Source organism: Emydura macquarii, unplaced genomic scaffold (assembly GCF_026122565.2).
Source record: "Emydura macquarii macquarii isolate MOO-44397 ecotype Brisbane River unplaced genomic scaffold, CSIRO-AGI_Emac_v2 contig_1209, whole genome shotgun sequence".
Classification (NCBI taxonomy): Eukaryota; Metazoa; Chordata; order Testudines; family Chelidae; genus Emydura; species Emydura macquarii.
In genome coordinates this window covers 20001-238231 of record NW_027131346.1, presented here as the reverse complement: position 1 = coordinate 238231, position 218231 = coordinate 20001, and the positions used below count along the sequence as shown (strand labels likewise).

At 62.3% G+C, this 218231-nt stretch overlaps 21 protein-coding genes across 32 annotated transcripts; 10 read left to right on the top strand and 11 right to left on the bottom strand.

Moving 5' to 3' along the window:
• Positions 1–191: 191 nt before the first annotated feature.
• Positions 192–26206, bottom strand: COL11A2 (collagen type XI alpha 2 chain; the record flags this gene model as incomplete). Its single annotated transcript, XM_067546981.1, has 27 exons — positions 26116–26206; positions 17296–17463; positions 16603–16813; positions 16070–16232; positions 15579–15719; positions 14841–14945; positions 13941–14273; positions 12325–12510; positions 10032–10091; positions 8998–9039; positions 8804–8866; positions 8296–8370; positions 7054–7140; positions 6555–6611; positions 6227–6280; positions 5658–5711; positions 5524–5577; positions 4847–4900; positions 3996–4049; positions 3746–3790; positions 2122–2175; positions 1985–2029; positions 1574–1627; positions 1358–1402; positions 1181–1234; positions 437–481; positions 192–245 (listed from the first exon to the last, which is right to left on the bottom strand). Coding segments are annotated over exons 1-27 (2448 nt in total), but the record flags the coding sequence as incomplete, so codon positions are not given.
• A 4750-nt stretch (positions 26207–30956) lies between these two features.
• RXRB (retinoid X receptor beta) lies at positions 30957–37664 on the bottom strand. Its single transcript, XM_067546978.1, has 10 exons — positions 37469–37664; positions 36596–36813; positions 35936–36089; positions 35496–35675; positions 35063–35226; positions 34538–34667; positions 33943–34075; positions 33503–33594; positions 33083–33188; positions 30957–32610 (listed from the first exon to the last, which is right to left on the bottom strand). The coding sequence occupies exons 1-10, from the start codon at positions 37485–37487 to the stop codon at positions 32463–32465; spliced, it is 1344 nt and encodes a 447-aa protein (XP_067403079.1). The 5' UTR covers positions 37488–37664; the 3' UTR covers positions 30957–32462.
• A 499-nt stretch (positions 37665–38163) lies between these two features.
• SLC39A7 (solute carrier family 39 member 7) lies at positions 38164–44764 on the top strand. Of its 2 annotated transcripts, XM_067546975.1 has the most exons (9): positions 38164–38222; positions 39109–39856; positions 39960–40128; positions 40438–40521; positions 40809–40946; positions 41827–41958; positions 42176–42372; positions 42645–42839; positions 44538–44764. In XM_067546975.1, the coding sequence occupies exons 2-9, from the start codon at positions 39122–39124 to the stop codon at positions 44664–44666; spliced, it is 1779 nt and encodes a 592-aa protein (XP_067403076.1). In that variant the 5' UTR covers positions 38164–38222; positions 39109–39121; the 3' UTR covers positions 44667–44764. The 2 variants fall into 2 exon arrangements, with proteins under 2 accessions (XP_067403076.1, XP_067403075.1); XM_067546974.1 differs by lacking the exon at positions 38164–38222 and having other exon boundaries at positions 38747–39856.
• On the top strand, positions 44680–48940 carry HSD17B8 (hydroxysteroid 17-beta dehydrogenase 8). 2 transcript variants are annotated; one of them, XM_067546976.1, is made up of 9 exons: positions 44680–44783; positions 45692–45894; positions 46342–46458; positions 46537–46632; positions 46983–47068; positions 47391–47475; positions 48091–48133; positions 48373–48447; positions 48661–48940. In XM_067546976.1, the coding sequence occupies exons 1-9, from the start codon at positions 44714–44716 to the stop codon at positions 48675–48677; spliced, it is 792 nt and encodes a 263-aa protein (XP_067403077.1). In that variant the 5' UTR covers positions 44680–44713; the 3' UTR covers positions 48678–48940. The 2 variants fall into 2 exon arrangements, with proteins under 2 accessions (XP_067403077.1, XP_067403078.1); XM_067546977.1 differs by lacking the exon at positions 46342–46458.
• Positions 48941–54144: 5204 nt separating this feature from the next.
• Positions 54145–58008, top strand: RING1 (ring finger protein 1). The gene is made up of 7 exons (XM_067546973.1): positions 54145–54203; positions 55187–55289; positions 55390–55550; positions 56035–56250; positions 56605–56910; positions 57196–57364; positions 57555–58008. The coding sequence occupies exons 2-7, from the start codon at positions 55212–55214 to the stop codon at positions 57654–57656; spliced, it is 1032 nt and encodes a 343-aa protein (XP_067403074.1). The 5' UTR covers positions 54145–54203; positions 55187–55211; the 3' UTR covers positions 57657–58008.
• A 370-nt stretch (positions 58009–58378) lies between these two features.
• On the bottom strand, positions 58379–67251 carry VPS52 (VPS52 subunit of GARP complex). The gene is made up of 20 exons (XM_067546972.1): positions 67110–67251; positions 66017–66101; positions 65690–65742; positions 65523–65598; positions 64991–65058; positions 64633–64808; positions 64200–64350; positions 63889–63989; positions 63476–63608; positions 63256–63313; positions 62992–63125; positions 62178–62333; positions 61898–62016; positions 61615–61738; positions 61225–61320; positions 60855–60962; positions 60412–60477; positions 60007–60118; positions 59639–59757; positions 58379–58841 (listed from the first exon to the last, which is right to left on the bottom strand). Exons 1-20 carry the CDS (start codon positions 67179–67181, stop codon positions 58695–58697), a joined length of 2154 nt encoding a protein of 717 aa, XP_067403073.1. The 5' UTR covers positions 67182–67251; the 3' UTR covers positions 58379–58694.
• A 363-nt stretch (positions 67252–67614) lies between these two features.
• Positions 67615–70334, top strand: RPS18 (ribosomal protein S18). Its single transcript, XM_067546983.1, has 6 exons — positions 67615–67689; positions 68214–68312; positions 68866–68952; positions 69204–69305; positions 69806–69897; positions 70221–70334. Exons 1-6 carry the CDS (start codon positions 67630–67632, stop codon positions 70294–70296), a joined length of 516 nt encoding a protein of 171 aa, XP_067403084.1. The 5' UTR covers positions 67615–67629; the 3' UTR covers positions 70297–70334.
• Positions 70335–71724: 1390 nt separating this feature from the next.
• On the top strand, positions 71725–78996 carry WDR46 (WD repeat domain 46). Its single transcript, XM_067546970.1, has 16 exons — positions 71725–71780; positions 72469–72651; positions 72794–72874; positions 72994–73106; positions 73341–73428; positions 73549–73610; positions 73897–74001; positions 74316–74466; positions 74552–74687; positions 75267–75366; positions 75638–75791; positions 75990–76137; positions 76637–76731; positions 76979–77074; positions 77252–77365; positions 77670–78996. The coding sequence occupies exons 1-16, from the start codon at positions 71736–71738 to the stop codon at positions 77775–77777; spliced, it is 1779 nt and encodes a 592-aa protein (XP_067403071.1). The 5' UTR covers positions 71725–71735; the 3' UTR covers positions 77778–78996.
• On the bottom strand, positions 78906–83226 carry B3GALT4 (beta-1,3-galactosyltransferase 4). Of its 2 annotated transcripts, none has more exons than XM_067546968.1 (2): positions 83102–83226; positions 78906–81047 (listed from the first exon to the last, which is right to left on the bottom strand). In XM_067546968.1, the coding sequence occupies exon 2, from the start codon at positions 81012–81014 to the stop codon at positions 79962–79964; it is 1053 nt and encodes a 350-aa protein (XP_067403069.1). In that variant the 5' UTR covers positions 81015–81047; positions 83102–83226; the 3' UTR covers positions 78906–79961. The 2 variants fall into 2 exon arrangements, with proteins under 2 accessions (XP_067403069.1, XP_067403070.1); XM_067546969.1 differs by having other exon boundaries at positions 83005–83188.
• Positions 83227–84300: 1074 nt separating this feature from the next.
• PFDN6 (prefoldin subunit 6) lies at positions 84301–86137 on the top strand. Its single transcript, XM_067546967.1, has 5 exons — positions 84301–84450; positions 84548–84659; positions 85486–85556; positions 85633–85757; positions 85983–86137. Exons 2-5 carry the CDS (start codon positions 84596–84598, stop codon positions 86101–86103), a joined length of 381 nt encoding a protein of 126 aa, XP_067403068.1. The 5' UTR covers positions 84301–84450; positions 84548–84595; the 3' UTR covers positions 86104–86137.
• A 267-nt stretch (positions 86138–86404) lies between these two features.
• Positions 86405–96693, bottom strand: RGL2 (ral guanine nucleotide dissociation stimulator like 2). 2 transcript variants are annotated; one of them, XM_067546965.1, is made up of 19 exons: positions 96445–96693; positions 95954–96166; positions 94246–94314; positions 93966–94141; positions 93649–93711; positions 93334–93515; positions 92926–93047; positions 92373–92588; positions 92133–92236; positions 91920–92004; positions 91587–91664; positions 90606–90680; positions 90318–90350; positions 89901–90022; positions 89578–89670; positions 89180–89312; positions 88706–88951; positions 88237–88351; positions 86405–87038 (listed from the first exon to the last, which is right to left on the bottom strand). In XM_067546965.1, the coding sequence occupies exons 2-19, from the start codon at positions 96068–96070 to the stop codon at positions 86848–86850; spliced, it is 2220 nt and encodes a 739-aa protein (XP_067403066.1). In that variant the 5' UTR covers positions 96071–96166; positions 96445–96693; the 3' UTR covers positions 86405–86847. The 2 variants fall into 2 exon arrangements, with proteins under 2 accessions (XP_067403066.1, XP_067403067.1); XM_067546966.1 differs by lacking the exon at positions 91587–91664.
• Positions 96694–97469: 776 nt separating this feature from the next.
• On the bottom strand, positions 97470–102424 carry TAPBP (TAP binding protein). The gene is made up of 8 exons (XM_067546963.1): positions 102273–102424; positions 101707–101907; positions 100897–101169; positions 100392–100736; positions 99582–99926; positions 99278–99367; positions 98610–98641; positions 97470–98495 (listed from the first exon to the last, which is right to left on the bottom strand). The coding sequence occupies exons 1-8, from the start codon at positions 102316–102318 to the stop codon at positions 98484–98486; spliced, it is 1344 nt and encodes a 447-aa protein (XP_067403064.1). The 5' UTR covers positions 102319–102424; the 3' UTR covers positions 97470–98483.
• A 7-nt stretch (positions 102425–102431) lies between these two features.
• On the bottom strand, positions 102432–107354 carry LOC137152381 (heme-binding protein 2-like). Its single transcript, XM_067546964.1, has 7 exons — positions 106552–107354; positions 106268–106351; positions 106014–106089; positions 105698–105815; positions 105115–105248; positions 103903–104066; positions 102432–102739 (listed from the first exon to the last, which is right to left on the bottom strand). The coding sequence occupies exons 2-7, from the start codon at positions 106327–106329 to the stop codon at positions 102598–102600; spliced, it is 696 nt and encodes a 231-aa protein (XP_067403065.1). The 5' UTR covers positions 106330–106351; positions 106552–107354; the 3' UTR covers positions 102432–102597.
• A 296-nt stretch (positions 107355–107650) lies between these two features.
• On the bottom strand, positions 107651–112857 carry ZBTB22 (zinc finger and BTB domain containing 22). Of its 2 annotated transcripts, XM_067546962.1 has the most exons (3): positions 112797–112844; positions 111801–112027; positions 107651–110359 (listed from the first exon to the last, which is right to left on the bottom strand). In XM_067546962.1, the coding sequence occupies exon 3, from the start codon at positions 110338–110340 to the stop codon at positions 108802–108804; it is 1539 nt and encodes a 512-aa protein (XP_067403063.1). In that variant the 5' UTR covers positions 110341–110359; positions 111801–112027; positions 112797–112844; the 3' UTR covers positions 107651–108801. The 2 variants fall into 2 exon arrangements, with proteins under 2 accessions (XP_067403063.1, XP_067403062.1); XM_067546961.1 differs by lacking the exon at positions 111801–112027 and having other exon boundaries at positions 112797–112857.
• A 539-nt stretch (positions 112858–113396) lies between these two features.
• Positions 113397–118120, bottom strand: DAXX (death domain associated protein). The gene is given in 9 exon segments (XM_067546960.1): positions 113397–113630; positions 113726–113924; positions 114311–114914; positions 115126–115155; positions 115158–115302; positions 115526–115773; positions 116456–117260; positions 117459–117766; positions 117917–118120. Coding segments are annotated over 8 exon segments (2286 nt in total). The 5' UTR covers positions 117654–117766; positions 117917–118120; the 3' UTR covers positions 113397–113570.
• Positions 118121–120974: 2854 nt separating this feature from the next.
• KIFC1 (kinesin family member C1) lies at positions 120975–134535 on the bottom strand. Its single transcript, XM_067546958.1, has 18 exons — positions 134511–134535; positions 133974–134030; positions 133573–133713; positions 133354–133462; positions 132680–132733; positions 126696–126740; positions 126390–126585; positions 126093–126270; positions 125075–125242; positions 124793–124921; positions 123459–123575; positions 123195–123368; positions 122924–123091; positions 122705–122843; positions 122422–122561; positions 122061–122134; positions 121747–121822; positions 120975–121655 (listed from the first exon to the last, which is right to left on the bottom strand). Exons 1-18 carry the CDS (start codon positions 134523–134525, stop codon positions 121611–121613), a joined length of 2025 nt encoding a protein of 674 aa, XP_067403059.1. The 5' UTR covers positions 134526–134535; the 3' UTR covers positions 120975–121610.
• Positions 134536–135601: 1066 nt separating this feature from the next.
• Positions 135602–143467, top strand: PHF1 (PHD finger protein 1). Its single transcript, XM_067546952.1, has 15 exons — positions 135602–135821; positions 136792–136995; positions 137076–137157; positions 137567–137662; positions 137746–137855; positions 138171–138319; positions 139481–139576; positions 139841–139909; positions 139988–140111; positions 140397–140464; positions 141121–141267; positions 141722–141857; positions 141946–142049; positions 142125–142184; positions 142589–143467. The coding sequence occupies exons 2-15, from the start codon at positions 136807–136809 to the stop codon at positions 142893–142895; spliced, it is 1737 nt and encodes a 578-aa protein (XP_067403053.1). The 5' UTR covers positions 135602–135821; positions 136792–136806; the 3' UTR covers positions 142896–143467.
• Positions 143199–145715, bottom strand: CUTA (cutA divalent cation tolerance homolog). 5 transcript variants are annotated; one of them, XM_067546953.1, is made up of 7 exons: positions 145559–145678; positions 145292–145379; positions 144920–145068; positions 144499–144558; positions 144322–144367; positions 144063–144172; positions 143199–143819 (listed from the first exon to the last, which is right to left on the bottom strand). In XM_067546953.1, the coding sequence occupies exons 2-7, from the start codon at positions 145307–145309 to the stop codon at positions 143720–143722; spliced, it is 483 nt and encodes a 160-aa protein (XP_067403054.1). In that variant the 5' UTR covers positions 145310–145379; positions 145559–145678; the 3' UTR covers positions 143199–143719. The 5 variants fall into 5 exon arrangements, with proteins under 5 accessions (XP_067403054.1, XP_067403055.1, XP_067403057.1 ...); XM_067546954.1 differs by having other exon boundaries at positions 145529–145603; XM_067546956.1 differs by having other exon boundaries at positions 145288–145379; positions 145559–145602.
• A 2900-nt stretch (positions 145716–148615) lies between these two features.
• SYNGAP1 (synaptic Ras GTPase activating protein 1) lies at positions 148616–195288 on the top strand. 3 transcript variants are annotated; one of them, XM_067546948.1, is made up of 20 exons: positions 148616–149091; positions 155871–155992; positions 156545–156650; positions 175109–175206; positions 175814–175935; positions 179459–179612; positions 179897–179995; positions 180753–181307; positions 181451–181595; positions 182071–182215; positions 182707–182943; positions 183305–183506; positions 183769–183947; positions 184120–184161; positions 184699–185566; positions 185897–186070; positions 186195–186406; positions 186893–186993; positions 189567–189649; positions 193190–195288. In XM_067546948.1, the coding sequence occupies exons 1-20, from the start codon at positions 149070–149072 to the stop codon at positions 193346–193348; spliced, it is 3825 nt and encodes a 1274-aa protein (XP_067403049.1). In that variant the 5' UTR covers positions 148616–149069; the 3' UTR covers positions 193349–195288. The 3 variants fall into 3 exon arrangements, with proteins under 3 accessions (XP_067403049.1, XP_067403050.1, XP_067403051.1); XM_067546949.1 differs by lacking the exon at positions 189567–189649 and having other exon boundaries at positions 186906–186993; XM_067546950.1 differs by lacking the exons at positions 148616–149091; positions 155871–155992; positions 156545–156650 and adding an exon at positions 163660–163930.
• A 123-nt stretch (positions 195289–195411) lies between these two features.
• Positions 195412–200253, top strand: ZBTB9 (zinc finger and BTB domain containing 9). The gene is made up of 2 exons (XM_067546951.1): positions 195412–196138; positions 196747–200253. Exon 2 carries the CDS (start codon positions 196772–196774, stop codon positions 198203–198205), a length of 1434 nt encoding a protein of 477 aa, XP_067403052.1. The 5' UTR covers positions 195412–196138; positions 196747–196771; the 3' UTR covers positions 198206–200253.
• Positions 200254–202259: 2006 nt separating this feature from the next.
• Positions 202260–211654, top strand: LOC137152392 (uncharacterized). Its single transcript, XM_067546982.1, has 11 exons — positions 202260–202709; positions 202973–203153; positions 203400–203506; positions 203759–203902; positions 204055–204135; positions 204420–204531; positions 207799–207918; positions 208465–208501; positions 209014–209072; positions 209603–209670; positions 211332–211654. The coding sequence occupies exons 1-11, from the start codon at positions 202473–202475 to the stop codon at positions 211599–211601; spliced, it is 1416 nt and encodes a 471-aa protein (XP_067403083.1). The 5' UTR covers positions 202260–202472; the 3' UTR covers positions 211602–211654.
• The last annotated feature ends 6577 nt before the right edge of the window (positions 211655–218231 follow it).

Sequence of the window (218231 nt, the reverse complement as noted above, 5' to 3'; positions counted from 1 at the left end):
AGACCCCACTGCCCTCCCAGAGCCGGGATAGAACCCAGGTGTCCTGGCTCCCAGTGGCTACAATCCTCTTCTTCTCTTCAGGGACCGGGGCCTCATGGCCTGTGGTCCTTAGCACATCCTTGCTAGGAACTGTGGGTAACATCCCAGCCCCAGAGAGTCACGCCAAGTCCTCAGCCCAAGCAGGCGCTTACCTTCACACCACGGGGGCCTGGGTAGCCGATCGTCCCTTGGGGACCGGACGGACCCTGCAATGGAGAGAGATCAGAGCAATCACAGGGGAGAGTCGCCCTGCTCCGGGCCCTGCGGGTCGGGGGGTTAGGGACAGGGTCTTAACGCCTCACCCCAGCACCTGGGGGGCTGTCTGAGGGAGGAGGGGCTCCGGGGGGACGGGACGGGACGGGGCGGGACGGGGCAGGTGTGCATGCTGTCCCCTTACCTGGTTACCTTTGGTTCCCGGCGGACCCTCCTTCCCTGGGTGGCCCTGCGCGGGAGGCAATGGGGGGCAGACGACATAGGGAGATGATCGTTATGAGCAGCACTGAAGCAATGAACCCCTGGGCGCTGCCCCCAGCCCCCCCGGGGAGCCGCCCGAACATCCCACCCCCAGCGCCCAGGGAAAGGGTTGTGCCCTGGCCTGCGGGGCGGGAACAGCCCCCGGCGGCCCCCAACCTGAACTCGTTTCACCGAGCACCGGGGAGCCCGGCCCGGCTGGGGGGGAGGGTCCGTGGGGCTTGGCTGCACCCACGCGTGTGGGCCAGGCTTGGCGTGAGGGGGGGCAGCTCCTTCGGGGACAAGGCTGGAGCCGAGGCCTGGGGCCAATCCCACCCGCTGGGTTCGATGGGGTCACCCAGCCAGGCCAGGCTGTAGGGAACCCTGGGCTCTGGTCACTTCCTGTGAAACATGGCCGCCGTCTGCCCCATAGCAGGGGGTGCGATGGGGGGCCAACAGGAAGTAGTGTTAGCTCACTTCCTGTTAAACATGGCCGCCAGGTCCTTGCACCCATGTCAAGGGGGTGTCCAGCGAGGACTCGAGAGGAAGTGGCACCGGCCCACTTCCTGTTAAACATGGCCGCCGTAGGGTCACCCCAGGGCAGTCTGGGAGCCAGGGGGCTGGGAGCGGAGCGGAGGGAGGGGAGGGTGGGGGGCAGGCCAGGAGGGTCTGGGGTAAGCGGGTTACTCACGGGGGGCCCATCGGACCCCGGCATGCCGGGGAGGCCAGGTTTGCCTCGGGGACCCTGCGGGGAGAGAAGCAGAGATCAGAGGTGGCCGCGCACAGATGCCCCCCTCCGTGACCCCGGCCGGTGCAGGAGGTGGGGGCTGCACAGCACCGGGGGGCAGGGTAGATTCGGGACACTCACCTTCTCTCCGGGCGGCCCCATAGCACCTTGTGGGCCAGGCAATCCCTGAAACAGAGACACGTGGTTACAGCCGGGCCAGGCCAGGCTCCCCACCCAGAGCCGGGGAGAGAACCCTGGAGTCCTGACTCCCCACCTCCCCCGCCCCACCCCGCTCTAACCATGAGACCCCACTGCCCTCCCGGAGCTGGGCTGGGCCAGGGAGGGGGTGTTCCTTACCTGGGTGCCTGGGGTTCCCTGCTGACCCGGGGGGCCAGGCTCGCCTTGCGGCCCCTGTGACAGTCAGACACAACGAGTTAGAACCAGAACCACCCAGGGAGACAGGGCACTGCTGTCGGGGAAGCTCACAGCATCGCAGTCCCCGACTGGGGGCACTGCTGTCAGGGAAGCTCACAACATCAGTCCCCGGCTGGGGCACTGCTGTCAGGGAAGCTCACAGCGTCTCAGTCCCTGACTGGGGTCACTGCTGTCAGGGAAGCTCACAACATCAGTCCCCGGCTGGGGCACCGCTGTCGGGGAAGCTCGCAGCACCGGAGTCCCCAGCGGGGCCCCCCCCCAAGGCATTTCCAGACCAGTCCATAGCAGGACTGGGCTGCGCAGACAGACAGGCAGACAGCCACGCCGACTCACCAGGTTCCCCTTGGGCCCGATGGGACCATCTACACCACGCACGCCCTGCGGAGGAGACAGACAGACAGACGGACGGAGGTTAGTGTGGTGGGGGCTACGGGGGCTGGAGGAATTGGGGTCCCATGCACGGCACTTACCAGAGGCCCGGGGATCCCCGGTGGGCCTTTGGGTCCAAGCAAACCTCTGGGTCCCTGCAGGGAGGGGGAGAGACCGGAGTTAGTGAGGCAGGGATGGATCCCCCCGACAGGGCTGCAGGGGGAGCCAGCAATTGCCCCTCACACTGCGGTGCTGAGGACCCCGGGGGGTGCTGCTCCACAGTGCAGACCCTGCTCCCGCTCCTGCCCCAGGCCGCGTGGCTGGGCCGCATGATGGGGTGAACCCCAGAGCATCCCGGGACCCGGCGCGAAGACCTGACAGTGTTAGTGCAAGGAGACCCTGCTCGCCCCGCAGAAGGAAATGCCAGGCCCCTACGGGCCCAGCTGGTCTCGCTCTGTCCGAATGGCCCATCTGTCGGCACCGGGCTAAGCCCAGACATCTTCTGGGGGTTCCTCCGAAAGGGACCTGCCCTCGGAACATCGTCCCGGACGACGGGGAACACTTGTTCTGCCTGGGCTGTCGACAAACCCAGCCTCTCAGAGAACCCAGCCGCCATTTGGGATTGTCCTGGGTTTTGCTACCGAATGCGACAGGGGAAAGGATTCTGGGGGGGTCCCAACCGCCCCCCTTCCCTCATCTCAAGTTTGTAAAAGTAACAGAGCAGCAAGAGGGGGGAAAGGACAGGAGAAAACGGAAAAGAAACCTGACCAAATCCCAACACCAACCCTAACCCTAACCCTGACACCAACCCTAACCCTAATCCCAGTGCCAGCCGTAACCCCAACCCCAGCCATAACCCCAGCGCCAGCCCCAGTTTCCACCTGTTACCCATCTTCCAAACCAAAACGTCAGCCTTCCCCTGCAGTGGGTGGTGAGCCCGTTGAGATCTGGCTGCACTCCGACCCCGCATCCCCCCACAGCAGCACACCAGTTCCCCCAGTTTCCGGCCAGCCCCGGACTGCGCATTCAGGGACCCAGGCTGGGATTTTCACACTGAGTCCAGGGCCCCAGTCCGGTTCCCTTCTGGCCACGCCAGCCCTTGGCTCAATGCTACCGGTTTCACACCACTCTCCCCGCACTGCCAGCTCCCGAGAGACCCAGAGTCCAGTCCTGGCTATACTAGGGGGCAGTTTGGCCGCGGGAGGGAGCAGATGGAGATCTTGGGGTAGCTCATTAAGCGCCTGTTTCTGCTGAAGTGACGGGGGGTGAAGCAGTTAACGTTGGGCTTTGATTGTTGCCATCAGTAGGTTCGAGGGTTAACAGTGAGTTTAGGAAGAGGGCTAGTTAACAACACAGACCTGCGAGCATTGCTTCATTTGTGCCAGGGCTTGTCAGGTCTCAGCCCCGGCACCCCTGGGCTTGCCACATCAGTTATGGAAGTAAAACAATGCCTGAGCCCGGCCCCTCTTCCCTCACAAACCAAGCACTGGCTGAGTCACGGAGCTGAGAATCACGGCTCCACTGGGGCGAATGGGGCAGTCGCCTGCCCTCGGAGCAGTGGTTTCAGGCTCTCTGCAGACTCAGGCAGGGCTGGGACAGTCAGCAGTGTGGGAGGGTGAATCCCGAGGCGGGGGGCGTCCATGGGGCCCTGCTTATCCCTCTGCACCGCCATGGGGAGCTGCCCCCTCTCACAGTGTCACAGTGCCTGGCAGGTGGGGGACGTACCGGTTCTCCGGGGAGCCCTCTGGGTCCGACCTCTCCGTCATCTCCCTGGGAGAAGAGAAAAAGGGGGTGAGGCAGAGAATGGGGAGGGGAAGCAAGCTCGGCTCCCCCCGGCCAGTCCTGATCCCCCCCAGCTCCCCGTTCCCCCCCCAGTCCCCTTCGCTCTCCCCCATCTACCTCCCCTGGGAGCTACCCCCAGCTCCCCACAGTCCCCCTCCCACCCTCCGCATCCCCCTAGGGAGCCGTTACTCACCCGCTCGCCGTCCTCACCGGGGGGGCCTGGGATGCCCTGGGAACCCGTCTCACCCTGTGGGAATAGAGCCTTGGTCAGCTGGGGTGTGTGTGTGTGTGTGCGTGCGTGCATGCTGGCGGGGGCTGTGTGCGTGTGACTGACTATGTAACTGCAGGGGGTGTGTCTGTGTGTACACTTTTGCATGTATTGTGTGCATTGGAAGTGTGCCGCAGGCGTATCTGTAGTGGTGTGGACTGTGTGTGTGGCTGTGTAGTTGTGTGTGTGTGCGCAACTGCAGCTGTGCTGTGTAGTGTGTTTGTGTGACTGCATGTGGCTGCACGTGTGGCGGTGTGTAAATGGCATTGTGTGTATTGTTGTGTCTCTGAGTGGGCACATATAGTGTTGTGAGAGCACTATTGTGTGCATGGGTGTGTCGGTGAATGTGTGTGATTGCGCACGTTGGGTTGCACACGTGTTTTGGACTGGTTGTGTGTCCGTTGTGCAGCGTGGTGTGTTTGTGGTGGCACGGCGGTGGGGATGAGCATGGTTGTGCGTGTGTGAGAGATGTCTGTGTGTCTGACTGGGCGTAGATTTGAAGGGCTCCGGCCGTAGAAAGCCCTTGGGACTAGACCGGACTGTGTGTAGGTGTGTGTCCATAGCTGTGCTTTGGTGTGCGCTTGTAGGGCTGCGTCTGACTGTGGGAGGCTGTGTGGTGTGCCGTTGTGTGTATCGGTGCTCGGCGGGGGGCATGGTTGTGTAGCGCAGACATGGCTGGCGCATGGCCGCTCCATCTCGCAGGGAGATCCCGACGGCGCGGCAGGGCTGACCCCCTACCACACCCCTCTGCAGGGCGCCCGGCCAGCGCGACTCACCCGGTGCCCCTTGTCCCCCGGCAGCCCCGGCAGCCCGTCGAAGCCTCGGTCGCCCTGCGGAGCAAAGCACAAACAGCTGCCTGAGTGGTGCGCCCCAGCTGGGGAGACGGGATGATCCCCACCGGGAAGGAGGCTGGGCCTATCACACGCGCATCCCCTGGGGTCCCCATTCCGAGGCAGGGGCTCTCCCGCACGGCTGGGGGGGGCGCAGGTTGAGTTGGGGAGGTCACCCAGGTGCTGGAGTGGATCCCTGGAGCACAAGGATCACCAGCAGATTCGTGCACGCGCTGAGCTGTGCAGCCAGTGACCAGATCACGAATGGATCACCGTGCTGCGTGAGTGGCTCGCTACGAAGGGGGATCCCAGTAGATCCGTGCGTACACGGAGTGGATCGCCGGTTCAGTACTGAGTAGGTTCCCGCTTGGCCATCCCGGGGTGTGTCTAGAGGAGTGGATTGTCCCTGGATTCACCCGCGCCGCGAGCGGAGATCCGGCTCCGGTGATCCAGCGAGCTGCGATGCCTTCACCGTGCTGACTGCCAGTGGATTCCCAGGGGCAGTGACCTAGTGGATCGACACAGCTGCCCACCAGTGGGTTACCAGAGCAGTGAGCTGCTGGATCCCCAGCCAGGCCGGCTCACGCCCGGCGCCTGGTCCATGGAAGCCATGACCCTGTTACCTTAACGCCCGACTCCCCGGGCATCCCACGAGCGCCGTCGGCTCCAGCACGACCCTGCGAGAGAGACACAGAGACGGGGTGAGGGGAGGCTCCCCGGGCACAGACCTGCCCCCCTCCAGGACCCACACACTCACCCTCCTTCCGGACTTCCCCGGGGGTCCAGACAGGCCCTGCGGCCCTCGGGGTCCCTACAGAGAGAGGAAGGGAAACGGTTAATAGAGGAGAGGGAGAAAAGGGGGTGGGGGCCCTCCAGGGCCTGGGGGACTAAGGGGGTCACCCCCCAGTGTCCGGGGAGTCAGTGGGGTCAGATCAGGGTTAGGCTCCAGAGTCGGAAGGGCTGGTTCTTCCCCAGCCTCCGAGGCGTAAGGAGGGGTGGGGTGGCCTAGGGCAGGTGGCAGCGACCCCGCTGTGGGGCAGGGTTATAGGTCACAAGAGCCTGTGATCCCAACGGCCCAGGATAAATCCAGCACTGAACCAGGGGCCAGCGGTGGTTTGCCAGGGCCCAGGGTCAGACATTAACGCCGGGGCCCAGTCATGAGCTCGGGCCAGAGAGCAGAGGTGGGGGGTCAGGTCGGGCCCAGTGATTGGGAGTCAGGGTCAGAGACCAGGGCCATGGGGTGGAGCGAGAGGTCAGGGCAGGGTCAGAGTCAGGGTCACGCTGGGCTCCAGCCCCCCGATCTCCTGCCAAGGCCAAGGCCGTTACCTGAGGTCCGAAGTCTCCGGCTTCCCCCTTCAGGCCGGGGCCTCCTGGCTGCCCCTGGAATGAAACGGCAGAAGAGAGGGGGTTACAGAGGGGCAGCGCGTGGGCTCAGGGCCACAACCCTCCCCACAATCGCCCCAGGGCACCGGGACCCACACAACCAGGGTCAGAAAATCTCAGCGACACCAGCCCACTCCCTGCCCCACACCCATCAGGGCTCTGAGACCCACAGAACCAAGCCGACACGTCCCCTAAGCCATGATACCCTTCCCCAAAACACCAGCCATCAAGCAACACCACCTCCCTACCCCAGCACAGAGCAGGCACTTACCAGGGGCCCAGGCCGGCCAGTGTATCCCATGGGTCCTGGGGGGCCACGCAGGGCCAGCTGACAGGGAGAGGAGAGGGAGACTGAGACTGCAGCACGACCAGCAGGGACCCCAACCAAACACGGAACAAAGAAGGGAGCAAGGGGAGGGACTAGAACAGGCTAAACAGGAAACGGGGATCCAGGGAATTGTTGGGGGTCGCTGAGGTGGGGGGTAAGAGCAGTAAGTTGTGACCTTGTGGAAGCGCAGGCAGGATACTTACCCTGTCTCGTATGGAATCAAAGAGCAAAAAAACTGGGATCTTAACATGGGTCTAGAGAGGTAATAAATCGTGAACCACAGAGGTTCTAGGAAGGCAACACCCGTTTGTGTCTGGGTTCTCAATGATCACATTTATCAGGGCTCCAGGGAAGGAAAATAAGGCAGAAAATTTTCCAGGCTCTTCGGACCCCCTGCCCAACCCTGACCAGCTCTCCCAGCCCTGTCTCCATCTGGACTTACCCGGGCTTGCTGTAAAATGGCCTGGGCTTGTGCCTCTTGTGCCGACACCACAGGCCCCTTGTCTCCACCACTGCTCCCAAACCGGAACTGGGGGAGGACAGACAAACCTTCAGGTGGAGAAATCACACTGCCCTCTCTGGAGTCCAAGTCCTGCACTATCCTTCCCACATCACAAGGGGCCAGTTCACATTGCCAGAGCTCCCCCGGCCTGTTCTAGACTCCCAGAGATTTGCTGTAACTTATCCAGTTCCAGGCTGCATTCTCGGTATTCTCCCTTCTGGTCCAGACTCACAAATATCCACTGCATGCTCTATGGTTCTAGGTAACACTACCAGAGTGCCTATTACTTTTCCATACTCACAGAACCCCACTGTATACTTGATGGTTCCAGGTAATGCTATCAGGGTTCACCCTTCCATTCTAGACTTCCTTAGACTCACTACATCAGCTCTGGTTCTACATAATGCTATCCGTATTAGCCTTTCTGTTCTCAGCTCACTGTGCTCTCCAGTTCTAGATCAGGCTAACATCAGGTCCACATCTTACTAACCATTTCTAGATAAGAGAGTCAGCCTCCTCCCTCCCACATTTTAGATCCTCACAGATCCACTCTACAATCTCCAGTTCTAGATCACAACATTAGAGTTCCCCTGTTTTAGACTCCAACTGACCCACAGTATCCTAGGTAACAGTATCTCTGTTCTCCCTTCCCTTTTAGATCCCTACAGGTCCATCTGTCCTCCCTGGTTCTAGGCCACACTGTCAGAGTTCCTCTTGTTTTACTCTAGATCCCACGGGCCCACTGTATAGTCTACAGTTTTAGGTATTTGAGTTCTGGAGCTCCATAAACCCATTGTATCACCTACCAGTTCTGGATAGTGCTCTCTGAGTCCCCGTGCCTGCCCTAGACATCCATAGACACATCATATTGTACCTGGTTCTAGGTAACACAATGGATGTCTTCCTTGATTTATTCAAGACCCACAAACCCACGATATCCTTTCTCGTTCTATAGCGCACAATTAGTTCTCCTGGTTTTATTCTAGACCTCAGAGCCCACACCCCCATACACTTCCTTGCTCACACAATTCTTTCTTCTAGATCCCACAGACTCACCCCAGTTCTAGGTCACACTATCAGCACCTGCTGTTCTAGACCCCAGCCAGCCTGTGTTAGCCCCTTCCATTCCAGACTGCAGCAGCCCATCATTAACTCTCTGCTTTCCAAGGCCTCCTCACTCACCGGGAGCATCAGAGACGTGCCAGGGGGTCCAGGCATCCCATCCGAGCCAGGGAGACCTGAACGACCAGGAGGACCCTGTCGGAGAGAGATGCAGAGCGAGGGGTGGGGGCTGCGATCTTCCCCTCAGACGCTGCTGCTGCTGCTGCCCTTCTCAGCACCCATGGCCCCTCCAGGGGTGCTCCGATCTTCCCCACAGACAGTGCCCCCTCGCTAATTCTCCCAACAAACTCACACACACAGACCTTTGCAGGGATCTCCGGCCCATCCCAAACACCCCAGGCCATTGGCGCGGCATCTGCACACTCATGCACGCTAACGCACGCAGGCACACACAAACACGCACACGCTCAGGTTCTCACACGCACGGCATCTTTGCAGCCAGTGCACACTCTCTCCTCCCGTGCAAACACGCGCGCTCACTCCTCCCTCTGCAGGGGCCGGGGTCTCTCCGAGAACTGAGCTGCACCAACAGCCCCTGCCATGGGGCCAGAGTCCAGCTCGCACTCACCCTCTCGCCAGGATCTCCCGGGGGGCCCGGTGTCCCCTGTGTGCCGGGCGGCCCCGTTATGCCCTGAGGAAACGCACAGGAGACACGCAGTGAGGTTAATGCACCAGGAGGGGGCAGGAGCAGGGGATCTGCCCCCAGCCCCAGAGCGTCCCCCAGCACCTCCCGGACAGAAAGACAGACAGACAGGCTCTTACCGCAGGTCCTTCAGGGCCAGGGGGGCCCTCCACCAGCATTCCCTGTGCAACAAGAGGCAGAGAGCAGGGTTACGCCCGTGACACGGGACCAGGTGGGGTGAGGGGCAGAGCCGGTCAGGGGGGCAGGACAGCCCCCAGCTGAGGAGCCATTGCACAGACACAGCCCCTGGCCATGGGGGTGCCCTAGAGACTGGGCACTGTCCAGGTGGGTTTGCAAAGGGGGAGGATCTGTTGTTCACCCGCAAACCCCTCCCCCAATTCCCTCCGTCAGGAGAGAGGACCATGGGCTGGGCACACACGACTCCCACATGTACACTAATGCAAACGTGCAAACACGGGGGCACGCATGCACCAGGGTGTGCAAATATACAGACACACACACCGGGGTGCATGGTAGCAGCTGCACGCACACAGGGACTAACACTCACATGCAAACTAAATGTGCACACACAGGCACGCGCACATACGAATATGCACCCACTCACGACTGTGCACAGGAACAGGAGCATGGACTGACACACACGTGCAAACGTGTATATACGTGCAGAGGCCTGTGCAAACTCATGCACACCTACTCAGCAGCACGGGCAACATGTGCACACACACAGTTGTGCCTATACATACATATATGCTTGTTCACACAGGTGTGTGCAGACACACACATACGTGGCCATCCTGCCATGCACACCATGCACCCATACACAAGTCTGTGCCTAGCCTCACACTACACATCACTACGTCCATCGCACACTCAGCCCCGGGGGGATGTGGGGCATGCTGAGCTCTGACTAGGGCAGGGTTGAGACAGGCCAGGATGCTGGGGGGGTGGGGGGGCTCTGTCCCGTGCACAGCAGGACAGCCTGCCCCTGCAGGGCTCTGCTTGCCACAGGGTGCATGGGGGGGGGCTGCAGGTAGGAGGGGGGGGCGCTCCAGGACCCGGATTCTGCAGAGATGGGCCGAAGCCCACGCACGGACAATGGAGGGGCTGATGGGAGCAACTGATCTCCCCAACCCCTGCCAACGCAGGGACCTACCGGTTCGATGACGGCCGGCTCCCCCTTCTCTCCTTTGTAGCCTCTGACGGCGCGCACAGCCTGGGGGTAACACACATATAACCGCAAAGAGGGGCCCAGTCAATATAACGCACCCGAGGCCCCGCTCCGGCACCCGCCCAGCCCAGCTCCCCCACTGTGGGGTGCAGGCAGTAGGGCTGTATCACCCCAAGGCTCTGTTATCCAAGGCCCCCTCCCTGCCCGAGAGAGGGGCCTGCTTTCCTGCCACCTCCCAGAGCGGTTTCATGACCCAGCACCGGTGCCTGAAGGGTTTGGGCAAAACTCCCACCAACTCCAGGCAGCGATCAGCTGGGTGAAAGCGGAGAGGGGTGGAACTGAGACAGCAGGAGCTGAGGAAAAACGGGTGCAACAGGAGGTGAGGTGTGGGCAAGGTGCCGATAAACCGTGGAGTTCATAGCACCATGGTCCGAGTAAAGCCTGTGTCCGAACCGGTGCAAGGCCTGCGTGAAAATGGAGCTGGGACCAAGTGATGTGGAAGTGGAGCTTGTCTCACTAAGGTCTGAGTGAAATAGGAGTAAAGTTTGAGTAAAACCAGAGAAAGCTCTGCATGGATATAAGTAAATGTGGAGTAAAGTCTGCATAAAAACGGAGCAAAGATCTGCATTTAAGTGAAGCGGGGTCTGAATAAATGTTGAGTAAAGGTGAAGTAAATGTGGAGCAGCGTCTGTGTAAATGTGGAGTAAAGGCTGAGTGAAACTGGAGTAAAGTCTGCATTTCAGTGGAGTAGGGTCTGAGTGAATGTGGAGTAAAGTCTGAGTAAAGATGGAGCAGGCTCTGTGTAAGGTTCTCAGGATTTTGTCCCAACCCTTCAGTTATCGCCATCACACTGTTTTCCTCCTGCTACCCAGCCAGATAGGACTGGCCTTTCTCCGTGAACGCCCCCCACCCCCTCAACCAGCCCCCTCTGCGCAGCTGGGCCGGCGGAGTTAGGACGCTCTGTTAGCTCTGAGCTAATCGATGCATCGTGACCCAGAGCGGCTCTGAAGGGAAACTGAGGCAGGTTAGGTCACCAGGTTAAACACACCCCAGGGGAGGGGGCCATGGGGAGGAGAGATTTAAAGGCCCGCATCTTCCAGGAAGGAGATGCCCCTGGCCCTAAATCCCCAACCCCGCTGAGATGGCAGCGTGGAGGGAGGGGAATTACCGCAGCCCTTTTGGGAGTTATCCCCCCAATCGGTAATTGACACCAGTGCTGACAATACTCGGGGGGAGGGGGGGTGTAGCAGAGATGGCCATACATGGGGATGACATCACAGGCGTAAGATGACATCACAGAGGGGGGACACCCTTGAGAGCTGGTGGCATTGCCAAGGCAGAGGATGTCATGGTTACAGCATCAGGTGTGATGCCATCAGGGCACCACAGGCCCATCTCGGAACAGTCGAGGTGGGAGAGAGCAAGTGGGGAGAGGGTGATGATGTCACTCAGAGCAGGAAGTGACTTCACAAGAGAGGAAGCGCATCACAGGAAATAGGAATGGTGAAGGGAAAGTGACACAATGGTCAGTGAGGTGCAGGTAAGGACTGCCAAAGACAGGAAGTGACCACCACACTGGACAGGAAGTGATGCAGCAAACAGGAAGTGATGCCACATTGGACAGCCATGACCCCATAACAAACAAGAAGTGCTAAGCCAACATGGAGGAAGTGATGTCATGACAAACAGGAAATGACTCTGACACAACAGTAAATGCTGAAGGAGGCAGGGATGCCACAAACAAAATGAGACCACACAGGATGTGACAACATGGCAAACAGCAGTGACGCCATGAAAAACAGGCATCAGCAAACAGGAATGAACACATTACAAAGTGATACCATAGCGAACAGGAAGTGACACCACAGCACACCAACAAATGGCCACAAACAGGAAGTGACACCATGTCAAACAAAAATATGACACCATGATGACAACAACTCAGAGCCATGAATAAGTGACCTCACAACAAACAGGAAGTGACACCATGAGACACCAACACAAGACTACAAACAAGAAGTGACGCCACAAAAACAGGAAATGACACCAACAAAAGACTACAAACAGGATGTGACATCACAAAACAGGAAATGACACCATGAGACACCAACAAAGGACCACAAACAGGAAGTGACATCACAAAACAGGAAATGACACCATGAGACACCAACAAAGGACCACAAACAGGAAGTGAGCACCGAAAGCCCATCCAGGAGAGGACAAGCGCTGCAGCCAGCAGGAGGATGGGCCCGAGGAGACGTCCCCGTGCCCCACTTACGCCTCCATTCTGGGGCATCTCTGCGGAGAGCACAGGCCCCAGCTCCGATGGCTCGGCTCCCTCGGGATAGTCCTTATAGACGTACTCGTACTCCTGCCCCGTCGCAGCTGCGTCCTGCCCCGTCACGTACTCCTCCACGAGCACCTCATCCGCCCCCGGAGTGGCAGGGGGCGAGCTGGGAGCTGCCTGCCCCACGGGATGGGGGAGAAACGGCGCAGAGGAGGGGAGGGCAAGAAGAAACCCAGCAATGCATTAATGCACAGCACGGTGCCGACCGGGAGACAGGCTCAAGGAGACGCGCCAGAACAGACCCCCTAGAACGCCTCGACTCCCCGCCCCCAAACCACTGGACCCCCTCCCAGAGCCAGGGATAGACCCCCAGGAGTCCTTGCCCCACAGACTCCTATCTCTGCCCCCTGGAACCTCTCCCCCAGCGTCTCCATCGCTTTCCTCATGGGAGCAGCACAGAGGCCACTCTAAATTGTGTGGGGGAGGCTTTAAGCCCCCACCCCACTGAGACAGACAGTGGGGGAGCTGTGGGGAAGTAGGGAGGAGCCAGGCCTCGCCCTGGAGCCAGCTCAGCCCCCTGCCCCTCCCCATCCAGCCCCTTAGCCACCCCCCAGGCCAACCCCAGGGCAGTTACCTCAGCCCAGGGCTCTGAGGGGGAGGAGGGAGTCATCTCCAGCCCCATCATCTCCTCCCGGTAGGCACCATTGGGGTCCTGGTCAGGGGGTAGAGTGTAATCCAGGGACTCGCCAGCCCCCCAGGGCTCCTCTGTAGGGGGCAGCCCCACATCCTGGGGGAGGGGGGTGTGGGTGGGCACCAGGGCCCGCGGGGAACAGGGTTGGAACAGCAGTCATGGGGGCAGGGGGAGATGGATGGATGGATGGATGGATATGCATGAGGACAGATGGATAGATGGATGGATAAACATGCAGATAGACAGACAGACATGCAGAGGGACGGGTGGGTAGATGGATGCAATGGATGAACAGATGTGCATGGAGACGGATGGATGGATGGATGGATGAACAGACGGTTACACACAGAGACAGACGGATCAGAGGGGAGAGAGAGAACAGAAGCATTAGTAGGTTATTCGCATTCACTCCAGTCCGGGGAGGGGGCAGCGGAACTGGATTCATGCAGGATCGTTTTCCCGGCCGCACGGAGACAGGCCGATTGCTGATGGAATCGCACCCGCCTGCAGTGCCCCTGCCGCAGAGCGACGGCCCCGTGTCCCTACAGGGGACCTGGGATCTGGGGGTCCATGCACGGGAAAGAAGGGGCAAGATAAATAAACACAGAGAGGACAGGTGAGGAAATGGGACACGGGGCCTTTCCCCTCTGGGGGGCACCAGCTCCGATCCCCCCCCCCCCGGGTGCAGGGCAGGTGGGGGCGGGGAACAGGATTCGGGGCCTTTCCCACATTCCCCATCTGCCGGTTTATTTATGTTGCCGAGATGTTTCCCAAAGGGCCCCGTCACAGACAGACAGACAGACAGAAGTGACACGCACAGATGGGGGGGCCTGCTCCCCCCACGGATCTCAGATCGTGCCCTTCCTGCCCCCGGGGGGTGCCCAGCACCGATCTAGATCCCTGCCTCTTGCTCTACCTGCTGGTAGCTGTTGCCGGGTTTCCGGGGCGCTCCGGCGCCAGCGTTGGCCCTGTCCCCCGTCTGGGCCTTGCCCAGGGCATGTTTCACGGCCGGGTTTTTCCCCCCCGCTGCCCTCTTGGTGCTGCCGGGGGATTTGCTGTTGCCGGGGGATTTGCCGTTGCCGGCGGACTTGGCGCTGCCGGCGGATTTCCCGTTGGCGGGAGATTTGCCGGCGGGTTTCCCGCTGCCGGCGGATTTGCTGTGGGCCGGGGCCGTGCTGATCGGCGGCTGCCGTTTCGGTGGTTTGGGCACCGGCTTGGCGGGCGCCTTGCGGCCCGGCCCGGTGGATTTCTGGTGCCGTGGCAGCGAGGAGGATGAGGATGGAGGTGATGGGGTGAGGATGAAGATGGTAGTGGCACACACAGACCAGGAGCCGGGCACAGAAAGAAAACAACACACATGGCGTGAGTTCAGGGGCACGCGAGCAGGAGGGAGGGGCAGCTGCAGGGACCCCGTTGTGTACGGAGCACCCCACGTCCCACAGGGCTCGCCCTGGGGACCCAGATACACACAGAGCAACCCCAATCGCCAGGGGTCTGCCCCTTGGACCCAGATACACACGTGTATGGAGCACCCCACCTTCCCAGTGGTCACCCCAGGATTCCCTCCCCCGAGAACCCCCATCACCGGGTTACAATGTGTCAGAGGGCACAGCTGGCCCCCCACTGGTATCCCCATTCCCTGACCCCCCCATTCCGTGCCTCGCGCTCCTGCTCGGGGGATGCCATGATGGATGGATGGATGGATGGACGACACTGCCATGATAGGATGAGACTCAGACACAAGGGGAGCTGGGACAGACAGATGGACGGGGTGGGGGGGGTGAGCAGAGCCTGCCCCCTTCTGCCCTCTGGTTACCTGCTCCACTGCGCCCCCCGGAGGCGTGGGGAGGGGTACATTCCCGTCCTCTTTGTTCCCATAATAGTCGGGGTACTCATAGTACTCCACATCCTCATCAAAGAGCTGGGGGTGGGGAGGGGCGGGGGGGGTGGGAAGGAGAGGAGCAAAATAATCGTAACAGAAACCCAGAGCCGTGCTGTCCGGGGAGAGGGGAGGAAGGCGTGACCCCCCAAGTCAAAGGGGGGAAACTGAGGCAGCCAATATGACTCCCCCTGTGCCAGTCTCAGGTGGGCAGGATTCCCCCGTGTCTGTGAGAATTACCCCCCCATCCCTTTCCTACCCCCCCAGGACAGACCCTCCCCCGGCCAAGCCCCCTCTGTGGACTGGAAAATGAACGAACGAATAGGAACAGAGGAACGAGCCAGATGGGGGGCGGGTCTCAGCTCTACCGCGCAGGGGCAGCAGGGGAGCTCCTGGGGGGGCCTGGGTAGCAAGGTGGGGGGGTCTGGGGTGTGAAATGGGAGGGGTCCCTGGCATCCGGGTGGGCAAACTACTGCAGGCTGCACTTTGATTCATCTGACATCCCCCCAGCTCGGCCCCATGGGCCCGGCCAGCCCTGTCTCCCCCCAGCTCAGCCCCACAGGCCCAGCCAGCCCCATCTCCCCCCAGCTCAGCCCCACGGGCCCGGCCAGCCCCGTCTCCCCCCAGCTCGGCCCCACGGGCCCGGCCAGCCCCGTATCCCCCGCGGTCCCTCACCTCAGGCCTGGCGGGCCTCTGCCGTGCCTCCTGCGCCTGGGGCTGGGTGTGGGGCTGGGCGTGGCAGTCCGGGCTGTACCGCTCGCAGTAGTCATAGGCCGCCTGCGGGTTCGGGGCGATGAGCAGCTGCTGGATGTCGCCCTGTGGGGGGAAATGGGGGGATGGGCACCACGGAGCCTGGACGCCCCCGAGTCTCCAGCAGTCACTAGGGGGAAAGGGGCTGGAGAGGGAGGAGTGCGGGGTGGTGGGACGGATGGATGGACGCGGGGATGGATGGACGGACAGACGGAGGCAGGGAGGGGGAGCTGCGGGATGGAAGGAGAGGAGTTACCCTGGTTCCATCCTGCTGCCCCATGGTGACCCCCACCCAAAAATAATCCCCAGTTTCCCCCCAAACCACTCCCCCGCCCTGCCCCCTCCCCTCCCCACACCCAGTGAGTCTGAGGGGAGACACGGGGGTGGGGCCGGGTCCCAGTGGGGGGCAGGGGTACCTGGAAGACCTCCTCGTCCAGGAGGCGGGTGCCAAAGACCGTGATGCCGCGGGTGTCGATGGCCGGGCGGGGGCCCCGGGGCAGCGGCCGCGTCAGCTTCTTGTGGCAGTCCAGGATCAGCGTCACGGATTGCTTGTGCACACTCAGCGCCAGCCGGTGCCACCTGGGCCGGGGAGACGCCAGTGGGAGGGGGCAGGACACACAGACACGGGGGCAGGACGGGCAGACGTGCGGGATGGAAGGGGGCGTGCACAGGGGCTGGGAAGGGGTCGGGGGGTGGAGGGTACCCCCCCCCCAGAACAGGCCCGTCCAGCCCCGTATCCCCCCCACGTGCCTCAGTGTTGATGCCCCAGAGGAGAGGGTAGTTCTCGGGGGCGCCGGGCGGGGGCCGGGCGGGGGTATCCACTTGCTGTCAGTGACGTTGACGCCCTGGAGGAGAGGGCAGTTCTCGGGAGTGGGGGCACAGGGTTGGGGGGCAGGGTGGGGGCACAGGGTTGGGGGGCAGGGTTGGGGGGCAGGGCGGGGGTACCCACTTGCCGTCAGCGACGTTGACGCCCCGGAAGAGCGGGTAGTCCTCAGGTGCGGGCTGGCCGCTCTGGTCCTCATAGAGGAAGAGGGGGGCGCGCCCCAGCTCCAGGCCCAGCTGCTGGGTGCCCTGCGCGCTGTAGATGGACAGCAGGAACGCCCGGCTCCCCGCCCGCGCCTTCACCAGCGCCATGATGGAGAAATCCTCCGGGAACTTGCCTGGGGGAGACACAGCTTAGGGGGCTGAGGGGGAAGCATGGGAGGGGGCATTCCACTAAGGATACGGGGGGGGGGGTGCAAGGATATCCCAAGGGCGGTGTGGGAATGTTCCACCAAGGACATGGGGGGTGGGAACATCCTGAGTGGGTGTGGGGCTGTTCCTCTGGGGACACGGGGGCATGGGAACATCCCAAGGGGGGAGTGGGTCTGTTCCACTGGGGACACGGGGGGGTCGTGGGAACATCCCAATGGGGGAGTGGGTCTGTTCCACTGGGGACACGGGGGGGGTCGTGGGAACATCCCAAGGGGGGAGTGGGAATGTTCCACCGGGGACATGGGGGGCATGGGGCCATGCTGTGTGACCCATGGGATGGGACCATCCAGGAAGGTGGGGGGGACCTGTGGCAGGTGGGGAAGGGCAGGGATGACGAATGACACAGGGAGGGGGTGGACCCCCCCACGCGGCTGCCTGGCCCCGGTACCTGAGAAGAGCTGCTGGGTGGGGGCGCTGATCTGCGCCTGCCGTGAGATCCTGTAGGCCACGTCCGGCCCCGAGCCCGCCCGCCTGGCAGGGCAGAACCCCGTCGTCTTCCGCACGCCGGCCGGCTGCGCCTGGAGCTGCAGCGCCTTCAGCACGTCCACCGGCTCCGCTGCGGGGCACGGGGGTCAGAGCTCTGCAAACAGCCCCTCCCCCAGCTACCAGGGCCCCCCACATCCAGGCAGCCCCCCGCCAATTAATCCCCCTCCCCATGAGAGTCCTTCTCCCCAGGAGGGGTGAGCCTGAGAGAGCGGCAGAGGAAGGACCCAGGAGTGGGCAGGCCTGGTGGGGGGGGGAGGAGATGGGGTTCCCCCCCGCAGGTGCACGGCAGGCCGGCTATTGGACTGCAGGCTGGGGGCAGAATGTGGGGGGCGCCTGGCTGGGGGCTGGGCCAGGCTGGGAGGGCGGCGGGATCCCCTCAGGTGCGCCAGCAGCTCTGCTCTATCCAAATTCCGATCTGCCGCCCGGGACGCTCACAGAAAAGGGCTTTTTCAGGCACCATCAACGGGGTCTTTGTTCCAGCCGGCAGGGAAGGGGGGCGAGGAAGGGTCCAGGGGAAACGCGCACACACACACACACGCACACACACACACACACACACACACATGTGCACGCACAGCAAGGCGGGAGGGATTCATCCGCACGCCCCATCCGCACGCCCCATCACAGGCACAGCACAAACGCAGCCTCCCTCTCCTGAGCCACCCGCCCGGCTCCCCTCGCACGCCGCGCACACCCTCTGCCAGCTGCCGCACCCAGCCTGCTTCACCGGCGCACACGCCCCTCTTCACACGCTGGCTCACACGCACACCCCCATTTCACCATGACCCGTTCACCATCGCATCCCCCCCCCGCTCCACAGGTGACACCTTGCCACGACCCCGCTTCACAGCGGCACACCCTGCGTCAGTCACAGTCACACCCGCCTGACCAGTTACACACACCCCATTGCAGCACGGCTCCCCCCGTCACCATCACAATCACACCCCCCACGGCAGGCACACAGAGCCCATCTCACAACTGCACACGTGTCTGTGTCACAATCACGCGTGCACCTCATTTCACAATTCACCCCCGTGCCCAGCCCCCCCGGCCCCCAGGTTGACACGCCCCCCCCAGTTCAGCCCAATATTCCTCTGAACAAAAACAAGTCTGCAGAAGCCATCAGCTCCGGCAGGGTCTGGAGCCCGGCCCGTCCTCCGCACACGCCCCACGCCCCACGCCCAGCCAGGGCCGACGGGTGATGTGGGGAGCAGCGAGGCCAACAGGCATGGGGGGGGCAGAGGCTTTCAGACAGATGGACGGACGGACAGGACACAGGCCTTGGGGGCCTCACTCCTGCCTGGGCAGGTTTATGGGGAACAGCAGGAAAAACTGCAGCTGATGAGATGTTGGCTGAGCGATGGGTGTGTGTGTGTGTCTGTCAGTGAGTGTGAGCCATGGGTGTGTGTCTGTGTGTCTGTCAGTGAGTGTGAGCAACTGCTGTGTGTGTGTGAGCAACAGGGTGTGTGTGCCTGTATATCTGCATCAGTGTGTGTGTGTGTGTGTGTGTGTGAATAAAGCCACGTGCGCACACGCCCGCCCCCTCCCCTTGGGCCATGGCCCTACCTGGCATAATGGGATGGGGGAGGGGGCAGCAATGATAGGAAGGGGCGGGGCTTGGAGGTCAAGTGGCCCTGGGGGGCAGGTGGGAGGGGCACTGTCAGATCAGCTGGTAACAGGAAGGGGGCGGGGCTGGGGACCAGCTGGGCTGGGGGACAGGTGGGGGTCTGGGGCGTGGGGCAGGCAGGTGGGGGTCAGGGGATACACGAATGGAAATGCAGCGGCCCCGGCCCATTAATGGTTCCCTGGGGCCAACAAGGACCCCCCCACCCCACGTCTGTCTGACACACTCCATCCCCCCCATGCCCAGCCCCCCTGTTTCTCTCCCCCCGACACCCCTGCCCAGCCCCCCCAGCCCCTCGCCATCATGCCCCTGAGCTATTGGGGTCAGGGCCCACGGAGGAAATGACCTTCTCCCCGCCCCCGACACTGGGCCAGGCCGGCTCGCTGGGGTCACGGGGCGTGTGAGCCTGCCGGGGTGAGCCCAGCTGGAGGGGTGTCCTGGTCAGTGGGTGATGGAGCAGGGTGGGGGCAGGGAGCTCGGGGGGTGCCCCCCCAATCCGTCTGTCTGTCTGTCTGCGTCTCTCCCCGCCTGGCCCCCTCTCCCAGCCGCAGTCTGGATTTCTCATCAGCCCCACGTTTACAGCCCTGGTGCGCAGGCAGGAGACCCATTCGCCCCCCCTTTCCTCCCCCCCCCCGGCTGTTCCATTCAGCATCTGGCATCCATTAATATCCCAGCAGGACATGGACTGAGACAGAGGCCAGAGTCCTCGGCTCCGGGCACTGCCCCGGGGAAGCTCACAGCGCCGGGGGACCTCCGCCTGGGGGCACTGCCCTGGGGAAGCTCGCAGCACCAGGGGACCTCCCCAGCTGGGGACACCCTTGTGGGGAAGCTCACAGCACTGGAGCACAGGCGGGGGGGGGCATATCAGCCCCTGGCAGTGAAGATCTAACCCCCCCTCCCACGCACTCAGGGCCCACGTCGGAGCCACGTCCCCACTGGGGGTCCCGCGGCCCCAGGGCAGCACGCTGAGCGCCGGGCACTGTCCCAGCCCGGCCGGGAGCCGCCTGCCAGGCCTCGCCGGCCGCACAGAGACACCTTTCTTCGGGCTGCCAGGCGGGCGCCAGGAAAAGCCATTATGGCTGCATAGCGCAACACCCCGGGGAGGGGCGGGGCGGGCCGGGCTGGGGGAGGGGAGGGGAGCCCCCCAGAGCCAGGGCTGGAACCGGGGGTGGGGGCAGCGCTGGGGGAGCGGGGGCTGAGGGAGGAGACCCTAGAGGAAGAGGAGGGGGCAGGGGTGGGGGGCTAGGGAGGGAGAGGGCTCAGAGGGGAGGTCGCAGTGGGGGGGTCAGGGGTCAGTGGGAGGGGTTGTTCAGGTATAGGGTGAGCAGAAGGGACGGGGAGTTGGGGGGCAGATGGAGGGGGGCAGGAGAAGGGGGCCCGCACAACACACAGCCCATCCCCCCCCCCCCTTTCCCCCCGGCTCCCCTCGCTCGGCTGCAGCCTTGGCTGGCCCGGGGCACGTTTTCAGCCGCGCGGCAGGGCCCCGGCCAGTTCCCGCGGTGCCTGGGAAAGCGCTCAGCTGTCCGCGCCCCACACCTGCCATCCCAGGCGCCAGCCCCACAGCTGGACCGCCTCGGGGGGGGAGGAGTCCCTGCAGAGCCCCGGGGGGCGCCCCCCCAGTGCATGGGGTCTCTGGGATGCAGGGTGGACGCCCGGGGAGACTTTTCCCCACAGCAGCCGGCGCTGAGCGGCCTCGGCCTCCCGCCCCCGAGACTCCAGCCAAGCTGGTCCCAGCGTCCGTCTGTCCGTCTGTCTGTCTGTCTGTCTGTCTGTCCTGGGTCATGGCCGCCCCAGTGCCGCCTGTGCTGCCGGGACTGCGCCACCAGCCGCCCCACGGCCCCATGGTCCCAGGCCGCCCCTGAGCCCCACCGTCCCACGGGGGACTCCCAAAGCGAGGACCCTGCGGTGCCCTAGAAACGCCAGCCAAAACCAGCTCCTCCCAGGGCCAGAGCCCCCAGTGCCCCCCACACAGAGGCCCTGCTGCCAGGGCCGGGACAGACAGACAGACCGGGATCTGGGGCCCGTGCACCCCCAGACGGGACCCCCAGCTCCACTGCCTGCTAAGGCAGCCCCCCATGTCGAGGAATCCCCACTCCACCCCTCCTGTGTAGGACCCCAGCTCTTCCCACAGAGCCCCCCACAAAGGATCTTGGCTCTGACCCCCACAGACACCCCCAGCTCTGACCCCCATAAACCCCCCTGTGCAGGATCCTGTCTCTGACCCCCCCCCCAGCTCCACCCCCCCAGTCCCTGTCCAGAAAAGTCAGGGTTTGTGGCCTCTCCCACCGCCACTGTCAGACCTGGGTGCTGTGCCCCCCACCCCAGAGGTGGCTGCATTTTGGGACTGCTGGGTCCAGCCAGGCAACCGAGGGGAGATACACACGCACAATCAGGGGATGGGGGGAGATTGACTAGACAGGGACCTGGCTGTCCCCCCCATGGCGAGCGTCCACCCTCCCATGGCTCAGTGTGGTGCGAATGGATCTCAGCCCCCCATGCCAGGTGGGGCAGGGCAGGAAGGGGGTGAAGGGCCCAGGGGTCCGGGCAGGGTGTCCAACCACAGGAGCGCGCGGCTCCCGCCGCAGGCAGCTGGCTGGGCCCCCAGACATCAATGCACTGAGGAAGCCATTCATAGCGCCCAGGGCCCCCCATGCCCCAGCCCCCTTGGAATCCCACCCCCCCTGGGAGCCCTGGCTTCTATTCCTGGCTCTGGGAGGGCAGCGGGGTCCAGTGGTTAGAGCTGGGGGCTGGGAGCCCTGGCTTCTATTCCCGGCTCTGGGAGGGCAGCGGGGTCCAGTGGTTAGAGCGGGGTGGGTTGGGAGCCAGAACTCCTGGGTTCTATTCCTTAAAAGTCAAGTCCTTTCCCTTTCTTGTGCCACCCTCTCCCTGTGCGGGCTAATAAAGCCCCATTGTAAAGTGCTCTGGGACCCGCAGATATACCCTGCCCCCCCCCCCCCCCAGAGACCAGCTCTTTACCCCACAACCAGTGACCTTCGAACCATGGACCCTTAACTCTGCCTCTCGGCTAATCCCCCAGACCCTCGCCAGCAGCCGCGTGGGGCTGCCACTCCCGCAGACAGACAGAGAGAGGCGGGGCGGCTCAGAGAGGGTCCCCGATCCCTGACAGCTCCCCCAGCGCCTGGCTTGACCCCCAGAGTCCAGGTGGGAGCTCTCTGTGAGCCTGGGGTCGGGTTACACCGGGGGTCAGGGTGAGAGACGACGCTGGACCTGCTGCATGCAGCACAATACGACCAGCTCTAGGCAGAGCAGGGAAGTCGAGTATAACAGTGCACAGCGAGTGGCCGGTTTTAACCAAGGACGAAGAAGGGGGAACACGGTCCCTCCCCACAGAGCTGGGTTTGGGGGTCTGCAAGACTCCACGCCCCACGCCCAGAGACACCGAGAGAACCCAGGTGTCCTGGCTCCCATCCCCCGCAGCCCCAGTCTGTGTGGCCCTGACCTCCCAGTGCCACTGCCCCGCCCAGCTGTGGTTTCCAGCCCGTGGCTGCCCACTCAGCTCCTCCCAGGCCCAGCTCCAGCTGGGCTCCCAGGGGTGTGTGCGGGGCGGGGGGGGGCACCGGCTGGCATTGGGGGCACCCAACTCCCAGAGGAAAGCCCCAGGACAGGGGTGGCGGGTGCATTGTCCTAGGACGAGGCAGTGGCGACACCCTGGGGCTGGGGGCTGCAATGGAGCAGCCGGGCGGAGGGACAGACAGACAGACAGAGGCTGACTGAAGGAGGGATGGCGATGCGAGGAGGAGGGGATGGGTGTGGATGGGTGAGACCCTGGGAGCGAGGGATGGACGGATGGACGGATGGACGGACGGCGGGCGACAGGCACTAGGGACAAGGGATGGAGTTGGCCAGAGATCCTGGCTGGGCTGAGGTCCCAGAGAGAGCCTCTCCCCCCCCACACACTGCCAGGTCTCCCCCCAACCGCCCCACACCTCCTCCAGCCCCTCACACCCAGCCCCACTTTTTGGGGGGCTGCGTTGCAGAACTAACTCCCCCCCCATTCTGCCTCCTGGTACCCAAAGCTCCAGCAGCCATTGGGGGGGCTGCCCCAGTGGTGCGGGGAGAGGGCAGCTGCTCCCAGTCTGGGGGGGGGGCGCAGGGGGAGACGTAGCCGCTGCTCTGGCTGGATCGTAGCTGGAAGAATTTGTAGTGGAAAGAAACATCCCTTCCCGGAAGGGCAGCGGGTGCAAATGAGAAACAAGCTGGGCCTGGCGGCTGCTGCCCAGCCAAGGGTGAATGGGGGGGGATCTGGGCCCTGCCTCCTCACCCCTGGGCGCCCGGCCTGTCAAAGCCGTTGGGAAGTGTCTGGGTGTCGGAGCGCACAGAGCTGCCAGTTCCCAACCCGAGGAGAGGCTGGGCTGGGACCGGGGAAGACGAGACGAGACGAGACGCCCCCCAAACCCCCGACCAAGGGGGGAAACGGGGTGGGGGAGTTTGGAGAGAGGGGAGAGATCTGGGGTGAGGCGATTGGACAGACAGGGACAGACAGACGGACAGACAGCAAAGCACCGCAGATGGGCTGGGTCGGAGGGACGGGTGCTGGACAGGGATGAAGGACGGATGGACAGTGACAGCGGGATCAGCATGCGTGGAAGGACAGACGGACACAAACACTGGGAGCTAGAACAGAGGGATGGACGGACAGACAGAGAGATGGATGGACGGACGGACAGCTGGGACAGAGGGGTGGACAGATGGACGGACGGACAGCTGGGACAGAGGGGTGGACGGACGGACGGACAGACAGCTGGGACACACGGGTGGACACCCATTCCCAGGAGCCGTAGAGCCCAGCCTGCCCTATGGCGTTAACCCCCCGGAGCAGGGGGCAGCGAGGCAGCGAGGCTGCCGGGCTGGAGACGGGGGAGGCTGCAGGTGGGGCAGGGGCCGGGGCAGCAGCAGAGACGGGGGGGGAACTCTTGCCTCCAGCTCCCATCGCTGACCCTGTGGGACCGCCCCAGCCAGACTCCCTCCCCCCCCCCCAGAGCTGCCCCGGCCAGTGCCAGCCTGGCTCTGCCCCAGCGGGTCTGGAGGCCCAGCCTGGGCAGTGCTGTTTGGGCTGACCCAGGCAGCTCTGGGCCGGGAAGCCGGGCAGTGATGAGGGGGGTGCCCAGAGCCGGGGGGGAGGGGGCAGGAAAGGCGGAGGGGCAGGAGAACAGGCAAGGGGTGGAAGGAGGCAGAACCGGGCGGCGCGGAGGGGCCCACACACGGGGGGGGGGCATCAGGACGCGCTACCTCCTTTCCCAACTGCTGCCCCCCTCTCCACACCCCGCCAGCCTGGGGTCCCCCCAGCCCCCCACTGTCCCCCCCCCGCCTATGAAAAGCCCCTTTGTTGGGCAGGAGCCGGGCGCAGGAACCACAGAAGGAAAAACTGTTCCTGAAAGAGGGAAAGTTCCAGCCTCCCTCCCTGCAGCCCCCCCATGTCTGCCCCCCCCCACCATCCCCCGCATGTCCCCCCCACCATCCCCCGTCTGCCCCCCACCATCCCCCGCGCCCCCTCACTCTGTCTGCCCCTCCCACCAGGTCCCGTCTTGCCCCCGCAGCCAGCGCTGTCTGGGAGGAATCCCTCGGGAACCCCTCCCGCCCCCGGGGGCTCCATCCCAGCAGCCGCCAGCCCCAGCTAAAGGGGGGAGCTCCGGGAACCAACCCCCCAGCAGCCCAGTCACCGCAGAGTCACCCCCGCAAAAGGGAGGGGGGTTGTGGGGGGGGTAGGAGACAGGGGATGAAGAATCGGGGAACAAGGGAAGTGGGGGGGTAGCAGGGGGAGGGGGCAGCAGGGACACCGGGGAGGAGGGGGCGCAGGGGGGTGGGGGGGCGCAGGGGAGGCCAGGCGGGGTGGCTCTGGCTAAGCACAGCCCGCGCCAGGCCGCAGCCCAAAGATAAATAAACCCCCCGGCGCCCCCCGCCCGGCGCACACTCACGCCCTGTTTGCAGCACAAAGAGCCTCTGTGTGCAGAGGCCCCGGGGGGCACAGGCCACACGGGCAATGGGGGGTTCGGGGGGGGCGCAGGCCAAACGGGCAATGGGGGGAAACCGGGCAACAGGACCAGACAGGTCAAGGGGGCAGGCCCCCCCCTTTCAGTCCAGCCCAGTCCGGGGGGGGGGAGCTGAATAAACAGGGTCAGGTTTATCTTGGGGGCTCAGACCAGAAACCCTCCCACAACCAAGAACCCCTCCCAGAGCCCCCCCACTACCCGAGACACCCCCACTGTACCCCCAGTGCCAGAGGAACCCCCCAACCCCCTGCTGCCACAGATCCAACCCCTCAAGTTTGGGGGTGTCTCCCCCATAAGAACTTGGGGGGCTGAAGTTGGGGAGCAAATAAACAGGAAGGGATCCCAGGGCCGCATGGAGGGGCGAGTGGAAATTGGGGGGGCTGAATTCCCGCCCCTTCCTTGTCACCCCCACTCCGTGACCCCCCCAGCCAGTTCTTGATACCTCAAAATCCCAGCCAGCCCCAAACCCCCAAATTCTGACCCCTGATTTCAGATCCCCCAAATTTCTGACCCTCCTGCACCCTTAATGCTCTTGGCCCCCAGTTCCCCCAGTGCATGTCCCCAGGATCCAGCGGGGCCCGCGATGCCCGGTGCCCCCCCCCGCCCGCCCCCGCTGGCCACCTGCTGGAGGCGCTGCACAGCGCAATGGGGGGGGACAGGCAGGGACACCCCCCACCCCCGGGACTCAGCTTCCCTTCCCCAGACATCCGCCCCCACACACAGGGCAACCCCATCACCTCTCCACGCGCCCACCCAGCCCGCGGACCCGGTGCCCGCCCGAGCCCTGCCTCCCGCAGCGAGCCCGGGCTCCAGGGGACCCTGCCAAAGCCACCGCGCCTCTGCCCCACGCCCGGCCCCTGCGGCCCCAGCCCCCCGCCCGCCAGAGCGGGGCACCCGCGGCCCCGTAGCGACTGGTCCCGAGCACAGAGCCAGACCCGCTGCGCCCCACACACAGACCCGCTGCGCCCCACACACAGACCCCGACCCGCTGCGCCCCACACACAGACCGCGACCCGCTGCGCCCCCGACCCCGACCCTCCCTGCGCCCCAGACCCGCTGCCCCTCCGCAGTCCGGTCCCCGCGGTACCTGCCCGGGCGCACACAGCCGGCAGCAGCAGCAGCAGCAGGGGCAGGGGCAGGGGCAGGCCGGTGTCCCAGGGGCGCCTGGCGCGGTCCATGGCCGAGGGGGGCTCTCCAGAGCCCGGCAGGAGCGGAGGGGGCGGCCCGGGGTCGATGCGCGGACGGGCTCGGGGGTCCCGGCTGCTCGGTAGCTCCCGGCTGCCCCGTGTCCAGCCCCGGCTCGGTCTGCGAGCGCCCGGCTCCCCGCGCTGCCCCAGCCCGGCAAGCTCCCCCCCCGGCCCGGCCCCCCTCCAGCCCTCCCGGCCCTGCCCCCCCGGCCCGGCCCCCCTCCAGCCCTGCCCTGCCCTGCCCTGCCCCCTCCCCTCGGCAGACCCAGCCCTTCCCTCTCTGCCCTGCCCGCGCGGAGATCTCAGCCCCCCACTCACGCCCTGCAGCCCCCCAGCTCCGCCCCAACGCCCCTCCCCCGCCCAGCTGGGAGGCCCCTCCCCTTCACCGCCCCCCTCCCCCCGTATTCCCCTCTCTCCCTGCACACCTTGACCTGCCCCGAACTACCCCTCTGCCCCACCCCGGCCCCACCTCCCTCTCCTAGCTCAGAGCCCCCCATCTCCCATCCCCCGGGGGTGCTGTAGGAAACGTGGAGGTCCTTGGGGGGAAGAGGGGCTAACCCCCCCTCCCCCCACACACCCCGGGCTGCACCTTCCAGGCTGGGTGGGGGGAGGGGAACGGGACAGGGGGCCTGTCCCCTCTAGGGGGCTCTGGCTCCGATCTGGCCCCAGGGGGTGGAGCAGGGGGGCCAGACTCCATCTCCACAGCGCAGCCCTTCGGTCAGGGTGGGGGGCTGCCTCCTGGCCGGCAGAGGGGCCTGCGAGCGACCCCCTTGGCCGGGCCACCCCATCCACAGCTTCCCGGGAACAGGCCCCCGGTGTCCCCTTGTGTGTGTGGGGGGGAGGGGGAGAGTGTGCAGAAGCACCGATAATTGTGCGTGAGTGACCCGGAGTGTGCAAGTGCCCACAAGAGCCACGCGCTGCACCTGGGGCTGCACTGGTGAGTCCTCGTGCATGCACACGTGTGGCCGTGCGTGCAGACATCAGTGTGCCTGCCAGTGTGTTTGAGTGTGTCAGAGTTCTTAAGTCTGGGTTACAGTGCACATGTGCGAGCGTAGGCAAGTGTGCATGAGCGTGCCTGAGGGGCGGCCTGGCACGTGCACGTCACCGTGCACACGTGTCACTGGGCAGGTGGGAGCTGGCGGCGAGGGAGGGGGGTGGGGCAGAGGAGGAGACACAGCGGCTGAGTCCCTGGCCTGGCGGGTTTGAACCCCCGGCTCCCCTGGGCCAGTCCGGGGATCTCTGGACTTCAGTCTCCCCCCTCCATGCTCGGGCCCCGCACTTGGCCTGCTGGGGGGGTGGGCAGGAGGGTCCCCTCCCCCTTTCCCCTCAGCAGGGCCATGTGCACACCTGGACGCGGCCTAGTGATCATGGCCGTGAGTGCACGTGAGTGGGTAACCCTGCGTGAGTGTGCAAGTGTGTGTGTCCGGGCACACGTGTAGGAGTCTAGGCGCGTGTGTGTGAGACACATCTGAGAGTCTGGCCGTGCGCGTGTGTGACCACACGTGTGTGTGTGCGCACTTGTGCAAACGAGCCCGTGGTGCCCTCGTCGTCACGGTCAAGGCCTTTCCTGGCCCATCCCCACGCCCCAGCCGGGCGTCGCTCACCTTCGTGCATCCGCTCAGCCCGTGCCCCGCGCCCGCTTGGTGCCGTCCCGCCCCAGCTCTGTCGCGCTGGCTCCAGGCTGCCCCCCACACGGGAGCAGCAGGGCCCTGCAAACAGACACAAAACTAACCCCCCCCATCCCTCCGCCCCGAACGCCCCTCACCACTCGCCTTTGTTGGGACATTTTGTCCGTGGGCCTGGGCCTGGGCCCGGACCCGCCATAGCCGCCCACGTCTGCTCGCCCCTCTGCAGCACCTGGCACAGCTGGGATGTGGGACTGGCTGGCCCATGGGGCTGACCCAGCACGGCTGCTGCTGGGCTGAGCTCCTCCCGCTGCCCTGTCTGTCTGTCTGTCTGTCTGCAGCTGGTGTGTCTGGGCCGAGCCATAGATTGTCAGCCACTAGGGCAGGGCCCATCGATTCAGTGCCGTGGGGCTGGTCCATGGCTGGAGGCCCAGGCGCTTCCGTAACACGCCCCGTACATGACAGCCAGAGACACCCCGGAGCCCCTGGGAATTCGGCCCGCTCTCGGAGGGCCCCATCGGTGCTGCCCCGTGAGGGGGGGTCGAGACATGAGCCCCTGCAGGGACCAAGGAGCCTTTGCTGGCACTAGCCCCACAGGCAGGGCCCAGCCCAGCGCTCCTGCCAGCCGCACCGTGCCCCACAGTGCCAGGAGCTGGCTCCACTCCCTGGCGTGGTGGCAGGAGACGGTGGGCGGGAGGCCCAGTGGGCGTGGGGGGGGCAGGAAAACCTCCATGCCCAGGAGACTCCAGCAGCCCAGCCCGGGGTATATTGGGATCAGGCGCTCCCCACCCAACTGTAATCAAGGCTCTGTAATTAGCCAGCACTTCCTCCAGCAGCAGGGCCCTGGCCTGGGCGTGGGGCAGAGGATGAAAATAGAAGGGGCAGGTTGGGGGGGACACCGGAGGCAGGGGGAGTTTGGGGGAGCAGGGAAAGTTGGAGAACAAGCAGGTTGGGAGGAGGAGGAAACAGGGGGGGGCAGGGGCAGAGGGCCAGTTGGGGGGGGCAGGGACTGGCGGGGAGGGCAGCGGCGAGAGGCAGGGGAGCCCCCTCCGTGGCCCAGGGCCAGGTCTCTCGCTGGGGCCGGCCCCGCCCGGCGCCCACAATGACAGGTTCCCGGCTAATTGCAGCCCGGCCCGGCCTGCCCAGGGAGGTTCCCAGAGCCGCCCACATCCGCCCGGGCCTATATACACGGGGAGGATGGGGGGGGGGGGCCAGCCCTGGACTGGCAGCGGGACCCGCTGGTGGAGGGCGTGCCGAGAGCGTGTGAATCCCGGGGCCTGTGGCAGGGCGATCCCGGGGGAGGCTGGCTCCCAGCCCCGAGCGCGAATCCTGCCCGCCGGCTCCCGGCCCCCAGGGGCTCGCCGTGGGGGGCTGTTTGCGCTGCTCCCCGGGGCTGGGCTCCGGCCCAGCAGCCAGACAGGCCGGCCCTTCATGCCCGCACAGAGCCGCCTCTGTCCGCCCCGTGAGCAAACACGGCCCCGCGGCTGGCCTCGCCCCACCCTGCCAGGCCCAGCCACGGGGCGCCTGGGGGCTCTGCAGCTGGGCCAGGGGGGCCACGTCAGCCTGGCGGGGAGCAGGACCCCGCCGTCCGTGCGGCCGGGAACGTCCCTGCGGGGGCGCGGCCTGCGTGGGAATCGCACGGCTGGCCGAGTGATTGCGTGTGCATCGCACTAGTGTGGGCGAGGGAGTCGTGTCCGGGGAGGCGCGTGCTTGGCGTGTCAGTGCATGTGCCATGAGTGAGTGCACTAACGTGGGTGTGTGCACGCTTGTGTGCAGGGGGCTGTGCCTGCCAGTGTGTTTGAGGCAAGCGTGTGTTTGCACAAGTGTACTCTTTGCACATGCGTGTTTCTCCGAGGAGGCAGGTGGGGGCTGCAGGACTGGCCCCATAACTAGGGGCCAGACGGGGTCCCTGAAGTGGGGGGGCTGCCTGTGCCAGAGCCCTGTCTGGGGTCACGCCCCCTGCAGCTGCCTCCTGCCCCCAGCACGACACGGGGGACTGGGGGGGACGGCAGCTGCCAACAACCCAGAGACACCCCCACCTCACCCCCCCAGACACTGGCTGCCCTCCCTGCGCCAGGCCACCCCCTCCCTGGCTATTCGGGGAGATGGCTGGGACCAGAAACAGATCCCACAGCCGGGGCACCGCTCCCTGCCCCCCACCATCCTCCCCCCACACTATCCCAGACCCTATATCAGCACCACAGCCCCCCCCCCACCCCGCATCCAGCCCTCCACCTCCCCCACACCTTGCACTGTACCCCACACATGGGGGGCACTTAGGGCCCCCCCAGAGGCTGCTCTCAGGGCTGGGGCAAGGACAGACCGGAGGGCCCGATCCTGCCCCCTGCTACTCCCAGGGGTGGGGGGCACAGACTGGAGGGCCCGATCCTGCCCCCCCAGCAGCTGGAGCGAGGTCTGCGCGGTGCTCCTGGCCCGGCAGGTGATCTCTGCTCCCGGCACACGGTGGCTGCAAGGGGGGGCCTGGCCAGGCTGAACAAAGCCCCCCTTGTCCGCCCCCCCCACCTCCCGCTGCAGACAAGCGCCATTGATGGAGACGGCCAGGGTCACCTCAGGCCATGGGGGGGGGTCTGGCAGCGGGGCAGGAAAGGGACCCCCAGCAGCACCGGCCAGCCGGATTCAGCTCTTGCTAGGACGGGGAACTGGGGATCGAGCCCATGGCAGGGAAGGACACAGCTGCGGGGTCATGGGGAGCCCCAGCTGTGCAGGGGGGATGGTGGCCCTGCGGGGAGGGGAGGGGGGGTGCTGGCCTCTAGCACAGAGGGGAGGTGGCTGCAGTATAGGAGTGGCCAGGTAGCAAGTAGGGGGCAGGGGACACAGAACCATCCCTGCCCCCCACATCCCTCCTGGCTGGAGGATGGGGCCAACCCCCCAGCAGGGTGACTCACCCCAGGTCTGCCCAGTCCCCCAGGCCAAGGGACCACCCCACCCCGCATCACTGCCCCAGTGACCATTTGAACCACCCCCCCCGGGTCTCCTCTTCCACCCCCCAACTCTGGCTCTACCCCCCAGGATGCAAGTTGAGGCCAGCCCCCCCCCCCCAGCTTCCTCCCCCCGTCTCTTCCCCCCAGGGCCCCTTGCCTCTGCACACTCCCGGGTTGGACCCACAGCACCCTGATCTCTTCCCCTCCGGTCCCACTCTCAGAGGCTCACCCCCACCCCTTCGGGCGGCCGGCGCGTGGCTGCCAGGGGGAGGCGCTGTCCGTAGGTAAGAAGCAGCAGCTTTAATCACTGTAACTCCAAAGCAATGGGGGGGGGGGGTAATAATAATAATAAAAGCCAAAGTAAAAGGGGGTGGGGGCATGCGGGGAGAAGGGCAGAGCGCACCGGGGGGCGCTGCTAAGGCAGGCCCCACCCTACACACCCGTCCCCCCACAGCAACAAACGAACTGCCCAGGCAGGGGCGCGCCCCCGGCTCCTGCAAGGGGAGAGTGGGTGACATTCCTGCTGCCCCCCAGGGGACTCCTGATTCTGACACCCCCTGAGGCTGTAGGACCTACAACAAACAACCTCCCCCCCCAGCACCGGGGGGAGAGCTCACGGTTAGTGTGGATGGGGGGTCATCAGTCTGGACCCCGGGGGTGGGGGGGACCCCTTCACACCCCCAACGTCTGGTACCTGCTGCATAGTTTGGGGCGGGGCAGGGTGCAGGATGTCCATTCAAAGTGCGAACCGGTTGCCTGAGAAATGGGGGCCGGGGGGACCCAGCCAGGGGCACAATCTCTACTTGGATTTCAATGTGAACAGCCCCCAAAGCCTCCCCCGGCCTGGGGCCAAAGAGACTGCCCCCTCCCCCAGGCAGCACGGCAGGTAGGCTGGGGGTGTTGAGAACTGATAAACTAAGGACAGATGTGAACTGGCCCCCGTCCGTCCAGGGCAGGTAACAGCACCCAGAGGCCCTGGGGGTCAGCTCTGAGCCAGGGACACAGACACCCCACAGCAGCAAGGGAGTCTCTCCACGCCACCCCCTCCCCCCCGATTCCTCCCAGGGGCAGCTGTGCTGGGAGTGGGTGAGGGGCCATTGCGCCAGAACCCCCCAGGCAGGGGGTGAGGCCAGGGTGCCCTTTCCCATAAGGGGCGGGGCTGGGCCAGGCTTCCCGGGCTATGGAGGGGTCCCAGAGCCCTGCAGAGAGAAGGGAGACACGGGGGATTATTTTACAGGGGGGAGTTGTGGGGGGGACTCCTCATTCTCACCCCCTTACCTGGAACCTCAAACGTTGCTGCCGTCCCGGCACACCAGCACCAGGGGTCGTGTGGAGGGGCCGGGGAGGTCGGCTTGGGGCACCCCACATGGATGGGGGACGCAGAGTACCTCCAGGGGACGCCAGCAGCTGGGGGAAAATGAGCGACACCCCATGGCCCACCCCGGGAGGCAGGCTGGGGCCACCCCAGCACCCTCGGGGCTCTCAAACCAGGGAAGGGAAAAGGGGTACCCCCCAGGCGACCCCAACACACAGCACCCCAGCGCCTTATCCTAGCAGCCCCCCAAAGTCCGCAGCCCCCCAAGTCCAGTGGTGCATGCCGGGGAGCCGCCGGGGGCTGTGTCTCTGCGGGGAGCGGGGGTGTCCCCGCCACAGCAGCTGACGCGCGTGGCCGGCCGGGGCTCAGGACAGCTGGTGGGGCGCCTCCAGCATCTCCATGAGGAAGGTGTCGATGGGGGTGTCCCCGATGAGCTTGAAGAAGAAGAGGTGCTCCAGGCACTTCAGGCCGATGGAGCGCAGGGCCGGCAGACGCAGCAGCAGCTTGGCGAACCTGGGGGGTGGGCGGGGCAGGGTGGGGTTGTTAGGTGGGGGGCGTGCCAGGGAGACCCCCCCAGCCACTGGCCCTCCTCACCCCCCACATCCCCGCCCCCCCCACTGCCCCCAGAAACCCCCATCCACATCACATGGCACCTCCCATGGAACCCCCCACTAACCCCAGAACCCCACATCTCCCATGCTCCTCACCCCACTGCACCCTCTCAATCCCCGCAGCGGCCCATGCTTCGTTCCCCCCGCCATGGACACATCCCCCGCCCCCAGACCCTGCCCTGACAGGACCCCACCCCCGCCTTCCCCAGAGAGAGCCCCCCACCCCCCAAGGGTCAGCAGGAAGGTGGTGCCACCTAGTGGCCACCTGCTGCATCTGCAGCCCTCCAGCAGCCCCTGCCCCCCCCCAGGCTACCCCGCCCTTCTCCTCCTGCCCCACCACGCGGCTCAGTGACCCCTGCCCGCCCGCCCCATACCTGCCCTGCTGCTCGGGGTATTTCTGCTTGCAGTAGGACTCCAGAGAGGCGTAGACCTTCTCCCGCAGCAGCTCCACCTCCCCGGGGTTTGACAGCCCCTTGGCATCTGTGGGGGGGTCAGCAGGCACACAGCCCTCGCGGGGTCAGCGCACACACAGCCCCCCCGGGCTCCCACACCCCAGCGCACCCACCGTGGGACGGGGCCTGCCAGGTCAGCATGGGCAACAGCACCCCAGTGAATAGGGGAGGGTGATGGGTGCAGACAGAACCAGGGGGGCGGGGGGGTCCCTTACCCGGGCTGAAGCGGATGAGGGGGTGCAGACAGCCCCGGGGAGGGGGTTGTGGGGGGGTCCCTTACCCGGGTTGAAGAGGATGCGGAGGTGCAGACAGCACCGGGGGGAGCAGTGGGGGGTCTCTTACCCGGGTTGAAGAGGATGATGGCTCGGAGGCAACCAAGTTCCGTCTTGTCCATCCGCATGTCCCGCATCTTGGAGACCAGCTCGGTCAACACCCTGCAGGGGGGGCACCCGTCAGAGGGCTCCCAGGACAGGGATGCGCCCCACCCACTGAGAGCTCGGCAGGCCCCACCCCACGCCCTGGAGACTCCGCCTCCACCTGTCCACGATGGCCCCCCATGCCAGCTCTGTGCCTACTGGTACCCCAGCCCCCTTTACCGGTGCTATGCCCCCGGGACCCCACCCCACCTGTCGAAAGCAGCCCCCACACCGGCACCGGGACCCCGCCCCACCTGTCGAAGATGGCTCCCACACCGGGACCCCGCCCCACCTGTCGAAGATGGCTCCCACACCGGGACCCCGCCCACCTGTCGAAGATGGCTCCCACACCGGGACCCCGCCCACCTGTCGAAGATGGCTCCCACGCCGGCGCTGTGGGCGCTGTTGCGATGCACGTGCAGGCCCGTGGCCAGCAGGATCCCGTCTTTCACCGAGATGGAGCGGTGAGAGAAGGAGGCGATGAGCAGCTCGTTCCAGCCTGCGCGCAGGAAGAGGCGCTCAGAGCCAGGCAGCGGGGCCCCCGGGGTCCGGTCCCCTCCCCTCCATGCCACTGGGGCCCCGGGGTCCGGTCCCCTCCCCTCCATGCCACTGGGGCCCCGGGGTCCGGTCCCCTCCCCTCCATGCCGCTGGGCCCCCCGGGGTCCGGTCCCCTCCCCTCCATGCCACTGGGGCCCCGGGGTCCGGTCCCCTCCCCTCCATGCCGCTGGGCCCCCCGGGGTCCGGTCCCCTCCCCTCCATGCCACTGGGGCCCGGCCCATGCCTTGCTAAGAGGAGGCCACCCCGCCCACCGCGTTACTTAAGGGCAAAGCTGCCCCCCCAAACCCCTGGAAGCCACGGACCAGAGGGCACAGTTTGGGGCTCCCCCTTCTCTACGGTCCAGCCTGAGAGTGCGTGCACCAGAGCCCCCCACAGCAGCCGTCCCGGCCCCCGGGTCACTCACCCGCCCGCAGCAGGATGACCTGGTCGTCCAGGGGCAGGTCGGAGAAGTGGGGGATGCGCTTGGCCCACTCCACCAGCGTGAAGAGCTGCTTGTCAGCCGCCTGGCAGATGTTGGTCACCGGGTCGTTCGGCTGGGGGCGGGGTCAGAGACGGGGGGCGGGTCAGAGACAGCCTCCTGCCTCCCCCCCAGCTTCCCCGCTCCCTCCTGGCCCCCACCCCAGGAATCAACAGCTACCCACCACCTCTGCCTGGCGCTGAGACCCCCGCTGCTCCTGCCACCCCCTCCATACCGGAGCCCCACTTGTCCCAGCCCCTGCCAGTGACCCCCCCTCCAGAAGCCAGCATCCCCAGTGACCCCTCCTTCCCCAGAGCTCAGCATCCCCCACACCCGGAGATCCCCTCTTCCCCCTGCTCTACCCTGGAACACCCTCTCCCAGACACCCCCTTGCCGGAGCCCTGCTCCACCTCCCAGCCCCAGCACCCCCCCACCCACCACCACACCTCCCAGCCCCAGCACCCCCCTCACCGAGCTGCCCCCAGTGCCAGATCCATCGACGCTTTGGTCCGATTTCTGCTCCACGGCCAGCTCTGCCTCCAGGATCTTCTCCACCGGCATCTCCTCGTTAACGCCGCCCATGTAATCCCCCTCGCCGTCCTTCTCCTTCCCCCGCTGCCGCTCCTCCTGCACCGCTGGGGGGGGAACCGGGTCAGAGACAGCACCCCCCGACAACCCCACCCCCGCTGCTGCGTCTCCTGCACTGCTGGGGGGGGGGGGTCAGACACAGCACCTCCCCACCACACAATCCGCGCCCCACCCAAACACCGCCACTCCTTCTGCACGAAAGACTGGGTCAGACACAGGACTCCCCCCGCTGCCACTCCTCCTGTACTGCTGGGGCGTGGGGGGGGCAACCCTAGCCCCCACCCCTCAGCGCCCCCCCGATCCCAGCAGGCCATACCTTCCCTCTTCATGCCCGTGGCCAGGCATTTCTGGTAGCGGCAGTACTGGCAGCGGTTGCGCTGGCGCTTGTCCACGATGCAGTCCTTGTTGTCCCGGCACGTGTAGGTCAGGTCCTTGCGGATCGTGCGCTTGAAGAAACCCTTGCAGCCCTCGCAGCTGTACACCCCGTAGTGCTTCCCTGGGGGGGAAGGAGGGAGGGTCAGGAGAACCCTGGCATCCGGGCTCCCAGCCCTCCTCAACCCACTCCCCTCCCACGGCCGGGGAGAGAACCCAGGCGTCCTGGCTCCCAGAATCCCCTGCTCTAACCCACGGGACCCCACTCCCCTCCCACGGCCGGGGAGAGAACCCAGGCGTCCTGGCTCCCAGAATCCCCCGCTCTAACCCACGAGACCCCACTCCCCTCCCACGGCCGGGGAGAGAACCCAGGCGTCCCAGTACCTGACGATCTGTCCCCACAGATAGCACAGAGGCGCTTCCCTGGCATCATGCCACCGTGGGGGTGGCACGGGAGACCCCGCATGCCCAGGGGTGGCTTGACGTCCTCTGAGCTGCTCACAGGGTGCATGCCCGACAGGTTGACTGTGGAATTAATCTGGCGGGAGAGAGACCGGAACTGACCTGGCTACCCTGCGGCCCTCCTGGGGGCGGAGAGCCCCACATGTCACGAACCCGACAGATCTCCGTTATCCCCCAGGGGAGCATGCCCCATTCCTCAAACCCTGCCCCCACTTCTCCCCAGGGAGACCCACTCATGGGCTCACCAGAGCAGCACACCCCAATCACCCCAGGGGTTTCCTCCCTGCACCCCCCCACACCCCATCTCATCTGTGACCCCCAGCTCTCCCGACTGGCGGAACCTTTCCTATTTTATCCACTTCCCCAGCTCACTGGCTCTGGTCCCCCCCCACACTGGATGCTGGTTCCCATCTCCTAGGGGGCCATCCCCCCAACCCTCTCCCCCAGGGCTCGGCTCCATGGCGCTGCTTCCTAGGAACACTTCCCCACTTGGGGGAGCCCCCAGCCCCCACCATCCCTCCATAGCATCCCTCTCAGCTCCTCTCCCCCCTGCCCCAAGGGAGACGCCACCCTCCCCCTTACCTGGGGACTGCTGACAGGGCCATAGCCGATGGAGGGCGTGGCGGGGAGCCCCGGGGAGCCCACAGAAGAGCTGATGACGGGGAAGGGGGAGCCCAAGCTACTGACGGGCGAGTTGATGGAGGAGGTCATGGCCGAGCTGATCATGGAGGGGTGCAGTGGGGCCGAGAGCTCCGGGGGGGGCGAGGAGCTCAGCGACGAACTGTCGGGGCTCCTGCAGTCTGGGAGGGAGGGAGAGACGGGATCAGCGCCCCAGTGAGATGGGGGGGGGGGCTGGGACCCCTTCCCCGCAGCGGGGCACCCGGGCACCAAGGGCAGGCCCAGGAGCAGGGCCCCCGCCCGGGGTCACTGCGGGTCAGCGGCGCCCACATGCCCGCACTCCCCCCCCCCCCACCTCTTGCACAAGAGTCCGGGAGCACGTGATCGCCCGCCTCCGCCGGTCACCCTGGCAACGCCCCTGCCCGGCTGGAACCACGAGCGACCCCCGAAACGGGGCCCCCCCAAACTCCCCCTCCCCCCGCCGCGATCACGGCGCGGAGCTCAGCCGCCCGGCGCGGGGGCGGGTCCGGGGCTGTGGGACACAGGCTGCCCGCGGCGGAGGCTGCCCCACAGGAGGAGGAGGAGGAGGAGGAGGGCTCGCCTGGGCCACCCCGCCAAGCCCCCCCCCAGCGGCTCCCCCCAGAAAGCTCCCCCCCCCCCGCTCTACCCCCACCCGGGACACGCTGCCCGCTCGCCTCCCCCCCCCGCCATCGCCCCGCACCCCCGAGCGCCCCCGCCCCACGGAGTCCCCCCCCCCGTAACGTCACACCCCTGCTTCCGCCCCAGGCCCCCCCGCGCGGGGCGTCTCGGTCCCGCCCCCCCCCCGCTCGCTCTCACCGCGGCCGCGGTCTCCCATCCCGGGGGCCTCGGCTCCGTGCCGGGGGGATCCGGGCCTCAGACCCCCCCGGGCTCCGGCCTGATCCGGGCTCCGCCACCGCCTCCTCCTGCCGTCGGACCCACAGTGCACCGCGGCCGGGCCCAGCCGGCCCAGCGTGCCCCGCGCGGGGGCCTCCGCGGCCCAGCATGCACTGCGGCCGGGGCTCATTCAGCCCATAATGCACCAGTCCCGAGAACCCGCCCCCCCCGCCTTCCCGGCATGCAACACTGTGAACCATAGAGACGGGATTTGTTCCAGACGGCCTCTCTCACCGCTCTATCTCGTGGGCCCCGGCTTCCCCCCTACAATAGAGACGAGAGCAAATTCCAAACTGTCACATTCGGTTTCTACCTCACGGGGGGGGGGGAGCGCTTCGCCCGCACAAAGATGGCGCCCCCTAGTCTGGCTTCAGTTTGCCCCGCACAAAGATGGCGCCAACGAGTCAGTCTGCAGTGCGCCCCGCACAAAGATGGCGCTCCCATGGTAATTCAACTGCGCCTCGCCGCGGGCGCCATCTTTGTGAGGGGCAAACACATAGTACTGCGGCCTCCATCCTTCAGTGGGGCAATATGAAGGTTTATGGCGGCCGCCATCTTTGTGAGGGGCACTGACTGCTCGCGCACGGGTCCGGGTGCTGTTCCCGCGAGATTGCGGAGGGGGAGGAGCCTGGCTGCCACGTCGGGTCCGAGCCGGAGGTAACGGATCCCAGTGACGGTAAGACCCCCGCGCGGGGCATAGAGAGGGGGAGGGGGCTAGAAGGGCAACATGGCACCCCGGGGCATAGAGCTGGGAAAGGGGGGCTAGAAGGGCCACCTAGCGCTAGTGGCCAAGCAGGGGGCGCCTTGGCCGGGCCATAGAGACGGGGAAGGGGCGCTAGAGGGGCCACATGGCTCTTGGGGCTGGGAGGACGAGGGGGCTAGAGGCTCCGTACGGGACCTCCACCTCGGCCATAGAGAGGAAGGCCTTGGTGGCTAGAGCGCCCTCTGGGTTGGGGGGGCTCGAGGGGCCCCTGGGGTCATAGAGACAAGGGCCAGCTGGGGGCCTGGCATGGGTGGGGGAGGGGCGGGGAGAAGGGCCACGGGGCCGTATAACGACCAGGGACGCCGGGGAAGGGGGGGCTGACGTGCCACCAGCCCCCCGAGGGCGGGGGAGGCAGCATCGACCCCGGGCTGCGCGGGCGGGGGGGGCAGGAGCCAGGCCAGGGCGGGGGGGCCGAGCCGGGAGGGAGAAGAGGCTGTAGGGCCTGGGCCGGGCTGTGTGACTGCTGGGTGGGTGGGCAGGACCGGGCAGGCGGAGCCGGCAGCCCCAGAGCAGCTGGTCCGAGCGCCCGGCTCCGGGAGCGGCCGTTGAGAAACGCTGTTCTAGACAGGCCTCTTGTGAGCCGTGCCGCGCCGTGCCGCGCCAGGGGCCTGTCTCCATCCCTGCGGCGGGACCTGTCCCGGCTGCTGTGCCATGCACGGCACTGCCCAGACTCTGCTGCGCCCCTGGGGCTCTCCACAGGCCTCTCCAGAGCGTCTCCGCTGGCGGGGCTGGGCGGGGCGGGGCTGGGGGGTTACGTGCGTGCGACAGGGATGACTGTGCTCACACTCCTGCTTTCCAGCGGTGACAGCAGGATGGTGCTGCCCCGGTGGACGCAGGGCAGAGCGGGACTCTGCAGCCCAGTCGCCGCCATGATGGTCTGTGCTGCACTGGTACAGCTTACTTCTTCGCACGAGGATCTGCACCACGGGCACGGCCACGCTGGGCACAGCCACGAGGATCTGCACCACGGGCACGGCCACGCTGGGCACGGCCACGAGGATCTGCACCACGGGCACGGCCACGCTGGGCACAGCCACGCTGGGCACGGCCACAAGGATCTGCACCACGGACATGGGCACGAGGATCTGCACCACGGGCACGGCCACGCTGGCCACGGCCATGAGGATCTGCACCACGGGCACAGCCACGCTGGACATAGCCACGAGGATCTGTACCACGGGCACAGCCACGAGGATCTGTACCACGGGCACAGCCACGAGGATCTGTACCATGGGCACAGCCATGCTGGGCACAGCCACAAGGATCTGCACCATGGGCACAGCCATGCTGGGCACGGCCACGAGGATCTGCACCATGGGCACAGCCACGCTGGGCACGGCCACGAGGATCTGTACCACGGGCACAGCCACTCGCACGGGGACGTCCATGGCCATGAGCTTTTGCACGAGGACTTCCATGGCCCCAGCCAGGCCGACTTTAGCCACCAGCCCGAGGAAGTGCATGTTCAGCACTCAACTGAGGGGTCCCCGAGCCACCGGCAGTTGCCTGGGAAGGAGAGGCAGGACTTGGTCACGTTATGGACACACGTGAGTTCCTGTGTCGAACGTGGAGGTGCTGCCTTGCACATGCTGGCACCGGTGTAACACCGTGACGGTCTCTCTCCTCCCCACTTCCCCCCAACCTCTGCAGGCCATCGGAGCCACCTTGCTGATCAGCGCCGCCCCCTACTTCATCCTCTTCCTCATCCCTGTGGAGTCCAACACGTCCCAGCACCAGGCGCTGCTCAGACTGCTGCTCAGCTTTGCCTCGGGGGGACTGCTGGGGGACGCCTTTCTGCACCTCATCCCCCACGCGCTGGGTGAGCTTCCCCCCCAGGCCCTGCCCAGTGCCCAAGGAATGCCCAGTGGGTGCCAGCTCCACAACTGGGGCAATGTCTGGCTCAGGGGTGGAGAATGGGACGTTGGGCCTCTCCCCTCCAGGTGGCATGGACCCCGCTGCAGCTCCGGGTGCCAGCTCCCATCTGGCTAGGGGATGGGGAATGGGATATAGGACTTTCCTCTCTAGGAGGCGCCTGGGGTGCAGGGGACCATCTGGCTCCAGAGGGCAGGGAATGGGCCGTCCTGTCTAGCGGGTGTGGTCATTTATCTGTGCCCCTTTCCCTCCCCAGTGCCGCATTCCCACCACGCGGAGGGCGGCCATGCCCATTCTCACTCCCAGCCCGTGTCCTCTGGCCATGGCCACTCCCACCAAGGTGAGGTTGGGGGACAGGGAGAGGGATTGTGAACCTTGGTGGCGGGGGGTTTGTGGTTGGAGGTTTGTGTGGAGCAGTGCGAAGGGGCCCAGCAGGGTCAGTGGTTCTGTGGGGTGATGGAGTGGCTCATGTCCGTGGAGGGTTGAGGGGCAGGTTAATGGGGTCAGCAGTCTCCCCCACTCCCTCCTTGGGCAGCATCACTGGCAAGTGATGGCTGTGGTGCTGAGGGGGGTGGGGGGACTGGCCGTCTCTTTCCCAGCCTGCCCCACATCATCTCTGCCCCCCAGGGCAGGATCACCAGCGGATGATGGCTGTGGGGCTCTGGGTGCTGGCTGGCATCATAGCCTTCCTGGTGGTGGAGAAGTTTGTGAGACACGTGAAGGGGGGACATGGCCATGGGCACAGCCACGGCGGGCACAGCCATGGTACGTACCGCCTGGGACCCCCCTCCCTCGTGTCCCAACCCCCCCAGAGTATCCCGCAGCCACGGGCAGAGCCACAGCAGGCAGAGCCATGGCACCTACCGCTCAGAACCCCCTTCCTCTGCATCCCAACGCCCCACCAGAACGCACGGATCTCAGAGCCACGGGACGCTCAGCTCAGGGCGTCTTCCGAAGGAGGGAGCTTGATAGGGTTTATGCTGATGCTTTTGCAGAGGTGTCTATAGGGTGATGGGGGAGTCTCTGTATGTCTCTGTCCCCACAGGGGATGCAGGGCTCTCTGCAGGGGGGGCTGTCTCCTGGAGTAGGCCATGCTTACAGGCTGGGGGGCTTGCAATTCTGGAAAAGATCTGGGGGTCGTGGTGGGTGATCAGCTGAGCACGAGCTCCCAGTGTGACCCAAAGGGCTAATGTGATCCTGGGAGGTTTAAACGGGACTTTCAAGGAAGAGCAGAGAGGTCATGGTACCTCTGTGTGTGGCCCTGGTGAGGCCGCTGTGGGAATCCTGGGTCCAGTTCTGGAGCCCACAAGGCGAGAAGGGCGGTGATAAATTTGGGGGGGGGAGGGGGGGGGCAGAGAAGGGTTAAAGGTTGGAGCTCAGTCCATTTAGCTTAGCGAGGCCTCGCTTCTCATCTGTCAGTACAGGCGTTTCCTGCCGTCTAACACGTTGAAATCCAGTACATTGGAGTGGGCTTGGGAAGGGGGGAGCCCGGACGAGGGCCCTGCAACGGGCGGGATGGCGCGGGTCCTGTACCCACACAGTAGTGAGAGCCCCCTCCTCTCCCCTCGCTGTCCCTGGGCGGGGTCCGGGGGAGGGACTAGAGCCGTCAGTTCTGACCCACCCACACCCCGCGGTCCACCCACAGCTCCCAAGGCGAAGAGCAGCTCTGGTGAGGAAGACGACGGGCCCCGGGAGAGGAAGGCCGGCAAAGTGGGGGCCCCTAACAAGGCACCCCCTAAGAAGAGGGGCCAGGAATCAGAGGAGCAGACTCAGTCCTGTAAGATGTTGGGGGAATGGTTGGAAGGAGGGAGCTGGGTCTGTGGGGGGACCATGGTACAGAGCGGGGCGGGGGTGGTGGAGAGGAGAGGCTTTGAGAGGGTTGTGAGCAGGCTGGGTGGTTTCAACGATGAAGCTCTCGGGGTACCTGGGGAGGTGTGTGGGGCCGGCGGGGGACTGGGCTGGGGGTCCCCGCTCTCATTGTCTTCTCCCCCCAGCGATGAAGGTCTCGGGGTACCTGAACCTGGCAGCTGATCTGACGCACAACTTCACGGACGGGCTGGCCATCGGGGCGTCGTTCCTGGCGGGGGCCGGGGTGGGCGCCGTCACCACCCTCACCGTGCTGCTGCACGAGGTGCCCCACGAGGTCGGGGACTTCGCCATCCTCGTCCAGTCGGGCTGCAGCAAGCGCAAGGTGCAGCCCTCAGCCCCCGCGAGTGCCTGCCCCTGCCCCCGCCACCCCCCATAGCCCTCCGCTGACCCCACCTGTGTCCGCACCACTCTCACTCCCTGCCGCGTATCCCCCACATCTTCCCTCTGCCCCCTCTTGTCCCCCATCCTCCCTGGAACCCTCTGCAACCCCTGGCTCTGACGCCCCCCCTCCCCCCCCCGCATGCCCACAGTGACATCGTGGCAGCTGGGGGTGCAGGAAAGCATGACCCGTCTGTGACTCGCTCTTCCTCACAGGCGATGAAGCTGCAGCTGCTGACGGCACTGGGCGCCCTGGCGGGCACAGCCTGCTCGCTGCTGGCAGAGGGCATCGGGGAGGCAGCCACGGCCTGGATCCTGCCGTTCACGGCGGGTGGCTTCATCTACGTGGGCACGGTGTCGGTCATCCCGGAGCTGCTGCGGGACTCGGCGCCCCTGCAGTCCCTGCTTGAGGTGCTGGGGCTGGTCTGCGGCGTGGCCATGATGGTGCTCATCGCGCAGTACGAGTAGCGGCCCCAGCCGGGGGACTGCTGGGGGACTCTGGGGGACGGTGGCATGTGGACCCAGGCGTCCAAGATGGGACTGCGTGTGGATTCCAGGGGCGGGGGTGTGGTGACCCAGGCATCCGGGTCTGGGGGGAGGGAAGTGGGGGGCTGACTCTGTGTGGACCCAGGCGTCCGGGAGGGGAATGCGATATGGACGGGGGAAGGAAGAGGGTGAGGGAGCCACATGAACATCCCATCCCAGATTCCTGGGTCCACACAGCTACCCCCGGCACGGGTGCTGGGTGAGCCCCAGGGACCAGAAGGGATGTGGACCATGGTCTGGGGACAGGGAGGATGCAGTGTGTGCTCTGGGGGTGTGGCATGGACCCTGGGGGCCAGGGGTCATGACACACTCGCTCTGGAATTGGCTGGATCCTGGCATCTGGGTTGGCGCAGTGCTGACTCCTGGAGCTGGATTAGACCCTGCGGTGGGCACCACTTTGACTCCAGGGATGTGGGGTGCCATGTGGACTCTGGCATATGCAGCCACACTGGCCCCAGCATCCAGGAACGGAGTGTGGCTCAGACAACAGGATGGGGGGAGTCTCAGGGGCCCTGGCGTCCGGGGGCAATGTATGACCTCCAGAGAAACGGGGTGGGGGGAGAAGAGGGATAATGTAACTGCTGCTTGACTCATTTTCTGCCAGGTCCAGGACCAAGACCTCCCCTCGGCCCCATGTGGCTGGGGGACTGGGTGTGGGGGCAGCAGGGCTGCCCCTTCCTTTGGAAGGGGGGAGATTATGGAACTGAATTACCAGAATCTGCTGGATCACATTGTAGGGGCTTGGTTTGGAGAAGGTGGGGAGGAAATCCCCTGCCCTTTGGACCACATGGGGGGCTACATGGGGGGTTACTCAGAATCCTTTGCTTCTTCGACCACCTGGGTAAGGGGCTCCCTAATCCCCCCACCCCAGATGTTACCCCCGTGACCCAGCCTTTGTGTTCCCCAAACCAGAGCAGTTATCCAGGCTAGTTACATATGGGGGGCTGCCCTGCCCCCACAACCACACTGGGGGCTTAAAGGGTGGAGGACTGGGACTAATCAAGACACTGCTATGGGACGGTTCTCCCTGGGGGCAGCTGTGTTCCCCAAAGGAGGAGGCTGAGGGTGATTCTGGGGTGCAGGGGCTTTGGTGATGGAGGGGATACACGGACCCAGTCATCTGGGGCTGCCTGGGGTGAGGAAGGGGGGGGGGGGTTGACATGGGGACCGTGGCGTCTGGGGCTGGAGGGTGACTCACAAGGGCCTGGCACGAGCGTGTCCCTATTGACTCATGTCCTGGGGGATCAATTACTTCCCGGGGGGCAGGGCAGGTTTTATAGGGGTATATTTTTGTATGTGATTTTGCGTTCGGGGGGGGCCTCGCCGGTCGTGTCGTGGATGATTGTAGCGAAGATTGTGTCCTTAATTCATGAATTAAAGGGTGAGTGGAGACGCTGGGGTGCAGAGTCGTGTGTGCGCTGGGGGAGGGGCGCGGTGCCCATGGGGGGGCGGGGGGGCGCAGTGACCCCCTCCACCTGCTTCAGCGGGTCAGCGTATGGCAGCCAGGCGTCCGGGCTCCCAGCCCCCCCGCCGCTCTAACCACTAGTCCCTGCTGTCCTACAGAACCCAGGCGTCCGGGCTCCTCTCCCCTGCACCCCACCGCCAGCCCCAGCGCTCTGCCACAGCCGGGACGGACGGAACCCAGGCGTCCGGGCTCCCCGGAGGGGCGGGGCGCTGAGCCGGGAGGACTGACCATAGAGTTCCCGACTAGAGCGGCCGTCCCCGCCCGCCCGCGCTCTATGGTCCTGGCCCCGCCCGTTGTCATGGCGGCCCCGCTGCGCCTCCGCTCCGCGCTGGCCCTGGTGACAGGTGCGCCCGGCAGGGGGCGCCCGGCTGCGGGGTCCGCCCCCCCATGGCTCCCCCGAGGGGTCCGCCCCCCTATGGGCCGGGCCGGGCCGGGGGCACCCCTCTCCCACCCGCCTCTGCTGGGGTCCCCGGGGCGGGGGGGCCGTTCGGGGGGGGTCCCCGAGGCGGGGGGGGCCTGCGGGGCTGGGGGGGATTGTGAGGACTCCCCGAGGCTGTTTGGGGGGGTCTCCATGGGGGTCCCCCACCCCGTCTCTGACCCTGCCCCCCATGGCAGGGGAGGGACACACCGCTGTCTGCTGGGGGGCCCCTGGGGGTTCTGGGGTCCCCCACCCCGTCTCTGACCCTGCCCCCCATGGCAGGGGAGGGACACACCGCTGTCTGCTGGGGGGTTTCTGGGGTCCCCCACCCCATCTCTGACCCTGCCCCCCATGGCAGGGGAGGGACACACTGCTGTCTGCTGGGGGGCCCCTGGGAGTTCTGGGGTCCCCCACCCCGTCTCTGACCCTGTCCCCCATGGCAGGGGAGGGACACACCGCTGTCTGCTGGGGGGTTTCTGGGGTCCCCCACCCCGTCTCTCACCCTGCCCCCCATGGCAGGGGAGGGACACATCGCTGTCTGCTGGGGGGTTTCTGGGGTCCCCCACCCCGTCTCTGACCCTGCCCCCCATGGCAGGGGAGGGACACACCGCTGTCTGCTGGGGGGATTATGGGGTCCCCCACCCCGTCTCTGACCCTGCTCCCCATGGCAGGGGAGGGACACACCGCTGTCTGCTGGGGGGTTTCTGGGGTCCCCCACCCCATCTCTGACCCTGCCTCCCATGGCAGGGGAGGGACACACTGCTGTCTGCTGGGGGGCCCCTAGGAGTTCTGGGGTCCCCCACCCCGTCTCTGACCCTGTCCCCCCCATGGCAGGTGGGGGCAGTGGGATTGGCCGTGCGGTCTGTGCCCGGCTGGCCCGGGAGGGGGCGCTGGTGGCCGTGGCTGACCAGAACGAAGCGGGGGCCGCGGAGACCGTGCGGGGGCTGGCGCGGGGGGAGCCCGGCCAGGAGCACGAGGCCTTCGGGGTCGACGTCCGCAGCGCCCAGAGCGTGGGGGAGCTCATGGCTCACATCCAGGTAACGCGGCTGGGGAGAACCCAGGAGTCCGGGCCTACCCCCACTCTAACCAATAGATTCCTCTCCCCACCCAGAGAGCCGGGTGTCCTGGTCCCCCCCCAGCTCTAAGTGCCAGGCCCCTCACCTTCCTGGTGACCCCAGGTGTCCTGACCCCCCCTTGCCCACACACACACACTCTAACCACTAGGCCCTATGCCCTCCCAGAGAACCCAGGTGTCCTGGTCCCCCCCACCCCCCAGCTCTAACTACCAAGCCCATCACCTTCCTGGTGACCCCAGGAGTCCTGACCCCCCCCCCCCCCCCACACACACACAACTAACCACTAGGCCCCATGCCCTGGAGAACCCAGGTGTCCTGACCCCCCCCCCCCCCACACACACACAACTAACCACTAGGCCCCATGCCCTCCTGGAGAACCCAGGTGTCCTGACCACAGGCTGCCCCCAGGCCCGGTTCTCCGCCCCGCCCCGGGTCTGCGTGAGCTGCGCCGGGGTCACCATGGATGAGTTCCTGCTCAAGCAGACGGAGGCCGCGTTCGACGAGGTGCTCAGAGTCAACCTCAAGGTAGAGGGGGCTCGGAATGGGGCAGGGCAGCCCCCCCTCCCGGGATCCCACGCTCTAACTTCGCCCCCCTCTCCCCAGGGAACCTTCCTGATCACCCAGGCTGTGGCGCGGGGGCTGGTGGAGAGCGGAGCCCCGGGGGGGTCTATCATCAACATGGGCAGCATCGTGGGCAAGGTGAGAGCTGGGAGCTTCCCTGGAGCAGTGCCATGGGGGACAGCGGGGCTGGGAGCTTCCCCGGAGCAGTGCCATGGGGTACAGCGGGGCTGGGAGCTTCCCCGGGGCAGTGCCATGGGGTACAGCGGGGCTGGGAGCTTCCCCGGAGCAGTGCCATGGGGTACAGCGGGGCTGGGAGCTTCCCCGGAGCAGTGTCATGGGGGGACAGCGGGGCTGGGAGCTTCCCCGGAGCAGTGTCATGGGGGACAGCGGGGCTGGGAGCTTCCCTGGAGCAGTGCCATGGGGGACAGCGGGTCTGGGAGTTTCACCTGGGCAGGGCCGTACACTCACAGCCTCCCTCTCCCTGGCAGGTGGGGAACCTGGGGCAGGTGAGCTACGCCGCGTCCAAGGCCGGCGTGGAGGGACTGACCAAGACCGCAGCCAAAGAGCTGGCCAGGTGGGGGCTGGGCTGGGAGCACACTGCAGAACAGGGGCAGGCTGAGGGGAGGAGTGTGGGGCAGGCTGGGGGGGCAGCTGGGGGGCAGGCCAAGGGGAGGCGGGCAGGGCGGACTGGGGGGGCGGCTGGAGGGCAGGCCGAGGAGGGCTGGGAGGACTAGGGGAAATAATGGGCTGGGGGACAAGGGGGTTTGGGGAGATTTAGGGGGCATAGTTGGGGGCATCTGGCTGGGGGGGGTTGGGGAGAAGCAGGCCAGGGGAAGCTGTGGTGACCAGGCTGGGGGAATGCCCCCTCCCCCATGGCCACCCCCTTCTCCCCCCAGGTTCGGGATCCGCTGTAACGTGGTGCTGCCTGGCTTCATCACCACCCCCATGACGGACAAGGTGCCTCCCAAAGTGCTGCAGAAGGTAACCCGGAGGGGCTGGCCCCATAACTCCCCCGCCCCTCCCTCCAGAGAGCCTGGCCGGTACCTCCCAGGGCCCCTCTGCCCCATATCCCCAAGCGCCACAGTCCCCACCCCCATATCCCCTGCCCCCCATGAGCCCCTCTCCTAGTTATCCCCTCTCCTCCTGAGCCCCACAGCCCCCTCCGCATTATCCCCCGAGCCCCACAGCCCCTCTCTGTCCCATTATCCACATGCCCAGGACCTTTCCGTCTGAAGGTGCCCCATATTCCCCCTCACTCTGCCCCTACCCCCAGTGCTCTCCTGCCCTCTGAATCCCCACTCCCTCTGCACCCCTTATTCCTGCCCAGCACCCCCAGGGATGGGGGTTATTGGGGTTGCGAGCTGCCTCAGAGCGGTGCCCAGGGGGGCACTATCTCCCCTTAGACACACAGCCCCCTCACAGCCCCCTCCAGGTCTCCCCTGTGCACCCAGCCCATAACCTTATGGCCCTTATTTCCCCCTGCCCCCTGCAGCCACACTCCTTCCCCCAGAGGCCCATACCTGGCCCCCCCAGTTTCCCCTCGGGTGCAGGGGGGCTCCATGCTCACCTGCCGTGTCTGACCACCCCCCCACTCAGTTTGCAGGGATGGTGCCACTGGGACGACTGGGAGACCCCGAAGGTGAGAACCACTGACTCAGGGTGCCCTGTGTCTGGGGGGCTGGGGCTGCAGGGCGTGGGGGGCTGGGTGTGGGGCACCATTCTGGGGGGCTGCATGTATAGATGGCGGGTTGGGACTGGACATACTGGTTTTGGGTGCATGCATGTCCCTTGGGGGGTGATGGGAGGCCCCCAGCCCTGGGGGAAGGGGCTCTGCCCCCCACACGTGTGGCTGTTACTGACCCCCCCTTCCGCCCCCAGAGGTTGCTGATGTCTGTGCCTTCCTGGCCTCAGAGGACAGTCGCTACATCACAGGGGCCAGTGTGGAGGTGACAGGTATGGGGGGCGTTGGGGGGCTGGGAGCCAGGATGCCTGGGTTCTCTCCCCGGCTCTGGGAGGGGAGTGGGGCCTAGTGGTTAGAATGGGGGGGGGCTGGGAGCCAGGACGCCTGGGTTCTCTCCCCGGCTCTGGAAGGGGAATGGGAGAGGCAGGGGTGGGGGGCAGACAGTGGGGGGGGGAACAGGGTCTCACTCTCTCTCCTCGCTCCAGGGGGTCTCTTTCTCTAACGGACCTGCCCCCAGTCGGGCACAGCCGCCGGCCGCCGGGGGAGCCGCATTTTCCAAGTGCCTTCGTGAGCAGCCCCCAGCCCTGCCTGTGAGATCTGAGTTTGGGGGGCCGGGGGCGATACAATAAAACGCTGATTGCACCAGGCTGAGTGGGCGTCCCATTGTTTCCGTCCCTGCCGCTCTCGGACTCCTGGGTCCCGTGCCCGGCCCCAGGAAAGGGTCGAGTGGTTCAGAGCCGGACTGCTGGGTTCACTGCCCGGCTCGGTGGACTCCAGTCCCCTCTTTGTGCCTCAGTTTCTCCTCTGTAACCCAGCGACAAATCCCTGCAGGCCGCGTGTGCGGCTGCATTAATTAGTGTTGCAGCTGTGGGTGGGGGGGTTGCTGGGATGTGAGGGAGATGGGGAGGGGGTGGGGGCAGAGGGATTAGGGGGCTGTGAGGAGGGGTCCCTGCCTGTCCCACACTCTTCCCTCCTGTTTGAAGTCGCCGCCCCCTTGTCCCAGCCAGGGCGGGCAGTGGGGGGGGCCGTGGGGGGAGATGCCTCCCATTCACAGCCCCATCTCTCAGGGCAACAGCCGGGGGCGGGGGAGCCGCACACAAAGGGGGCAGAGGAGAGGGAGGGACCCTCCTGTGTCAGAGCCGGCGGGGGGATGCCCCTTTGGGGGGTCTGAGCCCCTCTCCCACCCCCCAAGGGAGCTGGGTTCTGGGGGTCTCTCTCCCCCTCTGGGGTGGTCTGAGCCTGGCTGGGCTGGGGGTGGCGGGGGACACACACCGCGCCCCATAGGGGAGGGGGCGGCCCCATCGCCATTCAGGCAGCCTCCCCTGAGCCTATTCAGCCGGCCAGAGGGGCCCCTGCCCCTCCCCCTCCCCCTCCTGCCTATTGTGGCCCAGCTGCCCGGCCCCTCTGGGGGGGAAGGGGCTGTGGGGGGGGGGTCCTGCCGGGAGCATCCCCCAGCGCACACAGCCAGGACGGAGCCGGCGCACAGACCCCAGGAGCAGGGCTCGGAGTGGGGTGGGGGGTCCATCCTCCCCCCCACGGGAAATCGGGGAAGGAGGAGATGGGGACAGCACCCCCCTCTGCTGCTATGGGGAGGGGGGCAGCTGGAAGAAACCAGACCCCCCATCTCCCTTCGTGGGGGGCTGGAGGGGTTGTGGGATAAGGATGGGCAATTGGGAACCGGGGGATGTTTGGGGGCAGGTCGGGGGGGCTGGGAAGCAGGGTTGGGAAGGGGGTTATGACGGGGAAGTGGGGGGCACTGCGTTGGAGGAAGGAATGGGGGGCTGGGCTGGGAGAGAAGAGGGATTTGGGGGGATTAGAAGGGGGGGCAGGCAATAACCCCTTTTTTCCCTCCCCATGAGGGGAATTTAGGAGGTGCCAGGTGGAGTTCACGGGGGTGGGGTGTCTGGAGCGCAGGAACCCCCCCCTCCTGCACACACTGACCCCCCCAATGGGGGGAACTGGTGTCAAACCTCCCCCCCCACACACACCTGCTGGCCTGGGATGGCTGGACGGACAGCCGGGGACTTTCCAAAACCTTCCGGCTTTGTGTCTCATGGGGAAATTCCCCAAGCCCCCCGCCAGCTCTGGGGGTAGGAGTCAGGGGGCTGGGGGCTCTGTCCAGCTCCCCCTGCCTGCTTCTGGAGGGTGGGTTGCTGGGGAGGGGGCTGGAGGGGTTGTCTCGTGTTCTGGTTGTGGGGGACGTCCTGCGTGTCAACGTGTGTGAAGCGTGTAGCACTCAGGGGCTCTATGGGTCAAACGTCTGCTGACGTGGGCCAGCCTGTGTCTCCGTGTGTTTAGCAGCAGGGCTGTTGCGGGTCACGTGTGTGTTAGCGTGTCTTGGCGTGTGAGGCGTGTCGGAATGAGGCTGTGTCTGTGCTCGGCTGTGTGCGGATGGCTGTGCATTGCGTGTGCCCAACCGTGTCCCTCTGGAAGGGTCAGTGCGAGGGCTGTGTTAGTTGTGGGATTCCCGTCCGTGTCACACGGAGAGCTCTCCCGTGTCTGGTGCCGGTGCGTGTAACATGGCTTCCCGTGTCCTTAGCAGTCGTGGTGCCTGTCTGAGCATGTCGCTCCAGGGGACCCTGGGCGCTCACATGTTCTGCGTGTTCGTGTGTGTCAGGTGTGTGGGACGTGGGGTGTCTGTGTGTTAGCGTGTGGGTCGTAAGGTGTCCTGGGTGCTAGCAGCATCTGGGGGGATCCTTCCCGGGCCAGCACTTGATGGGGGGAGAACTGAGCCCCTGGGGACCCCCTGTCCTGGGACCATCCCGAGGGGTTCTTCTGGGCTGGGCTGGCTCGGGCCGTGTCCCCAGGGCCGTGTCCCATGTCTGGGTTCCCACTCCAGGGATCGGGGTCTATGGGGTGATTCCCTGCTTTTGTTTATTGCCTGATTGTGTGTGTGTCTGTGTCTGTGTGTGTCTCTGTGTGTGTGCGTGTCCGTGTCTCTGTGTCTGTGTGTGTGTGTCTGTCTGTGTCTGTGCGTGTTAGGAGGTAACAGGTGAGTTGCTGAGGCTACACCCATGAATTTGGGGGTTCTCCAGGCATGCTCACAAGGTGTCTGGGTTCACGTGTGGGCCCGATGTCCCAACGGTCAGGAGGGCACGTATCAGAGCCACGTGTCTCTGGGGGCACCTCCACGTTCACTTCGGTGTTGTTTGTGTGTGACTGTCTGTGAGTCACAGGTACGAACGTCCCAGCTCATGTCTGGGTCAATCACCGTGCAGCTCACGTGTGGGGCAGAGGTCAGCTCGTGTGGGTTCTGGTTCAGTTCTGAGCAGCCAATGGTGGATCACGTTTCTTTGTGCGTTTATGCATGGCTGCGTCTGCGTTCTTGTGAAGTCACATTGGTGCTTGTGCAAGTCCCTGTGCCCTCGTGTCAGACCTTGTGATGCGTGTGAACTCAGATGTGCTGCAGTTCATGTGGCTGTGCTGGGGCGCTCACGGGTGTGCGGGTGTGTTCATTAGCCTTGTTCTACGTCTGTGACCGCAGCGGGGCTCAGTTTGGATCACACACATGTGAACTCACATGTCTGAGCTCACACATGTGTGAGGTCACGTGTGTCTGAGATGACGTGTGCACAGTCAGGTGATGCTGTTCCCATCCTGGGTCACGGTTGGTTTTGGTTTTGTGTCTGTGTCACGCAAGGTCACAATTTTTATTCCTGGCTGTATCAGCAGCCAAGTATGTGAGTTAACACGTTTGCATCAGCGTTCATGTATGTTACCCGTGATGTCATGTGTGTTTGGACAAGATCCCACGTCAGGCCTGTGTGTGTTCACACGTCTGACAGTTCAGGTGTATAGCTGTGAGTTAACACCTGTTTGCAGAACAGCTAATGCCTGCCGTGTTCAGATGGGCACATGTTCATAGCGGGGGTCACGTGTCTGAGTGGGCAGGGTTGGTTTTTTGCATGATCTCATGTGTTTCCCGTCATGTCTGTGAGCTCACACGTGTCGCTAGCCCTGTTCGCACGTGGAGAGTCCCATGTTTAGACAACGCAGCTGACACGAGTTCACATGTTGATTTGTGGGTTCATGTATGTTCACATCAGGGATTGTGCGTGCGTGTGCGTGTGTGTGTGTCTGCCTGCGCACGTGTATGTGCATGGGCTGTGATTGTGTGTGACTAGTTGTGTGGTTGCCTAGTGTGTCCGAGTTCACGGTTAGAGCGTTGGCTGTGTGTGCGTCACAGCTCATCCATGTGCGAGGTTGTTTCCAGCCCAGCCCAGACAGGTGATGTGACACGCGTGAGCTGCCGTGTCCGCACAACACCCTAGACGTGTGATACCGTGCCCGTGAGTTCACACGCATCTGAAGCCCAGCTCACCCCTGGTCTAGCCCCAGTGCTATCCGCATGCTGCTGTCCTGTGCTCTCACACCCCTCCCTGCCCTGGGGCGGCCCCACACACCCCGGCCCCCGCCGCTGTCCGCGCCCGCCGCTGAACGCCGGCTCCTGATTGTCCAAACGCAATTCTTGTGTCTGCGCCCAAGAATTGAGTGTGGACATCCCGAGCCGGGGTTTCCTCTCGACGCAGCACTCCGCACAGCCTGGGGGAACGGGGCACTGGGCCTTTCCCCTCTGGGGGGGCGCTGGCTCCCATCCGGCCCCAGGTCTGGCGGGGGGGCCGACCCCCCGCCTCCCTCATCCATCAACCCCAAACTTGTCAGCCCCCCATGACCTCTGCCCATTGAGCCCCATCTCCTTGTCTCCACGGAGACCAGTGGACGACCGTGGCAGGTGGGGGGACCCCACGGCCTGGGGATTATCCCTCCACCACCTTCACCGGGTGAAAACTGATTGGCCAAGGGGTGGGGGGGGGCGTGCAAATACAGGTGATGCCACCAGATTGGTTAACAGGTGGCAGGGAACGTCGACAGCGCCCTCCGATTGGCTGATGGGGATGTTCACAAACCTGATTGGCTGAGTGTACTTGCCAGGACACCCCCCCCCATTCAGGTTGGACAAGAGGTGGGGGGCTATGGATTTGGCATGACCTGACTGGTTGGCAGGTGGGGGACTGCAGGTGTCTCAGAATTTAGGGTTCAGTGCGCCCAAAGCACCAAGGGGCCACTTCCAGGGTTCCCCCCACACGATGGGGGGCAGGGCCTGAGAGCGGAGCTGGGGCCGCACAGGAAAGGGGCAGAGGGAGGTGAGGGGGGATAGTGAGGGGAGGGGGGTTGGGAGGCTGGGGATATGGGGGGACAGTGGGGGGATGGAGGAAATCCCAGGGCTCTGCCTGTGTCTGCTGTGAGTCCCCCACCCCTCCCAACTCCTGCACTAGACTCCCCCCCCCGCCCCCGGCCCATAATCCTCTGGGCCCTTTCACTGGGCACAATGGGCGGAGGGGCGAGGGGGGGGCAGCCTGTGTGGTCCCAGCCCCATTCAAAGGCCCCAGCAAAGACACCCGGAGCAGCCGCCTTGCCCCGCCCAACCCCTCCCCCACCATCGAGCCTCTGTTCCCAGGGGTGACCCTGACTTGGGGGGTCGTCTCAGGAGGACGCGCCGGGAGCGATACAGGGCGGGAAGGGGGCACGGGCAGCCCCCCCCCCGCTTTCACCATCGCCCCATCTGCTGGCCTAGCCCTGCCCCCCATCTCTGCCCCCACCTGCAGCCCCCCAGATCCCAAGGTCTGGGGTCCCCTCGACGGCGGTGTGGGGGTGACGGCGGGGGCGGGGCAGCTGTAGCTCGGGTCCCGGTCTAAGGGGTTCAGGGGCTGTCCGGTGCGAGGGGTCTCGGGGGGCAGGGCCGGGGGTTGGGGGGCAGGAATCCCCTTCGCAGAGGGGTTCGGGGGTCTCCGTGGGGTGCTTTGGGGGAGGGGCTGGGGGGTTTCCCCGGCAGGGGATCCCCTGCCCCGCTCCTTCAGTGCAGAGTGAGGGGGCGTGGCTGGGAGGATGACATCACCAGTGGAGGAGGGGCCGTGCCTGACGTCACGGGGAGGAGAGGAAGTGACGTCGTTGGTTGGGGAGGCCCCACCCCCCCCGAAAGTGAAGGAGGAAAAAAAACCTTGTTTGTGTCTCGGGACCCGGAGAGTCGGTGAGGGGGGGCGGGGAATGGGGGGGCCTTGCAGCTGGGGGGTTCTGGGGGGGGCGGGGAATGGGGGGGGCTGGGGGGTTCCTTGCAGCTGGGGGATCCTGGGGGGCGGGGAATGGGGGGGGGGGGCCTTGCAGCTGGGGGGTTCTGGGGGGGCGGGGAATGGGGGGGCCTTGCAGCTGGGGGGTCCTGGGGGGCTGGGAAGGGGAGTTGGGTGATCTCTGGGGGGAGCCCAGGGCTGGGGGGCAGGGTAGGGGGATCCCGGGGGCTGCAGTTGCGGGGGAGGAATGTGGGGTTAGGGCTGGAGGGGCTCATGGTGGGGAGCTGGATTTGGGGGTCAGGGACGGGACCCTTGGGGGGACACTGCTGATGGGGGGTTCCTGAGAGAGCAGAGAGCCCAGGCTTGGGGGGCAGGGAAGGGGGATCCTGGGGGGAAGAGGCTTTCTATCTTCGGGGACTTGGTTGGGGGGTTTCAAGGGGGCAGCGGCTGAGGCGAGGGGATTTTGTCGGGTGGGGAAGGGGGCAGGGCTGAGGGTCTCTTCTGCAGCAGAGGGGGCTGGGATGAAGGGAAGCCCAGGGACAGGAGAGGGGGATCCTGGGGGTGGGTTGGGGGCAGGGCTGGATGGCAGGTGGGGCTCTGTAACTGGGGGAGGGGGCTGGGACGGAGAAGGGGTCCCCAGGCGAGGGTGGGGAATGGCAGAGGGGAGGGGCTCTGAGTCTGGGAGGGGATGTGGGGGGCATAGGGGAGGGTCTGAGGCCCCAGGTGATGGGGGGCTGGAAGGCTGATGAGGGAATTGGGGTTGTCTCTGTGGGGTGGGGTGCGGGGAGCCCTGTGCCTCCAGGAGGGGCAGCTCTGACTGGGGGGACCCTGGGGTCTGGGATAGGGGGAAAAGTGGGAGGGCTCAAGGGGCAGCCACTGGGGTCTTGGAGTATGTGGGGGGCTCCCTGGGTAACCCCATCTTTGCCCATTAATCTGTCACCCCCAGATCGGCGTCCCAGCCCCTCACCGCCATGGCGACCCCGGCCAACGCTCAGAGCGCCAGCAAGACCTGGGAGCTGAGCCTGTATGAGCTGCACCGGACCCCCCAGGTGAGCCGTGCAGGGAGGGGGGATGGACCCGTTGGTCTGGTTTGGTGAGGTGGGGGGCTGGTCCGTCGGTGCCGCGGCTCTGACACCCCCACACCCGCAGGAGGCCATCATGGACAGCACGGAGATCGCGGTGTCGCCGCGCAGCCTGCACAGCGAGCTGATGTGCCCCATCTGCCTGGACATGCTGAAGAACACCATGACCACCAAGGAGTGTCTGCACCGCTTCTGCTCCGACTGCATCGTCACCGCGCTGCGCAGCGGGTAGGGCCGCGGGGGGGCCCTCGGGGAGGGGCTGGGGTTGGGGTCACCAGAGGGTGCATCAGGCTGGGGGGTGGACAGGGAGGGGCCGGGGTTGGGGGGGGGTCGTCTGAGGGTGCATCAGGCTGTGGGGGGTGGATGGGGAGGGGCCGGGGTTGGGGGGGTCGCTGGAGGGTGCGTCAGGTGGGGGGTGGATGGGGAGGGGCCGGGGTTGGGGGGTTGCCAGAGGGTGTGTCAGGCTGGGGGGGGGCCGGGGGGGCTGGGGTTGGGGGAGTCGCCGGATGCTGTGTCAGGCTAGGAGGGCTGGGGAGGGCCGGGGTTGGGGGGTCGCTGGAGGGTGCATCAGGCTGGGGGGGCTGGGGAGAGGCTGGGGGGTCGCCGGAGGGTGCGTCAGGCTGGGGGGGCCGGGGTTGGGGGGGGTCGCTGGAGGGTGGATCAGGCTGGGGAGGCCGGGAGGGCCCCCACCCAGCAGCGTTGCCCCACGCAGGAACAAGGAATGCCCCACCTGCCGGAAGAAGCTGGTCTCCAAGCGCTCACTGCGCCCCGACCCCAACTTCGACGCCCTGATCTCCAAGATCTACCCCAGCCGGGACGAGTACGAGGCGCACCAGGACCGGGTGCTGGCCAAGCTGAGCCGCCTGCACAACCAGCAGGCGCTGAGCAGCAGCATCGAGGAGGGGCTCAAGATGCAGGCCATGCACAGGTGGGGGGCGCGGGGGCCGGACCGAGGCGTCCCGGGGGGGCGGGGGGCGGCCCCAGGATCCCGGCCCTTCCCGCCGGCTGCGTGAACGGGGTTCGCAGGCAATTCCCGGGTTCGTGCCCCGGAGCTTTGGGCAGGAGCCGCCGTGTCTCTGCTCCCTGGGGCAGCAGGGCCCTGGGCGCCCCAAACCCACCCCGAATTCTGCCCTGAGCAGCCTTTGCGGGGGCAGAGCGAGCGTTCGGGGCAGGCTCTGCAGGGTTTCCTCCTCTTCCCCCGCTGGCCTTCTCCCTGGGATGTCCCACCCCTTCGGATAACCCCCCTCACCCCCCCCCCCCGGATAACCCCCCTCGCCCCCAGGGCGCAGCGCGTCCGGAAGCTGCACCAGGAGTCTGACAACACCACGTTCAGCGGGGGCGAAGACAACTGCGACAGCCGCTCGCACCTGAGCAACGCCTCGGCCCCCAGCCACCCCGAGGCCGGCCCCAGCCGCAAGCGCTCGCGCGCCTCCGACGACTCAGGGGCCGAGCCCGACCCCGAGACCTCGCACGACGGGGGGGGCCGGGGCACCCCCGAGCCGGGCGCTGAGCCGGGCAGCAGCGAGATCGAACTCGTCTTCCGCCCCCACCCCGTGCTGGTGGAGAAGGGGGAGTACTCCCAGACCAGGTGAGAGCCGGGCCCCAGCAGCCTCCAGCACCCCCACTTCCCAGAGCTCCCCGGGCTCCAGCATCCCCCTCTTAGCACCTCAGACGGAGCTAGTGGGGGCAGAGGGGAGAGCCCATCGTCACGTGTCCCCCTCCCCTCCCTTCCCCTCCTGGTGCACCCCTCCCTGGCCCAGCCGCTGCGGTGCCGTCCCCAGGGGGGCCCCCAGCACACCCAGCGCCCCCCAGGATGAGCACCGCTCCGCCCCCCAACACCCGACGCTCAGCGCCCGCCCCCTGTGCCCCACAGGTACGTGAAGACGACGGCCAACGCCACGGTGGATCACCTCTCCAAGTACCTGGCCCTGCGCATCGCGCTGGAGGAGGCGCCGGCCCCTGGCCCCGAGGCCCCCGGCCTGGAGGACGTGAGCGAGAAGCAGTACACCATCTACATCACCACCTCCGGGGGGCCTTTCACGGTACGGGCAGGCAGTCTGCGCTGCCCCACGGCGGGGCTGGGGGCTGTGCTGCACAGAGCGGGCGGGGGGGAGCAGGGGATGCTCTCCGGGCAGTCAGCGCTGCCCCACGGCGGTGCTAGGGGGCTGTGCTGTGAGGAGCCATAGGGACATACTCCCTCGCCCCCCAGCCCTAACGCCATCTCTCCCCCAGACCCTGAACGGCTCCCTGACGCTGGAGCTGGTGAACGAGAAGTTCTGGAAGGTCAGCAAGCCGCTGGAGCTCTACTACGCCCCCACCAAGGAGCAGAAGTAGGGGGCGGCCCCCCTGCCCGGCGCTGCAGGAGGTCAGCCCCGGCCCCCCATGGACCTCAGCCTGGAGCTCACCCTGCGGCCGTGGAGCCGGCAGGGGCAGGGTACAAACAGGTTCCCCCCCCCCGTGATGGACAGATTGCCCCCAAGAGGGGTGCTGCTCCCTGGACAGGCTCCTGCCCCTAAGGGGCTGCGTAGGGGCACCGCTGTGTTCTGCCCCCCACGCACGGGGGTGCCGCCTGCTGCTTCCCCCCCATGCTGGTGGCAGTGGGGAGGGGGGGGTTGCGACTGCTGGGGGGAGCTTTTCAAAGGGGTTCAGCTGTTCGCCGCACATTAAGGAATTTTGGTCTCTTTGACGCATCGGAGTCTGAGTCTCTTGGGTTGCGGGGGGAGGTGGGGGGTCAGCTTGGGTCTAGCAGAGGAGCCTGGCCCCCCTCTTCACAGAACTGGTTGGGCTGGAAATGAGGCTCCCAGGCACCCCCCCCCCGCTGCTCTAACCACTAGGACCCCCCCCCAGCCAGATTGGGGAGAGAACCCAGGCATCCTGGCTCCGTCTCCATGCTCTCCTGCCAGGCTGCAGTGGGTGGGAGGTACTGGGCGAACTGGACACACTGGGCTGAGCTGGGGCAGTCCAGGCTGCCTGACCACATGTGGCCCCGGCTCCCACCCCAGCTCCCCTCCAGTGCTATGGGGGGGGTCCTCCCCTGTCCCGTCTCTCTCTACCAGGACGCCCCAGACACACGCGGGTGAGTAGCAGGAATTTATTCTCACTGTACAAAGCCGGCTACACGCACACACCAGCCCGCAGGAGGGGCGGATAACAGGGCCCACCCCCCCACACCTCCACGGGGGGTCCCAACTTCCCCTGCCCTCGGGGGGAGCCACAGCGAACCAGGGAGAAGGAGGGATCCTGCTGCAGCTTGGAGGGAGGCTGGGGGTTGCCTGGTCCCCATTTCGAGGCAGCTTGGGGCCCCCAGCTCAGTGGGGGGAGGGGGTAGATGTACAGCCATGCAGTGGGGCGGGGGGGGGGGGGTTCCCCTCCCTAGAAGTTGGGTTTGTGTTTCTTCAGCTCCACCATGAGGTGGTGGATGTTGATGAGGTCGGCGCGGGCGGGCAGGGCGCGCAGGGGCGGCTGGGACAGCACCTTGTGGAAGCGGTGGTAGTACTGGATCAGCTGAGTCAGCGCCCCCTGCCGTGGGAGAGAAGGGGGTCAGAGCCTCCCATTGCCCCCTGCCCAGGGCACCCCCCCCCCGCCTGACCTTGGTGGCCCCCTGCTCCTCCCTGCCACGCTCCCCCCGCCCCGCAGAACTGGGCTAGCTGGGAGGCGGCTGGGCCCGGGATTACACGCCCGGGGGGCCCTGCAGCAGAACTATCCAGCGTGCGGTCGGCAAGAACCCGTCGCGCCAAAGCAAGCACGTTCCCTTCTCGGCCGGCGCTGGCCGGGTGGCTGGGGGGAAGCTGTTAGCTGTGGGAGATCCTGAGTTTAGTCAGGCCTTGGACAGAGTCTCCTGGGAACCAGGGGCTCGCTGAAATGACTGAGGGGGGCACGGCTGGCTGAAGATGGGACTCGGTCGTTCTCAGTGGGTTGCTGGCAGCGCGGCCGGGCCCACGGGGGTCAGGCCTGGGCCCAGTACTACTGAATGTTGTCAGCTGTGGCTTGGCGAGCGGAGCGGAGCAGGCGCTTGAAGCCCATGCCCAGGGTCGCTCTGTGGGCTGGGCCAAGGCAGCACAAGCAGTAGCGGGCGGAAGCTGCAGCCAGGTTTAGGCTGGATCTGCAGAAAAGCTCCGACCGTGCAGGGCGGCTCAGCCCGGGCCCAGGCTCCGGGGAACTGCGGGATCCCCGTCCCGGGCGGTTCTACAAACCAGCTTGGACAAAGGCGTGGGGCTGGTCTGGGTTCACGTGGTCGGCCTCGGCGCCGGGGGCCAGGCTTGGTGCCCCCCCGCGGTGCCCCCAAGCCAGTGTCTGATTCGCTGCCCCCGCCTCACCTGGATGATGCTGGTGCCGGTTTTGAAGTTGCTGAAGGATCTCATGACGTCTCGGCTCAGCGACTCCACCGAGGCCTTCCAGGTACTGGAGAAACCCCGCACCAACTGCGTCACTCGGGCTGGGGAGACAGCGGGGCTCAGTGCCTGTGACCCCCATCCCGCCTGCGGCCAGGGGGGAGCCTAGAACCAGCCCCGGTCTGGGGAGATCCCTGCATAGCGAATCCCAGCATGAGGGAGAGGCTCAGCCCGCTTGCTGTGGGGTGAGGGCTCCTAGCAGCTCCCCGCCCTGTGTAGACAGTGGGGGTGGCGGCCGAGGTCCTTCCTGTCACCCTCATCCTGTGAAGGGGGCAGGGGGCTCCCCGTCTCACCTTCCTCCCCGCGCAGCCGGTCGAGCTGCCCCTTCTCAATGAGCGACTCGGACTCTTTGACGAAGGCGATCATCCCCCCGAAGGGGGGCGACAGGATCTCCTCGATGAACTCCTGGGGGGAGAGGAGAGTCAGCCCCCCCCTCCTTCTCCTGATTGGGGGAGGGTCCCCTTGCCCTCCAGGGGTAGGGGGGCTCCGCCCATCCCCCACACGCCCATCCCCACAGTACCTCAGGAAGCTTCCCACGGGGGAGAGATGCCATGGGGTGGTGGCCCCAGATGGTGAGACCCCTTCCCCCGACCGCCCCTTTTCTTACACAAACACCCACCCACCCGCCCAGCCGGGCAGCACTCTGAGTTCCCGGGCCCGGGCTGCAGCGCGCGTCCAATTCTTGCAGGGGAACTCACCTGGGACCGGGCCGAGAGCAGCTGCTGGAATCCCTCCACCTCCTTGCTCTCCTCCACCGCCCGCTCCTGGGGAGGCAACGGGGCAGGCACACGAGCTGTCAGCCCCAAGCGGCCGCACGGCCTGGCGCACGGCAGGGGAAGGGACGCAGGGCCTCTCCCTAGGGGTGCTGGCCCTGATCCGGCCCCCGGGCAGGGGAATGGGACACGAGCCTTTGCCCTCTAGGGGGCATCCACTCCGATCCGGCCCCCGGGTGGGGCTGGGAATGGGACACGGAGCCTCTCCCCTTTAAGGGTGCTCGCTCCGATCCGGCCCCAGGGAGCAAGGCTGGCTGGAAATAGGGGTGGCGAGGGGGGGGACTGGCTGGCTTGGGGGGGTGTGGAGCACCCAGGGAGCGTGGGGGGGGGGGGTGGAGCACCCAGGGAGCGCGGGGGGGGGTAGTTACCATGAGGACGCTCAGCATCATGTCGTAGTTGTTGATGAGGAAGATCAGCTGCTCCTTGCGTGACGAGAACTCGGCCGCCACCCGCAGCACGAAGTTCTCCACCTCCACCTGCAGCAGGGATCCTGTCACCCCATGTGCGCCCCGGCCCCCGGCCAGGTGTGCCCCGCTCCCATGGGCCTGAGGGACCCCCCTCAAATCTGTAGGGGGGCCGTGAGTGCAGGATTCCTGGGTCCTGTGGGCGGTGCCCCCTCCCCCAGTACCCATAGCCCTGTCAGCACAGGGCTCCCCAGTATCCACAGCCCCCCATTGTGCTACCTCTCCCCCCCACTGTAGCCCCCCTCCCGCAGGGCAGGGCAGGGCAGGCCCCCACCTGTAGCTGCCCTAGCAGCGTGTGGGTTCTCTCGTTGGGGAAGGTCTGGTTGATGCTGACGATGGCCGAGGAGAACTCTGCGTAGCGCCGCGTGATCTGGGGGAGCAGGGGGTGAGGGCACAGCAGGATTCCCAGGGACCCCCCCAACAGTCCCCCCTGCCCCAGGGCCCTCCCTGACCTCCACCCCGGAAACCCCAAATGACTCACCCGGCCCAGGTGAGCCCCCAGTTCCCCAGCCAGCCCTAGCCCCCGCCAACGCCCCAAACATACACCCAACCCCTCCCACCAACACTACCCACCATACTAGCGTGAGCGCCCCCTGCACACCAGCCCCTCCCCTGAGGAGACCTCAGACTCCGCCCCTCCTCCCCCCCGGGCCCACCCCCTCACGTAGTGGGGGCGCGTGTCCAGGAAGCCCAGTTTCTGGGGGTCCGTGTTCTGGATGCTCTGGATGTTCAGCTCCAAGATGTACTCGAACCGCGGCCACAGGATCTCCAGCAGCGTGTCCCAGTACCTGGGGGGCAGCCGGACACCTGGGTTCTGGCCCAGCTCGAGGGGGGGGGGCAGAGCAGTGGGGGGCCAAGAGCCAGGACTCCTGGGTTCTCTCCTGGCTCTGGGAGGGGGGTGGTTGGGGCCGGGAGCTAGGACTCCTGGGGGGGTCCCCGTCACTCACTTGTCGATGGCGGGGATGTTGCGCTTGGCCGTGATGGCTCGGAAGCGCAGCGTGACGTGGATGCAGAGGAAGACGGCGATGCTGTCGTAACAGTCGCACACGTAGGCGTCCATGTGTTTCTGGGGGGGGGCGGACACGGGGTCAAAGGGGGTGAGAGCCCCCAATGGCCGCAGCCTCTCGCCCCCTCCCAGCAGCAAGTGTCCCCTGCCCCCTCCCCGGCCTGCCCCCTGCCTCCCCGTACCCCTCCCTGCAGAGCCCCGCCACCCCACCCCCGCCTGACCAGGAACATGGCGAGGGTCTTGCCCATGATGGCGTTGAAGAGCTCCTGGGCGCTGGGCCCCAGCACCATGAAGAAGTCGCAGATAAAGAGATACTCTCGGCAGCTGTTGTCCAGCAGGGCGTAGTGCTGGCTGCGGAACAGCGCTTCGAAGGGGTACTGGTGGGACAGGAGGTTAGCTGGGGGGGGGGGACCCACACACACAGCTGCCCCCCCCCCAGCCCCACTGGCTGCAGAGCAGCGCCTTGAAGGAGTGCTGCCAGGGGAGGGGAAACACCCAGCCCCCCCCCCCCCAACTAAGGGGGCAGGCGGTTGGTCTATCAAGTCGTGACTGGGGTGGAGAACGTGATGAGGGACGTGTTTTTTACCCCTTCCTGGGACACAGGAGCCAGGGTTCACCCAGTGGAATGACTCGGCGGCAGGTTTAAACCGTGTTTCTTCAGCCACGCCCCGTTAGCCTGGGGAACTCACTGCCACAGGATGTTGGGAAGGCCAGGACGATAACGGGGGGTCAGAAAAGAGCTAGCCAAGCTCATGGGGGGCAGGCGCATCACGGACCATTAGCCGGCAGGGCAGGGCTGGCGTCGGCCTGAGGCTGGGCGTGGCTGCCCATCTCTGCATTCCCTCTACAGCCCCCGGCGCTGGCAGACAGGACGCTGGGCCAGGCACCCACTGGTCCGACCCGGCTGGTCTGACCCATTGGCTCTACGCAGTCACGGCCTTCAGTCCAGCCCTCCTACCCAGGCCCAGCCATCTGGGCCCCCCATCTCCTCCCCCCTCTGGCCTGACCCCAGGGTGAGGGGCCTGCCCCGCTCACGCGGACATCGCTCTTCTGGGCAGCGTGGGGCACAATGATGGGCCCCTCCAGCTCAGCCCCCCCGATCACGCTGCCCCGGTTCCCCAGCGTGAAGATCGTGTTGCGATTCTTCAGCGACGGCTTCGAGAAAAAGCGTGGGGGGGGTGTCAAGGGAAAGAACAGGAAGATGGTGCCCCCCCCAGCCAGCCTCCCCCTCCCACCAGCCCCCGCCCCCCACATGGCGCCTGGGAATGAGGCTGTCCAGGTACGGGGGCTCCAGGATATCTTTCTTGGCCGTGTCCTCCACTCCCATCAGGTCGTCCTTCTCCGCCACCTCCTCGTACTGCCAGACAGAGGGGGGGGTCAGTGTGAGGCCCCCCCAGTTCCTCCCCCCACAAGAGTGCTGGACAGACAGACATCATTGGGGGAACCAATGCAGGCTCTATGGGACCCTCCGGCCCCCAGCACCCCACAGGGCTGCCCTGCTCCCCCGGCCCCCCCTCACCTGGATCTTCATGAGGCGGCTGGTGTAGGATTTGAAGTAGGACAGGTAGATCTTGCTCATGGTCTCCACGTACTGCTCCCGCAGCTCCTGCGCCACCGCCCGCTCGGTCCCCAGCAGGAACTGGTAGAAGAACCTGCCGAGGAGAGTCAGCCTGGCCCGCTGCAGGGCATGCTGGGAGATCCTTGTGCTCTCCCATCCCCCCTGCCATTGGCTGACCTGGACTGGAGCAGGGCATGCTGGGAGATTCCCGTTACCCCACCCCACACCCACACCCAGGGCTGACCTGGACTGGAGCAGGGCATGCTGGGAAATTCCCGTGCCATCCCCACTGCCATTGGCTGACCTGTGCTGCAGCAGGGCATGCTGGGAGATTCCCGTTACCCTGCCCCGCGCCACCCACGCCCAGGGCTGACCTGTACTTGAGCAGGGCATTCTGGGGGATCTGGTAGTTGGTCATGGGTTTGCGGAAGGAGTAGATTTTCTGCAGGACGAACTCCCGGATCTTGGTCACAGCCTGCGGAGAGGGTTGAGGGGAGCGGAAGGGGGGTCACGGACCACGTGGCTGGCAGAGCCCATGCGACACCCTCCCTTCCCCCAGCACCTGTCTGACCAGCAGGAGCAGAGAGTGGACAGCCCACCCCATGCGCACAGAGATCCCCGGGAGGGGCTGACCCCTGGCCTTTAACCTCTGCAGAGCCAGTCTCCCTGGCTGAGGCCGGCTCACCTTGACCTTCAGCCGGTCCAGCACGTGCTGCACGTCGGTGCAGGCCATGGTCTCGCGGAAGGCTTGCTCCTTCACGTAGTTGATCTTGTTGTTCAGCTCGTGCAGCTGCTCCAGGAACTCCTGCTCCGTCACTGGGGCCTCCAGGATGGTGCTGAGGAAAGAGCAGGGGGGCAGGGCGGGGGCACGTGCCCCAGTCAGCAGAGAAAAGAGTCTCAGGGTCACACTCACAGCCTGTGCACCCAGCCCGGGAGACGCTCCCCACAGCACCCCACGGCACCCCCCACCCCACCCAGCCGGCACCCCAGACTCCCTACCCACTGGCACCTTCCCCTTCCCTCTGCAGCTGGCCCCCAGCCTGTCCCCCCATGGTGCCCTCCCCACACCTCCCACCCCGCCCGATAAGGGCAGCCGGTCCCCAGCCCAGCCCACCCACCTGATCATGGCAGCCGGCACCACCAGTTCATCCACCAGCTGGCTGAGCTGGCTCCGCACGGCCTGGCGGTTCTTGAGGCGCAGGTTCATGGCGACCGACTGCTCCTGCAGCGTCTGGATCTCACAGCTGATGCTGCTCAGGTCACACTGGAATGAGCTCAGCATCTGCTCCATACGCTGGGAGGGAACAGTCAGAGACATAGACCACCCCAAACAACCCCCTTACCAAGGGGATGCAGGGAAAGGGGGGGGGCTGCTGGGGGCCAAGATTGCAGACAGAGATCTGGGGAGGGGGGGGCAGGGAGAGTTTGGGGGGCATCAGGAGGTTGTGGGGGGCCCTGTGTGGTTCCAGGTCTCACCTCCAGGATGGCGTCACAGGCGGTGATCTGGTTGTGTAGGGAGGTGATGTTCTTGCTTTCCTTGATGTCTGCAGGGCACGCAGGCCGCTAAGGAAATGGGCATGAGGGCGGTGGGGGGAGGGGTGTGTATGTGAGAGGCCTTGGGGAGGGGCCACATTCCTTTCTCCTGGGGAGGGGGCTGCCCTTGACACCCCTCTCTGCTGGTGTGGAGGGAGACACCCCAGGATACATCTGCCCCATAGAGCCCAGAGCGGTGCAGCTCTGCCGGCAAACCCCAGTGTGGATGCAGCGCCGCCAGGAGGGCTTTATCCTCTGCTCTGCCGTTGGGTCTGTTCACACGAGAGTTTGGCCCACACACCCCTGACCAACGTAGCTACGCTGACATACTTCGTAAGTGTAAACCAAGCTCTGTTTTCTGCCAGGTGCAAGGATCCCCCGTTACGCCGAAACCTCCTCCCCAAATCTGCCGGCTCCCCCCAAGCACACTGTGCCAGGAGAGCAGGGTCTGGGGGGAACTCCACGGGGAGGATACAGTCTCTGATGGAGGCGTGCTCAATGTGCTGCAGCTCCAGTTCCACCTGCTTGGAGTACTGCCGCAGATCCACGCCCTGGGGGGAAAGGGAGAGAGTCAGGTGGGCTGCGGGGGTGCTCAGCTGGGCCCCTGCCCAGGGCGGGGGAGAAGGGGGGCGGGGAACTTACTGTCTTCAGCGCCTCCTGAACCAGCGCGTCCTCCAGGTTGGCTTGGATGTGGACTGAGGGAGGGGTGACCGGGTTAGTGCCATAACAGTGTTCCCCAAAACCCGCCCCCCACATAGCACCCCACCCCACAGTATTCCCACCTCCCTGCATTACCCCCACCCCAAAGTGCTCCCCCGCCCTCTCCTGTCCCCTCTCTGCCCCCACCTTCCTGCATCCCCCCAGAACCACTCCTGGACTCCCGCATCTCACAGTCCTCTCCGCACTTCCCCAGACCGCTGTCTGCTCCCCGCTGGTTCCTGTGCAGGGGTCAGAGCCCGCTACACTTACTGTCCACTTCATCCAGGATGAATTCATCTGAGGTGAGATCCAGGCCCCCCAAGTTCAGCTGCAGTGACTGCTCCTCTCCACGGCCCTAGAGGTGCAGGTCAGGCTGTCATGGGGGGGTTATGGGGGAGCAGTGAGCTCCAGCAGGCTCTGGGGAAGGGGTCTTGGAGACAGGCTAGGCAGGCCTGAGGCTGGGGGGCATAAACTGGATAGGGTTTCAGGGACCAGAGCTCAGGATTACGGTGGGTAGGCTAGGAACAGAGGGAGCACAGAATGTAGGATACACTGCAGAGGTCAAAGACTACAGGCGACATGGAACGGGAGTTGGAAGCTAGGGGGTGTGGAGCACAAAAAGGAGTCAGCAGGGTGCTAGCACCCATGAGACATGAGGTCCCAGGTCATGGTGGGCAGTAACTACAGGCTGTGCATAGGAGTTATTGGACAGGAAGGAGGTCAGAGGTTATGGGGAGTGAAGGCAGGGGTCAGAGTGGGGTCACAGGCGACAGAGGAGGGTGGGTTCAAGGAATAGGAGGATCAGAGATTGGTGGGGTCTGAGATCCTGGATGACACGTGGAGACCCAGGCGAGGCCAGCGCTCCGCTAGGGTCCCTGACGACCCACGGGACATGGTGTGACGGGGTCGCAGCCAGGCTGAGACGCTGGATGGGCGCCAGGCTGCCCCGGTTCCAACGGGGTATTTAAATACGGGGTGTCCCCTGGGACCTGGGACCCGAGAAGGGTGTGGGAGGCAGAGGTTACAAGGACCCAGGGTGTCAACAGGGCAACAGAGTGGGGGTGGGAGACTCATGTTGGGGTCAGAGGTCAGGGTGATGCAAGCAATGGTGGGGGGCTCCTGGGGTCATTGTGCTCAGGGTCAAAGGTCACAGCCGCCCCATGTCACACAACATTACAGGGGTCAGAGGCAAAGCCTGGCCAGGACCAAACCCCGCCCCCCAGCACGTTGGGGAGGAGGGGAAGGAATATGGAAAGTGGGGGACAACTTGGATACCAGGAGGAGAAGCCCCCCCGGGCCCATTTTGAACGGGACCGGAAGTGGGGTGCCTGGGGGACCGGAAGTGTGGCAGGGGGACCCTTACCGCGGTGCCCTCCTCTTCTTCCATCTCATGCGCCTGCAGCCCCAGCTCCTCGTCGGGCCGCAGCGCCGCCATAATCGCCCCCTCCCCGCCTTTCCTTCTTTCTCTCCCGACGCCGAGTCCCGCCGCATCCGGGCCTCCAAGAGCTCACTTCCGGCCGTGCGCCTTTAAAAACTACAACTCCCATGATGCACCGAGTGTGAATCATTACCGGAAATGACGTAGACAGGCTCCGCCCCCCTTCTTAGGGAACGGGAGTGGGTGAGTGCTCCTGAAAATAGCCCCCCCGGTCAAAGGGGGCTAGCTCCCGTCAAATGGGGCGATTTAATCGTCTAGGAACCTTTTGTCATGGGACAGGTTTTATACCCGGACCGGAAATATTGTTGCGGAACTAGTGGGACTCTGCGTGAGGATAGCCGGAAATGCTGGGGGGAGGGCCGGAAGTCAGTCTGCTCTGCCGGAAGGTGATGTGCCCTGACCGGAAGCTTATCTGCCTCTAGGGGGGGGGGCTATAAGAGGCAGCATGTCACTTCCGCTCTCTCTTCCGGACGGGGCGAGACTAGAGCGCGCAGGAGCCGCCATGGTGAGAGCGGGGAGGGGGGGAAATCTGGGTTCATCCGCCCCGGGGAGGGGGGCAGCGGGGCCGGCGGGGGCTTCTCCCAAAGGCGGGAGCCGGGGCTTCCTGCGGAGCCCCCCATTTCCTGCTGGGGGCCCCCTGGGGCGCTGATGGGGAGCCCCGAAGAGGGGCTTCTCAGCTGGAGGAACAGCCACGATTTGCCCGAAGGAGGGGCTGGGAATCAGGGTCCATCCGCTGCGGGGCCGCGGGGCCGGCGAGCGCCCCCGGAACGGGCAGGAGCGGGGCTTTGCGCGGAGGGCCCCATGGGTGGGAGAGGGGCTGGCCCTGGGCGGGGGATGGGCTGGGCCCGGGTTCGGGGCTGGCAGTAGGGCTCTGGGGGCTGTTGTGTATACCCTGGGGGGCTGGGAGCGGTAGAGGGTTATTCCTGACACCTGCCGTGTGGGCAAGTCTGCCCCCAGGGCAGGGCTGGCGTGGGGGGCATTGGTGGGCGCAGCTCTCCTGGGCTGACACCCCTCCTCTCTTCTCCGCAGTCTCTCGTGATCCCTGAGAAATTCCAGCACATTCTGCGAGTGCTCAACACCAACATCGATGGGCGGCGGAAAATCGCTTTCGCCATCACTGCCATCAAGGTGAGGGGGGTGCGGGGCGTCCCCTGTGGGGCGTCCCCCATGGGGCACAGCTGGGCGTCGCTGCCGGCAGTTCTGGGAATGCCCCACTGGAGGGAGAGCATGGAAAACATCCCAGTGCCTCTGTGTGCATCCACGGGGTGTCCTCTTGTTGGGGGGTGGGGACTGCTGGGGGTGACCCACCTCTCGCAGAGGTCAGAGCACGCTTGGGGGCCAGGGCTGACCCTGTGTGGGGGATGCTGCACAGCAGGGATGGAGCCCAAAGCAGCTGTAGACATCTGGGGCGGGTAGCCATGGGAACTCCCTGTCACAAAGTCTCACCGAGCAGGGTGCAGGCAAGGGGGGTGTAGATGGAGACTGAGAAATGAGGGGGGGGAGTTAAAGCAGGTCTCTACCATGGGGCAGGTTCTCCTATCCTGGTAGGGGTCCTGCCCTTCTCAGCTCTGAGGCCCAGTTTGCCAGGGGTGTTATGGGATGGGGGTGCTGGGTCCCCACCCTGAGGCTGTGTTAATGTTTCTCGTTCTGCCCCCCCCCCCCCCGTTTTTTTTTTTACCAGGGTGTGGGCCGGCGATATGCCCATGTGGTGCTGAGGAAAGCAGACATTGACCTGACCAAGAGGGCTGGGGAGCTGACGGAGGATGAGGTGGGTGGGGGTGGCCTCTCTGGCATCATGGGTGGTGGCATTTGTCTCCAGGGTGGGGGCTTCTGGGATGAAGGTATTGGCACGGGGGAGTGGGGGGGGAGCTCTCACTGGAGGACCTGGGTACAGGGCTGAGGCTGGGAGCCATCTGCGGGGTCTCGGGGGAGGGGATCTCGGGCGGAAGGAGATAGGTCTCTCTGGGGTGACAGGAACCCCCTGCATGACACTCTCTCTCTCTGTTGTCCCCCCCGCAGGTGGAGCGTGTCATCACTATCATGCAGAATCCCCGTCAGTACAAAATCCCCGACTGGTTCCTCAACAGACAGAAGGATGTGAAAGATGGCAAATACAGCCAGGTGAGGGGGTGCTGAGCCTGTCCCTGTGTGTTTTGGGGGTTCCAGACGAGTGTGGGCAGGGCTTGTTTCTCTCCCGCCACTGCAGAGGCTGCTCTGGGATCCTGTCGGAAGTAGGGGGCTTTGAGTCAGCCCCGTCTGTCGGGCAGCAGGTCTTTGGGTGCACTAGGACGCGCTCTCGGGTCCCAGCACGCACGCCCCTGGCACTCGAGCGTGGCTGATCCGGGAATTCTGTTCTCCCTGGCACAATGGCATTGAAAGGGGCGAGTTCAAGCTGGATACAAGGAAAGACTTTCTCACGCCCCGCGGAGCAGCCGAGGACTCGCTGCCAAGCCATGGTGTTGAGGCCAAGACCTGAGCAAGGCTCAGAAAGGCATGGGCCATTCCCGAGGCGCACGAGACTCGGGGCTGGACTAGTTTGTGCTGCCGGCACTGGGCACTGCCGCAGACTGACCCAGTCCAGATGTGCCTGACCTCCCCTTCCCCGTGTGTGTCATCCTCAGGTTCTGGCCAACGGGCTGGACAACAAACTGCGCGAGGACCTGGAGCGGCTAAAGAAAATCCGGGCGCATCGGGGCCTGCGCCACTTCTGGGGGTACGGGAGGAGTGAGAGCTGTGGGGAGGGGGAGGGAGGTGGGGGGTGAATGGTGGGGCAAAGCAGGGGCCTAGTAAATGGGCGTGGGGTCCCTTTGCCTACTCCCTGGGAGATGGGGGTTCCCTTTGCTGCAGGGTGGGGAGAGGGAGGGGGAGGGTAAAGGGGGTCACTTCTTTGGATAAGGGAGGTAAGTGGGCATAGCTGCCGGTTATTGGGCGATGCAGGGCCATGGAGGATGGATTCGGAGCCTGGAGGTGCAGGCCTGGTGGATGGGGGCAGGGCAGGGTCTGGTCCCATATCTCACACACTCCCCTCTCTCCCAGGTTGCGCGTGCGGGGCCAGCACACCAAGACGACCGGGCGCCGGGGCAGAACCGTTGGTGTCTCCAAGAAGAAGTAGTGTCTGCCCTGTGTCTGCAATAAAGTGGTGTTCTCAGAGCTGCCTCTTGCTGTGTGGGGGCTGGCGGAGGGGGTCTGTGCGAATTGGGCATGACCCCCAACGGGGAGAGAGCAGGGGGTTGCCATTTCCTTACTGGGAGTAGAGCAGGATCATTCTGGGCTGGGCCTTGAAGCTTCTGTGGGGTGGATCTGGAGCGCTGTGGGGCAGGGTCTGTCCCAGAGCCAAGGGGCCCTTTACCCCCCTTAGCTGGGTAAGGGCTGGACCCCTCCTGCTCACTGCAGTCTGCCAGAGTCCTGGGGCAGGAGCGTGGGGTTCCATACTGCCACCTGCACCCCCCAGCAGTGGCAGAGGGGTGCAGGCTGCTCCTTCTGTGCCAGTGCCACACCAGCGCTCCCTGCATGAACAGCCCCTGTCCCTGAGCGTTGGGGGGGGGAGCCCCACCTGACGAGGAGGGCAGTGGTAGACCGGGCGTAGAGCAGCTCACTGACTTACCTACCCCTCTGCCTTGTGCTAAGTGTTTTAAGGGGGCTGAATGTGAACAGCTAGGAGCACAGGGCCCAGCTCGACTGTGCTGGTGCAGGAGGAGACTGTCCTGGGAAGCAGGCCCCCTGAAAAAATGGTGTTCGGGTCCATAATCAACTTCTAGGGCAGCACTGCCCAAAGAGCTACCGTGATCCTGGGCGACTAAATGGACCCCGGCTGGGAGCGTGTGTCCAGTTCTGCTGCCTGCAGGCCGAGAAGGCAGGGGAGAGGCTGAAGCAGATTCCAAGAACCCGGAGAAGGGAGAGGAATGAGGTGGTTCTGGGGTAGACTCAAGCTGGTGGCTGGGTTTACCAAAGAGACATCGAAGGAGGTGACTGGGGGACAGTCCACCAGCCCGCATGCAGGGCAGGGGCTGGATGCTGAAGTTCCACGCAGTCAGACTGGGGCGGGGGGTGGGTTCTCCCTCATGCTCTGGGTTTAAAGCAAGAGGGGCTGTCTTTCTAAAACATTCTGCTGTGGGGCTTAGTGGGGGGCAGGCCCCTAGCCTGGCCTGTCCAGGGGCTCAGACTCCATGGCCACAATAGTGCCTTCGGGCTTCTGCAACAGCCCTGTGCCCCTCCCCAGAGGTGGCTGCATCCCTGTGCGCTGGAGTGTGCTGTGGTGGATTCACTAATAAACGAGCCCTTCCCCCTCCCAGTGGGTCCTTATGGGCTGGTCTAGGCCTGTGCCCTCATCCAAGATGGCAGACGCTTGGCTGCGCCCTTCGTCCAGGCCCCGCCTCCGCTTGGTCGCGTCGTTGCCCTTACCCATGATGTCAGCTGCACTGCTTCACCCCGGGCAGATTGCCGCCCCGCTGATTGGCCGGGGGCTCAGCGTCCTCGCACTGTGATTGGGTGCGGCGGCCGGGACCGGAAGACCCGGCCCGGTGGCCGCGCACGTGGTTCCCGGCGCTGAGGATGGAGGCGGCGGCCGGGCGTGGGGCGGCTGCGGGGGGCAAGAAGGTGCGTGCTGGGGAGTGACCCCCCCTCCTGGAGGCCGGGAGTGGGGCCGCCCCCTGTGAGCCGTTTCCCCCGGGTCCGTGGGGCAGGGGTCGCCCCCAGTCACGAGCGGGGGGGCAGTCCCCACCCCCCACACACACATGGGGCAGGGCTCGTCGCTGAGGGTGTCCGTGGGGCGAGCACCCATTTACCGGGAGTTTGTGCCCCATGTCTGGGGGGGCTATGGTCCACCCGTAGCCGTGGGGCGCGGCGCAGGGCTGGCCTGTGTCTGGGGTGCTGTTCTCCCGGGGTGAGTGGGGGGCGGGCAGGGCTGTCCCCGAGTGGGGTGAACGGGGTGGGGGCTGGCGGGCAGTTCCCCTCCCCCCCGCCGCCCACCTGTGTATTGTGGTTGGTGCTTCTGTCCCTTTGGGGGGGGCCGCTCCCTATCAGGACACTGGGGGGGGGGCGGCTATTTTACCCTGTGGGGGGAGGGGCTGGTTCAAGCCCCTTTGTGGGGCACGGTGACGAAGAGGATCAAAAAATAACGTCTCCATTCGGCATCAGGGCGCGCGTGTGTCTGTGTGTGTGTGTATGCGTGTGTGTCTATCTATGTGTTGACCCTTCCCTGCCCGCCCCCCCAGGTGGGGAATTGACTCCCCCACCTCCTCACCCCCCTTTCATCTCCTCTGTCTCCCCCCGGCTGTCCCCCCAGAAGAAGAGGAAGGAGCCGCAGCGCTACTGGGAAGGGTCCTCCCAGCCGGACACGGCCGCAGCCGCCCCCCCCAGGGCCAAGCAGCGTCGCAATGGGAGCAGCAGGCCAGGAGCTGGGGCCAAGAGGCGCCTGGGGGCCAGGAAGGGGACGCAGGCCGCAGGGGCCAAGGGCCGGATCTCTGGGGTAGGCTGGGAATCCGGCGTGGCTGGCCGGGGGGGAGGCGGCTGTGGGGGTGGCTGGGGTGTGAGGGACAAGGGCCAAGGGACAGGGGCTCTGGAGCAGCCCCACCGGCCGTCTGTCTGACTGTCTGTGTTTCTGTCCCCAGAAGAGGGACCCGTTTCCCGGCGCCCCCCCCGTCCCCCACCACAAGGTGAAGAAATTCCAGCGTGGCCAGAAATCGCAGCTGGTGAGTCGAGGGACGTGGCAGAAATGGGGGGGCAGGTAGGTCCCTGGAGGGGAGGAGGTCCAGGAGGGGGTGGGGGGATGGGGCGACGTGTCTCTCACCCAGTCTGTCTGCCCCCCCAGGCAGGGGCGTCCAGCCGGCGCCTGCAGGAGCATCTGGCGGCCCTGGAGCAGAAGGTGGAGCTGGCGGCGCAGCAGGCGGCGCGGATGGAGCTGCTGCTGCCCGAGGAGCCAGGGTGAGTGTCCCCCCGGCTTCCCCCGGACTGGGGCAACTGCCCCCCCCACCTGCTTCAGCCCCCCACCCGCTGCTGCCACTGGAGCCAAGCCCCACTGCTCCCCCAACCTGCTGCTAACCCCCCGCGATCCCTGCTGGCCCTGTCCCCGCCCCCCCAGTGCCGGGTCCTTTGCTGGCCCTGCCCCTCCCCCCACGTGCAGGGTCCATTGCCGTCTCTCCCCCCCCCCCCCCGCAGCTTCCTGGAGGGGGACCCCGGCGAGGACACCTGCACCATCCCGCAGGCCGACATCGCCCAGGCTGTGGACATCGCCAGCGCCGCCAAGGTCAGCAGGAGAGGGGGGAGTCGGGAGGTTTCTGGGGGGCAGTTCCTGGGCAGCGTCTCAGGGGGGCTCACCGGGCTGGGGGGTCGCTGTGCTGTGTCTCACCAGGTCTCTCCCCCACAGCACTTCGAGCTGACACTGAGCCAGTTTGGCCCCTACCGGCTGGATTACACCCGACCGGGCCGGTGAGTGGGAGCGGGCCGGGGTGGAGGGGGGGAATATGTGGGGTGGGGGAGAATCAGAGTGGGGGGCTGGCTGTATCTAGGTGACAGGTCTCATGGGGAGGTTCTCCTGCGTGGAGGTGGGTCGGTCAGGGACCCCTGCCCCCCCTGACCAGCTCAGGGGACCCCAGCAGCACAGGGGCTGGATTAGAGGGTGTGTTAAGGGAGGGGTCGCCCCAGGCTGGGACACTGGAGTGGGGCTGGGGCGTCCCCAGCTGCTCCCCTCAGCCCCCCCCATTCCCCTCAACAGGCACCTGCTGCTGGGGGGCCGGCAGGGCCACGTGGCAGCCCTGGACTGGCAAACCAAGGCACTGCTGTGCGAGATCAACGTCATGGAGACTGTCACTGACCTCACGTGAGTGTGCGACACAGACGGGCGCGTGTGCGACCGGGGAGGGAAACGTGACACGGGGGGGGCGTGTGTGCGACAGGGGGCGTCCAGCACGGATGGCCTGTGCCCCTTGGAGGCATAACAGTGCATTCGCAGAGCCTGCCCATCTGGCTTGTGTGCATTGCACAGGGACGCGTTGCAGGTCCCTGCCTGCCTGTGGCCGGGGGGCTGGTTGGGCCGCCCGAGGGGGCGTGTTGCACATGGGCTGAGCTGTGCGAGGGGGCGTGTCGTGGCTTTGCACGAGGGTGGGTTCCCCGACTCACGCCCCTCGTGCCCAGGTGGCTGCACACGGAGACCATGTTCGCGGTGGCCCAGCGGCGCTGGCTCTTCGTCTACGACAACCAGGGCGTGGAGCTGAACTGCCTGAAGCGCTTCAACGGCGTCCTGCGCATGGAGTTCCTGCCCTACCACTTCCTGCTGGCCACTGCGGTGAGCGGGGCGGGGATGGGGGAGCTCCCGCTGGGTTCCACGCGGGGAGGAGCCCGGCCCCACTGACTCCTCGATCCCCGTGCAGAGCGAGACGGGCTTCCTGCAGTACCTGGACATCTCGGTGGGGAAGGAGGTCGCTGCCATCTGCACCCGGGGCGGGCGTCTGGGCGTGATGGGGCAGAACCCGGCCAACGCCATCGTCCACCTGGGCCACAGCAACGGTGAGACGCCCGCTGCTCCCGCCCCGCTGCTCCCGCCCCGCTGCTCCCGCCCCGCTGCTCCCACCCCGCTGCCCCCGCCCCACTACTCCCCCATAACCAGTCCCCGCCCGGCCTGCACCGTCCCTCCCTGTGCCTCATAGCCCTGCCCATCATCCCTTGTAACCCTGCCCCACTGCTGCCCCTGGCCTGTCCTTCTCCCCCCCCATCATGTCCTGCCCCCACCCCGCTAGGAGACCTTCTCCCACCCCTCAGCCCAGCCAGGCCCATCGCTGGAGGGGGCCGGGGGGCAGGGCTGGCTCGGACAGTGGTGTTCCATCAAGCTCCCAGCATGCACCAGGCTCAGCGGCTCCACTCTGCTCGGGGCCCCCGTCCCCGTCTCCCCCCACAGCCCAGCCTGGTCAATGGGGCCCCTTAGTGCCGCCCAGGGGTCAGGGGGCTCTCTTAACCCCTCGTGCCCTGGGAGGGGAGTGACCCCTGGTGAACCCTCGTAGCCTGGGAGGGGAGCGACCCCTGGTGAACCCTCGTGCCCTGGGAGGGGAGTGACCCCTGGTGAACCCTCATGCTCTGTGCCCCCCCCAGGCACAGTGACCCTGTGGAGCCCCAACGTCAAGGAGCCCCTGGTGCGGATGCTGTGTCACCGCGGGGGGGTCCGGGCCGTGGCCGTGGACAGCTCTGGAATGTGAGTGACCAGGGTGCGAGGGTTGCTCCTGCCGTGGGGGCAGGGGGAGGGGCAGGGGGCTGTGGGGGTACGTGTGGGGCAGGAGGGGAGCTAGGGTGTCTCCCCCCAGGAACATGGCAACGTCTGGGCTGTGCAGGGAGGAAGGGAGGGGGCACATCACGCTCTGGGTCTCACCCCACCCCGGGTACATGGTGGCGTCAGGGCTGGGGTGGGATGTGGGGAGGGGCCAGGGGTGGATCACGCTCTGGGTCTCACTCCCCTCTCCCCCCAGGTACATGGCGACGTCGGGGCTGGACCGGAAGCTGCGTGTCTACGACCTGCGGACGTATCAGCCCCTGCATGCGCTGGTGCTGCCCGTGGGCGCCGGGCACCTGGCCTTCAGCCACCGGGGGCTGCTGGGGGCCGCCTGCGGGAACGTGGTGCAGGTGACAGGCCCCCCCCACCTCTCCTCTCCCCCCGACTGGAGATTGCTCAAACCCGCTTCCCATCCCCCGCCTCCACCCCCACCCGGCACCGCCCTGGGGGTCTGGGCCCCCTCTGACCCCTTCCCCCCCACAAGGCTGTGAGTGCCAACTGCTCCCTGCCACCCCCGGGCACTGACCCCCATTTCTCCCCCGCCCCAGGTGTACCGGGACGTGGCCGGGCAGCTGCCCCACAAGCCCTACCTGTCGCATACGCTGCCCCGGGTGGCTCACGGCCTGCGCTTCTGCCCCTTCGAGGACGTGCTGGGCGTGGGGCACGGCGACGGCTTCACCAGCCTGCTGGTGCCAGGTACGGACCCCCCCGGTACCGCCCCCCATCCCCCACTGCGTTACCAGCTGGCTGGGGCCAGGTATGGACCCCTCCCCGGTACTGCCCCCATCCCCTACTGCGTTACCAGCTGGCCAGGTACGGACCTCCCCCCGGGCCCCCATCCCCCACTGCATTACCACCCCCCGGGTCCCCCCATCCTCCCCAGTACCACCCCCATCCCCCACTGCGTTACCAGCTGGCTGGGGACCCCCCGTGTCCCCCCGGTACCGCCCCCCATCCCGCACTGCGTTACCAGCTGGCTGGGGCCGGGTACGGACTCCTCGGGCCCGGCCCCCCAATGCCAGGTCGCTGGCGATGCCCGTGTTGTGCCAGGGCGACAGCCCGGCACATGTGTGTGGCTGTGTCCGTGGGGGGAGGGGCTGGCCCTATGGCAGGGGTGCCTGGTGGGCAGGTGGGAGCCGGGGCAGCGCTTCCCCCCTCCCCCCCCCCCACTCACCTGCTTCTCCCCCCGTCCCAGGCGCCGGGGAGGCGAATTTCGACGCCCTGGAGAACAACCCGTTCCGGAGCCGGAAGCAGCGGCAGGAGTGGGAGGTCAAGGCTCTGCTGGAGAAGGTAACGTCTCCCCACGGCGCCCAGCCCTGGCGCCCCTCCCAGGCAGCCCCAGGGCGAGGGAGCCGCTGGATCTTGGGGCCAAGGGGGCTGCTGCTCAGGGAGGGACCCCAGGAGTTGGGCTGGAGGGAAGGGTTCCACGGGCAGCCCTGGGGGGGACAGCGGAATGGGGGAGGGGGGTAGCTGGGGGTGTCGGGGAGGGGACACAGCTGGGGGTCTGGGCCCCCCCTAACAGCCTGGCCCCCGGCAGATCCCGTCGGAGCTGATCGCGCTGGACCCAGGGCAGCTGGGCCGGGTGGACGCCATCACCATGGAGCAGAAACACCAGGAGCGAGTGGAGCGGCTGGTGAGCGATTGGGAGGTGGGCACCACCACGGGGGGGGGCATGGGAGATGGGGGTCAGCTCGCAGGGGGGCGGGGCCAGGCAGTGCCGTGGTCGTTGCGGCCGGTGGAGCAAGGTGCGGGTGGCAGCGGGGTGCATTGTGGGATACAGGAGGGCCGTCCCTCACTCTTTCCCCCCCAGGGCTTCGACCCCCAGGCCAAGCCGGCGTTCCAGCCGCGCCGGAAGCTGAAGGGGCGCAGTTCGGCCGGGAGCCTCCTGCGGCGCAAGAAGAAAGTGGCAAACGAGGCACAGCGGGTACGTCCGTCCCTCCTGTCCTCCCGTCTATCCTGTCCACCGCCCAGCCTCTTGGACGAGCCCTTTCCCATGAGGCTTTGCTCCCCCCTGAAGACAGTGAGCTTTCCACTTCCTGTCTCAAATAGGGACTTCCTGTGCACCCTGCCCCTCCCTCCTCCAGCTGGGCCATTGAGGTATCCCAGGGCTCCCTTACACAGGGAAGTGGGGCTGGGGTAGGGGGTGGGTCCCATCGCCGGGCTGCCTGCCCCGTTAGACCATTTCCTGGGGCCGTCCCCAGCTCACTCCGCCTTGCCCCCCCCTCCAGACCAAGATCCGGAAGAGCCTGGAGCAGCAGCAGGCGGTGGCCGCGGCGCGGGAGCCAAAGGCGGCCCCCCGGGGGCAGAGCTCGGCGCTGGATCGGTTCAAGAAATAGCCTGTGGGGCACCCGGGCAAGAGAGTGAGGGTGACGCGGGGCAGGAGGGAATTGCCCCCCATGGGGGTAAAAGGGGCCCTGAGCATTGCCCATCCCCTCTGGGGCAGGAGTGGGGGGGTCCTGGCTTCCGTGGGGTGGGATCAGGGTGGGGGGCAGGCGACCCCCCATCACCTCGGCACTGTCGCCCTGTTTTTGTATTAAAGTTGTCGCTGGCTTTGCCTGCCCGGCTCTGCTGGGGGGGGCTGGGGTTGCTCGTGGTGGGAGGGGGCTGGGACGAGAGGAGAGGTGAGGGCTGGGCCCCCTACACCCGGCTTGAGAGTGACCCCTCGGCCCCAGTGCACGGGAGAGAAAACGCCCTCGCCCTGCCCCAGCCCGGCCCAGAGGGGGCCCCCGGCCCTGCCAGGCGCAGTGGAAGTGCCTGGGCTGCTGGCAGGGTTAGGAGGTGCCCCTCCCTCCCCGCCGTGAAGCCTGCAGCTCCCTGAACGCACCAGCCATGCCCGCCGTCACCAGGCTGTGTCTGTACAGGGAGCAGGAGGCACAGGCTGAGCCCCGGCTTCTCAGCACATCCCTGTGATGCCCGGCCCCATGGCCACCCACAAACGCAGGGACTCACGGGGCCTGCTGGTCCCAGGGGTGCAGACCACCTCCCCCCTTGGGTGTCGGCTCCGGAGTGGCCCTGGGCGTAACACCCGGCACTTGGCAGTGGGAACGCGGCGCCAGGTATGACCAGTGGGAGCGGCTGTCAGACAAAGGGCTGCGTGTACCCGGAGCTGCAGCAACGCCCCGTTTATCCCAGGTGGTTACTGATGTCTGATGTCTGTGGCAGCATGTGTAGCCGAGGGGGGCTGAGCCCGTGTGCGTGACTGCCCACACGCTGCCCGCTCCCCTCCTCGCACTGCCCCCGCCTCAGTGTCTGGACTCAGCCACGGATCCACGCGCCCCGGGCTGTCTTAGGCCAGGAACAAGCTGTCAGCCCCCTCAGGGTAAAACTCTCACGGGGCGCAGCCCCTCCTGGGACCGTCAGCTCCCCGCAGCACGTCCAGCTGGATTCGCCCCCCCAAGGAGACTTGCCCACCCTCAGGGAGCACCACAGCCCGGGTCCTTGCTCTGGAGTGACTCAGCCAGCAGTGTAAACGCAGGAGGGTTTATTTGCTGTCTGGACCACAGTGTCCCCTGCAGTCCCAGTCCAGAAGCTTTGTCCCCTGTGTCCAGCAGAGAACACTTAATCACCCCATCCAGTTAGCCATGCAGCACGTAAGGGAAACCGAGGCACACTTGTATTTCTACAGAAACATGCAGCTCTGGTCCCCCCAGCTCCAAAAAGATCAAGTGGCAGAGGTACAGAGAAGAGCCCGCAAACCACGAGGGGTGTGGAACAGTGTCCAGAGGGGGAGGGATTAATAAGCCTACGCCTGAGGGGGATATGGCAGAGAAAATAACTCCGGAAGTGCTAGTTACCGCTGGGCGGAACACAAGGACGTTACGAAGCAGGGTTCAAATGCAGGAGCAGGATTTCTTCGCACGTCACAGTCACGCGGGGGAATTCCGTGCCAGGCTGGCCTGAGGCCCGAGATTAAAAGTGCTTGCTGAGTTCCCGGCGGCTCAGCCCCTCAATGGCTATTAGCCAGGCTAGGCAGGGCTGGCTGGTTGTCAGCGGCTGGGCATGGCCAACGGGCTGGAGCACGCGATTGGGCATTCCCTCTGAAGCCCCTGGCATGGGCCAGTCAGGCCAGAGCCTGGGCTAGGTGGCCCATTGGTCTGCCCCAATGTAGCCGTTCTTGTGGCTAATTCCCCCTCTCCCCCCCCCCCCCAGCTTAGTTTCTCTGACTATGTGGGGCGGGCGCCTGGCCCATGAGGTCACAGCGCTGGGGACATTTGCTGCCAGAGGTAACTGAGCTGCCATTGGCTGAGCTTAAATAACCGGCAAAACTGGCACTGTCCCACACAGCTACCGAGCCGCCAGCCGGGCAGCGTCGCCGCCGAGCCGCGTTGGGGTAACAGCTCAGGTTTCGCTGGTGTCTTTGCGGCCCAGGCAGCGCGTCGCTGAGTGTGACTTCACCACTGGGTTACGGGGCGCGGGCCGGCCACGCGGGAAGCCAGGGTGGCTGCAGGCTGCCCCTTGAGCAGCACTGCCCTAGATCCCACATCTGGGGTGAGAACCCAGGCGTCCTGGCGCCCAGCCCCTCACAGATCCTGCAGCAGGGCTAGCACTTTGCACCTCAGGACCCCGAGCGCCCGCTGCAGTGGGGTACAGGCTTCCCCCTCCCCCTCAACCAGGGCCCAGGCGGCCCCCATGGCCTGTGGCCCCACCTCGTGCACGCTGTACAGCACCTCCCCATAGCAGCAGGGGTCCAGGGGGTAGTGGGTGGAGCCAGCCATGTGGGCCGTGTGGGTGGGGGGCAAGCCAGCCCAGTGCGCGCACAGCCCCACGTAGACATCCTCCAGGGGCACGGGGGGCACGTGGGGGGCGGCCCCCAGCACCCACAGGGCGGTGTCCGCAGAGAGCACGTAGGCTGTGCCGCTGCAGTAGGGCGGAAAGGCCCCCACCGGGTAGGCGGAGGCCGGGACGTGGTGCCGGCTGCTGGGGGCGCGGTCGGGCCACACCCGCCAGTGGATGCGGCCCAGGTAGAGCCGGTGCGGGCTGGGCAGCGCCCCCAGGTGGCGGGCCAGAGCAGGCAGGTTGAGGAAGACGTCGTCGTCAACCTTGGCCAGGAAGGCGGCGCCGGGGCAGTGGGCGGCCGCCCAGCCCAGCAGCATCATGGTCTTGAGGGTCAGGTTGGCGTAGGTGTCGGCAAAGCGGCCCTGGACCAGGTCTCCATGGCGCTGGGCCTCCTGCTCCAGCTGGGCCTGCTCCTCACCCGAGCCCGGCGCCCCCAGGGCAAAGAGCGTCTGCACCGGGTATCCGGCAGCCCGGCGGACGCCCCCCCAGCTGGCACGCACCGCCTGGCGCTGGGCCACGTGCCCTGGGGCGCTGGCCACCAGCACCAGCAGGAAGGGAGCCCGAGGCCCACAGGCGTCCAGGTTGGGAATCAGGAAGGCGCCAGGGCCAGGCAGGGGGGGGTCTGCGGGCAGGACCGCCCGCCCGCCGCCCAGGAAGAGGGTCAGTAGCCATGACAGCAGCTCCTCCCCTGCACCCGCAAACAGGAGGTTCACAAGCACCAGGCCGCCCAGCCCTGCCAGGAGCCCCCGCAACAGCCAGGCAAGAGGGCGCCGGGAGGGGCAGAGCCGGTGAGCCATGGGGGGGGGGTGTCAGCTGGTGGAGGAGGTAGCCTGCAAGAGAGAGAAATGGGGGGGTCACACGCAGAACACCCCCCCCCCAATGCCTCCTGCAGCCCCTCCATATGAGCGCCCCCCCCCCCGCCCACGGCTTCCCTCCTCATTCTCCCCAGGGTGGGGCTGGAGGGGCCAAGGGGCAGCAGATGGAGGGAGCCGGCTAGACAGAGGCACGGCATTGGGGGTACGGGACACAGTGGATGGGAGGAAACGGGGGGGGGGGGGGGAGGAAGAGGGTGCAGGAAGCAGTGGAAGGGGACAGCAGGAAGGAATGGGGCTGTGGGGGGGTGGGGGGGGGCAAGAAGTGGGAGGGGCTATTCACATCCACACCCCAGACAGAGCCCCTTGGGGCAGGCAGCCATGGTGAAACTGAATATCTCTCTGCCTGCTCCACCCCCACACCGACCATGAACAGACCTGGTCCCTCCTCCTGGCCCCACTGACAGACCTACCCCCGCCCCGAACCAGAGCCAGCTGCATTGGGCCCAGACACGCCATGGGGGGGGGGGCCAGCCCCCCCCCCAAGGCTACAGCAGGAGAGTGGTGGTGCCCCCTAGCAGAGACCCCCCCACACACACCCCGCCCCCCCGGGTCTGCGCAGGCAGCACCTGCCTTCCTGGGGTCCATTTGGCCACAAGACCCACAGGGCACTCAGGAGAGTGCTTTGCCCCCAGGAGAGTAGCGGGGGGGGGAGGGGCGCCCCCCCCAAAATACGTACAGGGTGACAGCCTGGTTTTTTGCCCCCGGGGGGGGAAAGCCTGGTTGGGATGTGTGTGTGTGTGCAGTGTATCCCTGCAGGCTCAGCACATCCAGCTCCCTGCAGGTGGCCAGTAGGACACACACACACACCCTCCCAGAGAGAGCCATGCTCCCCAGTGACCCCTGGAGTAGGGCAGCTCAGGGGGAAGGACTGGCTCCATCCCGTCTCCATGCGCCCCAGACAGGAGAAAACTCTCACTGGCCCTTTGTCCCCCCCCCGCCCGGGGAGCACAGCTCAAGTTCCCAAACACCGACCACTACCGGGGGGCAGGGAGAGAGCTCCAGTTGGGGAGTGTGGGGGGGGGGGGGGGGCGTGTACTGGGAGGGCGTATTGGGGGGGGGGGGTGAGGGAGGGGAGTATGGGGGGGGGGGGGCATGGTCGGGGGTACCTCGGCCTCACGCTGGAGGTGGCGGGCAGGCAGAGTCACTTCCTGTCACAGTGGCAGGGCAGCTGGCGCAGGCTCAGAATGCAGCGCCAGCCCCTCAGTCAGCACCTCCCGTCTGGCCTCTCCCCTCCCCAGGGCCAGGAGCCGGGCCTGGCCCTGTCACCCCACTGGGCCCCAGGGCAGGGCTCGGCGGCTCCCTTCACCTGGCGGCTGGGGCGGGGCGTGTGGGATCTGGCAGCCACAGCTGCAGGGGAGGGACTGGTCGGGCGCAGTGCAGCTTGCTCTGAGCAGCACCCTCGGCTCCCATGGAACAACCCAGCCCGGCCCGCGACAGGCAGGCCGAAACGAGGGCACGTCCGGGCCCACCCAATGGCAGGGGCTGGAGACAGGAATCAGGGACTCCCCAATTAGGGGGTGGCGGGGAACCTCAGGGGCGGGGTCATCGCAGTATCTCCCAGGGCTCCCCAAGCCAGGCTGGTCATGAAACCCAGGCGTCCTGGCTGCGTCTGGCTGCAGCAATGGCTCTTGCTCAGCTCGGGCCCCCTCCCTGGACGTATGGGATCCGCAGGCCCCCTCCAGCCCAGCCGCTCACTGCCTCCGCCTGCAATGCCCCACAGCTCCTTATCCAGGTGAGCTGGGCTCCTGGGCCCTGCGGATGGAGTCAGGCCAGTTCCTGCCCCGGCCGCCCCCCCCCCTCCCCAGCCCCGCTCTGCAGGACAGATGCTCCCGGGACACCCACAGAACCATGGCAGAAGGCGGCTGCGCTGTGTGGTCCGGCGCCCGAGGTGCTGCGCATCGGAGCTAATTACCATTAACGAAGCGGGATTAGGCTGGCTCCAGTACAGTCACTGCACAGTGCTATACTGGGGCGGGGCTGAATACCACTGACGCATGCAGCTCACACACCTCAGACCGTCTCTGGCCGCGCCAGCGGGGTGTCTGGGACGTAGCTGGGAGACTAGTAATGAGTCCCCAGCCGCTGCACAAGGCGTGACGTCACTGACGCCGGGTCAGCGATGCGCTGTGAGGCGGGTATGACATCATTGATGTCAGGTCAGCGATGCGCTGTGAGGCGGGTATGACGTCATTGACGCCAGGTTGATGATGCGCTGTGAGGCGGGTATGATGTCATTGACGCCGGGTCAATGATGTGCTGTGAGGCTGAGTATGATGTCATTGATGCCGAGGTCAGATGATGCGCTGTGAGGCGGGTATGATGTCATTGATGCCGGGTCTGATGTGCTGTGGTCAGCGATGATGCGCTGTGAGGCGGGTATGATGTCATTGATGCCGGGTCGATGATGTGCTGTGAGGCTGGGTATGACGTCATTGATGCCAGGTCGATGATGCGCTGTGAGGCGGGTATGATGTCATTGATGCCGGGTCGATGATGCGCTGTGAGGCGGGTATGATGTCATTGACGCCGGGTCGATGATGCGCTGTGAGGCGGGTATGATGTCATTGATGCCGGGTCGATGATGCGCTGTGAGGCGGGTATGATGTCGTTGATGATGCGCCGTGAGGCTGGGTATGATGTCATTGACGCCGGGTCGATGATGCGCTGTGAGGCGGGTATGATGTCATTGATGCTGGGTCGATGATGTGCTGTGAGGCAGGTATGATGTCATTGACGCCGGGTTGATGATGCGCTGTGAGGCGGGTATGATGTCATTGACGCTGGGTCAGTAATGTGTGCGATGCTCATGGGTCCACGCTCTGGGTTTGGGGGCTCGCTCCAGGCCCCGCCCCTTTAATTCCATGGGACCGAGCAGGTGACCACGTCCCGGCCTGCCCTAGGCCCCGCCATCTTTGAACTGAGCAGTACCGCCGTCCCGTTTCAGGCACGGGTGGCGGCCATCTTGGAACAGGGCGGAAATAACTGCAGTCCCCACGCAGAATAGCGACGCCGCCATATTGGAAAGAGGCGGAAGTGATCAGCCCTTCGAGCCCCCGCCCGGAGGCGGCCATATTGGGAGCGGGCGGAAGTGGACGGATATGTCTCTCGCCCTAAGCTTCCCTTCCCCCAATCCGGGAGGGCGGGGCTCCGCGCCCCCTAATTGATCCCGACCCCGCGGGGGCGGGGCGGGGCGGGGAGGAAGAGGAAGGACTCAGAGGACGGACTACAAAGCCCATCGTACAGCGCGGCCCCCCCGGCGGAAGTAGACGCTGGCTATACCGGAAGCGGAACTTCCGGGGTGCGAGGTCACACCGAGAGGGCGGGGACACGGCCGGACGGAGCCGGAGCGGCGGGAGCGGTAGGTGCGCGCGGCGGGGCGAGGCGGGGGGGGCTGTCGCGGCAGGGTCCGTGTCGGGCCCCCCAGGCGCTAACCCCGCCCCTCCCCTCCCCCACAGGCGCTAACCCCCCGGGCGGACCGGAGCGGAGCGGAGCGGACCCGAGCCATGGCGGAGCTGGTCCAGAAGAAGCTGCAGGGGGAGCTGGAGAAATACCAGCAGCTGCAGAAAGGTACCGGCCCCCCGCCCCACTGCCTGCCCCATAACCTGCCCCACTGCCTGCTCCGCCGCCCCATAACCTGCCCCCCGCCCCACTGCCTGCTCCGCCGCCCCATAACCTGCCCCACTGCCTGCCCCATAACCTGCCCGACTGCCTGCCTCGCCGCCCCATAACCTGCCCCCCGCCCCACTGCCTGCCCCATAACCTGCTCCCGCCCCCTTTCCCACCATCCCCCGCCCCCCAACAATCCCCACTCATAACCCTCCCCTCCTCTGCCTGTGCCCCATAATCCCCCCTGCCCTGTCCCTGCCCCCTCCTCTCCCCATAACCCTGCTACGTGGCCCCACCTCCCTGCCCCACCCCCTAACCCTCCTGCACCCCCTCTTCCCCAGCACACGCCCCCCTTCGCCCCTTTCCACCCTCTGGGGTCCCTGCAGCCCATGATAACCCCCCCCACCCCAGGCAAACAAACTACCCTGCTTCCTCAGCTCCCCCCCTGCTTCCCACGCCGGGGGGCCCTGCGTTGTACCTGCCCTGGTGACCCCCCCCTTCTGCCTGCTTGCTCCTGCCGTGACTGGGGAAGGGGCTGGTTGAAGGCTCGGTGTCCCCATGACAGAGCCCCCCCACCCTGCCTCTCCGGCAGCCCAGCCCCCGGGCAGGGGCCCGCAGACCCCCAACCCTGGCAGGGGAAGCTGGCTTTGCAGGGCCACCACCTGCCGGGCCTAGGCCTGCGGCAGATCCCTGCTGGTTACTGCATGTAGGACACAGCAGCCTGGTGTGTGGGGGGGTGTCCTCTGGTGCCCCGGGGGTCACAGCTCCTGGGGTCTGTGCCCCTCAGATATCAGCAAGTCCATGGCGGCGCGGCAGAAACTGGAGGCCCAGCTGACTGAGAACAACATTGTCAAGGAGGTGAGTGCCCCCCACCTTGCCCCCCCCGGACTCTCCCTGCTGTCCTCCCCCTCACCTCCCCTCCTCCTGCCCCCAGGAGCTGGGGCTGCTGGATGCCACCAACACCGTCTACAAACTGATTGGCCCCGTGCTGGTGAAGCAGGACATGGAGGAGGCGAAAGCCACGGTCAGCAAGCGGCTGGACTACATCGCTGGGGAGATGTGAGTATGGGGGGGGTTCTCGGGGTGCACTGGCTCCCCTCCCATCCAGCCCCAGCTCACTCTGCCCTTTCCCCCGCAGCAAGCGGCTGGACTACATCGCTGGGGAGGTGTGTGTGTCTGTGTGTGTGTGGGGGGGGGGGGGGGGGGCTGGCTCCCTCCTATCCAACCCCAGGGCAGGCGCGGGGAGGTTTCTAAGCCCAGCTCACTCTGCCCTTCCGCCCGCAGCAAGCGCTACGAGGTGCAGATGCAGGAGTGGGAGAAGAAGTCGGAACAGCAGCGGGAGGTGCTGGCCCGGCTGCAGCAGGAATATCAGCGATCCCAGGGCAAGGGGGGGGCCAAGGCCTGAGCCCGTGCTGCTGGAGGGTTGGAACCGGGGGGGGGGGGGGGGGGGTATATTTAAGTTTTTCACTGTTGGAAATAAAGAGTTAATGCACAAACTGCGCCCCCCGCCCCTCTGTGCCCTGCTGTACCGCCGCCCTGGGGCTGGTTTCTCTGCCCTGCCGTGATCCTTGGCCCGGACTCTGCATTGTGCCAGGCGGGTGCTGCCCTGCAGGGTTCGCTGGCCGCACAGCTCACTGCCGGCTGCGTATAGTGTCTTTATTGTGTTAGTGTTACAGCAAAGAGGGCTGTGGACACCAGCCCCTCCATACAGTGGCGGGCGTGCACCACAATCTTTCCCCCCCTCTCATCCAGTTGGGAGGAGTCCCTGAGAAGCTGCCATCTCTGCAGCGTAGGGGGCACCCCACTTCCCACCCCACTCCAGGGGGAGCCATTAACCCCCTGGCCTCCCCCTGAGAGTCCTGATGTGGGAGGGTGGGGTCACTTGCCCTGGTCCGTGGCTGTACAGCCTGGGGGGACAGGACGGGGGTCCTGGCAGCCCCACAGAAAGGCACTTCAGGCAGGAGCCTGCGGCCACTGCTGTGCTGGATGCGCCGTGGGCGGGCAGGCCCGGGGCGGCCCAGGTCCTGGGGCTGGCAGAGAGCGCGCCATGGGTGTCTGTGTAGCTCCAGTTCCCTTCCCCTGGAGCCCGGGCCCACGTCTCTTCCTCCCTCCAGGCCCAGGGGCCCCGGGCCGGTTCCAGGCTTCGCTGTCAGAAGAGGGCTCTGGCCAGCTTGCGGCCCGTGACCTTGATCTTTGGGAAGGTCGCGCTGAGCTCAGGCCGGCGGGGGGCGGCGCTGGGGGGCAGGGGAGGCTCCACGGGGCCCTTGGGGCGCAGCACGAAGTCCAGGCTGGAGCCGTTCATGGCGTAGAAGACGTTGGCTGTAAGCGGGAAGGTCAGCTCTGCAGGGGGGAAAAGGGGGCCAACGTGTAGTGATCAATGGCTCCATGTCTAGCTGGCAACCGGTCACAAGCGGAGTTCCCCAGGGGTCTGTCCTGGGGCCGGTTTTGTTCAACATCTTCATTAATGATCTGGAGGATGGGGTAGATTGCACCCTCAGCAAGTTTGCGGACAACACTAAGCTGGGGGGAGTGGTAGATACCCTGGAAGGTAGGGATAGGATACAGAGTGACCTAAACAAACTGGAGGATTGGGCCAAAAGAAATCTAATGAGGTTCAACAAAGATAAGTGCAGAGTCCTCCACTTAGGAAGGAAGAATCCCATGCACAGCTACAGACTGGGGACGGATGAGCTGGGCAGCAGCTCTGCAGAAAAGGACCTGGGGGTAACGGTGGATAAAAAGCTGGATATGAGTCAGCAGTGTGCCCTGGTTGTCAAGAAGGCTAATGGCATATTGGGCTGCATTAGGAGGGGCATTGCCAGCAGGTCACGGGAAGTGATTATTCCCCTCTATTCGGCATTGGTGAGGCCGCATTTAGAATACTGTGTCCAGTTTTGGGCCCCCCACTACAAAAAAGATGTGGACAATTTGGAGAGAGTCAGCGGAGGGCAATCAAAATGATTAGGGGGCTGGAGCACAGGACTTATGAGGAGAGGCTGAGGGAACTGGGCTTGTTTAGTCTGCAAAAGAGAAGAGTGAGGGGGGATTTGATAGCAGCTTTTAACTACCTGAAAGGGGGTTCCAGGGAGGATGGGGCTAGGCTGTTCTCAGTGATGGCAGATGACAGAATAAGGAGCAACGGTCTCAAGTTGCAGGGAGGGAGGTCTAGGTTGGACATTAGAAAAAAGTTTTTCACTAGGAGGGTGGTGAAGCACTGGAATGGGTTACCTAGGGAGGTGGTGGACTCTCCATCGGTAGAGGTTTTTAAGCTGAGGCTTGACAAAGCCCTGGCTGGGATGATATAGCAGAGGTTAGTCCTGCTTTGAGCAGGGGGTTGGACTAGATGACCTCCTGAGGTCCCTTCCAACTCTATGATTCTATGATTCTAATAAGCCACCTCAGGGGACCCCAGCTACCACCACGACCAATTCCCCAGGGGCTCCTCAGGAGACCCCCTAAGCTGTGTGGCAATTCCTCAATCCCCCCGCAGGGCTGCCCCCCCCCCAATCCTCCCCTGCCCCATGGCTCCCCACCCCACCTTTGCCCTCAGGCAGCAGCTGCACCAGCTGGAACTGGGGGGCAGCTCCCCGCTCCTGGCCGTGCTTCTCCAGCACCTTGGCGATAACGGACGGGGTCTTGTCCTGGCTGGTCACCTGCAGCAAAGACAACGCACAGCTCCCACCATGCCCCGGCACGGACCCCCACCGCACCTCCATGGCAGCAATCACCCCCCAGCGATGAGGGTGCCCCACACGCAGAGCCGCCCCCCCAAAGCCCCACACCTAGCTCCACACGCAGCAGACAGACTCGCTGAGTGGGGGGGACCAGCTGCGGGAGTGGGGTCACCTGGAGAACAGTGGGGTTCCCTGGCCTGCCCCCCCACACCAAGACTGCAGCAGGAGAGTCCAAGAGCAAGACGGACAGGGCAGGGTGAAGAACACAGGCGTCCTGGCTCCCAGCCCCCACTCCCCAGGGACGGGACCCAGGCGTCCGGGCCGGGCACTCACCAGGATGCTCTTGTAGAGGCTGCCGTTGTGCAGGTCCATGCGGGCGCGGATGATGCGGCAGTCAGAGGGGGAGCCCCCAGGCTCCGGGCTGGGGGGGGGAGGGAAGGCTGAGCCGCAGGAGGCAGAGCGCCGGTGGCCCCGGGCAAAGCCCCCCTCGGTGGGGGCAGGGGGCGAGAGGGCCCCAGCTGAGGGAGCCACGTCCTGGGGAGCCGTGTCCAGCGCCGAGACTGACGGCCACTTCATGTGCTGCAGGGACACAAGGGGGTGAAGGGCAGGGCCGGGGGGGGGGTCGGGGCGAGGTGCCGGGATTGACGGGGCTCGGAATAAGACAAGGGGCGCAGGGCCAAGGGGGAGGGGAGATGGGTTGGTGGTACAGGGGGGGAATGGGGCAGGAGATGCAGGACTGGGGGGGCTCAGGTGGGGGGAGAAGATTCAGGGGCAGAGGGAGGAAGTGGAACGTGGGGGGGGTCTCACCTGTGCCAGGCGAGACAGCAGCTGCGTGGGGCCACGGGGGGGCGGCAGCAGGTCGGGGCTGCAGGCTGGGGGCCCCTCCTGGGAGCTGGGCCCATCCCAGGAGACCAGGGGGCTCCCCACGGCGCTCAGCAGCCTGGGGGGCAGGGGAGGTGACAGACGGAGTGAGGGGGGCTGCTACCTGCACCCCCCAGCTCCCACCACCCCCCTCGTCCCATCACTGCTCGCCCCCTGCCCCCACCCCTTTGCCCCCTCCCCCATCACTGCTCGCCCTTGCCCCCACCCCTTTGCCCCCCTCGTCCCATCACTGCTCGCCCCTTGCCCCCACCCCTTTGCCCCCCTCGTCCCATCACTGCTCGCCCCCTGCCCCCACCCCTTTGCCCCCGCCCCCACATGCTCACTCGGTGCAGTGGGTGATGACCAGGGTGGGTTTCGGGGGGCGCTGGGGGGTTGGTGTCTCCCCAGGAGGTTCAATCTCGCAGGAGAGACTGTGACTGTGGGGAGAGGGGCATTAGAACTGTGCAACGCGCACACACCCACACCCAGCTACACAACCCTGCATGCAACACTGCCTACACAACCCCCATCACACACACACCGCTCCTACACAACCCCCGTAACACCACAACCCCCCAAAACCCTACAAACACCCCCATCAATTCCCCCCCACTCGCTACACACTCCTACACACAGCACCTACACACACCGTCCCCCCCCCCACTACCTCTGTGCCTCGGGGAGGGGGCGCAGCGCCCACAGCCAGTGCTGGAAGGGGGGGCTGGGCTGGCAGCTATAGTTACGGCAGACGGACTGCAGGAGACGCAGCTGGGCCAGCACCTCGAACTCCTGGGGGGCAAGAGGGGCAGTTACACAGGGGAGGGGGAGGGGGAGAGGGGCTGCAGAGAACAGGGGCTATACCGGGGGGCTATACTGCGGGGCTGCACCGAGGGTGGGGGGCTGCAGAGAGCCGGAGGGGCAGAGAGTCCAGGGGCTGTACTAGGGGGCAGGGGGCACAGAGCTGGAGGGGGTGTGCCTGGGGGGGTGCAGAGAGCCTGGGGGCTGTACTAGGGGGCGGGGGCAGGGGCTGTGCCGCGGGGGGGAGCGACAGGCAGGGCCAAGCGGCCCCAGGGGAGCCCAGTACCTTGCGCCGCTTCTCGAAGTTGATGTACCCGTTCTGCCAGAGAAACGAGAGGTCCATGAGTGCCGCGCCCGGCCCCCCATCACCCCCAGCTCCCCCCACTGCCTCCTTGCGGGACTCCCCCATGCACAGCCTCACGCCCTGCCTATCCCCACCCACCCACCCCAGCCCCACGCACCCCACCCACCCAGCACCCCAGCCCTGCTCCCTGGCTGTCCCCAGTCTCCTCAGGCCCGGCCCCCGGCCCCTCCCCACCCCACCGGGGTCCTGGACGCCCCCCATGGGGCTCACCTCCAGCTCATCCTTCATGGCCGTGTCCAGCATCACCAGGTCACGCAGGAAGGTGCCCAGGTATGGAACCACACCCTGGGGGAACAGGGGCTCAGAGAGCGGGCAGCCAACCCCCCCCCCACACACACACAGTGCCCACCCAGCCCCCCACCCCCTCAGTGTCCCTGCCCAGCCCCCTGTGTACCCCACGCAGGGCTGTCCAACACCCCCCTCTTCACTGGCACCCGAGCCCCCCCACCACCCCCCGCTGCCCCCCAACCGCATCGCCACCGTCCCCTGGAGGGGGAGAACGGGGACAGGGCTGCCCCTCCTAGCCTGGACTCCCAGACTATGGGACCATTGTGACCATCTGGTCTGAGCTGCGCAGGGCAGGCCACAGACCTGGCCCAGCCACTCCTGTACAGCCCCAAGCTCCGGCGCAGAGAATCCACAGCCAGCGACCCTGCCCCACGCTGCAGAGGAAGGCGAAAACCCCACGGGATCTCTGCCCATCTGCCCTGGGGGGAAATTCCTTCCTGGCCCCAAATCTGGTGAGCCGCTAAACCCTGAGCACATGGGCAGGAGTCACAGCCAGAAACCCACGAACGCCTTCTCCGTAATAACCCAGAACCCCCCAGCTCACGTCCCCTCGCAGGCCGGCAGCCACAGATCAGTCCAACGCCTGCACGCCAGCCCCCCACAAACGGAGCGAGCTCAGGCGTGAAGCCAGCGAGGGTTCTTGGCCCTGCTGCTCCCCTCGGGAGGCTGGTCCAGGACTTTACTCCCCTGCTGGTTAGAGACCCGCGTCTAATTTCACGTCTCAACTTCCTGATGGCGTTTCCATTAGTCCTCGTGTCCGTCACCCGCTCCCTCCCTGGCCGAGCGCCTGGCGGCTCCTCGCAGACCGACTCGCCCCTTCTCTGCACCTCTTCCACTCTGAACTAAGCACGGGAGACCAGAACTGCAGCCCGCGGTCCTGTCCCCCCGCAACCCCCCACTCACCACTGGGCGCTGCTCCTGGGGCCTCCGTGGCTGCCTGCGGGGGGCAGGGTCAGCGCCAGACGGTTTGGAGGTGCCCTCCTGGGGGGGGAGGGGGACGTGAGATAGGGCAGAGGGTGGGAGTGGAGGAGAAGCGAGGAGACATGGGATGGTGTCGGGGACGGATCCAGGAGACGAGACATGGGGGGGTCAGGAGGGGCAGTTGGGTAGGGAGGGGGCACATCAGGGACTGGCAGGGGGCAGGATGGGAGAGGGAGACATTAGGGGGCCATGGTGAGGGGTGGGCACTGGGCAATATGGGGGGCAGGGGAGCTGGGGGGGCAGGCGGCCCCTCACCTGGAACAGCAGCTGCCGGCTCAGGCTGTAGTTATCCTGCTCGGAGCAGATGGCGCTCAGCTCCTCGTAGCTACGCAGCACGTCCCTGGCGGGGGGACACGGGCTGAGTGACCCCTGAGATGCCACCCCCCACCGCAGAGGTTGGGTCCCCCCCGTCCTGTCCCGTCCCACCCTGTCCCACCGAGACGCCCCCTCCCGAATGGCCAGGCCCACCTGGCGATCTCGTCCCAGGTCCGCTTGAGCCGGTGCACGGGGCTGGACTGCAGCGCGGACACGATGGCGCAGAGCGAGGAGAAATTCCTCAGGGCGCGGCACTCCTGGCGGGAGAGGGGTCGGGGTCATGGCCTGCCCCCCCACACACAGGGGTGCCAGCTCTGCTCCAGCCACAGGGCGGGCAGGGGCCTGGCTGGTATGGGGGGCAGGGCTGAGGTCCAGGGTCGGGCTCACACTCACCTCGGCCACGTGGATCCATTTCTCCAGGATCCGGGCCCGTTGCTGGGGCCGCAGGGCCGGCCCCGCCAGGCAGGAGCGGATCACGGCCCCGGCCAGGCGGTTGAACTGGCGCACGGTGGCACGGACGCTCGGGCAGTCGCGCTCCCGCCCCTTCTTGTCCCGCTGAGACCAGAGCGAGCCCAGGCACTGGTAGGGCACGACCCGCAGGAACAGCGCCGGGGGGGCAGGGTTAGTGGGGGGCTGCGCCCCAAACCCCACCTGCCACCCGCGGCCTCTGGGACCTGCCTACCCACCACTCCTGGGAACAGCGCCGGGGGGGCAGGGTTAGGGGGCTGCGGGGAACAGCACTGGGGGGGATGAGGGAAAATGGGGGGCTGCACCCCAAACCCCACTTACTGCTGGGGTGTCCCCTACCTCAGGATCATCACCTGAGGGTCCTGCACCCCCCCCACCCCATAGCTTAGACACTGGGTCCCTCTCCCGTTACCTAACCCCCAAATACCCTGATGTGGGGCCCCTGGGGTACAGCCCACCCCCCCACACACACACTCACTGCCTCCAGCAGGGTCAGCTGCGCAGCCACTTGGTCAGCTTGGAAGGTCAGGATGTCCAGGGGGTCAGGGTCCTCTCTGGGGGTCGCGCCCCCATCGGGGTCAGCATCTTCCTCCAGCTGCCCTGCAGGGAAGGGGGGGCAATGTTAGATCCAGCGGGGGCAGGGGCAACCTACCCCCAGATATAGATGTGACCTAGATCTCCTCCCCGGCCCAGCTTCAGCACCCACTCCTGCCTGCCCACCCCCAGGTCTGCCCCCCAACCTCATCTGCCTGCCCTCTTGCTCTCCCACAACTCTCTCACCAGGCCCTTCCCCCACCCAGTCTGCAGGCTTCCCCCAACCAACCAGGCCCCCTACCTCCATTCCCCTCCCCCAGCCCCCCATAGCCCCTCCCGGCCATCCCCTCACCTCCATTGCTGGGCCCCCCTGATGCCCCCCGTAGGGCAAGCAGGCGTCTCTCTGCCTCGGAGCCCTGCCCCAGGGCACACCGCAGGCTTCGGCCCAGCCGCTCCAGCAGGCCAGGCTCCAGGGCCCCCCCAAAATCCTCAGGGTACCCATCCAGCCAGCAGCACAGCACCGACGAGAAGGCCCTGGGGGGAGACGGGGGTGAATGGGGGACAAGGACGGATGGGGGAAGGGATGAGCATCGGGGGCGGGGAATGGGTAGGAGTGGGTGTTGAAGGGGGCAGACAGATGATGTGGGGGTCGGGGGGGGTCACTCACCGCTGCAGCTCAGATGTCTCTGGGGAGACAGGCCCCGGCTCCAGCGCCCCGACCTCCTCCAGCCTGAGAGAGAGACAGAGTCAGGGGGGCGGCCGTGGCCCCTGTGCTCCCCTCACCCCACCCAGGGGGGCTCCACTCCCCTTGTGCATGCCCCCTAGCCCCCAGAGTCCCAGCCCTCCCCTGGCCCCACTGCTCACCCCCCATGAGGCCCCGCTCTCCCTTGTATCCCCCATGCCCCACACTGTCCCCATTCCAGTCACGCCCCACTTGCCCTGCGCCCCCTCCCCGTGCCCGGAGCTGCACCCCCGCCCCCTCACCTGTCCAGCAGCAGCCCCAGCACGGTGGGGGGACGGGCGAAGGCCCGGTAGGTGACCAGGAAGGCAGGGACGTAGGTGGCGTCGCCCAGCGCCTGGGCCTCCAGCAGGTGCCGGACCAGCCGGACCAGCGACCCGGCCTTGAGCGAGCGGGCCTGGTTCCCGGACCCCCTCAGGGCCTGAGGGGAGACAGCGTCAGAGCCGTCCTGGACCACCCCCATCGGCCCCCCAGCAACCCGGCCTGGAGCCTCCCCCTCGTCCCCGTCCCCGACCCCCCACTCACCCCAGGCTGGCGTGTGGTCACGGTGTAGACAGCTCCCTCCTCCGCCTCCTCTGTCAGGGTCACTGGGGGCTAGGGGGGGGCAAGGGTTACCAAGGTATCGCTGCCCCCCTGCCCCCCAACTGCAGCACTTTCATCCCTCTGGGGACATGAACCCCCTTCCCTAGACCAGCGGCTCCCTTGATATCGCCCCCACCCCCCAGGGCCGGTCACGGCCCCCCCACTCACCTTGACAGGTAGGCAGTACCACCGCGTCCGGGACAGCGCCCCTCCCTCCTGACCTCCCGGCTCCAGGCACCCCCCCAGCCGCAGGAAAACCCTCATCGCCCCCCCCTGACAGAGACCCCTCCCCGCTGCCTACAGGGACGTGGGCCCTGCCCGCCCCCCCAGGAACGTCCCCCCGCGCTCAGGCAGACAGAGCACTTTGGGGGGCATCTGGGTGCGTGGGAGGGGGGCGGACAGACAGACAGACAGCCGAGGAGCGTGCGTCAGGTTCGCTGGGTCCCGCTCTGGGGGGAAGGAATCGCCCAGCTCTGCCCCCCCAAAACCCCTGATGCCACAGCCCTATGCAACAGGCCCGGGCCTGCGCTGTGGGACCTGGCGGCAGTTCGGGGTGTGCAGGGCTGGGGGGCACGGTGGGGCGTGGTCCTGGGAGTTAGGGGGCACAGACAGTGCGTGGGGAGGGGCCGCAGGAGAAGGGGAGAGGGTTGGGGTGCAGGGAGGGGGCAGAGGGGGACCCAGTGACCCTCCCCGACTCGCACACGTCTCGGGACGACGGATGGACGAAGGCCAGGGTGTGGACAGACAGCCACCCTTCCCACCTCCCCCCCCCCCCCCGTCACACACTCACCAACAGGAACCCCCCCCCCACTCCTCCCGTCTGTCTGTCCCTGTCGTCCCCCCCACTCCTCCCGTCTGTCCCTGTCGTCCCCCCCACTCCTCCCGTCTGTCCGTCCTTGTCCCCAAACACACTCCTTCCGTCTGTCTGTCCCTGCCCCCACACACTCCTCCCGTCTGTCTGTCCCGTTTCTCTCTCTCTGTCTGTCTCCCCCAGCTGCTTCCGCCTTCTCTGGCTGCAGCGCCAGCCCCTCCCGCGCCCAGCACTTCCCCAAACCTGCCCCGCCCCCAGCCCAGGGATGGGGTGTCTGGGGCCCCTCCCCTAGGGGCGCTCACCTGAGCCCAGGGAGCAGCTGCGAGGCAGCCGCCTCTGGTGGGGTGTGGCCGCGGGTTCCAAGGGGAGTTTGGGACAGGAAGTGAAGAGGCATCCGGGGCTCACCCACACCCCAGCCCCACACCCCACCCCAGCCAGTCACCGTCCCTCACAAGTACCCCCACATCGCACACCCCGCCCATCCACACAACCACAACCCTGCGCAAGCTGCCCCACAACGGCCAGCAGAGCGTGTTCCCCAACACAACCACACTTGCGCTGAGCCAGCCACACCTCAATGACACAATGCTCCACACGCAACGGTGTGACCCCCACAACACACACGGCTCCACAAACTCACACCCACCCACAACGGCCTGTCACCACAGCACACACCAAACCACACACCACGGTAGGACCCCACACACCGACTGCCAACCACACCGTGCCGGCCCCACAACACAACCCTGGCCCCCCCCGTGACTCCCTCGGCACCCACCTTTCTGTGACCCCTCCCCACAGCAGTGCCCCCCAGCAACCCTCCCCCCCGTTCTCCCTCACCTGTGGCTGCGGGGGGTCGGGCGGGCAGCTCCGGTACCCGCTCAGAGTGACCCCCTGCTCCTCCCCCAGCTCCAGCCGGGCCCCCTCCAGCAGCTGGCGCAGCGAGCGGGGCAGCATGGGGGGCAGTGGGGGGCAGGGGGCGTCTCAGTCCCACGGAGGCGTCATGGGCTGCCCCCTGCTGCCGGGGGATGGGGTCTCAGGCGAGGTCCACGACTGGGGGGTACAGATGGGGGGGACATCGTTGGAAGGGCGCTTAGAACTATCCAGACCAGGAAATATCGGGGGGACTGGCTCCCCCTCCCCCCCCTGCCCCCCAACATCCCCACCCCCCTATCCCCACTGCTCCTCCTCCCCAATACACCCCCTGCTCCACCTCCCCCACTGCACCCCGGCACCCCCCTATCCTCCCTGCTCCACCTCCCCCACTGCACCCCAACACCCCGGCATCCCCTATCCCCCCTGCATCCTCCCCCTCCCCAGTACACGCTCACCTGGGTGCCAGGCTGCGGGGGGGAGGGGAGCAGGTCTCGTCTCCCCTCGGGCACCCGGGTCCCTGCTGCGCCTGGGGCCAGGCTGGGCTGGGCTGGGCTGGGGGGGTGAGGGCGAGGGCGGAGCGGAAACCCGGCGCTGGCCTGAGAACGGAGCCAGGGGCCTTGGAGACCCAAAGCACGGAGCTAGCGCATAGTAGCGGAACGGAGTGCAGTCAGGGGACGGAGAGAGAGAAAACCTGGAGCTGGATCAAGCCCAACCCCCCCCCCCAGGCCAGGTAGACAGAAACCCCGGAGCTGGAGCCAGGGAGGGGCAGGAAGGGGGGCAGAACTCAAAACCCTGAGGTGGAGCCAGCAGCAAGGCCCAAATCCCGGAGCTGGAGTAGCCTGGGAACAGCTCCAAAGGCCCGTTACAAAGCCTGAGGCGGGTAGGAGGGGGCAGATGGGAGCCAGAGCTGCACAGCTGGGAGCAGACCCTACTGGGGAAGTGGCCTAAGGCTGGAAAGGAAGTGACGTGAAACCCAGAGCTGAGCCATGGAGCACGGAGCTGCAAAGCCCAGAGCAAGCCAGAGGCCTGGGGACAGTGACAGCCCAGACCTGATCAGCTGGGAACGGAGCCAGGGCCAGTGACCCAGGATCTGGGACGGACCCTCTGTGTGGCTCTGTTATGACTTGGCTGCATGTTTCCTGGCCCCCCCCATGTTGTGTATGCTCCCCTCTCACCTGGCATCCTGCTCCATGTGCTCAGTTCTCCACTCCAGCTAGTCTCCTCCAGATCCAGCTGCGTGTTTCACCCCAGCATCCTGATCCATGTTTCCCAGCTCTCCGGTCTGTAAATTCTCTCCCTACCCTCCAGATCCGGATCCATGTTTCCCAGCTTTCCAGTCTGTAAAGTCTCTCCCTACACTCCGGATCCGGATTTCCCAGCTCTCCGGTCCATATATCCCACCCCCACCAAGCTGGACTCTTAAGTTTTCCAAAGCTACACTCCATATAGTTCCAGGCTCTCTGGTCCATATTCCCCACTCCTGACCCCCGCCATCCAGCTTTGTGTTTCCCAGCTGTCCAGGCCATATATTCCCCCTCCACGCAGGATCTGGAACCTTTCCCACCTCTCTGGTCCCTATATCTCCACACACACAGAGGAGAGGAAGCTGGACAATGGGGCTTGCCTGCCTGTCTCCCTCCAGTCAGGAAATGAGACCTTCCCACAGCCCCACTGCACCCCGCCAGGGCCAGGTGTGATCCCAGGGTGGGACGAGCGTAGAGACTAAGGAGAGCTCAGAAATAATGACCAGGATGCACAGGACTCCGTAATGCAAAGGGGGAGCAACCAAGGGTAGCAAAGATGGGGGGGAAAAGCTTCCTCTCCCTGAGCCTGTGGGACTCCCTGCCACTGGGCATTAGCCCTTGGGACCTCCTGCCCTGGGTCTTAGCATGAGGGGCCGAGCATGGAGGGTCTGAAACCAACTGGCCCTGGTGTTGAAGGATGCAGGGGTCAGGGCTGAGGGAGCTGGGGGCACAGTGAGGCATAGGATGGCCTCTCACTGAAGCAGAAGGAGATGGGGTCTCTGGAGGGCCGTGTGGGCAGGATGGGTGGGGCTGGGTGGGATGAGAAGAGCTCTGCCCAGAGAGGGACCTCGGGGGCGGGGGCAAGATTTGAGAGAGGATGACTCCCACGCAGGAGTTAGGGTGTCACAGCAAACAAGTTTATTTCGGGGGTCTAAGCCTCCCACATCAGTGCAGACCAACAGCCCCCCACACTTACACAGAACAGGCCACTTGCCCAGCCCCCGGGGACAAGCAGGCAGCATGGGGAGGGAGCAAGTAGGCCAAGAGGGGGTGGGGCGACATGGGGACCACCAGGGGGAGAATGGGGAGGGATGCTGGCAGCCGGGAGGTGCAGGGGAGGGGGACAGGAGAGGACTGTTAGCTCTTTCTTGTCTATTAAGCCCCCGACGCTGCTTCTTGTCCTGGGGGTCACTGTCTTAGTGTGGCGGTCACAGATCAGCCCCCAAAATCTCAGCTTCCCTGGGCACGGCTCACTCCGATTTCTGTGGGGAGAAGAGAGTCGGGTAAGAATCACACCGCGTGCGCCAGCCCCTCCCAGCAGGGGGCGCTGTGATGAGTGGGGCAGGAGCAGCTGTGGGGCGCAGGGAGGTATTTACCTTGCTTTTTTCTTCGGCTCTGGATGGACAGACTGAAAAAGGACCAGAGAAAGAGGGGTGAGACCTCGGCTGCCCTGATCGGGAGGGGCGGGACGTGTGGGGAGCATGGCAGGCTGCAGGCTGGGCTGGAGGTGGTATATAACCCTGTCCATGAGGACAGGAGGGAGTGGGGGTTGAGCAGAGCAGGGGCAGCACGGGGGCTGGGGGTACAGATCCTTCTTCCCCAGGAGATGTGCGGAGGGGTGGCCTGGGAGGCAGCGAGGTGGCTGGGGGTGCACAAGGTGGCAGTATGGCGGGGTGCCCCGTAGCCTTGCCACAGAGGTGGCTGGATGGGGGGATGCAGTGGAGGGGGGATGGGGACTGGGGAGCATAGATCCTGAAGAGCCAGGGAGGAGACATGAGGGGTGGGGGGGTGACATGGGAGGTGCAGGGCACACACCCTGTTCCCGGAGGGGGGCAGTGACACGGGAGATGGGGGGCAGCAAGGGGGCACACACCCTGTTCCCGGAGGGGGCAGTGACACGGGAGATGGGGGGCAGCAGGGGGGCACACACCCTGTTCCCGGAGGGGGCAGTGACACGGGAGCTGGGGGGCAGCAGGGGGGCACACACCCTGTTCCCGGAGGGGGCAGTGACACGGGAGCTGGGGGGGCACAGGGGGGCACACACCCTTGTTTCCGAGGAGGCGGAAGAGGCCATAGAGCAGGAACGCGGTCAGGAACATCCCGATGGCGTCCTCCAGGGCGGGGCCGGTGGCACCTGGGGAAGGGGGGGTGAGACTAAGAGACACTCCCCTGCCCACCCTCCCCACATCCTTCTCCCTGCCCCTCCCCCAGCCCCGCATTACCCCCTCCTTTCACCCCTCTGCCTCCCATTTCTCTGGCCTCCCTACTCCATCTTACTCCTCTCCCATAACCCCCCGCCCATCTTCTCCCCATGTTACCCCCTGCCCTGCCCCCCAGACTGTCCCCACCTGCCACGCGGAGCCGGACGCTCCTCCGCACGGGGGTGGCCAGGCCGGCGTGGGTCACGTGGCAGCTGTAGGTGGCTCCGTGGTCGCCGGGCTGGACGGGCGCCAGGCGGGCAAAGCTGCTCAGGCTGTAGGTGCCGTCGGGGCCACGCCGGTGCCCGGACTCCCAGGTCTCAGTCACGTACTCCAGGAGGTCGCCCCCCGGCCCCCCCGCTTCGCCCGGGCCCCGCCGCAGCCAGCTCACCGCCACATCCAACGGGTAATAGCCAGAGACCTCGCAGGCCAGCTCAGCTGGTGCGCCGGGGACCACGGACAGCGGGTCGGGGCGCAGCGTCACCACGGGGGGCTCTGAGAGGAGAGGGGGTTAGAAACTGGTCCCATACAGCCCTGTACAGCCCAGCCCGGCTTCCCTCCTCCCCTGGGAGGCACAGACGGGGGGTGGGGCGCAGCATCACCACGCGGGGGTGGGGCAGATGAGTTCCAGCCTAGTTGGGGCCTCCCTCAGCTCCTGGGGGGTGGCACCACCACCGGGGCTCTGGGACGAAGGAGGGATTCGAGATCAGGCCCATCCAGTCTTGGACAGCCCAGCTCAGCGTCCCCAACGTCTGTGGTTTCTGGGGGGCCCTGGGTCAATGTGGGGTGCGCTGGAACCTCTCCAACTCAGGGTTCACAGCCTAGGCTGCGGGAGCATCAGTTCAGGGACCCCTCCCCGTAATCAGGCAAGGAGCAGTGGGGTCATGTCCTCAGCCTCTGGTGGGGGGACGATACCCGTGGGGGGCAATGGGAGCTTGGGCGGGGCACCCCCAGACTCACCAGTGACATGCAGCTCCAGAGCCTGCTGGGCGTGGAGGTGGGGCAGGTAGATGGTGCAGATGTAGGTTCCTTCGTGCTGCACCCCGACCCTGAGCAGCCGTAGCGAGACGTTGGTGTCTGTGCCCGCCCGCCCCTCCTCCAGGAACAGCTGCGCCCCCTCCTCAGCCACATGGGCCCGGCCCGACACCCCATCGTAGGCCAGCACCACGTGCCCAGCACCCCGATACTGGTACCGCCACTCCACCGAGAACGGGCCAGGCGGCGCCGAGAACCCACAGTCCAGCAGCACGTCCCGGCCCAGTCGGGAGCGCAGGTGGGGGGTGCGGGAGAAGACCGACAACACCGCTGAGGGGAGAGACGCGGGAGTTAGTGCTGTGAGCACCACATGGCCAGTGCCACGGGATTAGCCCAGGGCCCCGGGGAGAGAGGGGATCCCCACAGCAGGCTTTCTGGGGGAGGCCTCTCTCACTGGTCCCCACCCTACAATCCAAGTCGCCCTAGTTACCAGTTGCCATGGTGACCGCCGGTTGCTGGGGTTCCGCCTCCTCTCCCTTGAGGACAGCACTGACCCCGTAGCCCCCGGCTGGGGCCTGGACGCTGCTGATGAACCAGGCACCCCCCAGGCTCTGGGGGCTGCGGTGGTCGGGGGTCAGGCCAGCCGCCCAGGGCACATGGGCGTCCTGTGGCAAGTAGGCGTTGATCTCACAGGACGGCATGTCCCCTTCCTTGGGGCGCCCCTCCACTGGCAGGGGGATGCGGCGCAGGGCCCCCGCAAGGTCTGTGAGGAAGAGAGAAATCGGGGGAGAGATGTGGACACCCCAGCACCCACCCTTGCCAGGAGGGGGGCCGTGCACATGGGCTTGGGGGAAGAGAATCAGGTGCAGGGAGAGAGACCTGGACACCCCCAGAGCCCCCCGCCGGGAGGGGGATTTACCGCAGGGCCCTGGATGCCGGGGGAACAGACAGTGGGGGGGCAGTTGTGGGGTGCAGGAAGGAGAATGGGGGGACGTGCCAGCGATGTCAAGGACCATCCTGAGGTCCATGTCGGGTGGCAGGCCAGTGCAATGTGGGTGGAGCCCTGGGGGGCAGGAGAGCGGAGTGGGGTAGCACTGGGGGGGACGGGGAAAGAGTGTGAGAGGATGGTGTGGGAGAGCAGAAGGCAGGTGCAGGATGTGGAGGACAGGCGGCAGTAACATTGGGGGGCAGGTGGGATGTGCGGGGAGCCCTGGGGAGCAGGAGAGGGTAGTAGGGTGGTGGTGGGGGGGAGGTGCTGGGGGAAGGGGCCGGTGAGGTGTGGGGTGGAAAGGGGACATACCAGCGATGTCAAAGACCATGCCGGGCTCCAGGTCAGGGGGCAGCTCCGTCTCGGGGTGCCTCTCTCTCGACCCCCGGAACAGGAGCAGCGCCCGGCGCTGGGTCACAGAACTGGGCATCACCCCGACGCCCCGCCCGGCCTCCTCCACGAACCAGCAGCTCAGCTGGGGGCGCCCCGCAGAACCCAGAGATGGAGCCAACCCTAGGGGCCGGGGGCAGGGGGTCAGTGGGGACTCTCCCTGGGACGCTGGATGGTCCCCAGATTCCCCCCTCCCGCAGGGCAGGCCCCCCCAGATTCTCCCCTGGTTCCACACCCCCAGACACAACACCCAGCAGATGCCCCCACATCTCACCAGGCCCTGCTCATCTGCTGTCACCCCCCCACGCAGACACCACGGCCCCCCAGGGCGAGCACGGCCGCCCCCCCCCCAGCTCAGGGTGCACTCAGGTCCCCATGACAGAGGGGGCTGGGGGGAGAATGGGATAGACGGACCCAGAGCTAATGGGGGGCTCTGAGGACAGACGGAGGGGGGCGGGTGGAGTCGCTCCGGGAGCCCCCCCACTCACCGGGCAGCAGTAGGGCCAGGACCCCCAGGGGGGCGAGTGCGGCCATGGCGAGCGGCGCGAGACAGGCTGGAAATTCCCCCCGCGCTAAGCTTCCACTTTCACTTTCGGGACCGGGGGGCGGGACACACAGACAGCCTGCCTGCCAGACAGACAGACACACCCCCACGGCCCATCGCCTCTGCCCCGCGCCCCCCGGACTCCAGCGAGGCCGCCTGCAGCTGCCAGGGCGCCCGGCCTGCTGCGCGGGGGGGCTCAGCCGCCCCCCCCAGCCCCGGGCAGGACCCAGAATTCACGGCACACACCAGACAGCTGTGGGCACTTGGCTTTATTGTGCACCGGGGGGGACAGAGCACAGCACGGGCGGGGGGGCTGCGATGACTGGGGGGGGGGGGGGGGCTGGGGCACAGCCCAGGCCCCCCCGCGCCAGGCGCCAGACCTCGTTGTGGCGCTTGAACCGCTTCATGGGGCTGCAGCGAGACGAGAACATTAGAGCGGGGGGGGGGGGGGCAGGGCCTGGGGTGACCCCCCCAGACCCGGTGTAACAGGGGCCTGCCCCGCCCTGCTAACCCCGCTGGCAGGGGGTGACCCCCGCCTAACGTCACAGGGAAACTCGCCCCCCCGGCTGCTGCTGACAGGTAAACGAACCCCCCAACAGTGACCCCCCTCCAGTGTAACATGTAACCCTGTCCCCCCCGTGACTCCCCCCCCCCCCGCTCCTGGTGTGACAGGTAAATGTGTCCCCCCCATGCCCCTCCCCACTGTAACCGGTGCCCCACTCACTGCTCTCCACAGCTCCTGGCGTGGCAGATAAACGTGCCCCCCCCCGGCCATGCCCCCCCAGCTCCCAGTATAACACTTCAACTGGTCCCCAGACTGCCAGCCCCTCCTCTGCAGCTTGTACCTTGGAGATGTGTTCCCCAGTGACCCCCCCAGCTTCTGGTGTCACAGGGAAACCCCCCAGGGACCCCCCACCCCCTTGTGTCACAGGCAAACCCAGCCCCCCAACCGACCCTCCCAGCTGTGGGTGTAATTGTTAACTTGCCCCTGGCAGACCTCCTGGGGCAGAACAGGTGCTGCAGACAGATCTGTCCCTCCCTCCTGGGATGGGAGGGGGGAGGAGAAAGCTAACGACCCCCCAGCAGCACAGGGGAGATCCCCAGACCCCCCAGCAGCACAGGGGAGATCCCCACACCCCCCTTCCTGAGCAATGGGTCATTCCACTCACCCCCTCCATGCAGCACCTGCTCTGAGAAACGGGGGGGGGGGCAGTTAGGCACCCCTAGAGCAGCCCTCTCCCCAGCCTGGAAGGGGGGAGGGGACCCCACTGCAGCCCCCCCTCCCAGGCCTGGGAGAGGAGCCCAAGGAGGAGCAGGGGGCTGGGGGTGCAGAATCCCCTCCCCCACTCCATGTAGGAGCAGATGTGCACAGGGGGTGGTTGGGGGCGCTCAGCACGGACCCCAAACCCCACATCTGCTTCCACAAGCTCCGGCTTGGGCCAGGCGCGCGGTGTTTTGGTGTCGGACTCAGGGGTTCTGCTCCCCTCAGGTTGTCCTGCAGCTGGGGGCACCACGGGCAAGGCTGGCCCCTGCCCCGCCCCAGCGCCCAGGGAGGCAGCCGGCGAGACTCCCACCTGTTATAGCCAGCCCAGTAGTGCCAGGCACGGTCGTAGTGCAGGGCGTCCCGCCCCAGGGAGGCGTCAAGGGCCAAGATGTGGGTCCCTCGATTGGCATCTGTGAGCCACCCCCCAAAGGAGCGAACATAGATGGGCAGAGCAGGGAACCGCTCGATGAAAACCTGGGACGGACAGAAGGAGAGGGGGTCAGCCCCCAGCCAGGCCAGGGGGAGGCTGGAGTTCGGGGGTCAGCCCCCAGCCAGGCCAGGGGGAGGCTGGAGTTCGGGGGTCAGCCCCCAGCCAGGCTGGGGGGGCTCCTCTCTGTGGATTGGTCGGGGCAGGCAGCTGTGCAGGCAATTTGGAGGAGAAAATCTCCCCATGGGCTTGCTGGGGGGGCAGGCAAGGCAGGGCAGGGGGAGATGGGGAGGTCATGGGGGGGTCACATTAAGGTTGAGGAGGGGATGGGGGGGTCACTCAAAATGGATTCAGTGGAGGGGAGAACAGTGGGGGGGTCACTCACAACAGCTTTGGCAGGTAGCAATGTGGGGGGTGTCACTCAGTGGGGGAGGAGGGTGTGGGGGGTCACTCAGCAGGTTCAGCAGGGAGCGATGTAGGGGGTCACTCAGTGGATTCAGTGGGGGAGGGAGACAGTGGGGGGGGGGTCACTCAGTGGGGGAGGGGGCTCACAGAGTGGTTGTGGTAGGGAGCAATGTGTGTGGCGGGGTCACTCGGTGGGGGCCAATAGGGGGGTCACTCAGTAGGTTGGGTGGGGAGCGATGGGGGGGTCACTCAGTGGGTTTGGGGGAGTGGGTCACTCAGTGGGGGAGGGGGGACAGTGGGGAGGTCACTCACAGCACACTTGACGGTGAGCAATGTGCGGGGGGTCACTCGGTGAGGGGGTAGTGGGGGGTCACTTGGTGGGTTGGGGGGCAGTGGGGGGTCACTCACGGTCGGTGGGTTGGGGGCAGTGGGGGGTCACTCAGTGGGTTCGGGGGCAGTGGGGGGTCACTCACGGTCGGTGGGTTCGGGGGGCAGTGGGGGGGTCACTCGGTGGGTTGGGGGGTCACTCATGGTCGGTGGGTTCGGGAGGCAGTGGGGGGGTCACTCAGTGGGTTTGGGGGGCAGTGGGGGGTCACTCAGTCGGTAGGTTCGGAGGGCAGTGGGGGGGTCACTCGGTGGGTTCAGGGGGCAGTGGGGTTAGGGTTTGGGGGGCAGTGGGGGGTCACTCACAGCCGGCTCAGTGGGTTCGGGGGGGTCGCCCCGCCATGCCGCTGGCAGCAGGAAGGAGATGGTGTACTCCTGTGTCTCCCCAGCAGCCTCCTCCACCCGGGTCAGAACCGGTGCCGTCATTGGGATCTTCACACCTGCCGGGGGCGGGGGGGACATGTCACATTTGCTCAGCGTCTATCTCCTGCCCTCCCAGAGCTGCCCCCCCAATCCCCGGCCAGCCCCCAGGGGGGGTAGAGACCCCCTTTTTCTCTGTCCCCATTCTAACAGGGCTCATTAAATGAGAAGCAGCCTCAAAGAAGGGGAGGGGTGGCCCCTTGACCCCTGGGAGTGTCTCAGGTTCTGGGTCTCTGGAGCAGTGGGGTTATAGGGGTCACTGAGGGTGGGGGCTGTAGGACCCATGGGAGAAGGCTGTGGGTGGGGAGGGGGTCTCAGAGTCGGGGAGGAGGATGTGCATGCTCTGGGCTCCCTAGAATGGGGTTGGGGGGGATCGGGGGATGTGGCTCTCTGGGGGAAGGGGGGTTGCTGTGAGGCCTGAGGCTGGGGGCAGAGGGGCAATGGGGGAGAGGCTGGGGGGTCTCCTTACCCAGCTGGTTCCGGCCCTGGATGTATCGGAAGAGGCGCCAGAAGCTGGTGACCTTGGCAGCCGTGTATGAGTCGTTCACGCGGGTGCTGGCCCAGGCCGAGGGGGGGTAAAGCCGGGCCTGGGGGGGTGGCAGGAGCACAGGGGGTCAGTTTTTTCCCCGCATTCCCTGCCCCAGCTCCAGGGGGACTGGCTGGTTCCCAGGGGTGGGGAATGGGGCCTTTCCCCACTTGGGGCCATGGGCTCCAATCCAGTCCTGGGGGGGAACTGGCTGTCGGGGGTTCAGTATTTTAGCAGGGCCCCCCCCAGTGACCCTCACCTGGTAGTCAGAGCTGTTGCAGATGAGGTCAAAGGTGAAACATTCAGTGACTTCCGTGCAGAATTCAGGCTTCTCCCTGCAGAACCAGACAGGGAGTCAGGCATACACGCCCCCCCCCATTGGCCCCAGCACCCTGGGGTGCTATTGCCCCCCGAATGGGATCTGTTGACCCCAGGTGGTTTGTGCAGGCATTGGGGGGAGGGGTTGGCAGATGTTCCCTCCCCCACCCCATCATTCCCCTCTCCCCCACTCACCTCTCTGCCCAGGCCCCCTGTACCAGGGCCAGGAGCAGGAAGGGGGCAATTCGCAGCAGCATCGCGAGGGGCGTCGTGCAGAAGCTGCAGGGAGAGACCCAGGCTGGCGGTGAGAGACCCCCACGCGGGTGCTGGAAGGTCCCGGCCCCCACCCAGCGGGAGCATCTCCCAGGTGCAGGAGGTGGAAATGCAGCCCAAATCCTGAGACACCCCCAGACTCTGACCCCACTTCTCCACCCCCAGCCCCCCTTTCCCTGCCTGCTCCATCACCACAGCAGACTCACTTGGGTGAGGCGCCTGGACTGAGCCGGTTTGTCCCTCCTGCTTCTCCGGTGGGTCTGGGCAGCTGGCAGATATGAGGCTGGTTGTAGCCCCCACCCCCATGGGGGGGTTACATAACCCCATGCCTGGCCCCTTCTGGGCTGCGAATCAGGAATGCGGCTGGGGTTGTGTAACGGGGCGGGGGCCAGTGTGATATAACCAGCAATGGGAACCGCCAGGAACCTCAAAACCCAGCCTGGGGTGACGGCCCAGCTGGGCCCATCCCAGCCCGGCGCTACAGGCAGCATGCTGGGGGTGTCCTCGTGACATTTCAGGGGTTGCTGTGCTGGAGGGTCCCCCTCCCCATCCAGGGGGCACTGACGCACAATGAGAAGCAGGAGCCGAGCCTTAAACAGACCAATAAATATTTATAGAGACATAAAAAAACCACCACCAGAATCAAATTACAAAAGAATTGGACGAGAGGGGGAGCCCCAGGCTGAGCAGAGGCAGAAGTACCACACCCAGCTCCTCCCTGAGCCAGGCGGGGGGTGGGGGGGAATTGTCACCCCCAGGCTGCAGAGGGGAAACAGGCACAGAGGTGGAAGGAGGGACTTACTCCCACAGGAACAACAGGAGAGAGCCCAGGAGTCCCTGCTTCCAGCCCTTCCCCCCCACTCTAACCCACTCCCTGGGCAGAACCCAGGAGTCCCGGCTCCCAGCCCCGCTTTGGGACAGGGATTCCCAGCGGGAGTGGGGCTGGGCGCCCCTACTCAGCTTGGGATGGGGTTACTACAACACACAAACAGCAGATGCTCTCACAGCTGGGCCAGCACCCCCGCCATACACCCCCACGGGACCATTCACCCCGAGCCTCGGCAGGGAAGGGGGCATCGTACCTACATTCAGGCTGGCTCTGTGCATGGGGGGGGGGGTGTTTAGCAGGGAGGAAGGGGGCGTCATTGCTGGAGGGGGATCTGGAGCGGGTGCTGGCCCAGGGTGCGCCGTCCCGCAGGGGATGCCATCAGAAGGGCAGTCGGGATGGACGAGGGGTGCTGTCCCAGAGACGCAGTGGAAGGGGACCCATCCCCCCAGTACAGGGTGAAGCCCCCAGGAGAGGACATTACTAGATTCTAAGGCCAGAAAGGCTCCCCTAGAGCCCAACCCGGAACCAGCCCTGAACGACCGGCGCAGATCTCTCAGCCAGCCTGTCTTGGTCAGATGGCCAGGGCTGGGGGGCCCAGCACAGCCGCTGGGAGCTGTTCCAAGGCTCACTCCCCTCCCTGGGACCACCTGCAGCTGGGCTCCAGCCGCCAGCCTCCGGCTCTCGCTCGGCTTTGGCGGCCGGACTGAAGGGCCCTAGCGCCAGGGGGCAGCTCGTCACCCCTTCACCGTCCCTGCGTGAAGCCAGACAGACGAGCTCCGTGAGTCTGTCCCTCCCAGCATGTCCTCTCCTCCTTCCATCGCTCCCGTGGCTCTCCTCTGACCCCTCCCATGGACCCCGGCTCCCAGCTGCGGCCACGCCAGGATAAAATCAGCTCCTGCTCGCCTCTGCCCTGTCTGTACATCCAAGGGTCACACTAGCCCTTGGCCATAGCCTGGGGTCAGGGGCACTGGGCAGGGAGTGGTCTGAGGGGAGATTGGGGGTTGCCCCATCCTCAGAAGGGACAGAGGGGGCAGCTTGCATTACACATACGAGAAAACCCAAGTGAATTACAGACAGACAGACAGGGACGGGACAGACTCACCGACCTGCGGGTCGGCCTGCTACACACAGCACAGAGGGGCCATGCCCCTCAACCACCCTCCCACCCCCCGTCTTCTTAGCCCCCTCACGGGCGAGGGCGCTTCCCCCCACCCAGCAAGGAGGGAGATTAGTGTTAAGAGTTCCTCAGGGACCCAGGAGTCCAGGCCTCCCCCAGGCTACACAGCCAGAGGAGCAGATTCCTGGGCCACCCACAAAGCCGTGGGGCCAGGAATCCAACCCCCCTCCTGGCCCTGGAATGAGCGACCCAGGACCCTGCCAGAGACTTCAGTCTGTCCAATCATCGCTGCTTCTTCCCGTCTCACCCCACCCCCTCTGCCCCATAGCACCGTGGGAAGAGAGGGCTCCGGGTGTGGCTCCAGTCTGTGCGCCTGGGATGGGGGTGTCCCAGCAACAGGAGGGGGCAGATCTGTGCCCCAGGGTCCATCGGGGAGGAGGGGTGTCCACGTGCAGGGCGAGGGAGGCGCAGGCCTGCCGGGGAGTCTGTTCGCCGCCTGCTCCCCCCACTTCACATCTTGGTCCCGCTGCCCCCTCCAAAGCCCAGTTCGCTGCGTGGCGACCTCCCCGGAGCCTGGGTCTCCCGCAGCGTGGCCCAGTCGCCCTCCCCTCCCCCGCCCGCCGCCACGTGCTCCTTCTTGGGTCCCCCGCCCGGCGCGCTGCCCGCCCCGGCCAGGCGGTGGCGCCGCTCGCAGTGCCCCTTGTGGCGCATGAAGCTGTCTCGCCACATGAACTTCTTGGCGCAGACGTCGCACTCGTAGGGCTTGAGGCCGGTGTGCGTCTTCATGTGCTCCGTCAGGTGGTGCTTCATCTTGAACTTCTTGTTGCAGACGGGGCAGTCGAAGGGGCGCAGGTTGAGGTGCATGTTGACGTGCCGGTCCCGCATGCTCTTGTGGGAGAAGGCTTTGCCGCAGTGGCACATGAAGATCTTGTTCCCGTCCCCCGAGCCGGCGGCCAGCTGCACAGCCCCGTGCTCCACGGGGGCCTGGGGGGGGAAGACCAGGATCTGGTTGCCCTGCATGTCCATGGGCATGAGGGAGCGCTGGGCGAAGCTGCTGCTGCTGCCTGGCCCCTCCTCCAGCCCCTCGTAGGCCGAGGGGAAGTCCTCCGAGGACTCGCAGAAGTTGACCTGCTCCTCCAGCTTGGCCCCGGCTGGCTCGGTCAGCGTACGGACATCGCTGATGCTGAGGGGGGGCTCGCCAGGGGCCGGCCCCACCTCCACCGGGTCCTCGTCCTCCTCGCACGTCAGCACCAAGTCCTCCTGGGACCGCTCCTTCTTGATGTACACCCACTGCTTCTGGGGCACGATACTGGGCTGCACGTAGGCCGGGCGCCGCCCCCCGCCCGCCCCGCCGCCCCCGTCCCCGCCACTGTCGCTCACGTCGTCGTCCGTCTCCAGGATGAACTTGCTGCCCCCGGAGAAGGGCTCAGGGCAGCGGGTGGGACCCTTCTCGGCCTGGAAGATCACCTCCTCGTCCGGCCCCTCGGAGCCATCCCGCTCCATGGCGCCCGCTGCCCCGCGCAGCGCGTACTTGGCAGTCCCGTGCTCTGGCCCCTCGCCCGTCTCCCGGGGGCTGAAGTAGTTGCTGCTGCTGGGCGACTGGTTCTCGCTGGTGCGGCTGGAGTGGGCGCGGAAGGAGGAGGAAGGCGAGGGGCCGGCGGTGCCCCGCCCCTCCTTGAGCAGCTCTGTGCACTTGTCCACGATGTGCCACATCTGCAGCACGCTGCCGACGGTCAGGAAGTTGACGATCTCGTCCGAGGCCATGCTCAGCTTGCCGGTGTACGCGGAGCCCAGCACCGTCTCGAAGGCGCCCGGGTCCATGACGTTGGGCAGCACAATGGACGTCATGTTCTTCAGCAGCACCTGGTCGTGGAAGTAGGGCGAGGAGGCGGCCAGCACAGCCCGGTGGGCCCGGAAGACTCGGCCCTGCACGTGGATGGAGATGTCGCACAGCTTGCCCTCCACCCGCTGCTGGTTCAGGTTCTCCAGCAGGGCGCTGGTGATCTCGGGGAAGTCCACGCGGACGACGGCACCGCACGACGGGTCCATAGTGCTGGGGATGCTCTGCCTGCAAGAGACAGAGGCTTAGAGCTGGGGGTGCCGAGAGAGACCCCCACCAATCCTGCATCCTAAAGACCCTTTCGATGGGGTCCTTCCTCAGGCGCTGCGGCCCAAAGACACCTGGGGCAGGGAGCGGGCCTCCTGTCTCGGGGGCACCCTGGATCTGAGACATAATGTCACTGAGACATTAACCCTTTGTGGAATGGACCGTATGGGACAATCATGCCCCAGGCCTAATCCCTAGGAGAGAGCGATTCCCAACCAAAACACCCTTAACTCTACCCCCAGGACCGACACCTGCTGGGGTCTGCCCCTCGGACAACACCTTCCCCCAACTCATAACTCCCCCACAGCACCACCTCCGGCAGCCCCCCAGGTCCCCAGCACTCGGCAGAGCTCTGGTTGGGTTTTCCATAGGGTATTTTAAAAAACCAGGGAAATACACGAGTGTCTGGGAATGCGGCAAAGAGAGGGTTTCTGGGTTACGGGAGCAGAACCAGGGTGCTCTGATGGGAGACTGGGGGTGTGTGGAGCATCCATCACACACTGAGCCCCTCCAGCCCCCTCTTCCCCATCACCACCCACCTCCCAAACCACAGCTTCTCCTCCACGCTCTCCCCGTAGCCCCATTATAAACCTTCCCCCCCACCCCCTCCACCCACCCCTCCTCCTCTTATGTAACCAGCCAATCCCCCACTCCAGCTCTCCCCACCAAGACCCCCCATCATAACCCTACCAACGCCCTGCCCTAACCCAGAACCCCACACATCCCCGCAGCCCCAAAGCTCTGTTAAAAGAGGTGAACAGTGAGGGGGCAAAGTTTGCAAATGATACAAAATTACTCAAGATTGTGAAGTCCAAGCAGACCGCCCAGCGTTACAAAGGGATCTCGTGAGACTGGGGGAGTGGGCAACAAACAGCAGATGAAATTCAGTGTTGATAAGTGCAGAGTCACAGAGATCGGACAACAATCTCAAATATACACACAAAATGATAGGGTCTCAAGTAGCTGTTATCACTCAGGAAAGAGATCCTGGAGTCACGGTGGGCAGTTCCCTGAAAACATCCACTCGATAGACAGCGGCAGTCAGAAAAACTAACACAATGTTAGCCGCCATAAGGGAAGGGACAGAAAATAAGACAGAAAATATCACAATGCATCTGTAGAAATCCTTGGTACGCCCACAGCTTGAATCCTGCGTGCAGTTCTGGTCACCCCATCTCGAAAAAGATATATTAGCACTAAGAAAAGTACAGAGAAGGGCAACAAAAACGATGAGGGGGATGGACCCGCTTCTGAGACTGAAAAGCCCGGCATTGTTTGCGTTGGACAAGCGATGATGGGGGGATATGAGAGAGCTATAAAATGGTGACTGGGGTGGAGAAAGTGAAGTTCTTTATCCCCTGCCACACAAGAACTGGGTGTCGAAACAAACAAAGGGCACAACCTGTGGTACTTTGCCAGGGGATGTTGTGAAGACCAAGCCTACAATGAGGCTCAAAAGAAAACTAGAGAAGTTCCTGGAGGATGGGTCCTAGCAGCGAGAGGGTCAGGGACACAACCCCCGGCTGAGGGTGTCTCCAGCGTCTGGCAGTCCGAGCTAGGAGTGGATGACGGGATGGGTCACTGACTGTCTGTCCTGTTCATTGCCTCCCAATCACCTGGCACCAGCCCCTGTCGGCAGACAGATCCTGGGCTGGATGGACCATTGGTCCGGCCCAGCCCGGCCGTTCTTACCTCCTTGTCATAAACCTGCCCGGCTCCCAGCTCTGAACTGCCCGACACCCCCCACGCTCCCCTCCTGTCGTTCCCAATCCCCCACCCGACCCCATGCTTCCCCCCTCCAAACCCCCATAGCTCCCCTCCCCCCACACAGAGCCTCCCTCCTTACACTCCCCACAGCTCCCTTCCCAGCCCCCCAATGCCTGTCATGTCATGTCATCCCCCAACCCCCTTCCGTCTACCCCAGCCACAGACCCTGCAAACCCGCGCCAGCCCAGCCCCCCCACACTCCCCACTCTCCTGCCCCTGCCCCTCTGCCCGCAGATTCCTGGGGGCCCTCCCATCTCTTGTCACTCCACACCCTCCCCCACTCCACAGCCCCCCTTCCACCCTCCCCTCCCCCACTCCACAGCCCCCCTTCCACCCTCCCCTCCCCCACTCCACAGCCCCCCTTCCACCCTCCCATCTCTTGTCACTCCACACCCTGCCCCACTCCACAGCCCCCTTCCACCCTCCCCTCCCCCACTCCACAGCCCCCCTTCCACCCTCCCCTCCCCCATGTCCACCCTCCCCATGTCTCCTACCCCGACCCCAGCCCCTGCAACCTCCTGCCCCCCACCCTAGTCCCAAAGCCGACCCAGCCCCCCTCTCCTGCCCCCCGCTCCTCCGCCACGGGCCCCCCCCACCCCGGACCCCTCCCACCTGTCGCCCCCCCGCTCACCCGCCCGCTCGCTCTCCCGGGGTCTCAGGCCGCCGCCACCATCTTGTTATTCACCCTCCCTCCCTCCACCCCCCAGCCCGGGCCCCGCCCCTGCCTGCCTTAAAGAGGCAGACGCCGCCGCCCGGAGGCTGCCACGGGGTCGCTGTCCGCCGACACCCAGCCCTCCCCTTTAACGCGGCCGCCAACGGGGCCGCGCAGGGAGTGTTCCGCGACAGACGGAGGTCCTGGAACCCCGCCCTCTTAAAGGGGCAACTCAGCCGACACCGCCGCTTCGCCTTTAAACGCCGGAGCTTAAAGGGATCAGCGCTGCGCAGCCTCTGTTGCTTCACTGCAAAAGTGTCCTCCGACAGCCCCGCCTGCGCTTTAGCTCCGCCCTAGCAGAGCAGAGCAGAGCAGCCCCCCGCCCTTCCCGCCCCGGCGAGCCACCTGCCCCGGCTCCCCCCCCCCCCGTCCCCTTACCGCCCCCCCCGCCCACTCACTGCCCCCGCCAATGTCCCCTTACCGCCCCCCCGCCCACTCACTACCCCCGGACCCCCCAATCCCCCTTACCGCCCCCCGCCCAATCAGGCCCCCGCCAATGTCCCCTTAGCAATCAGCTGCTGCCAAGTAAGAAAAACCAGTTTTTATTTTTTGTTTACACAGTTCTTTGTACAAACGCCACCACCCAGGACGGGGCAGCCCAGGAGATGAGGGGCCCCTGCCCCCCCCAAGGAGCCCACCCCAGAGCCAGCCACAAAGACACCCGCCCCCCAGAGTCTCCAGCCCCTTGGGGGTCTAATCCGAGTCGGACAGGACGATGATCTCCTCGGGGTCGCACTGGGTCGCCACGCTGGCCTGGGGAGAGAGCAGGGACAAACGGTCAGGCCGGCTCACCCCCTGGACCCCCTCTCAGCCCCGGCCTGGCGCCCCCAGCTCAGCCCGCTCCTCACCTTGCAGGCCTTGGCCGCGTGCAGGAGCCCCCGCGGGCTCTGCTGTGGGCTGCCCTGCGAGCTGCTGACCAAGCTGTGGAAGGGCGAGTCGGCACGGGTGGAGTCGGGCAGGGGGCGGCGGGGCAGCAGGCCGGCGAGCGGCAGCTCCACGCCCTCCTCCTCGTCCTCTGAGCCAATGCTGTGAACCTCGATGCAGCTGCTGGCAAGGGCGGGAGAGATGGGGTCACGGGGGCAGGGATGGCGTGAGGCCCATCGCACCAAGGGCACGGACCCCCTTTCTCCCCCCGTACCTCCCACCAGGGCTGGCCCACCCTCCCTCGGGCAGGCCAAGAGGGGAGACGGTTCCTGAACCCATGTGCCCCTTGGAACAGGCTCTGCCCCCAGCCCTTCACCTGCAGGGGGCCCAGACATCCACGGGGATGGCTGGAGCGGCCACCAGACCCAGACAGACAGACAGACCCCCACCCATTGCTGTGTTTCCCCAGAGCAGGGCCCATTCCCTTCTCCCCTGCCCGCTCCTCACCTGTCACACAGAGCTCCCCCCACCTCACACGGCCTGGTCTGGCGTGTGCCCCTTACCCCCACCTGTCGCCACGGGGCAGCTCCTGGCGTCCCCTCTTGCGAGCCGGGGGTCCAGCACTGCCGTTGAAGCTGGTGGAGCTGATGATGGGGCCCCCGTTCTCCAAGGGCCGCATTTTCTTGGCAGGGGGCTGAGTCCGGAGCCCAGAGCCCCCTGTACTGCCACCCTCCTGCTTCACCACCAGGCCAGCAGGTTCCTCGGGGGACACGTCCCGCTCAGGCTGGGAAGAGACTGTCCCAGGAGAGGGGGGGCCCATTGGGGTGGCCTCAGAGGGCTCTGGGGAAGAGGGAGTGGCCATGGGGGTAGCCTCAGAGCCCCCTGGGATTCGGGGGGAAGGGGGTGGTGTCTCGCTGAGTTCCAGGGGTAGTGCCTCAATCTCCAGCACAAACAGCTCCTGCACCGGACTGGGCGGTGGCCCCTCCTCCTCCAGCTCCTTGGGGGGCAGGGGCCCCTCGCCCTCTGCCAGGGGCAGGGTCTCCTCCTCTTCATCCTCTTCCCCGTCCTCCTCCAGATCCTCCCCCTCTGACGAGCAGGGCAGCGGCTCCACGCCCAACTCCATGAGCTGGTCTCCCTGGTCCCCTGCCGTGTCCTCACTGGCTGCTTCTTCATCTGGGGGAGTCACCACAGAATAGAACCCAGGAATCCTAGCTCCCAATCCCCCTCTAATCATCATCATCATCCTTACACCCCACTCTGCTCCCAGAGCCAGGATAGAACCCAGGCGTCCTGGCTCCCAGCCCCCCAGCTCTAACCACTAGCCCCCACTCCCTACCCAGAGCCAGGACAGAACCCAGGAGCCCTGGCTCTGTGAGGGACGTACCCTGCATGACTGCATCCTCTTCGTCGTCCTCCCCCCTTCCTGGCTTTGCTGCAGCTCCTCCTCAATGTCTGTGTCCGACAAGGGCTCTTCCTCCTCAGAGTCGTCCTCCTCCGAGTCATGGTTGTCGTCCGCACTAACCGCCGGCCCTCGGCTTGCGGTGCTCACGCTGGCGCTACCCTGGGAGTGTGGAGAAGGGGACGTTTTACACCAGCTGCCACCTCTCACAGGGCTGTCTACGAACTCCCATCTTCCCCTGCGGCCCCCTGGCCAGCACTGCAGCTCCAGAGGACAGCTGATGCCAGGTAGTTCTGCCTTCCCCACGCAGGGGCACTGTTTGGGAGCCGTATCCCACACCCTTCCTCCTCGGGGCTGGGAGACGGCTTGGCCCACCCTATCTCACCTGCGGGCAGGGCTGCCCCTCCCCTGGGTCCAGTGCTGTGGGGCAGGGTGGGGGGAGCGGCCCCTCCTGCCGGGGGATGGTGCCGCCACGAGCATGGGCCGCTCTCTTGCGGACACGCTCCTCCTCCTCGCTCTCGTCCTGCAGCTGGGCATAGTGCGAGATGACTCTGTCCAGCCGTGTCAGCGACACATCGCGGTTCTCCCGCAGCCGCCGGGCCAGTGCCGAGTCCCTCCGGGCAGGGTCCATGTCTGCACACACGGGGGGCGTGTTAGAGGGGTCCTGAGCGGAAACACGCTCCCCTCACAGACAGCCCCTCCCTGGCCCTGCACCCAACCCTGGGGAGCCACTGCCTGCCCTCCTCTCCAGTGAGAGCCCTCACTTCCCCACAATGCACGGGGTATGGCCTTGTCCAGCCTTCCCTGGCCACCCCTCCGCGCGCCCCCCACCGGGCCGGCACCCGCTCAGTGCACTCGCCCCCACGCTGTCACCGGGCCGGTACCCAGTCAGTACTGCCCCCTCCACCGGGCTGGTACCTGGTCTGTACTGCCCCCTCCACCCCCCCCAACGGGCCGGTACCCGGTCGGTGTGCCCCCCCCGGCTCTAACTGGGCCAGTACTGATTGGTACAGCCCCCTCCGCCCCCCCCAGGCCGATATTGGTCAGTGTGCCCCCCCAGGCTCTCACCGGGCCAGTACTGGCCGGTACAGCCCCCAGGCCGGTATTGGTCGGTGCGCCCCCCCCGGCTCTCACCGGGCCGGTACAGCCTCCCCCCAGGCCGGTATTGGTCAGTGCGCCCCCCAGGCTCTCACCAGGCCGGTACAGCCCCCCCCCAGGCCGGTATTGGTCAGTGCGCCCCCCAGGCTCTCACCGGGCCGGTACAGCCCCCCCTCCCCCAGGCCGGTATTGGTCGGTGCGCCCCCCAGGCTCTCACCGGGCCGGTACTGATCAGTGAGGTGGCTCCCGAAGTTGTAGACCAGGTCGAGATGGCGTCGCTCCTGCAGGCGGTTGCCCACCTCGCGGAAGGCGTCCAGCGCCATGCTCTGCATGTGGCGCTTGGCCAGGCCCAGGCTGTGGCGGGCGCTGGCCTTCTGGATGACCTTGAGGATGTCGGTGTAGTCGGGGAAGGCGTCGGGCCGGTTGATGAAGCGCTCGATGCGCCGGTTGACCTCGGGGTAGCGGGTGCCCCGGTAGGGGATGCGCTGCTCGATCACCCGCCCCGTCAGGCTGCTGCACTGCTTGAGCTCGCACAGCCGCTCGAAGATGTGCATCATCTTGCGCTTCAGCCGGCTCTCCTGCAGGTAGGTGGAGTCCTCGCTGTCCAGCTCGGCCAGGTCCAGCTCCCGCTCCTGCAGCCGCCGGATCTCCCCCATGTAGACGCGCAGCAGGTTCTCCAGGTAGCGGATCTGCCGCTTGGAGCCAGTGCCCCGCTGCCCCGAGGGTCCCTCCCCCTCCTGCGCAGGCACTGCCGGCTCCAGCGGGTGGGGGCTGGCGGGGGCCGGGGCTGTGCTGAGCGCCAGCTTGCGGCGGTGCGTGTGCGCCTTGAGCACGGTGCACAGCTCGTTGATGTAGACGTAGACTTTGCTGCGCTTGCTCTGCACCCGCGTCAGGCAGCGCCCCAGCACGTTGCGGAACTCGGCCGAGGCCAGGAACTCGGTGCTGGCCTTCTGGTGCCGGCTGGCCAGGAAAGGGATCACCTCGGGATGCTCCTCCGTCAGCTGGGCACAGTACTCCAGGAACTGGGGGCAGAGGGGCGCAGGGTCACTCCTCAGTCAGATGGAGGCCAGCACTCCAGGAGCAGGAGCAAGGGGAGACAGAGCTGGGTACGGGGGGAAAAGGCCACGGGAGCCCATGGTTGGGGGAGGGGAGATGGGTGGGGGCAGGGGCATGTGGCCAGGGAAAGAAGTTGGGGACGGGACCCCATCAGGGGCACTCACCTCTGCAAAGAGCCGTTCGTTCTCAGCCTTGAAGCTGCCCGCATCCTTGGCCATGGGCTCCGGTTTCTTGATAAGGGTCCCATTGGGCTGGGGGGAGGCAGGGGCGGGCTCTGGGGGCTCCCTGGGCGTAGGCAGTGGGAGCCCCTCCTCCTCATCGTCCAGGACGATGATGCTGCTCTCCACTGCGGCGGCCATGGGGGGAGGGATCAGAGCTGCGGGGGGGTCCTGAGGGTCAGGCGCATCCCGAGTGGGGGACACAGGGAGTAACCCCACAGTGCAGGTGGTCTCTCAGTCCTGGGGGGCAGCACCTGCATGGGGAGATGGAACCGTGAGTGCTGGACCCATCCCCAACTCCACCCTGTAGCCAGTACCCACCCCAACGGCAGCCCTACTTTCCTATATGCCTCCCCCATAGCCAGAGCCTGCCCTATCCCCCCACCATACCTAATGTTACCCACCTGGGACTCATCCTGTACCTGGCCCTCACTCCACCCTGGTGCACAGCCTCTGTCCTGTAGCCATCCTATATCCCCCACACCCCATAGCCAAAGCTCACCCCATCTCCTCAGCCCTATAGCCCCCCCAAACTCTCCCCATTTCACTGCTCCCAGGACCCATCCTATAGCCACCCACATCCTGTACCCAGCCCCTGTGCTCAGGACAACGATCCAAGAGACCTTGCTTATGGGGGGGCTCTATCCTCTAGACATTGCTCCTGGGGCTCCTCCCTCACCCCAGGTTCAATGCCTCCCCCGGAATGCCTACATGGCAGTCTCCTGGGCCCCCAGGGGTACCAGGGGTGGGGGATTAAGGACAAACCCAACAGCTTCCACGTGGTGCATGTTGCAGACAGTTCTAGGGTGGGGGCATACATCCCGTAAATTGGGCTGGAGAAGAACCAGCAGGGGTATTTATACACAGGTGTGCTGAGAGCCATTGAACCAAGCTGTAAACCCTGTAGGTGATGGAAACTACTTCAAGCCAGGGGTGGGGCAGTGCCCCTAGTTCCAGCATCTATGTTTACATACAACCCCCAGGTCAGGAAGAGCAGTCTCCTCCCACCTCAGTGCCAAGGAAGGCAGTGTCTGCTCTGCTCCCACACCCAGCTCCCTCCCCAGACTCGGGATTCCAAGTCCACAGGGAGCACTGCAGTCATCTGGTCTGAACAGAACTGCCCCACAAGCATTGCTAGAGCAGCCAGTCTTCATTTAAAAGCACCAGCAGCAGAGAATTCACCCCCACCCTTGGCAGATTGGTCCAATGGCGAGTTATTCTCCCCAGGCAAGTCGTACACCTCACTTCCCGTCTGAATTCATCTAGTTTCCACTGCCAGCCACTGGGGCCTGTGGGATTGTCCTGTGCTAGCCTGAAGAGCCCAGCATCAAATATTTGTTCCCCAAGTCACCCCTTCACCTTCTCTTTGTTAAGCTAAATGGCCTGACCCCCACATATTCTCCACCCTCCCGGGCCTGGGCCCCCCCCCCACCAGTGTATCCCTATAAGGCAGTTGTCCCCAAACTTTTTGGGCTGTGTCCCCCCCCCCAGGAGCCACAGTCAGGAGCCAAAGCCATGGTCAGGGGTGCAAACAGGTCTGGGGCCCAAGCTGTGGCTGCGGCGGGCACCAGAGCTGGGGGCCCGGGGCTGCGAGGCCAGGAATGGGGTCACGGCCAGGAGCTGGGCCAGAGCGGAGATGGGGCAGAGTGGGGTTGAGTGGCGCTTCCTCCCCTGTGAAAGTTAGCACAGGGCCTGCCACACTCCCTCGAATGTACAGGGGGCGTGCCCCACCGTTTTGGGACCTCTGCTATACGGCAAGTGTTCCAACCCTTGAATCGTTCTCATGACTCCCTTCTGACCCCTCTCCAATTTATCAACATCCTTCTCGCATTGCAGGCTCCAGAAATGGACCCAGGATTCCAGCAGTGGCCACACCAGGGCCAGAGGTAAAGGAAGCGGGACTCTGGAGTAGCAGCAGAGAGGTTAAGTACCCCAGGATCGCATTAGCCCTTTTAGCAGCTGTCACACTGGGAGCTTCTGCTCAGCTGATTAGCTGCCCCCCCCCTTCAAACCCTCATGCTTCTCTGCCCCGCTTCCCACCAAGCCCCACATCTACACCCCTTGGCCCTGCCCCTCCCTCCTAAAGACTCAGCTCACCAGGCTCTGTTCCACCCATCCACGGCCTCCCTTTCCACCCCCCCCCCCGAAGCTCCTCGTAACCCCACTAAGACCCCTCCTCCAGGGCCTAGTCCCCACTTCACAGCCCCCAGGGTTTGCTTCCCTCCCAGCCCCAACTCCAATCATGCTGACCCTACAGATACCCCAGCTCTTCACCCCCCCTCCAGGCCCTACTCCCCAAGCCCCCCATATCCTCCACTTCCTGCTGCCCCCAAGCCCACACGTCCCCCACCCTAAGCCCCACACCCCACCTGAACCCCACGCACACCCCCAGCTCCGCCCAAGCCCCACACATCCTCCACACACACACACACCTGGCCCCGCCCCCCAGACCCCACACACCCTCCACACACACACCCGGCCCCGCCCCCCAGGCTCCACACATCCTCCACACACACACTCACACACCCGGCCCCACCCCCGCCTGAGCCCCACACACCCCGGCCCGCCTGAGCCCCACACAGCCCCCACACTCCAAGCCTCACTCCACCCCATACTGCCCACCCAGGCCCTGGACCCGACCCGCCAGCTCTGCCCCAGCCCGCGCTTTCCTCTCACCCATCTCCTGGTTCCGCCTCCGAAATCCCGAGCAGCACCGGAAAAACCGATTTCCCCTCCTCACCCCATTGCGCAGGACCGGAACTGCCCCTTTCTGTCACCAGCGGGCGCCGCCATAGTTTCGGAGGCTCCGGTCCAATCACAGCGAGAGGCTGGCGCTACCCACGACAAGGGCGTCACTACGTTGCTATACGTCGAGCCAATGAGCGAACGAGACCAAACAAACCGTCTAGTCGTAGCGAGCCGCTGCCGTCTTCTTGTGCGGACCATAGCATAGGTTTCCGCCTATGGGCGCGGCCATCTTCTTGTACGGAAAGTACCGTCCTCTCGCTCATGTCACCTGATCCCGTTTCGCCAATCAGCGGCCTGGGGGCCGAGCTAGCTAGTCAGTCCCGTCAGGTGGGCTGTTCTGCTGCCCCTTGAAGGAGAGGGGCGGACTGTTCCATTCCATCTAGGGGAGGTGTGTGGACGGTTCCAGGCCGTCTATGGAGGGGCTAGGTGACCGTTCACCATGCCGGTCTACACCCGGAAACCCTTCCTAGCACCGCCCCCCACCCCACGCCTGCTCAGTGCGCACGCGCGGCTTGCTGAAAGCCAAGTGACAAGATGGCATCTGACAGTTGCATTTACGCATGTGCAGCTCGAAATCTTCCCGAGAAGATGGCACCCCTGCTCGGCCTCCTCCGACGGGTACCTACTGCGCCTGCGCGTTTTTGCGCTTTACATTAGCAAGGCGGCCGCCTTTGTTCAGTAGTACAGGCGTACTGTCCTGTCCCGTGCCAGCCAGCTGAGTCACGTGTGTGCCGTAACAAAACATGGCGGCCGCCAGCAGCCGTGTACGGAAGTGGGAGTGGCCATTGGTGCATGAGCAGCGGAGCGCCGTCGCGCTTACTGCAGTTCAATCAGAGCAGGGGCCACGAGCAGCGGAGTAGGTAGGAACAGGGGCGAGCACTGAGCCTGTGCCCATGCAGACGAAGAGCGGTGGCGAACCTGGCTCCTATGCACAGGCCCTTGAGTGAACCTGGGGGGCCCTGCAGGATGCACGCAAGACTGGCAGGGGAGGGAGAGGGAGCAGACGCAGGAAGCTAGGGGATGAATACAGGCAGAGTATCTGGCAGGAGAGGTGGCCGGAACCATCTGGTCCCCCTAACAAAGATACAGCCAAGGCCACCTGAGAGCCACCCTATAGCTGGGGCGCAGGCCTGCACCCCCACCCCACACAGCACACACCGCCAGCTGCTGTAAAAAAGCTATTTTATTTACAGCACTCATACTGAGTCCAGCCCGTATTATTAAAAACAAGAAGCAAGACGTGCACAACACACATACACCACCCCACATCCCCAGTGGGTGCAAGCAGCGTTAGTCTCACAGGACTTCAACCCCAGCATGGATACAGCCAAGGCAGGATGGTGACACCCCTCACTTCCTGTTGGCCTGGGCTGTTCCGATGACGCACTCATTCACCTGGAAGGGAGAGAGATGGAGTTGAGGGGGGGAAGCTGCAGCATGGAGATACCTTCCATCTGCCTCAGCCCCACCCAGGTCAGTCACTTACTTTGCTGGCAAAGCGCAGGGAATTCAGGGACTCTGACAAGTTCTCCTCCAGCGGGGAGATATTCACAAACATCAGCCTGGGGACGTTGGGAAGGGGAAGAGCAGAGGTTAGCAGGCAGCAGCTCTCCTGTAGCACCACCCCCAGCACCTGCCGGCCCTGCACATTCCCCTGCTCGAGTCAGTCCCTACCCTTCCCCTACTTTCCCTCCACTACCTGTCCATACAGTGCCTCACCTTACCCTTACCCTTCCTCCCCCCACCCCCCTACTATTTCCACTGCCGCACTGCCCTCCTCCCCCCCCCCCCGTTACTCACATCTTAGAGTTGCCGCCCAGCGAGTTCTGGAGCAGGTAGGTAAGCTTGCTGTTTCTATAGGGTATGTGCGGCTCCTGCAGAGTGGGAAGACAGGAGTCAGCTCCCCACTGTCCATGAGGGTGGGACATGTTGGTACCCCTGGGCAGGGAGATTCCTCAGACAGCACTCAGCCTCACTGTGGCTCCCTTATGCCATGCAGGGGAGGACTCTGCCTGGGGGCAGATACAGAGAGGGCCAGTACCTGGATTGTACTGCAGTAGGATGCGTGCACGTGGTATGTTACATTGTCCACAGCAGTATGACCATGGCCCTGGAGAAGAGGCTGCTACTAATGGGGGGGATGAAGCATCCTAGCTGTTACCTTGTTGGAAAGTGCCATGATGACCAGCCCCAGGGTAGAGAGGCTGGTGTTGATGGCTTGAGTCTCCCGCAGCCGCTCCCCCTTTGAGAGGGACTTGTCCAGCCGCTCACTGCCTGCCAGGTCCACCAGGCTTAGCACCGCTGCAGCAGAGGGAGAGGGAATGATATGAGATAGGCTGGGGAAAGGACACCTCCCTCAGCCCTCCACTCACCAGCAGGGCAGATGCAGCACAGATGGTCCCCCCAGCCCTGCCTTCAAGTTATTCTCTGGCAGCCCCACTCACAAGTACTGTGCAGGTCCCGGCTCGGGTTCCAGCCCTCAATGCGCAGCTGGAAAAGGCTGTGGCTGCGGGAGGAACGGTCATTCAGAGACGTCTTCGCCACTGAGCGGTTAGCCTTGGCTGTTCGCAGTAGCTTCAGTACCTGGGGGATGCAGGGTGTGTTGGTGGAGTCAGGACAGCCCCTAAGCCTACCGGCTCAAGCACATCCATACCTCCGCTCACCTCATCCTCAGAGTCCACAGACACATAACGCAAGTTGGGAACGTGCAGCTCCTCACTGCTCTGGCTGACCCGCTTGATCTCCAGCTCGGCACCCCGCTCTGGACGCCCCACCAGCAGGTCCCGCAGCGACTCATTGTAGATCTCCAGGAAGTTGGCTGTGAAACGGTACTGGGGTATGTGAGAGAGAGAGAAAAACAACTTCAGAGCCAGGAGGGGCCAGGGACACTGCCAGAGTCACAGGGTTAGGGAGCAGAATGGGAGGCTCACTCACCTGCCAGCCCTTGAGCTCCAGTTCCCGTGCCCCCTGGAAAACCTGCCGCACTGCCCGAGGAATCATGCCCATTGTCTCAGAGCTCATGTCATCTGGCCCCTCCATAGTATAGGTCTTACCGCTGCCTGTCTGCCCATAGGCAAAGATGCAAACATGGTACCCATCCAGAGCAGACTGCACAGAGGGAGAAGGAAGTGGTCACTATGAGGTAACCCTCCATACTCCCAGAGATCCAGTCCTCCAAGCCCTGTGCCCGCTCTGTACCTGCACCAACAGCGCAATCTCTTCAAACACTTCCTCCTGGGAGCAGGCAGGAGAGAACACTCGGTCAAAGCTGAAATCATATTTCACATCACCCTTGCGGTCCCGCCCGACATGGGACTGTAGGGAAAAAGACACATGTGGGTCAGTCTATAGGACTCATTCCCTGGACCCCAGACCTGGGCTGGGGAATCGACAACAAGCTCTGCTTTTGATGGAAAGTCCCCAGAGTGGTAACGAGGGGCAATGATTGCAGATGAGGGTTCTTTAAGACAAGAGGTGGCTGTGAGGATCTCCAGAGGAGCCAAGCCAGGCAGAGTGAAAGGGCAGCTCAGTGGCAGGTGAGATTCAGCACTGGTAGGTGCAAAGTGCTAATTAACTCCCTGGTCGCTCGGCTGAGTTTGAGATTGAGATTAGCGAACCCTTTGGGGAAGCCCCAGGTTTCTAACGTGCTGGCAGGGAACGGGGTGGGTGTACCACCTCTCCATACAGCCTCTGTGACTGTTACTGGACATGCTGTACAGATCTGGCATCCACATTTCCAAAGGGTGGTGAGAAACTGGGAAAGGTTCAGAGAAAAGCTACAAGATTTGAAGGCTGGAAAACCTGCCTCAGTAAGAGATTGAAGGAGCTCCCTCTATTCTGCTTATCGAACGGAAGGCTCAGAGGAGACTTGATCATGGTCTCTACGTACACATATGGAGAGATTTAAGAGCTGAAAGCTCTAAGGTAGCAGACACGCAGAAGGAGAAACCAGTGGCTGGGAGCTGAAGCCAGACAAATTCAGGCTACAAATAAGATGCAAGCTGTCACCATGGGAAGCACTGGCCCAGGGGTATGGAGGAGGCTCTCTGTCACTGGGAGTCTTATGCTGCCAACCCTAGCATGAATGTGTATGTGCCATCTACACCAAGATTGACCCTCCTTCACGTGTTCATGCACACAGACCCATGGCCAGCTAATCAGGAGAACGCTAGCCCGTGGATGGTGGGAGAAGGCTTGTCTCAAGGCACCTGGTTCAACTGGACTGTGAAGTGCTAGCAGGGTTTCCAAGCACCAGGAGCCTTACATTTAAGCAGCAGCAAGTCAGAAGCAGAGTCAGCCGCTCCTTGGCTTGGAGCTGAGCTGGCTGACTTGGGATCCCTGCAGGAGAAAGTGCCCAAGGCTAGTGCCTGTGTAGTGTGAGTTGTAGATTACATCAGCATGCCCCAACTTAACCACACCAATGCCATGTCCACAGTGTCTGCCCTGCAAGGCCCTGTATATCAGGCAATGCGTGGCCAGAGGGCTGGCTATCACAGAGACAGGGCTAGCTGTGTCCCAGCCCCTGGACTCACCTCCTCCACCTTGGAGAGTACCAGGGCCTTGTTGTCCTGCAGGGGGAAATGCAGGTGCTCCATCCCCTTCTGCATCTCCTTTTCCCATGCCAGTAGGGGGCGGACACGGCAAAACACACGGATGTTACCCTGGGGACAGGAGAGATGTCAGTGCAGTGCAGGTAAGGCTCTGTCCCCAGCTCCCACTAGCTGTCCTTCCCAATCCCATCTTCTTCCTGTCTCCAACACACTGCCCCTCCACCTCCCACCCCAAGCTGCGGGACAATGAGAGCCTCCTGTCACCTTGAGCTCCTGCACTAGATTGTGTAGCCTCCTCCTCTCCATCTCCAGCTGGTGCAACCGCTCCTCCTGCTGGGTCATGATCTGCAGTTGGGCAGCCACCTGGTCTCTCAACTCCTCATTCACACGCTCCCTCTGGGCCAGACCTTCCTCCGCCAGCTTCAGCTTCACCTGGAGTAGGATCAGGAGTTAGGGGATACTGTTAGAGACTCACCTGGAATACCACAATCCATGTCCCCCCGTCACAAGCCACCATGTTGTCACACAGCCAAGGAAGGGCTGAAGCCAATGCGTACGAATCCCAGCTACCGACAGACTTGCTAGATATGGTGCGTAGCAGATAACCTGGTCAAAGCAATGCTGTTGTGGGAAACAAATGCGACAGTGCAGAAAGCAGTGATTGTTTTCAGTGCAGGTGACTCAAAGATGCCCAACATTAGGACTGGGACTTTCAAAGGGAGTTGGGTGCCTGAACACTGGGGAAAGGCTCCTTTGAAACATCCCACAAGGACAGCAGTCACTTTATAGTGCATCATTCTCAGCAAGACCAATAATTAAAGCAGAACAGCCAGACATAGGAATAAGTCCTGAAAACAGGGTGGGGTTGTGACACTGGCAATACGGGGGGATAGTGTCATGCTCTGCTCCAGGCTGTCACAGCAAGTCTATGTAAAATCTTGCTCAGGCTGAGCCATTGCTATAGGAAAGAAGGCTTGCGCAGATTGAACCCATGCATTGAAGCTGCCCTAGCTGCTGCGTAAGGCCTGGTACCTCACAGTACAGTGTGCAGACAAGCCAACAGGTGCATTACCTATTTACTGAACAGGAATCTGACAGGTCACAGCTGGGTTAAGGGGACAGCATGTTATGGGAGATCCTAGCACAGCCCCAGCCACAGGCACCACACAACACACCACTAAAGAGCTGAGCTTTATTTCCTGGCCTCAGCCACATGAGCTGGTTCAGGGCCCTCTGACTCCAGTGGGGGAAGTTAACATCATGCCCCCAGGCTCAGACCCACCTCTCTGGTCTCCAGAAGAGCTGACAGGTCCTGCTTGGTCCTCTCCAGCTCTCTGATGGTCCTACTATGGCTGGTGACCTGCTCCTCCAGTTGCTGCTTCAGGCCTGACAGCTCCAACACCTCGTGGAGCCTCTGCTGTGCCTGCTCCTGGCAAGTGTGCAGCGTGGAGCTCAGTGTGCTGCAGAGAGGTGGGGCAGGGTGAGATGGGGCAGGGTGAGATGGGGCAGGGGATGTCCCCACCCCAGTCAGAACGACAGGGATCCCTCCCTCACAGCACTTGGTCCTCTGGTGTCTCACCTGACTTGGCTGCTCAGTTCCTGGTTCTGAGTCACCTGCTCCTGCAGCTGCCTCCTGAGCAGCTTGTTCTCCCCATCCAGTCTCTGCACCTTTTCCTTGTAGCTGCTCACCTTGGTCCGCATATCACTCAACTGGCCCTTCAGGTCCCAGGCCGCCCGCTTCTTCCCATCATTCCCTGCAGCTGTGGCAGGGGCTGCTGTGGGGAGAAGGGGGAGGCAGGTGAGGCTGCGGCCAGCAGGGATGTTCCCCTTCCCACCTCTGGCTTCACCCTTTCTTGACACCAAGCCCTTCCTGCTGCCACCGTACCCATCTTTGGAGCTACTGCCACAGGCACCGGCCTCCTGATGACCTCTGTGGAGGGAAAGGGGAGAGCAAGTGTCATGGATCCATAGGTCTGCTGCTCTTGATCAGCTCTGGAACAGTCCCTAGGAGGACCCCTTCAATGGGTCAGCCCCCTTAGAGTCACATTCTCACTAGGGTAAGCCTCCTGTCATCACTGCCTCCTGGGACTGAACCTCAGAGCCTTCAGCACACCTGCTTCAAGCTGTGAATGCCCCATAGCAAGCTGGACACCTAGGGAAGCCTTGCACCCCCAACTTCCTTGATCTGGAGTGACTCTCGGCTAGCATTGTAAAAGCAGAAGGGTTTATTAGATGTCTATAACTCAGCACAGCAAGCCCTTAGTTAACACAGAGAATGGAAAGTTACAGCAAAGTCCATCTGGGTCAGTCCAGAGCCCTCTTTAGAAGAAGCTTCTTTCCTGACTTCAACCCCACCTGGCCCCTCCCCAGTCCTTTGTTCCCCAGCTGGCTTCCTAAGGAGGGTGGCCATCCATGGGTGTTTGTTGCTTGGCGCCAAATGTCTGGGCAACTGGAGTGGCCATTGTCTTGAGACTCTCCATGGGGATGGGGCCTCAGGAAGCTAGGTGTCAGTCCTACCTATATCTCTGGGTCCCTGGAAAAGGGAAACAGCCTCCCCCACACCCTGTTAACTACACACCACATAGAGGAAACCGAGACACAGACAATAGTCATTCAAAATATTAGGAATAATCCCCACTCTGTTGCAAGTCATGGGGTGAAGCAGTTGTGAGAGTGGCTATGAGAGGGAGCAGAGAGCTGACTGGAGAGGCAGACTTGGAAACTCTGAAATACCTGCTGTTTGTCAGTGCTGTGTGTAAGGAAACAGGATCTTTTGAACATTCTTTGTAAACTAGGGGGTTCACGCTTCATAGCTTTCACAGGCTGAGTTCCAGCATGATCTAGATGTGACCCATCCATGCATTGGGCAGCCACCTGAATGCCAAGGTCAGGGCAGGCTGCAAAACGAGAGCAGATTCTTCCAGCACTGGTGGGTGACACTGAAGTCAGACTTCCCAACCAGCCACAAACAGTGCTTCTGATTCCCCACATTGGTTATCAAGAAGCCAAAATAAAAATATACACAGCCCCCTTTACTGCATTTCAGTCTCTGGCTCCCAATCGGCCACTAGGTCCAGTAAAGAGACCAGTTATTTAAACTCTATGCTCTTTACCAAAAAGATTTCTCTTGATCCCACAGGGTCAGCCACAGCACCAGATCAATATAAGTTTAGATCTTACCCAAAATACCACGCTGCCAGCCAATCCTTTAGTAACTAAAACTAAAGGTTTATTATAAAAAGAAACAAAACTATAAGAGAAATGTTAAAGCATTGAAGCAATCAGACACATACAAATTATTTGAACGTCCATATATATCAGGTTTCTAATAGAATTGTGGAGTTTGCAGGCTTGTATAGTCCTTCTGGTATACATCCAGTACCTGGATGGGTCTCAGTCCTGTTTCACACCTTCAGTTCAGTTGTAGATGAGTTGATCCAGAGGTAGGTAAGTGGCTGAAGACAAATGAAGACAAAATGGATGTGGTACAGCTGCCTTTTATGTCCTTTGGGCTTTGCCATGCTGCTTGTGGAAATTTACAGGAATAAGATGGAGTCCAGAGTCACATGAGTAAGTCCTGGTGATTCATCAGGTATATCCCTGGCTTCTCCCCCTGGGCCCATTGTACCTGTGAATTTCTTAATGGGCCATTAAGCAGGCTAGTGCTGCAGCCATCCTGTCTAGGGTGTCACCCAGACACAGCACAAGTTGAAATACAGATATATATTGTATTGCTAAAATTAAATTTGTTAGTCTTTAAAGTGCCACAGAACTCTCATTGTTTTTGCTGTATACAGACTAACACAGCTACCCCTCTGAAACTCAGATATATCAAACATGTCCATAACTTCCAATACACACACAACACATGAACGTGATCATCTTACTTAGCACATTATAGCCTTTTTAATGGTACCTGACATGGCATATCTCACATGAATTATTATGATTCTGATGTACTGATGTTAAAAAATATAATAAATGCTCCCCCCAATGTGACACTAGGGTTTCCTTGCATCTTTCTATTTACCCTTACAAGCTCCTTGTGTGCTACTCTCCCATCCTTATATTTTCCGAACTCCCTATATATAACTCACAGGATTCTGTGTCCCCTTCCCACTATATCCGAAAGGGCTGTGCACCTCCCATTTTTGGGTCTCCCATGGCAGGGGCTGTGTGCCCTCCCCCCCCCCCCCCATTCCAATGGCTCTGTGGGAGTCCCCAATCTCCTTTTCCCCCATGCCAGGGGCTGTGTGCACCCCATGACAAAATGGGAATTTTCTGTAATATTTTATGTTTTTTGTGTGCCTCAGTTTTCCACTGTACTTTGCATTGCTGTCCAGCGGGTGAAAAATATTTCAAGTGCTGCTCTTTGGGAACAGCCAGAGATGGGAAGTGTTGTGTCATGTAACTGTTTGGGTGGAACAAATGGGTTGTTAAAGGACTGGCTGGAACTGACCCATATCAATGGAGGATCTGCCAAGACAATGGGAGCCCCAAGGACAGAACAATTGATACTTGGCAAATTGATAATTCATTCACTGAAACCATTCAGTACCTGACACTGTGCCACCACTTGTCAGGCAGCCACAGGGTTTGGTCTACACCCCAGCCTGTAACCAGTCCCTTGTGCATAACCCCTTCAGTGTGCCAGGCCCCAAGGATCCACACACCCTTCTACAGGGCCAGGCCCATGGCCCCCAAGACTCCAAACCAGGGGGCTTGTCTACACTTAAAATCCTGCAGCTGTGCTGCTGTAGTGCTTCAGTGAAGACACTATCTATGCCATCAGGAGAGGTCCTGCCATTGCCATAGGTACTCCACCTCCGAGAGGCAGTAACTAGGGTGACAGAATTCTCCCACCAACCTAACACTGTCTACCCCGGGGGTTAGGTCGATTTAACTGCATCACTCAGGGGTGTGGATTTTTCACATCTCTGAGCCATCTATTTAGACAGACCTAATTTCCTACTGTAGACCAGGTATGGGTCTTTGTGGCTTCTTGCAACAAATTCAACCAAGCCAGACTCCCATGGGAGACTCGTATTATACCCCTTCATGGTGCAACGCTTTCAGCAAGTATTTGTAGTGACACCAGACAGCCTTTCCAAAACAAGATAACACTGTATTAGTCACCTGGCCCTCACAACCTATAAATCCTTCTGTTATCTTTTGCCTCTCTTTGCTAAGACAGAGCTCAGCCTGGCTATCACCAGGCCCAGGCTCTCCAGAGCTAAAGCCATGCTGCCATCAGTCAACTTGGCTCCCTCTCTCTGGCCCTTTGTCCGTAGTCCCTGATGAGAACTGCTGAGTTTCTTTCAACAGCCAACTCTTATTCCCACCACACTGACCCAGGCTGAGTTCACATGTTCCGCTTGCTGGAGATTAATAAGCATCAATTGTTCAGTTCTTGGGGCTCCTGTTGTCTTGGTGCACTCCATTGACACGGGTCAGTTTTAGCCAGTCCTTTAAGGACCCATTCATTCCACCCTAGACAGTCACATGACAACACCTCACATCTCCTGCTCTTCCCCAAGAGCAACTTTCTAATCCTTCTGCACCCACCCAATAGCAGTGCAAAGTACAGCAAGAAACTGAGGCTTGCAGAGCAATAAAAAGTATTACAGAAAATTTCCACTTCAGCATCATCAAATCCCTCCATCATTCATATTCTTTTCATCTGGGAAATACTCAGATTGTAAACTATTGGGAGGAGGAGCAGACATGAGCTGAGGTATCACTATGCTGGACGGGGTTAGTGGGTGCCTGTCACGCTGGCTGGATGGGGGGGGGAGAGGGGCATTTATTATATTGTTTGACATCATAATAATTTATGTGAGATATGCCATGTCAGGTACTGTTAGAAAGGCTATAATGTGCTAAGTAAGATGATAATGTTTATGTTCCTGTATTATATGTGTAATGGAAGTTATGGATATGTTTGAGATATCTGTATTTCAAATTGTGCTGTCTGGGTCACACCCCAGACAGGATGGCTGCAGAACAATAGCCTGCCTAATGGCCCATTGAGACATTCACAGGTGCAAGGGGCCCAGAGGGAGATGCCAGGGATATAGCTGATGGGTCACCAGGACTTGCTCATGTGACTCTGGACTCCATTTTGGTTCCTGTGAAATTCCACAAGCAGCATGGCAAAGGCCAGAGGACATAAAAAGGCAAGTGCATGGAATCCATTTTGTCTTCACTCGGGTTCAGCCTTCAGCCACCTATCTACCTCTAAGGGGGTAGCCGTGTTAGTCTGTATACAGCAAAAACAACGAGAGTCATGTAGCACTTTAAAGACTAACAGATTTAATGTCTGAAGGCACAAGCTTTCGTGGGCTGTAACCCACTTCGTCAGATGCAAGAAATAGAAATCAAATGGCAGGTATATATATACACATCCAAGTTTAAGGAACAACAATGGGGAAGTAGTTGAGGCCTATTCACAGACACTGATTAGGAGGTGAGAATGTGTGAACAGACAGAATTACTTCTTGTAATGAGATAGCCATTCCAAGTCCCTGTTTAAACCCAGTTTGATTGCGTCAAGTTTGCAGATCAGTTCAAGCTCAGTAGTTTCTCTTTGAAGTTGCCATACTTTTACAAAAAAAAACTTCAAAAACAGACTTCAAGCTACTGCTTGACAAAACCCTCACTGGGATTATTTATCTGAGGTTAGTCCTGCTTTGAGCAGGGGGTTGGACTAGATGACCTCCTGAGGTCCCTTCCAACTCTATTATTCTATGAAAGTTTATGCCTGCAGAAATTAAATGTTAGTCTTTAAAGTGCTACATGACTTTCTTGTTTTTCTATCTACCTCTGGATCAAGTCATTTGTAACTGAAGCTGTGAAACAAAGGACTGAAACCCATCCAGGTACTGGATGTATACCAGAGGGACTATACAAGCCTGCAAACTCCACAATTCTTCTAGAAACCTGATATATATGGACTTTCAAATCATTTGTATGCATCTGATTGCTTTAATCCTTTAACATTTCTCTTATTGTTTATCCTTTCTTTTTATAATAAAACCTTTAGTTTTAGTTACTAAAGGATTGCTGGCAGTGTGGTATTTTGGGTAAGATCTAAACTTATAATGATCTGGTACTGTGGCTGACCCTTTGGGGTCAGGAGGAACCTTTTTGGTAAAGAGCATAAAGTTTAAATAACTGGTCTCTTTACTGGACCTAGTGGCCGATTGGGAGCCAGAGACTGAAATGCAGTAAAGGGGGCTGTGTGTATTTGTATACAGGCTTCTTGATAACCAGTGTGGGGAATCAGAAGCACAGTTTGTGGCTAGTTGGGAAGTCTGGCTTCTGCAACACCCACCAGTGCTGGGGGAAATCCACTCTCGTTTTGCAGCCTGCCCTGACCTTGGCATTTTCAGGTGGCTACCCTGGGCACAGAAGGGTCACAGTGCCCACAACCAGTAGTTTGACCTACAGACAATTCCAGAGGTGCTAGAGGATGTGGCTGTGCCAAAAAAACAGCAGGGACTCCATGGGCCCCGCATTTTCCCCCTTTCAGTTTTCTGGTTTCCCACAAAGTCACTAGAGTTCTGCCACTGATGCCTCGAATATCTCCTGAATTTTTGGAATCAATCAGACATGACATTCAGGAGTATTGTGTTTGATGGAGAAACGCAGCTGAGTTGTGCGTAAAGCCTTGAGCAACCCAGGGAGAGGACCTAAAGGGAGACTATGCTTAGGGTTGCCAGCCAGCAGAGGCTGCTCGGCTCATTAGCAAGTACCATCCGTCTTCCCACTGCTAGGTCCCCGAGCCCTGGAGACAGTACTAGGCTTTGCAAGTGACACCAGGATGCAAGGAGCCTCATATCAGAGCGAAAGCCCCAGTCCCACAAATACCTGCGACTGAGGCTGCTGGGATGGTCAGTCCTGGTCGGAGCGAAGCCCGGCGGCCTGTGGTGGACATGAAGTGCCATCATTAGCATTGCATCTGAAAAAGTGTGTTGCAGCCCACAAAAGCTTATGCTCACAGCAATTTGTTAGTCTTTAAGGTGCTACAGGACTCTCGTTGTATTAGCAGCAGAGCACCTAACCTCTTGTGCCAGCTCCCTGTTCTCATGAACACAAAGATCCCTGCATCCCACTGGCACACTACCCCCCATTCTCTAGTGCAATGGTTCTCAACCAGGGGTATGCAGAGATCTTTCGGGGGGGACATCAACTCCTCTAGATATTTGCCTAGTTTCACTACAGGCTACAGTAGTAAACACTAGTGAAGTCATACAGTGTCTTGTTTATATTGCTCTATATATTATATGCTGAAATGGAAGTATAATACTTATATTCCAATTGATTTATTTTATAATTATATGGTAAAAATGAGAAAATCAGCAATTTTTCAGTAAGTGTGCTGTGACACTTTTGTAAGTTTATGCCTAATTTTGTAAACAAATAGCTTTTAAGTGACATGAAACTTGGGGTATGCAAGGCAAATCAGACTCCTGCAAGGGATACAGTACTCTGGAAAGGCCGAGAGCACTGCCTTAGTGCACACACCCTTCCCCAGAGCTCACCTGCTCTTTGAATCCTGGGTACTGCAGCTGCTGTGGAAGCCTTGGACAGAGTTGTGGCTATGGAAGCTGCCATCCTCCTGGTGGGTATGGGGAGTCCTCGGGCCCGTTTCTAGTGCAAGGGGTAGAAAGGAGACAGTCACTGGGAGCAGAGCCCTGGAGAACAGGAGAATGAAGTGAGACAAGAAACCATCCCTTTCACATCTGCTCGCCACATCTCACCTGTTCGGTTGGAGGCTGATTCTCATCACTGGGCCCTCGCTTGGGCCTCAAGGCAGGCACAGGCAAATGGGAAAGAGCCTTCCCTGCAGCCAGCACCTGCCGTCCCTCAGCGTTCCCCTTCTGCTCCATAAGTGGGGACCTCTGGGAAGGAGAGAGGAGGCTTAATCACTCATTTGTTATACAGACATCCTGACATCTCTGTGGGTGCCCAGAGCAGGGAGAGCTCCCCCCTCCCCCCGTCCCATCCCACCACACCCCCTGCCATGGGGAGAGCCTCTGAAAGGGCAGGATCTGGTTGGTGCCCATGAGTGGAGGAGTCACCCGAGACCAAGCAAACTCATTCCACACAGGGAGGCCCAACGGGAGCCGATTCAGCATCTGCAACCCAAGGTGAGACACACCCCTGCACTCTCCATGGTCTGCTCCGAGCTGCTGGGACCGTGGGGTCGGACGTGAACCTGTGGGAGAAGGGGAGACAGGCAGGTGAACGCTGGGGGTGGGGGAGGGGGCAGGAACTTCCCCAGCCCACCCCCACTCGCACCCATCTGCACCGCAGTCTTACCTCTGCCCCCCCCGCCCAACCCCCCATGTTACTTCAGTGAGCGGCCCGAGCGCCTCTGCCCCCCGATGCCTGAGCCCCTGACGGTTGCCGCTCCCCGCCCCCCGACCTCAGACCCGGGGGTCCGGGCCCCGCGCGCCCCGTCCCGTCCCGCCCCGCCCCGCCCCACCCCCCACCCCCCCCCCCCCGCCCGCGGCTCGAGCCGCGGCGCTCGCACTATTCTTCAGCCCCGCCTTCCTCGTTCGAATTCAAACCGCTCCCCAGACCCCACCCTGTTGGGTCCCAGGCGGGGGCCTCGCGCTCGGCCAATTGGCTGGCCGCGTCCCTACACACGCACGCGCGTAGGGGGTACCGCCCCGAGATCCAACCAATCCTCTACTTTCACCTCCTCCATTGGCCGGCTCTTCCCGAGCCTCCACCAATCAGCGGCCTCCTCTCACCAACCAACCGCACGCTCGCGACCCGCACCAGAAGGAGTCTAGTTGTAGTAGGCGCGCGCTAACCGTCTGGCCAACGGCAGCCGGGCGAGATGCGGGGAAGGGCCAAGAGGGAGTGGGGGCGGGGCTGAAGGCGCGGGGGCGGGGCAGGAGTAGGGGTGAAGTAGGGGGAAGGGGAGAAATAGGGATTGGGGTAACAGGGCAGCAGTGACAGGGTGCGGTGGGGGCAGGTGTAGGGGTGATGGGACAATTGGCTGAGGGGTGACTGGGCAGTGGGGGAAGGGCAGGAGTAGGGGTGACGGGGCAGTGGGGGAAGGGCAGGAGTAGGGGTGACGGGGCAGTGGGGGAGGGGCGGGAGTAGGGGTGATGGACAGTTGAAGGGATGATGGGGCAATTGAAGGGGGCAAGAGTAGGGGTGACGGGACAATTGGCTGAAGGTAGGGGGAGGGGTAGCTGTTGGGAGGGCAGAGGGAGGAGCAAGGGGCGTTAGTTATTTGGCAGTAATGTGGAGGGGGGTAGAGGTGGAGAAGTGGCAGGGGGGCAGAAGTGATGGAGCAGAGGGTGGCTCTGGGAGGGAAGGGGCCTGGAGAGGGGAAGGAGGCAGCTGAGGGGCAGTTCAGAGGAGAGAAGAGCAGCTCAGAGGGGCAGAAGGGGATCATTAGAGAGACTGAAGCAGGGAGGGAAGGAGACACTTAGGAGTGACCCAGGGCTGGGTGGGGAATGGGACACAGGGCTTTTCCCTTAGGGGTGTTGCTTCTGATCTGGCCCAGAGTGGGGACTGGGTGGCGCAGGGGGCTGGGAAAGGGTTACAGGTCCAGCCTCTCTAGGTGGTGCTGGATCTGATCCGGCCCTAGGGCGGGACTGGCTGATGCTGAGGGCAGGGAGTGGGATCTGAAGGGATAGAGGATTCCCCCACCATTGCTGTCTAGTGCAGTGCTCCACTGTCAGTGCAGATCCAGGGAGGGGGGATCCTGAGGGGGGTACTGAGGGCCTGCTCTGCAGGCAGCGCCAGGAGGGGGGGTTTTAGGGGGGGTCCCTTCCCTTAGCGTCTCTCCGCATCCCCCCTTGTTCCTCCCTGCTCTGGCGGCTGCTGCTGCGTCACTGGGCTCAGCTCTAGGATGGAGCCGCAGAGGGGCCTGCTCTTTAGCCCTTGAGCACCCCAGGCAGCCTCCCCAGCCCTGAGACGCCCCCCCTCCCCAGACTGGGGAGGGGAGAGAGCCGGCCCCCACCCTCACAGGAGACACGGAGACCTGGTAAGGGCAGGAGAGGCTGAGGGAGAGGGAGCACCTCCTCCCTCATGCAGGGGAAAGAGATGGGGGCTCCCCAGCTACAGAGAGCCCCTCCATCCTCCCAAATGGAGACATTCCCAAATCAGACTTGCTTTGTGCCACATCTGAGAGCTCCCGTAACTGAGATGCCCTCAGTCTGAGGGAGACCAGAATCCCAGACCCACCCCAGAGGGCCCTCCTGAATACGAGACACCTCCAGATCCCAGACTGACCTCAGAGAAGACCCCCTGAATCTAAGACACTCCAGAGAGGGGCCCCGGATCCAGGACACCCCCAGATTTCAGGGCTTCCTGAATCAGAGACAACCCCAGAACCATCCCTGAGAGGGCCCCCAAATCCAAGCCCCCCACTGAGGCCCCCCAATCTAAGATTTTTGAACTCCCAGAGAGGGCATCCTGAATCCAAGACAACACAAGGTCCCAGAATCCCCAGAGAGGCCTCCCCCCCCCCCCAAAATCTGGAACACCCCTGATCTCAGATCCTCCAGAGAGGGCACCCCAAAGCCAAGACATCCATGGATCCCAGACCTCCCTGAAAGTGGACCCCCACCTCCAAGATACTCCTGGATCCCAGACACTTTGGTGTGGACCCTCTGAATCTCAGACCCCCAAGACTGGGCTCCTCAGATCTGAGAAACTGTCAGAGCGGGCCCCCTGAAGCTGAGATATCCCCAGATCAGGCCCCTTAGGTCTGAGACACCCCTAGAGAATCCCTCCAAGAAACGACCCCTGGCTTTGAGACACTCCTCAGTCTGGGAGACCCCCTAATAAATGGTACCCCAAATCCAAGGCTAGCTCCCCTCTTCTCACACAGAATATGCGCCCTTGCTATGTAAAGGAACCCCACGAGAGTGGATACAGTTGCTGGGGGTCAAGAATCCTGGGTTGCATCCCAACCTCTGGCAGGTGACTGACCCTCTCCCCTCACATGGCAGATTGGTCACAATGTGATGGCGAGCGAGCCGCCTGCTCAGTCTTCCCGGGTGACACGCACGAGCTCCCGCCTGACCTCAGGCCCCTGGAAACGTCTGGCTGCCCCAGCCCCTGCTGCGGCTCCCAGCCGGCCCCGCTTCTGGGAGGGGCAGGATGTGCTGGCCCGCTGGACCGATGGCCTGCTCTACCTGGGAACCATCAAGAAGGTGAGTGAAGCTGCCCTCCTGCATCAACACCCCTTCCACTGACTGTCCTTGCATTCACTCACCCATCTCTCTTCTGCCAGGTGGATGCTTCACGGCAGGTCTGTCTGGTGCAGTTTGAGGACAATTCCCAGTTCCTGGTGCTCTGGAAAGATATTAACCCTGGTGAGCACTGGAATCCTGATGTACTCTCACTCCCGGCCCACAGTTCCAGGGCTCTCAGCCCCCACAACTCTGCCCCTCAGTCTTGACCCACGGCCCTCCTCGGACCACCCCTCCTTCTCAGCTACACTTATTCCCAGCCCGCTGCCCCTCCCCTTACTACCCCAGGCCTGGGTTTCCTCCACACACAGCTCTACCAGCACTCCTCAATCCTGATTCACAGCCCCCTGTTGTCCTACCCCTGGGCTCCCCACCCACAGCTTTGCCAGTGTCTCTCTCACATGACCCACAGACCCTGCTGTCACAGCCCTATGCTCCCTCCATACACACAGTTCTGCTGGTGCCCCGCAGCCTCCTGCTATCTCAGTCCCGGGCAAAGCACTGATGAGATCGGTTCTGTTCCCTCGCACAGCTGCCGTGCCTGGTGAGGAGCAGATCTGCTGTGTGTGTTATTCGGAGGCCGTGAGCCCAGAGAACCAGTTGGTGCGGTGTGAGAAATGTGGGCACAGTAAGTGGTGCTCTCCTCCTCTGCCATCCCCTGGCCATCTTGGGACCCCTTTCTCCTCTCTCACCAGCTTTCTCCCCTTGCAGCCTACCACCAGGAGTGTCACTTGCCCAGAGTGCTGGATGCAAGCAGCAATGGGGCTGGGGTGCTTGGCGCATGGATGTGCCGGCAGTGCGTTTTTGCTGTGGCCACCAAGGTGAGCATGGGGCTGGCAGCTGGGGGAAGCCAGACATCATCCCTTTGTGCTCCAAGTGGAGCCTTTGATAAAGAGGCAGTGGGATATCCCTTGATTCCCATTGCCAGCCACACAGGAGGTGTGTCCTCCCAGCTCCTGCTCCCCCCAGCAGGTTAGTCTCTCTGATTCCCATGCCCTCATGAGTCCTCTTCCCCATAGCAGGTGCATCCCTCTGATTCAAGCCCTTCTAATTCCTGTCCCCCTGTAGATGGAGCTATTTGATTTGCATTCCCCCTCCCCTGGTCTCACACAGCCTCTCTCTGCTCTCTCTGATAGAGGGGTGGTGCACTCAAGAAAGGCCCCTATGCCAAGGCCATGTTGAGCATGAAGCTGGTGCTTCCCTATCAGCTGAAGGTTCTGGAGTGGGATCCTGCACACCTGACCAATCGGCAGCAGTGTTACTGCTATTGTGGAGGCCCTGGAGAGTAAGTTCCCCTTTTGGTCCTGCAGATTCCAGAGGTCAGTCAGCACTAGCTGCTGTATCTGCTTCTTTGTGGTGAAGAGCAGGAATCAGGAATGCTCCTGCTCCTGCCAAAGTGGGTGTCTTGGTGCTGCTCTAGAGCAGCAGAGTTTCTGGTCTAGATTACACCCATGCCCCTTGAGTTGGATCCTGACAGAGCAGGTAACACATACCTCACCGCTTCCATCCCAAGTGGGTTTCTAGCTTCAGAGCTATGCTAGCAGGAGTCCTACCTAGCTCCAAGAAGACCATTTGGATTTGGATTTCTAGAGCTAGCTTTGGAGTGAGGAGGTTCTGGAGTTGGAAGAGGTCTCTAGAGCAGGCTTCACACAGGGAGGTCAATTTCTAGAGCAGGTGCTAGAGCTGGAGATTTCTAAAGCAGACTCAAAACTGTTTCTAGAAGTGGTCTTGTGGCTGAAGGAGGTCTCCGCGGCAAAGTCCATGGTGGGGTTGGGGGTTATAGAACAGCTAAATATGGGAGAAAAAAATTTCTAGGGCCAGTTCAGGTTTGGGAGGACGGTTCTGAGGTGAGCTTTGGACTAGTGGGTTTCTAGACTGGGTTCTGAAGTGAGATGCAGTTTCTAGAAAAGATTCTGAAGTACTTTCTGCAATTGGATGTTTTTGGCATGAGTGTAGCACTGTGTTTATAAAGTCAGGTCTGGTTTTCACAGGTCCCTAAAGCAGCTTCTGTTGGAATAGGCTTTTTTCTAGAGCCCATTTCCAGGTGGGATGTTTCTAGAACAGCATGGTCTTTCTAAAATAAATTCCCCAAACAGCTTCTAGCATGAGATTTTCCCCATACAAGGTCCAGATTGGGTGGCTGTAGATGGAGATTTGGTTTCTGTGGTGAGTTGTGTGCTGGAGGGAGCAGGTTTCTACAGCAGCTCCCCTAAGGGGGAGAGATTTTTCTAGGCCATTTCAGCTGGAAGGGATGGGGTTTCTGGAGCTGCTCATGGGGTGGAGAGGAGAGCATTTCTAGAGTGGGGGGGTGCCTGGAGTTGCTCGGCAAATGCCCTAGGTGAACTTCTTTCTCTTCTCCGGTTGGGTGGGTGCTGGGCCCCTGGCAGGTGGAATGGAGAGCTGCCCCCTCGGTCCTGTGCTCACTCAGACTCCCTCTCTCCCCCAGGTGGAACCTGAAGATGTTGCAGTGCTGCAGCTGTGCCCAGTGGTTCCATGAGGCATGTACCCAATGTCTGAGCAAGCCACTGCTTTATGGAGACAGGTGAGGGGGCACGGAGGGATTGGAGACGGGGTGCTGAAATTCACCCCACTGCACTGTGTAGACAGGTGAGGGGGTATGGAGGGACTAAGGAGGGACGTGAGATCCACTCTACTACCCTATGGATGCAGGTGAGGGGGCACAGAGGAGATTTGGGGTTGATGGGCTGAGATCCTCTCTCTCCCCTACATCAACAGGTGAGGGCACATGGGGAGGAGGTCCCTGAGATCCAGGATTAATTTCCCTCACACCTCGAGTCTTTTCCAGGTTTTACGTCTTTGAGTGCTGTGTCTGCACTGGGGGCCCCGAGAGTGTGCGGAGACTCCCCCTGAGATGGTGAGTCTGGTTCCCCCGCCACATCTCCAGTATGTGTCCCCCACATGCCGGCACTGACCCTCTTTCCTCTTCCCATAGGGTGGATGTGGCCCATCTCATTCTTTATCACCTTAGCATCTGCTGCAAAAAGAAATACTTGGATTTTGAGCGGGAGATCCTGCCGTTTGCCAGCGAGAACTGGGACAACTTGCTCCTGGGAGAGGTAGGACTGGGCATGGGAGGGGGCTGTAAGGAGTGGGGGGAGAGGAAGGTGTTGGGGAATGAGGCTGCAGGGAGGGGAAGCAGGGAGAAGGGGATAGGGCTGTGGGAGAGAGGGGTGAGGGGTACCCAGGCAGAGGGTGGAGTGGGGTGGGAGCGATCCAAGGGCCGGCTGGGAGTTTGGGAGGTGGATATGCTGGTGGGCCAGGTGGAGAATGCAGGAGGCAATGGGGGATCCCTGGACCATGGCCCTCACTGATCCCTTGTCCTTTCTCATTGGTCCCTGCAGCTCTCGGATACACCCAAGAGGGACCGGTACAGCCAGTTGCTGAGTGCCCTGAGCAGCCACAAAGACAGGTGGGAGGAGTGTCTGTAACACTCTCTGGTGCTCTCTGCCCTGCCTGTGTGGCCGCTACACCCACGCCTGCCACGCTCCACCATGCCCTGCCACTCATCTGGAACCATGCTGGCCCTCGCACCCATGCTGAATCGCACTATCCCTTTGCACGCTGCACCATGCTGGCCCTCGCATGTGCTGCCATGCCCTCGTACCCAGCTGGAACCACTCATGCTGAATTGCACCCTCCCCTTGCATGCTGCACCTCGCATGCTCTGCCACGCCATCACATCCACCTGGAACGACGCTGGCCCTCGCATGTATGCCATGCCCTCGCACCCTCACTGAGTCATGTCTTCCCCTTGCACCCTTCACCACACTGGCCGTCACATCCTTCTCCATGCCCTACACACCCACTCCCAATTGTGCCAGCCCTTTCATGGCCTGCCACACCTTTATGCCTCCCTGGAACCATGCTAGCCCATGTACGCTCTGCCATGCCCTTGCACCCACCTGGAACTGCAGCAGCCCTCGTGAGCGTTCACAGCACACACACTCAGTCATGCAGGCTCTTGCACACCCTTGCACTGCCCCCACTGATGCCCTTGCCTGTGGGACGGAAGTTTCAATGGGAGCTGTTTGCCCTGCAGATCTGAGTCTGGTCTCTCTTCTCCAGATTTATTTCAGGGAAGGAGATCAAGAAGCGGAAGGGCCTCTTTGGGCTCCACATGCGAGTGCCACCTCCTGCACCCCAGTGCCCTGTGGGCCATGGTGACACCACGGCCCAGCAGCCCCAGGGGCAGCCCCCGCTTCCTGACAGCAGGTGAGCAGCCTCAGTTGCCCCCAACTCCTCCTGCCCTACAAATGCACCCACCATCCCCAGGCTCCAGCAGGGGGACTTGGGTGAGGGCAGTATAGAGGTGGAGGTGCAGGGGAAATGGCGTGGTGGGTGGTGGTGCACAGGGGGGATGCAGGGAAGAGAGGATGATGAGTGGGGACACCACTGAGGCAATGTGTGTGTGTGGGGGGCGGGACTGCAGGAGAAGGCACAGCAAGCAAGGGACATTGGGTGCTCCTTTCTCCCAGGGGCAGTTCTGGGGGACCCAGCTAGGTCCAGAGCAGCAGATAGTGTTGGCAGGAGGGGGCATGGGGCCTGGGCAGGTCTTTCTGTCCTGCCTCACCGTTCCCATCGGGGTCACTGACCCAGCCTCCTTGGGCTCCCAGTGGAGCAGGCGCGGCCCCCTGCGTGCTGTGCAGATAAGGAGGGTCTCTTACAGCTTCCTTTCAGGGCAGGGCAGCAGTGGGGCAGGACACCGGAGGCCACGGAGGCGCAAGGCCCCCCCGGAACCCACAGACACCATGGAGCTCAGGAGCAGCAGGGAGAAGTGGCGGCTGGACAGAGCCCTCACCCAGGTACACCACAGCCTCCTGCATTGCCCCCAGGAAGGGCCAGGAGCTCCCCTGCCCTCCAGGGCACCCCACTGATTGTCTTTCCCTGCAGGAGGTGGTGGAGACCCCAGTCAGTGCTAGCCAGAACTACTGTGGCTACAGCGGCACCTCCAGCACCTACAACTTCCGCCGCACTGATGCCCGCTGCCTGGAGAGGTGAGGAGGGACCGGCGAGGGGTGGAAGCCGCTTTGCCCAGCCCCACATTCACCCCATCTCTCTCTCGCCCACAGTGCTCCCATCAGGATGTTTGCCTCCTTCCACCCATCCGCCAACACTGCCCGGACCCTGAGGTGAGGGCGGCAGGGGTGGGTGGAGCGTTACCCTCTCTGAAGCCTGTTCTGCAGTGGGAGGTGCTTTCTGGAGAGCAACCCCTGGCCCTTGGAGGTTCAGGCTTCAGAGGGCAGCTTCCAGGGCAGGGGCCCAAGGGAAAGGTAACTGCTCTGGAGTAAGGAATGGGACATCCATTCTAGAACGAGCGCTGAATCCTCTGCAGCAGACTCGGGATTGCTGGGCACCTGCAGAGCAGGACTGTTCTCCAATTGTTTCTGGCTGGGGGAGAGGGATTCTGAAACAGATTCTGGGTATTGGCCTGGGCAGAACAGGGGGGTGGGGCCCTGGGCTGGGATTGAGGGTGGGCTGGTGGGAGCAGCATTTTGTTGTCCAGGCTCCCCTGATGTCCCTTGTTTTATAACAGGAGCACTACTGCCAGCCCGGACCCCCGCGAAGCACCAGCCCCAGAGAGCGAGAGCCCTGACCACCCGCCTGCCCCTACACTGCTGCCTCATGTGAATTGCCCCATCCCCAAGCCCCAGCCGGAGCCCCTGGCCACCCCATCCTCCTCCAGTGCTCTGGGTCCAGGCCCTGCCCCCACCAGCAGCAGCTACTTTGGAGCCATGGGGCGCCTGGCGCGAGGGGAGGCTGTCCGCATCCTGGCCCGCAGGGTCACCCTAGATGGCGCTGTCCAGTACCTGGTGGAATGGGGTGGAGGGGGCATGTTTTGAGGGGGAGGAGACCCCCTCCATGGGGGCAGCAGGAAGTATTGTCCCCCTTCCCCCCCCCCCACGCTGAACTGTGTGCAATCCCCAGAAGTTACCAGGGCAGAATGCAGGGTCAGGTATCTCCCCTGGGAAGGGGGGTGGATTTGTCCCTCTCTGACAGCACTGGGTACTGTACTGGGGGGGGGGGTTCTCACCCTCAGCTTGGATGTAAGGCAGGAGCAACCTACAGCTGCTCAGAGAAGGGCCCCAGGGTGGATGGAGGGCATTGCCCCCACCCCTGGGAACTGCTTTATTGTAGGCAAAAAGTTTATTTTCTTGTTGCATTTTTATTATTCTGTCAACATTCTATTTAACGACAGGCGATGAGGGAAGGCAGAGCATGGGGCTGGCCAAGGCAGAATGGGGGCACAGGAATGGGAGGAGAGGGGTGCCCCCCCGCGCACTCACCCACCCCGCTTGTGACCTGCTGTACAGATGGTGTACGTGCCCCGCTCCCCCTGTGTGCTGCTGCTGTTGCCACCACGGCCATTCTGACTGTACAAACTGCCACCGCAATAAAGAACTTGCTGCAGCCAGCCTCAGCCTGCTCATTGGAGGGGGCACCCCAGGGCAGGAACACAGGAGGCCAGCCTCCACCCCCACACTCTCCCCTGAGTCCAGTAGTGGAACCCCAGGCATCTTGGCTGCCAGCTGCCCCCCAGTGCACCAGGGCTGGGTGTGATGTACTCTCCCCTCCCCCCAAAATTCCAGTAGATGAATCCTGTTGCTGTGGTGTCCGTGGGCAGAGAAGGGGGAGGTAGCCAGGCCACTGCTGGGGGGCAGGGGTCTCACTCTGGCACGGTCTCCCCCACCCATTGCAGGTACGGTGCATTGCCCTGCTGGATGGGCAGCGCAATCACCTCGGCCACTTCATAGGGGTGCACAGACCTGTGGGAAGAGGGGGTGGGGGCTTAGAGGGGTGAAACAGGCAGGGATTCCCCAACACCCCCAGGACTCACTGATCTCTCCTCCCCCGGCAATGCTCCCAGGGACTCACCGTTCTGCCCCTGCCACCAACCCCCCCAGGGACTCCCCCCCCCCCCCCCCCCAGCAGCTCTCCTACCACCCCTTGCCCTTCTCTCAAGAGGCTGCACCCCCCAGCAATTCCCTAGGGGCTGTGTACTAGCCAACCTGTGCCCAGCACCAGGCTCCCACCAAGGGGAGAGGGGGGAAGAAGGACAATGGACTGACCGGACAAAGTCAGTCAGCGCCGGGATCCGAGAACTCCGGGTTTTGATCATCTGGGGACAGACAGTGAAAGGTCAGGGGTGTCCACATGCTGCTGCTCTCCCCCAACCATGCAGGGTGGAGCCCAGGGTTCTAGGGCCCCCCACTGCCTATACAGGCAGGGCATTTGTGCTTCCCCCAGAAGCCCCCCATGGGCACTCACCAGCAGCACCTCCCCATCCTCTTCAATCTTCCCCTTCCACTGGTATCTGAAAGAGCAGCAGGGGAAGCTCGTGAGAGGGAGGTGAAGAGAACGCCCAGCCCAGGTAAGGACAGCCTCCCCTGCCCAAAGCTGCCCCCACGGCCCAGGCCACCTGGGGGACCTTGCTCCCACACTCACATGGATGTGATCTGAGGCAGGATGTTCACACAGGCAGCCAGGTGCTTCTCTACCACGGCCCTGGACAGAGAGACAGACCTGTGTCCTCCATGCTCCTGACGTGTCAAGCCACTAGAGGCCAAGGGTTCTGGCTCCCAGCCCCCCCCCCCCGCTCTAACCCACAGCCTGCCTCCCAGAACCAGGGAAAGAACCCAGGAGTCCTGGCTCCCAGCTTCCCCTGCTCTAACCCAGGAGTCCGCCCCCCGGCTCAGGTACAGAACCCAGGAGTCCTGGCTCCCCGCCCCCCCGCTCAGGTACAGAACCCAGGAGTCCTGGCTCCCCGCCCCCCCCGCTCAGGTACAGAACCCAGGAGTCCTGGCTCCCCGCTCAGGTACCCCCGCTCGGCCGGAGCGAGAAACAGCCCGAGCAGCCCCGGCCCCACCTCGCGATCTCCTTGGCCACTTTCTCGCTGGGGCAGGTGACGAAGGCGGCCGACAGGCTGCCGGGGGTGTAGCCTTCCGCCGCCATGGAGAAGAGGCGCCGCCACGTGTCTCGGAGCAGCGGGACCATCAGCAGGGACAGCACCGCCACCTGCGGGCAGAGACAGCGAGGGGAGGGGAAGAGAGGGGAGGGCCGGCCCGGGCGGGGCTCGCTGGAGCACTCGCCCCTTGCGCTCGGTGCTGGCCCCGGGAAGGGCTGCGCGATGTGCGCCGCATTTCCAGCGGACAGCCCTGCCCCACCCCAGAGGTGGCTGCACCTCCGCACTGCCCGAGGCGTCTCTGCGCCTCTCCCGCCGGGCCAGGCGCTTACTCACGCAGCAGGCAGCTCTCATCGGCGGGGGTCGCTGCCACGATCCCTGCTCAGCTCGGCTCGGCTCGGGGCCGGGGGCTCTGGGGCCGGCCCTGCAAGGGCGACAATCCCGGTACAGCCCACGGAGATCGCTCCCGCCCCCACGCCGGGCCGGGCCCGTGGGGGGAGGGGGCAGCGCCCCTGCAGCAGCAGCCAGTGCGCCGCCGAGTCCCTGGGGCAGTGGGGCCTGGAGGGAACTCACCGGGGCCCGGGCGAACGGACCCCCCCGTACCTGCCGGAGTGCCACGGACCGGGCCGGGCCTCCGGTCCTGCTCCGCTGCAAAGAGATAGGCCGTCCGCGCCACGTGACCCAGGACAGCTGCGCGGTGCTGCCGAAACCCCGCCCCCTGGGGAGGGTCACTGGACTAAGTCCCGCCCCCCCACGTGCCTTCCCTGTGTCTGCAATTCTTCAAGGAGGAGCGAGCCGGGGCCCTCAAATGCGCCCTGCGCGGGCCCTCACTGCCGACTGCAGCCCCTAATCCAAGAGCTCTGCCTCTCAGTCCCGGGGCTGGCTGCTGAACCCGCAGCTGAGCCATTGCTGAGGGGGAGATAGCAGTGCCCCAGGCCCAGCTGTTACTCGCTCATCCTGGCTCTCGGCCCACACTGCTCTGTCCCACTAGAGCCCTGTGCACTCACCGAGCTGGGCCAGAACCCAGGAGTCCTGACCCCAGCTCCTCCCACCACATCCAGCACCTCCTCCCCCGTGCTCCATGATGGGGATCCAGCCCAGGCTGTGACACCCAGGGGAGGGCTGGCAGCTGGGTAATCTCATCCTCATGGGGCACCAGGCCACATCCCCTGGGTTTGGAGTTAATAGTGCCCAGAGTCTGCTCCTCCCCAGACTGAGCCTGCTTGGAGCTGGAGTGGGGAAGGGAACCCTCTCCTGTCCAGGTGCTGCCCACCCCCCAGCATCAGGGGAGGGAAGCCAAAACCAGCTGCTGCAGGAGGATGGGTCTAGGGGTCATTAACAACACACCCAGTCAAACACAGACACCCTAGTGCACAACACAACTCTAGTGCCCCCTAACTCACCAAAGGACACACACTAAGCAGGGCTGAAGAGAGGGTGGAAGGGGGGTAATTGTACCAGAGCCTGAGCTTAGGACCCCCCTTGCCCAACATCTGTAATGGGGTGAAATGGAAGAGGGTGGGGCCCCAGTAGCCATGATGTACCAAGGTCCCAAATTTCTTGAGACAGGTCTCCCCTAATACACAACATTTCCCTAATGCCTAACACAATGCACACCCTTAAATGCAAAGTGTGCCCCTAACACACAACACAACACCCATTCCCAGTGCACCTTCCTTAACACACATTACACTACTCTGAATATGTCCCAACATATGGATAGTCAATTATTTTGGGGCAAGGTATAGTCAGGGTCCAGACGCCAAAGACAATAATACAAAACTAGTAACAAGAATAAGTAAATAAAACAATGTCAGGGTCTGTTCAAAAGCATCTGGCAGCCGGATTTGGCCTGTAGTCCGCCTAATGACTACCCTTGTCCTAACACACACCACACTCCTCAGGAACTACAACACACGCACACCAACAAACAACATAACACACATCCCTAATACTCAACACATTCTAATCCCCTATCACACAACACAATATCCCCCAATGCACTCCAACACACAATATACACCAACACAAAATATGCTCCTCCTAACACACACACACATATCCCAGTGCACCGTACTGCACACCGACACACAATCCTGCCCAGTGTATGCACATCCCTAAAACGTGCCCCACGGACAGCTCTATGCTCCCAGCACATTCCTACACAACAATCCATCCCACCCCATGCACTCACTTACTCTGCACACACACACCCCCATATCTCCCTCTCTCTGCAAGAGCCTGGAGCTGCCCTAGAAACACCCCCCTGGGGAGTGAGTTCCTCTCCTGACCTACTAATGGGGGGGCTGTTACACAACCAGACACTGAGGGGAGGAGTCACACCCCCTCAGCTCACTGGGGTGGGGAAGCTCAGGTGTCCCCCAGTCAGTGAGAAGCCAAGATGCACACTCGCCTTTGCCTTCCAAGAATATTTGCCCCCTTCACACTCAACCTGCATGCACAATCACCCCAAATACACTCTTGCGCTGCACACACTAACAGTCATCCTGAATGCACACTTGCTCCACACGCTCCTTTTGTGCACACTCACTTTTCATTCTCAACCCACACTAGCCCTGAGCGTGCTTTTCCAAGGCACACTCACTCTGAATGCACTCATCCCACGTACACTCACCCTACACCCTTGCACTCATTCTGCATGCATACTCTCTCTGCATAACCACTCACACTTGCTCCACACACAGTCCCATTCACTGTGTGCACACTTATCCTGCTTCCATGCTTGTCCCATGCACTGTGATCCTGCAGTCACACTCCCGCACATGCACTCCCACTCACCCTGCATGCACTTACCACTTGCACTCACTCTGCTTGCACACTTGCCCAAGGCACACTGACCCATGTACACTCACACCCACCCTAATCCATTCACCCTACTCACTTAATCTTCTGTATGCACACTTGCTCTGTGCACTCTCACACTCACCTTGCATGCACAAGTCCCATGAACACCGACCCTCACTCTGCACTCACATGTACTTGCTGCCACACTTGCCCTGCCCTGGTGTCTTCACTAAAGGCAGCCCTGCTTGCTCTACACTCAGAACAGGAGACAGCTGTGGGGATGGCTTGGTGCAGTAGCCTGGTGCGAGGGTTTGCTGCATGGGGGAAAGTGGTGGGGGGCTGGTGCTGGGAGGACCAAGGGAACATTAGCAAGGGAGTACTGGGGGGCAGGGCAGGAGGTAGGGCAGAGAGCACTGGGGGCAGGGCTGGAGATGCTAGAAGGGCAAGAGTGGGCCAGAACCATAGATCTGGAGAGGGGGCAGGGATTCTGGGATGCAAGGGCCACAGATCAGGATGGGGGCAGGAGGCACTGGGGGGCAAGGGCCATGGAGCTGGATGGGGGCAGGGGTGAGTGTCTGTGAGGCAGGGGCCATGGAGCTGGATGGGGCGGGAACACTGGGGGCAGGGGACTCGGGGGGGGGGGGGCGGTTCAATCGCGCCACGCGGCGCCTCCGAAACCCACGTGCCCGCAGCCCCGGGCTGAGGTGTGTGCTGGGGGCGACGTTTAAAGGGGACGCGCCCGCTCCCTTTTCTGTCGGCCGCACGCGGCGCGGCGCCCACCCCCACTGCAGCTGCCGCGCGGCCGCCTTTAAGAGTGGGCCGCGCGCGGGGCCCGTGCGCGAGGCTGGAGCGGCCGCAGCTTCAGCACCAGCATCCGCGGCGGCGGCGGCATCCTCCGGCGGCGAGCGGGGGAGGGGGAGGCGCGGCTGCGGGGCCCGGCGGGGCCCAGCCGGGCAGCGTGGGAGGGAGGCGGCCCCCCCGCAGGCCTGGCCGCTGCTGCTGCACCCAGCACCGCCCCGGCCGCTGCTGCCGCCCCCGGCCCCCCTGCCCCCCGCTCCGCGGCCCCTCCCCGGGTCCCCTGCACCCCGCTCTCCTGGGTCCCCTGAGCCCCTAAGCCCCCGGGCCCCCCTCTCCTGGATCCCAGTAAGCCCTCTTCCCCGGATCACACTGCGGTCCTTGGCCCCCCCAACCCCTTGGCCCCCTTTCTCCTCCCCACTCTGGGCACCCCCCAGTTCCTCCTGATTCGGCTTCTCCCCCTCCCGCCTCATCCATGACAAGCGCCCGGGACTAGCGAGCGGCTAAAGGAACCATGTCCTATGTCCCCTTTCGAGGTACAGGATGGGGGTTGAGTGTAGGCGGGTTCCGCTGGGCTTGGGGGGCACAGCTGGGGCCTGTGGGTCTGAGGGGGGCGCAGGTGGGCAGGTGGGAGGGCACTGAAGGGCTCGTCCTGGGTTGGGAGCAGGGAAGGGGAGGGCTGTGGGGTCAGGAGAATGGGGTGCACCTAGGGCAGGGCAGGTGGGGGGGTCACTGGGGCAGGCAAGGTTAGCGAGGGAGTAGAGCAGTGGAACCTGGGAAGGAATGGGAGGGGTCGTCTGGGGCAGGTGGGGGGGTCTGGAGGGTCAGGGTTCTGCTGGAGATTTGGGGTGCCCATCGGGCTGGAGAGGAGACTCTGGTTCACCTGGGGCAGGTGGTGGGGGTACTGGGAAGTGAGTGGGACCTGTGGGGCAGAGGGGATGGGGGTGTCTGTGGGGAGGTTCTGGAGCCTGAGCAATGGGGGAAGATGGGGTTTGCTTGGAGGAGATAGTGGGGGCACAAAAGGGATTCAGCTGGGGCCTGCGGCTATAGGAGCACTGGGGTGGGGACTGTCATCCAGGGCCTGGGGGACGATACTGGAGAGGCATGGGGGGGGCTGCTTGTGGGCTCAGGACTGTGGTTGACCGTGAGGGATGCTGTGCTCCAGCTGATCTTGGTGGGGCTGGGGCAATGCCTGGGGGGTCATCCCAGAGAGTGGAGGGTTTTCCTGAAGGGGGGTGGGGAGTTTGCCCAGGAGAGGTAGGACAGAGTGCTGGTGGTTGCCCTAGAGCCTGTGGTGTGTGGGAGGCTCTGGAGTGTATCCTGAGGCCTGTGAGGTCTGAGGTTCTGTTGGTGGGGACACTGGGGATGGTGGTGTTGGCAGCTGGAGGTGGGGGCCCCTGGAGGGTGGTCTGGGGCTCATGGAATCTGGGCAAAAGGAAATGTGTGGGGTGTAGGGGGCTTTGTGGGGTTGGGGGATGGTGGGCAGTGTTGGGCACGTGTGGGTGTTCTCTGGGGAGATAATGGTAAGGGATTCACAGTGCAGTAATGGGCTTGGAGGGTTCATCTGGGGTGTGGGTAGGAGGGTCAGGCACCGTTGGGGAGGGGGATGTGTCTGGGGCGGTTCCCCGAGGCATGTGGGGTCTGAAGAAGCGGTGAGAGGGAATGCCTGGGATTGGAAGTGCAGGGGGGTAGTCAAGGACAGGTGTTGGGGAGGAGTGTGGGGGGGTTATCTGGTGGGCCTGGGGTTGGTGGATGATTTGCCCAAGGCCATCATGGTGTTGGGGGTGGGGGCAAGCAATACACCTGGGGTCAGCGGTGGGTGGGGAGAGATGGTGGAGGTGCTGGGAGTATCTGGAGAGTTTGCTTGTTGCCTGCTGTGTTGGGGGACAGTAAGAGGTTGCAGGGGGTTCTGCCTGAGGCCTGTGGTGGGGGGCATTGCCCGGAGCCTGTGGGGGCAGCAGGGAGAGGGGGACCCTGCGATGGCTCTGGGAACAGCACATGGTATCAGTAGCAGGGGTTGGGAAGTGCTGACTGTGTTGGGTGAGGGTTCCTAGGGCTGGATCCAGGACCCTGGCATCCGGGTAGGGTCCTGTGGGGGGCTCTCTGCAGGCTGGGGAGGGGCCTGTGGGGGAAGAGAGAGTTCACATCCTCCTGCTGCCCTCATTCCCAGCCCATGGCCTGCTGGACTGTGCCCTTACTCATGGTCAGGGCCCACTCAGAGGTGCAGGGCTGGCCCATTTAGGGGACCCTGCCCCTTGATGTGTGGCTGGTGCGAATCCCCAGGAGACCTGCATGACCCACTTTCACAGCTACTGGCCCAGAAAGGAGCGGGGGATGGGGTCTGTGAGTCTCACGTATGGTCCAGGTGCTCCTCCAGAGCCCTCTGCACCCCGACACCTGGCTCCTAGAACTCCTGGGTCCAAACACCCTCCTTCTGTCCCCATGTCTGTAGGCTCTGGGCCTGAGGGGGTGTCGTTCTCCCAGCCTGATCCCCATTGCCCCTGCACCCCAGTTCATCCAGTAACCCTCACCGGAGACCCCCCAGCAACTCCATCCCAACTGCTAATTTATTGTGGCCCCAAAACAGAAATATTAACGAGGGATTAAAGGCCCTGCTCAGTAATTAACAGGCCTTGAAACACAGCTCAGAATAAGAGTCCTCCTCACCCGCCCCAGCCCCAGCATCTCTGCTCACAGCGCCCCCTGCTGGGAGAGGCAGTAGCTGTGGCTCCCCCCCAGCCAGGGCTCCTGGCCCGCTCCCTACAGCGCCCCCTGCTGGGAGAGGCAGTAGCTGTGGCTCCCCCCCAGCCAGGGCTCCTGGCCCGCTCCCTACAGCGCCCCCTGCTGGGAGAGGCAGTAGCTGTGGCTCCCCCCCAGCCAGGGCTCCTGTCCCGCTCCCTACAGCGCCCCCTGCTGGGAGAGGCCATAGCTGGGTAACTGGGAGCTACCCCCACAGCCAGGGCTCCTGCTGGGAGAGGCTGAGGCTGGAGTAGCAGGGGGCTCCCCCTCCCTGCTTTGCGGGATGCTGGGATGAAACACCCCCCCACGGTCTCTTCCCTGCACTCAGCATGTGTGGGGGTGGCGGGATGTGGTTGCTAGGTAACCCCATTGGAGGATGCTCCCTCCTCACCCCCCCCATCCCGGGAGGGGGGGACCAGCATGAATCGAATCCCCAGAGCATGGCAGTGTCGTGAGTTGCAGGTGGTGCTGGGGGGGGGGGTGCGGGTGGTGCTCAGGGACCCCTCCCAACTTAGGGGTAGGGTCTCCTCTTCCCAATTATGTCTTGGGAGGGACCTGTAGCTGGTGGTGGGGGATGGGGCAGGGGGAAGGGTCTGTAGCCATCTTTGGGGGGGAGGGGTGTCTCTTCTCTCTCTGCCAGGCTCCCCCCCCCGGGCTGTCACTTCCCAGCACAGCTCTCCAGGCGCACTCAGCTCTGATGGGACAGTCACCCCCTGCAGCACCCACACTGCGATGCCAGGGCAGGGAGGGGGAGGTGCACTGGGGTTCTAGAGGGATGGAGGAGGAGGTGTGGACCTGGGGGGAGGAGTGCTGAATGAAGTCGTCCCCTCCCCCCCCCCACAATGTGGAGGACTGCCCAGAGCTAACAAGGACACCAGCTTTTGGAGGTGGCTAAGTCTTTGGGATACTTGGATATTCTATGCAAATGATTTAATGAGCTTATTTGCATATTTGCAGGCAGGTCAGTTTGAAGCAAGGAAGCGTACATTTGCATATTTGCATATAATTTGCATGTCACTCCAATATCCAGCTTTGTGTGAAATTGTGTGGGTTCAGCATGGAAGAAACCATCTCCCTCCCCTCACCCCACCCCAGCGCCAGAGCTGTGTGCAGCGTTCCTCCTGGGGCAGTTCAGCTAGGCCCAGGCCATCCTGGGCACCTCACTGAGCCTGCCATGAGTGCAAAGTGGGGCTGAGCCCCACTGAGCATAAGGAGTGGGTCCCTGCTGCTTAGCAGGGGCTTGCTCTGGCCATGCCCCCTGGCTGGGCATTTAATCTCCCCCCTTTCTCCTCCCCCCAGGGCCTGGGAAGAGAAGGCTGTAAGGAAACTGAGAAGTGAGTGGCCTCCTGAAAGGTGGGACTTAGGGCAGGGCTTCTCAGCTCCCTGGACACCCCCTGGCTAAACTCCTGGCCCTTAGTCCCCTGCCAGTTAGTGCCCCACCTGCCCCTTAAAGGGACAGTGCACATTAATCGAAACAGGAGCGGTCCACGAAACACTAAGACATGTAATCATGTCTGAGCACTCCTGCACTATGGGGTCATTGCAACATCCTCATGTGACTTAGGAGTGGCCTTACTTGTTTCCCACCCACCATCCTGCCACACACAACCCTCCCTGGACCCAGCCCTCTGTCCCTGCACACCCTTCCTACCCTCCATCCACCACCCTTCCCCCGTGCACACTTCTCTGCCTCTCCACCTCAGTCCACGTGCCTGTCCCTGCATGCACCCTTCCATCCATCCAATCATCCATTTGTGACCTCCACGTGCCATCTTCTTCCAGCCCTGTATCTACCATGGTAAAAGGAGTGTTCAGGTTGAAAAGCCCAGTACTGGGGGTGGCGGGACTTCCAGGATTCGGGTAAACTCGGGAAGCATTCCCTCTCTCCATGTGCAATGGCGCTATGACGTGGTCTGTAATGATGTCTTTGCAAGCTATTCCTTCTCCTATCCCACCTTGCATGAGCCACCGACAGGATCTGACCCCAGAACCTTCTAACTCCACAGCACAGACCTCTCCCATTTGTGCTAAAGGATTAACTGGCAGCCGAAATAGGTTCTCCTCCTCCTCCAGGGCTGGTTACATAGGGGCTGTGGCAGAGGCTGTGCTGGAAGTTTGCACAGCAATTAGCAAGATAGCAGCAGAACGCTGGGGATCAGGACTCCTGGGTTCTATCCCCAGCTCTGGTTGGGGAGACAGAACCCAGGAGGTCTGATGCAGGTAGTGGATTAGAGCTGGGGGGCTGGGAGCCAGGACTCCTGGCTTCTATCCCTGCCTCTAGGAATGGAGTGGTGTCTATTGGGTTGTTGAGGCTGGAGGGGGGAGTCAGGCCTCCTGGTGTCCCTTCCTATAAGCTATGTGCTGTTCTTTGTGCAATGTCGGCAAGGCAGGCATATGGATGTGTTCCTTAGCAATTGGGGGGACCTCTGTGTGTGTGTTTGGAGATGGAAGGGGCTGATGTGAGCTCAGTAGCCTGATATGTCCAACTATGTCCACTGGGTGGCAGCACTGCGCTGCAAAAACCCTTTGTGCCTCTCCCTACATCCCCCCACCCCCATGAGTGTTCTTGGGCAGGACAGGCTGCTTCCCAGCATGGGGGGACTCCAGACCCCACCACAGTCTGTGCTGGGGGAGGTGGGGGGTGATTATACGCTACCTGTGGTGCTGGATCCCTGACTCTGTTTGCATCTCCTGCGGCTCCTTCTCCATGGGACGTTTCCTCCGCTCCCTACTGGTGTGAGGTTCCCCCTCCCCTCTGCTTTGGGGCATGGGATCAAAGGGCTTCCAGTGCAGCTGCTCCTAGCCCCCAGGGGTCCCAGCTGGGATCAGCACCCTCGAGTGGAGTGCCTGGTGCCCTACGGATATGCCCCCAGACTATCCATGACCTGGCCTGCATTCAGCTTTGCTGGCCTAGCTGTGTGAGTTGGGGAGGGGATTTTTGGCTGACGTTATGCTGGCAAAAGCCCTTGTGTGGACTTGGTTCTGCCAGGCTAAGGTGCCGAGCCAGAAGAAAATGCACTGGCAGAGGTGAAGCGGGAAATCTTGTAAGTGTAGACCTGGTCTAAGCCAAGACCTGGCCTGCAGCCTGTCCACCTTGCAGCGTTACAGCTCCAGAGCCTGGAGTCTGGGGATTATGGGAAAGAACTGGCTTTCGTTTACTACAAATAAAACCAGTTTCTAACTCGTGAGGTTGTGGGTATCCGCTCGGTAACATGCCCCCAAAGGCTCTGATATTGTGTGTGTCTGTGTGTAACTAGATCAGACCCACCCTCCACATGTATATAGCTATGTCTGATTTGAAATCTCAGGATTTTTACGTCAGTGGGGTGATTCGGTGGGTTCTGAGCTCCTGGCATTGGCAATATTAAGATGCAATCTCCACATGAGCTCCCCTCTGCGTACAGCATTAGAGATGCTGCTGCTGAACAGTGCATCCAGTTCTGGTGCCCTCAAGTTTTAAAAGGATGCTGAGAAGGTGCAGAAATGAGGTATGGAGCTGATTTTGAAGGCTGGAGAAAACACCGGACAACAAGAGGCTAACAGGACCGCAAGCTGCTCAGCTGACCAAAAGCTGATTGAGCGGTGACTTGATTATGGTGTATAAGGACTGGTGGTGAAAATACCTGGGCTCTTTAGACTGGTGATGAAAGGTAGAATAAGAACCAATGGCTGGAAGCTGAAGCCAGATAAATTCAGGTTGGAAATAAGGCCCAGGTTTTTAAGGGTGGGGGATTAACCCCTGAGCAGCTTCCCAATGGAGGGGAGGGACTCTCCGTCTCCTAGTGGCTTCCAGTCCAGACGAGAGCCCCCCAGAAGACCCTCTAGCCAGACTCAAGACCTTGGGGTCAGTACAAGGTAGCAGGCTGCCGTTCTCTGGCCAGTGCTAGACAGGACGTCAGACCAGGTGGTCTGTCTGGCTGTGGCCTTGGCAAGAGTTGAATGGGGGTTAGCCTGGGGTGAGCTTTCTGCAGCGGGTGAGGAGGGCGTATGCTGGCTTGGGGCTGATCTATGGTTTCTCCTGCCTGGAGAAGGGTGTATTGAAATTGTAGGTGCTCTTTTGGGTTCTTCAGCATCTTCCTGTGTGGATTATTGGTTCCTCAGGCTGAGTTATTGCAACCGGAGGGTGTGGGGAGGGGGCTTGAGAACACGAGCTGACCCCACAGCTGGGGGCTAGGAGAGAATGTCTCCTCTAGTGAGGTTCTCCTAGCATGGCCCTTCATGGGGGGGGGAGAGGGGGAGGGGACAGGGTTAGAGAGAGTGCGGAGGTCAGGTCCAGCTGGGGTGGGGAAAATGGGGAGAAGAGCTGTGCCCATTTCTGAGCCCAGCCATGAGTGTGACACTGACATGGTCATTCCTCACCTTGACCCAAGCCTGGGAGGAGCTGCTGGCCCCTGATGCCCTACAGTGGTGGTGGGAAGCATGGTAATGAGATAGAGATGAGCAGTGCACGGGGTGCATTGAGGGGGCACCTGAATGGGGCAGGCAGGGCGTGTGTGGACATGGGAGGAGGGTTCTTTCTGCCTGGGAAGACACCCCTCCCCCCTTGCATCATCTCTAACCCTCTTCCCCCCACCAGATGTGCGAGGAGCCCCCACGCACCGCATGCCCTATATGCACTCTCCCTACGAACGCCCACCCTGGAACCCCCGATTCTGCATCATCTCTGGAAACCAGTTGCTTATGCTAGACGAGGACGAGGTGAGACCCACAGGGACAGGACTGGGTGTACGGCTGAGGGGGAGCATGGAGCTTGTGGGGACCCTAGAGAGACACCTCCAGAGCAGAGACTCCACGCCTCTAGTGCAGCAAGACCGTCCTGGAGCACTGGCGCCTCCCTCCCTCCTCCCTGTCAAGCACAGAGAGACCTGCCCTCTCCCCAAGGACTGGGCCCAGATCTGCCCCGAGAATACGATGTAGTCCCTTCCCCTCGAGCATGGGGCAGGGCTTCTGAGCCCAGCTGCTGTCCCAGGGTCGGGGTTCTATGCAGCCTGCTCCCTCTTGGTCCCTGCGATAACACTGCACCCCACCCCCTCCAGCTGGGTCCCCGCCACGCAGGATAAAGCCACACCTGGGACAACCATAGGGATTGAGAATTGTTGCTTTCTGCCCTCCTGTGCACTCCTGTCCTGACACTGCCAGCTTGGAGGCAATGGGTGAGGAGGGACCTGGGGAGGGGCTGTCAGGAGTGGAAGAGGGGATGCCTCCAGTGCAACACTAACCTCGCCAGTCTCTCTTTTCCCCCGTGTCCAGATCCACCCGTTGCTGATGAGGGAACGGCGAAGTGAACCCTGCCGGACCAAGCTGCTGCGCCGCACAGTCAGTGTGCCTGTGGAGGGGCGGCCCCACCCTGAGCACGGTATGGGGGTTGTGGCCCCACAGGGCAAGGACTGGGGAGTGGAGGTGCTGCACTGCGTGGGGCAGGGTTGTGGGTCATGGCCCTGTGTGGGATGGGAACTGAGTGGGCGTGGGATGGAGAAGTGGGGGTTGTGGCCCTGCATGAGATAGGACATGGGGTGGAGAAGTGGGGGTTGTGGCCCTGCATGGGATAGGAACTGGGGGGGATGGGACATGGGGTGGAGAAGTAGGGGTTGTGGTCCCGTGTGGATTGGGGACTGGGACGGGCTGCAGTAGGGCGTGGCCAACCAGCACCCTAGAGGGATGCAACCACTTGATCCTGCAGGGACATATGCCCTGTGGCACCTAACTCCAAGTAGATCCCACAGGGACATGCCCTGGGTCATCCATTCCCAACAGATCCCACAGATGTGCATGCCCCATGGTGCCTACTCCCCACAGGACACCCCCCTGTCCTCACTAGAGCCACAGAAACAGTTGCTTCATGATCCCACTGTTTCCACAGCAAACAGGCCCTGTGGCACCTAATCCCAACTAGAACCACAGAGATACTCTGACCCCTCAAGGATACCCGCCACCGTGCCCCCAAGATCCCACAGGATCCTATGCCTCACGGCGCCTGTGAGACCTTCCAGCACTTGCTGCTAGATCCCACAGCAACATGCCCCTGGTACCCAGTCTGTGAGAATGCAGAAATAAGCGCCCTGCAGTGCCTGATGTCAGCAGATCCCCAGACACACTCCACATTGGCTGATCCCACTAGATCCTGCATATGCTTGCTTGGGGACCCCCAACAGATCTCATCGCACGCATGCCCTGTGATGCCTGATGCCCCCTAGATCCCACCAAGGCTTGCACCCCTGATGCTTGATACCCAGCCACACAGCAGCACCGGATACATCCAAGATCCCTCAGACAGGCACTCTGCAGTGCCCAGCACCCCAGAGATCCAATGGAGATGCTCACCTCTCGATCCCAGAGCCAAGCGGTCCTGCGGTGACAATCCCAACAAGATCACACAGACGCCGTCACCAGGGTGTCTGAGCCCCGCTAGATCCATAGAGCCGCACACCCAGATGCTCAACACAGCCGAGATACCACGGACATGCACCCTGCAATGCTCAGACCCTATTGCCAATGCTACCTGTGCTGCTTGATTCCTTCCTCCCTCCCGCCAGCACCCACAGAGACATGCACCCCCGGGCGCCTGCTCCCACTAGGTCCCACAGAAATATTCACCTTGCAGTGCCCATTTCCCACAGGGAGGCACACCACGTGATGCCCGATCTCCCAGGATTCTGCAGGCACAGGTGCCTCGCTGTGCCCCATCCCCACAAGATCCCACATACGTACTTCCCTCATGAGCCCCACTAGATCTCACAGTGAACATGCAGCCCCAGAAATCCCCGAGATCCTCTCTCCTCTGCACCTGCTGCCTAGGAGATTCCCAGACACATGGCACGCATGGCACTCCCTACTTGATTCCACAGAGATGTGCTCTGCCACTCTTGAGCCCAGCAGATCCCATGAGGGAACTTTAATTCTGAGGATGCCCTAATGTGAGGCATGCCAATAGTGCCTGACACCCACTAGATCCTATTGGGAAGCATAAGCCATAGCACCTGCTCCCCAGGAAATATCCGTGAAACACACTTCCTAGATCCCCAGGCCCAGAAGATTCTGTAATGAAACATGCCTCTTCCCCAGTAGGGAAAAATTCGCTATAAGACCTAACACCAGATCCTCAGCAGATCCAGTAGATCTGGTAGTGAAACACACCTGATCCACAGCAGATCTTGAAGTGAGATGCTCCTGGGTTCCCAGTAGGTCCTGGGATGATGCCCCCTTTTGTAATGGGCCCCCATGGGAAAGTGGGGAGTTTTAGTGTGAGATGTGATATTATTAGAAGGCAGGACTCCTGGGTTCTATTCCAGCTCTGGGAGGGATATGGGGTAAGGAGTCATGTGCCCTGGGTCCCTCTTTACACAGTAAGGACAGGGGAGTTGAATATGCAGCAGCACTCCATCCCCACGGGGAGGAGCTCCTGCTTTGAGAACAAGATAGCTTTGAGAGGGGGCAGCTCGGGCCACTGGGAGGCTGCAGGGGGTCAGTTCTGTCCCTTGGTACTCACTTTAATGCAGTGCCTCCTTCCGGTGAATCCAGACCCCTCCCATACCCCTCAATATATGGTGCCCAGTGCCATGTCGCTCCCCCTAGAAAACGGCTCCTGCATTACCCACACTTCAGTCTGTGCATATTCATGCTAAATAAGCTGCTGGTAGGGGGAGATGGGGATGGGTTTTGGGAGGGGTGAGCTCCCCTCTCAGGGAAGGGATGCTGGCTGGCATGGGGGGTGGTGTCAGAGGGCTCTCTGTGTGGGAAATTGGGGAACAGGGTGCTGGCTGGCATGGGGAGAATATGGAGAGGCTGTATGGGGCGGTAGGGGAGGGAGTGCTGGCTGGTGTGGGAGGGGATGTGATGTCTGCATGTGGATGTCCCTGTATGAAAAGGGGGTGCAGGCGGATCTCTCTGTAGGGGGTGATGGGGAGGGGGTGCTGGCTGGTGTGGGAGGGGTTGGGGTGTCTGTCAGGGAGTCTCTGTCTGAGAAGGGGGTGCTGGCAGATATCTGTAGGGGTGAAGGGGAGGGGGTGCTGGCTGGTGTCGAGGGTGATTGGAGTCTCCCCTCCCTGTTTCATCAGCCTGCTATATTCCAGTATGTCCCTTCCTGGAGCCTTCCCCCCACTCCCCAAATGCTGCCTGGTGCCATGCCAGAGAGGCAAGAAGAACCATCCCATAATAATCAGCTCAATTCAGTTGCAGCCAGGCATGGGTGCTTGGCTACCGTTGCTAGGGGAACCCCTCTGGGGCTGTGAGATTCCCTGCCCCCAGGTGGCGCCGGTGGGCACCCAGCAGCTGAGTTCGCTCCCAGAGCCAGGGGATCCTGCTCTACCCACTAGCTCCCGCTCCCCTGCCCGAGCTGGGACACAGCCCAGCACTCCTGACTGCTAGTCCCCCCCCCGCCCCCAGAGCAGCCCAAGGGGGACTGTGCAGGGGCTGGGGGTCAGGCTGGCGTCCAGCGTTCGCTCCGACTCCTCAGCTCCCCCCTCCCCGCCCCAGCCTGGGGGCACCCAGTGCCCCGGCCCCTCCCCCTTCCCAGCATTTAAAAAAAGAATTTCGTCTCCCTGAGAAGTTGGCTTAAAAGGTTTCCATGGAAACCCCAAGGAGAGATGAAGGGAGGTGACGCAGCCTCGCTGCCGTGGGGATGAGACAGCCCCAGCACCCAGCCAGGTCCAGGCCGCACAGCGCCCCCTGCTGGGCCAACCCCACCCCCCCCACCCCCCAGAGCCAGGTCGCACAGTGCCCCCTGCTGAGCCAACCCCACCCCCCACTTCATGTCACACAGCACCCCCTGCTGGGCCAACCCTGCCCCCCTCCCAGGGCCACACCGCACAGCACCCCCTGCTGAGCCCCCCATTCCCCCAGGGCCAGGTCGCACAGCGCCCCTTGCTGGGCCAACCCCTCCCCCCAGGGCCATGTCACACAGCACCCCCTGCTGAGCCCCCCCCCCAACCCCCGGGCCACGTGACCCAGCGCCCCCTTCTGAGCCCCCTATCCCCCACGAGGCCAGCCGCACAGTGCCCCCTGCTGAGCCCCCCAACCCACCCCGAGGCCATGCGACACAGCGCCCCCTGCTGAGCCAACCCTGCTCTCCGGGCCACGTGACACAGCACCCCCTACTGAGCCAACCCCGCCCCCCTCCGGCCATGCGACACAGCGCCCTCTGCTGAGCCAACCCCGCCCCCCCGGCCCATGTGACACAGCGCCCTCTGCTGAGCCAACCCCGCCCCCTCCGGGCCATGCGACACAGCGCCCTCTGCTGAGCCAACCCCGGGCCATGCCACACAGTGCCCCCTGCTGAGCCCCCTAACCCTCCCAGGCCACATCACACAGCTCCCCCTTCTGAGCCAACCCCGCCCCCCGCCGGGCCACGCCACACAGCGCCCCCTGCTGAGCCAACCCTGAGCCCCTCCGGGCCATGCCACACAGTGCCCCCTGCTGAGTCCCCCTTACTCCCCTGGGCCACGTCACACAGCGCCCCCTGGTGAGCCAACCCCATCCCTTTGCCATGCCACACAGCACCCCCTGCTGAGCCCACCTTCCCCTCCACTGGCCATGTGACACAGTGCCCCTGCTGAGCCCCTCCCCCGGGGCCATGCAACACAGCGCCCCCTACCACACTTTCCCCACTCTCTGCAGCGCAGCACCCCAGTGCTGCACGGGGATAAGCACTGAGGTCTGGGGAGAGCCCCCCCTGATGAGCTCCCCCCTGTTTCCCTGCAGTGGGAGGTTTCCATCCAGGTGGTGACTCTACTGAGCATGGGACCCATTGGAGCTCTCGGGCTAAGGCATCCGTGGGCGGCTTGGTCCAGCCGTTTGCCTTGGTCGCTCGTCCCCTCCAATCTCCCCTCCTGTCTCAGGGCTGCGGAGGGCCCATGGGAGGTTTGGATCACGCTGTGACATCTGCTGAGGGGTGCGAATTCACTCAAGCTGATGAACACGATTGTGAATCCTGGGGCAGACACTAAAACATTTGACCCCCGCCTCAGAGGGGCTGGGAGCGGACGCAACATTCCTCTCCTGGAAGACACTGTTTGTGGAGTGTTTGCACTAAGGCCATGTCTGGGAGACAGAGGGGTGGAACCTTGTTACCTAGGAGCTGACGATTGTAGCCTGGGTTGAAAAGTGTCTACACCAGCCATTCCTAAACCTAGGTTTACACAACAAAAAAGGTGTGTTCTTAACTCCAGTTAGCTAAGCAGGGTTAAAAGAGCAGGGAAGACAAGGCCTTGGCTTTCACCGTGGTTAGCAGCACACGTTTGCTCAACCCTCGCCAGCCACTTTCCCTCAAACTGCTGAACTGCATTAACCTGAGTTGCCAGATGTTCACTGTTGTTCATATTGGGTTCTGGCCTAGGAGGTGGGTGGGTGCAAACCTAAGGCCCCTCCCCCAGCCTAAGGGGAGGAGTCACTCAGCCCAGGACTCAACTAAGTAGGGGGGACAACAAATGAAAAAACAGGAACGGGGGCGGGGTCTGTGCCTACAGCACCTGGGAGCCCCAGGTGGTCATCCACCCAAGTACTAGCCAGGCCCGGGACTGTTTACCTTCTGGGATGGTGGGTCTGCTATGGCTGCAGGCATCTTCACTGTTGTTTTAACCTGGATTAGTTAATTTAAGAACATGCCTTTTTTTTGCAGTGGCCCCATACCTGTTTACCTGTCCTTGCTAACAGATTGAAGCACTGCTGACCCTGTTTACACTAGGATTGTCACTGCTATGAAAAAAAGCCTAGTGTGGTATGTGGTTAAAGGAAGAACTTTTCCCACCTGTTGGTTGCTAGCTAGCACCTGCTCACATGCCACCTCCTAGCTTGAGCTAGGTAGACATGTTAGCTAACAGCGCACAGTTTATCCAAGTGAAGATGCACCAAGGGCATGAGGGTCTAGAGCTGACTGTGCCTACCTCCAGCGGGAAGTTAAAAACTACCTGTGCCTTGTCCCCGCTAGGATTTTACAGTGAGAAAGCGTGCTGTAACCCTACACCTTGTTTGCAGTGAAGACATGGCCTAGAAGAAATGGAGTAGATTTTATAGTGGTGTAGTGAAACCAGTGCTGCTTTGTGTGTGGATGGTTCTAGGGTTTTAAACTTGATTTATAGCATATTAGCTTGTGGTGCAAAACTAACCTGTAGGCAGTTTGAAACCATTCTTAGACCGTCCACACACAGTACCAGTAATTTAAATTAGCCTGGTGCAGTTTCTGTGGCGCTGAGGAATTTGGAGGTGGGTTAAGGAAAGGAGGGGGGATTATGTCTAGAGAGGGGATAATCCATAACCCAAATCCCTCATTTATGGGTGGGATTGAGAGGTTTGGGTCAGGATGCAGACAGACAGTTAAGGTAGATATGGGGTAGGGTCAAGGAGGGTGTGTAGGATCCCACTGGATTTACTCAGGGAATAGCTGGGGTTTTCCTCCTGCACCTCTCCGCCATGCTACTACCCCCAGCCCCTCACAGCTCTCCTGACACCCCCAATCACACCAACTTCCTCACCCTGCCCCTGAGACTTCCTGACTTTCCCCTATTGCTGCCCCAGTTCTTCCCATCCTGCCCTGCTTTCCACCTCCCACCTCTTCCTCCCCAGTCACCCCCAACTCTGACCCCACTGTCTGCTGACCCTGACTGTCTCCCCTGCCATTGCACCCCTATAGGGTGTGCCGCCCCATTTTCCCTGACCAGCTCCTGCCCTGCCTGCTCCACTTCACCCGTTCCCCTCCCTAGGCCCTCTCCAGCTCGCCCCTCATGCTGCCTAACCCCCACCCCCCCAGGGCCACCTCCTGCCTGGTTCCCCCTGAGTCACCTCAGGCCACTCCTCTAACACGTTGCCTGGGGGGTGATGGCTGTAGTGGGACAGAATTTCAACATGGGGGTGGGTGGCTGCTGCCAGTGAGGGGGGTGAGTGCATGTTGGGTATATGATTTGGGGGGATATTTTGCCTCCTTGGGGGGCAGTTGCTGAGGAAGATGAATGCATGTGGGGCAAGTGGGGGGGGGCTGCAGGTGCCTTCTGATGGGGATGTGAGCGGGGGGGTGTTCTCTGAGGAGGAGGGGGGTTGCATGTGGTGCTGGGTGGCAAGTGCCTTCTGTGGGGGATGCGTGGGGGGGGCCGGACCCCTGGGGGGAAATATGAGCGGGGAGCGGCAGATGCCCGGGGGGAGGGGCGAAATGTGAACGGGGAGCGGCAGGTGCCCTGGGGGGGGCAGGGAGGGCGGCGCGGGGGGGCCGGTCTCTCCGTGGGGGCTGCGCGCGGCAGCTGCGCGCGGCGACAGCGCGGAGGGGGAGGGGTTGCCGCCGCGGCTGCGGGGAGGCAGGGTCGGTGCGTGGGCGGCGTTGGCGGGGGTGGCCGGGGAGGGGCGCCCCGGTCCCCCCCCGGCCCCGCGGCCCCGCAAGGGTTAAGCCCGCGCCGGCACGCGGCGCGCATTGTTCGCTGCGCGCTGGCCCGGGTTGGCGGCGGGCGAGGAAACGGCAGCGCGTCTCCTAGCAACCGCGCGGCGTGCGGGATGCTGGAGGCGAGCGCCGGCCCCGGAGCCGCCCAGCCGCGCGCGCCGCCGCCGCCGCACCGGAGCCGCCGGGGCCCGGGCATGGAGCGCTAGGAGCGGGGCCGGGCCGGGCCGCGCCGGGATGGGGCCGGCCCGCGGGGGGGCCGCCTAGGGCGCCGGGCCCAGGTGAGAGCGGGGCGGGGGCGGGGGCGTGTGGGCGGCGGCAGCTGGGGTGTGCCAGGGTGTGGATGTGTGCGTGCAAGGATGTGAGTGTGAGTGTGCGTGTGCGAGTGAGCACCTGCTGGTGGCAGCAGCCGCGTGTGTGGAGAGGGGCCGGATCGTGGCTGTGTGCAAGTGAGGGTGGGGGTTGGGTGTGATTGTGTCACAGAGAGTGTGGCCGGGCAGCGTGTGCGCAGCCGTGTCGGCGTGTGCAAAATGGTGTAATTGTGGCTGTGTCAGCCTGTGTGAGAGATTGCCTCTCAGTGTGTGCGGGTTAGGTGAGTTGTGTGCGTTACTTTGTGGCTGTGGATTTGTCCCTGTGTGCGTAGGGTTGTGTGTGCGTGCTTGTGTCTGGTTGTGTGTTCAAGTACATGCTTGTGAGTGTACAAGGGGTTGTGTGTAAGTGCAAGAGTGTGTGACTCAGTGTGTATGGAAAGGTTGTGTCTCTGTGTTAGCGTGTCTTTCCCTGTGGGACGGTAAAATTGTCTGTCTCTGTATCTCTGTGTGGGTGGCTATATGTAGGATTGTGTACCATTGACTGTCAGTGTGATTGTGTGTGTCTGCGTGTCTGGTTGTGTCTCAGTGTGTGACTGTAAGTGTATCTCCTTCCCTGTGTGACTGCACAAATGTGTGTGATTGTGAATCAGTCAGCAAGTGCGTGTGTTTTGGATGGTTTCGCTGAGTCTTGGTGTGTGAGGCCCACTCACCCATTCACATCTTCTTTCCCCTTCTTGCTTGGCTGAAGTGGCAGTGCCTGCTGCTGCTGTGTGTGTGTGTGTGTGCGTGCGCGCGTGCGTGCAGGGTATATGTGCATGTATACAATTGTACCTTGTGTGTGTTGTGTGGTGTATAGGGTTTTGTCTCTGTTAGAGTGTGTGTGAGAGGGTGTGTGCAGGTCTGTGTGCGCTCAGAGTTATGCCTTTGCTTGTCTGTGTGTGTGGAAGATGTATAGGGTTGTGGCTCCGTGTGGTTTGTAAAGGGTTGAGGGATGGCCTTTTGGGGTGGTTGTGGCTGCGGCTGTGTAGGTACATAAAATTATGGCTGTGGGGTGGGGTTGTGTCTGTGTGTATCTGGGTGTAGCTGCTGTAATGTGGAGTGGGGTGGGAGAAGCCTGCAGGCCCAGGGGTAGTGCAGCGGTGCTGGCTACAGGTTGTGGGGGTGCAGGGCTGTGGGTCCGATAGCAGCACTGGCTGGGAGCCTGAGCTCTTCCCCATGCGGGGCAGGTGTCTCACTCGGTGAGGAGGAGGGTGCAGGGAGAGCAGCCGGCCTGGAGCCTCATTCCTGGGAACGGGGAAGGGTCCCAGACATGTTTTTTTGCAGGGGGGAGCGGATTTTGGTTACTGTTCCAGGTGGGTGTTGCTATTCAACATCTTGCATGTCCCACTCCAGAGATGACTGCATCTTGAGAGATCCCTACATGCCCAGCCTCTGCGCTCCACCCCAGGGGCAGCTGCCTCCCGGTGCTGGGTGTGGAGTCTGTAGAGGAACGGAGGAGTGACGGAGGCTGTGGTGGTACCAGGCTGGTTGATGGGGATCCAGACTGGGCAGGATGGGTGTGACTGCCCAGCCTGTGCTCTAGGGTGGGGCTGTCGTGTTGCTGTGTGTCCCTGTGGGGAGGAGCTTGTTAGGTGGGATTGGAGCTGCTGGCTGGGGAGCTATAGGTGCTGGAAGAGAGTTTGGGGAGTGTGGCTCAGAGAAGGGGAGCCCTGCCCACATGGCTGGAGTGGCCCTGCACAGGTGGGAAATGGTCCCCCATCCAGCCCTTCCACTCACCCTCCGTAGGGCTCCGGGTTAGTCTCTCAAGCTCAGGCAGACTCAGGCAGCTGCACTGTTTGCAGCTTTGCGTCGTGCCCCCCATGTAGTTGTAAGGGCTGCCGGCAATGCAGGTCTTTAGCATCAGCACAGGTGAAAGGCTGAGGATGCAGCCCCGGGGGGTCCCCTCCCTGCTGCCTCCTGCCCCTCCCTCCCCCAGCTCATCTCTGTGCTCTCCCCATCTCCCCTCCTCTGCCCCACCTTGCGCACCTGTGCAGGGGCAGAGCTGGGGCCTGGCCAAGCCTCGCTGTGGGGCAGAGGGGATGCTATCCCACAGAGGTGCTCCGTAGGCAGGGGGCTGGAACAATGTGTAGAGTGGGGATGCTCAGAGCCATTGAACCAAACTGGAAACCCTGAATGCGATGGAAACCACTTCAAGCCAGGGGATGTGGCAGCACCCCGCACCTCTAGTTCCAGCACCTGTGTCCCTAGGGCTGGGACCCCAGGGGGCAGAGGGATGTGCAGGGCCTGGCGTGGGTGAGCAGGTTTTACCTTGTCACCCTTGTCTCCTTTCTGAGGTTATGGGAAGCCCTGTCTCTGCACTGGGAGGGACGGGAGCAGGCAGAGGGGTAGAGTGCTCTCAGTGGGGTGGCAGAGCAAAGGGGGTCTGGGGGGAGGGGCAAATCTCTAGGCTGGAAAAGATCCCCTCCTCCCCACACCTCCCCCTCCTGCTGCTGGCTTCATATGGCTGGATCAGACCTGGGTGTAATGTGGCCTAAGGGTCAGACTCCGCTGGGGTGGTAGAGGGCATGGAGCATGTGTAGGTGGATGAATGAATGCATGGAGGGAGGAAGGGTGGGGTGGCAGAAGGGATGGAGGGATGGATGGGTAAGGGGTGTAAATGGAGGTGATAGAAAGCAGTTGGCAGGGCACATGAGGATGAACGCACAGAAAGCTCCATGCAGGGCTGAGTGTTCAGGGCCATGGCTAGGCATGTACATGTGGTGATGGGTGATGGACAGTCAGGGCTGTCTTGTGCTAGATGGGTATGTGTGGTGAGACAGGGAGGAGGGTACATGGTGTGTTTGGAGAAGTGGATGGGGATGGACAGAGCATGCTCCGTCTCTGTGGATGGATGGCGAGGGCGTTTAGGTCCCGGGTGGTAGCATGGGGGGAGGTGAAGGGTTAACTGGCATGAGTGTCTCTTTGACACTAACTGTTTCCCTTTGGTTCTCATTCTGCTCACATGCTCCCCACTGCCTCCCAGCCTGCCTGTCCATCAATTGCCTGTCACTCTGTCAGGGCCGCTTCCTGATGGACACGCTCTGGTGCCGGCTGGGCTCCCTCCCAGAATACCGACCTAGGAAGGAGCAGGGGCTAGGAGAGGCAGCCCCCGCCTCCTGACATGGCAAGGTCACGGAGCATCAGGAAAACATGGTTCTAAAAGAATAGTGTTGAGTTAGCAGTAGATTCTGCTGCCCAAAGACAGTTACCATCTCCCTCCCACTGCTCTGCCAGTGCTCCATCACCTGACCCCCAGCCCCTGCTATCTCAGCCTTGGCTCCCCCACCCCTCAGCCAGTGCCCCTCAATCCTGACCTGCAGCCTCCTGCTGTCCCATCCTGCCAATGCCCCTCAGTCCCAACCCACATCCTCCCCCTCCCCTTTTGTAGTCTATTTTAAGAGGTGGATACAAAAGCGCTGCGGTATTTGGTGGCTGCAAAGGGCTCTCGGGGCTGCAGGTTTGAGGCGAGTCAGGAATAAGGAATGTGTGTGCATCTGTGACCCCAATGTCATCAGCCGCCCTGCTCCATGCCGGGATCAATCGCCCGTGTGAGTCACTGTGCAGGGAAAGTAGGACGCAGGTAACTCCTGGCACGTTTGTCCCCCTGATTGGGAGTGGGCAGCCCAGGTGCGGGCACCTACACTTGGAGCCTGGCGGAGAGCTAGGATCAGAGGAGGTGCCAGCCATATGCACAGCAAGGGCCCCTGTCTTAAGATGGTGGGGGGGACAGGTGTCCCAAGGGAGAGACACTGAAACCAACTGAGGACCTGGTAGCCCCCAGTGTTCCTGTCCCCAGAGTCAGGGAGAGATGGAGTTAATGTACAGCCTGGCAATCAGGACTCCTGGGTTCTCTACTGAGCATTGCTGCGTGAGCCTGTCTTTCTTTCTCTCCCTCTCTCCGGGACTGATCTGGCCTCCATCACCAGAGACTGGAGCACCTCACAGTCCTTAACGGACTTATCCCGACACCCCCTGTGTGGCAAGGCAGGGCCATTACATGGGTGTCACAGCTGGGGACTGAGGCACAGGGAGGCTCAGTGACTGGCCCAGGGCCACACAGGCAGTCTTTGGCAGAGCTGGGAACTGAACCCAGGCTCCACAAGCCTAGGCTTGTGTCTGGTGTGGGATGTTCTCCCCACCCCTGGGCACAGCCCTGGGGAATTCACTCCCTGGCACAACCCGGTGATGGAGGAGCAACTGCACTGCTTTAAACTGCAAAGTTGGCAAACCCTGGTACTAGTGATGGCAGGATCTAAGGGACATGTCAGCCCCGATCCAGGCAGGCCCCTGCTGGGATCTGAAAGCCCCCTGGCATCCTGGCAAAATCCCCCATACCCCACCCCAACAGCAGCTGTATCTCAGCACTGAGTGAGAGATCCTTGTCTAAACAGCCCCTGTACCTCACCCTGGAGGTGGCTGCATTTTAGCGCTGGGCAAGGGGGTCCCTGGATGCTGTAGAGTTGCTGGGGAAGAGCTGTCCCCCCCTCCTTGTGGTGCTACCACTCCTTATTAACAAGGTATCATTAGAAGGGAAGTGGCAGGGTGTTTTCCATGGGGACCTGCTGGGGGGAGGAGCTGGCTCTGGGTGGGCTACATAACCAAGGGCTTTTCACAGCAAAGGCAGAGGGGCTAGGGAAGCCGGAGTCTCCACCTCCCCTCTCCATGTGCCCAGGAGCGGGGGAGGCTGCATTGAGCTGGCACAGCTGGCGTGTTCCCAGCTCCCAGTTGAACCCTTTCAGTCAGAGGGGAGCTCTTTACAAACAGTGTGTGAGGCTACTCATCTGCCCCCACAAATGCAGCCACCTCTGGGGCAGAACATGTCACCCAGGGAACAGCCACGCAGTAACACTGCAGAGGACAGCTGATCCTGCTGTGGGAGAGGGAGAACAAGTTCACCTGGGTTCCAACCCCTGACTGGGGAAAGTACCCTCTACCCTGTTCCCTGCAACCCAGCATCCCTTAGCACTATAATGGCACGTTGGGGCCAGCCTTGACTGCCCAGGGGGAGCCTCCCACTCTGCTCCATGCAGCACAGGCCCCCTCATGCCCCCCTGGGACAATAGGGTCAGTCCTGGCTGCCGGGGGCACCACCCCCCTGAATCACCTGAACCACTGGTTCCCTAGACCAGTGGTTCTCAACCAGCAGACCGCTTGCAGCCCAGTCAGCACATAGCTGCGGCCCACGTGACATCCAACATAACAGAGAGAGGCACAGGTGGCCCACATGGGTAAATAGTCTGAGAAGCACTGCCCTAAACCACGCTCCTGACTCCATCTGGACACCCCCACATGGGCGCATCCACCAAACACCCCTGCTGATCCCCCCCGCCCATGGGGTCATACCCCAAACACCCCTGCTGATCCCCCCTGCCCATGGGCACATACCCCAAACACCCCTGCTGATCCCCCCCGCCCATGGGCACATACCCCAAACACCCCTGCTGATCCCCCCCGCCCATGGGCACATACCCCAAACACCCCTGCTGATCCCCCCCCCGCCCATGGGGTTATACCCCAAACACCCCTGCTGATCCCCCCCCCGCCCATGGGGTCATACCCCAAACACCCCTGCTGATCCCCCCCCCCGCCCATGGGGTCATACCCCAAACACCCCTGCTGATCCCCCCGCCCATGGGCACATACCCCAAACACCCCTGCCGATCCCTCCCCCCGCCCATGGGCACATACCCCAAACACCCCTGCTGATCCCCCCCCCGCCCATGGGGTCATACCCCAAACACCCCCGCTGATCCCCTCCCCGCCAATGGGCACCTCCCCCAAACACCCCCGCTGATCCCCTCCCCGCCCATGGGCACCTCCCCCAAATACCCCCGCTGATCCCCCCCACCCATGGGCACCTCCCCCAAACACCCCCACTGATCCCCCCCCCGCCCATGGGCACATACCCCAAACACCCCTGCTGATCCCCCCCCCCCCCCCCCATGGGGTCATACCCCAAACACCCCCGCTGATCCCCCCCCCCATGGGCACATCCCCCCCAACACCCCCGCTGATCCTCCCCACCCATGGGCACCTCCCCCAAACACCCCCGCTGATCCCCCCACCAACACCCCCGCACAGCCCCCCCCGCCCATGGGGTCATACCCCAAACACCCCCGCTGATCCCCCCCACCCATGGGCACCTCCCCCAAACACCCCCGATGATTCCCCCCCCACCCATGGGGTCATACCCCAAACACCCACGCTGATCCCCCCCGCCCATGGGGTCATACCCCAAACACTCCTGCCGATCCCTCCCCCCGCCCATGGGCACATACCCCAAACACCCCCGCTGATCCCCCCCCCGCCCATGGGGTCATACCCCAAACACCCACGCTGATCCCCCCACCCATGGGCACCTCCCCCAAACACCCCCGATGATTCCCCCCCACCCATGGGGTCATACCCCAAACACCCCCGCTGATCCCCCCTGCCCATGGGCACCTCCCCCAAACACCCCTCCATGGAATCCAAACCCAAACACGCAAGCCCAGTCCCCCTCCCCTCCCCCCAGGATCAAATCCCAAACAGACACGCCTGGCTCCCCACCCGCGATGTGATCACACCCCAAATATTCTTTCACACACATGGGATCATACCCCTCGGACACATGCCCACCCCTCCCCCTAGCCCGACAGGATCGTACTCCCTGACACACATACCCAGCACCTCAACCACAGGATCATACCCCAGACACACCCAGGCCTCCAGGATCATACCCCAAACTCACATGCATGGGTCCCCACCCACAGGCTTATACCCCAGACAGATACCTTGCCCCCCCCATGGGATCAGACCCCAAAAATACACAGCGAGCCCCCATCCATGGGATCGTATCCCAAGCTCACACACCAAGCACACACCCCCATCCACAGGATCCTCGAAACGTAGAGCTGTAAGAGACCTCGAGAAGTCATCGAGTCCAGCCCCCTGCACTGAGGCAGGACCAAATAAATGTCAACCATCCCTGACAGGGGTTTGTCCAACCACCTGCTTTTAAAAACCTCCAGGGATGGGGATTCATAGAATCATAGAATATTAGAGTTGGGAGGGACCTCAGGAGGTCATCTAGTCCAACCCCCTGCTCAAAGCAGGACTAACCTCAGCTATATCATCCCAACCAGGGCTTTGTCAAGCCTCAGCTTAAAAACCTCTAAGGATGGAGATTCCACCACCTCCCTAGGTAACCCATTCCAGTGCTTCACCACCCTCCCAGTGAAAAACTTTTTCCTAATGTCCAACCTAGACCTCCCGCCCTGCAACTTGAGACCGTTGCTCCTTGTTCTGTCATCTGCCACCACCGAGAACAGCCTAGCCCCATCCTCCCTGGAACTCCCTTTCAGATTCCACAGCTCCACGTAGCCTGAGAGTTCGCAGCTTTTCCTCAGATCCAGCCTAAACCTCCCTGGCTGCAGATTAGGCCCATTATTGCTTGTGCTGCCTTCGGTCAACCCGGAGAGCAATTAATCCCCATCCTCTTTATACCAGGCCTGAACAGATCTGACGGCTGGTCTCAGCCTCCCCCGCCTCAGTCTTTTTAAGACTAAACATGCGCAGGGTTTTGAACCTTTCCTCAGCGGTCGGGGTCTCTAAACCCTTTATGGTTTGTGTTGCTCTCCTTTGGAGTCCCTCCAGCTTGTCCACGTCTCTTCTAAAGGGCGGCACCCAGGACTGGACAGGTACTCCAGCGGAGACTCCCCTGTGCTGAGTAGAGCAGGGCAGTTTCCTTCTGTGTCTACACATAACACGCCCGTTACACGCCCCACAAGGATATTAGCCTTTTCCTCAACCACATCACATCCTGGACCCGAATTCAGTTTGTGATCCACTCTAACTCCCAGCTGCTGCTCAGCTGTGCTACTCTCAGCCAGTTACTCCCCCATTTGGAGTTGTGCTTTTCATTTCTCCTCATTGAATTTCATCTTGCTGAGTTCAGACCAACTCTGTCAAGGTCGTTTTGAATTCTAAACCTGCCCTGCACTGGGCTGGCAATCTCTCCCAGCTGGGTGTCATCTGCCACGGCTGTAAGCAGCCTCTGCTCCATTAGCCAAGCCACGGACGACAATATTCAGTAGTACCGGGCCCAGGCCTGACCCCCGCGGGCCCGGCCAATCTGCCAGCAAACCACTGAGAACGACCCTGAGTCCCATCTTCCAGCCAGCCGTGCCCCCCTCAGTCATTTCAGCGAGCCCCCGTTTCCCCAGGAGACTGTGTCCAAGGCCTGACTAAACTCAGCATCTACCGCAGCTAACAGCTTCCCCCCAGCCACCTGGCCAGCGCCGGCCGAGAAGGGAATTTGGTTGCTTTGGCGCGACAGGTTCTTGCTGACCCCAGGCTGGATGTTCCTTATAAGCCTGTTCTCCTCCAGTACACACAGGCCTTCCCCTCACCCAGGACCATACCCCAAACACACACACCAAGACCCCCCCCCCGGATCATACCCCAAACACACACACCCAGCCCCCCCATCGGGATCGTACCCCAAACACACACACCCAGCCCCCCCCCATCGGGATCGTACCCCAAACACACACACCCAGTCCCCCCATCGGGATCATACCCAAAAACACACACACCCAGCCCCCCCCCCCGGATTGTACCCCAAACACACACACCCAGCCCCCCCATCGGGATCGTACCCCAAACACACACACCCAGCCCCCCCCCATCGGGATCGTACCCCAAACACACACACTCAGTCCCCCCCATCGGGATCGTACCCCAAACACACACACCCAGCCCCCCCCGGATTGTACCCCAAACACACACATCCAGCCCCCCCATCGGGATCGTACCCCAAACACACACACCCAGCACCCCCCAGGATCGTATCTCAAACACACACACCCAGCGCCCCCCCAGCAGGATCGTACCCCAAACACACACACCCAGCCCCCCATCGGGATCGTACCCCAAACACACACACCCAGCACCCCCCAGGATCGTACCCCAAACACACACACCCAGCACCCCCCCGGATCGTACCCCAAACACACACATCCAGCCCCCCCGGATCGTACCCCAAACACACACACCCAGTCCCCCCCCCAGGATCGTACCCCAAACACACACATCCAGCCCTCCCGGATCGTACCCCAAACACACACACCCAGCCCCCCCCCCAGGATCATATCCCAAACACACACACCCAGCGCCCCCCCCAGCAGGATCGTACCCCAAACACACACCCAGCCCCCCCATCGGGATCGTACCCCAAACACACACACCCAGCCCTCCCCCGGATCGTACCCCAAACACACACACTCAGCCCCCCCCCAGGATTGTACCCCAAACACACACATCCAGCACCCCCCAGGATTGTACCCCAAACACACACACTCAGCCCCCCCCATCGGGATCGTACCCCAAACACACACACTCAGCCCCCCCCCCCGGATCATACCCCAAACACACACACCCAGCGCCCCCCAGCAGGATCGTATCCCAAACACACACACCCAGCCCCCCCAGCGGGATCGTACCCCAAACACACACCCCCAGCCCCCCCGGATCGTACCCCAAACACACACACCCAGCCCCCCCATGGGATTGTACCCCAAACACACACACTCAGCCCCCCCCCCCGGATCGTACCCCAAACACACACACCCAGCCCCCCCATCGGGATCGTACCCCAAACACACACACCCAGCCCCCCCCCCCCGGATCGTACCCCAAACACACACACCCAGCCCCCCCAGCGGGATCGTACCCCAAACACACACATCCAGCTCCCCCCAGGAGCGTACCCCAAACACACACACACAGCCCCCCCATGGGATCGTACCCCAAACACACACACACCCAGCCCCCAGGATTACACACCAGCCCAGACACCCACCCGGGCCAGTCTCCATCCTGGGGATCATATCCTGCCCCTGACACCCCCCGCAAACACTCCCTGACACATTTCTGCCTTCTCTCTCTCACACACAGACATGCGATGATGATGGTGATTTCCACCGTCTCCCTGCCTGGGCACTAATTAGCTGCTGTGTATCACGCTCATTCCTGTTGTGGTGAGGACAGTCAACGGACTTGGTCCTTCCCTGCCCGTTGCCATGGGGTGGGGCTGGCTGTGTGGATTCTGGACCTGGGATGAAGCCAGAACTGGGCTGAGTGGTGGTGCTGGGGGAGGGAGGGGCAGGCAGGGGTGGTGCTTGCAGGGACCAAGGTGAAAGTGTGTTTACTGTGGTTACAGCAGGGGAGGGAAGGGGAGGGGAGTCAGGACACTGTGGGTCCATCCCTAGTTGGGGGAGGAGGGATCTGTTGGGGTGTCTGTGCACATGGCAGGGGGTCACAGTGTGGGTCTCTGTGTGGCTGTCATGCTCATGCAGGGGCCAGTGAGTTGGGGAAGTGGACTGTCTCTGTCTCCGCATGATGGCTGTGAGCCCGCGGACACCATGACGCTCCTGCACCTCCATCAGTGATCTAGTGGCCATAAATACAGAGGAAAGGGGGCCGAACTGGGGGCCCCTGCTTCTCTGAATGGGGGCGAGATGATGTCATAGTGGGAACTCACCAGGCAGCTGCCATGACCCCCTGAGGACATTCCTTGCTCCTGGTGGCCTCATAAAAGAGGGACGCTCTGAGCAGATACAGAGCATGTGAGAAAGATGCAGCTGGGGAGCAAACCAGGCGCCCCGGGAATGCAGGAGTCCTGGCTCCCAGGCTCCCATGTGGATCGGGAGGGGGTCTCTGCTTTGATGCTGACACAAGGTGTGCTGCTCTCAGCCATCACATACAATGTGCTCCCAGGATCTGGGTTTCCAATCCTGACATTCCCTCACCCCCCAGCCAGTCTCCCCACATTGGGGCTGGATTGGAGCCAGCATCCCCTAGAAGGGAAAGGGCCCATGCCCATGCCCCACCCCCTGAGCCAACAGTGCCCCCCACTCTGAGGCTGGATCACAGCTGGCATGGCCTGTGGGGGAAAGGTCCCGTGTCCCAGTCCTTGAGCTGGGAGTAGTGCTGAGTACGATGGTGGGGTTCCCTTCAGAGTCTTCATCGTGACCTTTGCAGGTGGGCACCCTGCAGTGGGAATTCTGACCCTTTGCCCCCATAGTAACCAGGTCTCCTCCCCCCACCCCCTCAATGCTCTGTTTTCAGATCATCACGTCAGTCGCTCCCGGAGGAAGAGTGTCCCTGCAGGGAAGCAATACAGCATCAACATGGACGCGTCCCCGGCACCCCCATTCCGGCCCTCGGTGAGAGACCTCCCCCTGCTGCTCCTGCTCCCCCCCACACTGATTCGCTCAGTCTCTCTCACTGACACATGTACCTGTGTTCACACAGGCACTTCAGTGCAGACTGATTCACCCCCACACAGACTCGCACTCTTACACATTGACAAAAGGACTGGCGCACACATGCAAACCAACTCAGACACACACACAGTCACTCATTCCCGCTCACTGCCTCCTGGCTGCGGATCTGCCCCCTGCACCTCCTGCCCTGCCTTCCTGCTTGCTGTGCCCAGACAGCTGTGTGGTGTGGTGTGCAGCTGGGCTTTAAGGTGCCCTGGTATGAGGGGAAGCCAGGAACTTCGGGACAGTAGGAGGAGGGACCGAGGGGCAGAACGGGGGACCAGCGCAGATATCCTGCTGCAGAGGGGTGTGGAAACTTCCCGAATCAACCCAGGTCTCTGGGTTCTCTGAGAGGGTAGTGGGGTCAAGTGGTTAGAGCAGGAGAGCCCCTCTAGCTCTAACCCCTAGTCCTCACTCCCCTCCCAGAGCCAGGGGTAGAACCCAGGAGTCCTGGCTACCTCCGTTGTCCCTTCCCCCACATCTCACTCTGCCTGTTTCCTACTTACAGCAGGGCTTCCTGAGCCGGCGTTTGAAGAGCTCCATCAAACGGACAAAGAGCCAGCCCAAATTGGACCGGACCAGCAGCTTCCGCCAGATCCTGCCACGATTCCGGAGTGCCGACCATGACAGGTGAGAGAGACTCCCTGGCCCAGGCCCACTGCCACCTCACAGCCCTGCTGCAGAGAGCAGCATGGGGCTCCAAGGCACAGATCTTGCCCAGCACTGTCGGGGATCACTGCCCTGCTCTGTGCACCCAGTTCCAGGCACACACAGGGTCAACTCTCTCTTCCTTCCCTATGTGAACAGCTGCCCCACACCAGAGGCAGTTGCATTTCGAGAGAACCCCGTATTAACAGCTCCTGCACCCCACCTCGACAGCGGCTGCATGCCAGCAGTGAGTGAAGTGACAGGCAGGCAGGAGGCAGCGGGGGGACTTCATTAATAAAACTTTGCTCTGGCCTGGAGTGAAAAGAAGAGGTTGCATTGGGGGGAATTGGCCCCTCCCGCCTCTTCTCTCTATGGGGGATGAGGACAGGACTGTGCCCCGTAGCCCCCCACTCTCCTTCTCCTGTCTGGAGTTGCTTGTGCTACTTTCAGAGGTGTGCTCTCTGTGATGGGATTACACTGGGTGAGCAGGGCGTGCGGTGCTGGCAGGTGCGGTAGTGGGACTGGGAAAGGGGGAGTTGGAGGAAAGGAGGGTGTGTGGGGGAGGGTGGGAGGCAGGCGGGGCAGTGAGGGCGGGAGGCAGCCACAGATGGGAAGGAAGCTGGGGGAAGCAGAAGGAGGAGGTGGGCAAGGAGAAAAGAAAGAGTGTAAGGCAGCGGGACAATGGGGGGGGCAGCCAGGCAGGGGAAGTGGGGCATGGGGGGCTGAGGCGGCCAATAGGGGTGGGGTGGGAATAGAGGAGCAGGGTCGGGAGAGGCAGCCAGTGGGGAGGGTAGGAATAGGAGAGCTGGAGGTGGAGAGGAAAACAGTGGAGGAAACGGGAAGGGGTGACAAGGGAGCCGAGGGGGTAAGAGAAGTGGGGGGGGCAGTCAATGGGGGGATGGGGATGAGGTGTATGTGGAAAGAGCCAGTGGAGGAAAAGGAGATGGAGGGAGGGAGCCAGTGGGGGGAGTGGGTTAGGAAGAGCTGGGCAATGGGGATGGTGGGGAAAGGGAGCTAGTGGGGGGGAAGGTATGAGGAGACTGGGGGATTAAGCAGCCTGTGTGGGGGCATGAGGGGAGGCAGCCAGTGGGGGGACGGGGATGGGGGGGAGGCAGCCAGCTGGGGAAGTGGGGCTGGAAGGCGGGAGCAGTGCTGCTGGGTGCCGGGAGCTGTTTATAGCCGGAGATGGTGGGTGGGAGCCAGGAGCAGGAGCTGGATCCGGTTTGGCAGAGATCCCAGCCCTTTCCCGACTCGTCCTCTCTGCATTCCCGGCTGCCGGAACCTGGCCCGGCCTCCCCGCTAACAGCCTCGGTTCCTGCCCCCCACCCCCACCCCAGTGAGTCCTCGCTGGCCCAGTGGGGGGAAAAGAAGGTGCAAGCAGGGGCACAGACACGTGCATGAGTGGGTGTGAGGGCAGGGGGGCCGGTATGTGGTGCAGCATGTCAGAGTGTGTGTGAAATTAAAGCCACACCAAACGCAGGCTGTCTAAGGAGCATAGTGACTCAGGATCATGAGATTTCCATGTCAGGATCCAGCAAGATTGACCACAGGGGTGGGAAGAAAGTAACCCCCGCCCCACACTTCTCAAGTCTCCTGTCTCTAGAAGATGTGCTCTAGGAGTTGGCGAGGCAGGTCTCTGGTCTGTGTCACACAGGGGCAGACGGTGCTAGATAATCAGCAGTTGTGCGTCTGCTACAGCCGGGCACACACTAAGCAGGGAAGCTGGGTAAGATGTGGGAGAGCTCCGGGAGAAACTCTGGGACTTCCCCCTGCCTGAGTGCCGGACTAGGGGGTGCTGTGTTGAAGGGAGTGGGGGGCACAATACGGCTGACCCCAGTGCCTCAGCCAGAGGAGGGGAGGGAGGGGAAGGAAACACACAGTGGGCCTGGTGTCCTAGCCACATCCCGTGCCGAGGGTTCCCGTCACTCTGAGGCCTCGCTGTGGTGCAGTGGTGGCTGCATCCCAGTATATGTGGCACATATAACATCTGTAAGGGTTGTGCACCTTCTCTGCGTGTAGGAGGGGCAGGCATGTGGATGGAGGCTGTACTGGGGCAGGGAAGGGCAAAGGGGGGTTGCCTGTGATCTGCCCCCCCTGCAGATCCAGCAGTCGGGGGATGCAGCTGTCTTGGTATTTGGACTCCTGGCTCCCCCCATTCTTTCTCCATAGCCTGGTTGCCTCCAGTTTGGCTCTCCCTCACTCTCCTCAGCTGTCTTGCCCAGCCCCCAGCCTGGGCTTCCCCCTTTCCTATGTCCCTGGCTCCTCTGCCCCAGCTCAGGCTACCCTTTCCTTGCAAACCTTGCCTGCACCCCCTTGCCCAGGCTCATCCACTTCGAACTGAGTTCCCCCTCTTTCCTGTATCCCTGTGTCCCTCTTAGGTTCCCCGGGACTGACACCAGGTCCCCACTCCAGGGCTCCCCTTCAGGCTTTCTGCTCTGCCTGGCCCCCAGGCCCATTGCCGAGGCGCGTCCCTGCCTGGCCGGGTGGGTATTTTTAGCGGCAGCCGCCCCCACTCCACTCCAGTGACGGCAGAGCAGAGCACAGCCGAGCGCTGAGTCGCTGCCTCCCGGAGACGCAGGGGCCTCTCTGCTTACGCAGCCAGTCGCTAAAAATAACCCGCTGGGGGCGGCTGCTCACCTGCGCCAGCTGGGGGTGGCTTGTGTGTCCTCGCCACATGGGGCTTCACAGAGAGCTGGGAGCCCGGACGCCGGGGTTCTAGGCCCTGCTTGGGGTACCGGGAGTCAGGATGCCGGGTTCTATCTCCAGCTCACAGAGGTTGGGGGTGGGGAGCCAGGACTGCGGGGTTACATCCCCAGCTCGAGGAGGGGTGTTGGGGTCTAGTGGGCTGGGGGGGGCTGGGAACCAGGACTCCTGGCTTCTATCCTTGGCTCTTGCCAGAGACGTGTGTGATTTGTCTGAGGGTAAATCCCTTTCCCCACTCAGTGTCTCGGTTCCTTGCTCTGTAACGGGTAATGATGCTGACTCCTCTCCCATTTTAACATGGCCTGGTATCTATGTGATTTACCGGTGGGTCGCAGCCTCCCAGCGACCCTGCGTGCGCCCTCCCTCCCCACCCAGTTAATCTGTACGTGTCTCTGACTCTCTTTTTCTCTCTCTCTCTCATTCTGCGGTCCAGCCCGGGACCCCCCAGCAGTGCAGAATTGTCTCTAGGGGCCCCTCCCATGGCCAGATGCTGACCCCCAGGTACCCCCCTGTCCCGGGCACTGGCTGTCTGTGTGGTCTCACCAATGCCATGGCCACAGCTATGGCATGTTCTGCACCCCCCCATGAGGCTGTAGGACCCCCAGCTTGGCCACCCACACGACCCCCAGCGACTCCAGAGCCCATGTCTCAGTTGTCTCCCCCTTCCTCTCCCTGTCCCATGCTTGTGTCATGGCACCAGATTCACTGTCTTTGACTGCCCCCGCCCCGCACTGGACTCACTGCAGTGGCACGGGACATGGGGCCCCCAGCCTCCCGTCTCACGGGCTCCCCTCCCCCACAGAGCCCGCCTCATGCAGAGCTTCAAGGAGTCGCACTCCCATGAGTCGCTGCTGAGCCCCAGCAGTGCAGCCGAGGCCCTGGAGCTCAACCTGGATGAGGACTCCATCATCAAACCCGTGCACAGCAGCATCCTGGGCCAGGAGTTCTGCTTCGAGGTAGGGCAGCCTGGACCCCGGAGCACTAGCACCTGGGAGGGAGCAAGGGCTAGTGGGTTAGAGCAGGGGGCTGGGAGCCAGGACTCCTGGCTTCTATCTCCGGCTCTGGGAGGGGCGTGGGGTCTAATGGTTAGAGCCGGTTTGGGGTGGGGCTGGGAGCCAGGAGACCTGGGTTCTATTCTGGATATGGGAGGGGAGCGAGGTGGATAGCTGGGTACCCCGGTCAGGGAGTGTGGGAGGAGCTTGTGGCCATACTCAGCTGCTCCCCATTCTTTCTTCCTCAGGTCACCACCGCATCCGGCACCAAATGCTTTGCTTGCCGCTCAGCCGCAGAGCGCGACAAATGGATCGAGAACCTGCAGCGAGCAGTGAAACCCAACAAGGTGCTGTAGTGGAGGGAAGCCAGGGGATAAGGGAGCCTCAGGGGGTGGAGGGTGGGATACTGGGTGACAAGAGACTTAAAGGGCAGGAGGCCAGCCCCCCATGGCTGTGCACTCCCCCTCAGCAGCATGCGCACGTGTCCCTCCCCCTCCACATGCACTCTCTGTACCCCCTGTGTCCCCACATGCTCGCCTGCTGCCCCACTCCTCAGGAGTCCCCTCAGGGCCCCAGCTCCCCCATGCCTTGAGTTGCTGTCACAGCCTCACGTTCCCACAGAGCACACCCAGTGCCCCATAGCACCAACCCCTGCCTGCATCCTGATCCCCCTCTCTGCACCCCACAGCACTGATCCACCCACCTGTGCCCCATAGTACTGATCCCTGCCTGCATCCTGATTCCCCCACCTATGCCCAACCTGCCTGTGCCCCATAGCACCAACCCACCCGCCTATCCCCGTCCCTGCACCCCATAGCACTGACCTCTGCCTGCAACTCTTTGTGCTTCATAGCAGTGACCTGCCTGCCTGCCTGACGCCCTATTCTGTGCCCTCCCCATGATAACAGCTGCCATGTGCCCCCCAGTCTAGCTTCCTGTGTCCGCCACTCAGGATAACAGCCAGTGCCCCTTAGACTAACCACCATTCTGTCACCTTCCCAGGATAACAGCCAATGCCTGCCCCCCTCCCTCCCCGTCTAACCCGCTGTGCCTCCCCAGGGTAACAGCCGGCACCCCCCAGTCTAACCCGCTGTGCCTCCCCAGGATAACAGCCGGCGTGTGGACAATGTGCTGAAGCTGTGGATCATTGAAGCACGGGACCTGCCTCCCAAGAAGCGCTATTACTGCGAGCTGTGCCTGGATGACATGCTCTACGCCCGCACCACCAGCAAGATGCGCACGGACAATGTCTTCTGGGGTGAGCACTTTGAGTTTAACAACCTCCCGGCCGTGCGCACCATCCGCCTGCATGTATACAAAGACACGGACAAGAAGCGCAAGAAGGACAAGAGCAACTATGTGGGCATGGTCAGCATCCCCATCGCCAGTGTCACTGGACGCCACTTCGCCGAGCAGTGGTACCCACTCAGCCAGCCCAGCACCAGCAAGAGCAAGGCTGGCTGCCCCGCCGTGCGCGTCAAAAGCCGCTTCCAGACCATGAGCATCCTCCCTATGGAGCTGTACAAGGAGTTTGCTGAGTATGTGACCAACAACTACCGCATGCTGTGCGCCGTGCTGGAGCCTGTCCTTAGCGTCAAGAGCAAGGAGGAAGTGGCCTGCGCTCTGGTGCACATCCTGCAAAGCACTGGCAAAGCCAAGGTACTGGGGGGATTGGGCGAGAGTGTGAGGACAAAGTGGCCCCGGAACTGTTTGCCTATAGGATCCCTTCTGGGCCACAGGGTGGGGAGCTCTGGGTTTTGGGGTCCCCTCGTTAACTTCCCTGCCCGGCATAACCCCTGCAGGATTTCCTCTCAGACATGGCCATGACGGAAGTGGATCGGTTCATGGATCGGGAGCACCTGATATTCCGGGAGAACACGCTGGCCACAAAAGCCATAGAGGAGTATCTGAAACTCATTGGCCAGAAATACCTCAAGGACGCCATCGGTGAGTGATGGAGAGATGAGGCTTTGCATGTGCGCGTGTGGGGCTGGGTGTGCACATGCACGTATGCTATTGGTGAGTCTGGGTCCTGTGTATGGAAAGGGGTGTGTGTGCCCTACAATGGGGTCTGTGCCCTGCTCCCTGGGAGGCAGACAAATCAGTGCTCCGTGCCTGTGAGGGTCTCTGTGCCCAGAGGGTGGGATCTGTGCTCTAGGGGTATGGAGCATTATCCCTGTGCCCAGTCTGGTGATGTGGGTGCAATCTCCAACCGAACAACTGGGCCTTGCACTGGGACAGGTTCTGAGCCTGGCATCTCACCTCGCCTGGTCTGTGGAGAGGCTGATGTAGCATCCCATCCCCAGCTCCAGGCTCCAATGGATAGGGCGCAGTGTGCAGGGTGGTAGGAGCTGGTTCCTGGGGGTGTCCAGCCTGGCACCCCTCTCACTGCCCCACTAGCTCTCTGCCCCCTGTCCTGCAGGTGAGTTCATCCGAGCACTGTACGAGTCAGAGGAGAACTGCGAGGTCGACCCCATGAAATGCTCCTCGTCCACCCTGCCTGACCACCAGGCCAACCTGCGCATGTGCTGTGAGCTGGCACTCTGCAAGGTCGTCAATTCGCACTGGTGGGTCCCAGCTGATGGGGCCTGGGGGAGGATGTCCAGGGGCAGGGAGTGGCCTGCCACTCTGCAGGGTTAGCAGTTCACATAGGTCAGTGCAGTATGGGGGGAGAGGGGGGACATTTGAACGGATGGGTGGAGGCAGGAAGTGGGGGGCCGGGGAGGGAGGAGGTGGTGAGGGGCACAGAGGGCACTGATAATTCAGGCAAGAACTGAGGAAGGTTTGGGCCCTATTTGCGAGGTGTATGGGGGACTCTGAATTTCACTGATGTCCCTGTCACCCCTGCAGCCTGTTCTCTGGGAGCTGAAGGTGATCTGTGCCCTGTGGGAGGGGTGTGGGCTATGGGGGGCACTCTGGGGTGTGGGGGTCACTCATGGTCTGTCTACCCTCCCTGCAGCATGTTCTTGCAGGTGTTGAAGGAGGTCTGTCCCTGTGGGTGGCATATGGGCTCTGGGGGATGTGGGGGTCACTGATGGTCCCACTATCCTCCCCACAGCGTGTTCCCACGGGAGCTGAAGGAGGTGTTTGCCTCGTGGCGGTTGCGTTGTGCCGAGAGGGGCCGAGAGGACATCGCTGACCGACTGATCAGTGCCTCACTCTTCTTGCGCTTCCTGTGCCCGGCTGTCATGTCACCCAGCCTCTTCGGGCTCATGCAGGAGTACCCGGACGAGCAGACGTCCCGCACGCTGACCCTCATCGCCAAGGTCATCCAGAATCTGGCCAACTTCAGCAAGTGAGAGATGCACCATGGGCCAGGGCATCATGATGGGACCACACGGGTGTGGGGAATGTTGTGGGGGAGCTGCACTCCACTGACTTGATCCCCCGCCCACCCGCACATGACAGGAGTATGTGCCATTCAGAAATGGAGTAGGCCAGCATGGGAGGGGAACTGGGGATTGTATGGGGAGGATGCTGTGCCCCACGGACCCTTCCGTCTCCTGGCAGGGTCAGCAGCTAGCAGGAGTACATAGCATTCATGAATGAGTGGCTGGAGCTGGAGAGACCAGCATGGGGGGAGGTGTATGGCAGGTGCTAGGGAGTAGACGGGGCTGGGCGTGCTGTGCCCCACTGACCCCTCAGTCCCACGTCAGGTTCGGCAGCAAGGAGGAGTACATGGCCTTCATGAACGAGTTCCTGGAGCTGGAGTGGGCCAGCATGCAGCAGTTCCTCTTCGAGATCTCAAACCTGGACACCCTCACCAACAGCAGCAGCTTTGAGGGCTACATTGACCTGGGCCGTGAGCTCTCCACGCTGCATGCCTTGCTCTGGGAGGTCATGCCCCAGCTCAGCAAGGTACTGGGACTTTGGGCGCAGAGGTGGAGCCAGGACTCCTGGGTTCTATTCCTTGGCAGGGCGGGAAGGGTCTGGTGGTTAGAGTGAGGAATGGGGGGCTGGGATCCAGGACTCCAGGGTTCTGTCCCCAGCTCTGGGAGGAGAGTGGGGTCTGGTGGGGTAGAGCAGGGGGTCTGGGTTCTATCTCCTGGCTCTGGGAGGACAGTCAGGATCCCCAACTCTCATGCTAAACTCCTACCCTGTCTTTCTGCTCCGGCCCCAGGAAGCCCTGATCAAGCTGGGCCCCCTGCCTCGGCTGCTAAACGACATCAGCGTCGCCCTCAGGAACCCGCATATCCAGCGGCAGCCAAGTCACCAGGGGGAGCGACTGCAAACCAAACCCATCATCCTGCGGGGGCCATCCTCTGACATGCAATCCTACATGATGCGTGACCTCAACAGGTGAGCAGACCCTGGTGCAGACCTGGGGGGCTGGAGGGCCCTGAATAGAGTTGCAAACCCAACTCACTGGGGAGGTGGCAGGGGAGCAGCTCCGTCTCTCCCTTCCTTTCCCACACAAGGTCCTGTCCAGGTCTCTCCCCAGCACTAACTGCTGCCTCTGCTTCCACCGCAGCTCAGTCGATCTCCAGCCCTACATGGTGCGGGGCCTCAACAGGTGAGTCCTGGCGTGATCCCCACACCAGCCCCATACCATCTTGTATGCCCCCCTGCTGCCCCACCATCCCTCCATATGGAAAGCCGCTCCATCCTTCCCCTTTCTGGCCCTGCACAAGTCCCAGGGGAATACAAGGAGTGGACACTGCCCCATTCAAAGCTAGCTGTGCATGAGGCCTGGGGAGCACCAGGCTGGGCCCGTTCCCTCCTCTGAGGGTCCCTGTGGAGTCTGCATATGCAGGGGGCTCACCTGAGGGGAGCCACAGGGGGACTGGGAAGGGCCAGGGAAGGGACTGGGAAGGACTGGGAAGGGCCAGTAGCACATCATGGTTTGCTCACCAACTTCTCAATCCCCTGTCCCCTGGGGCCTGGGCTGGGGCTGCTCTTCCCTCCCAGTCTGTGCCCCCAGGGCTGCTCGCTGACTCCCACCTCCCCTATCCCTTGGGGGTCCTCAGCTGGGATTGCTCACTGCTCCCTCTCCCCATCCCTCCTGGAGCACTGGCCCCAGACCTGACCACATGGCCCATCTGCCCTCCAGCTCCATGGACATGACTCGGTTGCCTTCACCCACCAAGGAGAAGGGCTCCAAGGACATGTTCTTTGTGACACGCCCGCCTCTGGCCCGCTCCTCGCCCGCTTACTGCACCAGCAGCTCCGACATCACTGAGCCTGACCAAAAGATGCTGAGCGTCAACAAGAGTGTCTCGATGCTGGACCTGCAGGACAGCCGCATGAACAGTGTCTCCAACCTGCAGAGCGTGGGTGACATGCTCAACAGCAGCCAGGCCTCCATCACTGCCGCCATGGGACTGCGGCCCAGCCGCCTCTCGCAGGGCAGTGGCTCTAGCATTGCTGCTGGCCTGCGCCTCAGCCACATGGGGGTCACCACCGATGGGGCTGCAGCCCAGCAGCTTAGGGTGCCCCTCTCCTTCCAGAACCCCCTCTTCCACATGGCCTCAGACGGGCCCTCAGCAGCCCCCTCGCACCGGCCGTCTGAGGGCAACCCTGACACCTTTGCCCCCTTCCACGGCTACAGCAAGAGTGAGGACCTGTCAGCCAGTAAGCACATCATCCACAGCCACAGCTACAGCGACGAGTTCACACGCCAGGGCTCCGAGTTCACCAAGCGCCAGCTCTCGCTGCAGGAGAACCTGCAGAACATGCTCTCCCCTCCACAGATCACCATCGGGCCCCAGCCCCAGCGACCCCCACCCCAGCCGCAGCCCCAGGTCCCGCTCCAGCGCGGGAAGTCCCAGCAGCTGACGGTCAGCGCCGCCCAGAAACCCCGTCCTTCTAGCGGCAACCTGCTGCAGTCCCCTGAGCCTACCTACGGGCCAGCCCGCACTCGCCAGCAGTCGGTCACCAAGGAGACACCCTCAGCGCTCAAGCCAACCATTACCAAGCAGGTGTGGGGAGGGCAGGAAGGGAGGGAAGGGGATGGAGGCTAGGTGTGTGGGCAGTGGGGCGGGAGGGGAGTGGAGGAGTGTCAGCGAGTAGGGAGATGGGGCAGGGTGGACAGGTGGGGAATAGTATAAAGGGGGGGGGGGCTGTAAGGAGGCTCAGGGGCTGCTCCCCGTGGGTCTAGCCTCAGGAGCAGAGCGGGGAGATCAGTACTGCTCAGTGTGGGTGGCCGAACTTCAGGCTGGAGTGGAGTGTTCTCTACTGCTGGGGCCTGCTCAGTTAGGTGGGCAGGGAGGGGATCTCATTCCATGCTCACTAACACTCTTCCCCTGCAGCCATCTCACACGCCTTCGACGCTGAACCCTGTCATGCCGGCCTCTGAGCGCACTGTGGCCTGGGTCTCCAACATGCCACACCTGTCAGCTGACATTGAGAGCTCCCACATTGAGCGTGAGGAGTACAAGCTGAAGGAGTACTCCAAATCCATGGATGAGAGCCGGCTGGACCGGGTAAGAGACCCTCCCCAGTGGAACCTAGGAGTCCTGACTCCCAGCCCTTTGCAGTGGGAAGGCACAGAGTCCCTTCTTCATGGCAGAAGTGCCCTGGTGGCTGTCACACTGCCTCTCCCTGCAGGTGAAGGAGTATGAGGAGGAGATCCACTCATTGAAGGAGCGGCTGCACATGTCAAACCGCAAACTGGAGGAGTATGAGCGACGCCTGATGTCGCAGGAGGAGCAGACCAGCAAGATCCTGATGCAGTACCAGCAACGCCTGGAGCAGAGCGAGAAGCGGCTGCGCCAGCAACAGGTGGAGAAGGACTCGCAGATCAAGAGCATCATCGGCAGGTGAGGGGCGGATCGGAGCGGTGGGGCCTTATGGTAGGGTTACTGGGTCCTGGGCATGTGCGGGGAAGGTGGGGGCCACGGGGTCCCTGGCACATATTGGGGAAGATGGGGGGGCCACAGGGTCCCTGGCACACCTGGGGGGTGGCTCATGGCAGAGGCACAGGATCCCTGGCATGTGTGGGGAGATGGGGGTCATGGGGTCCCCGGCACATGCTGAGGGGATCATGCAGTGCCCAGCATGCATAGGGGCTATGGGGAGGGGGTCAGAGGACCCTGGGGGATCCCCTCAGAGATCTTGAACCCAGGGCAGGGAGGGAACAGTTCCTCTAGGAGCTGCTTCCCATCCCATCCCCCAGGTACCTGCCGTGGCCTCCGCCCCCCCTCCTCCCAGGGACTTGCTCCATCTGTCCCCTGCCCCCCTGGGCATTAGTTGTCAGGGACCCTTGGCCTCCCCCCCCGCGGGAGCCCGGATTGACTCCAGTGAAGCCTGTCCCTGCAGGTTGATGCTGGTGGAGGAGGAGCTGCGCAGGGATCACTCGGCCGCCCACGACGTCTCCGAACCCCGGAAACGCCTGCTCGACGCTCAGGTGGAAATTACAATGTCATTTTTCTTTTCCGTGTCTCCATTTCCCATCCCATCTTGTCTGCTGTCTATCCCAAGGGCACGGCTAGTGCTGGGGGAAACGGACGGATGGACCAGGGGCAGAGCTAGTTCTGAGGAGACCGCCAGATTGATGGACACACTGGAGGGTCGGAGTAGGGCTGGGAGAGGTGGATGGATACATGAGGGTTAGAGCTGGGGGACACAGACAAACTGACCAGCATAGGGTTAGGACCAGGAGAGATCACCAGAGGGAGAGGCCTAGAGCTGGGAGAGGTGGACAAATGGCTGGACTGGGAGAACTAGCACCGTGTTAGCCCTAGACAGGGGTGTTTGCCTCTTGGGGACATAGGATTAGGGTGCTCAGGGGGTGAGGGGGCTAGTGCCTGCTTACATACTCTCAGAGCAGGCCTGGGATTCAGTGCCCCCTCCAAGGGATGGGGTGGAGAGGGGCCCTGTGCAGTGGGGACTTCTTGGGTCCATGGGTTTTAGGATGAGCAGATGCCATCTGGACACCATGAGAAACAACACCATCCCTGTCCCTCCCTTCCTGGCTTTTGAGCAACTTCCACAATAAAATTCTGTTTCTTCCCCAATCATCCACCCAAACAACCCCTTCACTTTCCCAATGAAATCCAACCTCCCCCTCATAGAGCACCCCCGTAATCACCCACAGCTGACACAATAATGCCTCCAAAAATCCCATTCCCACAGCTCCCCCTATGGATTCCCAGCCCCCAGAGCTGCTCCATTACCCCTGATACTCAAACCCTGAGTGCTTAGATGGGCCTTGTAGGCTAAGCAACAAGGGACACAGGCAGGGGAAGAACACGTCCCAAAGCCAGGCCTTGTGTTTGGAGTCCTGTGAGGCCGTGGGGCGTGGCTCAGGGGCCTAGTGAGGCCTGTGCTGGAACTGGGGCTCAAAGAGACTGCGGGGCCCGCCTCAGGGACCTAGCAACATGTGTGCTGGGACTGGGGCCAAAGGAGGCTGTGGGGCCCGGATTTGGGGCCTAACAATGCGTGTGCTGGGACTGGGGCCCAAGGAGGCTGTGGGGCCCAGCTCACAGTCCTAGCAAGGCCTGTGCTGGGACTGGGGCCTGAGGAGACTGCAGGGCCCGGCTCAGGGGCCTAGCGAGGCCTGTGCTGGAACTGGGGCCCAAGGAGGCTGTGGGGCCCGGCTTTGGGGCCTAGCAACGTATGTGCTGGGACTGGGGCCCAAGGAGGCTGTGGGGCCTGGCTCAAGGTCCTAGTGAAATATGTGCTAGGACTGGGGCCTGAGGAGACTGCAGGGCCTGGCTCAGGGGCCTAGCGAGGCCTGTGCTGGGTTTAGGATTGACCCCTGTCCAGGATCGTCCCTGATTTGAGGGAGCTAGCCTGGGAAGTCTGTCAAAGGACTCAGTGCACACTATCTGCTGGCCAGTTTAATGAATGTGGGAGGATCATCCCAGATGTTTTGGTTGTTTTGTACCTTGGAAGTGGTAACCCTAGCTGGGATTGGAGCCGGGGGAGGCTGGGCAGCCTGGTTCAAGAGCCTAGTGAGACCTGTGTTGAGACTGGAGCCAAAGAAGGCTGTGGCGCCTGGCTCTCAGGGTCTGTGGGGAGTCCATGGGCCTGGGCTTGAGGAAGCTGGATTCATGGTCTTCAGAGGAGGCCATGGGTCTTTGTGCTGGGCCCTGAGGTGTGGCTGTGAGAGGCCATGCAAGCATGAGGACTGCTCAGTAGTCAGCTCTTAGCGCTTCTGAGCTTGGACAATTTTGTTGCTTAGGGGTCACTTCAGGGATACTGGGCAGGCGGTGGGGGGCTTGTGGCCACCCATACCTTATTTGAAAGGATCGTTTCTTATTTCATTGCTTTGTCCCTAAGGGTGGCCACCTGTCCCTTATTCTCAGATGTTGACATTTATTAACACTGATAAGTACCATTTCAAAGAGGACATTGACACTTACGAGACTTGCATTGTGTCCTTGAGGGCAGTAGCAGCCTACACTCGACAGACCAATAGATTAGATACTAAGGAAATGGTGCTTCCCTGCCATGTCTTTTAAAATAAAGCATTGTTCCTTATTTTTCCTATGGTTTTCCCTTGTTTGCATCCTACAAAGGTGGTAACCGAATAGGCTTTAGTGTAGGGCTGTGGGGGCTGGGGATTTGGGATCCGACGGATCTGTGCAGAGAAACAGGGTGGGGGTGTGTGTGTGAGGATTTTGAGGTAGCTATCTAGCTCTAGCAACCATTCATCTGGCAACCCCAGCACGAGCCAGCGGCAGGAATGTCTCCCCCCTTCCCCTGGCCGTCCCCGTGTGCCCCAGAGTTGGGTCATGTTGGCCCTGGATCTGTGGGTGCAGGGAGGGGTCAGGGAGGGAGCTTCAATCATGATTTTGCCAGGCCCATTCCCCTTGCTGTCCCCAGCACTTCCCGGCTCCCTTCCATCCTGGGTCTGTAGACCCCCTCCCGTTTTCTGGGGAGATGATGGAGCCAGTGATGGGGTGATCCGTGCTCCCACCGGGGGGCACCAGTGCTGGGGCCCTGACCCGTCTGTTTCTCTCCTCTTCATCCTAGCTTTTCATCAGGTAACTCTCTCTGACTCTGCTTTTGTCACGTGGAGGGATCGGGGGGACTCTCGCCGTTCGGTAGCAGACCAGGTGGGTCCTTTCCTCTCCTCCCCCTCCACCCCTCCATCTGCACACGCACACCTTCCCCTCTCTGTATATCACCCTTCCCTGTAGAGAATAGCAAACTACCTTCTCCTCCCCCTTCAGGTTCAATTAACTCTGTTGTCTGGTTGGTTCTATCCCTCCCCCTGCTGAGGGTCCAGCTCTCTCTCCAGAGGCCCAGACTAGGCTGGGGCGAATTGAACCTTCCTCTTCCTGGCACCATGGAGCCTGGTCAGGACTTTCTGTAGACACTGTCTCTGTTGGGGGCAGCACTGGGGATGTCTGCCACCTATGCTACTCAGCCCCAGTGTCTGCCCTCACCCTCCTCTTGGGGTCTTTTGCCTTTTTCCAGGCCTTCCCGTAGGCCTCTCGGTCCTGCTAGCTGCCTCCATCAAGTTTTGGAGGCGCTCCTCCCTCCAGGATTTGCGGGGCTCAGGCTGAGCAATTCCATCACAGGGCAGCCAGTGGCTGAGAAGAGAACAGCAGAGCACAGCCTGTAGTGCCCAACTCTTTTCTGGGTGGCTGCACCCAGCCCCAGGGGGCAGAAATGTCTGGGTGTTGTATCACAATCTCCCCAGAGTCTTGTTCCCTGTTGTGACAGAGGGGTGGGGGAAGATGCCAGTTGGACATGAGCAATTTTGGCCAGTATCTTCCCTGGTCCCTTCCATCTCAGTGCCCTCTGCTTGAGTGCTCCTCTCTGCACTGCCTCCAGCGAGACCTCCTCACACCTTCCTCTGGCCACTAGCAGAGACAGGATACAGGCTAGACAGGTCCCTGGTCTGTCCTGCACCAGCACCAGGATTGTTTAGCAGCACAGGAGTTTGTCAGGAACCAAAGGAGAAATGTGTGTGTCAGGAATAAACGGGGGACTTGAGTTTCTCAGAAAACATCACCTGTGAGCCTGTCCTCACCCTGTCTGCCTCCCCGCCTCCTGCTCCCTGATTCAGGGCTCATCTGACCCTGGCCTGGGGTGTGTTTTCTTCAGGGTAGCCCAGGAACCTGACTGGGATGAGTCGCCATGCAGCCTGTGCGCTTGAGTGCCTTTGCTGTGCTGGGGGGATCTCTTCCTTGGGCTCTTGCTTCACCATGTCATCAGCACAGAGTAGGCTTCTGCTGAGAGCAGCATTTCTCTGAGGGGCACTGAACCTTGGTGCCCAGATCTTGCACATGAGCACCCTTCCCTTGAAAGGTTGGGGGAGCAGTGCTGGGAGGGAGACTGAGGAGAAATCATAGCTGGGGTGGGGGCTGATTGGGGAGTTAAATTGGAGAGACATTGGGGGAAATGTCTCTCACCAGACAAGGGCAGTTAGTGTCTTGTTAGTGTCTCTGAGCGTCTTCCCCAGCGCTAACCCCTCAGTGTCATACCCGTCTCGTTTCCACCCTCCTGTCTTGTGTCTGTCTACACCGCATTTCACAGGAGCCTGTAACTCCTATTGAATTGGTTGTGGGGGGGTTCACCTCCCAGGGGACAGAACCAGGGAGTCTGGGAGAAGGAGTGGGATCCTGAGGTCTCGGCCCTGAGCTACCCCCAATTCCAGAGAATTTTTCCCATAACTCTGATTTCTGGGTATTCTGGCTCCTCAGGAGCCTAGCTGCAGTGAGGGTGTGTGTATCTTGTGCGTGTGTTTGGGGGGGCACATGCAGTGTAACATGGATGTGTGTGCGTCCATGTCCTGTGAGCATGTGTGTCAGGGGCCACAGGTCTCAGCGATGACAGCACAGTCCACCGTCCAGAAGGGGGCGCCCCGGAATGCTCCCGGGTGGTGCCGGACGGCAGGTGCGAGAGGTTAGTGCCCGCATAGGGAGGGCGTCCGTGGGGCGTACTTTGTTCTCGGTGGTGATGGTGTGGGGCCGTGGGGGGAGGGGATGATGCAGACAGAACATGATTTCACAGGGACCAGACAGTATTCCCAAGAGCAGCGTGGTACGCTGACCCACAGCCTTGAGATGGGGTGCCTTGTCATGGCCTCAGCAGCTGCATTGGCCTCATTTGCAATCCCCCCAACCTGGCCGGAGTCTGGGAACAATGGAAGCAAGAGGTTATCCCCCACACTGGCCCCCATGGCAGTGGAGTCTCCCCCACTTGTCCCTAGCGTGAGTGGGCTGTGGCAGGTTTGCCCTGTCTCCAGTGACCTCCCACTGAAAAAGTGCTGGGGAAATGTGATGCATTCAAGAGCCTGTGAACTGTAAGCATGCTGAGTATCCCCAGGATTGCTGTTACACAGCAACAAGAGGCAGGGACAGAGCATTGTGATGGGTAGCTTTACCTGTTTCCCGACCTAGACCAGCTCTGGGCTCCAGCAGACCAACTCATGCCACTCTCCAGCTGGTGACCTGGGTACTGCATGCTTATTCAAAGCCTTCCACTAGCTCTGTTTGGAAAAGCATCTTTAGTCTGAGGCTGGGTCTGGACAGTTTGTCCTGTAGAGCTGTGCTGGGCCGGGGGTGACTCATACCCATATCACCCTGGTGAGGACACAGATAGACTGGGATAAAGGTGCCTTATGCCCTTCTGGCTTACTCCTGTTCAGGAATGGCTGGCTGCTCGGAGCACCTTTACATACCAGGATCACTGTGTCCACACTAGCAAGGTTGTCCTGCTTTAACCACTCCAGGATGTAAAAGCAGGACAACCTTCAGGTGTAGATGAGCCTTTAACGAGAGCTGGGCTGCTGGTGAGTCCAAGATTTTGAAAAGTATTTAGTGCCTGAGGATGCAGATAGACACCTAGTAGGATTTTCAGAAATGCCAAACCAGGTAGGTGCCAGAGTCATGTGTTCAGAAAGCTGGCCAGAAGTGACATACTGCAGCTAAGAGTACAGCTGCAGTACAGCAGGGAATTGACCACACGGTTCCTGCACCCCAGGCAAGCACCCTACCTACCTCCTGACATTCTTCCCTATGACTTAATCTCAGTATAGCTATGTCCACATTGGGGTCCTAGTGGTACACATGTACTGGTAAGAAGTCATCACCCCTAAATGGCATAGTTAAATTGGTACAGCTTTGAAAGGTAGACAAGGCCTAGCTAGGTCTGTGTATAAACCAGACTGTTTAAAGTGGTTTTAGCCTGGATAAGCACAGGGTTTGTTAGTTGGGTGCTAAGAGAAGTTAATTACAATGGAGGAGTTAACCAGTTTACCAATAGGAATCCTTTCCCCTTTGTCCCACTCTTTGGTGTTTGGGGTGCATTGCTGGAGTCCAGTGTTAGCTAACATGGCAGGCCCCCATGAACTGCCAGGCCAGAGAAAACCTGGGGCCATCCCCTCTTACTAGGGAAATCAGGTGGCACAAACCCCCAGGAGAAACCGCTGCTGTTGGTGCCGGGGGATCCTGGCTCATGCTGGGCCCTGGGGTAGAGCTCCCTGGGTGGATTTAGGCACTGGGGAAGAGGGCTGGGGCAAGGGTTGCCATCTGGGTAGGTGTCTGGGGTGCTGGTCTGGGGGCACTGGAGGTGGGGCTGCAGTGTGAGCGGCTGTGCCCCCGTAACGTTAATAAATAAGCCTTTGCTCTGTGTCTGTGTTGCAGGAGAGGCAGCTTTCCGCCATGGGTACAGCAAACCCGCGTTTGAGCGGCGCCTTGGCCCAGCCATGGAACGGGATCCTGCCCGCCCAGCCACCGCCTCCGCCCCCGCGACTCCAGATCACGGAAAATGGAGAGTTCCGCAACACCGCTGCTGAGCACTAGCCACTGCCCCCGCGAGACGTGGCACGGGGGAGATGGGGGGGCGCCCCCAGCCCGCAGCTCGGCGGGAGCAGCAGAGACCCTGGCAGGGACACAGTGCCCCACCCAAGCAAATAAACCTGCAGTGGGGGGCACCTTCTCCGCCCCCTTCCCTTGCACCAGCGCCCCCCACTCCTGCCCCCTTGAACCAGCCCTTCCCTCCATCTGCACTGTCCTCGGGGACAGCTTGATGCTTTGAACTCAACTTCAGGGTGTTTTATAGCAGAACACAGATGACAATCTTATACCCCTTCCTCTCTGAGGGAAGCGGGGCTGACACCCCTACCCCTCCTCCCCCTGGAGGAAATTGGGACATTACCTCTTCCCCCTTTGGAATCGTATTTCTCAGGAGTGGTCTCCTCCTCCCTGGCAGCCATTTTATTGTATTGCCCCCTGCTTTTCTGGTGTGTGCTTATGGGAGGGAGTAGGGAGTAATCTCCCTGCCAGCCTGCCCCCAGGAGGCATGGGGGAGGCAGCTCGGGGGGCCAGTTTTGGTTGGAAGTATTCTTGGAGGTTTCATCACATGACATAATCTTTAATGAAAACTTAATCTTTAATTCCTGGAGACTCCAGGACAATTCTGGAGAGTTGGCAACCCTAAAATGGAGGCAGCTTGAGACAAAGCTGTCCCCATTTCCCTGTTTTGACTGAGGGGGACCTGCATGTGGAGGGTCTCTGCCTGCCTCCAGCTCCCCGGGGCAGAGAGATTCCCCGGGGGGAGGTAGAGGTTCACTATGGGGGGCTTTAGTTCTTAGTTCCAATATTTCTCTCGCTTTTCCCTCTAGCAGTGGTTGGGGTCAGGGTTGAAAATGTGTGTGGGTTGTGGACTACCAAGTACTTTGCCCCACCCATCACATGCCAGCCTCATTCCCCTGTAAAGCATGGCTGCCCCCACACCATTGCCCTGGCCAAGGGGGAGACTACCTCTTCTTTCTTGCCTTGGCAGGGGCAGTGCTGAGGTTTGCCCCCTCCCTCTGCCATCCCTGCCTGGTGCCAGCACTGGGATCTCACCACCCCCTCCCTCTGCTCTCTGTGCTCTCTATACTCTGATAAGGGCTTTGCCTGCTCAGCCCCCCCTCCCCCAGTCTCTATGGAAATGGTTAGCTAGACATTTTTTTTTCTGGGGGGCAGTGAGGGAGGGGCTTTTTCTTTCTTTCCTTCCTTCCTTCCTTCCTGTTCTCAGACCCTCCCCCCAGTCTAGGGTTGGTGGGGGAGGGAACAACCAACACACTAATTAAGAAGCCATTTCTCTGCCCACCCGCCGGCGCGTGCAGGGCACCGGGGCGGGGAGCGCCTGTCCCACCTGAGCACGGAGAGCTGGAGGGGATCTTGTGGCTATTCACCGTCGTGCTATGGTCTGAGCTGCTGGGTGAATGTGTTCAGCGCAGTGATTGTACTGGGTGTTTCTTTGCTGTTTCTGTGTCTCTATTTCAGACTCTGGCGAGGCCACGACTCGCCCTTACTCAGCCCGCCCCGCCCCCCGCCCCGGTCCATATTTCTTTTGTAAGGACTCTGCCCGTCCCGCCTTGCCCCAGAGCGCGGCGACTCGGGCGGCGCCGTGATATTTATACCTTCGGTTCAGTCTATACAAGTTTGTACATATGTGAGATTGCCCCGCACCCCCCGGCCCGGCCCGGCCGCGCCGCCCCCCGGCTGGGCGCTGTAATTACCACCGGATTTGTACTGTACATAGACTCCGGGACCTCAGCTCTGTACATAGCCCCGCCCCGGGGGAGCGGGGCACGGCACGGCACGGGACGGGACGGGAGCTCAGGTCGAGCGCCGGCCCGACGCCGCGTCGGGCGCCCGGGCGCCTCTCTCCCTCCCCGTTCATTTTCTGTCCGGTTGATCCCTGGAGTGTGTGGTGCCGCCGGGAACGTTTAATAAACGGCGATTGTCTTTTACGCCGCCTTGGCTGGGCCGCGGGGACACGGGGGGAGGGGCGGACTCGGAGCAGGGGCCGCGCTGCGCCTCGGGCGGGGTGGGAGACCCTCCAGACTCGCCAGGCCTAGCGTGGACGGGTCCTGCCTGCCAATCAGAGAATGCGCCCTTCTGTGGCCAATCAGAACGCAGAATGAAAATGGGGGCCGGGCAGCCTGATCACCAGTCAGACGCTGGCTACTAGAGAGGCTGCGCTGTGATTGGCTGAAGGGAGATCGGGCTCTCGCCAATTGGCGGCGACGCTGGATGGCCGGTGTCTGGCCTGCGTTAGCCGGTGCCAGGGCGTGTCTCAGGCGTAAGCGCTGGTTGGCTGAGTCGGTTCCCCAGGGTTAGTTCTTGATTGGCCGGGGCAGGGTTTTCGGGGGCTCTTCTTCGCGCCCTCCCTTTCTCTGGGATAGTTGGTTGGCCCGTGCTGAGGGGACTCGGGGGGGGGGGGGGCGCTTTTGGTTGGCCACTATAGTGAGTGTCATCCTGCCGTGGTTGCCTGGGTGACCCAGCTAGAGTAGGCGGTAGCCCCCCAGGGTTTGCGCTTGGTTGGCCCAGGCGGTGGGGGACTGAGGGGCGGGGTTTCCCAGGGTTCGCTCTCGGTTGGCCCGGCGGGTGGTGGGACGGGATTTCCCAGAGTTCGCTTTTGGTTGGCCGGGGGGAGGTGATGGTCGTGAGGGGCGGGGTTTCCCTGGGTTCGCTCTCCGTTGGCCCGGGCGGTGGGTGGTGAGGGCCCGGCCCCGGGTTCGCAGGGTTCGCTCTCGGTGGGCCCAGGGGGCAGACCTTGCTGCTGGGAGGGACTCGCTCTACTGCACAACAGTCTGGCAGGTAAGAGCTGGGTTTACCCCTCCCTGAGCTGCAGCCCCACATGGGGGAGCGGGGGAGGCGTGTCCAGCCATGGGGCTGGCGCAGGTGCTGTGGGGTGGGCACACGGTGTGCTCTATGGGGCAATCAAGCTGGCCAATGTGCGCTGTGGGGCAGAGGCGTAAGGGGTTTCCATGGGAGACTGCCGTGGGGCAGAGGTTCATATTGTGGGTGTGAGGGTCCCTGATCCTGCTCCCAGGACCGTGGCCTGGACTCATTCTGCTCCCCCCCCCCCCCGCCCTGGTCTCTGTGACCCCAGAATGGGGGTGGGAGGGTTGAAGCCTTAGTAAGAAAACCCAGAGTGCTTTCTCCCAACTGTCCTGCACCATCCCTCACCTAAGTCACCCCAGCACCTTGCTAGCATTGTCACTCTCCTACAACAGGCGATGCCATGGAAAGGGGGGTTGTAGTGGAGGGTGTTTCTCTGGGCCCCAGCACCCCATTTGTTCTCCTGCACTGACATTTTTCTCCTGCAGCAGGCTTTGGGCTCCAGCCCTTCCCCTCGTTTTGCACCTCCCCTTGCAGTTCTTCTCTGGGCTCCAGCATCTTTCACTTCATTTCTCCCATTGCAGTGACCTGCCCTGGGCAGGCAGTGCCATGGAGCCTGAGACCCGCAGCATCCAGATTGAGTTCCCGCACTATGCTACGGTGCTGCTAGAATCACTCAACAAGCACCGCTTGGAGGGCAAGTTCTGTGACATCTCCATCCACGTGCAGGGCCGGGTCTTCCAGGCTCACAAGAGTGTGCTGGCTGCCTCCTCGCCCTATTTCCATGACAAGCTGCTTCTCAATGACACCAACTGCATTGTGCTTCCCAGTGTCATTGAGCCTGAGGCTTTTGAGAACTTGCTACAGCTCATCTATTCTGGCCGCCTCAAACTGCTGATGGAGGCATTGCCCAGTCACCTGCTAGTGGCCAGTGGGCTGCAGATGTGGCAGGTGGTGGACCAGTGCTCTGAGATCCTTAAAGAGCTAGAAGGGGGCCCCTGCCGGCCCTGGTCCAGCCGGGCAAGTGAGAGCCAGTCCCCCAGTAGCAGCAACTATTTTGCAGTGAAGGATGATGGGGAGCCAGGGGGCGGCAGCTCAGAGGGGCCTGGGCATAGTGGGGTGTCATCAGGCTGGGCAGTGCCAGGCTGCCCTGACAACGAAGTGATGAAGATCCGAGTGTCGCAGGAAGAGGAGGAGGAGGAAGAGGAGGAGGAGGAGCATCAGGCCCAGATCTGCAGTGGCTCAATGGACAAGGCAGTGAAGATTGTACTGGAGGAAAGTGAAGAACGTAGTGGCAGAGGTGGCTCCAAGGGGCCATCATCAGGGGAGCTGGACAGTGCCTTCCATGGCCCCCGTGACCACCCCAAGATCTTCTACATCAAGCAGGAGCACTTTGATCCTGAGGAGGCAGCAGTGGCGGCTCTGGGAGGTGGCGTGAGTGCAGCAGGTGAAGCTAGCTTCCTCAAGTCGCTGGCACAGGGGCGGGCGCTGGGCATGGCTGAGGTTCAGGGCCTGTGCCAGGCAGAGTTCCAGCCAAACAGTGAAGTCAGCTACATAATCCCTGCTGCAGCCACCGGAGCCGCCACCTCTTCCATCACTGCCCCTGGCTTCACCATCAAGGCCCAGTCCCTCTCCTCAGATGAGGCCGGCTTCCCCCAGAGCTCCTGGAAGCCAGTGGACCTACACGGCAATGAGATCATCGCCCACGCGGTGCATGGCCAAGTGGTGCACGCACCAGTCAAAATTGTGGCAGCACCTGATGGAAAAAAGTTTGGCTGCTTGTGTGGCAAGCGCTTTGCTGTCAAGCCCAAGCGCGACCGGCATATCATGCTGACCTTCAGCTTGCGCCCCTTCGGCTGTTCTGTCTGCAACAAGAAGTTCAAGCTGAAACACCACCTAACGGAGCACATGAAGACCCATGATGGGAACCTATACTCATGCGAGGACTGTGGGCGCAAATTCCGTGTACAGAACTGCTTCCTTAAACACAAGGAACTGTGCAAGGGCCAAGGCTGGGCCACTGCCTGCTGGACCTACAAATAAAACCAGGGGTGGGACTGACCCAACCCCTGAGCTCTGCTTCTCTGTATCCTCAGGGGTCTGCCCTCCTCCTCTTGGCACCTTGCTTCAGGGCCCGGGGACACCAAAACATGAAGGGGACGCAAATGGAAGCTGGGCAGGCCAGGGGATTCGCCCCAGCATGTTGGCTTCCAGTGCTGCTCCATGGATCAGTGTTTCTGACATACAGAACTTGCCATGGTCAAAGCAGCGGAGGGGAGACCGAGAAAGAGAAAGTAATAGAGCCCCAGGCTAATGTGGGAGTTCAGAGCAGGAGGATGGAGCAAGGGGCTGATGGGAACCTCAGGGCAGTGGCATGGATGAGGTAGGAGTCCAGGGGATTAAAAGCCACCTTACATCCCTATCCACAGCCTGGCCCAACCCCCCTCTGGAAGGACACCACTCTGTTGTGAGTGAATTCAGCTGCTGGATCCCACATGCTTGTCACTCAGGTGAGTCTGGGCAGAGCTGTGTCACTGTTCCTGGCTCTGGGTCTCTAGGACACTCTCCCAGGTGTGGCTTCCATGTCTGCCATCTTTCTTTGGGTGTGGGACTCTGCAGCCCAGCCACCTTAGACACCAAAACCAGCACCTCAGCCCCCAATTGCTTGTACACATTCCCTCAAGAATCTACCTTGCTGTGGGTGCGCTGGGCTGATTGACTAACCCCTTCAGGGACAACGTGAGGTAAGCAAGGAACACAGCTTAGCAAAGTGATTTCCTAAACACAGACACTTTTACTCTTAAAGCAGTGGAGTGTTACAGATCTGTGCAAAAACCACAGTCCTGAGCTGCCATCCAGTCTGATCTCTCTTACTCCACGAGTCTGAGTTTTGTTCAGTGTCCAAGACAAGGCAAGAGTCCCTCCTGCTTTCTTTCCCTCAAGCTTGGTCTTGTGAAGTGTGGCAGTGGGCAGCCCCCTTTCTCAGGGAGCACTCCCCTTAAACCTAGTCTCTTTTTGACCATGTGCCCAGACTAGGAAATTCAAATGCCATGCGAGACCCATTGGCCCCTGAGCTGGGCCCGGCTTTGAATCATCCAAAGTTGATGGGCCTTGATTGTTCAGTCATTGATAATTATTTCTGGGGTGTCCCATGCCAATCCCTGGCAGAGCAGTGTCTAAAATAGACTAGCCTTGTCGAGATCAGGCTGGCTTTTCAACACAGCACACAAAATGAAGGAGAGGCACAAAAACAAATCAAAACCAAATGCAGGTTACCATTTGGTACAGATGTAATTCTCTTCTACTGCAGCCACTTGCTAGGTCAGCAATCTGGATGCCACCAACCCCAGTGATGTGGTGGGCATGGGCAGGAGAGGGGAAAGCTCAGTGTCGGACCCATGGCCAGGTTAGCTAGGTGGTATATAACCACTGTTGTTTTGCCCCCATTTCCGGGTCCTGCATAGAGGCTTTCAGCTGTGTTGCTTCTACTATCACCCCACCCTCCTTCAAAACTAGACCCAAAGTGAGCTCTCTTCCCTCCCCTCCCCCACCAAGAGCAGCTTAGTCATTTCATTTCCAATCCCTTCATTGTGCTGGGACACACTCCTCAGCCCTGGTGATTTAGATTCTTCAGTGAGACCTAGCACCTAACTAAGGTGGGTTGGAAACAGGGATCATCCTTTCTGGTAGAGACTGCTGTGAATGTGCTGTACACTAGAGAGTGTGGGTCTTTGTGCACTTTTCTAATGGCTGGTGCACAAAGCGGGTAGCAGCCTCCTACTGCTACTAGCTAGCAGAGTGACATGTTCAGATCAAGTGGTAGAGGTCTGTTTTGTGGAGCTGAAGTTCCTGGGTCATTCCCACCATGACCCATATGGGGATGGGATTGTCAGCCTCTCTGCAGTCCCCTTACCCTGCTTGATTTCTCCCTCCCCTCCTGGCTTCAGCAGCCTCACCCCTTCTATCCCTAGCTTCCTGCCATGGATGTGTTTCTAACTGGCTTTGTTTTATTTGCCCTCCTCTTATGACCAGTTCCCTGCCGTGGTTCATGTCCCTTTGCATTGGTATCACTGGGGGTGGGTGTCTGTTTTCTTGCGTAACACTTGGAGTCTTCTGACTCAGCCAAACAGAGTAAGCCACTGGATCCTCTTGCCACTAGTCATGAGCTGTACGCACGCGCGCGCACGCACGCACGCGCACACTTCTTCCCTGCAGCCTCTGCTGTTGTTTGTTGAGAACATAAGACTGGCCATGCTGGGTCAGACCAATGGTCCATCTATGGCAATTTATTGAGGGACCCACCCCCTGTCGTCCAGTCCTAGCTTCTGGCACTCAGAAGTTGAGAGACCCAGAGCATGGGGTTGCATTCCTAACCATCTTGGCTACTAACTGTTGATGGACCTATCCTCCATGAACTTATTTAATTCTTTCTTCAACCCATTTCACAACATCCCCTGGCAACAAGTTCCATAAGCTGACTGTGCATTGTGTGAAGAAGTACTCCCTGATCTTTGTTTAAAACCTGCAGCATATTAATTTCATTGGGTGACCCCTGGTTCTTGTGTTATGTGACTGGGGAAATAACACTTCCTTCTTCACTTTCTCCACACCATTCATGATTTTATAGACCTCTCTCATTCCCCCTTATTCAGCTCTTTTCTAAACTGAACAGTCCCAGTCTTTAATCTCTCCTCGGAGGGAAGCTGTTCCATATGCCTAATCATTTTTGTAGCCCTTCTCTGTGTTTTTTGCAATTCTAATATCTTTTTTTGAGAAAAAGGGACCTGAACTGCACACAGCATTCAAGGTGTGCATGTACTGTGGATTTATATAGTGGCATTATATTTTCTGTCTTACTAGCTATCCCTTTTTAATGGTTCCTCACATTCTGTTAGCTTTTTGACAGGCTAAGTAGCCTCTGTACTGGGTTCTAGGATTTTAATTCTTCCCTGTTGACTGTAGCATTGAATAGCTCAGAAATGCCCTGTGTGGATGCAAATGAGATTAGCCAGTTTCAGAGCAGGTTGCTGCCCTAGCAGGGGATCTATGCACCATGCTTTCCTGCTTTTCTGACCCATGTAACTTTAGTTTTCTGCATGATTTCTTCTGTCCCTGTCAATGAAGAGACTGAGCTAAATCTGTCCAGCTAAGCAAGGTGAGGGCTGGGGAGGGGATAGGGATGTAACTGCTAGTGTCTGAAGGTTGCCAATGCTCAGGACTAGGGCAAAGGGAACCACTGAGGGTGATCCAAATGGAGAGACGTAGGAGTAACTGGCACAGGAGCTCTGAAATAATCTCCTAGCATTAAGGGACTGGAGGGGTTCCTTTTTTTGAGGGAGAACTGGGTGGTGATCAATCTTGCCTCAGACTCTGGGACATGGAGGAGGTGGTTCAGAAACACTAGGATGGGGGTGGGGGTGGGGGTGGACCAGAGACATGGAGAGCTCTATGGAGTGGGAGGGGTGAGGAGAAGGGGTATGTACCAATTAGTATAAGAGTTCTCGTGTGTAGCAGTTGTACAAACCCAAATCTTTATATTGTATAAAATTTTGCTATGGACTCGAAGTTGATTCATGAGAGTTTCCTTCTGATATCAGGGCTGCCACAGCTGGGAAAAGGGCAAAACCCTGTCCCTGAATACACCCCTTCATCCTTGGGTACTTGCCCTATACACCTCTGCCCCCTCCATGGGTGCCCCCCATGGACCTCCTGCCTTCCTCCCCCTACACACCTGCCTTCCCTCCCTATGGACCTCTGACTTCCCCCCACCCCACCTCCTCCTTACACACCTGCCTCCCCTCCCCCCACATCCCTTCCTCCTCTGTACACACAGGCTGGGCTCCGCATGGACCCCCTCCCTCCCCACCTATCTGCTGCCTGCCGCCTCGGGCCCTCTGCCCCCGCCCCTGGGCTTTTGGGCCAGCTGTAGCTGGGAGGCCTCTGCCAATGAGAGGAGCATGGAGGTGGGGTCCCCATTGGCTATTGGCCCATGTGGAGGGCTGATGTTGACCAATCAGAGAACGGCAGTGGGGCGGGGCTCGGCACTTGACCAATCGCAGTGAAAAAAGACTGGCTCCGCCAATCAGCGCAGGGTGGTCAGGGCTGGCTCCGGCAGCTGTTGCCAGGGTGACAGTTTGACTCAAGCCCGGGACTCGGGAGCCGCTGGAAGCGACAGTAAAGGACGAAGGGGGTGGTCCCTCGTAACCTTGGCAACTGGCCCCCGCCTGGTGTCCGTCGTTCCGTAACCCTGGTAACCGGCCTCTGTCGTTCCGGTAACCCCCCTGCACTGGAGGGGGGTGTCGGAGCCGCCATGGCGCGGCGACGGCTGGAGCAGGCGCTGCTGGAGTCGCGCGGGCTGGAGCGCTCGAAGCAGAGCGGCGGGGATGGGGACGGCGACGGGGGGGAGGAGGACGGGCCCTGGGGCCCCGCGGGGCTCCGCGTCCGGCACCAGGTGCCCCTCAGCAAGGACGCGCACGGGATCTACAGCCTGCGCTTCGCGCCGGGCGGCGGGCGGCTGGCGGCCGGGTTCGGCAACGGAGCCGTGCAGGTAACCGGGGGCGGCGCCGGGGGCGGCGGAGGGGGAAGGGCTGGGTGACAGGCCGGGGGGCGGAGAGGGAGGGGCTGGGCGGGTCAGTGAGGGAGTTGGAGGGGGTGAGGGGCCGGGGGGTAACGGTGCCACGCGGATAACGGGGGGAGGTGGAGGGTGGCAGGGGGGTGGAGGGAACAGGCCGCGTGGGGAGGGCAAGGGGGAGGGTAGCCTCGCCATTCCCCTTGCGTCACCCGTCCTGTTCTCCTCCCCCTCGCTCTCAGATTGTGAATGTGGCCACCGGCTCTCTGGACTCATCCCTCTTCCCAGGACACCGCACGCGCCATGCCACCACTGCCTTGTCCTACCACCCGCGGAGACCCAGTCTGCTGCTGGCTGTGGGCGCGGATGGCATCATCTCTCTCTACAACCTGGACTCGGAGACGCTGCTGGCCACAGTGATAGGTGCCAGAACCTTCCACAGGGTGCCTTGCTCACCTTCCGCCCTAGGGATGGGCCTTTCCCTCCTCTCCTCACGGGAGGGGCTGGTGCTCTCTGAGCAGGGGGGTCTCTTCTCCAAGGAAAGGGCCAGGAGCCCTGGCACCGTGGTGTGGAGGGTGGTGAGCTGAGGGAATCCCTTCCTCACATCTGTCCTTGTTGCTGGGGTAACAATCTGTGCTAGCTGCTCTCTCCATATCTGTCCCACCTCAGAGAAGGAGAATGAGATCAATGCCATGGATTTCTGTATGGATGGCAGCACCTATGCCACAGCTGGCAAGGATCGGCACATTCGACTCTATGACAGCCACACCAATCAGGTGAGTGAGGGGTGGCATGCCTGGAGAGGGCAGGCAGCACATTGGGAGGAGAGGGGGTGCCTAGGGGAGGACTGTTTTCAGAGGGGGCAGCAAGGATGGGGTGTACTGGCACGGGGAAGAGCCAAGCCTGGAGTTGGTGGGGGGCAGCAGAGAGAGGCTGTCCTTGTAGAGTGTGTGTGTGTGAGATGCCCTTGCTCCTAACTGTGGGTCCCACTCAGCCTATGACCCAGATTCTGCTTCGCTCCCCTGCAGCTGTCCCATATTCTGCAGGCTCCTGACTTCATGACTGGGGATGTGACACCAAGCAGTGGGCATTCTCGCCGCATCTTTGCCCTCCGCTTCCACCCTGGAGAGCGCAATGTGTTCCTGACAGGTGGCTGGGATGACTGTGTCAAGGTGAGGCCCTACATTATGGGTGAGTGTGGATGGAGGGGTAGCAGTGTCTGTACCCATGGGTAGCAAGAGGAAAGAGCAGTGTCTGTGACCTCTGGCTGATGGGTAGAGTTTCTGGATGCTATAATTGTTATCTGTCTCTTGTTTGTGCCTAGATCTGGGACAAGCGGATGGCAAAAGAGGCTCAGAGAGTGATCAATGGGCCTCATATCTGTGGGCCAGGCCTCGATATTCAGGTGAGATGCAAGGGTGATGGGGATTAGGGAAGAGGGCATGAGCTATTCTGCATGAGTGTGTAAAATCCTGGACAGGGCTGCTGTGCGCTGACTTCTCTTGGAGCTCCTGCACTGAGCCTGAGCTGATAGCTGTGGGGCCAGAGTCACCTGCCCCCCCAAAACCCCATCCCTATTGCAGAAGTAATCTTTCCCCACATAGAGTAACCACACTGGTACCACCTCCTGCATGCCTCAGGCGAGAGGTAACACCCCATATCTGAGCCTGACTCCTCTCCCTCCACCAGGGTAACCGTGTGCTCACTGGCTCTTGGGTGCCCCACAATGCGCTTCAGCTCTGGGATCTGCGGACGTCCCAGTTACAGAAGAACCTCCCCTTTCCTGGAGGCCCCACTCAGGGTCAGTTCCTCTATGCAGCCCGATTCTGCGATCAGGACATAGTGCTGGCTGGGGGCAGTGGCACCAGCGGAGCCAGTGCCATCCATGCTGGCACTAACCAGGTGAGATGGGAGGTGGGTATACTCTGCTTGGCAGCAAAGAGGGAGTAGTCAGTGGAGCTGGATTACCCCTTGGGGGGTAGGGGTCAACGTGAGCCAAGGTACAGGATGAGGGGAGTTTTGGGGGGTCTTGGGTGGTGTGAGACATGGGAGCAGGGTAGTGGATAGGGTGGCTGGAGGGGTGCTGTGGGGTAAGCAAGGACAGTAGAAGGAGGGGGTTGGGTGGGGTGAGCAAGTCAGAGCAGTGGGGGTGGGGAGGGGCCAGGGATTGGGCGGGGTGAGCCAAGGTAGCAGACGCACCTAGTCCTGGGTGACATGCTCTTTGTCCCCAGGTGCTCGGTGAGATCCTGCTGCCCAGCAAACCAGTGCAGGCTGTGGCAGTAGCGCCCGGTGGGCGGGTAGTGGCTGTGGCTGGCGTGGGAGGTAACCTGCACGTTGCGGACCTGCATTGAGCCCCAGCAGAGAGGGGGTGAGAAGGGTGCAAACCTGGGAGCCATGGTCCCCCCCCCATCTAGAGCTCCTCTGATCTATATCTCTCCCACACCATTCCTCCCTGCCAGGATTACAGCCCTCTGCAACGTCGGGGAGCACAGGAATCCCAGATTACCCTTTCCACCTCCCCTGCACCCCGCTTTGAGACCTGGGGCATTCAGACCCCATGGCACCTCCTGGCATCTAATAAACTTCCTGCACCAATGAGGTGACTCATGGGGTCTGTGAATGCGGGGCCTTGTGCCCATGTGCTGGGAGTCCACTCACTAAAGGTTCCTCCCCCAGCCTAAGGGGAGGAGTCACTGAGTCCAGGATACAATTGAGTGCAGGGGACAACTAATGAAAAAACAGGACAGGACGTAAGGGTCAAAGGGTAAAACAGAGGGTACCGGCAGGGGACACTGAGCAGAGAACCCCAGACAATGCCCACTGCTCCCGAAAAGTGTCTAGGGAGCCAGCAGATGCCGCCCAGAGGAACTCTGCCCGGATGCGTGAACGGATGGAGGAGCAGAAATAGGCCCCACAGTTGTAGGGTGCTTTCCCCCCCCCCCCTCCTCTCCCTGGTGTTCTGGGAATTTCTGGGTGGAGGGGAGGCCTGTGTACGGGGAGTCACTGGGATTTGTGAGAGCATGTATTTATCTGGCAGTTCTAACCCACTTCCTGTCACAGCTTTGTAGGGGGAGGTGGTGGCTCATCTCCAGCAACGTTACATTTCCCGCAGTTCAGTGGGGACACACCCAGCACCCCCCAAACTTGGGCTCAGCCAGCCTGTGTCTATCCAATGGCCTCTGGAACCTGGAAAATCTGTTGGGAGTGTCTACACTGCAGCTGGAAACAAGCCTCCCAGCCCAGGCAGGCAGACTTGCACTAATGTGCTAAAAATAGCCATGGGGATGTTGGTGGAGGCTCACACTAGACAGCCAATGTCCATGCAGCTATTTTCAGCTTGTTGTCAGCTGCGATGTATCCTCAGTGAAAGGACAGCCTCTGTCCTCATCCCCCCACTGCAGGGACAGCCTCCACTCATTCCTCCCATGGTGCAGGGACAGCCTCTGCCCTTCCCCTGCCTTCCCTCCTCCCCCTGCTACAGGGATCCCTCCCTCCCAGGGAGAAAGGAGCACCAGGGCCAGGCCCAGCTGAGAGGAACAGACAATGAGATGCCCCCTAGGCCCAGGGGGGATGCAGCAGAGGGCAAAGGCTCACCTATAATGAGTCCAATTTCTGTCCTGGCTGTCAGTGTGGTGACGGCAGTGACACTGGGTGCCGAGGGGAGAGGTTGGGGGGACGCGGATGGAGGCAGGACGCTAGGCAGGGGTGGGAGTTAGGGGAATGGGAATGGAGCAGGGTGGGGACAACTGCCAGCTCCCAATTTCCTCCCAACAGTGATGTGATTTTTGGCCTCTGTTGAAACCAGTTTCCTCCTGATGCAAGAAGGTCTCCAGCCTTCCTGGGAATTTCAGCCTGGACCAAGGGAAAACCCTTCTGATTGGCTGTTTTTCCACCTCCTGGGGAAGAGCAGCCAATCAGGGCTGCTGCAGAAGCAGCTGGAGCTCTTCCTCACCTCTTTAGAGCCCAGAGCTGTGTCTGGGTAATGGAGGGGGAACAGCCAGCACCATCCTCGCAGTAGGGGAAGGAGTAAAGAGAGACCCCCATTGTGGACAATGGGTCGGTCTGCTCTCTTCCCCATCCCTGCAACCTGGGAGGGTGGAGAAAAGGAGCAGGCCTGGGAGAGGGATGTAAAGAATCCCTGGTACTGGAGGAGGAGCAGAGGGTTTGGGGAGCACAGAATTAATGGAATGGTAAGGTTTGGAGAGAAGTTCTATAGACACCTCTGAGCCCCCCTCCCCCTTCCGTGTAGCAGATCCACCTTTCACTCAACCCGCCCAGAAAGGCACGTGGTGTGAGCTGCAGCTGCTAAGCCGTGAGTAGCAGGAGCCAGTGCAGAGGGAGAGGCCTGCGGGTTCTGGCACCGGAAATCCCCGTGGGTTACAGCTGCAGCGATGCTAACCCCCTGGGCATAGCCAGAGCTGCTTCTTCAGAAGACAAGAGGGGAGGGGGGGGGCGCCTCTGGGGCAGGGGAAATGAAGCAGTAAGACTGGTGCCACCAGGATCGGAGCAGGAGATGTTGCCTGGATCCAGTCTGGAGCGGCTGTAACCAGCGTGGGCATCTGCCCTGAATCCGGAGTGACTCCAGTGTGGGATCAGGGATTGTATTTTCCACATATGGCCCCCCGCAGCTGTAACTGCAGTGACTTTACAGGTAAGTCCGGGGGCTGCTGTGCTGAGCGGAGAGGATCAAACACCCCTGCCAGTTGGTGTTTGTAAAGGTAAATTGGGCCACCTCTGTGCCCCAGAGTGACGTGGGAGGTGCAGCATGTGGTAGAACAGCCCACGTTAAATTTGACAATTGCCAGAGCCTTCCCTGTTTGTTGCATGATGGCAGAATCCAGGGGAGTCAACGTAGCATCAGCAAATTGGGGGCAGGAGGCCAGAGTACCCAGGGAGCCCTGACAGTTCAACCAGAGACTATGCAATAAGCTGTCTGGGAGTCGTGCTTACCCGTCCGGTGTTGGAGCTGGAGGGCAGCACCAGAGCCAGTTGGGCAGGCCCCTGCCAGAGCTGGGCTCTCTCCAGACCATGTGGGCCCAGTGCTCTCAGCAGCCCCTCTGTTTTGCAGGTCTGGGAGAGGTGCGGGGCACTGATGCCATGTGGGGGCTCTTCGGGGCACTGGCCCTGTCGCACCTGATATCCCTGTTATGGAACGTTCTCTGCTGCATGAGGCACACAGCGCACAGAGGTAGGTGCTGAAGGGAGGGAACAGTCTGTTCAGAGCCTGGGGTCCAGTTCCTCCCCCCATGTGGGGCTCCTTTCCCCAGCTCCCCTGGTCCTTTGTCTCCCAGACCATCTTGTTGCACAGGGGATACTGGCTCCCATATCCTCCTTCCCCACAGGGGTCTGTCTCCTAGGTCCCCCTCCCCATACATCTCTAGCAGGGGCTACTGCCCCCAGGTCACCCTCCCCTTCAGCCTGTTTCATGTCTTGCTGCAGAGGGCACGCTTTATCCCCTTCACTCCATGTCCCAGCCCCAACTCCCTCCCATCTCACTCCATAGGGAGCCCAGCTCCCCTTCTCCATGGCTCCCAGCCTTTCTCACGCCCAGGCTCTCCCTCCCAGAATCCCAGCCCTCGGTGCATAGGATGCCCTTGACACCCTCTCCTCCCATTTCCCTACCTGCCACACCCCACAGGCACCACCAGCTTCCCAGAGACCTCTCTGCCTGCCTCAGTCTGTGGGACTGATCTCTCTTTTTTTCCTCTCTCTCTCCCCCACTCTGCCTGCACAGATGGGTCCAGGAGGCTCTTGCTTCAGTTCAGGAGAAGGTGAGTCCAAACAGCAGGAGCCATGAGTCCCTGCATTGTCTGTGTCCCAAACCATCGCCACTGAAGTTCTCCCCATGTTCAGGGGGCAGGGGAGTGGGACAGTGTTGTCAGCCAGAGAGATGGAGCAGAGGCTGGGAGAAGGGGGGAATGTCACATTGGAGCCAAGGAATAAAACCCAGGAGATCTGACTGCCAGGCCCCCCTCATCTACTCTCACCCCCTAGATCCCACTTCCCTCCCCGGGGCTGGCACAGAAATCAGGGGGTTCTGATTCCCTGTCCTGCACTTCACTATCAGCCCCCACCTACCCCCCGGCTCAGCTCTGCTGATGGGGCTCTGGCCTGAATTATAGGGATTGTTATAGATCGAGTCCACAAGCATTTCTCACCCTCTTTGGGCGTGTAACCACCACCGCCACTTTTCCCCTGGTCTTCTCTTCCTCTGCCTGTCCCCAGCATGTCTCCTTTCACCCTGGCTCTGATTCATTGACTGGATTTTTGTTTTCCATCCCAGTGTGAAGCATGAGGCTGAGGAGATTCCAGTCTATGGCAACATCAGTTACCTGCTGAAAGGTGAGTGGCTCCCAGGGCCACTGGCAGGGTCAGGCCCCACTGTGCTGTGGCTACCGGTCCCTGCACACGCACGTGCACGCGCTATGTGTGGAGGGGAGACAATTCTGCCACTTGTTCTGTGCCCTGTGCTGGTTGGGTCCCAGCTGGGGGCAGGCAGCTCAGCATTGTTCATGCTGATTTGAATCGCTGGGACCCTCGCCTTGGCTATAGCTGCAAACCTCTCTATTAAGTGTGGGGGCAAAGTGGAGCCATTCATGGGCTGGTTTCTTGCGGATCCAGAGGGAGGGCTGTTTGAAGCAGTTTTGTCCATCTGTGCAGGGAGGGAGCAGCCCCTTGGGCTGGGGATCTGGCCCCCTTCCGATCCTGAGGATCCTATGAGCCTGTGGCTGCCCTGACTCAGGGGCTGCCTGTGAATGAGGGGCCCAGCTGCTCAGTACCTCTGCAAACCGGAGTCCTTCTGTCTCTGCGCTGGACTTCTGGTTCTGGACTCTCTGCATGAGCAGTGACTTCCCCTCTCCCTCTGTTGGCAGGGCAAAGTTCTGCGTTTGAAAGCTCAGCAGTGCCAGCATCCCAGGAGGCGCAGGAATCCAGCCCCAAGGTGAGCAGAGCTCTTGGTACCTCTGTGGCCAAAGACAGCACCAGCGCTGTAACCACAAAAGCCGCAGCAGCCAGCGGGGGAGTTAATGGTTCAGGGGCCGTCCCCTCTGACTGACTGACCTGTAGCATTAGAAAGTGGATAGGGTTAAGGTGCACTGAGCAGAGGTGTGGGTGGGGAAGCCCAGGGCTAGGATATCAGGGGCTGCAGGTTGTGACAGGGGCACTGGCCAAGTACTTGGAAATGGGGGAGACCCCGGGGCGGATAGCTGTGGGCAGTGATTGAGGGGCACCAGCAAAGGGAGAGAGGACTGTGGGTGTGTGTGTATACCCAGGGCTGAGATAGCAGGGGGCTGCGGGTCTGGATTGAGGGGCACCATTGGAACTATGTGTGGGGTGGGAGAGCTGGTGCTCTGGGGGCTATATAGTCGTGAGTGTTACATTCATGTGTTAAGGGGCTGTGTGTGGAGATTAACTGCTTGCAGAGTGGCAGGAAGCGGTGAGTTATCGGCCCTGAGCATCTCTGTGCTGAGCCCATTTCCTCTCCTCGACCTACTTTCTGCCTTTGACTGCTGGCTGCTCCATGACTCCCAGTTATGTTTGCCTTTGGTGAGCAGTAGGAATGCCAGGGATGGAACTGGGATGCAGTTTGCAGACTGGGGGGGTTAGCTCTGATGGACTGAACAGGCAGCACAGAGCAGGAAGGGGGCATGTGAGTGAGATTTAACATCCCTCATTGCCTCAGAGCCCTGATGGCACAGCCAGTGACACTTCAGCGTCTCTGGGGCTGACGGGAACAGGATCTGCTGAGCTGAGCTGTAGCCCTGGCTGCATTTGTATTCTCACAGTAGGGCAGGTGAGGGATGCCAGGAGAGGGCTGAGCGGCAGCACTGGGGAAGGCTAAAGCCCCAGGGACTAGGCTGTGGGGCACAATTCCCCAGGCACAGATAGTGATGGGGAGGGGAGACCTCTGGGGATTTCCCAGCTCTGGAGCTGAGCTGGTCCCTGAGTGTCATTGGGTTGTCAGATCCCTTCTGCAGCCCAGGAATACCACAGCATGGGGATGATGCTCTTCCTGGGAGGAAGCAAAGGGACCCCTCCTGTCATTCCTAGCAGGGCAAAGCCATACAACTCTCTGGCATGTTGCAGCAGTTGGGCTGGGCTTCTGCTCTTCCTCAAACTTTTTGCCAGGTACTGTAAGGGTTACACCCCCAACCCCCCCAACCACACACGTCACACACCCTGTTCTTCCTCAGTGCTGCATGGGCTATTTCCTCCATATAGACACTTCTTGCTCAGTCCCTGTGCCCTCCATCTCTTCCCCTCCCCTCCCCTCTCCCATTCTTCCCTGGCTCCTCCAGTCCCCTCCCTGCTCCAAGACTCACAGGCTGGTGAGAGCTAGTGCTGTGTGCTGGTGTAGGGGGCGCTCAGCTCTGCCATCCCCAGCAGAAGCAAACCCCATCCTACAGAGAATTTGTTGGTTACAAGAGAGTGTGAAGGTTGGTGCTGCCAGCAGGAGCCTAAGCAGCCAGAGGCCTCTGCCCCCTGAGATCCCAGCTGTTCCTGCCTGGAAGAGACAACCTGCAGGTGGGGAACTGCCCTGCTCTTCCTGATGATGCCCCAGGGGCCACACCCTCCCTCCTCACACCTCTGTTCTGTCCTCAGAAGCCTACATGTTACGCCAACCTCAAGATGATGAAAGCCCAAGGCCGGCAGCTGCTAGAATCATCAGTGGAGGGTGCTGAGATCCAGTACACAGATGTGGTGGTGACGGGGCCTAGGTGGTCCGAGCCAGAGATTTGGGGCGGGGGGCTCCTGAAGGGCAAAGAGGCTACGCGGCCGCAGTCAGAGCTTTATGCGTCTGTCCACACAGACAGATACACGACCAAGTTTGAAAATCAAGACTACGCTAACAACCATGCGGTTCCCAGCTGAAATGCAGGGGGTAAGGGTTCTGTGTACATGATCCAGAGCAATAAATACAACCATCACAAACTGCTCCAGTGTCTCAAGTGCTGCTGGGGACACAGAAATGCCCCAGCTGCAGTGATGCCACTGCCTCAGGCCTGGGCTGTGCTCCAGTCCCACCATGCTGTGTTGCTGACAGTGATTTAATTTCTGGGCCTACTTCTTCAAGGAGCAAGATTCCCTCAGCCACCCTCAACAATGTGTCGGTCCCCTTCCCGGGAAGGTGATGGGGAGTTATACGTGTACCATGTGGGCAAGGGAGTACATGGTTATTAATACTGGTTAGAGGGGGGGGCAGTGCCTGCCACCTGAGCTCTGCCGTGCCAATCACCACCTGGCCCCCCGCAGTCCTGAGCTTGGTCTCTCCCTGTCATGCCAGGTACTGACAGACACCCTCCATCCCCCGCAAAACAGAGGGACTTCCCCCCATGGAAGGCATGAGACATATAACCTCCACAAACAGCAGAGGGCTCCCTGTGCCCCCCCACCAGTGTACAGATGCAAGGAGGGGTGGGCCCCCTGTATACCCTTTAACCCTGTACCCTTTAATCGGTTTACCGATTAACCTTATACCCTTTAACCATATACCCTCAAATGTTTAATCCTTTATCTTTTAACACTATACCCTTTAATCCTTTAAGCCTATAACCGTTAACCTTTTAGCCATACACCCTGTGATATATCCAGGGCAGAGGGCGGCAGGAGAGTCTGTGAAGGGAGATATATCAGCCCCAGGATGATCAGGGCTTTATTCCCTGCAGCCTAATTGGAGTCATGAGGGGGCAATTAGGAGCCAGCTGAGGCCAATTAGGGATCAGCCAGGTGCTCCATAAAAGGGCTCCGCCCCAAACACACAGTGCACAAGTTGGAGGAAGCAGAGGTGTTGTGCTGGGTGGAGTGGAACAAAGCGAAGTGAAGTAGCAGATTGGAGAAGCGAAGTGGGGGAGAGCAGAAGAACCCCAAAGGAGGTACTGAGCCCAGGAAGGGGCGGCAAGGACATAGGGCTGGAGAGGCCAGAAAGACTGAGGGGGGAAAAGTAGCCCAGGGGAAGAGGCTGCAGCTCAAACAATACAGAGCCAGCAGTATACCGCTGTGGTTCATAGGGCCCCTGGGCTGGGACCCGGAGGAGCAGGTGGGCCCGGGTCCCTACCCCTCTCCCCCAGGGAAGATGGGGTGACGGGCACCTTCCTGGCCACCAACAGGAGTGAAGCACGAGATCCACTAGGGGGAAGCCGGCCATCAGCCACAACCCTTTAACCCTATACCCTTTAAACCTTTAACAATTGTGACTTCCCCCAGGGTACAATCGGACTGTGGAATGACTGTGCCCCTTTAACACGCTAGCTCAGGATACCTCATACTGCTCTGTGTGTGCAGGCCCTTGTGCCTCCAGGCTTTGCTCTCACTCAGTCATTAACATGTGAAGGCACATCCAAAGTTACATGAATACTCTCACAGCCACTCATGAATTGCATATAGGGAGACACCTACAAGTCCCCCCAGCCCCAGCCTTGCATCTCCAAAATGTGCATCTTACACTTCTCAAGACATACAAACCATGTGCAGTGCATAGTTGGCTCCTTATCTTTCAAATATTTTTGAAAATGCAACTCAGAAATGGTGGTGACTTCTGAGCCAGCATCTAACAAACAGTTGGTCTTCACTGCTGCTATAAGTACTTCAGCTGTTAGTCTCCAAAAGCTAGCTCACAGAAGTTGCTAGATGAGCTGGTGCTGTCTGAGATCCTTTCAGACTGATTTTCCACAAAGGACAGGCTGAGGAATCTTTCTGCTTCTGCTTGGCCTTCTACTGTAGATGGGCCACTAATTCCTAGTGCCCTTTTGGTTTCTAGTGCCTGGGACTCTGGTCACCTTCTCAGTGGACATTCTCTGTTGGTATGCCCTGGCCTTTCACAAGTGTAGCAAATGTACTTTCTCTGGTCATTCATTGGGGATCTTCGGGATCCTGGTGTCCTTTGATACTTTGGCGTACTAGGGGAAATTTTACCTTTCATCACCTCAGTCATCACCTTCAGATTTTCCTCCAGTTGGATTGCCAGTTTCTGGACAGCTGCATTTAAACTTTTCACGGTTAACTGTGTCTGGGGCAGGACCTTTTCTCTGCTAGTTGTATTCACTAAGCCTCCACTTCATGTTCGCGGGTTGGGCGTCGTCATCTCTTCACAGGAACTTCCTCTTCTTCAGACCATATAATGGCAGTTTGCATGAGTTCATGGAACTTTTTAATGGGCTTTTCTTTAAATCTCCTCTTCATTTCGCAGCAGAGGGCGTCATCCCAGAGCCCCAGCATTAACTGCACTTTCAGGACTATATCTGTGTCCGGAACCCATTGTGTGTCTTGGCGCTCCATCTTGCTCATTCTGTCCTGGAGGTCGTATGCATAGACCTGAATGGTCCCACCTGGATTCTGTGTCCACTCGTAGAATTCCTTGAGTCTGGTTCCAATGGGCACTTTGTCTCCATACACTTCTAAGGGAAGCTGAAATATTTTCTCTACGTCTAGCATGTCAGCTGTTGCCATGAACTTCACTGTGGATCTGGCCTGGTCTTTGAGATGTTCTTCCACAAAATCCTTGTGATCACCTTCAGCTACTCTCAACACCTGTAGAGCTGCCTTCACTGACTTAATCTATTCTTTTATTGTGATGTCCCTGGGCTTTGTTGGGAAACCAGTGAACTCAGATCTCTTCCAGTCTCATGGAACATAAATGATAGGAGGCTTCTTAGCTGCAGCAACCTGCTGGTCTGTCATCACCTTGGCTAACGATAAAACTTTGCTCTGCTCTGATCTAGTTTATTGTAATGCCTCGGCCTGATCAAATCATTTGTGCAGAAGTTCAGCAAACTGGGCAAGTAGTTCTTCAATTTCAGCCATTGTAGGGGTCTCAACCAGACCTGGACAGTGCTACCAGAATTCAACTAGTAAACCAATGGGGCGGATCCTATGGATAGGGTCCTGTTTGTGATGCCAATCATGTAAGCAGGCGAATGGTCCCACTATTGTGGGGAACTTTCCTGGCTTCTGCACTGTTTCAGTGGAATCAGGTAGCAAAAGGATCTGAGTCCTTGCTCCAACTGCCTTTACCCAGAGTTGTAAGAGACAACAGTCTGTAACTCACTCATGCCCCTTTGCCTGGAGAGGTATTAATAGGTAGAATCCTGCAAATCCATGGATATCCACTTTATATCTGTGAACCATTTTTTGCAGATCTCAGATCAGATGCAGATATAAATTCTGTATCTGCTCCCCCTCCTCCATCCTGCCCCAGTCACTCCCCTCCCCCCACAGAGCATGGCTCCCCAACCCCTGTCCTGCCCCAGTCACTCCCCTGCACACACAGAGCATGGCTCCCCTTCTCCCATCCTGACCCAGACACTGCTCCCGCTCCCCTGTCCTGCCCAAATCTCTCCCCCATCCCTGGAGCGTGGCTCCCCAACCCCTGTCCTGCCCCAGTCACTCCTCTACACCCACAGAGCACGGCTCCCCTTTTCCCATCCTACCCCACTCACTGCTTCTCCTCCCCCGTCATGCCTGCTCCAGACACTGCTCTCCCACCCCTGTCCTGCCCCAGTCACTCCACTCCATCCACAGAGCACAGCTCCCCTTTTCCCATCCTACCCCACTCACTGCTTCCCCTCCTCTTTCCTGCCCCAGTCACTTCCCTGCACCCACAGAGCACAGCTCCCCTTCTCCCGTCCTGACCAAGTCACTGCTTCCTCTCCCCCAAACTGCCTACCCCCGACACAGCTCCCCCACCGCAGTCCTGCCCCAGTCACACCCCTCCACCCACAGAGCACAGCTCCCCCTCCTCTGTCCTGCCCCAGTTACTGCTTCCCCTCCCTCGTCCTGCCTGACCCAGACACTCCTCCCCCTCCTCCAGTCACTCCCCTGCACGCACAGAGCACAGCTCCCCCATCCTGCACCAGTCAGTCCTCTGCACCTACAGAGCACGGCTCCCCTTCTCCCATCCTGCCCCAGTCACTACTCCCCCTCCCCTGTCCGGCACCAGTTAGTGCTTCCCCTCCCCAGTCCTGCCTGACCCAGGCATCGCTCCCCCTTCTCCATCCTGTCCCAGTCACTCCCCTCCACACACACAGCACATCTCCCTTTCTCCCGTCCTGACCCAGTCAGTTCTACCCACCCCTGAAGTATGGCTCTTCCTCTCTCATCCTCCCCCAGTCATTCCCCCCATTCCCCAGAGCATGGTTCCCCTTCTCCTGTCCTGCCTCACTCAGCCCCCACCCCCAGTAGCGCAGCTCTCCATCTCCTGCCCCAGTCACTCCCCTCCACCCACACAGCACAGCTCCCCTTCCCCGTCCTGACCCAGTCACTGCTTCCTCTCCCCCATACTGCCTACCCCGGACACTGGTTCCCCACCCCTGTCCTGCCCCAGTCACTCCCCTGCACCCAGAGAGCACAGGTGGCCTCCCCAGTCCTGCCCAACCCAGTCACTGCTCCCTGTCCCCTGTCCTGCCCAAATCACTCCTCCATCCCTGGAGCATGGCTCCCCGTCCCCTGTCCTGCCCCAGTCACTCCCCTACACCCACAGAGCAGAGCTCCCCTTCTCCTCTCCTGACCCAGTCACTGCTGCCCCTCCCCTTTCCTGCCCAAATCACTCCTTCATCCCTGGAGCGTTGCTCCCCGTCCCCTGTCCTGCCCCAGTCACTCCCCTCCACCCACAGAGCACAGCTCCCCTTCTCCCTTCCTGCCCCAATCACTGTTTCCCTCCCCCATCCTGCCTGACCCAGACACTGCTCCCCCTCCTCCATCCTGCCCCATTCACTCCCCGGCACCCACAGAGCATAGCTCCCCTTCTCCCTTCCTGCCCCAATCACTGCTTCCCGTCCCCCGTCGTGCCTGCCCCAGACACTGCTCCCCCTCCTCAATCCTGCCCCTGTCACTCCCCTGTATCCACAGAGCACAGCTCCCCTTATCCTGTCCTGACCCAGTCACTGCTCCCCCACCAACCACAGAGCACAGCTCCCCCACCCCTTTCCTGCCCCAGTCACTCCCCTGCACACACAGAGCATGGCTCCCCTTCTCCCATCCTGACCCAGACACTGCTCCCGCTTCCCTGTCCTGCCCAAATCACTCCTCCATCCCTGGAGTGTGGCTACCCATCCCCTGTCCTGCTCCGGTCACTCCTCTGCACCCACAAAGCACAGCTCCCCTTCTCCTGTCCTGACCCAGTCACTGCTTCCCCTCCCCCGTCATGCCTGCTCCAGACACTGCTCCCCCACCCCTGTCCTGCCCCAGTCACTCCCCTCCAACCACAGAGCACAGCTCCCCTTTTTCCCGTCCTGACCCATAGTCTTACCTGGTGAGAATGTTTGAATCCTCTGTCAATTTGAATTGCAATGAAGGTGAGCACATCTTGCTGCTGCTGACATAAGAATGAACTAAAGGGTTTCTGTGTCCCATGAGCCTCTATTTATAGCTTCCTTTGGCTTGCAAGCTATGATGGGAAATTGGGGCGGAGCTTGAGCGGTATTTAAGCTGGCCTCCTGTGAGAGGGAGTCATTCAGCCTCTTGGTGCTCCAAGGAGATGTAACAAGGTATGTGTATGGCACTTGGTCTCCTGGAAAGTATTGCTGTGGGCTAACAGTTGAAGGTGGCATGTGTTGTTTTTCTCATTTTAGAATATGGGGTGTGTTTGTGGATAATGTACTGTATTTGTCTCTTTAGCTGTGTGTAGTGTACTTTTCCATGATTTCAGGTGGGGCATAGTGTGCATGATTACTGTCTTATCTAGTTTTTCTTTAGGGGGAAGAAAGTGTGGGTTATTTCTGACACTACAAATGTGTTTTTAACAGAAGCTATATCAGTAACACGTCAATAGCATTGGACTCTTGTAAAAGCATAGCAGTCGTCTCCGGTATGGGTTGGAGTCTTTGCATTTGGTAGGGATTGGTCCAGTAATGTTCGACGAGAGAGTTTTCTCTTAATGTGACTTCATTCCCCTTGCTTGTATTGCATAGTCAGCTAAGTGTAGCTCTGTGAGTGGAGATAAACTTCAAAACTTGTTCATAATTGTTCTTTTTGTGTTTGTTTCCATAGGCCTCCACCTCCGGTAGCGAGTTGCCCTGCGACGGGCAGGATCATGAAGACGACGTCCATCCGTCCCAGCGTAGCTGTATTTATGTGTCTCACACTCCCACTCGGTGAAGAACGCCCATTGCGATGTCTGGAGCGAGGCCGCCGCTGTCCCCACGTAAAAAATACGTATCTTCTGAAGGGTTGGCGGGTCCGAGCCCTTGTTGAAGAGCTCTGTGTGTGGGGAGCCTTTGTCTCCCGGGGCCAGGGACCGTGGGGTCAGTGGAGATGCTCTGTTCTTCGAGGTCCCCTCCTCCCTCCACGGCTTTGAATCACAGGTGTCCAGTCCCTCCCTGTGGTGTCCTCCCCTCGGTGCCGGTTGCCTCGAGAGGACGTGAGCATCCCACTTAGCGATGGGAGGTGGGAAGCGGTCCGAGGGGACGGTGATGTTTGGCCGGGGGTGTGTTGTCTGAACGACGCCTTGGTTCCCCTCGCCTACCTTGCATATCGTGCCGCATGGAGGCTCGTGAGCGGAGCTTGACG

Excerpts from the sequence above, each read along its gene's own strand:
- RXRB (XM_067546978.1), bottom strand. Across the intron at positions 33,189-33,502 it reads CATCATCCTCTTCAACCCGG|ATGCCAAGGGGCTGTCAAAC; the intron begins GTAAGAGACCCC and ends ACCCCCCCACAG. Across the intron at positions 32,611-33,082 it reads TACCCCGAGCAGCAGGGCAG|GTTCGCCAAGCTGCTGCTGC; the intron begins GTATGGGGCGGG and ends CCCACCCCCCAG.
- SLC39A7 (XM_067546974.1), top strand. The coding sequence starts at position 39,080 with ATGACTGTGCTCACACTCCTGCTTTCCAGCGGTGACAGCAGGATGGTG. Across the intron at positions 40,129-40,437 it reads CCTCATCCCCCACGCGCTGG|TGCCGCATTCCCACCACGCG; the intron begins GTGAGCTTCCCC and ends TTCCCTCCCCAG. Across the intron at positions 41,959-42,175 it reads AGAGGAGCAGACTCAGTCCT|CGATGAAGGTCTCGGGGTAC; the intron begins GTAAGATGTTGG and ends TTCTCCCCCCAG.
- HSD17B8 (XM_067546976.1), top strand. The coding sequence starts at position 44,714 with ATGGTCCTGGCCCCGCCCGTTGTCATGGCGGCCCCGCTGCGCCTCCGC. Across the intron at positions 44,784-45,691 it reads CGCGCTGGCCCTGGTGACAG|GTGGGGGCAGTGGGATTGGC; the intron begins GTGCGCCCGGCA and ends CCCCCATGGCAG. Across the intron at positions 46,459-46,536 it reads TGCTCAGAGTCAACCTCAAG|GGAACCTTCCTGATCACCCA; the intron begins GTAGAGGGGGCT and ends CCCTCTCCCCAG.
- RING1 (XM_067546973.1), top strand. The coding sequence starts at position 55,212 with ATGGCGACCCCGGCCAACGCTCAGAGCGCCAGCAAGACCTGGGAGCTG. Across the intron at positions 55,290-55,389 it reads AGCTGCACCGGACCCCCCAG|GAGGCCATCATGGACAGCAC; the intron begins GTGAGCCGTGCA and ends CCACACCCGCAG. Across the intron at positions 56,251-56,604 it reads AAGATGCAGGCCATGCACAG|GGCGCAGCGCGTCCGGAAGC; the intron begins GTGGGGGGCGCG and ends CCTCGCCCCCAG.
- VPS52 (XM_067546972.1), bottom strand. The coding sequence starts at position 67,181 with ATGGCGGCGCTGCGGCCCGACGAGGAGCTGGGGCTGCAGGCGCATGAG. Across the intron at positions 65,599-65,689 it reads TTCAGGAGGCGCTGAAGACA|GGCGTGGATCTGCGGCAGTA; the intron begins GTAAGTTCCCCG and ends CTTTCCCCCCAG. Across the intron at positions 64,809-64,990 it reads CCTGTGACGCCATCCTGGAG|CGTATGGAGCAGATGCTGAG; the intron begins GTGAGACCTGGA and ends GTTCCCTCCCAG.
- RPS18 (XM_067546983.1), top strand. The coding sequence starts at position 67,630 with ATGTCACTTCCGCTCTCTCTTCCGGACGGGGCGAGACTAGAGCGCGCA. Across the intron at positions 68,953-69,203 it reads GGGAGCTGACGGAGGATGAG|GTGGAGCGTGTCATCACTAT; the intron begins GTGGGTGGGGGT and ends TCCCCCCCGCAG. Across the intron at positions 69,898-70,220 it reads GGCCTGCGCCACTTCTGGGG|GTTGCGCGTGCGGGGCCAGC; the intron begins GTACGGGAGGAG and ends CCTCTCTCCCAG.
- WDR46 (XM_067546970.1), top strand. The coding sequence starts at position 71,736 with ATGGAGGCGGCGGCCGGGCGTGGGGCGGCTGCGGGGGGCAAGAAG. Across the intron at positions 73,429-73,548 it reads ACATCGCCAGCGCCGCCAAG|CACTTCGAGCTGACACTGAG; the intron begins GTCAGCAGGAGA and ends TCTCCCCCACAG. Across the intron at positions 77,075-77,251 it reads AGGAGCGAGTGGAGCGGCTG|GGCTTCGACCCCCAGGCCAA; the intron begins GTGAGCGATTGG and ends TTTCCCCCCCAG.
- B3GALT4 (XM_067546968.1), bottom strand. The coding sequence starts at position 81,014 with ATGGCTCACCGGCTCTGCCCCTCCCGGCGCCCTCTTGCCTGGCTGTTG.
- PFDN6 (XM_067546967.1), top strand. The coding sequence starts at position 84,596 with ATGGCGGAGCTGGTCCAGAAGAAGCTGCAGGGGGAGCTGGAGAAATAC. Across the intron at positions 84,660-85,485 it reads ATACCAGCAGCTGCAGAAAG|ATATCAGCAAGTCCATGGCG; the intron begins GTACCGGCCCCC and ends TGTGCCCCTCAG. Across the intron at positions 85,557-85,632 it reads AGAACAACATTGTCAAGGAG|GAGCTGGGGCTGCTGGATGC; the intron begins GTGAGTGCCCCC and ends TCCTGCCCCCAG.
- RGL2 (XM_067546965.1), bottom strand. The coding sequence starts at position 96,070 with ATGCTGCCCCGCTCGCTGCGCCAGCTGCTGGAGGGGGCCCGGCTGGAG. Across the intron at positions 91,665-91,919 it reads GCCGGCAGCTGCTGTTCCAG|GAGGGCACCTCCAAACCGTC; the intron begins GTGAGGGGCCGC and ends CTCCCCCCCCAG. Across the intron at positions 89,671-89,900 it reads CCCCTCCCCGAGGCACAGAG|TCACAGTCTCTCCTGCGAGA; the intron begins GTAGTGGGGGGG and ends CTCTCCCCACAG.
- TAPBP (XM_067546963.1), bottom strand. The coding sequence starts at position 102,318 with ATGGCCGCACTCGCCCCCCTGGGGGTCCTGGCCCTACTGCTGCCCG. Across the intron at positions 100,737-100,896 it reads GGCGGTCACCATGGCAACTG|CGGTGTTGTCGGTCTTCTCC; the intron begins GTAACTAGGGCG and ends CTCTCCCCTCAG. Across the intron at positions 98,642-99,277 it reads CCGCCTCCTCGGAAACAAGG|TCTGTCCATCCAGAGCCGAA; the intron begins GTGTGTGCCCCC and ends GTCCTTTTTCAG.
- LOC137152381 (XM_067546964.1), bottom strand. The coding sequence starts at position 106,329 with ATGCTGCTGCGAATTGCCCCCTTCCTGCTCCTGGCCCTGGTACAGGGG. Across the intron at positions 106,090-106,267 it reads CAGGGGGCCTGGGCAGAGAG|GGAGAAGCCTGAATTCTGCA; the intron begins GTGAGTGGGGGA and ends CTGGTTCTGCAG. Across the intron at positions 105,249-105,697 it reads CCAGGGCCGGAACCAGCTGG|GTGTGAAGATCCCAATGACG; the intron begins GTAAGGAGACCC and ends CGCCCCCGGCAG.
- ZBTB22 (XM_067546961.1), bottom strand. The coding sequence starts at position 110,340 with ATGGACCCGTCGTGCGGTGCCGTCGTCCGCGTGGACTTCCCCGAGATC.
- KIFC1 (XM_067546958.1), bottom strand. Across the intron at positions 122,135-122,421 it reads TCATGGCACTTTCCAACAAG|GAGCCGCACATACCCTATAG; the intron begins GTAACAGCTAGG and ends CCCACTCTGCAG. Across the intron at positions 121,823-122,060 it reads CTGGGCGGCAACTCTAAGAT|GCTGATGTTTGTGAATATCT; the intron begins GTGAGTAACGGG and ends CAACGTCCCCAG.
- PHF1 (XM_067546952.1), top strand. The coding sequence starts at position 136,807 with ATGGCGAGCGAGCCGCCTGCTCAGTCTTCCCGGGTGACACGCACGAGC. Across the intron at positions 138,320-139,480 it reads TATTGTGGAGGCCCTGGAGA|GTGGAACCTGAAGATGTTGC; the intron begins GTAAGTTCCCCT and ends TCTCTCCCCCAG. Across the intron at positions 142,050-142,124 it reads GATGCCCGCTGCCTGGAGAG|TGCTCCCATCAGGATGTTTG; the intron begins GTGAGGAGGGAC and ends TCTCGCCCACAG.
- CUTA (XM_067546953.1), bottom strand. Across the intron at positions 144,368-144,498 it reads CTGCCTCAGATCACATCCAT|ATACCAGTGGAAGGGGAAGA; the intron begins GTGAGTGTGGGA and ends CTGCTCTTTCAG. Across the intron at positions 143,820-144,062 it reads GAGCCTGGTGCTGGGCACAG|GTCTGTGCACCCCTATGAAG; the intron begins GTTGGCTAGTAC and ends CTCTTCCCACAG.
- SYNGAP1 (XM_067546948.1), top strand. The coding sequence starts at position 149,070 with ATGTCCTATGTCCCCTTTCGAG. Across the intron at positions 175,936-179,458 it reads CGGAGTGCCGACCATGACAG|AGCCCGCCTCATGCAGAGCT; the intron begins GTGAGAGAGACT and ends CCTCCCCCACAG. Across the intron at positions 182,944-183,304 it reads AATCTGGCCAACTTCAGCAA|GTTCGGCAGCAAGGAGGAGT; the intron begins GTGAGAGATGCA and ends GTCCCACGTCAG.
- ZBTB9 (XM_067546951.1), top strand. The coding sequence starts at position 196,772 with ATGGAGCCTGAGACCCGCAGCATCCAGATTGAGTTCCCGCACTATGCT.
- LOC137152392 (XM_067546982.1), top strand. The coding sequence starts at position 202,473 with ATGGCGCGGCGACGGCTGGAGCAGGCGCTGCTGGAGTCGCGCGGGCTG. Across the intron at positions 208,502-209,013 it reads TTGCTTCAGTTCAGGAGAAG|TGTGAAGCATGAGGCTGAGG; the intron begins GTGAGTCCAAAC and ends TTTCCATCCCAG. Across the intron at positions 209,073-209,602 it reads CATCAGTTACCTGCTGAAAG|GGCAAAGTTCTGCGTTTGAA; the intron begins GTGAGTGGCTCC and ends CTCTGTTGGCAG.